The sequence below is a fragment of the Tursiops truncatus genome, chromosome 8 (genome assembly GCF_011762595.2).
Source record: "Tursiops truncatus isolate mTurTru1 chromosome 8, mTurTru1.mat.Y, whole genome shotgun sequence".
In the NCBI taxonomy this organism is placed as follows: Eukaryota; Metazoa; Chordata; class Mammalia; order Artiodactyla; family Delphinidae; genus Tursiops; species Tursiops truncatus.
In genome coordinates, this window is record NC_047041.1 from 66,360,245 (window position 1) to 66,648,602 (window position 288,358).

At 39.1% G+C, this 288,358-nt stretch overlaps 3 protein-coding genes, 1 long non-coding RNA gene and 1 pseudogene across 21 annotated transcripts; 3 read left to right on the forward strand and 2 right to left on the reverse strand.

Moving 5' to 3' along the window:
- Positions 1–12,101: 12,101 nt before the first annotated feature.
- On the reverse strand, positions 12,102–134,741 carry LOC109552255 (parathyroid hormone). 16 transcript variants are annotated; one of them, XM_073808639.1, is made up of 7 exons: positions 134,480–134,741; positions 131,880–132,001; positions 131,023–131,224; positions 130,062–130,192; positions 125,501–125,625; positions 12,756–12,846; positions 12,102–12,636 (listed from the first exon to the last, which is right to left on the reverse strand). In XM_073808639.1, the coding sequence occupies exons 6-7, from the start codon at positions 12,839–12,841 to the stop codon at positions 12,375–12,377; spliced, it is 348 nt and encodes a 115-aa protein (XP_073664740.1). In that variant the 5' UTR covers positions 12,842–12,846; positions 125,501–125,625; positions 130,062–130,192; positions 131,023–131,224; positions 131,880–132,001; positions 134,480–134,741; the 3' UTR covers positions 12,102–12,374. The 16 variants fall into 16 exon arrangements, 3 of the variants coding, with proteins under 3 accessions (XP_073664740.1, XP_073664741.1, XP_019804078.2); XR_012333464.1 differs by lacking the exons at positions 12,102–12,636; positions 12,756–12,846 and adding exons at positions 96,651–106,622; positions 132,097–132,286; XR_012333468.1 differs by lacking the exons at positions 12,102–12,636; positions 12,756–12,846 and adding an exon at positions 44,669–44,765.
- Positions 20,324–20,963, forward strand: LOC109552219 (large ribosomal subunit protein eL21-like). Its single transcript, XM_033861660.2, has one exon. The coding sequence runs from the start codon at positions 20,337–20,339 to the stop codon at positions 20,817–20,819; it is 483 nt and encodes a 160-aa protein (XP_033717551.1). The 5' UTR covers positions 20,324–20,336; the 3' UTR covers positions 20,820–20,963.
- Positions 134,742–134,927: 186 nt separating the features above from the next.
- On the forward strand, positions 134,928–208,719 carry FAR1 (fatty acyl-CoA reductase 1). Of its 3 annotated transcripts, XM_019948328.3 has the most exons (13): positions 134,929–135,108; positions 136,832–136,929; positions 168,164–168,359; positions 178,355–178,530; positions 185,647–185,826; positions 188,756–188,933; positions 189,985–190,029; positions 190,153–190,271; positions 191,185–191,252; positions 192,755–192,926; positions 200,016–200,145; positions 202,527–202,654; positions 204,969–208,719. In XM_019948328.3, exons 3-13 carry the CDS (start codon positions 168,171–168,173, stop codon positions 205,129–205,131), a joined length of 1,548 nt encoding a protein of 515 aa, XP_019803887.1. In that variant the 5' UTR covers positions 134,929–135,108; positions 136,832–136,929; positions 168,164–168,170; the 3' UTR covers positions 205,132–208,719. The 3 variants fall into 3 exon arrangements, with proteins under 3 accessions (XP_019803889.1, XP_019803887.1, XP_019803888.1); XM_019948330.3 differs by lacking the exon at positions 136,832–136,929 and having other exon boundaries at positions 134,928–135,108; XM_019948329.3 differs by lacking the exons at positions 134,929–135,108; positions 136,832–136,929 and adding an exon at positions 166,967–166,987.
- LOC101316893 (small ribosomal subunit protein eS24 pseudogene) lies at positions 146,245–152,499 on the reverse strand (annotated as a pseudogene).
- A 60,387-nt stretch (positions 208,720–269,106) lies between the features above and the next one.
- Positions 269,107–273,747, forward strand: LOC141279262 (uncharacterized). The gene is made up of 3 exons (XR_012333233.1): positions 269,107–270,340; positions 272,378–272,499; positions 273,590–273,747. It is a non-coding gene; the product is annotated as an uncharacterized lncRNA (long non-coding RNA).
- Positions 273,748–288,358: the final 14,611 nt, after the last annotated feature.

Below are 288,358 nucleotides of genomic sequence, written 5' to 3' on the forward strand. Positions count from 1 at the left end.
CTGAGTACAGGTCTCTTACCTCCTTGTTTAGACTTATTCTCAGATATTTTATTGTTTATTTTATTGTTTTTTGATGTGGTTGTGAATGGGATTGTTTTCCTAATTTCTCTTTTTGATAGTTCATTGTTAGTGTATAGAAATGCAACAGATTTCTGTATACTAATTTTGTAAACTGCAACTTACTCATTGATGCATTCTAGTAGTTGTTTAGGCAATGTCTTTAGGATTTTCCATGTACGGTATCATGTCACCTGCAAACAGTGATGTTTTACTTCTTCCTTTCCAATTTATATTCCTTTCATTTCCTTTTCTTGTCTGATTGCTGTGGCTAACTAATGAGTTCTTAAGAAAGACACAAAGCAGTAAACTATAAAAGATTGAGTACTTTGATTACACTGAAATTAAGAATTCTTATTCATCAAAAGATACTATTAAGAAACTGAAAAGGCAAACCACAAAATGTACAATATATTTGCAATACAGAAAACTGACAAAAATGTGGTATTCAAAAATTAACGTTTGGCCTTCCCTAGTGGCACAGTGGATAGGAATCTGCCTGCCAATGCAAGGGACACAGGTTCATTCCCTGGTCTGGGAAGATCCCACATGCCGCAGAGCACCTAAACCCACATGCCACACTACTGAGCCTGAGTCCTAGAGCCTGCGAGCCACAACTACTGAAGCCCGCATGCCACAACTACTGAAGCCTGTGTGCCTAGAGCCTGTGTTCTGCAATGAGAAGCCACTGCAATGAGAAGCCTGCGCGCTGCAACAAAGAGTAGCCCCCACTCACCACAACTAGAGAAAGCCTGCGCGCAGCAACAAAGACCCAATGCAGCCAAAAATAGATAAATAAATACAAATTTTTAAAAATAAATAATGTTCATAAATCAATATCAAAAGACAAACACCCAAAAAAGAAAATGGAAAGGAAAATTGAATAGGCACTTCACAGACAAAGAAACCCAAATGGCAAATAAATATATGAAAAGACACTAAACCACACAAGTAACCTGGGAAATCAAATTAAAAGATCAATGAGGGGCTTCCCTGGCGGCGCAGTGGTTGAGAGTCCGCCTGCCGATGCAGGGGACACGGGTTCATGCCCCGGTCCGGGAAGATCCCACATGCTGCAGACCGTGAGCCATGGCCGCTGAGCCTGCGCATCCGGAGCTTGTTCTCCACAACGGGAGAGGCCACAACAGTGAGAGGCCCGCGTACTGCAAAAAAAAAAAAAGAACAATGAGATGCCCATTATATTGGCAAAATTTTGAAAGTCTTGCAATACTTGGCATTGGCAAGAATGTAGAGCAAGAGGAACTTTCATACGTTGCTGGAGGCATGAGATATAAACTGTTACAACCACTGTGGAAAATTGGTTAGCAACTCCTAGAAAAGTGGAACATGCAATTCCATTTCTAGGTACATATCCTAAGGAAACTCTTACAGGTGTAAAAGACATCTAAAAGAATGCTCATTGTCAGTAATAGCTCAAAACTGAAAACAACCCAGATATCCATTAAGAATAAATGCATAAATAAACTGAAGTATACTTTACAATGAAATACTACACAATTAAAATAACTACAGGGCTTCCCTGGTGGCGCAGTGGTTGAGAGTCTGCCTGCCGATGCAGGGGACATGGGTTCGTGCCCCGGTCCGGGAAGATCCCACATGCCGCGGAGCGGCTGGGCCCGTGAGCCATGGCTGCTAAGCCTGTGCATCCGGAGCCTGTGCTCCGCAACGAGAGAGGCCACAACAGTGAAAGGCCCGCATAACACAAAAAAAATAAAAAATAAAAAAAAAAATAACTACAGCTACATGCATCAATAGAGATGAATCTCACAAGTGAAAAGAACAGAATGCAAAATACTAAATATGGTAAATAATATGGTAAATTTGGACATTTTGTCCAAAACCAGACAAAAAATTTTTAAGATATATATATACACACACACACACACAGAATGTTTTATATATATATATGAACTGTGATAGATATGTCACCAAAACCTGTGCTTTCCTAGTACAGAGTTGTCACTGGGAAGTATCTACGCAGCCAGAGACTACATTTTTCAGCTGCCCCACCCCACTCCACTTTAAAATATTAGGTATGGTTGCATGACTACAATATAATTAATGAAATAGGAAGAGATGATGTCACCTTTCCAGGCCTGACCAGTAAAAACTTCCCACATGGCATTCCTACCTTTTCCACATACAGTTATCTAGAGGAGACAACCTTAGGGCTACCATGGTAGAAGTTGAGTCTCTGGCTACCCTATTGAATTGTTCACCTGACCAGTAATATAACATTCCAGTAATATTATGTGAATAAGAAAGAAACTTCTATTTAATTTAGGTGGTTATATATTTGGGAACTATTTTTTACAGCAATTTGCTCACCCTAACTAATTCTGAAATGAGTACCTTTAAATGGGGTGCTGACTGGTAAAAATCTAAAAATATGGAGCAGGGGCTTAGCCATAGTGGATGGTGAGAAAATAGATGCCACAGGCTGGAAAGACAGAGCCTATGCTATGCAACAGCATATATTTGAAATATACATATTAGACTATCCAATCTAACCAAGGGATATTGACTTTCTATAAAGAAAAGCAAAAGAATAATGATAAATATAAAAATAAGGAAGTGAGGATGAAGGAGATATGAACAGAGAAGAACTTACAGGAATTTCTGAGGTACTAGCAATATTCTATTTCACAATCTGAATAATGAGTCATGGGTGTTTTTTCCTTAAAAAATCTACATATATGTACAAATTTTTTTAATAAATTTATTTATTTACTTATTTATTTTTGGCTGTGTTGGGTCTTCGTTGCTGTGTGTGGGCTTTCTCTAGTTGTGGCAAGCAGGGGCTACTCTTCGTTGTGGTGCATGGGCTTCTCATTGTGGTGGCTTCTCTTGTTGTGGAGCACGGGCTCTAGGCACAGCTCAGGCTTCAGTAGTTGTGGCGTGCAGGTCAGTAGCTGTGGCACACAGGCTTAGTTGCTCCGCGGCGTGTGGAATCCTCCCGGACCAGGGCTCAAACCCGTGTCTCCTGCATTGGCAGGCAGATTCCCAACCACTGCACCACCTGGGAAGTCCTGTACAAGAAATTTTGTATGTACAATAAATTTTACTATTTTAAAAAGTAAAAACACGTCAATATCAAGTAGATTTTATTCCAGGCATGCAGAAATATTTGATTTATTACATTAATCGACTAAAAGTGAAAAGTTACATATTTTTGGAGAAACAGCATTTTATAAAGTTCTTTTATAATTTCAAAAGAACCCTTAGAAAACTAGTTATAGAAGGGAATGTCATCAATATGTTAAAAACCATTCTCTTGTTGAGAAATTACATACACGTTACCATTAAGGTCCAGAATATGATAAAGAAACCCAGTAGCATCATTCAGTAGCATGGTACTGAGGTGCCAGATACTACTATAAGAAATGAAAAACAAAGTGTAATCACAGGGAGAAAAGAGATAAAAGTGTCATTATTTGAGATTATATGATCATCTACATAGAAAAGCAAATGTAAACAAGACATGTTATTAGAATTAATAAGACAGTTCAGCAAGTTTATTGGTTATAAGAGAAAATTAGGAAAATGAACAATGTTTCTCTATACCAAAAATAACCAATTAAAAATATAATAAACATTTATATAACTTTCACAGTAAACCATATAGAATTTAGCGATTAACAAAGGATACATAAGATTTTCTAGAGAAAATGTTTAAACTCTATTTAAAAGGTATTAAAGTAGGTCAGAATAAGTGAAAAGGCTTACTATGTTGATGAATAGGACGATATAATAAAGATGACAATTCTTCCTAAAATTAACATGATTTTAATACAATCCCAATCAAAATTGCAGCTGGATTTTTTTAGAAGAGAACCCAACAAATTCAGTGTAAATATTGAATGGTAGAATAAAGGTCTATAAAGAAGGATATGTGTGTGTGTGTGTGTGTGTGTGTGTGTGTGTGTGTGTGTGTGTGTGTGTACTTTATACTGCAAGAACAAATACATCAATATAACAGAATAAACACATAGAACTCAAAAATAAACCTAGTAACATCAGCAAGATGGTGGAATAGGAAGTCCTAGGCCTTGGTTCCTCACAGAAACACTGATTTAGCAATAATATACAGAGCAAAATACCTTCATGAGAAGTCTAGGATCCAGTTAAGAAGTTGCAGCACCCCAGAGAAGCACAAAACTAATAACAGCCGTATTGAAATGATGGCCATGGCAGAAAAACTCAGAAAAGAATCAACACATTTCACCTGCCTGAACTATTTCCAAGATCCCTGTTTGACATTCTGCAAACATAACTTCTGTTTCTCCTGCCTTAGGCATCAGGACAGTCTTTTCTCTTGTCTCCAGTGTCTTGACATCTCCTAGATCCAGAGGATCCAGACCAGCATGGCCCTGGGGAAACTGGTGAGACTGAGATCTAAGTGATGATGTCTGTGCTGAGATTCTATGTGAAAATGACTCTAGCTCTGGTGATAGCCAGTGACTTCCTCTTATTCTCTTAATGACCTGCAGAGCATTGAATATGGGTAGGTTCAGACAAGACAACCAGAGAATGCCAAAACATTTATCTCTGCTTCTTGTGTGCTGGGGTCATCCTGCTTCACCTCTGACTGACGTTATTAGGAGGTGGAAGTTGGAGAAACACTGGAATTGGCTGTGGTTGTTTGCAGGGATCCTGCATATCATGATTGCCCTTTCCTGGTATCTTCAGGTCTGGGGTTCTGGGTTGTGAGCCTCAGGAGGAGACATTAAGTCACTGCCAGTACAGAAACCAGGACTGTTCTCCACGTGAACTCAGACTTACAGAGGTGAGGATTTTTCTGGACTGGGATCTGAAAGCCATTTTATTTTTCCATGCCTCTGATGGTTTTCATTTATATATCTTCACAAATATTGAGTTGGCCAAAAAGTTCGTTCAGTTAGTGAATACACTGCTCAAAAAGTTCTTGGTGAGAATGAAAAATGTGTCTTACCTTGGAGTCTCCTGTGCCCACCCTTTTTCCTGGGGATCTCAAGAGAAGGTGAAAATGTACAACCCATGAAGATCTGTGCCAAGAATGCTACAGATGTTGCAGTTTGGCCACAGTCCTTTCAAAGAGATATGTTATGTCTTATCCCCAAAGAAGAGCATATAGGGTGAAACTGATGCATCATATATCCCCAAGCTTTCCTGATATTACCAGGAGTTTATATGATTGGGAAAACTATCTAAGAATTACAAAAACAAATAATTGATTTTAAAACCTAACTTAATTTACATACTGAGCTTTGCTCAGGATGATGTTGAACTAGACCCAGGAGGCTCACAGTTTAAGGTGTTGAGCTAAAATAAACCTAGTTATTTCCCCAGCAAAAAAAAGTTTATTTGTGTTAAGCAAAGAATTACAATTCAGGGTCTGCCACCATGGAGAGCAACATGTAAGTCCTCACATAGCAAGGGAAGGAGAACTCTTTCTCAAAAGGCAAAAGGATGTTGGGAGGGCTATAATAAACAAACAGTCCAGGGCTTTTCATTGGCTGAGTTGTTGCCAGGAAAGAAGAGGAGGTCTTTCTTCTTCCAGTTGGGTCCTACTTTGGTAGCAGGGCGTGAGAGCTCCCTCTTCTGGTTTCCTGACTACTTGAGGTTTCTGTTTATTAATTTTTTACATTTCCCTCTTTTAATCAAGATCTTTCTTTGAAAGTATCACTGATCGAGTCAGGTTTTCTCGTTTCAGCAGCTCCCTGTCCCTCAATGCCAGGAAGGACTTTTCCTGGGTATAATGTCTCACATCAGAGGGAAAGAACACAGAGTGGAAACCTATTGAAGTCATATTTGAGTAACAAGGAGGGTGAGAGAGAGAACTCCCAGGCACTTTGAATTTAAAGTTTATATATTATCAAGATATTAGGCATTGGAGATCACCTGAAGCATTACGTCATCATCAACGGTTTGGCAGACAAACTTCCAACAGGCCTGGTCCAGATATCTTTGGAAAGCTATCTCATCAGATATTGTCTGCTTCAATTCCAGGAAATCTTTACTTTCAGGTCACTAGATAATGTGTAGGTCCAGTCAGTGTTTGGTGTTTTCTTTAGGTGTGTCACATGTTCTCAGAGTTTATTCCCTGGAGTTTGGCAGCACAGGATTAGTTTGCAGTACCTGATAGGGGCCTTTCCAGCAAGGTTGAAGAGAGTCTTTCTGGAGGTGCATTTTCCAGCTTGCAGGGTAGGATGCTTAAGGTCTTCCTCTCCCAAGAATGCTCTGTGAAAAGATTGCTCTATCAAACATAGTTATTTGTAGTAGAAGCAATTAGACCTTTGCAATATTGGAGTATCTTTCATCTCTTGTGGGTCAAAAGAGGCAGGAGCCAAGTACACTGGGCATCCTCTGACTATCCCAAAGGGTGAGAGTTTATGAGTTCCAAAAGAGGTAGATCTGAGATTTAGAAGGACCACCAGCAAGGCTTTTGGCCAAGGTATTTGGAAGGCCTCTACAAATTTTGTCAGTTGACTCAATAATGCTGTGTACCTTCAACTAAACCAGAGGATTGAAGGTGATAAACACAGTGAAGTTGTTGTAAAACCAGCCAAACAGAGCAGACTGGTCAAAATACATGAACAGTAAAAATGGGTTCCTTGATCATTATGAAGTTTAAGAGGAGTTCCCCAGGTAAGGATAATCATATCCAAAAGGACTTTAGCCACAGAACAGGCAGTAGTCCGTCAGTCTGGTGTGAAAACATACATGCCATGACTAAAACATATGTATATCCATGAGATGGAGGAAGTTGTATGAAACCCATTGGGCAGAACTCAAACGGTCCATGAGGCAGTTTAAAATGTCTGAGAGCAGTACAAACAGGCTTCCTGGATTGTATTTATAACAAGTGCGACAAGTGAGGCAGGCACTATTTTGTGACTTTGTTAATGTTTCTCCACCGATATTGACTCATGAATGCTATCATTTTATGAATAGACCAATGGTTTAATGCATGTACAGTGGCTAGCAATGGGATTTTTAGGGTTTCTGGTAGGACTAGAATGTTATTTGGTTTGAATCAGAGCTTTCTCTTTTTTCAAACCAACAACTGTGAATTTTCAACCTGTTTTTTCTTTTCTGAGGCCAACTGTTGGGCTTCTCTAACCAGTTTTTCTAACTTGTCATTTGGGGAAATATCTCTTTGGACCATGACAGAGGTCTGATTGCTCTTGGTTCCTTTAAGGGCAGCATTCCTTGTGGAAATTCCAGCACGGAGATTTACTTCCAGGAGTCATGTTTAGAATGCCCTGGAATCTTGGGACTTCCCGTGTAGTCCAGTGGGTAAGACTCCGAGCTCCCAATGCAGGGGGCCTGGGTTTGATCCCTGGTCGGGGAACTAGATCCCACATGCATGCCGCAACTAAGAGTCCACATGCCGCTACTAAGAAGCCCGCATGCTGCAACTAAAAGATCCCGCGTGCCACAGCTAAGACCTACCGCAGCCAAAATAAATTAAAAAAAAAAAAATAGAATGCTGTGGAATCTTAATAACAGCTAAAGTGGAGGGTAAAAGCGTTACATCCAAGAATTCCTGAACAAAGGGGCCATTTAAAATTTTATATCTGCTGGAAGAAAGGAAGCCACATTGCTTGTAAAACAGTCCAAAATCATGAACTACTCTGAAAGCATATCTGCTATCAGTATAAATATTAGAAGTTTTGCCCTTGACTAAAGTACAAGCCTGTGTAATGGTATATAATTCAGGCTGTTGGGCCAAAGTAGTCATACGTATAGATGGTGCCTCATCAGTATCAAAAGGAGTTGCAATAGACTAAACAGCACAGTATTTACCATTGTCACCTTTTAAGTAAGAACCATCAGTGAACCATGAAAAGCCCGTGTTACCCAGAGGAATTGCCTGTAGATTATCACCAGGAGTCAGGAGGTGATCCATCAGCATTAGGCAGTCATGAGAGATGTCATTGGTGATGGTGGGAAGAAGAGTACCAGGATTAAAGTTATTACACTGTAAAAGAGTTACATGAGGAGTAGTTAACAAAAGGGCTTCATAGGAGTTGAGGGGGCTCACTGAGAAAGGTTGAGTGTAATGAGAATTGGGGAGGCCTTCTACTGCATGAGGTATAAAAATGGGTAATGGGGATCCCACAATAACTTTCTTGTGGCCTTAACCAAAAGGGCAGAGACAGTAATTGTTCTAAGGCAAGAAGGGTATCTCCATGCCACAGGGTCCAGTTATTGGCTATAATACCATATGGGTCAATGGTGGTCCCAGTGTTTTTGGGTGAGTACCCTCAGGGCATTCCCTTCCTTTTCATATACAAAAGGAAAAAGAGAATTTGATAACTGGGATGTCCAAACACAGGCAGGTTCATCAAACTCTCCTTTAAGGTCTTAAAAGCTATGTTGTTTGGTTCTTCCCATCAAATTGGATTGGAGTTGTTATTGCTTAGTAAAACATACAGAGTTTTGGCCATAAAAGAGAAATTTGGAATCCAATTTTGGCAACAAGCAGCTAGCAGTTGGCACTTAGTTTTGGGTTTTTGGAAACTTAGGACACCACGAAGTCTATCTGGATCTGGGTGTGGTCCTTGTTCTGATATCAGATGCCCTAAATATGAAACCTGGGTTTGGGCAAACTGATTTTTTTCCTTGACAATGTTATGTCTCTTTAAGGCTAAAAGCTTTGACATATGGATGCTGCCTTCCGGTGAAGAGGCTTGAGAAGGAGAGCACAGAGATTTCTTTCACAAGTTACAACAAAATAGAACTTCTAGGGAACTTTTTATCACCTGCATAAGCCTTGAGGATTTGTGAGAAATAAGTAAGGGCTGAGGCATTACTGCCCATGTGAACTGTTTTTCTTACCAAGTGAAGTAAAAAAGGTATTGGCTAGGGGACTTCCCTGGGGGCGCAGTGGTTAAGAATCTGCCTGCCAATGCAGGGGACACGGGTTTGATCCCTGGTCTGGGAAGAACCCATATGCCGCGATCAACTAAGCCCGTGCACCACAACTACTGAGCCTGCACTCTAGAGCCTACAAGCCACAACTACTGAAGCCCGCACGCTCTAGTGCCTGCATGCCGCAACTACTGAGCCTGTATGCTGCAACTACTGAAGCCCACACACCTAGAGCCTGTGCTCCACAACAAAAGATGCCACCGCGCTGAGAAGCCTGCGCATTGCAATGAAGAGTAGCCCCCTCTCTCCGCAACTAGAGAAAGCCTGTGCACAGCAACAAAGACCCAACGCGGCCAAAAATTAAAAAAAAAAAAAAAAAAAAACGTATTGGCTAGTTTCATCAACTGGAATACTAAAGAATGTACTGCATAAATCAATTACTGTAAAGAAATTGCTTTCAGTGGGAGTGGATATTAGTAATGGATATTAGGAACAACAGGGTGTTGAGGGATAACAATGTTGTTTATTGCTCAAAGGTCCTGGACAAGCATCTACCCTTGGCCCTTAGATTTTCTCACTAGCAAAATGGGAGTATTGCAGGGGCTAGTGCAAGGGATAATGATGCCTTGGCCCTTGTAATCTTCTGTTATGGGCTTTATGCTTTTTAGAGATTCTTTCCTATAGAATATTGATTAATTCTGAGCAGAGGTTTTGAGAGATCTATTTGAATATTGATGGGAGGTGTGCTGTGAATTTTGCCAATATCAGTTGGAGATTTTGCCCATAATAAAGATGGTAGCTGGATTGATAGGGACAAACTATCAGTGTTTCCAGAATCAGCTCTAGAATCATTAGAGATGGAGCAAATAAAAGATGTCAAGGGGTCATTTAATTCACCTGGTTTGTTATTTCAATGACTACTCTGAAGTTCTAGAATTATTTCTACCTTTGCAATTTTTTTTTTTTTTTGCCGCACTGTGTGGCTTGTGGGATTTTTGTTCCCTGACCAAGGCCCTTGGCAGTGAAAGCGTGGAGTCCTAACCACTGGACTGCCTGGGAATTCCCTTTATGATTTTTTTTTTCTCCCTTTGGAAGAAAGAAATTCCAGCATGATACTTCTCTAAGAAGTCTCAGCCTGATAGATGGATGGGGTTGAGGAACTAAGGAGAAAAAGGCATGTATCTCTCAAAGGGCCAAACAAAAGGAAATAAGTTCAGGGAGAGGCATCTCTTGCAGTTGATTAGAGATCCCCACTATTTGAACTGTTTTAGTACTTCGAGGCAGGGGCTATTTCATAGTAGTGGAGTCAAGCACCGAGAGTGTGGCTCTGGTGTCAGTTAGGACTGGAACAGATTCATACCCAATCTGGAGAGACGTTTCTCCAAGCAGATTAAGAGGGATGATTGGGAAGAGCCCCTGTAGTTTCTCAGAGCCCCATCATTGAGAATTGGGAGGACGTTGGAAAGGCTTGTTAGAGGGCTGAAGGTGCCTAAAGCACTTAAAGGTATAACAATCTCTTTTCCAGTGTCCTAGCTTTTTGCAATAATAGCAAAAAGGGTTTTGTTTTTGTTTAGGGGTTTTTATTTGCTGGAGTTGAAGAATTTTAGTGTGGTTTTTTTTTGGTTTTGTTTTTTGGGGTCTTTTTTGGACACTCCACACAGCTTGTGGGATCTTAGTTCCCCGACCAGGGATCGAACCTGGGCCATGGCAGTGGAAGCGTGGAGTCCTAACCACTGGACAGCCAGGGAATTCCCTAGTGGTCTTTCTTTTAGGTGAATCATCTAGAGTGCAAGAGAGTAAGTTTGTCAGATTAACTAAGTCTGGAGTGGACATATTTTCCCATTCCATCCTGATCCTTTTTACTAGAAGGGAAAGGTCCTGGTTCAGCCCATTAATAAACATAGAGTTAAAAGCTACCCAGGTGGAATAAACATCTGAAGGAAGACCAGAATTTTCTTTAAAAGTAATCTGAAGTCAATTGTAATCATCATGAACAGATTCATCTGATTTTTTTGTGCAAACCTAAATTTTGCTGCAATCAACAGGCTTTGGAAAAGGCCTAGGAGTTGCTTCATGAAGTTGCCTAGCAACTGTCCAAGCTTGATCGTATAATAAGTTAGCAAGCTGGTCTCCCAGTTGTGATTCTAGAGACTTTCAGGATTTTCCCAATTACCAGTTTTCATGCAGTGCTGGGCCGGGCCTTTACCAACAAGCATATGAACTAACTGATTTAAATCAGAGAAACAAGGTTGACAAGTTTGAAAGACTCTATTAAATTCCTCAGCAAATCTGTGAAGATCTTCGGTTACTTTGGGGAAATATTTGACTGTGGCTCGCAGTTTAGCTTTAGTCCAGGGAATATAAGAAATTCAGGGTTTAGTCTCTGGATCCTCAGAAGGCTTAATGTTAAGGGGACAGGTTCTGATAAGTTCAGAGGAAAAAGGAGTGGGGAGGGTTTCAAAGAAATATGAAAGTTCAATGAGAGAATTAGTAAGGGGGAGCTGAGGGTGTGGAGGAGGTGTGGGTATAGAAGTATAGAAGGGAAGGAGGAAGATGGCGCCGGACGTGAAGCCTGAGCACAAGGCGCCAAGGAAGAGGAGCACGAGGCTTCCGAAGCCGCTTCATCTTTCTTTAATTGCTTGTTTGCCTCGGTTAACCTTAAAATCCTATTTTGCAGAGAGGCTCTTTTAGGGTCCTGGTGATACTTGGAGGCCTCAAAATACCAATCAAAATAGGCATTTCATTCAGTTTTGGAAATCTTAGAGCTGTGGTAGTCCAATTTGGTTTTAAGAACGTTGAGTCTGGGGATTTCAAAAGTTCCCCATAATGCCCATGGATATTCTAAATTGTCTTTGGTTAAGTCAGTCCGTTTTGTTAGAAATGTGTGTGAGGAAGGACAAATGAACAAAGTTATATTCTATTAAACACAAAAATTCTATGCCTTGCAATTTGGGGTCCAGACTAGGAATATGACCAGGGGCATTTCATTTCCTTTCCTGAAATGAAGAGGACAATAGTAACTAGCTAGTGATGATTCGGGGACCTGGTACTTTGATAATATTTAAAGGATAATTTCAAAATATCAGAATGTTAGACATAGGGTTAAAAAAAAATTGTGTTGTTCTTCTTAGTCACATTCAATTTAAACATATTGGTGTTACTCATAACCAAAAGATATTTTTATAACAGGGAAGAAATACTTAACTTCATTTATTTAGAATCAATAGAAATAGAATTATTAAAAGAGCTCTTAGATGAATAAAAGTAAAATCAAAATAATCAATTAAAATTGCTGCTACCACAGTTAGCAATAGATTACACATAAAGTTTGGTAATATTAGAAATATTGGCACTTAATCTTAATAGAGCTTGAAAACATTAGCAGCATGTAATGTTGTTGCCCTATGCTGTCTAGAGCAGTGCTCTGATCATATCTGTTTTCACTGGGGTTTAGCTTTAATTAATACATCCACATCAGCTTTGTCTGCTTCTCCAAGACTTTTTTGATGGCTCTCAACCAGGACATTGTCTTCCTTTTTTCGGGGTCTCTGGGAACTACCATCTCTGTAAGCTATAGAAGTTCCGAGAGCAACAAAGTTGTGCACATCCTGCAACTTCTTACGCAGCCATTCCACTCTTTCCATGGAGCTCAGATGCTTGCCCAGGTTATGCATAAGCTGTATTTCACTCACAGATCTCTTCCTAGAGGGAACAGAATCAGAGAGGATCACTCCATTAGCTCCCCTCTTCCAAATCATAAAGCCAACCTTAAAAATCCAATTCCCATGCCCTCACCGTGCAGAACAGGCTATGGTACTTACTTAACAGACTTCCCTTCTGATCTTGCAAGAAAACAAACCGCGAACATGACAACCATTACTTTAACCATGTCTTTTGCAGACATCATCTTCACTAAAAGAAAAAGCGAAATGGAGGCATTTAAAATATTTTTAATATTCCAAACAATACAATTAAATTTATAGTAGTTTATATTTATAATCATACAACTTTGTACAGAGTGTGACAGTAACTAATTGGATTGTTTTTCATGAGAGACTTTTGGAATCAGCCTCTTTATTTTACAGTATATATAAGTATATATTATATATACAGATAATTAGTATATATTATGTATACACAAAATTTGACTTAGAAATTAGACAGATTAGCTTTACTTTCTTAGGTATCTTTTTGAGAGTTCTTGTGCAAGTTTTAATATATGAATTTAAGCTACATGAAGAATGAAAAACCTTACTGTTTAGAATTTCCTCCCACATTTTGTGTTATGACTAAATACACAAGAAGCTTGAAAATGGCTACTTCTTATTTATTATTTCGGCTGTGCCGGGTCTTAGTTGCAGCACGCAGGATCCTCCTTGCAGCATGTGGGATCTTTAGTTGCGGCATGCGTGCAGGATCTAGTTCCCGACCAGGGATCCAATGCAGGGCCCCCTGCATTGGGAGCATGGAGTCTTACCAACTGGACCACCAGGGAAGTCCCTACTTCTTTTAATTAGGTAAATTGTCAACAGTGTTTGTTGACTTAGCAAATCTCTTTTTCATAAGTAAACTTCCTTTCAATGCAATGATAAACATAAATGTCAAATGAATAGGCTCTGATTTAGAGGTTTTTACTAAATTAACACACACTTCTCCTACCGTTAAAAAGAATGTGTCAAAGCATTTAAACATCATCTAATTAATTACTTGTTATATGAATTTAGAGCTTTGACTCCATATAAAATGCCTGTCTGTATCTTATCTTTTCAGCTTATTTTATTAACAATTTTGTTTGAGTATAATTTTTAGTACATTCCTCTTTTGCTTTTAAGCTTTTCATCTCAAAATAGAAAAGTCTTACCGTAATCTGCATTTCAACAATTGCAAAGCCTTTTATCATAGACATGCCTTTTCTTAATACTTAAGGTTCTCCGTTTTAACATACACATAGGGTGGCTATGTACTCATATTTTAAAGGGAATCTGCATCATTTAGAAGTAGCATAAGGAGCATTATAATCTACTATATTTATTTTCACTGTGCAATATAAAGCTATTGAAGGAGGAACAAATGAATATTCTGCATTTTTGGTTTGTGTTAGAAACAATCATTATAGCCAGAGGACAGAAGCTTTGGTGTCCTATTCTAGCCTTGTCACATTCACCAAACGCCTCTGCCTTGCTTCCTTGTTCTTAATAGAGAGATGAGGTTCTTACAAGAATGTCATTTAAAAAGCTGAAAAATGGTTGTAAAACATCCTTAAAATTCATGTACAGTTTTCAGAATAGAAAATTAGAAAAGGCTTTATGTAAAGGGAATAAATATTCAGCAGTAAAACTGAGTTTCTCCAACTATAGTACACAGATTGAGCTCTCTATGAGGATATTCTGGAGGAAAAGTGGAATTTTAACTCAGAGAAATAAATTTACATTGATTATTTAAATCAGAATTATTCATTTCTCATTAGGCTGTTTTATTTCAAAATTTTAATAAGATACCATTAAAGCACATCATGCCAAATTTTAATTATTTTTCATGTAATTTCAGATGAGTTTATAAAAAGCAAGGCCTCTCAAAAGGATTTAATCACAAAAATAAATGATTTAACAATATTTTAGTAGCATAAATTTATTTTTTATTACAGCATTTTTAGATTAAATAATATTCAAACCCTCCCTTAACATTTTACCTTGAACAAGCAGCATGACATTGTAGAAAATGGTACACATTAAATAATTGCTTGATCATAAAAAAGAACTCATATGAAATTTAAAAGAGAAAATAAAGATTACTCACCACACAATGTCTTAGGACACGATCTTCTTTCAGGTGTATTAGCAGCTGACGCTTTCTCAAAGTTGAGTAAACCTGAGAAAGCTGATGAATTGAGTTGTAGACCCTTAAATGTGACTTTTATATATAGGTCTTCCACACACCAAGAGAAGCTTTTTTATTGTTACGGATGACGTCACTCCCAATTCTCTGAATTTTAACTATAGGATCAGAGCAGCACACACACTCCCATGGGGCGGTGCTCATTCCTCTTAAATTTTAGATAATTGGATATTAAAAGGAAAACAGTGTGGGGCTGGGAAAAGGATTTATGCAAAGATTTCTAACAAATAGTGAATTGTAATTCTGACTGGATTAGTGAATTTATATGACAAAAAAGACTGACTTCAGAGATTTATGGTAAAGTCATCACTTATTTGAAAGTAAAATCTGAAAATAAGTATATTTCTTATAACCATAATATTGGCACAACTATTATGAGGATTATAATGAATCATATTACATTATGCTTACTTTACAAGCCATATTCAACCAATCCATATCATTCCTGATCATCTTTCAAAAAGATAGGTATAGTGCTTTTCTTAAAGGAAGTGTTAAAAATGTTTTGAGAATATGCTCTTAGTACATAATTAATTTGAAAGGCTTCAAAGGTGAAATTATTTTAAAATTCACTTAACTTACATTTTATCTCTTTTTATTTTAATTTGCAATAAAAACATTTGAAAAGCAGTAACTGTATGCCAGGCTTTACCTATATCATCCCACTAAGTCTTCACAGCAATCCTTTAAAGTAAATACTATTATCTTCACATGAGGAAACAGGTTTGGAAAATGAAGAAGATGGAGTTCAACAAAGGTCTTTATGATTCCAGAGCTATTTTAATTCTTACTACCTCAGTTTCCCCTTAGAAATGTAGCCCTTCTTTGAACCCCAGTCTCCCTGACTCTAATTTGCCTAACCCTTTCCAGACTCTGCCAGGAGTTGGGTCTTTTTTCTCATGTTCCCCACCTGGTGATGGAGGGCCTGCTCCAAAACCTAATAGAGGCAAGATGCTACCACCTGTCTAATTTCAAATATGGCTACAGCCTTGTCCCCATCTATCGATCAAAACCCCTTGAATCCCCTTGGTATATCTAGGGTTCGTTTAGGCAGCTTGCCTCCCAACCAAAGCCCCAGAATTGGATCAGTTCTCTTAGCTCTGCTCCTACCCAGGCTTCATGTTATCCTCTTTCCTGCTAACTCTTGCCAAGCTTTGACTCTACATCAAGTGAGAGCCAGTCCAAATTTCAAATACCTGTACAGAGGCTAGAATGAAAGATATGTGTTAGTGCTGTTCTGAGGAATCCTCTACACTGAGCAAATCTCATTTGGAGTAGTGTTCCAGGCTCCGTTTCAGAAGTCTTAGAGACAAACTGCAACGTGCCTGGAGGATATGAACCAGGTTGGTGAAAATGTTGATACACATGACATATCAGAAGGAGTTGAATCAAACTGGAAAAGTCTGGAAAAGAAAAGACTTGGGATGATGATGTAGCTGTTTTTAATTCTTTATAGGGCTTCTACAAGGAAGAAGGAATATCTTCTGTGGTTTAAGAAGGAAGGACTGAGTCCAATGGCTAAAGATTACAAGGAGGCAGATTTGGGCTCAACTTGGATATCGTAATTGTCAAAATAAAGAATCAATTACCTTCCTAAGTAGTGAGTTCCCGATCACTGGAAGTGTTCAAGTAGAAGCTGGGTGAGCATCTATCAGAGATATCATAGAGATTCATACAGAGCAGAGAGTTGAACTAGATAACCAAGAGGTCCCTTTCGACTAAAAAAAAAATCTATTGTTTTGATCCTTTAAAAGACCTCTTCTGATGCAAAGTCTAAACCTGATGTTTGTGTACCATTTTTTCTTACGCTCTGTTAAGAAGTAGAAGAACTGGAAAAATAAATGGTTTTATAAATACATTTTTTGATTGTTATTATAAAGCCATGTTTAACATTTTAATTTGGAGATTTTTCCCACTTCTTTGGGTAAGTTCGGTATAACTGACAGCCTTCCAGGAGTAATGCACACTGTTTTCACTGTCTTCCTCTTATTACAATTATTTAAAAATAAACTGCCATATTGAAGATAACCACATTATTAAACTAGTTTTACAGAAAAATGAAGAAAACAGACAAAGCTTATTCATTCAAAAAATGCATTGAGTATATACTAGGTATCTGCTGGAGGCTGTGTTAATCACTAAATGATTGAGACATGATCCTTGCCCTGAAATTTGACATATAAATTGGAATATAATATAATAGGCGTTATAATAGTCATATTAACAGAGGCTTACAAAAAGCACAGAGGAAGAAGTGACTAATTTCCCTGTAGTTGTTGCAAGTTGTTTTCCTGAGAAGCTTAAGTATTCTCAAGGATGAATGAGTTTTCCATCAGAGAAGGTGAGAAAGGACAAGAAGGAACAGCATGTGCAAAGGCATAGAGGCAATGAAGACTGAATACACGCTAGTGGGAGGAGAGGGGAGGTGGGTAATGACCCTAAAAAAGTAAGTATGGTGCAAGTTATGGAAGTCTTCTGTGTGTATGCCTAGGAGTTTTATCTTGTAGTCCTCTCTAAACACATGTGTGCATTAGTAATATTTTGTGTCCTTTGGATTTTGTAAAGTACTACTTTGACCTTCCCACAAAGAAGAGACACAGCTGCCAAGATTTGGCACATAGTTTATCTGAACCATCAGCCTCTGGGACTGTAGACATTAGATAGAAGGAAACCATTTAGGAATAAGAGGGCTAAGGGCTATGTGGGCACAAGAGACTGATGTCAGAGTGACAGAAAAGAGCTGAGCATAGCTTTTTCCTTTGAAAAGCTCAGCCTTTCTCAGCGCTCTCAAGTTCTCTGAAGCTAGAATCAGACAACCTACTGTATCCCTCCTCACATTTGGTAAGGATAAAGGGCCATGTGTTATTTCCCCTTGCGTTATGGGAGGTTTAATTTGAGACTGATAATTTTTCCTTCTGTTTGCTCAATAGGAATTAGTATGGCTTTGGGAACTTAACATCAAAAAGAAACTTCCAGCGCTGGGAAATCCAGCTATAGTTCTCCTACTTCCATGTTTTGTCAACAGATTAATTGGTGACTGTCTTAACAGTTGACCTACTCTTTTGCTTTAAGCTCTCCTGTGGGTTATTGAGCTACTGAATTCTTAATATGTCAGACAGAATTTTCCTCCCTCCTACTCACCAGCCCCCAGACGTTTCTGTTGTTAGATACAATGAGTAAAAATGTTTTAAAGGACAGCATATAATAACTGTTGAATTTTCCACTTGTTTTTTATAATATTAATTTCTTTATTTTTCTTTCTCCATAATCTTTATTGATGGATATTTCAAGTGTGGTTCTCTGATAGGCAGCGTTTAATAAGCCATTGATCTCTTTATAATGTATAAGCTGTTATAAACCCTGGGATACATTATACCTGAGTAGCCCTTCAAAGATGAAATATGCAGCTACTTTCACAAATAAAATACTACTTGTTGCTTTTTGTCCATTCTATCAGTGAGCGTCCATCCCTGCCTGTATTCCTTCTCCATGTTTATGTGGAATGGAGGAGCGTTAAAATGACATGCAGTGTTTTCACAGTTAGAAAAAGGCACCTCTGCAGGTGGGGACTGAGGGTAAAAAGATTCTGGATGCCTGGGATGAGAGAGTCCTTCTAAGTACAGCAAGGAATGTCACAGTGTAAACCAGGGTGTCACCTGGGGAAGCCTTGGGATCTTTACTGATTGAAAAGATTTCTAGTAGTGCAGATGCCTCTGTAATGTTCTCATGATATAGGTAAACGCTGGAACAAGTCCTTGAGTGTTCCTCATTCAAAAGCCCCCTGAGATTTAATTGTACCCTCTGTTTCTTAAAGAAATGGAGGTGCGGGGGGAAAGTAGGCTTTGAGAGTTTTCATTTTTATTTTTGGAACCATAAGGAAGTTGGACAGCCATAGCAATTTAATGAAGAAGTAAAGTCTCACATTTTTAATGACCCTTTTCAGTGCGCTGACCAGACCACTGATGTCACTGCTAATTCTAAATATTCTTCTTTTATTGTCTCGTAAATATGCTTTTCAGACCAAGTGTTCTCATTTGGAGTATAGACAATATGTTTTCCTCAGTAAATGTGAATCTTCCCTTGGAATAGATTCTTAGTTCTGCTGCATTTTCCCTTTACCCTTGGTAGAATATTATATGCAATTTATGACATCAGAAAAAAAAAATACAATGTCTTTCACATCCCTTCCCAATAGTCAACTGGAGCCAATAGTCTGTGTACCTTGATTCTTTCTTTGTGTTTTAAAATAGTGTGGGGAAAATAAAGCAGGACAGGGGGTATTGGTTTCCCATTAGTGAAGTTTTAAGTCAAATGATCTGGGTGCTCAGAGTCTGAGTTAGGAATGCCAGCATGTCAATCCAAATTACCATTTCAATCCAGCATAGTAAAGATTTGTTGAGCACCTAAAATCAGCCAGTCTAGAACAGTAGCAATTTCCCTGCTCACAATCTTCTCCCTGAACTTTTTTTTCCTGTGATTTTTTTTTTTTAAGTTAGAGCATCTTAACTTTTCAGATCTCAAATTCTACATCTCAAAGTAGAATACTGCCTTCCCTCCTTTTAGTTATGAGCTTTCAGAGATGAGCTTTCATATGTGAAAGTGTTTTGACTGTAAATGGCATTCAAAAAATGCATGTGGGGCCTTCCCTGGTGGCGCAGTGGTTAAGAGTCCGCCTGCCGATGCAGGGGACACGGGTTTGTGCCCCGGTCCGGGAAGATCTCACATGCCGTGGAGCAGCTGGGCCTGTGAGCCATGGCCGCTGAGCCTGTGTGTCCGCAGCCTGTGCTCCGCGATGGGAGAGGCCACAACAGTGAGAGGCCCATGTACCGAATAAAAAAAAAATTTTTTTTAAATGTATGTTGAATCTAAATCTGAAAGGTAATTGTCCCTTGCCCATTCTGTCACATGCGTCCACCTCATTCCAGGAGTCCCCAGTCCTAAACATGGAGAGTGTTGAGCTCCTGGGCTCAATCTGCTCTCTTCCTCCTTCAGCCCAGCCCCCTGAAGTGCAAAGAATTCTGAGGCAGTAGGCAGTTATGGTGTTCATAAATTCCATTTTGAATTTGCTAATTTCACAAAGAATTGTAAAATTTAAACTAAAACTAAGCATATCTTTCTATTGTTCGTAATAAAATGTGCCGAGTGTGACTTGAGAGTGGGCTCCAATGCAAGTTAAACTGACAGGCAGCCCTAGAAGCTATGTTCTTCTTACATCCACCTAGCAGCACTATGCAGTGAAACACTCAGGACCCGAATATGGAAGATGAGGGTAAATGTTTGGCACTTATTAGTTGCACAACCCAAGTCATTTTAGCACAGAACCATAATTTCTACAGAAAAATAGATACGAACTACTCCACAGAGTTATTGTGAGGATCACATAGAATAATATATATGAATGCACTTTGTCAACTGCATACATGGTATTGATTAAAATCACAACTAACAATAATAATTATTTTCATGGCTTTTCGGCCAGAACCGCCATCTTCCAGTAACTCGCCAAAATGACCAACACAAAGGGAAAGAGGAGGGGCACCCGCTACATGTTCTCTAGGTCTTTTAAAAAACATGGAGTTGTTCCTTTGGCCACACACATGCAAATCTACAAGAAACGTGATATTGTAGATGTCAAGGGAATGGGCACTGTTCAAAAAGGAATGCCCCACAAATGTTACCATGGCAAAACTGGGAGAGTCTACAATGTTACTCAGCATGCTGTTGGCATCCTTGTAAACAAACAAGTTAAGGGCAAGATTCTTGCCAAGAGAATTAATGTACGTATCGAGCATATTAAGCACTCTAAGAGCCAAGATAGCTTCCTGAAACGGGTGAAGGAAAATGATCAGAAAAAGAAGGAAGCCAAAGAGAAAGGTACTTGGGTTCAACTGAAGTGCCAGCCTGCACCACCCAGAGAAGCACATTTCGTGAGAACCAATGGAAAGGAGCCTGAACTGTTGGAGCCCATTCCCTATGAATTCATGGCATGATGGGTATAAAGAAAATAAAAGACCTGGACTGTAAAATAATAATAATAATTATTATTATTATTTTCATGAATCCTGTTAAGGTCATATAATTCCAATTGGTAGCTTTCTGTGTCCCCATTTTAAGCTGATTGCGTGGCATTTCAAACATCACAGAGATGCTCTAAAGGCTTAACCTAGAATGCTATTGACTTCGTCTTTCAACAATGAAGAAAATCTTCAGCATGGCCTAACTCAACAAACTGTCCAAAAGAATGATCTAATGGGTGCAAAGAGAGGCATGAAAATGAGATTCTATATTTCCCTGCCAGGGACATTCTCCAGATGTCTAGGGCAGCAGTAAAGTATGGAAAGTCACTGTGAAACAATTCCAAACATACTCATGTGGCTGGTTATTTTACAAAATCAATTAGAGGGAAGGTGATAGTGGAAAGAGCACTAGATTTGGAGTCAGAAGACCTGAGTTCAGATCCTGAAATCACTAGGGTCACCAGTTTCAATAATAAAAACACAGAATACCAGTCAACAATAATATATTCTATATTTAAAGTTTTATTAAGAGGGTAAATCTCATGTTAAATGTTTTTGTTTTTTCCACAATTTAAAAAAAAGGAATTAGGGAATTCCCTGGTGGTCCAATGGTTAGGACTCAGTGCTTTCACTGCCAAGAGCATGGATTCAATCCCTGGTCAGGGAACCAAGATCCCTGTGTGGCTCGGCCAAAATAAAAAGAAGGAATTAAAAAAATCCCACAGGACAAGAAGTTAAATTTGAATTAGTTCTAATTACCTACGCAAATGCACACTGAGATTAAAAAAGATATGGTAGGATTCTCTGGTGGCGCAGTGGTTGAGAGTCCGCCTGCCGGTGCGCGGGGCACGCCTTTGTGCCCCGGTCTGGGAGGATCCCACATGCCGTGGAGCAGCTGGGCCCGTGAGCCGTGGCCGCTGAGCCTGCGCGTCCGGAGCCTGTGCTCCGAAGTGGGAGGGGCCACAGCAGTGGGAGGCCCGCGAACCGCAAAAAAAAAAAAAGATATTGCAAGGGAAGGGACATATGTGTAATAAAAATTATTTGAGTTTATCTGAAGTAAATATCTGAATTCTGTACCTCTTTCTTTATTTCCCTAATGACTTGGGTTTTTTTAATAGGTCCTATTTTGTAGAATTTGCTTATCAGGTTTCTTGCAGTTACAGTCTATGTTCCAATTACATTGTTACATAGCTTCTACAGTGGCCACATCCAAATTATTTCATTCTTTTCTGGACTGAACATACATTAATGTGAAAACATGCTCAAGATTATCATATGAGCGGGTATCCTGAACATGTACTGGAATAAAATCAACTCTAAGAACTGCTCTTCAAATTTGATTTGTTGAAGCACATAATATCATCTTTCATGGTATGAACTGCTTTTCCCTTTCTTCAGAATTACATTTCATCTCTTGATCAATGACTCTTTAAATTGCTATCCACTGACAAAAAAGAATATTGTCACCAATTCTGATTCCCCTCTTCTTCAACACTGTACATGATGATTTCACTTGTTTCCAAGCTGGATAAGTATTTAGGACTATCCATGTAAAAGAATCAAATTCTTCAAGGGATGAAATCCATTGGAAAAGATAGCTATGGCAAGTGTCATAATTACTGTCCACTTCAAGTTGGAATTTTTTTTCCCTTTCATAAGTAATGTTATCCCTTTTAAGAACAGGTACTTAAAGGGAAACACTTTTCATCAATTCTTTCTTATTGAACATATTTTAAAAGTTCCTATAAACAATGGAGCACTTTAATAACACTGCTGCTTTTCTTTTAATTTGCATAATCTGATTGCCAAAGACATATTGAAAACTGTGAACAAGAAATAAGGCTCCATTTAATGGAGTATTTAAAAAGTCAACAAGAATTTGGGGAACGTTTTCTTTAAAAAGTATTTTAATGCATCAAGTAAACTGAGCATTCTTTGTGTTTGTGAAAGAGAAGTCAGTGGGCTTTTAAATGTGAGAGAATTGGATAATATTGAATGCCAACAAAATTACAAAAATCATTTAATCATCCAGTTTGAACAGGATAAATATTGAACTATGTTTCTTTTTTTTTTTAACATGTTTATTGGAATATAATTGCTTTACAATGGCGTGTTAGTTTGAACTACGGTTTTTAACTAATAAAAATGTATCAGTATTGGCTCATTAATTATGAAAAGTGTACCATATTAATATAATATGCTAACTATAGGGGAAACTGTGTGTAGGGGTGGCTTTATGGGAACGTGCTGGGCTACCTGGTCAAATTTCCTGTAAATCTAAAACTCTTCAAAAAAATGAAGACCATTGGGCTTCCCTGATGGCGCAGTGGTTAAGAATCCTCCTGCCAATGCATGGGACACAGGTTTGAGACCTGGTCCGGGAAGATCCCACATGCCGCACAGCAATGAAGCCCGTGCGCCACAACTACTGATCCTGCACACCCTAGAGCCCATGCTGCGCAGCAAGAGAAGCCACCGCAATAAGAAGCCTGCGCACCGCAACGAAGAGTAGCACCCTGCTCGCTGCAACTAGATAAAGCCCACGCACAGCAACAAAGACCCAACGCAGCCAAAAATAACTAAATAAATTAATTTTTTTAAAATGAAGTCCATTATTTACTTATTTATTTATTTGTCTTTTATTATTTTTTTAGTTTGGCTGCGCTGGGTCTTCATTGTGGCGTGTGGGCTCTTCATTGCGGGCTTCTCTAGTTGTGGCATCCAGGCACTAGAGCGCACGGGCTCAGTATTTGTGGCATGTGGGCTTCTCTCTAGTTGCAGCGCACACGTCTAGTTGCCCTGTGGAATGTGGGATCTTAATTTCCCGACCAGGGATCAAACCCGTGATCCCTGCATGGGAAGGTGTATTCTTTATTTTTTTTTTAATTTTTGAATTTTATTTTATTTATATTTTTATAATATAAAAATATATACTAACATGTATACATGTCAGTCCCAATCACCCAATTCATCACACCACCACCCGCACCTCCCTGTCGCTTTCCCCTCATGGTGTTCATACGTTTGTTCTCTACATCTGTGTCTCATTTTCTGCCCTGCAAACCAGTTCATCTGTACCATTTTTGTAGATTCCACATAAATGCGTTAATATACGATATTTGTTTTTCTCTTTCTGACTTACTTCACTCTGTATGACAGTCTCTAGATCCATCCACGTCTCAACAGATGACGCAATTTCATTCTTTATATGGCTGAGTAATACTCCATTGTATATATGTACCACATCTTCTTTATCCATTCGTCTGTTGATGGGCATTTAGGTTGCTTCCATGACCTGACTATTGTAAATAGTGCTGCAGTGAACATTGGGGTGCATGTGTCTTTTTGAATTATGGTTTTCTCTGGGTATATGCCCAGTAGTGGGACTGCTGGATCATATGATAATTTTATTTATAGTTTTCTAAGGAACCTCCATACTCTTTCTCCATAGTGGCTGTATCAGTTTACATTCCCACCAACAGTGCAAGAGGATTCCCTCTATTCCACACCCTTTCCAGCATTTGTTGTTGTAGATTTTCTGACGCCCATTCTAACTGGTGTGAGGTGGTACCTCATTGTAGTTTTGATTTGCATTTCTCTAAAAATTAGTGATGTTGAGCAGCTTTTCATGTGCTTCTTGGCCATCTGTATGTCTTCTTTGGAGAAATGTCTATTTAGGTCTTCTGCCCAATTTTGGATTGGATTGTTAGTTTTTTAATATTGAGCTGCATGAGCTGTTTATATATTTTGGAGATTAATCCTTTGTCTGTTGATTCGTTTGCGAATATTTCTCCCATTCTGAGGGTTGTCTTTTCATCTTGTTTGTAGTTTCCTTTGCTGTGCAGAAGCTTTGAAGTTTCATTAGGTCCCATTTGTTTATTTTTGTTTTTATTTCCATTACTCTAGGAGGTGGATCAAAAAAGATCTTGCTGTGATTTATGTCAAAGAGTGTTCTTCCTATGTTTTCCTCTAAGAGTTTTATAGTGTCCGGTCTTACGTTTAGGTCTCTAATCCATTTTGAGTTTATTTTTGTGTATGGTGTTAGGGAGTGTTCTAATTTCATTCTTTTACATGTAGCTGTCTAGTTTTCCCAGCACCACTTATTGAAGAGACTGTCTTTTCTCCATTGTGTATCCTTGCCTCCTTTGTCATAGATTAGTTGACCGTAGGTGCGTGGGTTTATCTCTGGGCTTTCTGTACTGTTTCATTGATCTATATTTCTGTTTTTGTGCCAGTACTATATTGTCTTGATTACTGTAGCTTCATAGCATAGTCCAAAGTCAGGGAGCCTGATTCCTCCAGCTCCATTTTTCTTTCTCAAGATTGCTTTGGCTATTCGGGGTCTTTTGTGTTTCTGTAAAAATTATGAAATTTTTGTTCCACTTCTGTGAAAAATGCCATTGGTAGTTTGAAAGGGGTTGCATTGAATCTGTGGATCGCTTTGGGTAGTATAGTCATCTTCACAATGTTGATTCTTCCAATACAAGAACATGGTGTATCTCTCCATCTGTTGGTATCATCTTTAATTTCTCTCAACAGTGTCTTATAGTTTTCTGCATACAGATCTTTTGTCTCTCTAGGTAAGTTTTATTCCTAGATATTTTATTCTTTTTGTTGCAGTGGTAAATGGGAGTGTTTCCTTAATTTCTCTTTCAGATTTTTCATCATTAGTGTATAGGAATGCAAGAGATTTCTGTGCATTAACTTTATATCCTGCAACTTTACCAAATTCATAGATTAGCTCCATTAGTTTTCTGGTGGAATCTTTAGGATTCTCTATGTATAGTATCATGTCATCTGCAAACAGTGACAGTTTTACTTCTTCTTTTCCAATTTGTATTCCTTTTATTTCTTTTTCTTCTCTGATTGCCGTGGCTAGGACTTCCAAAGCTGTATTGAATAATAGTGGTGAGAATAGTCATCCTTGTCTTGTTCCTGATCTTAGAGGAAATGCTTTCAGTTTTTCACCCTTTAGAATGATGTTTGCTGTGGGTTTGTCATATATGGCCTTTATTATGTTGAGGTAGGTTCCCTCGATGCCCACTTTCTGGAGAGTTTTTATCATAAATGGGTGTTGAATTTTGTCAAAAGCGTTTTCTGCATCTATTGAGATGATAATATGTTTTTATTTTTCAATTTGTTAATATGGTGTATCACAATTGATTGATTTGCATATACTGAAGAATCCTTGCATCCCTGGGATAAATCCCACTTGATCATGGTGTATGATCCTTTTAATGTGTTGTTGGATTCTGTTTGCTAGTATTTTGTTGAGGATTTTTGCATCTACATTCATCAGTGATATTGGTCTGTAATTTTCTTTTTTTGTAGTATCTGTGTCTGGTTTTGGTATCAGGGTGATGGTGGCCTCATAGAAGGAGTTTGGGAGTGTTCCTCTGCAATTTTTTGGAAGAGTTTGAGAAGGATGGGTGTTAGCTCTTCTCTAAATGTTTGATAGAATTCACCTGTGAAGCCATCTGGTCCTGGACTTTTGTTTGTTGGAAGATTTTTAATCACAGTTTCAATTTCAGTGCTTGTGATTGGTCTGTTCATATTTTCTATTTCTTCCTGTTTCAGTCTTGAAAGGTTATACCTTTCTGTGAACTTGTCCATTTCTTCCAGGTTGTCCATTTTATTGGCATAGAGTTACTTGTAGTAGTCTTAGGATGTTTTCCAGTGGTGTTTGTTGTAACTTCTCCTTTTTCATTTCCAATTTTATTGATTTGAGACCTCCCTCTTTTTGTTGATGAGTCTGGCTAATGGTTTATTAATTTTGTTTATCTTCTCAAAGAACCAGCTTTTAGTTTTATTGATCTTTGCTATTGTTTTCTTTGTTTCTATTTCATTTATTTCTGCTCTGATTTTTATGATGACTTTCCTCCTACTAACTTTGGGTTTTGTTTTTTCTTCTTTCTCTAGTTCCTTCAGGTGTAAGGTTAGATTGTTTATTTGAGATGTTTCTTGAGGTAGGATTGTATTGCTATAAACTTCCCTCTTAAAACTGCTTTTGTTGCATCCCATAGGTTTTGGACCATCGTGTTTTCATTGTTTGTCACTAGGTATTTTTTGATTTCCTCTTTGATTTCTTCAGTGATCTCTTGGTTATTTAGTAACATATTGTTTAGCCTCCATGTGTTTGTGTTTTTTAAGTTTTTCTCCTTGTAATTGATTTCTAATCTCATAGCATTGTGGTCAGACAAGATGCTTGATATGATTTCAGTTTTCTTTAATTTATTGAGGCTTGATTTGTGACCCAAGATGTGATCTATCCTGGAGAATGTTCTGTGGGCACTTGAGAAGAAAGTATAATCTGCTGTTTTTGGATAGAATGTCCTATAAATATCAATTAAATCTATCTGGTCCATTGTGTCATTTAAAGCTTGAGTTTCCTTATTTATTTCCATTTTCGATGATCTGTCCATTGGTGTAAGTGAGGTGTTAAAGTCCCCCACTATTACTGTGTTACTGTTGATTTCCTCTTTTAGAGCTGTTAGAAGTTGCCCTATGTATTGTGGTGCTCCTAGGTTGAATGCATATATATTTATAATTGTTATATGTTCTTCTTGGATTGATCCCCTGATCATTATGTAGTGTCCTTCCTTGTCTCTTGTAACATTCTTTATTTTAAAGTCTATTTTATCTGATATGAGTATTGCTACTCCAGCTTTCTTTTGATTTCCATTGGCATGGAATAGCTTTTTCCATCCCCTCACTTTCAGTCTGTATGTGTCCCTAGGTCTGATGTGGGTCTCTTGTAGACAGCATATATATGGGTCTTGTTTTTGTATCCATTCAGCGAGCCTGTGTCTTTTGGTTGGAGCATTTAATCCATTCACGTTTAAGCTAATTATCGATATGTATGTTCCTATGACCATTTTCTTAATTGCTTTGGGTTTGTTTTTGTAGGTTCTTTTCTTCTCTTGTGTTTCCCGCTTAGAGAAGTTCCTTTAGCATTTGTTGTAGAGCTGGTTTGGTGGTGCTGAATTCTCTTAGCTTTTGCTTGTCTGTAAAGCTTTTGATTTCTCCATCAAATCTGAATGAGATCCTTGCTGGGTAGGGTAATCTTGGTTGCAGGTTCTTCCCTTTCATCACTTTAAGTATATGATGCCACTCCCTTCTGGCTTGTAGAGTTTCTGTTGAGAGATCAGCTGTTAACCTTATGGGAGTTCCCTTGTATGTTATTTGTCATTTTTCCCTTGCTGCTTTCAATAATTTTTCTTTGTCTTTAATTTTTGCCAATTTGATTACTATGTGTCTCAGCGTGTTTCTCTTTGGGTTTATCCTGTATGGGACTCTCTGCCCTTCCTGGACTTGGGTGGCTATTTCCTTTCCCATGTTAGGGAAGTTTTTGACTATAATCTCTTCAAATATTTTCTCTGGTCCTTTCTCTCTCTCTTCTCCTTCTGGGACCCCTATAATGCAAATGTTGTTGCGTTTAACATTGTCCCAGAGGTCTCTTAGGCTGTCTTCATTTCTATTCATTCTTTCTTCTTTATTCTGCTCTGCAGCAGTGAACTCCACCATTCTGTCTTCCAGGTCACTTATCCATTCTTCTGCCTCAGTTATTCTGCTATTGATTCCTTCTAATGTAGTTTTCATTTCAGTTATTGTATTGTCCATCTCTGTTTGTTTGTTCTTTAATTCATCTAGGTCTTTGTTAAACATTTCTTGCATCTTCTTGATCTTTGCCTCCATTCTTTTTCCGAGGTCCCGGATCATCTTCACTATCATTATTCTGATTTCTTTTTCTGGAAGGTTGCCTATCTCCACTTCATTTAATTGCTTTTCTGGGGTTTTATCTTGTTCCTTCAACTGGTACATAGCCCTCTGCCTTTTCATTTTGTCTATCTTTATGTGAACGTGGTTTTTTGTCCACAGGCTGCAGGATTGTAGTTCTTCTTGTTTCTCAGAAGGTGGATTCTTAACCACTGGACCACCAGCGAAGTCCCTGAATTCCATTAACTTTTTAAATGTTCATGGAGGTATCGCAGGCCAAGATAAATAAATGAGTGGTAATTTAAGCAAAAAAAAAAAGTTTAGGAATTAAATTGAGAATTAGAGTGGTGACAATACAGCAAAATTCAGTCAAATAAGATTATTTTGATCATCTATTATCACTTTCCACAGCACTTCATATTATACATTGTCTTATTTGGTTCTCACAGTATATTTGAGGTAAACATTATTCCTATCTTTTAAGTGAGAAGTTGAAGCTTGGACTTACGAAGTTACTGGTTCAAGTTTACTCAGCTAGTGAGGGAACAAGGTCTGAATTTAAATCTATGTCTCTTATATCCATGGCTTTTCCTGCAATGTCAGATTACAGAGAATACAGGTGAATAGAAGAGAAGAAGGGAATTCAATCCAGAACATATCTGCTAAGGTGTTGGAAGGGATGGTATTATAGAGAAGGTCAGGCATGAACCTTGACCTTGACGAATGTTTGTGCTGTGGGGGAGACAGACAAATATGATTTACAATAATACCAGGACCATTGGAGTGGGAAGGAGAGGCAGATGTAGGTGTTTAATGTGCACACAACCTCATTCCTGCTAGTGGTAAAAAGTTTCAAGGTCAGACTCCTACACTTAAATGCAGTCTCTGCAGATTTGAAGATTACTTCTTTTTACCTGAGGGAACACTGAAGGATAGGCATCTCGGTTTCTTTTCAGGTGTAAATAAGATGACACTCACAAGTGATAAAGCTGACAATCTTTTATCTAGTATAAAGATTTCTGCCTATAGTTTTTCAACCGTAAGTGCTTTCCTTGCCACTAAATAATTTAGCTGGCAGTTTGATTTTAAGCTTGGATTCAGCAAAATACTCATATCTTTCATTAGTCAGAGTGCAATAATATAATAATAGTTACACTTATAGAGCCCTTACTATATGCCGGGAACTATTCTAAGTACTTTATAAACATTATATGTTTAATCTTTACAACAGTCATAAAATGGGACTATTTTGACAACTATTTTACAACTGAGGAATCTGAAACATAAATAGGTTTAAAACTTGTCTGGGGTTATCAAACTATAGTGGCAGAGATATGATTTGTACACAGGAGTATGACTTATAATAATTATGGTATATTTGAAACCCAGCAGGACTCTGTGGGACCCTCCTGGGTACAAATACTTTCTGTGTCTCCCATTTCTTGTTTGTAGGAAATAGGCTTCATTCAGCCTCCCTGACCTTCCCTGACCAAAGGGAGATTCAAACAGTTGCTAATCCGGGAAGGGAGGGAATGCAGAAACAAAGGAGGAGCAGTCAAGAAATAATAGTGCGGTGATAAAGCAGGTCCTGGTTCCCCCTCAAGAGATATACATAACAATATCTTTGCCATCTTCTGCAGGAACTAAGGCCCCCACCCAGGTGGAGGATGGTAACTTCAAGCTGAGCACAAGATTCCTGGAACAGCACTCTGTTACCTCAGTACCAACCAATCAGAAGAAAGTCTGCATACAGTGGAAGATATCAGAGACTCTCATCCCCTCCCCTGCAATTAACTTCCCCTTTTTCCCTTTAAAAACTTTCATGGTCAAGCAGAATCTTTGGAGTTGGTTCTTGAACACGAGTCTTCCTTCTCCCCAGGTTGCTGGCCATCTGAATATAGCAACCTTTCCTTTCCAACCAACACTTGTCTGTCTCTCTTTTTTTTTTAAATGTTATTTCCAGTGTACTTTTTTTTTTTAATTTATTCATTTATTTTTGGCTGCATTGAGTCTTTGTTGCTGAGCATGGGCTTTCTCTAGTTGCAGCGAGCAGGGGCTACTCTTCGTTGCGGTGCTCAGGCTTCTCATTGCGGTGGCTTCTCTTGTTGCAGAGCATGAGCTTTAGGTGTGTGGGCTTCAGTAGTTGTGGCACGTGGACTCAGTAGTTGTGGCTCGCAGGCCCTAGAGCACAGGCTCAGTAGTTGTGGCGCATGGGTTTAGTTGCTCCCCGGCATGTGGGATCTTCCTGCACCAGGGCTTGAACCCTTGTCCCCTGCATTGGCAGGCAGATTCTTAACCACTGCACCACCAGGGAATTTCCACTAAGTGAGATTTCTTCCTGGAATGTACAGATGGCTTAACATGCAAAAATCAATTAATGTGCTGTATAACATTAACAGAATGAAGGTGGGAAAACTGCATGATCATCTCAATTGGTGCAGAAAAAGCATTTGACAAAATTCATCACCCTTTCATGATAAAAACATTCAACAAACTAGGAATATAAGGAAATTACCTCAACATAATAAAGGTTACATATGAAAATTCACAGCTTGCATCATACTCAAGATGAAAGACAGAAAGCCTTTTCTCTTAGAATAGGAACAAAATAAAGATGCTGGCTTTTGCCACTTTTATTCAACATAGTACTGGAAGTCCTAGCCAGAGCACTTTGGCAAGAAAAAGAGATAAAAGGCATCCAAATTGGAAAGGAAGAAGTAAAATTATCTCTGTTCACAGACAACATGTACATAGAAAATCCTAAAGATTCCAACACACACACACACACACACACACACACACACACACACACAACCTGTTAGAGCTAAGTTTCAGGATACAAAATCAACACCAGTTGCATTTATTTACACTAATAAAGAACATCCCCCCCCCATTAAGAAGACAATTCCATTTATAATAGCATAAAAAGAATAAGATACTTAAGAATAAACATAACCATGGAGGTGAGAGACTTATATACTTGTATAGTGATAACTACAAAACATTGCTGAAAGAAGTTAAAGACACCAAGAAACAGAAAGACAGATCAAGCTCATGGATTAGAAGACTTGATTTTTTTTTTTTTTTTTTTTGGCCATGCTGTGTGGCTTGCGGGATCTTAATTCCCCAAATCAGGGATCAAACCCGGGCCCTTGGCAGTGGAAGTACAGTCCTAACCACTGGACCACCAGGGAATTCCCAAGAAGACTTCATATTCCTAAGCTGTCGATACTATCCAAAGCAATCTACAGATTCAGTACAATCCCCATAAAAATCTCAGTCGTGTTTTTTTGTAGAGATAGAAAAATCCATCTAAAATTCATATGGAATCTCAAGGGACACTGGAGTAGGTAAAACAACCTTGAAAAAGAAGAACAAAGTTGAACACAACATTTCATAATTTAAAAACTTACTACAGATCTATGGTAATCAACATAGTGTGTTACTGGCATAATGACAGATATGAAGACCGACAGAATAGAATAGAATAGAGCCCAGAAACAAACCCTTGCATACATGGTCGAATGATTTTCGACAAGGTGCCAAGATAATTCAATAGGAAAAGGACAGTCTTTTCAACCTTACACCATATAAAAAAATTAACTCAAGGGACTTCCCTGGCAGTCCAGTGGTTAAGACCCTGCCCTTCCACTGCAGGGGATGTGGGTTCCATCCCTGGTGGGGGAACTAAATCGCACATGCTGCACAGAACGGCCAAGAAAAAGAAAAATTAACTCAAAATGGATGGAAGACTTAGATGTAAGACCTAAAAGTATAAATCTCTTAGAAGAGAACATAGGCCAAAAGCTGCACAACATTGGATTTGGCAATGATTTCTTGGATATGACACCAAAGGCACAGGCAACAAAATAAAAAACAGACAAAGTGGACTTCACAAAAATTGTAAAATTTTGTGCATCAAAGGACAACAGAGTGAAAAGTCAACCTGTGGAATGGGAGGAAATATTTGCAAATCATATATGTGATAAGAGATTGATATCTAGATTAGAAAAAGAACTCCAACAACTCAACAACAACAACAAAAGAACCTGATTTTAAAATGGGCAAAGGACTTGAATAAGGAGTATTTATTACTTCTCCAAAGAGGACATACATTTAGTCAATAAGCACATGAGAAAATGATCTACATCAATAGTCATTAGGGAAATTCAAACCAAAACTACAATGACACACCACTTCACACCAATCATTATAGCTATTTAAAACCAAAATCAAAACCAAAAGCAAAATAGAAAATAATAAGTGTTGGTGAGGATGTGGAGAAATTGGAACCCTTGTGCACTGTTAGTGAAATGTAAAATGGTGCAGCTACTGTGGAAAAAGCACGGTGGTTCCTCAAAAAATTAAACATAGACTTACCATATGATCCAGAAATTCTACTTCTAGGTATATACCCAAAAGAAATGAAAGCAGAGACCAGAACAGATATGCGTACACTCATATTCATGGCAGTGTTATTCATAACAGCCAAAAGGTGGAAACAACCCAAATGTCCATCAATAGATGAATGGATAAGCAAAATGTGGCATAGGCATAGTATGGACTATTATCCAACCTTAAAAAAGAATGAAATTCTGACACATGATACAACATGGATAAATCTTGAAGACATTATGCTAAGTGAAATAAGTCAGACACGAAAGGACACATGTTGTATGATTCCAGTTATATGAGGTACCTAGCATAGTCAAAATCATAGAAATGGAAAGTAGAATAGTGGTTGACAGAGGCTCAGAGGGTGGGGTGGGTGAGGAGTTGTTAGTAGATACAGAATTTTAGCCTGGGAGGATGAAGTTCTGGAGAAGGGTAGTGGTCATGGTTGTAGAACAATGTGAATGTACTTACCACCACTGAACTGCACACATAAAAATGGTTAAAATGGTAAGTTTTATGTTATGTATGTTTTTCCACAATAAAAAATAAAACCAAAAAATTAGTTCAAGTCACTCAGTTAAAGGGATTTCTAAATTTAATTTAAACTTTCTAAATTTACCCCTTCTCCTTTTTCCTCTCCAAGATGGTATCCAGGGGCACAGTTGGAGGGTTCTGGCCTACATGACCCTGTGAGACTGGTGAGTAAAAGGTCCTGTACCTAAGTTGGTCGACGCACGTGCACAACCTGCCATCTATTCAGATACAGTTGGTTCATCCCTGACCTTTGGCATGAAATTTCGGTCTTCTTACTCACTTAGTTTCCAGTGACTTCTCCTTGCTGGTTTAGTTTCTCTTGTCTCTAGGTATTACAGTTTCCACTCCCAGATTCTGTCACAATCTCGAACCAGGCCTTGGCCTATCCTGTCCACTGTTCATGACTTTGCTGCTATATCATCTTACTTTGCTATTGTGAGCCCATGCCAGAACCACTGGCCCTCAACTCAGAGTACCCACCACGGGGGAACCCAGGGAACATGAGAGAGCAAACTGAAAGCTCTCTCTACCTGAGAAGGCCACTCAACTCACTTAGCTATGCTGTACCTTCCCTTCTTTTATGGAGTCACACAGGATAGTGATTTCCTTCCAAAGTCTCAAACGGGGATCAGTGCAAGAACTCTTCTGCTCTTGGAATTTATTTTAAATTTTCCAATGCCACTCTGTCTCAGAGCAAATCCTGAAGAGAATCCATGACTATAACTTCTTACCTCTCCTCTCCTCTCCTCTCCTCTCTTGTCCTCTCCTCTTCTTAGTCTTCATTTGCTCTTCCAACAAGTCTCCCTTCCACCCCCATTTTGACCACAAGTGGTGGGATTTTATTTTAATTTACCTATGACATACTCTCCTACCACCGGGCAGCACATCTCCTGTGCTAATCATAGTAAGTGGAGGGATTATCTTGAAGGAAGAAACTTTATGGAAGGAACACTGTGATCTGATTCAGATCTAACTTTTGATACTTTAAATACAAGCTAAAGGAATTTAGAAAATTCTTTCACAAAACCTGGCTTTCTTGCTGTAATATCCTATTTTAAACATTAAATTTGCTGGATATTACTTATTTCTTTTTCTTTGTAGTCCTTCTGCAACAAATTCCAACCTCTCTCAAGCAGATGATGCTTAGGTTCTGTTAGACAAAACATCATACTTTCAAAAATGCAAAAAAAGAGGTACATAAATATGTTTTCAAATAATATTACCCCTCTTACATTTGTGTCGTTGCTTCAAAGTATCTCTACAAAATGCAAATCAAAACTACAATGAGATATCATCTCACACCAGTCAGAATGGCCATCATCAAAAAATCTAGAAACAATACATGCTGGAGAGGGTGTGGAGAAAAGGGAACACCCTTGCACTGCTGGTGGGAATGTGAATTGGTTCAGCCACTATGGAGAACAGTATGGAGGTTCCTTAAAAAACTACAAATAGAACTACCATATGACCCAGCAATCCCACTACTGGGCATACACCCTGAGAAAACCAAAATTCAAAAAGAGTCATGTACCAAAATGTTCATTACAGCTCTATTTACAATAGCCCAGAGATGGAAACAACCTAAGTGCCCATCATCGGATGAATGGATAAAGAAGATGTGGCACATATATACAATGGAATTTTACTCAGCCATAAAAAGAAACGAAATTGAGCTATTTGTAATGAGGTGGATAGACCTAGAGTCTGTCATACAGAGTGAAGTAAGTCAGAAAGAAAAAGACAAATACCATATGCTAACACATATATATGGAATTTAAGAAAAAAAAATGTCATGAAGAACCTAGGGGTAAGACAGGAATAAAGACACAGACCTACTGGAGAACGGACTTGAGGATATGGGGAGGGGGAACGGTGAGCTGTGACAGGGCGAGAGAGAGTCATGGACATATATACACTAACAAACATAAGGTAGATAGCTAGTGGGAAGCAGCCGCATGGCACAGGGATATCGGCTCGGTGCTTTGTGACCGCCTGGAGTGGTGGGATAGGGAGGGTGGGAGGGAGGGATACGCAAGAGGGAAGAGATATGGGAACATATGTATATGTATAACTGATTCACTTTGTTATAAAGCAGAAACTAACACACCATTGTAAAGCAATTATACCCCAATAAAGATGTTAAAAAAATTAAAAAATAAAATAAAATAATAAAAAAAAAATTAAAAAAAAACAAAGTATCTCTACAGCAACTCTACCACCCAGGTCATTGTAAATACCCTGCATCTGGATAATGGCACTAAACTAACCTCCAGAAAATCCATTCTCCACACAGTAGCCAGAACAGTCACTTAAAAACAGAAACAGATCACATCATACACCTACCTAAATCCAAACTCCTAACCATGGCCAAAGAGGCCGGACATGAAGTGACCTCTGTCTACCTCGTCTCTTTTCACTCTCCCCCTCCTTTTCTACTAAAAAAATATCCTACAGTAGAATTTCCTCAGAATCCCACTACTCAACAGATAATGTGAACAATTTCAAATCACTAATGAGAAGTCTGCTTCTCACCCCTATGCAATTTTACATGAGCCAAGTCTCTCTTCTGAGGCTCTGGTTTTTCCTTGGCCAGTTGACAAATACCTGCCCATCTCTAAGATCCAGACCAATTATAACCTCATCTGTGATGCCTGCATGAACACTGAGATATTCCTGAGGCACTTTGTACTCATCTCTACCAAAGCACTGAAAATGGCAGCCAAGGCTGGAACCCAAGTCCAGCTATTTCTATTACTCTCACTGTCTCTCACATTAACTTTTTTTTCTTTTTTTAAAGATTTTCCTGGTTTACATCACCAATGCAGGATTTTTTTAAAATTTATTTATTTGTTTTATTTTATTTATTTTTGGCTGCATTGGGTTTTCGTTGCTGTGTGGGCGCTTCCTCTAGTTGCGCTGAGAGGGGGCTACTCTTCCTTGCGGTGTGCAGGCCTCTCATTGCAGTGGCTTCTCTTATTGCGGAGCACGGGCTTTAGGCATGCAGGCTTCAGTAGTTGTGGCGCAAGGGCTTAGTTGCTCCGCGGCATGTGGGATCTTCCTGGACCAGGGCTCGAACCCATGTGCCCTGCATCAGCAGGCGGAGTCTTAACCACTGCACCACCAGGGAAGCCCTCTCACATTAACTTTTAAGCTGTGACACTTGCAGACTGACCAAAGAATATCAAAACGAGGGCTAATAAAGACTTGGAGATTGTCTTTTCAGGAAAACAAAAGCTGTGTGATAGTGGTTTTGAGTACTGTCATCATTTTTTTTCATATTTGAATTTTTTTGTTTGCCATGAACCCCCTCAATCAGTCTTAAATTATCTGAGATTAAAGAGAGAGATCAAGTGCTCATGTGCTTGGGAGCTATGGGGTATAAACAGCAGTGAGCAATTTTATGTGTCTCTGAGCCAGATACTATGTAGATTTCTCTTGGCTCCTCCATGGCAAATTCCATTCACCTTCCAGTTGCCCTCAGTCCCCACTAAGCTCCAAGCCATTAATTTCTAGGACCAATGGGAAGCCTTCCAAGTCTCTTCCACTTTAACCTCCTGTTTTACATATACATACACAGTCAATTTTGCACTGTTAACTGTAGGGCTCACATATTACACAGCACTGCAGAAGCCTCCCTTACTAGGTTTTAAGGTAAAATTGCAATTTCTTCAAAGATATCTTTTCCACAAAATCTCTCCTATACTGCTTCATAGTCTAAAAGTGGGTGAGAAAGTTCAAGAGTCATGGAATGGGTTTTCTCTCATTTCCTTTGTAAATTCTGTTTATGGAGCTCTGTTTCATATACACTTTGATGTCTGATATCTCTGTACTTAGCACCATGGTGCAAACTGAGGCCAGGGGAGCCGTTTCTAACACTATGTTATACTATATGTATTAGTAATCCAATACTGCATTACAAATTGTCCCCAAACTTGGTGGCTTAAAACGATAATAATTATTTGTGATTTCTACTCTTTCTGTGGTCAGGAATTCAGCAGTGGCTTGGCTGGTCAGTTTTGTGATAGGTCTTTCATGAGGTTGCAGTCAAGATATTGTCTGGGGCTAAAGTCATCTCTCTAAATTTGAAATACTGATTTTCTTTTTTTTTTTAGTTTAAGTTTTTTTTTTTTTTTTTTTTTTTTTTTGCGGTACGTGGGCCTCTCACTGCTGTGGCCTCTCCCGTTGCGGAGCACAGGCTCCAAACTCACAGTCTCAGCGGCCCGTCCTCACGGGCCCAGCCGCTCCGCGGCATGTGGGATCTTTCCGGACCGGGGCACGTACCCGTGTTCCCTGCATCGGCAGACGGACTCTCAACCACTGCGCCACCAGGGAAGCCCTAGTTTAAGTTTTAATCTTCCAATGACTCTAAAATGTTTTTATTAGTCCCGAGTGTTCACCCAAATTCTGATTGTATATCTCCACTTGTTAACTGGATCCTATGACTTGCACTCCAACTCCATGTGTCCAAACTGAAAATATCAATGTCATGCTTTAACTGGCTTCTTGAAAAAGTCATTAACAAATATTTATTGGGAGCCTACTATATTTCAGGCTTGGATTAGGTGTGGCATAAAACAAAGTGAGAATAAACAGTATCTAACCTTGGGGAACTCACAATTTAGGGAAGAGAACCAGAAGCCAATGAAAGGCTGATATACAAATGGACAATGGACAGGCCATATATAAAAGCAAGACCTTGGCCCACAGCCTGCAGCAACATACTCAGGAAACCAGCCCCTCATCAAAATAAACAACACAGGAAGCCAGTCTGCTGTAAATCAGACTTGCAGAAAGCCAGGCTGCTATCTCTGGTAACAGCCCAGGAAGCTAAACAATAATTTCTGTAACAATTGGCCCCTAATGGCAAAGACTTGATTGATAACGGTTCCTCTAATTTTGTCCCTGCTTTCAACTGAGGACCAACCAGAGGAAGCCAAATATGTACCCTTAACCAACCACATAGGATGCTCTACTTCTAATTAGTCCACCTACAGCTTCACCATGCCAACGGCCTCTAATCAGAGCATATCTGAAGCTTCCCCTTTTTCCACTATAAACGTTTATCCCTCCTCTGCCTGCCTTTGAGTCTATGACAAAATACAAGTGACAGTGGCTGACTCCCTTGCTGTAGCAAGCTTAGAATAAATAGACTTAGCTTTTTTCATTTGGTTGGTCTTTGATTTTTTTCCACACCAACATCCACATAACTGTATGGGATAAATGTCTTAATGGTAGCTATGGAAACACAAACTGCTGTCGGATCCCAGGATAGGGGTGGAGAGGTTGTAAAGAAAATTTTCTCAGAGGAGGTAGCCTTCTAGCTAGGTCTTGAAAGTAAGGAATTACATTATTACTTAAAAGTTTTACAGGTATATCTTGTCTCTACAACTAGATCAAAGAGAAGAGAACCTGAAAGAAACATAGTTTCAGATTTAAAAGGGCCATTAGAGATGATTTAAACACCTTCACGGTTATTAACTGCTGCAGACTGAAGGTTTGTGTCCTTGGAAAATTCATATGTTGAAACCTAATCCTCAATGTGGTGGTATTTGGAGGTGGGGTCTTTGGGAGGTGATTAAGTCATGAGGCGAGCCCTCATGAGTGAGATTATTGCCCTTATAAAAGAGACCCCAGAGAGCTCCCTCACCCTTTTCCTACATGTGAAGACGCAGAGAGAACAGCTGTCTGTGAGTCCAGAAGGCTGGTTCACTGGGAACTGAATCTGCTGGCACCTTGATCTTGGGCTTCCCAGCTTCCAGAACAGAAATAAGTTTTTGTTATAAAGGCATCCAGTCTATGGCAGTTTGTTATAGCCACCTTGACAGACTGAGACACTAACAAAGAGTCTGGGGCTCTGAGAGGGGAAATAACTTGCTGCAAAATCTTTTCGTGTTCCTTGTGGTACCTGTCATAGACTTAATGATTCTAAATCTCTCCAAACTGAGAATTTGAAGTGATTTCCTTTAATATTCAAATTATGAGGGCTTTGTGCTCCCATCTCACTTGACTGAAGAAGGTTTAGTCATACCCTGGGCTCTTTTCCCAAGTTGTTTTAACAGCAGAGAAGCTTACATGTCCCACAAATCCAACCTGGTGGGGTATGCTACCTAATTAAGCTGCTGGCCTCAGAATATTGGTTTTTCTATCCATAAGCATGGCCACTCATTTCCTGCCAATCACATGCTGCAATTTGGGGATTATCATCCATGGTCAAGCATATGCTACCACTACCCTTCTGGCATGGGCAGTGAGAGAAGGAAATAAATCCTTCCTTTAATTGATAATGGATAGCAAGTAGAACAGAGAAAATAATGTACACCTGTTGCTCAATGTGGTTGCTCAGAGTCTTCAGACCCATCCTGTCAAGGTCATGGAAGGATGTCTGGCTGTGTTAGACCTGCGCGGTCTCCTAGGAGTTTCGACTCGCCCAGGAAACAACAAGAGTCGGAAGTCGATGCAAAACGCAAGAGGTTTATTGAAGGCCGGTGCACCGGGGTTCCTTGGTCCTCACGCAGGAGGTCGAAGAAGGAACCCTTTTGGGCGCGAATATGTCAGTTTTATAGGTTCCCACTTCCCCGTATGTAAATTATAGATTTGGTTGTGTTCTCCTGCTGATTGGTCCCGGCTTAGGCTCGGACCAGAGAGGGAACTTGTCCCCAGCTGTCTGATTGGTCTTTGACAGACACCTATTTTGTTTATCTCCCTCCTTCTCCCCAGCTGCCTGATTGGTCTTTGACAGACACCTTTTTTACATTTTGTTATCTCCCTCCTTCTCGGAAGGGGGCCGGACATCCTGGAAATTCACCCATTGTCTAAGCAGCCCCTATTGTCTGGAGAGTTCTTAATCATTAGCTGGAACAATGTCCCTCGAGTCCCACATTCCCCCCTTTTTCTTGTGACTATTGATTCCAATCATGGAATCTCAACCTTCTGTTCGTAAACTTTGGTACTGTTGTCTTAACATTAGAACTTGTACAGTACTGATACGTTCTCTAATAAATGCTATCAAGCGATTTAGAACACATGGTCCAAAAGTTAAAATCAACAATAAAACAATAAGAGGTCCCAACAGCGATGCCGTCCACTTTTATGGCCGTTGGGGTGGTGAGGAGGACGGTGTATGGTCCTTTCCATCGAGGTTCCAACGTCTGGGTTCGATGCCGACGGACGTATACGGAGTCTCCGACTTGGAAAGGATGAGTTTCTCCCGGTGTTCCCGGTTGGTAGGCCTTGGCCAGTTGGGACCATATTTCTTTCTGGACCAATTGGAGTCCCAGTAGCCTAGCATATAAGTCAGTGTTATTTTGACAATCAGGTTTTATTTCTTTTCCTAAAGTGAGGAGGGGAGGCGGGGCACCATATAATATTTCAAAAGGAGTAAGATGGTATCGGGAAGGTGTATTTCTAACCCAGAATAGGGCCAAAGGAAGGAGCACCGTCCAATCGGTACCGCCAGTCTCCAAGGACAATTTAGTTAGGGTCTCTTTTAGAGTCCTATTCATTCTTTCTACCTGACCTAAACTTTGGGGTCTATAGGCACAATGTAATTTCCAATCAGTCCCCAAGTATCTGGCCACATCCTGACTTACCTGGGCGACGAAGGCTGGACCATTATCAGACCCTATTACCTTTGATGCTCCAAATCGAGGAAAAATTTCTTCTAAAATCTTCTTGGCTACTACAGCAGCTGTTTCTTTCTTTGTTGGGAAAGCCTCTATCCATCCTGAAAAAGTGTCTACAAAAACTAAAAGGTATTTATTACCGTACCTTCCAGGACGCACTTCGGTAAAGTCCACTTCCCAGTAAGTTCCTGGGCGGTCCCCCCTGAGTCTCTTTCCAGTTTCAAGTTTCCCTTTGTGAACGTTTACCTGTTGACATGGGACGCATTCCTGCACAATTTGTTCAGCTAATTTTGTTATTCCAGGGGTCTCGTATCCGGCTTTTTGTAACAAGGCTATCATCTTTTTAGTCCCCAAATGTGTCCATCTGTGCATCTGTTGTAACATGGATTCTGCTTGCTGAGGGGACAAAGTTCCTTTTGTTGTGGCCAGGATGATTTCTTCATCGCGGCCTGGTTTTTCAGGAACTTTATCTGACAGTCCTAAAATGACTTCTCCCGATGTTATTTCTCGGGCCACTTGGTCAGCCATATTATTTCCCCTAATCATTGGGGCATTTCCTTTTTGATGTCCAGGGCAGTGGATGATACTGACTTTAGTAGGAAGCATGAGTGCAGTCAACAAAGCCACGATTTCGTCTTTGTTTTTAATTTCTTTGCCACCTGAAGTTAGTAGCCCTCTGTTGGTAAATGGCACCGTGGATATGAGCGGTAGCAAACGCATATCTACTGTCTGTGTAGATGTTTACTTTTTTTATTCTCTGCCATCTCTAATGCCCTCGTCAGGGCAATTAATTCAGCTCGTTGGGCTGAGGTCCCTTGTGGTAGCGCCGCTGCCCATATGACTTGTTTTCCGTCTACCACGACTGCCCCAGTTCGACGCTTACCTTCCTCCAGGAAACTGCTCCCATCCGTGAACCAGGTGAAATCAGCATCAGGGAGGGGCAGGTCCATCAGATCTGGCCTACTGCCATGTGCTGCGGCTAGTACTTCCTGACAATCATGTATGATGGTGGAGCCTTCCAAGTCAGGATCAGGTAGCAAGGTGGCTGGATTGAGTCCTGTGGCTGGAGCAAACTTGATGCGATCTGAGTTTAGCAACAGGGTTTGGTAATGGGTCATCCTGGCATTAGTTAGCCACCTATCCGGTGGTTGACGGACTACATTTTCCAGGGCATGAGGAGCTGTTATCGTTAGATTTTGTCCTAAAGTTAGTTTGTCAGCATCTTTGACTAGAACGGCCACTGCAGCGATTATCTTTAAACAGGTGGGCCATCCTGATGCCACAGGGTCCAATTTTTTTGACAAATAAACAACTGGGCGATTCCAGGGACCCAATTTCTGAGTCAATACTCCTTTTGCAATGCCCTTATTTTCGGCCACATATAAATGAAAAGGTTTGGTTACATCTGGCAGTCCTAGGGCTGGAGCTGAAAGTAAAGCTCGTTTGATTTGGTCAAAAGCCCGTTGTTCCTTATCGCCCCAAACGAAAGGAGTGCTGTTTTTGGTTAGGGGGTACAATGGGGCTGCCAGCTCAGCAAACCCTGGAATCCATAGTCTACAGAATCCGGCCGTCCCCAAAAATTCTCTAACCTGCCTGGCGTTTTTGGGAGCCGGAATTTGGGCCACCGTATCCTTTCTGCTCTCCTGTGAGCCATCTTTGCCCCCCTTTTAATAGATACCCCAGGTAACTACCTGTTGTTGGCATATTTGTGCTTTCTTGGCTGAGGCTCTATATCCCAGGGTTCCAAGTTCCGTTAACAGTTTTTCAGTACCCTTGATACAATCTTCTTGGGTCTCAGCAGCTAATAAAATATCATCAACGTATTGGAGTAATGTTACCTGGGGATTTGATTCTCTATATAATGCCAGATCCTGATGGAGGGCTTCATCAAAGATGGTCGGGGAGTTCTTAAATCCCTGAGGTAGCCGTGTCCATGTCAGCTGACCAGACATTCCCGATGTTGGATCTTTCCATTCGAAGGCAAAGTAGGGTTGGCTCAGGGGAGAGAGTCTTAAACAGAAAAAAAGCATCTTTAAGGTCCAAAACAGTATACCACGTATGTTGAGGTGGAAGAGTGCTCAGGAGGTTGTAAGGGTTTGGAACTGTGGGGTGGAGGTCTGCCACCCGTTTGTTTACCTCTCGTAGATCCTGCACCGGCCGATAATCATTTGTTCCTGGTTTCTTTACCGGCAGGAGAGGGGTGTTCCATGCTGATTGACATCTTATTAAGATGCCCAAGTCTAGTAGCCTCTGTATATGGGGACGGATACCGTCTTTGGCTTCTCTACTCATGGGGTATTGACGAACCGTTATTGGGGTGGCAGTTGCCTTGAGTTCCACTAGCACCGGGGGCCGATTTTTGGCCATCCCCATTCCGGCAGTTTCTGCCCAGGCTTGAGGGAACCGAGTTACCCAATCAGTAACATTAACTCGTGAGGATGAAGGCTGCTCGTATAATTTATATTCATCTTCTAATTTCATAGTCAATATCTGAAGTAACCTTCCCTTATTATCAGTTATGGTGGGACCTTCTGGCTGAAAGTGGATTTGAGCCCCTACTTTGGAGAGTAAATCTCTTCCCAGCAAAGGATAGGGGCATTCCGGAATAATCAAAAATGAATGGGTTACTCGTCCAATCCCAAGATCTACTGTCCTTCGTGTGGTCCATGAATATTGTTTATTCCCAGTGGCTCCTTGTACCCATGACCTTTTAGCTGAGATAGGACCTTTTGAGTGGAGAAGGACGGAGTGCTGGGCTCCGGTATCTACCAAAAATTGAACAGGTTCCCCCTCCACTTTAAGAGTTACCCGGGGCTCGGGGAGAGGGTTCGAGCCCTGACTTTCCTAGTCTTCTTCTTCCAATGTTAAGATTTTGTTTTTGGTTGGCCTTCCTCCATTCTTTTTCTTAGGGCATTCTCTCGCCCAATGTCCTTTTTCTTTACAGTAGGCACATTGGTCCTTGTCTAATGGCCGCCTTCTGTCTGCCGTTCGCCCTTCCTGCCTATTTCTATCCCCTATATTTCTTCCTCCAACCACAGTGGCCAGTATCTTACTTAAATTCCTCTCCTGTCTCTTATCCCGTCTTATTTCACGGGCTTCCTGCTCTTTCTGCTTTCTTTCTTCCTTCTCTTCCTCTGTCTCTCTTTTGTTATATACTTTATCTGCCTCTTTCACTAACTCTTGAAGCGAAAATCCCTGCAAGCCATCTAGCCTCTGTAATTTCTTCCTAATATCAGGGGCCGCTTGATCTATGAAAGCCATTGCTATAGTAGCCCTATGTCCCTCTGAAGTTGGATCATAAGGGGTAAAGCGTCTAAAGGCTTCCATTAAACGTTCCAGGAACACAGTTGGCGATTCCTGGGGCCCCTGAGTTACTTCCCTTACCTTAGCCAAATTAGTGGGCCGTCTGGCCGCTCCATGGAGACCCGCCACCAGAGCCTGGCGATACATTTTCAGGCGCTCCCTACCTTCCGGGGCATTGAAATCCCAGTTTGGCCTGACGAGTGGGAAACCAGCATCAATCTCGTTAGGCAGCTGGGTAGGTTGCCCATTGGCGCCTAATACATTTTTTTCTGGCTTCTAAAAGAACCCGTTGCCTCTCCTCAGTCGTTAGGAGAGTCTGGAGCAGCTGCTGACAATCATCCCATGTGGGCTGGTGGGAGAAAACAAGAGATTCTATTAAAGCGGTAAGGGCCTGTGGATTTTCGGAAAAAGTTGGGTTATGCATTTTCCAATTATAAAGATCTGCAGAGGAAAAGGGCCAATATTGGAGAGGTCTATTCCCTTGGCCATCGGGGGGGCCATATTCTCTAAGAGGTAGGGCAGTGGAGTCCGGGGAGATTGCCCTCCGGCTCCTAGTGCCCACTGAGGGACCCCTTTCTTCTTCCATCATGGATGGTTCCCTTGGTGCCGAGGGCAGTGAAGCTGGGGGTCCTCTAGGTGGTAGGGGATTCGGGGCCGGAGGATAAGGGGGTGGGGAATCCAAAAGAAGCAAATCGGACTGCGGGTCAGGATAAATCGCCTTCGGTAGATCCGGGGCGTCGGGTAGCTTCTCCGTGTTGGGGTTTTTCTTTAAGGCTAATATCTCCCACGCTGCTGATGTATGCGCGGACGTACCTGTTGAGGAAACAAAGGGCCGGACCCACGGAGGTGGGGAGAGAATTAAATCTTCCCAGACCAAGACATATGGTACTTGGTCTGGATGTCCGTGGGCATCTATATTAAATATCTTAGACTTCAGCAGCTTAATCTTGTCTAATAAAAAGGATCCTTCGGGGGGCCATCCTATCTGAAATGTTGGCCATTCAGAGGCACACAAAGTCTGCCACTTTCCTTTTTTTACCTCTACCGAAAAATTATGGGCTCTGGCCCGAACTTCGGTCCAATGGCTTAGGGTAAGGGAAAGAGGAGTCGTCACAGTTTGTCCCATTGTCGTCCGTCAAAGAAGAAGAAGAAATAGACCACAAATCAGAAACACTTAAAACTCCACAAAACACATATACGTATGGGCCACCGCGAGCTCGCTTCGAAACCCGAAACTTCTTCAGATGGCAGTTACCACCAAGGGAACTGCCGAAACCGAGTGAAGGGGAGACAGAGTTTGCCTCTCCTTCCAGATGAGCCACCAGGGCGTCCCCTAGGGCTCATGGACGCTGGCTATTAGCACGTCTGCCTAGCCAGAGGTCCGATACAGATTCCATAATAAGCCGATTCTTACGGCTTTCCTCCGATAATGGCCCACAGAGAACAAGGGACAAACAGACAATCAAGCTCGAGCTTACCTGGTACCTCCAACTCCCGATGTTCTTGTGGTCCGGGGCGAGTGGAATCCCGGACGAGCCCCCAAATGTTAGACCTGCGCGGTCTCCTAGGAGTTTCGACTCGCCCAGGAAACAACAAGAGTCGGAAGTCGATGCAAAACGCAAGAGGTTTATTGAAGGCCGGTGCACCGGGGTTCCTTGGTCCTCACGCAGGAGGTCGAAGAAGGAACCCTTTTGGGCGCGAATATGTCAGTTTTATAGGTTCCCACTTCCCCGTATGTAAATTATAGATTTGGTTGTGTTCTCCTGCTGATTGGTCCCGGCTTAGGCTCGGACCAGAGAGGGAACTTGTCCCCAGCTGTCTGATTGGTCTTTGACAGACACCTATTTTGTTTATCTCCCTCCTTCTCCCCAGCTGCCTGATTGGTCTTTGACAGACACCTTTTTTACATTTTGTTATCTCCCTCCTTCTCGGAAGGGGGCCGGACATCCTGGAAATTCACCCATTGTCTAAGCAGCCCCTATTGTCTGGAGAGTTCTTAATCATTAGCTGGAACAATGTCCCTCGAGTCCCACAGCTGCTGGTCCATCACCTTCTGGTTGGTACCATCTTCTGTCTCACAAAAGAGAATTGCCTCAACATCTCGCCTGACATGAAGTTGAAGTTCCATCTATGATGAAGCAGGTTTCAGGTCTATCACTCTAGTCCTCATTTTCGGTTCCAGAACCAATGTCTTTCTAGGCTGACAGGACGAGTGGGAGTGGAAATATCCACTTCATCCATGAGAAACCCCTTCTACTATCCACAGGAGGGTTACAGTGCACAATGGCTCACAGAAATGAAATCTCAGATCAAAATATTTCAGCATCAGCACAATTGGGTTATTCCTTCAAATTACCTGTAGATAATAACCAACAGTCCAGTCTAGCTCAGTCTAGTTCCTTTCTTCCTATTCTTTTCTCCACCTCCAGAAAAAGTTTGGGATCTCATATTTTGGTACATTTTTCAGATTTCCAGATCTCTTGGAGTAAAAACACACTCTCATATTTCCATAAGAACAAACAATAAAGCTGTTTAAATTCAATCAAAGAAAGAATAATTTTTCCCAAGTAAGCACAAATTCTGCAGAGTAGTACTGCTAAAACACATCAAATTTATGTAATCAAACAGAAAACTGAGCTGCTTCATCTAAAACATCTACTTTTGTGTTGTTTTCATTTTCTTGAAAAACAGTGGAGGGACTTCTCTGGTGGTCCAGTGGTTAAGAATCTGCCTTCCAATGCAGGGGACGTGGATTTGATCCCTGGTTGGGGAACTAAGATCCCACATGCCATGGGGCAACTAAGCCCACATGCCACAACTAAAGGGCCTGCATACTGCAACTACTGAGCCTGCATGCTCTGGAGTCCACGTGCCACAACTAGAGAGAAGCCCATGCGTCGCAACTAGAGAAGCCAGCACACCGTAATGAAAGATCCCACGTGCTGCAATGAAGATCCCACATGCTGCAACTAAGACCCGACACAGCCAAATAAATTTTTTTTTTTTCTTTTTTTGCTGTACGCGGGCCTCTCACTGTTGTGGCCTCTCCCGTTGCGGAGCACAGGCTCCGGACGCGCAGGCTCAGTGGCCATGGCTCACGAGCCCAGCCGCTCCGCGGCATGTGGGATCTTCCCGGACCGGGGCACGAACCCATGTCCCCTGCATCGGCAGGCGGACTCTCAACCACTGCGCCACCAGGGAAGCCCAGCTGCTCCTGTCTTGAGTGCACTTATGTAAATGCTTCTCTCTCTGAGTTTATGTCCTTTTGGCCTTAGATTCAATGACACTGAATATGATCAAGAGCACATTTTAAAATCTGCAATTCCCCTAGCAGCTAACCAGAGAATGCACAAAGTGAAATTTGCATTCCTTGCCATTACAAGTCATTACATGGATCCTGCTAGGCAGCTGTCCTAAATTGTTAGCTTGCTGGCACTATGGTTTATTCATCTCTGTACCTTTTGCAACACTTAGCATTCTATTAACACAAAGTTGATCAATGAGTTATATGTTGAACTAAACTGAGAGAAATTAAATATCCTCAAAGTTGGCAGATCTACCGTTTGAAAATGGTTTCAGAATTTGGGAATAGGTAAAAAGTCATTAGAAGTCAGGTATAAGAATCATTCTACTTAAAGGCATGATGTGGCCATTAAGTAGTGAGTGATTATCTTGCACAGCCCATAAACTGACTAAAAAGACAACTCCTAGAGAGGCGCTACTTCCTCCTCAAACCCCTGAATTCACACAACAAGCTGCATATACTCTTTCACTGACCACTTACAATACTGAGGGTACTATCTGGGCACTGGATATATAAAGTTGGATAAAATATGGGCCCTCGAGAAGAGTAAGGTACCCCTCCCACATAATGCATTCATAGTAATCTATCCGTCCCCGACCAAAGCATATATTTTACGTCATTGCAGTTTCTTGTTAGTCTGTCATACACTAAACAAGGCTCATATGCTCTGTGAGAACAGAGATGTGTGTACTTTTTTGCTCACTTTTGCCCCCACCAGTGCCTGGAACCTGGTAGAGTGTTTGCTTGACATTGCCTACCCAGCCTTCTTCCGTCTTCTTTAATAAAAGAACCCTCTTTCCTGTGAAGCATCTACTGCATGCGGTTTACTTGACTCTGATCCCATCTGTATTGCAAAAGAATTGCACACATCAGAGTTCACTCTGAACTTTTCAGAGACTTAAGGAGAAGATCTTTCCTTGGAGGGTGGCCAAGCTGCAGATGAATCTTGGCAGCCACCATGCCTCCCACATGGTTGCTGTTGCTGCCTCACCCATGTCCTGTTCACAGGGGAGATTAGCACAAACCTTCGCATCTAACAATTCTTGACTGATTGGCAAGGGAGTGCAAAAGGCAAACCCCCCTTGACTCCAGGTGGGATAAACTCTATGGTGTGATTTATGCTTCAAATCTCCCCATGGGAAAAAGCTGAAACTAGTGGAGCTTTTTCTCCAGTGGAGCCCGCATTCTTAGTTAGCTTTCTTCCCCTGCTTTCTTTCCTCCCACATCTTTTCCTGAAAGCATCCCTTCAATAAATCACTTTCATGAGAATCCTACCTCCGGCTCTATTTCTAGGGAACCCAACCTAATCAAGCGGTACAAAAGAAAGATGAATACAAATAACATCATTTGCATGGCTGGATCTCACCATGTTTTTCATTGTACTTTTCCATTAGGTGAGCTGGTTTGTTTAAGCTATTTGGATTTGAGTTTCTATCATTTGCATCTAAAAAAGTCCTGACATTTAGCAGCATTCTAGAAATGTTTGTTGACTAAGTATGTTGAATTATAAATAGAGTAAAATGGAAATATAGGTGAGGATGGAAAAATGGTGAGCTAGTTTGTTTAAGCTACTTGGATTGGGTTTCTGTCATTTGCATCTTAAAAGGTCCTGATATTCAGGAGGCATTCTATAAATGTTTGCTGAATAAGTATATTGAACTATAAACAGCACGAACTGGAAATATAGATGAGGATGCAATGAATTCCATTGAGTATTTCGAGGAGAAATGGTAATTTACATTTATCTGAGCCTGTAAGTATAAATAGTAAATCAGCAGGAAGGTGAGTAGTGAAGACATTCTAGGCCTAAGGAAACTTTGTAAGAACAAAAGTTTGGTAATGTGAAAGTATATGGTATTTGAGAAAAATTAGTTGTTCTGCATGGTTAGAGCAAAGGAGTGAAAAAAGTGCCTATTCTGTTGAAGCAGCAAGTCTATGAGATTATATGGGAGGGAAGGCAGATCATCACTGGCATGTTTACCAACGTCGTGGGCTAATGCTGACAGGTGGGCTCTAAAAGAGCGTACAAGATGTACAGACAACACTCTGCTATGTTTGGGATGCAGTGGCAAAGAGACTGCAGCCAGTGTAACCAAGCTGTTGCTGTTAGTCATGGTCACATGCAATCAAGGTAAGATCTGCTGAGACCCACTGATTCTGAGGTGTGTTCTTTACCCACATGGGAGCGCAACATACACGTCAGTCTCCTGGGTGTCATTTTGTCCTGATCTGTTTCACCTGGATAATGCAAGAGCTGGCCTGTACAGGGTGAAATACATTTATTTTGATCCTAAGTCATCATCAAAGTTGTTGGATTTTTTTCAGAAAACAATGTTATAGGTATAGAGTATTTTTCATATTGATTGCTCATACCAATGCCTGCTCCCACAAGGTACAATATAAACCTCCATTTATACAGCCAGATGCTTTCACATGAATTTTTCTATTTAATCTTCACAATCATCTGACAAAAATCAAAGAAGTTTAAACTTTGCCAAAGTCACCAGACTTTAAACCATGTCTTTTCTTTTCAAGTTCATGCCTCTTCCTATTATCTGAGAGTAGCCTCAGGGTGATTCTTATGGGCCTTCAATAAATATTTGCTAAGAGGAGCTGCAGTAGCACTCTTAGTTCTTGGTTCTTTTTTCTCTGTTCTCATGATAATGGTCTCCTTCATCTGACACCTGCTCCAGCACCCCGGAAGTCAGACTTCCCTTTACAGTAAGCTCCCTTCCTCAGCTGCTTTTCTTGCTGGAAGACTCTGACCCTTATCCTACATGCCTTTTGAATGTCTCATAGGCATTTCAAATACAACATGTCTAAAATGGAATTCTGGATGATTTTTTAAAACCTATATATTCTCTAGTTCTCTTCTATTCTTCCCCATTTCAGCATATGATGCCACCATCCAGTGAGTTCGGAAAGCCAGAAACTTGAGGGTCAACCTGTTACTTTCGTTTCCAAAATACATCTAGAATATTTTTACTTTTCTCCATGTATCTCTACTAGTACTATCCTTGTCTAACACATCTTTCTTTCATTTTGACAGCTTCAATAGCCTCTTAGCTGGACTTCAAGATTCTAACCTTGTTTACTCTATATACCCAATCCATTCTATACATATTGCAGGAGTGAGCTTTTAAAAAGATAAATCAGATCACAACATTCTTTGGTTTAAAATCCTTTAATCGCTTCTAATTGTATTTTGGATAAATCAGTTTTTGAATAACCTACAACACCTTGTAATCATTGCCTACTTACCTCTCTAGTATCACTGTGCTCTTTGCTTAGTAGTTATCCCTGGTATTCTCAATTATGGCAGACTTTCCTTTTCGTTACAGCAATATGCAATTATTTGCTGTAATTATTTTGTTATTTGTGAAATTTCTTGTTATATGTCTCCTGTGCAAGAAAGTAAACTTCATGAAGGCAGTGACATTGTCTATTCTTGATTATATCACTAATCCTTGGCACACAGTAGTCCCTGAATAAATATTCTTTAAATGAACAAACAATTGAATGATCTCCCACCTAAATGAGAAGGCTGTAAGATCCAGTATTTATCCTGGTCCTCATGCCACTCAGGTGGCCACTTACCTAGCTCAGACCAGAGAGGAAGTATAGAAGATGTTTGAGAACTGCAAAAGGAATCAAACTATCAGCCTTTCTGCAGTGAAAATATTATGGGACTTGGAGTCACGAGAACTCCATTCTAATTCAAGAGAGTTACCTAAACTTTCTGAGCCTCAGTTCCCTCATGTGTGAGAACGGGGATCATGTTGCGTATCTTGCAGCCCCAGTATCTTGCATCCACAATGCCTGACACATAATAGATGGTAAAAATATGATTGTTTAATTAATAAAATCATAATATTACCTTACAGGATTTTTATGAGGATTATATTAGATACTTATGTAAGTTTTGGGTATATTATAAACGTTCTTTAAATATTTACCGCATAGAACACATAGTTGAAAGAAACAAAGTTGCTTTCTTATTCAAAGCAACTCTGAAGAAGAACAAAGTTGGAGGACTTACATTTCATGATTTCAAAACGTACTGAAAAGCTACAGTAATCAAGGCAGTGCAGTACTGGTATAAGACTAGACATAAAGATCAATGGAATAGAATTGAAAGTCCAGAAATAAACCATTACGTTTATTATCAGTTAATTAAAAAAATTTTTTTTATTGAGGTAGAATGTCATAACTTAAAATTTTCCATCTTAGTCATTTTTAAGTGTACAGTTCTGTGGTATTAAGTACATTCATAATGTTGTGCAACCATCACCACCATTCATCTTCATAACTTTTAATCTTATAAAACTGAAACCCTATACCAATTAAACAATAACCCCTCCTCCCAGCCCCTGGCAACCACAATTCTACTTTCTCTCTCTAGATTTTGACTACTCTAAATATCTACTTCATATAAGCAGAAACGTGCAGTATTTGTCTTTTTGTGACTGGCTCATTTCAATCACCATAATGTCCTCAAGGTTTATCCATGTTGTAGCATATGCCAGAATTTCCTTCCTTTTTAAGGTTAAATAATATTCCATTGTATGTTTATACTACACTGTACCATTCAATCATCCATCGATGGGCACTTAGGGTGCTTCCATGTTTGAACTATTGTGAATAATACTGCTATGAACATGGGTGTACAAATGTCTATTTGAGTCCCTGATTCCAATTCTTTTGGGCATATACCCAGAAGTGGAATACTAGATCATATGGTAATTGTATTTTTAATATTTTAAGGAACTCTGCCATAGTGGCTGTACCATTTTACTTTCCCACCAGCAATGTACAAGGGTACCAGTTTCTCCACATCCCCACTAACATGTGTGTTTTTTTTGTCTCTTCTTTTTTTTTGCTAGTACCCATCCTAATGGACGTGGGGAGGTATCTCATTATAGTTTTGATTTGCATTTCCCTAATGATTAGTGATGTTGAGCATCTTTTCATGTGGTTATTGGCCATTTATAGACAACTTTTTAATTTTCAAAAATTTTAATTTTGGGGTGTGTGGGGTCTTTGTTGTGGCACATGGGATCTTCGTTGCAGCACAGGTTTCTCTCTAGTTGTGGCGCACAGGCTCAGTAGTTGCAGCACATGGGCTTAGTTGCCCTGCAGCATGTGGGATCTTAGTTCCCTTAGCAGGGATTGAACCCACATCCCCTGCATTGGAAGGTGGATTCTTAACCACTGGACCACCAGGGAAGTCCTGACAACTTTTTAAATTTTTGTTTTTTGTTTTGGCCGTGTCATACAGCTGTGTGGGATCTTAGTTCCCCAACCAAGGATCGAACCCATGCCCCCTGCAGTGGAAGCATGGAGTCCTAACCACTGGACCACCAGGGAATTCCCCCTTATTGGCCATTTATATATCTTCTTTGGAGAAATGTCTGTTCAAGTCCTTTGCCCAATTTTTAATCAGTTTGTTTGTTTTTGTTGAGTTTTAAGAGTTTTCTATATATTCTGAATATTAATCCCTTATCATATATGATCTGCAAATATTTTCCTTTATCCTTTGGATTGCCCTTTTATTGATAGTGTCTTTTGATGCACAAAATTTAAAAATTTTAATGAAGTGTAATTTGTCTATTTTTTATTTTGTTGCCTGTGCCTTTGGTGTCACATCTAGGAAATCTTTGCCAAATCCAATATTGTGCAGCTTTTGTCCTATGTTTTCTTGTAAGAGTTTTATACTTTTAGGCCTTACATTTAAGTTTTTGATCCATTTTGAGTTAACTTTGGTATGTTATGTTAGATAAAAGTCCATTTATTCTTTTACATGTGGATATCCAGTTTTGCCGGCACCATTTGCTAAAAAGGCTGACCTTTTACCATTGAGTTGTCTTGACATCCTTGTCAAAAATCATTTGACCACATAAGAAAAGAATTTATTTCTGGGCTTTCTATTTTATTCCTTTGGTCTATATATATGTCTGTCTATATGCCAGTACCACATTGTTTATGTCACTTGATTTTTGACAAGGATGCCAAGATCATTCAATGGAGAAATAATAGTATTTTTAACAAATGATATTGGGACAACTGAGTATCCACATACAAAAGAACGAAGCTGGATTCCTACTCACACCACAAACAAAATCCAACTCAAATGGATCAAAGACCTAAATGTAACTAAAATCACAAAGTTCTTAGAAGACAACATGGGAGTAAATCTTTGTGACTTTTTATTAGGCAATGGGTTCTTAAATATGACACCAAAAGCACAAGCAACCAAAAGAAAAAAGATAAATTGAACTTCATCAAAACTAAAAACTTTTGTGCCAAAGGACACTGTCAAGAAAGTGAAAAGACAACCTAGAGAATAGGGGAAAATATTTACAAATTACATATTAAATAAAGGAGTTATATTCAGAGTATATAAAGAACTCTTACAACTCAACAACAGAAAGACAAACAATCCAATTTTTAAATGGGCAAAGGATTTTAATAGACACTTCTTCAAGGAAGATATACAAATGGTCAACAAGCACATGAAAATATGCTCAACATCATTAGTCATTAGGGAAATGCAAATCAAAACCACACCTGAGGGACTTCCCTGGTGGTCCAGTGGCTAAGATTCCATGCTCCTAATGCAGGAGGCCGGGGTTTGATCCCCGGTCAGGGAACTAGATCCCACATGCCACAAGTGAAGACCCAGTGCAGCCAAATAAAAAAAACAAAACAAAAAACAAACAAAAAAACCCCCACAATTGAGATACCACTGCATACCCATGGGATGGGTATTAAAAAAAAATACAAACATTACTAAGAATTAGCAGGGGAAAAAAAGACTTCAATAAATAATGCAGAAATTTATTTAAGGAAAGAAATATGTGGTGAAAAAAAGTTTTAGTGAGAACGTGGAGAAACTGGACTCTCATACCTTGTTGGTGGAAGTGTAAAATGGTGCTGCCACTTTGGAACACAATATGGTATTTCCTCAAAATGTTAAATATAGAGTTATATGACCCAGAAATTCCACTCCTAAGTATGTACCTAAGAGAACTGAAAATATGTGCACACAAATGTTCATAAAAATTGTTATTCATAAAAAGTAAAAAGTTGAAATGATCCAAATATCCATCAACTGATGGATGGATAAACAACATATGGTATATTTATAGAACAGAATATTAGTCAGCAATAAAAATTAATGAAGTACTAGTATATACTACAACATGGATGAACCTTGAAAACATTATGCTAATGAAAGAAGCTAGACACAACATACCAAATATTGTATGACTCCTTTTATATGAAATGTCCAGAATTGGTCAATTCATTGAGACAGAACTTAGATTAATGGTTGCCAGGTGCTGGGAAAGGGAGGAATGACTGCTAATAAGCATAGAGTTTCTTTTGGGGGTTATGAAAATGTTCTGAAATTACATAGTTATGATAGTGTTATCAAATGCAAGTTCTTTTTTTTTTTTTTTTTTTTGCAGTACGCGGGCCTCTCACTGTTGTGGCCTCTCCCGTTGCGGAGCGCAGGCTCAGCGGCCATGGCCCACGGGCCCAGCCGCTCCGCGGCATGTGGAATCTTCCCGGACTGGGGCACGAACCTGCATGTCCCCTGCATCGGCAGGCAGACTCTCAACCACTGTGCCACCAGGGAAGCCCAAATGCAAGTTCTTGTGCCTGACGCATAGTGAGGCCAAACAAACCAAAACTTTGGAGTTTGAAGCAGAGGAAGGTTTATTACAGGACCAAGCAGGGAGAATGGGTGGCTCATGCTCAAGAAACCCAAACTCCCCGATGGTTTTTGGGGACAAGTTTTTATAGGCAAAATTTGGGGTGAAGGCTACAGGGTGTGTGACTGTCTTCTGATTGGTTGAGGTAACAGGGCGGTGTTCCAGGAATCTTGTGCTCAGCCTGAAGTTATCATCCTCCCCCTGAATGGGGGCCTTAGTTCTTGAGTTAAAGACATTGTTATGTATATTCCTTCAGGAGGAACCAGGATCCTGCTTTAATAGCTGCACTATAGTTTCCTGATTGTTCCTCATTTGTTTCTGCATTACTTTACTTCCCTGATTAGCAACTGTTTGAATCTGCTCTTTGGAACTCAGGGAGTTCTAGGAGGCTGAAGCCTTTATCTTGCAAATAAGAAACTGGGTTGTGAAAGGCTTTTGTGCCCAGGAGGGCCCCACAGGGTCCTGCTCAGTTTCAATAGTTGCACAACTCTGTGGCTATACTAAGAACCACTGAATTGCATACTTTAAAAGGATAAATTTTATGGTATATGAAATATTCCTCAATCAAACCATTATAAAAAGAAAAGAACATTTACCCAAAGACCTCATTTTAAGTGTGATGAAATTGAGATCTAAAGAATTTGAGTGTTGACATATGTACCAGTGGTTTTCTCTTCAAATGAAACTATTATGAAACTATAAAGGCAAGCCACAGGCTGGGTTAAAATATTTGAAAAAATCTGATAATGACATTTATTCAGAATATACAAGGCACTCCGTAAGAAAAAGACAAACAACTCAATTTTAAAAATGGGTAAAAGATTTAAAGATACCTTCTTTGACCAAAAAAGACATATGAAGGACAAATAAATACAAGAAAGATGCTCAACATCATTATTGATTAGAGAAATGCTAATTAAAGTAACCATTAGAGACAGTTACATACCCACTAGAACTGTTAGGGAACTGTTGACTGAAACCACCCCCCTTGGCCAGGCACAATGATAACTGCTTGGCCAAGTTGTCTCACAACAGGAGGTCCTGATAAAGAATGCAGTGCTACCTAAAACTAATTGGGAGAATTTGGAAGGGGCCAAAAGGAGGAGGGAGGAGATGATGTGTCCTGCCAACCTCCCAGAAGCCCTCACACTAGAATCCATCTTGGCTGAGAGATGCGTGCACCAACAGGAAGGACCCTGAGTCACCAAACATGGGCCAAGCAAGATGATTGGCCATAGACAACCCAGAAACTAACCCCATAATTACCATAAAACCTGAGACTGTGAGCCACGTGGCAGAGCAGTTCTCCTGGGTTCCCTTACCCTGCTGCTCTTCCCCTGGGTGCCCCTTCCCAATAAAGCCTTTTGCTTTGTCAGCGTGTGTGTCTCCTTAGACAATTCATTTCCGAGTGTTAGACAAGAGCTCACTCTCAGGCCCTGGAAGGGGGCCCCCTCCTGCAAAAGAATGGCTAAAATGAAAAAGACTGACAGTACCAAGTGTTAAAAAGTATGTGGAACGACTAGATTGTCTACAATTGCCAGTGGGAATGAGAAATGGTAGAGTCACTTTAGAAAACAGTCTGTAGTTCCTTATAAACCTAAATGTACACTTACTATCTAACCCAGCAATACCACTTATTGGGTGTTTACCCAAGAGAAATGAAAAAATATGTTCACTCAAAGACTTGTATATGAGTCTTCACAGTAGACGTAGTAATAAAAATTTTTAAAAACCCAAAACACCTGGGAACAACCCAAAATGTTCATCAGTTGACAAATAGATGAAAACTTTGATACATTCATATACAATGGCATACAATTCAGCAATAAATAAACAAGTTACTGATATGCACAACACTGATGAATTTCAAAAACATTGTGCCAAATAAAAGAAACCAGACATGAAATTTTTGAAAAGGCAAAATTGTAATGATAAAAATCAGATCTGTGTTTTCCGTGGGCCAGGGATAAGGGAAGGAGATTGCCAAGGGTCAGGATTTTGTGGTGATGAAAATGAAATGTTCTATATCATGATAATGGTGGTAGTTACAAGACTATATACATTTTCAGAACTCTTCAAATTACACTTAAAAATGGTGCATTGCATATGCAAATAATATGTCATTAAAGCTGATTTTTAAAAACAGCATCACCCCAAAACCTCACTTAAGGACGAAAAAGTTGAAATCTAAAGGAGAGTGATCACACAAGTAGCGGAAGTTGGAAGTACATCCAGCATTAGAACCAGTCCTTGACTTCTTATTTAGGTCTATTTGCATTACAACTTGTAGCTTGTTTTAGAAGAAAAGCAACAAATGTATTTTCATTTATTTGGTTTTGCGAACACAGTAATTAAATATTTCTATTATCAGGTTTGTCTTCTATTTAGCTCAACTTGGGATCAAGCCTGTTGATAATAAATGATTCATTGTAGTCCTCAGTTGAATGACTTACAGTTCCTAAATCCCTTCAGTAATGGGGACTAATAAATCTCCCTGTCAGCTCTTTAAAAGACTTAGAAAAACTAAGAAAGTCTCAGACAGTGGTTTGGTATAAATAAAAGGTATTGTTTCCAGGCTTGCGACTTGTCTTGTGTTTCTCTATTGCCTTGTTCTGAAAGAAAGCAAATACTTAATACTTGAGAACTCAGAACTATTCAGGGTGGTGAAGGATGTTTTTACAGACTTCATTTGGAAAATCCAGGGGAGCCCCCTGGTGTAGTTTCTTGATATTGCACTTGGGCGATGCTGCCATCAAGCAGGAAGAGAGGAGAAACACCCCAGGGTAACACAAATAAAAGGGCTAGTTTGACATTTTTGTTCATTTAGATGTTCCTGATCCTTTGTGTTGTCACTGTGACTAGCCTGGCTCACACAGAATGCCTTTGAATTGGACGTAATTCAACAGACATTATTAAGAGTCTATTACCTAAGTGTTAGATTGATGCATAGAGAACGGATACTCGGAGACATCAAAAGTTAAATGTTACAAAAATGTATGGCTTAAAAAGTGCTCTTATGCAAATTATTGGGTTTGATTTACAAGGTAGGTATTATTATTCTAACTTTACAGATGAGGAAACTGAGGCTCAGAAAAGCAGAGATTTGTCCAGGAGTACTTTTTTAGAAAGCACTCTAAAATTGCATACTTTCTATTACGTACCACACCCTTGACCAGGTTCCAGGAATATAAAGGGAAATAAGTTCAAGAACCTCACTGTTGGCTGTAAATATGTAAAGTAATTATAACACAGAGGAAGAAGTCCTCCACTGTGATGGGGAGAGTTGGGAAGTATTTCCTAAGAGTAATGAGTTGAATCTCACAGAGTGTGAGTAAATTTGCTATGTAAAGTAGAGGGAGGAGAGGTTTCCAGGCAGAAAAAAATCACGTGCAAGGGAGCACAGAAGACCAAGGCAGTGAGAGAATGGTGAAAATTCCATTGACTAGTGAGAGCATCAGTTACATACGTAATGAGACGTCATGGGGTTGAGCCTGGGAAACTCAGTAGCAACCAGATTGTAAAGGGCCTCTATGCCATTCTAAAGAGCTTGGATTTTTAAAATATCTGTGTATTTCCACTGCTTACAAAATCAGCATAGTAATGTCTTAAGAAGGTAACTCTGGGGCCAGTGTGGCTGCTTCACTGGAGGAAGTGGATTAGTTGGAGGCTGTTGGAGTAGTCAGGCATGGGATGATGACAGTGCCAACCAAGGCTGACTCAATGAGGATGAGAAAAAACAGGCAGACTAAAGAGATTCTAGGAGTCAGACATGTCAGAACTGGGCAATCAGTTGGATTTGGAGGGTTAAGGGAAAGGGAGAATCAGAAGATGGAACTCCAAGTTTGAACTACCAGGTGGATGGTATTTAACTGCCATTAAATACATGTAGAGCACAGGATTTGGGGCCAGTAAACGATGAATCCAGAACTCAATCCCAGGCCTTCTGACTCCAAACCTAAAGCTCATTGTACTCTAACATACTGTGTTTTATAGGCTAGCAATGCCTATTGTGGTGGAAAAATATTAATGAAAGTAACTTAAAATTTTTACAAAAATAACTTCTACAATAGAGCTAAATTATTATTATCATAGCCTCTTCTGTTGTGCAATAATTTCTCAAGAATATATTCCTTTAAAGCCTACTATACTTATGTCACTTCCTCTCTGTCACTAATTCTCTGCTAGGTCTTAGTCTACTTTCAGAGGAGTTTATTAATACATTGGATATATACAATCTAGTCCAAGTTTTATTAACATAATGGTACAGAAGTCAACTTGCTCCAGTTCAGAGGTGCTCACTCTGCCTGATGATACTGTAAGTCCCCTGGCCACCTAGACCTGTCACCATCAGTCAATGATCCACCTCTCAGTGTCACTCATTCAGTCATTGCACCATGCTGGCCCCTATACCAGGCACTCTACATACAGTAGTTGATTCAATCCTCTTAATGTCTCTGTGAAGGAACAACTAAATCATCCTTACTTTGTATGTGAGGATCCTAAGACCCAGAGAAGCTGAGTAACTTATTCAGAGTCTGACAACTTGAAGTATATATGCTAACTACTCGCATACTGGCACTCCCAGCCGAAACATCACAAATCCCAGACCTGCATCTCCAACACTCTAACAGCCACCCCCACCTAGACATCCTTCACATGTCTCACAACTTAATGCTTAAAATCCAGTTATTTTCCCCACAATCTGCCATTCTTCTGTTTTCTATCCTGGTCAATGGCATCGGTACATCCCTGATCACTCAAGTCAAGAAACTAGAAGTCACCTTAGTCCCTTTACTTGATCTTTCCACCCACGTGCAATAACCCAACCTTTTTCACCTCACCTTCCTGCTCACCTACATTTCCTTTAAAACATGATTGACTATATAATCATACATGTTGTCTTAACTTGCAAAATAATGTCTAAAAACTGCCTGTCTGGCTGGGGCATCTCAATAAAACTGCAACTTGCTTTAAGTTGCAGAATGTTCTTGGAGATCTACCATTTGCAGTATCTGATTAGCGATCATTTTTGCCCCAGGCCTTTAGTAAAATGTTAGAAGAAGTTTCCAGATTCACAATAATATAAAAGCATAATTTCTGGAAACAATAAGTATTGCTGAGCAAACCAAATGTGAAAAGCAAAGAACATTTGGTCATGCATATGAATATGCAGCAGGAGCATTTAAATACTTTCAGCTTTTTATCAGTGATGAAAATGTGGCAAGATCCTGAAATATATCTCTTGGCCCAACCAGAACATTCTTCTTTTAGTAACTCACAAACAATTTAATATTAATATATTGAGCACATAATTTACATTCATCTTTGGGTTCTCACTAATTTACTCCTTCCCACTCCAAGAAAAATTCTTTATACAGTATAGTACATAGCAGGTAAAAACAAACTGCCTAGGTTTGTATCCTGACTCTGTTACTTCCAGCTGTGTGACTCAGGCAAGTTGCTTAACTTCTCTCTGCTTCAGTTTTTTCATTGGCAAAATGAGGACAGTAATTGTAGCTACCTCATAGAGGTTTTGTGAAGGATTAAATGTAAAGCTTTTGCACATAGTAAGTAATTGATAAGTGCTAGCTCTTTATTACTCTTCTGATTATAAAAAGTATATATGCTTACCATTCTAAAAAGTCAGTAATATATAATTTTTTTTTTTAAAGCAGACACTACCCAAACTAGTCCATGACCATTGTCAGCATTTTAGTGAAAATCCTTCCAGTTATATTTCCATGTATGTGTGTGATATGCAGAGTCATACACATTTACCTTATATACATTTACAACAGAGGGAAAAATGTGTATAAGGATCACTGGTGCCTCTAAGAGGGGCAAGTTCCAGATCCTTCTTTGATATTCGGAGTAATTGAAGCAGTGGTCTTAAACAATTTGGGGTGGCAGAGAACTGGTCCCTGAGACAAAAAATGCCCATGACCAACAAAAAGACAGAAGGTGGTAGACTGGCTTCTTCGCTGAAATTAAGTGTGAGGAAGATTTAGGGTTAATGGGGCAGCAGACATCAGCTTCTGCCCTGTTTCAGTTCATATGAGAGGAAGCTTGTGATCCTAGCAAGTGGTGTATATGGAAGCAATGGAAAAGCCTGTCCATCAGGAGCTATAAGTCGGGAAGTCAAGGCCTACTTTGGAAAGCAGTGACGCATTTGAATCCTCAAGCTTTCTTAGCAGTGGCAAGGGGCACTGATTCAGAAGATTCATGTAAGAGTCTTGTCATCTGAGGAATAACCTAACGTTGCACCTTCAAACAAGCTAAACCCAAAGCTAGAAAGAAGACAATAATGACCAAAGCAGAGATCAATGAAATAAAAAATTGAAAAATATTAGGGAAAAAAATCGCAAAACCAAAAGTTGGTTTTGTGAAAAGATCAACAAAATTGACATTGAAGAATGTCACTGAGGAATCTTGGGGCAGGAGACTCAAGAAGGTAAATTGTATTTTCTGCTAAGCTGAGAAGAATAGCCTTCAGGTTATTATCATTTGAACAGTAAAAGAATATGACTTTATTTTATACTCAAGCAAATAAGACATACTTGATACTTATCTTTGTGAGTCATTTTACATAAATGGGATCATAGTACATGTGCTATTTTCTAACTTGCTTTTTTCCCCTCACAATATGTTGTGGACATCTTTCTGTGAAATAAATGTATAGCTGTATCATAAGTTTTTAAATCAGCTGTACACTATTCCATTATATGTACAACCAGTATAAACCACCCCCAAAAATCAGGATAGAATTATTGTCACAGTCCATTTTTTTTCAATAAATCACTAGTGCCCCGATCTGCTAGGTCAATAGAAGATTCCAAATCTCCCTCTTAGAGCTTCCTATTCTCCTTGAACTATCTAAAATTCCAGGGCCTTGCATAGTCTAAAAGGAGGTCATTTGACTTCCACATCTAAGGAGGGAGACCCTAGTGTTGGTTCTGTCTTTGTCCCCCCAGCTCTTCCACTGGGGCTCTTGCATCAGGTCTGACCCAGGATCTGCCCTGTCCTAGTTCCCAAATTTTATAAGATTATAGCATTACGAAAGAATCTGAAGTCCATGTATCTGATGAAGTTTAGTATCATTTGTCTTCCCAGTCTAGGAGTTCTAGTATGGATTAGTGAGTACCTGTGTTGCTCTTATGTTCTCAGAGAGTAAAGGAACCCTGTGCCCCTTGAATGTTGATGTTCTTTTCTATGTGTACTTTAGCTCTTGCTACACTGCCTCACTCTTGCCAGTGCCCTCTTCGTAGGGACTTTGTCCCTGTCCCCTCGCCTGGTGGCTGTGGCCTAACCGATGGGCCCCTCAAAAGTCTCCCGGATACTTGAATTAAGGCTGAGCTCATCCATTATATTCGATAAAATGTCTTGTGGGTCTGGTATCTCCATCTCTTAGTCCAAGGAGTCCTGAGATGTGATGAGACATGTTCCTGGCAGAGAATACTAAACAAGAGAGTCTGGTCAGGGACCATAGCAGGTCTTCTGGGCCAAAACAGACATTGTCTGGAGATGCAGCATGGTATGTTGCTGTCATCTTGATGGTTATTTGCTACTTTCTCTCCATCCACCTCAAGTCCAAGAGTGGCAATCCCTTTCCCTTTACCAGTGTTCAGTGTAGGAGTGGGTCAATCCTGGCAATGAGATGTGAAGTTTACTGGGATAGGCTTCTAAAAAAGATTTCCTCATTCCTAAAATAGAGACTCAGAGAGAGATGGTCCCCTCTTCCTTTGCACATTGTCATGTTTAAATGGGGTGCCTGGAACCACTTTTGCCTCTTTGTGAGATGAAAGCCAATCCATGATGGAGGAAAGAACCAAGAGAATTGCAGAAAGGTACAGCTGGAACCCAGACGTGCTGACTCTGAAGGCTACCCTGTCTCTAGACTTAATAAACCCGATTAATATATCTCCTCACTGCTTAAGACCACTTGAGTGAAGTTTCCTATTACTTGCAGCCCAAAACTCTATTAGTCTTTCATGTGGATAAATTACTTAGTCTCTTAGACCTCAGTCTCTTCATCTAAAATAATCTCTACACTCCTGTATTTTGAAGTTTAAGCCAGCTTTGTCATGCACACTGTCATGAGGCTATCGTTACTAGATTAAAGATAATACTTCTTTTCCATGTTTTTAATCTTGTCTCACAGTGAGCTGCTCAGGTAGCTTGGACTCTACTTCATATTTTCTGAGGAATTTAACCCCACATAAGCTGGACTGAAGACCTTGATACTGAGTAAATCTCAGCCAGGTCCACAAAGCTGCACAGCAGTGTAGTATCATGATCAGGAAAGTGGGATCAGGAATTAGATTGCCTCATTTCAAATAACAGCTGCCCCCTAACCATGATCTTGGGTAAATGGCTTAATTTCTCTAAGGCCTAGTGCCCCAACTAGACATTGTAGATTACAGCACCTACTTCAGAAGGTTGTTTTAACATTCAAATGAGGCGATCTATGTTAAGATTTTAACCCATTGACATTGTTCACAGTTAAAAAAAATTAGCTATAATTATTTGGTCACAGTAGTATAATGGTTTGTTGATATGGCTTTGATCTTTGTTTACTTAGTACCTAATGTCTTCTGTACATACTTCTGTGAATTCTGCAAAATACACTGAACTTGAAATGTGGTTGAGAGCTTTATTTTCTTACCCTTTAGTTTTATCAAGTATCATTTTGGGTTTCTTTACCTTAAAGTTTCTAATTTTGTGTTTGGGACTTGTGAGTCCATTTTTGATGGAAGTCTCACATATGCCTGGCAAGAGAGATGGCTGCATTCAGAACAAACCTCAGGGTCAATGACCCACTGAGCATACTTTATGTACCACCCCTCTCCCCCTAGTCCTAAGGCCTAAAGGTGAGTGGTGACTAAGGGGCTGAAAACCCGTATTAGTACTGAAACAGATGAGGTGTCTCTGGAAGCCACCTCCCCTGAGCTGTTCCATTTTTGAAAGCTGGCATGAGTTGACAGAACCAAGGAGATGGGTCAGCACCATTCAAGATCCTTTTTTTTTCTCTCTCTCTCTTTTTCTTTCTTCCCCTGACTCTTGGTTTGCTATGTCAATTCAGATAATCCTGACTCAAGAGACAGCTTCTTTTAATGTTTGCCTGCCTCTGCCTTACAGAGAAGAGGCGCTCAAGAATCACATGGATCATTACAGAGCGAGGACCCTTAGGACTGTAAGACAATATCCCACCCAATCTCCTTATTTTATGTATGAGATGCTGGGCTCCCAATTGTCCAATGATCACGCAGCTACTTAGGGCATAGAGTAAGGACTCAAACCCAGGACCGGACACTCTACCCAGTGCTCTTTGTTTTTATTTAGTGAAACAGTTTGGCAAGAATTGCCACAGAAATGCATATTTAGGTAATACCTAGTAAATGTTATTGAGAAGTCAGGATAAATGCATTTATATGATCTCATGTCATCTTTACTACTACCCTGTGAGAGGATTGGAGAGCTCAGCAACTTGCCAGAGATCACAATGGATTCTAAGTGGGGAAGCTGGGATAGGAAACTATATCGTCTGACTCCAAATCCAGAGTTCCTAAAAGAGAAAATATTTGTGCTCAGTCAGCGTATCCTTCACCCCATACATATGCTTGCACAGTATATGCATAGTAAAAATGCAATGAACAACCCCCTCTCTCCCTTCGACCAAAGCATTCTCAGCCAAGGGCAACATTATTCATGAACCTCAGAGTGAAAAAAAATTTTTTTCCCCCAGAGAATTCGAGCCTCTTATCCCTGGCTTCTGCATATGTGATCCTTACACCAGAGGCGTTAGCATCTCCCTGGAGCCTACTAGAAATGCAGAATATCAGGCTCCACTCCAGACCTTCTGAATCAGAATCAGAGTTTAACAAAATCCTCAGGTGGGTCATGTGGCCCTTAAAGTTGAGAGACTCTGCTTTAATCTAACTGAAGCTGAAAGATTTCTGACTTCTGGTGATCAAATAGCATTGTTATTAAATTTCTCCTTAACGTGATGGAATTTCCAAATAAATATGTGCAAACCTCTCTCTCAAGAAGTTGAAAAAGTCGAATATTTCAGAGAAAAATAGGATTAACACTAGATGGTATATCTTGCTAAAGGTAAGGAGAGTTGAAATAATTTGAAAGTCTTTTTTAAAAACAGAGAAATTAGGTAGAGAAATTTCTCGTACACCCCAAGTCACTGAGACAAATGAAGATAATAAATATTTATTGGAAAAAATGAAAATATGAGGGGAAAGGAATATTTATCAAATAGCTTCACCAGGCATTTTACATAGTTTAATTTCTCATCACAACACTGGATCCTCACTGTATATACAAGGAAACTGAGGTTAAAAGAAATTAGATAAATTGTTCAAGGCCATGAAGAGTTAAGTCAGAATCCAGGTTTGTCTGATTCCAAAACTCCTTATGCCACTCCCTGTGTGTGACCCACATACAGTTGCTAGGTGCTGTGAGACTCCAAAAGAAGTTCCTATTTTCTCAATTCTAAGATGCAGTTTTTGCCCCACAGCTTAACATTTCTGAAGTAGGGATGCTTCTTAAAACTAACGTTAGGGCTTCCCTGGTGGCGCAGTGGTTGAGAGTCCGCCTGCTGATGCAGTGGACACAGGTTCGTGCCCCGGTCCAGGAAGATCCCACATGCCGCGGAGCCGCTGGGCCCGTGAGCCATGGCCGCTGAGCCTGCGCGTCGGAGCCTGTGCTCCGCAACGGGAGAGGCCACAACAGTGAGAGGCCCGCGTACTGCAAAAAAACAAAAAACAACAACAACAAAAAAACAAAAAAAAACCCACTAATGTTAAAAGACACTTGTCGGGACTTCCCTGGTGGTGCAGTGGTTAAGAATCCACCTGCCAATGCAGGGGACACGGGTTCAATCCCTGGTCCGGGAAGATCCCACATGCTGTGGAGCAACTAAGCCCGTGCACCACAACTACTGAGCCTGCATTCTAGAGACCATGAGCCACAACTACTGAGCCCATGTGCCACAACTACTGAGCCCGTGTGCTGCAACTACTGAAGACCATGCGCCTAGAGCCCATGCTCTGCAACAAGAGAAGCCACCGCAATGAGAAGCCCGCACAGCGCAACGAAGAGTAGCCCCAGCTCGCCACAACTAGAGAAAGCCCACACACAGCAACGAAGACCCAATGCAGCCAAAAAATAAATAAAAAGAAAAAGACACTTGTCAAGGTGCCAAGAAAGTTCAGTGTGTATTGTAAAGTTTTTTCAACAAATAGTGCCAGACAGCTGGATATTCAACCAAAAAAAATGAACCTTGACTCATTTCACACACAAAGATTAATTTGGGATGAATCATTGTCTTGAATGTTAAAAGCCAAAACTTTAAATGTGGAAGGATATATTTGAAAACTTGGGATAGGTAAATATTTCTAAAAGAAGTCACTAAAAGCACCAGATACCTCATACCCATTAGGATGACTACTGTGAAAAAAAAAAAAAAGGGGGTTGGAGGGAATATGGAGAAATTGGAACCCTCGAACACTTTTGGTGGCACTGTAAATGGTTCAGTCACTATGGAAAACAATATAGAGTTTCCTCTAAAAATTAAAAATAGAACTACCAGATGATCCAACAATCCCACTTCTGGGCATATATCCATAAGGATTGAAAGCAAGGTCTAAAAGAGATATTTGCATGCCCATGTTCATTGTAGCACTATTCACAGAAGAGGTAGAAGCAATCCAAATGTCCACTGATAGATGAATAGATAAATAAAACGTGGTATAGACATACAATGGGATATTATTCAACTTTAAAAAGAGAGTAAATTCCGTCACATGATATAAAATGGATGGACCTTGAGGACATAATGCTAAGTGAGATAAGCCAGTCACAAAAAGACAAATACTGTGTGATTCCACTTATATGAGGTATATAGAGTTGTCAAAATCATAGAGACAGAAAGCAGAATGGTTTGTCAATGAAAAAATGTTGCCTGCCATATCAGTAAACAAAGGATGTTGTAGCCATCAAGCCTTCACACTGCAGCTGCCCTGATGGTGAGCCCTGAGGGAACTCAGGATAGAAACAGGATGCTGCCATCAGTCACTGCAGGCACCCCCCAACGGTGCACCCCGAGGAGACTCAGAATGAGAAAGCACAGGATACTGGCCCCAGATAGCTGAAGTGCTTATCAAAGGAATAATCTCAATGAGCCCAGAGCTTTGCATCTTCTCATATATAGAAAAGCACTACTAAATTCATTAACTTGAGATGTCTGGTTCTCTTTAATCAACTGTAATCTTTTGAAGTTCCTACTACCTGGTGTTTGTTGTAAATACTCCTATACATCCTGGCTCCTCTCTTACATCTTTGGAGCAGTCTCTCTGAGCTGAGAGGCTGCATCCTGGGCTTAAGCCCTCAGTTTTGTCGCCAAATAAAAGAAAACTCTCCACTTTTAGGTGGTGCATTTTTTTCAATCTACGGGTTGTTACCAGGGCCTGGAGGAAGAGAGAAGAGGGAGTTGTTTAATGGGTATACAGTTTTAGATTTATATGATGAGAAACTTCTGGAGATCTGTTTTATAACAATGTGAACTACTTAGCACTATTGAACTGTATACTTTAAAATGGTTAAGATGGTAAATTTTATGTTATGTGTTTTTTACCACAATAAAATTTTTAAAAAATCTTCACAGAAAGAAAGCACTTAACATAAAAGAAAAAAATGATTTATTGGACCTTGTAAAAATTGAAACTAGCCATTCATTGAGACACTGAAAAGAAAATGAAAAGGCAAATCACATACTAGGAGAAAAAAAGTATATATATTTTAAAAGGAACCCTATTGTCTTTTTTTTTTTTTTTTAAATTTTTGGCTGCATTGGATCTTCATTGCTGCACACGGGCGTTCTTCAATTATGGCAAGCGGGGGCTACTCCTCATTGCAGTGCGCGGGCTTCTCATTGCGGTGGCTTCTCTTGTTGCGCAGCACGAGCTCTAGGCACGCAGGCTCAGTAGTTGTGGCTCGCGGGCTCTAGAGCACAGGCTCAATAGTTGTGGCACAGGGGCTTGGTTGCTCCGTGACATGTGGGATCTTCCCGGACCAGGGCTTGGACCCGTGTACCCTGCATTGGCAGGTGGATTCTGAACCACTGAGCCACCAGGGAAGTCCCAGGAACCCTATAGTCTTTAATTATTTTTAAAATATTTTTGCTGCATTTCTTTTATTTATTTTTAATTAATTTGTGGCTGCTTTGGTTCTTCGTTGCTGTGCGTGGCTTTCTGTAGTTGCGGTGAGCAGGGCTACTCTTTGTTGTGGTGTGCAGGCTTCTCCTTGCGGTGGCTTCTCTTGTTGTGGAGCACGGATTCTAGGCACGTGGGCTTCAGTAGTTGTGGCGCATGGGCTTAGTTGCTCCGGAGCATGTGGGATCTTCCCGGACTAGGGCTCGAACCCATGTCCCCTGCATTGGCAGGAGGATTCTTAACTACTGCGCCACCAGGGAAGCCCTAGGAGAAAATATTAATAGTACATATATCTGCAGTGGATGCTTTGATGCTCCCTCCAGATTTCCCTTCCACAACAGCCAGGAGTTTGGGCTGCTAGAATTGCGACTGTTAAGTCTGTCTGTAGACATTGCCCTTGACCAGAAGAGGAAAAAAAATGTAAGGGAGAAGAGAAGAAAAATGAGGGCATCCAGAGAGATGGGAGGAAAACTAGGATTGTGTGGAGACATGGAAATCAAGGGAAGAACGTACATCAGAAAAGAGGTAGTTTGTCAAATGTTCCTAAGTGATTACATAAGAGAAAAACTAGATAATACACATCAGATGTAGCAATATGGAGGTCACTGGAGAGAACAGGTAACAGCAATTTAACTAATAATGGGGACAGAAGCCAGATTGTAGTGTGTTCATGAGTAGGAGGTAAGGAAATAGACGCAGTAAGTGAAACAACTCTGAAAAAATTTTGAATGCAAAGGGGAGGAGTGAATTAGGTCAGCATTTGGAGCAGCTATGTGGGTCAGATGGCAAAATGTTTAAAAATTCAATTTAATTATTTTTGAATAAGTAATAAATTCACTTGGTTTAAATTACGCATTGAGTAGTCTTACTCTAGTTCCCCACAATCCACATCCCCTACTCTGACTTTTATATGTAACCACTATCTATTAGTTTTTTTGGAATCTTTCTATTATTTCTTTAGGCAGATATGAGCATATGCTAATGTAAATTAATAATCCTCCCCCTCTTTCTTCCACAAAAGCAGCTCAGCTTTGATTTTTTTCACTTAACAATAGATCCTGTATATCTTTCTTAGTATCTACAGAGGGACACAGGTTGTTTCCAACCATTTGCTACTATAAACGATGCTGCACTGGATAACCTTATACAGTTGAAAGTTTGTATGTATAGGTATATTTTTAGGTTAAAATTCCAGAAGTGGGATTTCTGGATTAAAGATTGGTGCACTTTTAATTTTGATGGATATTGTCATATTGCCTTCCATGGGGTTCATATCATTTTGTTCTCCCAGGCATTATGTGAAAGTGTCTGTTACAGAAAATGCTATCACATCTTTGACTTTTTTGTAATCTCATGAGTGGTTGTAAGGCCAACTGGCCCGAGGCAGAGGAACACAATCAGATTCACAGGTTGCATCGGACCGAAATTCTCCGGACCACCCAGTTCCGGAAACTGACCTGGGGACTTTGAACCCAGCCCAGCCTTCCCACCTTTCGAGGGGCGGGACTAACGGTCCCCCAGGATACCCGAAAAGACCACCAAATAAGGAATACCCTGCGCCCTCCCAGATTCACCACACCCCTTTCCCTTCTTCCCTTATAAAATCTTGCCCAACCCTCGCCCGGGTGCGACTTCTCTGGCCCCCTTTCTCTCAGACCAGTGAACCTCGCCCAGGAGCGCTCCCTAATAAAGCTCACTTGAAGCTTTCCTGTTTCGCGGTGCCGTTTGTTAAGATCCGACCTTACAGTGGTCATTGGTATTTTATTATACTTTTACTTGGCATTTATCTTACTATGAAAGAGGTTGAACGTGTTTTTGTATGTTTAATGCAATTTGCATTTTTTTATAGTGAACTCTGTCTCTCAAAGAGTCTTATTGTTTATGTCTTTATCCATTTTTTCATTTGACTTGTTGGTCTTTTTCTTATCAATTTCTAGGAGCTCTTTATATATTAGGGGAGAAGGAGCTATAAATCTTATAAGAGAAAGGTGGATAATAGACCAAGCTTACTAAGAAGAGATGGGGAGTGATATCAAAAGCAAAAATGCAAATATTAGCCTTAAGTGAGAGGAAGGATACATTTTGTTACATTACAACAAAAGGGACAGATGGGGTTGGGTCCACATTCCAGGTGGGTATGAGGATATTGTGGTAGGGCTGCAGGAGTACCAGTTTATCAGCTTCTACTTTCACAGTGAAATAAGAGGCAGGTTCACCTGCTGAGACGTGACAAAGGGGTAGGGGTGGGAAGAGAGATGCTGGAAGGCTGAGAATGGGTTGTCTGATTTAGTGATTTTACAGGCAAACTAATTTTAGGTGAAGACAAGGTCCAAGGTGTAATATTGGGAGTGTGTGGCTGAGGTGACAGCGGTGGAGGTCACTGAAAATAAAAAGATCAAGAGACCAAAAGCCAAGATGTTGCAAAGAATTAAATTGGGGGAGAGAGAGAGAGACAAGAGAATCAGACTGTGTACATCATAACAACAAAATAGGCTAACGGAAGCAGTGTTCAAAAAGGCAGGAAGATTTTTTTTTTTGCGGTACTCAGGCCTCTCACTGCTGTGGCCTCTCCCGTTACGGAGCACAGGCTCCAGACGCACAGGCTCCGGACGCGCAGGCTCTGCAGCCATGGCTCACGGGCCCAGCCGCTCCACGGCATGTGGGATCCTGCCAGACCGGGGCACGAACCCGTGTCCCCTGCATCGGCAGGCAGACTCTCAACCACTGCGCCACCTGGGAAGCCCTGGCAGGAAGATTTTGATAAGTGAAACCAGAGAGTAGAACTGGCCTCTCTGATGGCTCCTCTGTCCTTAGTCATTTTCTTGACCTCGTGGCCTGAGACTTTGAGGGAGGCATAGTCATTCTGGAGTAGTGCTGTGAGCTGAGCTTCATGACTCAGCTCTTAAAATCTAAGAGGTGGGGGACACTGTGGGGAAGAGAGAGGAGACGCCTTTCTTCCTCCTGTTTCAGTCTCAGAATTGACCTTACAAAACTTCAGATCCACTCAATTCTTTGGGGTCTTCTGAGGAACCCAGCCCAAGGAAGTCTCTGATGTATTTCAAACAGCTATGGAGTCTTTGCTATAACCACAGTAAACCAATATTTGTTTGTTTTTTTAACCAGTTGTTCAGCATAGCAAGTCACAAAATAGTACACGCTGTCTGAGCCCATCTTTTTTTCCTCAACAAAAATGTCTATCTGTGTACCAAAAACTTTAGATGCCACATATAACCAACAGTGGCTAAATCCGAGGAGCTATTATAACTGTTTATAAATTCATTTTCTCATCTAAAATTTTCTTTTTGGACAATAAACATAACTTATGAAATTTTAAAAATTAAATAAAATAGTTCATTACAACATCAACAGTGGGCCATGAAACCATTCAGCATGATGAGGTCGAGAAAATAAAAAGGGTCTTCTTGAAAGCTGTGCCTTTGAGAATTCCTTCTCTCATCAAGTTTCTCCCACAGCTGTGTCTCAGAGGATAAACTTGGAAGGATGCTGCCTCTCTACACTCTGTGTCTACTTCCCCCATAATGACCAATCACTGCAGGGTCACATCAATTGTCGGCACCCTCAGTTTGACTTTATCTGATTTTCTCTGATTCATTCCCATCTTGGAAGCTTCACATCTTCACTATTAGGCCAGGAGACCTGGGTATAGTTCTCCATGCCTACTGCCCCCACACCAGTGCTGTGCTGGCAGAGGAACACAGTTGTGTTCTTTTCCGGACTCAGTCACACTTACAACTACTAGCACCAACCTTGCCACCTCCTGATATGGCAATTCTCGCATTTATCCTCTGCCCTTTCCCAATCATCCCTGGCTCCTCTGCTATACTAAATTAATAAACCCTAATGACAAGTTTAATTCTCTTTCTTCTACCTGTTAGGAGTAGAGTACGGCCAAAAAGGAAGACAACATCACCCCTCAAAAAAGTCTTGCTCCTGAAGTTTACTCCAAAAAGGTTCAGCAACATCCCAGTTATCTCTCTGTTAAGAGGGACTGTCTAATGAGGTATGGTCCTGTGGTTCTGCTGGCGCTTGAGTGGAGTGGCTCCCCTAGCGTCATCCATATCCTGGATGTGCTGAACTTTTCCTTGCCCTTGACTTACTATGTGAGCTGAGGGCATGGCCCAGACTCATGATATCTTTCCTTAGGCATTCTAATAAATAGGAGCCATTTTATCTTGCCAAAACACTAAATATATGTGAGAGAATTTCTTAGATTGTTTCACCAGGCTTCTTTTAATTATTTTACCAAGCTTCTAAGAGTTTGGTAATATGCAAATATGCTCACATCATTTGGTCATTACCTCTTTATGACTTTTTTCTTCTGCTAAGAAAGACCAATTAGCCTCTGGATTAACCAGGAAACACACCAATGTCCCTTAAACCAAGACAAATGTGCAACCAGCTGAGTTATTGAGAATTAAATGGAGCAAGATTGGATGTAAACACTCAACAATATTATTTACTTAATTTTTTTAAACATCTTTATTGGAGTATAATTGCTTTACAATGGTGTGTGTGTTTCTGCTTTATAACAAAGTGAATCAGCTATACATATACATATATCCCCATATCTCCTCCCTAACTGAGTACCTGAAGCTGTCTCCTGCCCCTTCTTAGCAAGAGTATGTATGTATATAAAATAAAATTAAATATTGTATATAATTTTATATGTATACTTTTAAACAATTATTTTAGTTTCAGTTCCTCACAAAGGAGAGCTTGAAACAGGGGTTGGGTGTAGGAGGTAATATCAGGAAGCAGGAATGAGGGAATAAAGAAAATGAGAGAGATAAAGAGAAACTGCTGCTAAAAAAGATGTGTTATTGAGTTACTGAGTGGGCAACTGGGATTCAGTCCCTCTCTGAACCCTCTAAAGAAATACACAAAATGGGCCTCAGAATTGTCCTTCTTAAGGATGGGAAGCTATGGTTTTTTTTTTTTTTAAACTGATTCCCACCCTCTGTTGAGGCTTGCTCCCAGGAGTGTTTCTGGACTACCCTGTGGCGGGATGACAGATCTTCCTTGGCTTCAGGAAAAACACTGAGGCTGAACATCAAAGCATAGGGAGAGCTAGAGGTAAGAGAACTTCGAACATGGAAACTGTCTACCACAGCTGCTACTAAAACCCAAGCTGGCCTGAGGGGATGAAACTAGGGGCACAAAAAGCACATGCTACATAAACCTGTATCAGGAAAGTGAGTGGAAGGTGACTAATCTTTTAGAGAAGAATCTTTCTTCCCCCCCAACTCCCTACCCTAGGTTATTGGGTAAGAGGGTAGGCATTGCATGACCTGTTGCCTTTGAACATGTGTTTAAACCTCAGATGAATGCCTTGTGCTTAGTAGCAGGTCTCAGTCTTACTCTCAGTCTTATCTGATGACATTGACTCCAAAGCCTATCTGAGTTTGCCAGACATATCTCTCTCCTGGCTATACAGCAGCCTCCTTGAAGCTTATTCTAGGCTGTGGATTCTTTTGTTACCTCATCTAGTAACACATTCTTTTTTATTTTCCATATTCTAGAATTAAAAAAATTTTTTTTTTATTGGTGGGGCTAATGGTGGCCTCTGGGAAGGCTCATGCCAATGAGTACTTCCCAGAACTGCTGCTGCAAGTGCCCTGTTCCCCATGGTGAGCCACAGCCGCCCCCCCCCCGCCCCCCCCCCCCCCCACCGCTGCAGGAGACCCACCAACACCAGCAGGTTGACCCTGGTTCTATTCCATATAATCTTCAGTCTGGGGCACAAGGTGTCAGAGCAGCCTCTATCTGGAACATTGTCAGTAGTTGTGGCATAGGGAAAGGAGAACATGGTGAGGAAGGTGCTGACCCTTAAAGCCTCCATCCAGAACTGACACCTCTGTTCACTCATTGGTCAAGCTAAATAAAAAAGAAAAAATAGAGAAGCATGAAGAACTACAATCCTGCAGCCTATAGAATGAAAACCACATTCACAGAAAGACAGACAAAATGAAAAGGCAGAGGACTATGTACCAGGTGAAGGAACAAGATAAAACCCAAGATAAAACAAGATAAAAAAAAAAGTAAAAAACACAAACATAGAAGCTAAACAATACATTACTAAATAACCAAGAGATCACTGAAGAAATCAAAGAGGAAATCAAAAACTACCTAGTGACAAATTACAACAAAAACACAACAATCCAAAACCTATGGGGTGCAGCAGAAGCAGCTCTAAGAGGGAAGTTTATAGCAATAAAATCCTACCTCGAGAAACAAGAAAAATCTCAAATAAACAATCTAAACTTATGCCTAAAGGAACTAGAGAAAGAAGAAAAAACAAAACCCAAAGTTAGTAGGAGGAAAGAAATCATAAAGATGAGAGCAGAAATAAATGAAATAGAAATGAAGAAAATAATAGCAAAGATCAATAACACTAAAAGCTGGTTCTTTGAGAAGATAAACAAAATTGATAAACCATTAGCCAGACTCACAAGCAAAGGAGGGAGAGGACTCAAATTGATAAAATTAGAAAAGAAAAAGGAAAAGTTACAATGGACACCGCAGAAATACAAAGCATCCTAAGAGACTACTACAAGCAACTCTATGCCAATAAAATGGACAGCCTGGAAGAAATGGACAAGTTCATAGAAAGGTATAACCTTCCAAGACTGAACCAGAAAGAAATAGAAAATATGAACAGACCAACCACAAGTAATGAAATTGAAACCGTGATTAAAAATCTTCCAACAAACAAAAGTCCAGGACCAGATGGCTTCACAGGTGAATTCTATCAAACATTTAGAGAAGAGCTAACACCCATCCTTCTCAAACTCTTCCAAAAAATTGCAGAGAAAGAAACACCCCCAAACTCATTCTACGAGGCCACAATCACCCTGATACTAAAACCAGACAAAGATACTACAAAAAAAGAAAATTACAGACGAATATCACTGATGAATATGATGCAAAAATCCTCAACAAAATACTAGCAAACAGAATCCAACAACATATTAAAAGGATCATACACCATGATCAAGTGGGATTTATCCCAGGGATGCAAGGATTCTTCAATATATGCAAATCAATCAGTGTGATACACCATATTAACAAATTGAAGAATAAAAACCATATGATCATCTCAATAGTTGCACCAAAAGCTTTCAACAAAATTCAACACCCATTTATGATAAAAACTCTAAAGAAAGTGGGCATTGAGGGAACCTACCTCAACATAATAAAGGCCATATATGACAAACACACAGTAAACATCATTCTCAATGGTGAAAAACTGAAAGCATTTTCTCTAAGATTAGGAACAATACAAGGATGTCCACTCTTATTCAACATAGTTTTGGAAGTCCTAGCCACAGCAATCACAGAAGAAAAAGAAATAAAAGGAATAAAAATTGGAAAAGAAGTAAAACTGTCACTGTTTGCAGATGACATGATACTATACATAGATAAACCTAAAGATGCTACCAGAAAACTACTAGAGCTAATCAATGAATTTGGTAAAGTTGCAGGATACAAAATTAATGCACAGAAATCTCTTGCATTCCTATACACTAACAACGAAAGATCAGAAAGAGAAACTAAGGAAACAATCCCATTCACCATTGCAACAAAAAGAATAAAATACCTAGGAATAAACCTACCTAAGGAGGTAAAAGACCTGTACTCAGAAAACAAGAAGATACTGATGAAAGAAATCAAAGATGACACAAACAGATGGAGAGATATACCATGTTCTTGGATTGGAAGAATCAGTATTGTGAAAATGACTATACTACCCAAAGCAATCTACAGATTCAATGCAATCCCTGCCAAATTACCAATGCATTTTTTACAGAACTAGAACAAAAAATCTTAAAATTTGTATAGAGACATAAAAGACTCTGAATAGCCAAAGCAATCTTGAGGGAGAAAAACGGAGCTGGAGGAATCAGACTCTCTGACTTCAGACTATACTTCAAAGCTATAATAATCAGGCTTCCCTGGTGGCACAGTGGTTGAGAGTCCACCTGCTGAAGCAGGCGACACTGGTTCATGCCCTGGTCCGGGAAGATCCCACATGCCGTGGAGTGGCTGGGCCCGTGAGCCATGGCCGCTGAGCCTGTGCGTCCAGAGCCTGTGCTCCACAACGGGAGAGGCCACAACAGTGAGAGGCCCGCGTACCACACACACACACACACAAAAAGCTACAATAATCAAGACAATATGGTACTAGCACAAAAACAGAAATACAGATCAATGGAACAGGATAGAAAGCTCAGAGATAAACACGCACACCTATGGTCAACTAATCTATGACAAAGGAGGCAAGGATATACAATGGAGAAAAGACAATCTCTTCAATAAGTGGTGCTGGGAAAACTGGGCAGCCACATGTAAAAGAATTAAATTAGAACACTCTCTAACACCATACACACAAATAAACTCAAAATGGATTAAAGACCTAAATATAAAACTGGACACTATAAAACTCCTAGAGGAAAACATAGGAAGAACACTCTTTGACATAAATCCCAGCAAGATCTTTTTTGACCCACCTCCTAGAGAAATGGAAATAAAAACAAAAATAAACAAATGGGGCCTAATGAAACTTAAAAGCATTTGAATAGCAAAGGAAACCATAAACAAGATGAAAAAACAACCCTCAGAATGGGAGAAAATATTTGCAAATGAAGCAACTGACAAAGGATTAATCTCCAAAATATACAAGCCGCTCATACAGCTCAATATCAAAAAAACAAACAACCCAATCCAAAAACGGGCAGAAGACCTAAATAGACATTTCTTCAAAGAAGACACACAGACGGCCAAGAGGCACAGGAAAAGATTCTCAACATCACTAATTATTAGAGAAATGCAAACTACAATGAGGTATCACCTCACACCAGTTAGAATGAGCATCATCAGAAAATCTACAAAGAATAAATGCTGGAGAGGGTGTGGAGAAAAAGGAACACTTTTGCACTGTTGGTGGGAATGTAAATTGATACAGCCACTATGGAGAACAGTATGGAAGTTCCTTAAAAAACTAAAAATAGAATTACCATATGAGCCAGCAATCCCACTACTGGGCATATACCCAGAGAAAACCATAATTCAAAAAGAGACATGCACCCCAATGTTCACTGCAGCACTATTTACAATAGTCAGGTCATGGAAGCAACCTAAAGGCCCATCAACAGACGAATGGATAAAGAAGATGTGGTACATATATACAATGGAATATTACTCAGCCATAAAAAGGAACGAAATTGGGTCATTTGTAGAGATGTGGATGGACCTAGAGACTGTCATACAGAGTGAAATAAGTCAGAAAGAGAAAAACAAATATCGTATAGTAACGCATATATGTGGAATATAGAAAAACGGTACAGATGAACTGGTTTGCAAGGCAGAAATAGAGACACAGATGTAGAGAACAAACGTATGGAGACCAAGGCAGGAAAGTGGGGGGCGGGTGGTGGTGGGATGAACTGGGAGATTGGGATTGACACATATACACTAGTATGTATAAAATAGATAACTAGAAGAACCTGCTGTATAAAAAAAAAGAAAAAATACATTTCTCTGAAGAAATGAATTATTGGGAAATAATGTTGCATGAAAAAAATTTTTTTTAATCTTCTGATGGAGAAATGTCTACTCTGATCCTTTGCCCCTGTTTTAGTTGGGTTATTTGTCTCTCTGTGGTTGAGCTGAACATGTTTTTATATATTCTGGATTCTAGTCTCTCTCTCTCTCTACTTTTTTTTTTTTTTGGCCACACCATGTGGCATTCAGAATCTTAGTTCCCCGACTAGGGATCAAGCCCATGACTCATGCATTAGGAGCAAGGAGTCTTAACCACTGGACAGCCAGGGAAGTCCCTGGATTCTAATCTCTTATCCAAGATATGATTTACAAAAATCTTCTCCCGTTATGTAGACTGCCTTTTCACTTTATCAGTGGCGTACTTTGAAGCACAAAAATTTTAAATCTTGATGAAGTGTAATTAATTTATTTTTCCTTTGGCTGCTCCTGCTTTTGGTTTCATATTTAAGAAACAATTGCTAATCAAAGGTCATAATTTACACCTATGTTTTCTCCTAAGAGTTTTATACCTTTAATGTTTAGATTTTTATTCATTTTTAGTTAATTTTTGTATATTATGTGAGGTATAGGTCCAAATTCACTCTTTTGTATGTGCATATACAGTTGTCCCAGCAATATTTGTTGAAAAACTCTTCTTTTCCAATTGAATTGTTTTGGCACCTTTGTTGAAAATCAACTGATCATAAAATGTGAAGGTTTATTTCTGGATCTCAATTCTATTCCATTGATCTGTATTTCTATCCTTATGCCAGTACCACACTGTCTTGATTAGTGTAACTCTATAGTAAGTTTTGAAATTGGGAAGTTTGAGTCTTCCAAATTTGTCCTTCTTCTCCAAGACTCTTTTGGATTGTTTGGCTATTCTGAGTCCCTTTAATCACCATATAAATTTTAAGAAAAGCTTGTCAATTTCTACAAAGAAGTCAGCTGTGATTATAAATTGTTATTTAACTTTTCTTAATAATAAATTACTTGTAACATACCTCACAATGATTATAACACATTTCAACATGAATATTGACAACCATACCCATATTTATTATTTTTGTTCATTTGCATTATGAAATTCTATGAAGGTGCTATTCAGAGGGTGGCAGTTGAAAGTCATAGCAGAAATTTCTAACTTTGTGAAAGTCTGTATATATTTTTTACTTTATTCTCATGAAGCATAATAATATACATACAAGAGTAACACAACATAACATTGTTTTTGTCCTTTTCAAATGCACCATGTGATATTCTTGTTGTAGAAGATAAATGTTAGCAAGATGGCTGACAGATTCTCCTTTCATCTTCTTCTCCTTCTTTTTTCTTAATTTTAGAGTGCTGAATAATATTGTTCAATAAAAATATTCTCTAAAATAACTTCATTATATTTCTAAACTACTTTGGCATTAATCTGGAAGTCCAATTGAACTCTCACATTAGTGGAATTTCTTTTCCAAAAGAGAGTATCTGTGAATCAAATCAAATCAAACATAACACTTTTACAGAATAAAAAATATACTGAGTACCTACCGGGGGTTTAGCCCAACTCTTCATTGTGAAACTTCTTAAGTGATCTATACTAGTCACTTCTACCTGACCCAGATAAAGTGTTTCTTTATTTGTTGAAATGTGCCTTCCTTATCTCACCATTCATAGTCTTCTTGCCAAGGACTCTTGTGTTGCCACATTTAAGGATCAGTTTGCTTTTGTCTCATGTAATGTCTATACTGCATTAGACACAATGGCCTGCTCTCTACTTTGTGAACTATGTCCTTTGAACTCTGTCCAGGTATTATACTACCCTGGGTCTCCTACTTCTGAATACCTGGTCTCCACTTTCCTTAGTACTTTCTTCTCTCTTCCTACTACACCCAAGGGACATGCCCTAGGCTACCCTAGTGTTGCTTGCCAGTTTCACAACAATTCTTATTCTGATGTCTTCTCATCCAGGCTAATGCTCCCTCTTGCCTAGAGGGCATAGCTATTGGATATCACATAACCTTAAATAGAGCATGTCTGAAGGTGGACTCCCTTTACTCTCCAAATCAACTTCCTTTCAACATCATTTCATAGTGGTAACAAACATTTCCCAAGGTCATTAGATTTCAGTCCCCCATCCCTTAATTCCCTATATATAATTAGTTACCATAAAGTCCTGTGGGTATTTTTGGAAAGAATTCTCAAACCAATCTATTCATCTCCATTCCACTTTTACCACTTGTACAATTACTTATGAAACTTTTTGTTTATGAGGTCAAGGGCAACCTAGTTAAGAGTTTTAATCTGCAAGAGCTTTAATCTACAAGACATGCACCAGCCTAGAAGGCGAATAGGTCCTAAGAGCTGGGCCAGATACATTAAGCTGTTGATAAAAGTTGAAGGCCATTTTCAGATGGTATCAAGAAGAACCAATATAACCTTTACCTCAGGTTTGTATATCTACAACTTCCCACCATGTCTCCTGAATACTGTATGCTACTAACATATTTTGTTCACACCCACATCTATACTTTTGTTTATTTGGTTAGTCTGGTTGGTAGTACAAGCTTAGTATTATCCCATTTAAAGGTTGGTGGTTTATGTCATAAAGCTTTAGTACCATGGTCAATTCAAGAATATGGTGAAGCACATCTCTAGGTTGGTTTTCATGAAAACCAAAAGGTGGACAGACACAGAGAGGTTTAATCTTAAACTCAAGACATTGTTCACTAAGTCAACAGGATAGTGTCAGGAGCTAGAACTGAAGTAGAGCTTTCCAAACCAACAGAAAAATTCTGGGCAGGAGTTTTTCTAAGCTTCCTTAAGTTCTCTGCCACCTGTAAAGCAAAAGCAACTCAAACCTTCACAATTAGCCCTATCTGAACTCTCCTTGTCTTTGACAGCTAACAAGTCTCAGTATCTCCTGCAAAAGAAGAGCAAAACTCATATAGCCCTTTCCATTGGCTAATGTATTGATCATGTTTTTAATATTTTTATGATGTTTTGACATCTTGGGGGCCCTAGCTGGCTGAGAAGAGACTGCTTCTCCCAGGATTAGCTAAGTCCCAGAGATAATAAACAACTTGCCTGAAGACATACTTTTCATACACAGATCAACCAATCCCAAGTAAATACATAGTCCCTCCTTTATCTAACTCTTCTACACCAAGCAAATATTTCCCCTGCCCTAAATTTCTCAGGTTCAGTTACCAGGCAACTAGTGACTACCCCTATAGCCCAGAGCCCACTTGAATTATTCAAACTAGCCATTTGTAAGCAGTTTCCCTACCCTGTCTTGCCTTTCTTACAGAAAACAATAAAGTCTTTGGCCAGGCTTTCTCTCACTCCTTTTTGCTTCCTGATCAACCCTGGTGCTTCCCAATGTGGCCCTGCATCATGTGGTGTGGCCCCTCCTCTTGGAAACATAAGTAATTAAAATCTTCTTTCAATGGCATTAGCCTCTCCATGTCATCACTCAGTCACCTCCATAAATTAAAATCCCATGAGTATAACTGAAATAGCTAGAGTCATTCTAAACAATTTGTATAGACGACCTCATTTAATCTTCACAACTCTATGAGGTATATACTATTATCCCCATTCTAACAAAGAGAATACTGATGTACAGAGAGGGTAGGTAATTTGCCCAAGATTCTATGAATCACTGGCAGAGCTGGGATGCAAACCCAGGCAGAGCAGTGTCAGTCTGTGACTTCACAACTGCACTATATTGTCTTCTAAGGAAGTTGGGGTGTTCTATACGCTCAAGATACAAAACACTGGCATTTTCCTCATCACTATAGGCCTCCTGAAATGGTTGCCCTTCTTGTTTGAAAGCCTGTCTTAAATTATTTATCAGAATGAGGAACAGACAGTATCTGGAGCTTGAAAAGCATCTGGCTCTGATCCTAGTTGTTGGCTTACAGTGAATAGAGAAATGAACATCTAATTAAAATTGCACAGAATGCAGATGAGACAAGGGTGACAATCTACACTCTTTCTCTATAACCTCTAGATTGCTTTCACTAACTTATACAGCCTCAAGTATGATTCCTCAGTGGCTACTACATGATTGGTTGTTTTGGTTGTGTAGCATAAAACTTTTATTTTCTTTGCTTTTTAAAATATTTATTTATTTATTTGGTTGCACCAGGTCTTAGTTGTGGCAGGCGGGCTCCTTAGATGTGGCATGCGAACTCTTAGTTGTGGCATGCATGTGGGATCTAGTTCCCTGACCAGCGATTGAATCCAGGCCCCCTGCCTTGGGAGTGTGGAGTCTTATCCACTGTGCCATCAGGGAAGTCCCAAACTTTTATTAATGACACTAATAAAATTTACAGTCAACAATGGCCACACAATAATATTTTCTTTTCCATGGCTGCCTTGGGCCAATTCCCAGGGATAAGATTGAGTTAAAGAAAATTATGGTTGTTCTCATTACTTTCTATGTCTTTAACCTCTAGATTGCTTTCACTAACTTATATAGCCTCAAGTTTTGAACATGTTAGACATGGACTTGCCAACATTCAATTATATCATGTATATTTATGTTAAGTCATCCTACACTCTCTAAAACTATCATATTACTCTCCTCTCTGAATCTCCAACATCCCCTTCCCTTTCCTTATCCTCGACTGATAATCTCGTTTCTTTTAGAGACAAGCAGGCAAGACATCCAGACAAGACGCTGGAGGGTTGGTAGATTTGTGATGAGCAGGTGCTCATCACAAATCTACCAACCCTCCGTCATCTGAATCTGCTTACTCTGTTGACCCTGTATTATAAGGAATGGAATTGGCATGCTCTTATCTAAGGACAAAACCTCATTTGTTCATTGATGTCTCCCTCCACTCAGGGCTTTCCTTCTCCTCCCTCTTCTGACTACCCCATGACTCTAATGACGCTAGTTGTTCTCCCCCGATTTCTCAAGTTCTGTACGTGGATGTCTATCTGGAATCTTAAATGTAGCATATTCAGAACAGAAATCTTGATGTCCTCCACACCCCGAATCTGCTTCTCCTCCAGTCTTCCTTCTGGAGGAGAAGAAAGGAATTCCTTCCTTCTGGAGGAATAATGACACAATCATTCATTCGATTGGTCAGACCCCAGACTAGAAGTCATCCTTGATTCTTTTCTTCTCTTTCTCTCATGCCCTGCATTGAATCTACCTCTAAAACCAAAATATAACCAAGTGTAGTCATTTCTCACCTCCTCCATCAGTATCATCTTAGCCCTAGCCAGCCTCAACCCACATCTTATTGTTGTAATAATCTCCTAAGTGGTCTTTCTGCTTTTGCTCTTAGTCTCCTACACAGTGGCCAAAATATTTTCTCTTTTCTTTTTTTCTTCCATTTTATGAAGATATAATTGACATACAGTACTATATAAGTTTAAGGTATACAGCATAATGATTTGACTTACATACATCGTGAAGTGATTATCACAGTAAGTTCAGTGAACATCCATCAACTCATATAGATACAAAATTAAATAGAAAAAATTTTTTCCTTGTGATAAGACCTCTTAGGGTTGCTTTCTTAACAACTTTCATATACAACATACAGCAGTGTTAATTTTATTTATCATGTTGTATATTACATCCCTAGTACTTATTTATATTATAACTGGAAGTGTGTATCTTTTGATTGCCTTCATCCAATTCTCCCTCCCCCCCACACCCCACCTTTGGAAACCATAAATCTGACCTCTTTTTCTTTGAGTTTGTTTGTTCTTGAAGTATAATTGTCCTACAACACTATATTAGTTTCTGTTCACAACATAGTGATTTGATATTCTATATAGTTCTAAATGATGACCACGATAAGTCTAATTACCGTCTGTCAGCATAAAAAGATATTACATAATTATTCACTGCGATCCCCATATTGTATTCACACTCATAACTCATTTATAACCCTACTGGAAGCTTGTACCTCTTAATCTCCCTCACCTGTTTCTGTTTTATCCCATCCATCTCCCCTCTGGCAATCACCTGTTTGTTCTCTGTATCTATGACTGTTTCTGTTTTATTATGTTTGTTCATTTGTTTTGTTTTAAGGATTCTATATATAAGTAAAATCATACTGTATTTGTCTTTCTCTGATTTGTTTCACTTAGCATAATACCCTAAATTCATACATATTGTCACAAATGACAAGATTTCATTCTTTTTTTAAAAACTAATTAATTCATTTGTTTTTATTTTTGGCTGTGTTTGGTCTTCGTTGCTGCGTGCAGGCTTTCTGTAGCCGCAGCGAGTGGGGGCTACTCTTCGTTGCAGTGTGTGGGCTTCTCATTGTCGTGGCTTCTCTTGTTGTGGAGCATGGGCTCTAGGCACGCAGACTTCAGTAGTTGTGGCTCGCAGGCTCTAGAGCGCAGGCTCAGTATTTGCGGTGCACGGGCTTAGTTCCTCCGCGGCATGTGGGATTTTCCCAAACCTAGGATTGAACCCCTGTCCCCTGCATTGACAGGCAGATTCTTAACCACTGTGCCACCAGGGAAGTCCTTCATTCTTTTTTTATGGGTGAGTAATATTCTACTGAATATATATACCACATCTTTTTTATCCATTCATCTATCTTAAGCAACTTTGGTTGCTTCCATATCTTGGCTATCGTAAATAACGCTGCAGTGAACATAAGGGTGCATATATCTTTTCTAATTAATGTTTTCATTTTCTTCAGATAAATACCCAGGAGAGGAATTGCTGAATCATATGGTATTTCTATTTTCACTTTTTATTTTTTTTATTATTTTCACTTTTTAAAGGAAACCCCATACTGTTTTCCACAATTGCTGCACCAATTTACATTCGCACCAACAGCACGCAAGGGTTCTCTTTTTTCCACATCCTTGCCAACATTTGTCTTTTTGATAATAGTTATTCTGACAGGTATGAGGTGATATCTGTCCCTCAGACCAGAGCTACAGACTAACCAGGGCTAGTAGGATCTGTATTAAGAGAAAAGGGCTATCTCTTAATGAGAGGGTGATATCTCATTGCGGTTTTGATTTGTATTTCCCTAAAGATTAGTGATGTTGAGCACCTTTTCATATGCTTGTGAGCCATCTATATGTCTTCTTTGGAAAAATGCTAATCAGGTCCTCTGCCCATTTTTTAATCAGATGTTCATTTTTTTTTGATGTTGAGATGTGTGAGGTCTTTGTATATTTTGGATATTAACCTCTTATTGGATATATCATTTGCAAATATCTTCTCCCATTCAGTAGGCAACCTTTTCATTTTGGTGACAGTTTCCTTCACTGTGCAAACCTTTTTTAGTTTGATGTAGTCCCATTTGTTTATTTTTACTTTTGTTTTCCTTGCCTGAGGAGACTTATCCAAAAAAATGTTGCTAAGACTAATGTCAAAGAGCATACTGTCTAAGTTTACTTTTATGGTTTCAGACTTTACACTTAAGTCTTTATCTACTTTGAATTTATTTCTGTCCATGGTGTGAGAAAATAGTGCAGTTTGATTCTTTTGCATGTAGCTGTCCAATTTTCCCAACACCATTCATCAAAGAGGCTATCTTTTCCCCATTGTATATTCTTGCCTCCTTGTTGTAGATCAATTGTCCCTGTAAATGTGGGTTCATTTCTGGGCTCTCTATTCTGCTCCATTGATCTGTGTGTCTTTGGGGGACCAGTACCATACTGTCTTGATTACTGTAGCTTTGTAGTATAGTTTGAAATCAGGGAACAAGCTAACTCCAGTTTTGTTCTTCTTTCTCAAGATTGCTTTGGCTATTTGGGATCTTTTGTGCTTCCAAGTAAATTTTAGAATTATTTGTTCTAGTTCTGTACAAAAACAGCATTGGTACTTAAATAGTGGTTGCATTGACTCTGTAGATATCCTTGTGTAGTATGGTCATTTTAACAACATTAATTCTTCCAATCCATGAGCACAGTATATCTTTCCATTTCTTTGTGTTGTCTTCAATTTCTTTCATCAGTGTCTTGTAGTTTTCCAAGTATAGATATTTTACTTCCTTAGATTTATTCCTAGGTATTCTTTTTTTTTTTTTTCCTGCGGTTGTGCGGGCTCTCACTGTTGTGGCCTCTCGTTGCGGAGCACAGGCTCTGGATGCACAGGCTCAGCGGCCATGGCTCACGGGCCCAGCCGCTCCGTGGCATGTGGGATCTTCCTGGCCCAGGACATGAACCTGTGTCCCCTGCATCAGCAAGCAGACTCTCAACCACTGCACCACCAGGGAAGCCCCCTAGGTATTCTTTTTGATGTGATTGTAAATGAGATTGTGTTCTTAATTTCTCTTTCTGATAGTTCATTGTTAGCATACAGAAATGCAACAGATTTCTGTAAATTAATTTTGTATCCTGCAATGTTACTAAATTCATTGATAACTTCTAGTAGTTTTTTGGTGGCATCTTTAGGATTTTCTTTGTATGGTATAATGACATTTGCAAACAGTGAGTTTTACTTCTTCCTTTCCAATTTGGATTCCTTTTATTCCTTTTTCTTTTCTTTTCTTTTTTTTTTTTTTTTTGTCTGATTACTGTGGCTAGGCCTTCCAATACTATGTTGAATAAAAGTACTGGGAGTGGGCATCCTTGTATTGTTCCTAACCATAAAGGAAATTCTTTCAGCTCTTCACTGTTGAATATGATGTTAGCTGTGGGCTTGTCATATATGGTTTTTATCATATTGAGGTATGCTCCCTCTATACCTACTATGTTGAAAGTTTTTATCATGAATGGATGTTGAATTTTGTGAAATGCTTTTTCTGAATCTATTTAGATGATCATGTGATTTTTATCCTTCCTTCTGGTAATGTGGTATATCATATTGATTGATTTGCAAATATTGTTCCACCGTTGCATCCTGGGATAGTTCCTACTTGATCATGGTGTATGATCCTTTTAATGTACATGTATTGTTGAGATAAGTTTGCTAATATTTTGTTGAGGATTTCTGCATCTGTGTTCATCAGTGATGTTGACCTGTAATTTTCCTTTTTTGGTGATATCTTTGCATGGTTTTGGTATCAGGATGATACTGGTCTTATAGAATGAGTTTGGAAGCATTTCTTCTTCTGCAATTTTTTGGAATAGTTTTTTTGGAATAGAGAAGCATAGACGTTAACTCTTCTCTAAATGTTTGGTAGAATTCATCTCTGAAACTATTCAGTCCTGGACTTTGATTTTTGGGAGTTTTTAAAATTACTGATTCAATTTCATTACTGGTAATTGATTTGTTTATGTTTTCTATTTCTCCCTGGTTCAGTCTTGGGAGATTGTACATTTCTAGGAATTTGCCCGTTTCTTCCAGGATGTCCATTTTATTGGCATATAATTAATTATAGTAATCTCTTATGATCCTTTGTATTTCTATGTTGTCAGTTGTAACTTCCCCTTTTTCATTTCCAGTTTTACTGTTTAGGTCTTCTCTCTTTTTTTCTTGATGAGTCTGACTAAAGATTTATCAATTTTATTTATCTTTCCAAGAACCAGCTCTTAGTTTCATTGACCTTTTCTGTTTTTCTGGGGGGTTTTTGGTCTCTATTTCATTTATTTCTGTTCTGATCTTTTTATTTCTTCCTTTCTACTAACTTGCTAACTTTGGGTCTTGTTTGTTCTTTTTCTAGTTTTTTTAGGTGTAAGGTTAGGTTGCTTATTTGAGATTTTTCTTGTTTCCTGACATAGGCTTGTATCATTAAACTTCCCTCTTGGAACTGCTTTTGCTGCATCCATAGATTTTGGAATGTTGTGCTTCCATTTTCATTTGTCTTGAAGTATTTTCTGATTTCCTCTTTGATTTATTCATTGTCCCATTGGTCTTTTAGTAGCACGTTGTTAAACATATGTTTGAGTTTTCTCTATTTTTCTTCCTGTAATTTCTACCATCTTACCCTTGTGGCTGGAAAAAAAGATGCTTGATATAATTTCTATCCTCTTAAATTTACTTGTTTTGTGGCCTAGCATATGATCTATCCTGGAGAACATTCCATATGCACTTGGAAATAACATGTACCCTGCTCTTTTTGGATGAAATGTCCTAAAGATATCTATTACGTCCAACTGGTCTAATGTGTTGTTTAATACCACTGTTTCCTTATTGATTTTCTGTCTGGATAAACTGTCTGTTGATGTAAGTGGGGTGTTAAAGTCCCCTACTATTATTGTGTTATTGTCAATTTCTCCCTTTATGTCTGTTAATATTTGCTTTACATATTTAGGTGCTCCTGTATTAGGTGATTATGCGTTAGTGAGTGCACTATCCTCTTCTTGTATTGATTGCATTGTCATTATATAATGCCCTTCTTTGTTTTTCTTTATAGACTTTGTTTTAAAGTCGATTTTGTCTGATATGAGTATTACTGCCCCCACTTTCTTGTCATTTACATTTGCATGATATATCTTTTCCCATCCACTCACTTTCAGTCTGTGTGTCTTTAGTTCTGAAGTGAGTCTCTTGTAAACAGCATATACATGGTTCTTGCTTTTTTATTCAATCACCCACTCTATGTCATTTGATTGGAGAATTTGATCCATTGATATTTAAAGTAATTATTAATAGGTATGTACTTATTGCCATTTAATTACTTGTTTTCTGGTTGTTTTTGTAGTTCTTCTCTGTTCTTTTCTTTTTCTTTTAATTTCTTCCCTTGTAGTTTGATGATTTTCTTTAGTGGTATGCTTGTATTCCTTTCTCTTTAGTTTTTGTGTATCTATTTTAGGTTTTTTTATTTGTGGACACCATGGGGTTCATATATGCTGACCTATAACTGTATCTACTTGTTTCAAACTGGTAGTCACTTAAGTTCAAACACATTCTAAAAGATCTACATTTTTTACTCTCCTCCCACACATTTTCTGTTTTAGATGTCATATTTTACATCTTCATGTTATTCCTTTACTGATTATTATAGTTACAGTTGATCTTAAAATTTTTTGTCTTTTAATCTTCATATTAGCTTATTTAAGTGGTTGATCCCAGGCCTTACTATATATATACTTTTACTAGTGGAATTTTCCCTTTCCCATAGATGCTTACTTCTTGTTATAGCCTTTTTTTCCACTTAGAAAAGACCCTGTAACATTTCTTTTAAGGTAAGTTTAGTATTGATGAACTCTTTTAAATTTATTTATTTATTTATTTACTTGGCCACGCCATGCAGTGTGCAGGGTGCGGGATCTTAGTTCCCTGACCAGGGATCAAAGCCATGCCCCCTGCACTGGGAGCACAGACTCTTAACCACTGGACTGCCAGGGAAGTCCCTTGATGAACTCTTTTAGTTTTTGCTTGTCTTAGAAGATCTTTATCTCTCCTTCAATTCTAAATGATAATCTTGGTGGGTAGAGTATCCTAGGGTGCAGGGTTTTCCCTTTCAGCACTTTGAATGTACCATGCCATGCCCTTCCGGCCTGCAAAGTTTCTGCAGAAAAATCATCTGATAGACTTATGTGGGTTCCTTTGTACATGATTCTTTATTTTTCTCTTGCTGCTTTTAGAATTCTCACTTTATATTTAGCCATTTTAATCATGATATGTCTTGGTATGTGTCTGGGTTCATCTTGTTTGGGATCCTCTGTGCTTCCTGTACCTGAATATCTGTTTCCTTCTTCAGGCTTGGAAAGTTTTCAGCCATTATTTCATCAAATACATTTTCAACCATCTTTTCTCTCTCTTCTCCTTCTGGGAGAATGTTGGTATGTTTGATGTTGTTCTGGAGATCCATTAAAATGTCCTCATTTTTAAAATTTGTTTTTCTCTTTGACATTCTGCTTGGGTAATTTCCATTATTCTATCTTCCAGATCACTTATGTGTTCTTCTGTATCACCTATTCTGCTGTTAATTCCTTCTAGTGTGTTTTTCACTTCAGTTATTGTATTATTCAGTTCTGACTGGTTCTTTTTTTCAATTGAAGTATAGTTGATTTACAATGCTCTAGTATTTTCTGGGGTACAGCAAAGTGTTCTTTTTCATATTCTTTTCCATTATGGATTATTATAGGATATTAAATATAGCTCCTTGTGCTATACAGTAGGACTCTGTTGTTTATCTGTTTTATATATAGTAGTTTGTATCTGCTAATCCTAAACTCCTAATTTATCCCTCCCTTACCCTCTTTCCCCTTTGGTAACCATAAGTTTGTTTTCTATGTCTGTGAGTCTGTTTCTGCTTCATAAATAAGTTCATTTGTATCATATGTTTTTTTGTTGTTGTTTGTTTGTTTTTGCAGTACGTGGGCCTCTCACTGCTGTGGCCTCTCCCGCTGCGGAGCACAGGCTCCAGAAGCGCAGGCTCAGCGTCCATGGTCCATGGGCCCAGACGCTCCGCGGCACGTGGGATCCCCCCAGACCAGGGCACGAACCCGCGCCCCCCGCACCAGCAGGCGGACTCTCAACCACTGTGCCACCAGGGAAGCCCCATATTTTAAATTTATTTATTTTTAAAAATTTTATTTATTTTTGGCTGCATTGGGTCTTTGTTGCTGTACGCAGGCTTTTCTCGAGTTGCAGTGAGCGGTGGCATCTCTTGTTGCGGAGCACGGGCTCTAGGTGCACAGGCTCAGCAGTTGTGGCTCATGGGCTCTAGAGCGCAGGCTCAGTAGTTGTGGCGCACGGGCTTAGTTGCTCCGCAGCATGTGGGATCTTCCCGGACCAGGGCTTGAACCTGTGTCCCCTTCACTGGCAGCTGGATTCTTAACAACTGTGCCACCAAGGAAGTCCCTATTTCATATTTTAGATTCCACATATAAGTGATATTGTATGGTATTTGTCTTTCTCTTTCTGATTTACTTCATTTAGTATGATAGTCTCTAGGTCCATCCATGTTGCTGCAAATGGCATTATTTCATTCGTTTTTATGGCTGAGTAGTATTCTATTGTGTATATATGTATATACCACATCTTCTTTATCCTGTCATCTGTTATGGACATTTATGTTGCTTCCATGTCTTGGCTATTGTAAATAGTGCTGCTATGAACACTGGGGTGCATGTATCTTTTAGAATTCAAGTTTTCTCCAGATATATGTCCACGAGTGGGATTGCTGGATCATATGGCAACTCTACTTTTAGTTTTTCAAAGAACTTCCATACTTTTTTTCCATAGTGGTTGCACCAATTTACATTCCCACCAACAGTGTAGGAGGGTTCCCTTTTCTCCACACCTTCTCCAGCATTTGTTATTTGTAGACTTTTTAATGATGGCCTTTCTGACTGGTGTGAGGTGGTATGACTCATTCTTTTTTATATTTTCTAGGTCCTTGTTAAAATTCTCGCCGTGTTCATCTATTCTTTTCCTAATTCAGTTAGCGTTCTTATTACTAATGCTTGGAATTCTTTATCTGGTAAATTGTTTATTTGTTTCATTTGTTGTTTTTTCAGGAGTTTTTTCTTGCTCCTTCAGTTGAAATAAATTCCTCTGTCTTCTCATTTTGCTTAACTTTGTCTTTATGAAATTAGTTGAAACAGTTACCTGTTGTGGTCCTGAACGGTGTCCTTGGGTAAGCACGCCCCTATACAGCCTGTGTGTGCCCAGTGGCTTTGGTGGGAGAGCTGGATCTGATGTGAACACAAGTTACATCTTTCCCCAGGGTGTTCTGGAAGCTAACACCTTGGTAGGAGGTAGAGCTGGAGATGGTGTGGCTAGGGGCAGAGCCAGGTGAGAGCTGGGGTTTCTCCTTTACCCAGTGGCCATCACCACCCTATTCAGTGCAGGTCACAAGTTGCTGGAGTAGAAGCCTGAGTGTTGAGTCCAAGCCGGCTCTATTTCCTTTAAGAGTATCATTGCCCCAGAGGATTGGAGTGCTGGAGCATGAGGGGCTGGTGCGGGCACTTGGTGAGTCTGAGCAGAGGCTGTGCCCTGCTCAGATGCTACTTTGGGTCTGAGCTCTCCCCTCAGCTGATGCTGGCCTTGCCCTGTTGTGGAGCTTTAATGCAGAGCAGGTGAGGCCTGTGTGGATGCTCAGAGTGAGTCAGGGTGCAGGTTTTGGCAGTCTGGCCACAGTCAGAGATCCAGACTGCTTCTGATTTGCTGCCTGTGTAAGCACTAGTAATGGCTGCCCCCACCTTGCTTAGATGTCACTTTGGGTCTGAGCCACCTTTGTGCCTCACAGCCAAGTTCTCTCCTTGGCTTAGCAGCCTGCATCTCAGTGTGGAGCATCATGAAGCAAGTGGGGCTTGAGTAGTGACTTGGCTCAGGCTGGGGTGCACACCTGGGTGGTCCAGGAAACGAGCCAGCAATACATGCAGTTTCAATTCATCCCCTCCACGCTGTTTTGGGAGTGAGCAAGTGTGCAAATGCTCCTCATGAGTGGAGTCTAGGCTTCCTACAAGCCTCCTGTTAGTCTTGCTGGCCCTTCAACCAGCCTAGGGAACTCATCTTCCCAGTGCCGGACCTCAGGGCTGGGGCACCCAATATGTGGTTCAAACTTCCCAGGGAGCATCTCCCCTATGTAATCTCTCTTCTCTTCTGAGTCCCCTCCCGGGGGCACATGTCCCTGATTGCTTCTCTTCTCTTCCTACGCGATTCCATGTGGATCTTTCTTACAGCCTTGGTTGTACAGGAGTCTCTCTGACAGTCTTCAGTTAGTTTTCAGTGAGAAGTGTTCAACATGTAGATGTATTTTTGATGTGTTCATGGGTTGCGGGGGAGGTGAGTTCTGCATCCCCCTACTCTGTGATCTTTATCTCATTCCACTGCAGTTTTTTTTTCTTGTAGTTAATTTCTAGTCTCATAGTGTTGTGATTAGAAAAGATGCTTGATATGGTTTTCATTTTCTTAAATTTACTGAGGCTTGTTTTGTGGCTTAGCATGTGATCTATCCTGGAGAATGTTCCATGTGCCCTTAAAAAGAATATGTACTCTGCTGTTTTTGCATAGAAGTTCTTTATCTGTATCTATTAAATCCATTTGATTTAATGTGTTGTTTAAGGCCAGTGTTTCCTTATTAATTTTATGTCTGGAGAAACTGTCTATTGATGTAAGTGGGGTGCTAAAGTCTCCTACTATTATTGCGTTACTATCAATTTCTCCCTTTATGTCTGTTAGTATCTGCTTTATATATTTATGTGCTCCTATGTTCAGTGCATTTGTTATATCTTATTTTTGGATTGGTCCCTTGATCATTATATAATGTCCTTCTTTGTCTCTTTGTTTTACAGTCTATTTTGTCTGATATAAGTATTGCTGCCCTGGCTTTCTTTTAATTTCCATTTGCATGGAATACTTTTTTCCATTCCAACACTTTTGGTCTGTGTGTGTCTTTAAATCTGAAATGAGTCTCTTGTAGGCACCATATATATGGGTCTTGTTTTTATATCCTTTCAGTCACTATATGCCTTTTTATTGGATCATTTAGTCCATTTATATTTGAAGTAATTATTGATAGGTATGTACTTATTGCCATTCTGTTCATTGCTTTGGGGGTGGCCAAAGTATTTTATAACATAAATCAGATCATTTCACTGTCTTTATATCAAATTTCAAATCACGTTCCATCAAGCCCTTGCCTTGGCCTACAAGGTCTTACATAATCGGTTTTGATTGTGTCTCCTTGGTTCCTCCTGCTCTTTCCCTGCTCACTACACTCCAGCTACACTGGTCCTGCTGTTCTTCAAATACATGAAGCTAGTTTCCAACTCAGGGCATTTGTGCCTGCTGTTCTCTCCAATAGAAATGTTCCCAGATGAGTCACATGACCTGCTGCCTCACTTCAGCCCAGTCTTTATTTAATTATCACCAACTCAGAATGACCTTCCCTGTCTACCTTATCTAAATAACCTCTCACCCTTCTTGACTCTCTTACCCCTCATTCAATTCTGTCTTTTTGTTTATTCATTAATTTTCTGCTCCCTTCCCCAATACCTACCTGACACTAGAACATAAGTGCAATGGGAAAAAAAGATTTCACTTGTTCACTTCTGTATCTAGTGCCAGGAACATAGGTGCTCAAAACATATTTCTTTGTTAATGGATTAATAACTTAGTAAAAAAATAAAAACAAAGTTGTTCACATTTTAAAAATGTAAAAGGACATATTAATTGAAATGAAAGCTTTGGAGTTCAGGTTCTGTTAGTGACTAATGTCACCCCTCAGATTCATTTTTAAGGGTATGGCCAGATGAATTAGGATACTTCTTCTCTTCCCACACATGTCTAATTATATCCACAATTAAATAAAGAAACAAAGATATTGAAAGAGGTCTGATGGATCAGAGTGAGTCTGGCCAAAACCTAGATAAAGGACAGGAGAACACTGACCCTAAAAATATACTCTTCATGAAGAAAAAGGTTGTATGGATCAGTGGGTCAGCTTTTACATTGATGGCTGAGGCCATAGGAAAACACTATAGTTGCAGTAATGATTCTACCCTCCCACCTTGGTACTGTGGGTTGTTATGTGAAAAATTGTTTTGTATGTGTGAACTGAAAGAGCTGTACCACTAAAAAAATGTATCATGTGGAACTCAGGCTCTTTCTGTTGTGGGACAGTAAGGCAGAGATTTTTACCTGGTCCCAATAGTCATCTCTCTTCTACAGCAAGGTCAAAAAACCTTTTCTGTTAAGGACCAGACAGTAAATAATTTTGGCCTTGAGGGCCATATAATATAAATAAATGTTCATGACTATGTTCAAATAAATCATTATTTACAAAAAGAGGCAATGGAAAGATTTGGCCCCCAGCTATACTTTGTCAAACCTTGATTTAGAATTGTAAAATTTTTAACTGAGTGTATGACTGCCTAGCTAAAGGCTGTGCTTCCTAGCCTGCCTTGTAGCTATCTGTGGCCATGTGACTAAATTTAGCATCTATATAGATTACTGTGATTCTTAATCTCAGTACTATTGACATTTTAGGCCAGATAACTCTTAATTTATTTTTATTGGGATATAATTCATAACATAAAATTCACTGTTTTAAATTAAAGTATACAATTCAGTGGTTTTTAGTATATTCACAAGGTGTGTTCACCACTATCTATTCCAGAACACTTTCACCACTCCTAAAAGAAACTCTGTATCAGTTAGCAGTCACTTCCCATTCCTCCCTCTCCTCCATATTTTGACCACCACTTATCTACTAATTCTGTCTGTACAGATTTGCTTACTCTGAAATCATACAATATGTGGCCTTTTGTGACTGGCTTCTTTCACTTAGCATAACAGTTTCAAGGTTCACCTATGTTGTAGCAAGTATCAGTACTCCATTCCTTTTTCATGCCTGAATAACATTCCATTGTACACATATACCACATTTTGTTTATCCATGCATGGACACTTGAGCTGTTTCTACTTTTTAGCTATAATTTAAAATGCTTTTATGGGACTTCCCTGGTGGTCCAGTGGGTAAGACTCCGCACTTCCAATGCAGGGTGCCCAGGTTCAATCCCTGGTTGGGGAACTAGATCCTGCATGCCTGCCACAACTACGAGTTTGCATGCTGCAACTAAAGATCCCTCATGCTGCAACAAAGATCCTGCATGCTGCAACTAAAACCCAGCTCAGCCAAAACAAATAAATAAATTAATAAATATTAAAAAATGCTTTTATGAATCTCATGTACTAGTTAGATCACAGAATAACTCTATGTTTAACCTCTGTGGAACTTCCAAACTATTTTCCAAAGTGGCTGCGCCATTTTGTATTCCCACCAGCAATGTATGAGTGTTCCAATTTCTCCACATCTTCACCAAAACTTACTAATGTCTGCTTTTTTGATCATAGCCATCTCAGTAGATATGAAATGGCATCTCATTTTGGCTTTGATCTGCATTTCCTTAATGACTAATGACACTGAGCATCTTTTCATGTGCCTATTAACAATGTACATATCTTTAGAGAAGTGTCTACTCAAATTTTCGTACATTTAAAAAATTGAGTTGTCTTTTTATTGTTGAGCTGTAAGAGTTCCTATATATCTTAAAAAGAGATCCTTATCAGATATATAATTTGCAAATATTTTCTTCCTTTCTCTGGGTGGCCTTTTCACTTTCTCAATAGTGTATTTGGAAGCCACAAAAGTTTTTAATTTTAATGAATTCTGCTTTATGCATTTTTTTTGATGGTTGCACACATTTTTGGTGTCATATCTAAGAAACTGTTGCCTAATCCAAAGTTATGAAGATTTACCTGTTTTCTTTTAAGAGTTTTATACTTTTAGTGCTTAGATTTAGGTATTTGGATCCACTTTTTTTTTTTTAACAGCTTTTTTGGAGTATAATTGCTTAACAATGTTGGGTTCGTTTCTATTGTATAACAAAGTGAATCAGTTATATGTATATATAAATCCCCATAACCCCTCCTTCTAGTGCCTCTGTCCCATTCTCCCTTTCCCACCCCTCTAGATGGTCACAAAGCATCGAGCTGATCTCCCTGTGCTATGCGGCTGTTTCCCACTAGCTAAGCTATCTATTTTACATTTGGTATTGTATATATTTCAATACTACTCTTTCACTTTGTCCAAGTCTACCCTTCCCCCTCTCCATGTCCTCAAGTCCATTCTCTACCTCTGCGTCTTTATTCCTGTCCGGTCCCTAGGTTCATCAGAACCTTTTTTTTTTTTTTTTTGGATTCCAAATATATGTGTTAGCATACAGTATTTGCTTTTCTCTTTCTGACTTACTTCACTCTGTATGACAGATTCTAGGTCCATCCACCTCAGTACAAATAACTCAATTTTGTTTATTTTTATGGCCAAGTAATATTCCATTGTATATTTGTGCCACTTCTTCTTTATCCATTCATCTGTTGATGGACACTTAGGTTGCTTCCATGTCCTGGCTATTGTAAATAGAGCTGCAGTGAACATTGTGGTACATGACTCTTTTTGAATTATGGTTTTCTCAGGGTATATGCCCAGTAGTGGGATTGCTGGGTCGTATGGTAGCTCTATTTTTAGTTTTTTAAGGAACCTCCATACTGTTCTCCATAGTGGCTGTATCAATTTACATTCCCACCAACAGAGGGTTCCCTTTTCTCCACACCCTTTCCAGCATTTATTTTCTGTAGATTTTTTGATGATGGCCATTCTGACTGGTGTGAGGTGATACCTCACTGTAGTTTTGATTTGCACTTCTCTAATGATTAGTGGTGTTGAGCATCCTTTCATGTGTTTGTTGGCAAACTATATGACTTCTTTGGAGAAATGTTTATTTAGGTCGACCACCCATTTTTGGATTGGGTTGTTTGTTTTTTTGATATTGAGCCGCTTGAGCTGCTGGTATATTTTGGAGATTAATCCTTTGTCAGTTGCTTTGCTTGCAAATATTTTCTCCCATTCTGAGGGTTGTCTTTTCACCTTGTTTATGGTTTCCTTTGTTATGCAAGAGCTTTTAAGTTTCATTAGGTCTCATTTGTTTATTTTTGTTTTTATTTCCCTTTCTCTAGGAGGTGGGTCAAAAAGGATCTTGCTGGGATTTATGTTATAGAGTGTTCTATGTTTTCCTCTAAGAGTTTTATAGTGTCTGGTCTTACATTTAGGTCTCTAATCCATTTTGAGTTTATTTTTGTGTATGGTGTTAGGGAGTGTTCTAATTTCATTTTTTTTTTTTTTTTTTTTTGCGGTACACGGGCCTCTCACCATTGTGGCCTCTCCCATTGCAGAGCACAGTCTCCAGATGCACAGGCTCAGCGGCCATGGCCCATGGGCCCAGCCACTCTGCGGCATGTGGGATCTTCCCAGACCAGGGCATGAACCCGTGTCCCCTGCATCAGCAGGCGGACTCTCAACCACTGCGCCACCAGGGAAGCCCCTAATTTCATTCTTTTTCATGTAGCTGTCCAGTTTTCCCAGCACCACTGATTGAAGAGGCTGTCTTTTCTCCATTGTATATTCTTGCCTACTTTATCAAAGATAAGGTGACCATATGTGCGTGGGTTTTTCTCTGGGCTTTCTATCCCGTTTCATTGATCTATATTTCTGGTTTTGTGCCAGTACCATACTGTCTTGATTACTGTAGCTTTGTAGTATAGTCTGAAGTCAGGGAACCTGATTCCTCCAGCTCCATTTTTCTTTCTCACGATTGCTTTGGCTATTTGGGGCCTTTTGTGTTTCCATACACATTGTGAAATTTTTTGTTCTAGTTCTGTGAAAAATGCCATTGGTAGTTTGATAGGGATTGCATTGAATCTGTAGATTGCTTTGGGTAGTATATTCATTTTCACAATGTTGATTCTTCCAATCCAAGAACATGGTATATCTCTTCATCTGGTTGTATCATCTCTAATTTCTTTCATCAGTGTCTTATAGTTTTCTGCATACAGGTCTTTTGTCTCTGTAGGTCGATTTATTCTTTGGTGTTTTATTCTTTTTGCTTTTTGCCTATTTTTTAATTGAGTTGTTTGTCTTTTTGTTGATGAGTTGTAAGAGGTTTTGAAAAATATATTCTGAGTACTAGATCCTTATCAGATATTTGAGTTGCAAATATGTTCTCCCATTCTGTGGGTTCTCTTTTAACTTTCTTGATAGCGTCCTTCAGTGCACAGGATTTTTTTACTTTAATGAAGTCTAACTAATTTTTTCCTATTTCTTATATATTCTTTGCTTGTGTTTTTAATATCCTATCTAAGATTTCACTGCCAAATCCAAGAAATGGAAATTTGCGCCAATGTTTTCCTCTAAGAGTTTTATATTATCTCTTACATTAAATCTTGATCCATTTTGAGTTAATTTTTGTGTATGGTGTGAGGTAAGGGTCCAACTTCATTTTTATGCATACTGATATCCAGTTGTCCCAGTACCACTTGTTGAAAAGACTATTCTTGTCCCACTGAATAGTGTTGGCACCCTTGTTGAAAATCAGTTGACCATAAATGTGAGGGCTTCTTTCTGGACTCAAAATTCTATTTCATTGATCTATATGTCTATATTTATACCAATACTGCACTGTTTTGATTACTGTGGCTTTGTAGTTTTTTTTTTTTTTTTAGAAGATGTTGGGGGTAGGAGTTTATTAATTAATTTATTTTTGCTGTGTTGGGTCTTCATTTCTGTGTGAGGACTTTCTCTAGTTGTGGCAAGCGGGGCCACTCTTCATCGCGGTGCGCAGGTCTCTCACTACTGCTGCCTCTCTTGTTGCGGAGCACAGGCTCCAGACGCGCAGGCTCAGTAGTTGTGGCTCACAGGCCTAGTCACTCTGCAGCATGTGGGATCCTCCCGGACCGGGCTCGAACCCATGTCCCCTGCATTAGCAGGCAGATTCTCAACCACTGTGCCACCAGGGAAGCCCTGTAGTAAGTTTTGGAGGTTAGAATTGTGAGACCTCTAATTTTGTTCCTTTTTTTTTTTTTTTTTGGTACGCGGGCCTCTCACTGCCATGGCCTCTCCCGTTGTGCAGCACAGGCTCAGTGGCCATGGCTCACAGGCCTAGCCGCTCCGCAGCATGTTGGATCTTCCTGGACCGGGGCATGAACCCGTGTCCCCTACATCGGCAGGCAGACTCTCAACCACTGCGCCACCAGGAAAGCCCTAACTTTGTTCTTTTTAAGATTGTTTTGACTATTATGGGTCTCTTGCTATTTTATATGGATTTTAGGATCAACTTATCCATTTCTGGAAAACAGGCAATTGAAATTTTGATAGGGATTGCACTGAATCTGTAAATTTAGGGAATATTGCCATCTTAACAATATTGTCTTCCAATCAATGAACACAGAATGTCTTTTTATTTATTCAGGTTCTCTTTAATTTCTATCAGCAGTGTTTTACAGTTTCCAGTATATGAGTCTTGTACCTCCTCAGTTAAATTTATTAAGTATTTTATTATTTTTGATGATGTTGTAAATAGAACTGTGTTCTTAATTTCATTTTCAGGTCGTTCATTGAAGAGTATAGAAATACAACTGATTTTTGTAAGTGATCTTGTATCCTGTAATTATGCTGAATTCAGTTATTAGCTCTAATAGTTTTTGAATAGATTCTTTATGGTTTTCGATATTTAAAATTATGTCATCTGTGAATAGAAATAGCTTTACTTCTTCTTTTCCATTTTGTATGACTTTTATTTCTTTTTCTTGCCTAATTGCTCTGACTAGAACTTCCAGTGCTAGGTAGTGGAAAGAAGTGTGAAAGCAGATATCCTTGTCTTGTTCCTGATTTTAGGGAGAAAGCTTCAAACATGATGTTAGCTGTGAGTTTTTTCACTGATGCCCTTTATTAGGTTGCGGAGCATTCCGTCTCTTCTTGACTTAATACAGGTTTTTTGTTTTTTTCCATGAAAGGGTACTGGAATTTGTCAAATGCTTTTTCTCCATCTATCAAGTTGATTATGTGACTTTCCCCCCTTCGTTTTCATAATATGGTGTATTACACTGACTGATTTTCATGTTGACGCACCCTTACATTCCTGGAATAAATCCTACTTGGTCATGGTGTATAATCCTTTTAATATGCAGCTGGATTTCATTTGCTACTATTTTGTTGAGGAATTTTACGTCTTTTATTATTATTTTTTAATTAATTAATTAATTAATTTTTTGGCGTGTTGGGTCTTCGTTTCTGTGCGAGGGCTTTCTCCAGTTGTAGTGAGTGGGGGCCACTCTTCATCGCGGTGCATGGGCCTCTCACTGTCGCGGCCTCTCGTTACGGAGCATGGTTCCAGACGTGCAGGCTCAGTAGTTGTGGCTCACGGGCCCAGTTGCTCCACGGCATGTGGGATCCTCCCAGATCAGGGCTCTAACCCGTGTCCCATGCATCAGCAGGCAGACTCTCAACCACTGTGCCACCAGGGAAGCCCCTACATCTTTATTCATGAAGGATATTGGTCTGTATTTTCTATTATTGTGATTTCTTTGTCTGGCTTTGGTATCAAAGTAATACTGGCCTCACACAATGAGTTAGGTAGTGTTATCTCCTCTTCCATTTTTTTTTGAAGAGCTTGAGGACTGGTGTTAATTCTTCTTTAAATGTTTGATAAAATTCACTAGTGAAGCCATCTGATCCTGGGCTTTTATTAGTTGGAAGTTTTCAGGTAACTGAATCAATCCTTTTACTTGTTACAGGTTTATTCAAATTTTCTATTTATTCTTTAGTCAGTTTTAGTTTTTGTGTGTTTCAAGGAATGTGTCTATTTTATCCAGTTTATCCAATTTGTTGGTGTACATTTTTCAAAGCATTCTCTTATAAACTTTCTATTTATGCAAGATTGAAAGTAATGTCTCCATTTTCATTCTTGATTTTATTAATTTGAGTCCTCTCTCTGTTTTGCTGGGTCAGTCTAGCTAAAAGTTTAATTTTGTTGATCTCTTCAAAGGACCAAACTTACACTGATTCTATTGTTTTTCTATTCTCTATTTTGTTTATCTCTGCTCTAATCTTTATTGTTTCCTTACTTCTAGTTACTTTGTGGTTAGTTTGCTCTTCTTTTTCTAGTTCCTTAAGGTGGAATGCTGGGTTGTGGATTTGAGATCTTCTTCTTTTTTAAAAATGCAGATGTTTACATCTATAAATTTCCCCCTGAGCACTGCTTTCGCTGCATCTCATACGTTTTGGTATGTTGTGTTTCTGTTTTCATTCATCTCAAAGTATTTTCTAATTTCCTTTTGTATTTATTCTTTGACCCATTGCTTGTTTAAGACTGTGTAGTTTAATTTCCACATATTTGTGAATCTCCAGATTTTCTTCTTTTATTGATTTCTAACTTCATTCCATTGTTGTCAGAGAAGATACTTTATAACATTTAATATTTTAAACTTTATTGAGATTTGTGTCATGACCCAACATGTTCTGTGCTGAAGAATGTTCCACGTACAGTTGGAAATAATGTGAATCCTGCTGTTTTTGGCTGAAGTATTCTACACATGTCTGTTAGGTCTAGTTGATTTATAGTCATTCAAGTTTTATATTTCCTTGTTTATCTTCTGTCTAGTTGTTCTATTGATTATTGAAAGTGAGGTGTTGAAGTCTCCAATTACTGTTGTTGAAATGTCTATTTCTCCCTTCAACTCTGTCAGTTTTTGCTTAATATATTTTAGGTCTCTGTTGTTAGTTGCATATATGTTTGCAATTGTTGTATCTTCTTGATGAATTGACTCTTTTATTATTATGTAATGCCCCTCTTTATCTGTGTAACAATTTTTGTCTTAAAGTCTATTTTGTCTGATATTAGAATAGCCACTCCAATTCTCTTTTGCTTACTGTTTGCTCTCTTTTGTTTACTGAAATATATTTTTCCATTCTTTAATTCTCAGTCTATTTGTGTCCTGGATCTAAAGTGAGTCTCTTGTAGACAGCATATAGTTTGATCAAATTTTTATCCATTCTGCCAATCTCTGCTTTAAATGTGAGAGTTTAACCCATTTATATTTAATGTAATAACTGATAGAAAAGGATTTACTTTTGTGATTTTTCTATTTGTTTTACATATGTCTCATATCTTTTTTGTTCTGTAGTTACCCTATTACTGCCTTCTTTTGTGTTAAGTGGATAGTAATTAATTAAATAATATTTTTCTAGTATACCATTTTTTTCTTTTCAATTCCTTTACTATATATTTTCTAGTTATTTTCTTAATGGTTTCCCATGGGATTACAATTAACATCTTAATTTACAACAAGATAATTTCAGTTAATACCAACTTAGTTTCAATAATATATAAAAACGTTGTTCCTATATAGCTCCTCCATTCCCTATGCTGTTATTGCCTCAAATTACATTTTTACACAATATGTGCCCAACACAGATTTATAATTATTGTTTTATGTAGATTTTTAAAAATTGAGTAGACTAAAAAGAGAAGTTATAACCAAAAATACATTAAGACTAACTTTTGGGCTTCCCTGGTGGCGCAGTGGTTGAGAATCTGCCTGCCAATGCAGGGGACACGGGCTTGAGCCCTGGTCTGGGAAGATCCCACATGCCATGGAGCAACTAGGCCCATGTGCCACAACTACTGAGCTGAGCCTGTGCGTTTGGAGCTTGTGCTCTGCAACAAGAGAGGCTGCGACAGAGAGACGCCCGTGCACTGCGATGAAGAGTGGCCCCCACTCGCCGCAACTAGAGGAAACCCATGCACAGAAACGAAGACCCAACAAGCCAAAAATAAATAAATAAAATTTTTTTAAAAAAGACTTTTATATTTAGCTATGTGGTTACCTTTATTAGTGGACATTTCTTCATGTGGATTTGAATTTACATCTAGTGTTCTTTTATTTCAGATTAAAGGGCTCCTTTTTTCATTTCTTGTAGGGGAATGTTTACCAGAAACAATTTCTCAGTTTTTATTTATCTGCGAAAGTCTTGGTTTCTTCCTTTTTTGTTAGGCTTTTCTTGTGTGTGGTTAAAAAACAACAACAACACATGACATAAATTTACCATCTTAACAATTTTTAAGTATATGTTACAGTATTGTTAACTATATGCACATAGTTGTACAACAGTTCTCTAGAACTTTTTCATCTTGCATAACTGAAACTCTATATTCATTGAACAACAACTCCCATTTCCTCCTCACCCCAGTCCCTGGAAACTACTATTATTTCATTTCTATGAGTTTGATTACTTTAGATATTTCATATAAATGGAATCATGAGTGTTTGTCTTTTTGTGATTGGATTATTTTACTTAGCATACTGTCTTCAAAGTTCATACTTGCTGTAGTATATGACAGGATTTCCTTTTTTAAGACTGAATAATATTCTATTATATGTATGTTCAATATTTTCTTTATCCTTTAATCCACTGATGGGAATTTAGGTTGCTTCTACATATTGGGTATTGTGAAAAATGATGCAATAAGTATACCTCTTTCATTTCTGCAAGATCATTTTGCTGGATATATAATTCTTGGTTGACAGGGTTTTTTTTTTTCTTTTAGCATTTTGAATATGTTGTCTCATACCCTCTGGCCTCTGTGGTTTCTGATGAGAAGTCAGCTGTTAATCTTATTGATGATCACTTGTACTTGACAAGTCATTGCTCCCTTGCTGATTTCATGATTCTCTTTGTCTTTGATTTTTGACAGTTTGATTATAATGTATCTTGGTGTGTATCTCCTTGATTTTATCCTACTTGAAGTTCACTGAGCTTGTTGAATATGACCATTCACATCTTTTATCAAATCTAGGAGGTTTTCAGCCATTATTTCTTCAAACATTCTTTCTGTCCCTTTCTCTTCTCTCCTTCTGGGACTCCAATTACGTGTACGTTGGTATGCTTGGTGGTGTCTCACAAATTTCTGAGATTCTTCATTTTTTTTCATTCATTTTTCTTTGTTCTCCTCAGATCAGATAATTTCAATTGACCTATCTTTAATTTCACTGACTCTTTCTTTTGCATATTTAAATCTGCTGTTGAACCCTCAAGTGAATTTTTAATTTCAGTTATACATTTTTCAGTTCCAGAATTTCTATTTGGTTCATTTTTAAATAATCTCTATTTATTTATTGATATTCTCTATTTGATGAGACTTTGTTCTCCTGGTTTCCTTTACTTCTTTGTACAAGTACCTTTTGAATATTATAATGCAGCATCTACAGAAATTATATTCTTTCCTCCCCAAGGTTTGCTGTTCCTGCTTGTTGTAGTTGTTGTTTGTTTCTTTATTGAGTTTTCTGAATTAATTTTGTAAACACTTTTTTTTTGGTCATGTGGGCCACTGAAGTCTCTGTTCAATTATCTCAATGATCAGCTAATGATTTGACAGATTTCCTTTAATGTCTGGAAAACAACAACAGAAAACCTCCCAGTTTGTTACGGGTCTCCATGTGCATGTTGTGGCACACATTCAACACTTATCCAGATGTTAGCAACTGTGCCTTAGACTTCACTTCCTGCTTGAGCAGAGACTTAAGGCCAGCTAGAGGTGAGAGCCCAGGGTCTTCTCTGGTCTTTTCTGAACACACACCAGCCCTGGGCATGCAATGCCCTTCCAGAGTCTTGGGAACTTTTCAGAAGCCTTATTCCCCAAAGCATCTCATTTCCCAGGATTTCCCCTCCCAAGCTTTTCTATTGCTTGTTCCAACTGTTATTTTTTGCCCCATGTAGCAGCAGATAATACATTTGCCTTTAAATGTTTCTGACAAATACCTCCAGGTAACTGCCTTAGCATCGGGAGAGATCCAAGTTAGGTGAAATAAAGTCAAGTCCTTTGATCTGGTCTTTCAGGGAACCACCAGACAAGTTAAAAAAAAAAAAAAACTACCATAATTCTTTGAGAATAAGGTCTGTTCTTCTCTCTCTGGCACTTGGAACTTAACCTATAATGCAAGATGTCTTGAAAGCTGCTGCTGAATGAACCAGGGAGTGAGGGATGGAGGATAAGGAGTGAAAAATCAAAATTCCACAAAGCTGTCTTACCAAGATTCACCTGGTTTTTTTTTTTTTTCTTGATTAAGCATTTGCCTGGTTGCAAACTTTTTATTACTTTCTAGAGGTTCTGATAAAGTTGGTTTTGACAGTTTTCTTTTTCCAGTTTATTTACTGCTTTTATGGATGGGACGAACTTTGGATTTCCCTCTCTACTTTAAAATTTTCACTGATGTGGGAGTTCCCTGGTGGTCTAGTGGTTAGGATTTGGTGCTTTCACTGTTGTGGCCCAGGTTCAATCCCTGGTCAGAGGAGTGAGATCCCACAAGCCGTGCAGGTGGCCAAAATTTTTAAAATTAAAAATAATAAAAAAATTAAAAATTTCACTGATGTCACTCTGATTTAGGTTTCTGAAACTCATTTAAGGACTTTCTACATCTAGGATAATAAATCTATTCCCTTAAATTTTCTTTTATTATTTGAAAGATATGTTTTTTAAAAAACACATGGATCTGAGAGACTTCCCTGGTGGTCCGGTGGCTAAGACTCTGCACTCCCAATGCAGGGGGCCTGGGTTCGAGCCCTGGTCAGGGAACTAGATCCCACATACCACAACTAAGAGTTTTCATACTGCAACTAAAGATCCCGCATGCCTCAACTAAAGCCCGCATGCCGCAACAAAGATCCCACACGTGGCAATGAAGATCCTTAGCACCAAACTAAGACCTGGCACAACCAAATAAATAAATTATTTTTGAAAATAAAAATAAAAAACACATGGGCCTGAAATTCATCAGAATTTATTTTTGTGAACAATGTGAGAAAGAGATTGTGGTAGGCTGAATATTGGTCCTCCAAGAACCACTGAGTATTATCATATATAGCAAAAGGAACTTTGCAGATGAGATTAAGGATTTTTAAATGGGGAAATTATCCTGTATTATCAGAGTGGGTCTGAAGTAATCACAAGGGTCCTTAAAAGGAGGAGGCAGGCAATCAGAGTAAGTAGTACTAGGAGATCTGAAGGGGAAGCAAAAAGTTGGAGTGCTGCAAGGAATAAGCCATGAGGCAAGAAATGGGACATGAGGAAAGGAATGCAGGCAGCATCTAGAGGCTAAAAAAAGGCAAAGATACATTCTTTCCTGAAGCCTCCAGAATGAATACAGCCCTGCTGATATCTTGATTTTAGTCTTCTGACCTCCAGAACTGTAAGAGAATAAATTTGTGTTGTTTTAAGCCACTAAGTTTGTGGTAATTTTTAACGCAGAAATAGGAAACTAATACAGATTTCTTACTTTAAATTTTAGCCAAAGGAATGAGATATGACCTCACACCTGTCAGAATGGCTATCATCAAAAAGTCTACAAATAACAAATGTGGGGAAACGTGTACCCTAGTACATTGTTGGTGGGAAGGTAAGTTGGTGTGCACTATGGAAAACAGTGTGGAAGTTCCTCAAAACACAAAAATAGAGTTACCATATGATCCAGCAATTCCACTCCTGGGTATATACCCATAAAATAACAAAAACACTAATTTGAAAAGATCCATGCACCTTGATGTTCACAGCAGCATTATTTACAATAGCCAAGATATGGAAGCAACTTAAGTGTCCATCAACAGATGAATGGATAAAGATAAATGGATGTGATATATATACAATACAGTATTAATTAGCCCTATAAAAAGAATGAAATTTTGCCATTTGCAACAAATGAATGGACCTGGAGGGTATTATTGCTTAGTGAAATAAGTCAGATGGAGAAAGACAAATACTGTATGTTACCACATACGTGGTATCTAAAAAATAAAAGAAACAAATGAACATAACAAAACAGAAACAGACTCACAGATATAGAAAACAAACTGTGGTTACCAGTGGGGAGGAGCAAGATAGGGGTAGGGGATTAAGAGGTACAAACTACTATGCATAAAATAAGTATACTGCAAAGATATATTGTACAGCACAAGAATATAAGCAATATTTTATAACTTTAAATTTATAAAATCGATTTAATCTATAAAAATAGAGTCACTATGTGATACACCTGAAACTAATATGATACTTTAAATCAATTATGCTTCAATAAAAATATTTAGCCAAAGGACTATCCAAATATACCCAATGCCAAGTACTAAAAATGTATCCTCTCACTGATTGGAAATGCAGGGGTTGGGGTGGGATGGAAGGGTTGTGCAAGAGTAACATGATCTGAATTATGTATTAAAAGGATCATTATGGCTGCTGTCTTAACAATAGACTATGTGGGAAGGTGGGGATAGAAACACAGGAAGATAAGTGAGGAGGCTATTAATCCACATGAGAGCTATGGTGACTTGAAACAGGGTAGCATAAGTGGTGGTGATAAATGGCTAGATTCAAGTTATATTTTAAAGGTAGAAGAAGTAGGATTTCCAGAGTGACTGGATGTGAGGTGTTAGAGGAATCCAGGATCATTTTTTTGTCTGAGCAACGGATAGAATGGGGTTGCCACTTATTAAAATAAGAAAAACTATATGAAGAGCAGGTTTGGGGGAAGAAAGACAGTGTTGGACATGTAAACTTCTACACTCTCCAAGTGGAGACACCAAGAAGTGGTTGTAAAAGTTATTGACTTGGGAGTGGGGTCAAGGTCAGGACTAGAGATAAGAATTTGGGGGAGTCATCAGCATATAGACGCCACTTAAAGTAATGATACTGGATGAGATAATCTAGGGAGGGAAGGTGGATAAAGAAGAGAGCTGGGCATTAAGCCTTGGTAGACTCCAATAAATGCTGAGGAGGAGACATCAACAATGGAGGCTCTGAACAAATGGTCTATGAGGTAGAAGGAAAATAAAAGAGATATGATGCCCTTAAAGCCAAGTGAAGAAATATTTCAAGAAAGAGGAAATGATCAACTGTGTCAACCACTGCTGGTGGTTAACAAGATGAAACTGAAAAATAATCATTGGACCTGGAAACATGAAGATTGATTACTTTGCCAAAGTTATAAAGCCTGAATGGAGTGAATATAAGAGAGAATATGAGGATAGGAAGTAAAATAGAGATAATAGACAACTCTTTTGAGGAGCTTTGCAGTAAGGTGGAATTGAGAAATAAAGAAGCTTTTGCAAGGGGAAGTGTGGTCAAGAAGCATTTTTTGAAAGATGGGACGTACTAAATTATATGGCTCTGAGCATCCTCTAGCTAGTGATCTGACGCAGTATCATATTCCTCTGCAACTTCCCCAATACACTCTGCCCTTTGGAAGTCTTTGTCATAAACAAAATGTTCCATTCTCTCAACCTGTTCTCTGACACTTTGCCTATTTATATGGATCAGCCCCATGTACACCAAGTTAGTCTGGGAGTAGAGGAGATCAAATCCCAATCACAGATGTTCCCTGCTCCTTCTCTTTTATGGGGAATTTATCACTAGATACATACCTTTTGTTTTCAAAGATGCATTTCCTAGGGATTCTCAACTTAGAATCACTTGTGGCCTGTGTTAATGATGTAAATACCTTGCTTCTACCCCAGACCATTTATGGCCCATGCTGACCAAGTAACCTTGTTTTTCATTATGTGACTATCTCACCCCATACCACATGGCCACAGCTGATTGAGGCCAGGTAGGCACCTGACTGAAGAGCCACCAATACATAGGCACCTGGCTGAAGAACCACCAATACATAGGCTGGCCCACATCCTGTACAGTGGAATGACATGAAATTCTTTGCCTTACCTGAGGAAGGAGTTTGCTTACTAAAGACTGGACCTTACAAAAAGTGTAGATGGAAGAACATTTTCATTTTATATGCTGCAAGCACCTTCTGCCATGCAGGATGGAAAAACAGATTACTTTTAGGAGCAGACCCTCCCCGCACTCTGGAAAGTATTATTTTTGCATGACTTTTTAGTTACATGAATATGAGTCAAGTATCTATCAACTTTCCTTGGGGAATTCTGTAAAAATATACAAATATAGATGGTTTATGTTGAAAAATCGAGGGTCCTATTTAAAGGGGTAAATTGTTTTTGTTTTTTTTTAGCAGAACCACATCCCTGAAAATGATATTAAAAACATTTTTTCTTAATCTGGAAATAGAATAGCCTACACCTAAAAATCACTGTTTTGAAGGAAGGGATGTGATTTTGTCCAAGTAACTAGAAGTAGGAAATTAGAACTGAAGACAAGCCACAAATATCCAAAACGAGCTTGACTGCTTGGTTGTAAGCCTACATGTGATATTATAAAAGATTGAGTTGTTCACATTTTGGAAAATGGACGGCTCATTATTTTCAGAGGAATCTTTTGATGAGAACCTAAGGTAAGGGAGGACAGCTCTGAGAATGGGGAGGTGAAGAGAATGTGTGCTTCCACCTTCAATCACCCTGGGACAAGGTGAATTCTGGAGCATAATATGAGGACTCTGTGGGGAAGATAAAAGCCATGGCCCCCTCCCAGAACCTTGGGGATTTGAGGAATGTACTTTAGGGAGGGGAAATTGACTCAAGGGCACTCTAGCAAGCATTAGGCTGGCCCTCCAAACACTGTGCTGAGGCAGTCCAGGGCCAGCACTAGGGTGAGGCCAGCAAGACCGCCAGGGGGCAGCATGTCAGGAGGCATTCCCTCTTAGGGTTGTACAAGTGCGTGGCTGGCATCACAGAGTGCATGCCTTCTGAAATTCTGTTCTCTGGGGGCCTTGCTTGCTTCACCCTAGTCCTGGCCCTGTGTGGCACTCTGATTATTGGGGAATGAGCTGTGGCAGAGTCTCACTCACAGAAGTTTAATTGCTGAATCCTGAAAGTTTCAGTAAATTAAGGATGAAAGCAGAGGCTCAGAAGCCTGAGGGGAGCAGAACATGCCAAATGCGAATCGAAATACACAGCTTTGACACATTGATTATTTGAGTGGAAGGCATTTGAGAAACAGCAGATGCAGGAAGGGCTCTCCGAACTTCTCCTTTCTACCTAAAAGCAGATCATAAAATTTCCCATAAGAAAAGTGTCCTCCACGTATCAGGAAGAGAACATTCTTATCACCAGAGATCGGGAGTCAATGCCAAAATTGATCTGTACAAACCAACCTACTAAAACAACCCTTATCTTTCATTACTTTCCCCTAATATTTCCTAGTCACTTCCTCACAATTTACCACTCCTAGAAGGTTAAACTCTTTTCCTTTGTCTTGTCATTTCTCCACAAATTTATTGTCTTTTTGATTAAAAAAAGAAAAAAAAGGTATATAAGCTCTTGGTCCTAATTGCTTCTTCGGGTCTTCAGTTTTCCTATAAAGGCTCCAAGTGCACATAACAATATTCAATAAAATTTGTATATATTTCTCCTGTTAATCTCTCTTATGTCAGTTTAATTCTCAGGCCTGGCCACAGAACCTAAGAGGATAGAGGAATGGTTTTCCCTCCCCTGCAGGGGTCATGAATGTGTTAAAGAGACTAATTGAACGTTTGAGTATACAGGAACTGTGAGCTGGAGAGAAGATAAAGGGTGAGGATGAATTCGTAGTAGGGAAAGAAACAGATGCAGAGAATAGCAGACAAAGAATAGCTGATCATGGTGCACTAGAGAGACAGTACTTCAGTTTTTACTGCTGAGGACCCAAGAGTTGTTTTGGATTCTGCATGACCACCCAGTCCCACGGGACCCAGCTCTACCATGGTTCCAGCCATTCATGAGTGAAGCTCTCTGTGGCAAGCTGCAGAAAATGGCTCTGACTAACTTAAGCAGAAGGGAATTTATTCAAAAGGCATTGGGGGGGACTTCCCTGGTGGTCCAGTGGTTAAGACCCTGCTCTCCTAATGCAGGGGCCTGAGTTCGATCACTGGTCGTGGAACTAGATCCCGCATGCATGCCGCAACTAAAAGATCCTGTGTGCTGCAACTAAGACCCAGCACAGCCAAATAAATAGATACATAAATTTTTTTAAAAAAAACAGAGGCATTAGGGGTATAATCAGATTGACAGGAGGTGGGAGAGTCAGACTTGAGGACTGGTGGGAAGCAAGACAGCCCTAGAGACAATAGCTGTCTCGGTGGCAGGAATGGTCTGGTCAAGATGTTGCTATACAGACAGAGTGAAATTTGATAATTGATAGCTTCAGTCTCTTTGTCCCTGTGCTAGAGATTCAAATTCCAGGGAGGGAATATAAAATGCCCTAGCTTGAGTCATGGGCCTGCCCTCCTAGCTTGGGTTACAAGCCAAATCTCAAACAATAGCTCCAAATTAATCAAAGTGGAAGAGGCAATGGGGGAAAAGGAAACTGGGGGGCTAAGAACAGGAAAAGATGAATATAGGGAAGCCAAACCAAGAACTGTCCACTGCCCAGAAACATGGCTTTCTGTCCTTTTCTGCGTTGCCATAGGCCTTCCCACATGATTCTGATTCCTGTCTTTTGATTCCTGTGAGTACCATTACCCCAGCTATCCCATAACTGTTACTTGAATGATGATTCTCAGTCCCTTGCAACAGAGACAGCTGAGGCAGATTGTGAGGCAAAGGACGCTCTTCTGCTTTTTTTTGGTCTGTCTCCTACAGAAATTATCAAAAACCTCTCAAAAAAAGATCCCAACTTGCTTCTTCAGAGACTGTTTGGCTCTGCTGGATCCTCTTGACTTGTCAGCTTTTTCTTGGGACATTTTCCATGTGGGAAGGGAAAGGGGTCATAACATGATAGTATTTCCTTTCTCAGTTAATGTTTAGCATGGTTCGGCTCAGAGATCAGCCCAAATGGGCAATACATGGGCCCTTACACTCCCTCATTCTTTTTTTTTAATTGGGCTATAATTCACATGCCATAAAATTCACACTTTTAAGTAATGTGACTCAGTGGTTGCTGTATATTCACAAACTTGTGCAACTATCACTACTATATAATACCAGAACATTTTCATCAGTTACTCCCCATTTTCACCTTCCCTCAACCGCTGACAACTACTAGTCTATTTTCTTTTCTTTTAATAAATGTATTTATTTATTTATTTATTTATGGCAGCGTTGGGTCTTCGTTGCTGTGCGTGGTCTTTCTCTAGTTGCCAAGAGCAGAGGCTATTCTTTGTTGCAGTGCACAGGATTCTCATTGCGGTGGCTTCTCTTTGTTGCAGAGCACAGGCTCTAGGTGCGTGGGCTTCAGTAGTTGCGGCACGCAGGCTCAGTAGTTGTGTCTCATGGGCTCTAGAGCGCAGGCTCAGTAGCTGTGGTGCACGGGCTTAGTTGCTCCACGGCATGTGGGATCTTCCCAGACAAGGGATCAAACCCATGTCCCCTGCATTGGCAGGCGAATACGCTTAACCACTGCGCCCCCCAGGGAAGTCCCTACTAGTCTATTTTCTGTCTCTATGAATTTGCCTATTCTGGACATTTCATATAAATAGAATCATATAATATGTGGCATTGTGTGTCTGGTTTCTTTCATTTAGCATGTTTCAAGGCTCATCCATGTTGTAACATGTATTAGTACTTTATTTCTTTTTATGGCTAAACAACATGCCATTGTATGGATACATCACAATTTATTAATCCACTCATAATGATAGATATTTGGGTTGTTTCTACTTTATAGCTATTGTAAATAATGCAGTTATGAACATCATGTACAATTTTTTGTGTCCATGTGTGTTTTCAATTCTATTGGGTATACACCTAGGAGTGTAATTACTGGGTCACGTGTTAATTCTATGTATAACATTTCGAGTAGCTGACAAACACCATCTGCAAGCTATAAGGTTCTATTCCAGATCCTCAGCAACACTTGGCCCTCATTTTTATTTTAACCTTTCTAGGGGGTGAGAAATGGTATCTCATCGTGGTTTCCATTTGCATTTCCCTAATGGCTGATGATGCTGAACATCTTTTCATGTGCTTATTGGCTATTTATGTACCTTCCCTGGAGAAATGTCTATTCAAATCCTTTGCCCATATTTTAGTTGGATTGTCTTTTTACTGTTTAGTTGAAAGTGCCCTTTATGTATTCTGGATACTAGTTTCTTATCTGATATATAATTTGCAAATATTTCCTCCCATTCTGTGGTTAGTTATTTCACTTTCTTCACATTGAAGCACAAACATTTTTAATTTTGATAAAGTCCAATATAATTTTTATTTGGTGGCATTTTTTTTAACATCTTTTTTGGAGTATAATTGCTTTACAAAGGTGTGCCACCTTCTGCTGTATAACAAAGTGAATCAGCTATACATAAACATATATCCCCCTATCTCCTCCCTCTTGCGTCTCCCTCCCACCCTCCCTATCCCATCCCTCTAGGTGGACACAAAGCACTGAGTTGATCTCCCTGTGCTATGTGGCTGCTTCCCACTAGACATCTATTTTACATTTGGTAGTGTATATATGTCCATGCCACTATCTCACTTCGTCCCAGCTTACCCTTCCCCCTCCCTGTGTCCTCAAGTCCATTCTCTTCCTCTGCGTCTTTATTCCTGTCCTGCCCCTAGGTTCTTCAGAACCATTTTTTTTTTAGATTCCATATATGTGTGTTAGCATACGGTATCTGTATTCCTCTTTCTGACTTACTTCACTGACAGTGTCTAGGTCCATCCACCTCACTGCAAATAACTCAATTTCGTTTCTTTTTATGGCTGAGTAATATTCTATTGTATATATGTGCCACATCTTTTTTTTTTTAACATCTTTATTGAAGTATAATTGCTTTACAACGGTGTGTTACTTTCTGCTTTATAACAAAGTGAATCAGTTATACATATATATATGTTCCCATATCTCTTCCCTCTTGCATCTCCCTCCCTCCCACCCTCCCTGTCCCACCCCTCTAGGTGGTCACAAAGCACCGAGCTCATCTCCCTGTGCTATGTGGCCGCCCCCCATTAGCTATCTATTTTACGTTTGGTAGTGTATATATGTCCATGCCACTCTCTCACTCTGTCACAGCTTACCCTTCCCCCTCCCCATATCCTCAAGTCCATTCTCTAGTAGGTCTCTGTCTTTATTCCCATCTTACCCCTAGGTTCTTCATGACCTTTTTTTTTTTTTCTTAGATTCCATATATATGTGTTAGTATACGGTATTTATTTTTCTCTTTCTGACTTACTTCACTCTGTATGACAGACTCTAGGTCCATCCACCTCACTACAAATAACTCAATTTCGTTTCTCTTTATGGCTGAGTAATATTCCATTGTATATATGTGCCACATCTTCTTTATCCATTCATCTGTCGATGGACACTTAAGTTACTTCCATGTCCTGGCTATTGTAAATAGAGCTGCAATGAACATTGTGGTACAAGACTCTTTTTCAATTATGGTTTTCTCAGGGTGTATGCCCAGTAGTGGGATTGCTGGATCATATGGTAGTTCTATTTTTAGTTTTTTAAGGAACCTCCATACTGTTCTCCATAGTGGTTGTATCAATTTGCATTCCCATATTTGGTGGCATAGTTAAGAAATCATTGGTTAATCCAAGGTTACAAAACCTTATACTCATGCTTTCTTCTAAGAGTTTTACAGTTTAAAGTTTTACATTTAGTTATTTGATTCATTTTGAGTTAATTTTTTTATATGGTGTGAGGTAGGGGGTACAAACACATGTGGATTTGTTGCTGTCCCTGTGTCATTTTGCACGTGGATATCTTGCTGTCCCCGTGTCATTTGTGGAAAAGATTATTCTTTTCCCCAATGAGTTGTTTTGGTATCCTTGTTGAAATCAAATGACTGTAAATATAAGGGTTTATTTCTGGACTGTCAACTTGATTCCATTAATCTATATTGCTATCTTTATGCCAGTACCACAATGCCTTGATGATTGTAGTTTTGTAATAAGTTTTGAAATCAAGAATTGTGTGTCCTCCAACTTTGATCTTTTTCAAGATTACTTTCACTATTTCAAATCCCTTGCTATTCCATGTGAATTTTAGGATCAAAAGAAAAGCTGTTGGTATTTTGATAGTGATTGCACTGGATCTGTAGATCAACTTGGGGTATATTGCCATCTTAACAATATTAATTTTTCCAATCTGTGACCATGTCTTCACATTTATTTAGGTCTTCTTTAATTTTTTTCAAAATTTTTAACAATTAAAAAAATTATTTCTAAATATTTTATTTGTTTGATGCTATTGAAAATGGAATTGTTTTCTCAATCTTATTTTCTTACTGTTGTTTGCTGGTGTACCTAGGTACAATTGACATTTGTATATTGAGCTTCTATTTTGCAACTTCAGTGAGTAAATTTATTTCTTAGTTTTAATGTTCTTAATGGAGTCTTGGGATTTCCTATGTACAAGATTATGTCATCTACAAGTAGAAGTAGTTTTACTTCTTCCTTTCCAGTCTGAATGGGGCTTTTCTTTTTTGCTATTCTTTTCTTTTTTTTTCTTTTTGCCTAATTGCACTGACCAGACTCTCCAGCACAATGTTGAATAGAAGCGGCAAGAGCAAACATCCTTCCTTGTCTTGTTCCCGATCTTAGGGGGAAGCCTTAAAACTTTCACCATTAAGTATGATGTTAGCTGTGGTTTTTTCACAGATGCCCTTTATCAGATTAAGGAAGTTGCCTTCTATTCTTAGTTTGTTGAATGTTTTCATCAGAAATATTGAGATTATATGATTTTTAAACTTTATTCTATTAATGTTGCTTGATTTTTGTATGTTAAACCAACATTGCATTCTTGGGATAAGTCCCAATTGGTCATGGTATATAATCCTTTTTTATACGTTTTTATACGTTGCTAGACGTGGTCTGCAAATGAATAAATATGCAGCTATTATTTTGCTGAGGATTTTTGTGACTATATTCACAGGGATGTTGGTCTGTAGTTTGGTTTTTTCATTTTCCTTGTGACGCCTTTGTCTGGTTTTGGCATTAGGGTAACACTGGCCTCATAGAATTAGTCAGGAAGTTTTCCCTCCTCCTCCATTTTTTTGAAGTTTGGAAAGGACTTTAGTAATGCAATTAAAGCCAAGAAAATGAAAGACTGTTTTGTGCTGCATAATTCCACCCTTAGAATACAAAATATTACATATCAAGATAGACTATTACGAACAAGATACTAAATATTTAAAAGACAAAAATCAAGACAACAAGTTTTGTCCCAGATTAAGTTTACCCCCTCCTAAAATTCCTAAAGATAATTTACTTAATCTATATCACAAATTTATTTTTAAACCAATGACTTCTGTGTTGGTGAAAAGGCAAATAAAGCACACTCTTTGAAAAGCATTCAAGAAGCACAGCAACATATTAGTAAGAAAGTAAAAAGAAATAAAAATACTATCCTCCAGAAATAATCATCAGAAATATTCGGTGAACACCATTTCAGACCATGCTCTATATCACAGTTATTTAACTCCATATTTAAATGTATTCATTGTTTACCACCAATCCTCTTACTTTACCTTCTGTATACTTAAATCTCATGGATATATGGATTTTTTTTTTTTAAGTAGTTTTGTGCTAGGACTCCTGGGCAATGTGATTCCTGAGTTCCTTTCTGCTTAGGGATGTTAATATGCTTCCTTACATGTGTAGTATTCTTGTCTCACATTTTAGCTTATTAGAGATTGTTCTATTATTTTCTGGCATAAATACTGTTGTGGAAGAGTCAAAGGATAATCCCATTGCCCCCTCTTATAGATGACCTTCTTTTTCTGGGTTGATGCTTAAAGAACATTCTTTAATCCTTGAAATTCAACTTAATTTGATATGTTTCATCTCAGGTAGATCATTCTGGAATGATCAAAATCAGCCCTTTAATTTACAGTTTCAGTTTCTTTTAATACTTTTTTTTGCTGCATTTTTTTGGTCACCTCTATTTAGACCTCTTTTTAAAAATTTTTTATTGGAGTATCATTTATTTACAATGTTGTGTTACTTTCTGCTATACAGCAAAGTGAATCAGTTATACGTATACATATATCCACTCTGCATTTTTTAAGCTCACTCTTCTAGGGATAATAATTAGTCTTATGTTGGATAATGTTTGTCCTCTGCAATGTCTAACTTCTAATTGCTTTCACCTTTGTTTTCTTCTCTTATAAGTGATCAACCAGGCTTTCTTTTGTGTTAGAAATCTCTTTTCAGTTGTGCCCATTCTATTTCTTCCTATTTCATATTAATTTGTTAGAGAAAGTTAGTGTTATTTTGGTCCTTGAATTGGTTTTGCAACTCTGCAATTTCCCTTTCCATCTCCTTTTAACTGGTCTCATTTTATCTGGTATTTGAGCTCTTGCTTTATTGAACGGAAATTCTTATTAAATTTTCCTTAGGTGTACTTATGAACATTTTTATTCTGCAAAGTATTTAAATAGTTCCAGATGTTTCTTCCTTAACATCCCACACTCATCTAAACTTTCACCATTTGGGTATTTTGCAGGGGCAGAGAATGTTTAATGCATATCCTTATTTCTGTCATGTTTTAATCCTATCAGTTAGGATGCTTTTGCCTGCAAATAACAGAAGCTCTAACTAACAGTGTTTTAAACAATAAATACTTTCTGTTATCTGACATGTCTAGTATCTAGAGGTAGTCAGCTCCAAGGTCATTTCTGCAGTTTAACTATGTCCTTGAGGATATAATCTCTTCCCATTTTTCTGTTCTGCCATACCTCAAAATCACAGGATGGCTGCCACAGCTCCAAGATTCAAGTTTATACACACCAGCATCCCAGGCAACAAGGAAGGGGATGCGCTAAAAGGGCCTTATCATTTTTTGTCTCTCTTTTTTTCAGAAAAGAAACTTTTCCTAAGAACCTCTCTCCCTTCCACCCCAACCCCTAAATGGACTTCTCCTTTCTTTTTTCCAGAACTTGATCATATGCTCTTCCATAAATAAGTCACTGAAAAAGGAGAACTGGATTGTCATGATTGGTCTAAGACAGTGATTCTCAACTGAGGGTGATTTTGACCTCCAGGGGACATTTGGCAATATCTGTGAACAGTTTTGGTTGTTACAACTTCAAACCAAAATCAAACCAAAACCAATATTGGCAAGGATATAGGGGGAGAATAGTAGTGGAGTAATTGCACTACCTAACCATACACCATTGTCTAGTGGAAGGAAACCCATTTTCAGTTAGAATACTAATGAATAATTTATTTTTCTCACCAAAAGGGTTGTTAAGTTGTCCTTCCTTTGCCATACAAAGGACAAAATAGAACTCAGAGAGAATGTAGAGGTCCTAGATATATAGAGAGAAATGCTTCAAGATCATGCAGTCAGAAAAAGAGAAAAGTAATTGGGGTTTAACAAGTGAAAAATACTTCTGCAGAGTATAAGAAGAATAAACCTATGAAAATGAACTAATCAAAACAGTCCTCAATGTGAACTTTGTAAATAACTTTATGAACAAAAGTAAAGGTTAAGTAAAACAGAGAATAAATTAGAAAAAAGGACATCTATGGTAGATAGAATAATAAGTCCTCAAAGATACCCATGTCCTAACCCCTGGAATCTGTAAATGTTACATGCAAAAGGGGTTAAGATATGAATAAATTGTCATGAAATAATAAAAAAATTGTCATGAAATAATCAAAAAATCAAATATTTTTTGATTATCCTCTGAGGCCCAGTGTAATCACAAAAGTTCTTACAAAAGGGAGGCAGGAGGGTCAGAGTCAGAATAAGAAATGTGACAACAGAAGCAGAGCTGAAGTTGGCCATAGCCAAGGAATGCAGATGGCCTCCCCAAACTAGAACAGGAAAGGAAATGGATTCTCCGTCGGAGCCTCCAGAAGGAATGTAGCCCTGCTGACACCCATTTGAGACTTGATCTCCAGAACTATAAGATAATAAATTTAAGTTGTTTTAGGCCACTAAGTTTGGAATAATTTGTTACAGCAGCATTAGAGCATCCAAGTACAGGCTGATGTACAATAAGAACAGCATGAGACAAAGCAAAGATCATCTACAAGACTTGGACAATGCAAAGACAACAGGAATCAAAACTGGATCAAAACAGAGGCAATACCTAGCTAAAAACTAATTAAGAGTTTTCATCATTTTTCACAGTAAGAAAACTGGACATTTCTATGGGAATTCACTGTGTATTTGTTACAGTTTGATGTATGTATTATTTAAGGTTCTCCAGAGAAACAGATCCAATAGGAGATTTTATATGTGAGGTGGTGTGTGTGTGTATGTGTGTGTGTTTTAAGGAATTGTCTCATACAATTCCTTAAATTGTATGGGAGGGCTGGCAAGTTTGAAATCTGTAGGGCTGGCTAGCAGCCTGGCAATTCAGGTTGATGTTGCAGTATTGAGAACTCTGTAGGGCTGCAGGCTACGAACTCAGGTAAGGCTTCTATGTTGCAGTTGTGAGAATTCCTTTTTCAGGAAACCTCAGTCTTTGCTCTTAAGGCCTTGAACTGATTGAATGAGGCCCCATCATATTATTCAAATTGCACTGATTTAAATGTTAATCACATGTTAAAAAAAACAACCCTTACAGATCATCTAGTCTGTTGTTTGACCAAACAACTGCGCATATAATCTAATCAAGTTGACAGATAAAATTAACCATCACAATGTACACATGTACATTTAACTCTATAGTAGAATACACTCATTAATTAACAACAAATCCCTTGTATTCATCAATTTGCCTTACTAGTATTTAGATAAAGATTCTTAATCTGGAATCCATGGACCTCTAGAGGGTCTCCCATCTTCAGGTGGGGGAAGGAGGTCCATGAAACATTCTAATTACATACAGCATTTTGAGTTGATGTGTGTTCATTTTTCTGGGTGATGAGTCCATAGTTTTCACCATATTCTCAGAAAACTCTAGAAGGGTATGAGACTGGCCAAGAAAGGTCAAGAAGCCACTATAGACAGACATCTAAACTGAGTGGACCATTTTTGACATTTGAAGGCTGGGTTCTCATGTCTGAAAAAGCAGCACCCTTACCAACTGCCCTGGGAGTTACTCATTACACAAATACTAAGTCCTCACCAACTGCAAATAATAGATTAAATATAAATCTTTGCTTTCCAACAAAGTTTTCTATATCTTACTCTGATATGATATTGCAAAGTGGGGGGATGGAACGGTCTCATAGTTCAGTCCCAAATTAGTCTTTCAGAAGCAATTTTTGGGTCATTATAATTTTATGGGTGAGCTATTTAGTTAATTCCTGGCAGTGGAGTGAGCAGCAGTGAGGAGCCTTCTAAAATTTTAGAAATGAGAAAGAATGCTGCTCTTTGAATCCTAAACCTATCAACTCAACACATATAAGAAGCCAGCAAAATGTCTCCTAGGCCCTGAGAACGGCTACATAGTTAAAGTGAATAAATCAATTAATAGGAAAAACTAGTATTTTAAAGCAGTTCAGACTACAAATAGGCTGCACAGGGGAATTTATAGGGTGATGGAAATACTCTATATGATACTGTAGTTTTAGACAGATGACTTGTATCTTTGTCACAACCCACAGAATTATGCATCACAAATAGTGAATTTCTGCATGCAAATTTCAAAAATACCAACCAGGATGCCCAGGGATCCCAGGATGGAATGCAGACAATGACTAATGAACATAATTGTATTACAAATGTATAATATAACTTGACTGAAGGAAGTGAGGAAAACAGGAGCTAACAAGTAACTTTGGAAAACCATGTTTTGACTGGATACTTTAAGGCTAAAGACAAAACTAGTGACGTGAGTTAGCATTTCTGAAACTGCTTTATATATATACTAGGGTAGAAGAATTAAATAAGTTGTAGATAATAGGAGGCAGATTTCCAACTGTCAGATAATAGTTAAAAAATTAATTACAGAGGAAGAGGCTAGAGTTAATCCTATTGTGCTGTATTAGAGTTGGGGATGTATGAACTCATGTTTATTTTAAGATATATGTAGACAGATACAGAAACATATATATGTGTGTTTACATGGGTTAGTATCTACATGTACACACATACATACACACACACACATTTACTAGCTTTGTTCACTGAGTGGGCTGAGAAACAGTGGCAACTCAGTAGCAATGAGCACACCCAGGACCCAAACCTTGGTTTCTAAGTATAATTCTCCAATAAAAGGATACTGGAGGCAACCTGAAATAGCTCTCAAAGCTAGAAAAATTTGGCCAAAGCTGGAACTATTTGAGCAACAAAATAATGACAGTACTCTATTATGACCCAAAGAATAAAATATCCATGAACCTATACTGATATAAACAATTGAATAAATAAGTAGATAGGTAAGTGCTGAAGAAAGAACAAATTTTTCTTACAGAAGAATTCAAAACAATATTTGTAGATACTTCCTCCTCCAGGAAGTAGAGATAATTCCCCTCTCCTTGAGTGTGGGCTGGATTTAGTGACTTGCTTCCAAAGAAAGTATGGGAAAGAAAAATAGTAACTTTCAATGGAGAAAACTGGCAGGTACTACCTTAACCAACTGAATAAGGTTAACATCATCAGTAATAAATCATTTTGATATCATAATACCTCCTGATACGTGATGTGCGGAGAAGGCACTTCACCTTTGTGGTAATTTCCCCCAAAACTCGTAACTCTCATATAATCAGGAGAAAAACCCAAATTGAAGGACATTCTCAAAGTATCTGACCAGCTCTCATCAAAACTGTCAAAGTCATAAAGAACAAAGAGACTGAGAAACTGTCAAAGATTGGAGGGGATTAAGGAACCGTGATGACTAAATGCAGTATGGGATACCAGGTAGGCTCCTCAAATAGGAAAAGGACATTAGCGGAAAAACTGGTAAAATAAAAATAAAGTGCAAGGTTAATGGTATTATAACTATGTTAATTTCTTAGTTTTGACAACTGTACCGTGTTTGTGTTAAGATGTTAACAGTAGGGGAAGCTGGGTGAAGGATACAAGGGAACACTTGATACTACCTTTGCAACTTTTTAGTAAATCTAAAATTATTCCAAAAGTATAAGGTGGTTCTGAAAAGCAAATTCTGACAGAGTGCCTAGTACAAGAAAAACGTTCTTCTGTGGGTCAAGAATACTTCCCCAGGCCTGAGCTGGTTGAAATATGCCTCAGGTCTAACTATATGCTTTGACTGGAATTCCCTGCTTATTCAACAACTTTCGGAATGTTGATTCAGCCTACAAGGGACTGTGGTCCTGGGAAAGGAATGCAGTGAAGAGGGCACAGGAGCATAATGTCACTAGAAAGACATATCCCCTTATTATAAATCAATCATCCAGCATTCAAGCTAATTGCACCAACTCAGAAGATTCTGTTATGAATCTCTCACTGAGAACTTGTTCATTCTAGGGTCCAAAGTCTATTTTCTGGACTAGCAAGCCTCAAATTCAGACCTTACAGTCTGGTGGGTTCCCTCTCCAATTCCTCCCCACCCCCACTCCCAGCACCCCTTTATCCACGTTGTTGTTCCAGCCCATTAGGCCTGCCAATAGTCAGCTCTCCCAGTGATACCTCCAGGAACACCATACCAGCTATATACAAGGTATTTCTGATATCTTGGCATCCCTTTTACTTTCTTGAATAACATGAATACCAGTTTAAAAAGTGAGATTCCCTCAGCTCCCTTGATATTTTTACTAAGTAAGTGTTGTGGCTGTATCCTAGAAAAATTAGGGCACAACACCAATAAACAATGACTCTAGAATACAGCCTCTACCAGGTTTTTACTGTGCTGAAAGAAAAGAACTTGATTCTCTCCCTCCTGTATAACTAATTTTTCTTTAATCTCTGTGTACATTACTTGTGCTTTTCCTTATCATTCTATGTTTGAAGGCTTATGTAACCTGAATTGCCACTTTCCTTTACAGAGATGAAGAGAGAAGTACTCATGTCATTTGTATTTCAAGTATGAAGTCATTCCTCTTTCTCGCTTTTTTATCCATTCTAAAACTTTGCCTTGAACATCAAGTTCTTCTGGCCCACATGACTCTAACCTGGTTGTCAATAATTTTTAGTAACTATTGTAACTGAGAGCTTTTCTTTCCACTCAAAGTTCACCAAACCCTATACTAAAAACAGAAATGTGTTAGTGAATCAAGCAGAGGCATGCAGAGCATCTTCTGTGTAACCCACAATGAAAAGTAAAGTTGCTGAATATTTGTTTCCTTTTCATTATTCAAACTTGATTACATATAATTTTGTGTGTGTGTGTTTCCTACAGTAAATACACACTTAACTTTGAGAAATGGATGGGGTGATTTTTGACTGAGAGAATTTTTGTCTTATTACTACAGACAAGCCTGGACCTTGAAATGCCTGACTTCTGTATATTTCTCTCACAGGATTGGGTAAAGAGTGGGAAATTTCCTTCCCTTTACCTTGTGGATGAGCAGTTAACCCCCCTCATTCTTCTCTCTGGGAGCTGATCCTTGCCAGAGTCCCAGGGCCTTGACTCAGTTTCCTCTTCATTCTGGTCCCCCGTTCCATACTGTGCTCACAGTAGGTGAGGTGAAGGCGAAAGCAGGCAAGGAAGGGGGGAAAAGGTCCAACCTGCTGTTGCCACGGTATTAGTCAACACCATGTCCTTCTGCATCACCTCCTTCCTAACTTTTACACTACCCTCATGGTCAAGAAAGGCTGACTGGACTGGGAACTTCCCAAGTTGGGATTTTATGAGAAGGAGAAGGAATGAGAAAGGGTAAACTCCATCCCAATACAGCTTCAGACCCTAATTCTCCCACTCCCTGAAATAATGCCTCACCCTTTTCCATAGAACTTTCTTTAGGTTCTTTGTACACTAATTTCTTGCCTCATGTTTCAGCCTTTGGTCAGCCCCTATTCTCCCTGCTCCTCAACCATCCCACACCCTTACTCCATTGTTACGCTGTTCTTGCACCAGTGCCAGTAATGCGGAAGGCCCACTCTCATTGTCAGAGGGAAGAGAACAGCACCTCCAGGGAATGGTACTGAAGAAAGATTTGCTTCTAGCACCTCAAGATGGAATTCTGTCACTTACCTTGATAAACCTAAAGAATAAGCATATACCACTATCTCGATTCATTTATTTTATCAATGAATGATGAATTAACTGCCTAGTCTCTCCACCTTTTCAACGTACTCACATATTTCCAAGTGAAGATACTTAGTAGGCAACGTTCAGGGGACAGGATAAGCCTGGATGTTTAAATTTGGGAGTTGTCAGCATCCATATGATATCTGACATACAGACTGAATAAACGCGCAAGCTTCAATCCTTATAATAAATTTTAGTAAAGCTCAATTTCTTTTTCATTTCTGTATATATACATATTTTAAAAACACATCTATAGAAGTTCTCACATTTTCTTCCCACACATGCCTGGGGTGGTAGAGCCTTGCTTTGCAGAACAGTGCTCAGGGATACAGAAATCCAATGGCCAAGTTCTACAAAATGTACATTTTCAGTTTTACTGCAAACTGCCAAATTGCTTTTCTAAATGCAATGTACTAATCTGCAAGCAGTTTATGAAGGAGCTCCTGTTTCTTCACATCCTTTCTTAAACTTTATATCATCAGACTTCATACCTGCCAGTCTGTGGATTGATCTCTCCCCTCAGGGATCAGATTCCTGCTCTATCTCATTAGAGGAGGAACTGCCACTCTCACCTTAGCACAAGAACTTTGCCCATTTAATGTCCCTGAAAATAAGATTATTCCACAGAAATAAAAGTTTCGTTAGTGGGCCAGTAATTAAATGTGGATTTAATACTTTCTTTTCTGATCCCTATAATCACATAACGTTAAGACATTGTACCAGGAACCCATTAAGCACTACTACCTACTACTTGGCATGTAAGTAAGCCTTCAATAAATATTTTGTGAATGAACAGAAGGAGATGTCACTACATAGCCATGTACAAATACAACTGGGCATCTCTCTTGATCCCTCTCTTTTTGTTGCTTCCCTGACATGAATTACCAGGTCCTGTCAGTTCTACTTCTGAGATATCTTTTGTGGCCCTGTCTTATGAATTCCCACTACCATTGCCCAAGTTATGGACATCTAAATCTCCTCTCTTCCTTTCTCATTCTTCCATCCCCAAATTGAAAATGTGTGGGTTATTCTCTCATGTTTATGTGACATTCTACATGCTCATCTTCTGCCTAGAAAATACTCACCTGACAATATTCTTACTTACCCTTCAGAATTCAAGTCAAATATTACCTCCTCTGTGAAAACTTTCTTGACTCCTGGGCAGTTTCTCCTCTGTGCTCCCACAGATGTTCTAGTGACTCTTCTCATTGGACTTACATTCTGTTGGTTCATCTTTTCTGCTGTCTTGACCAATGCTGTCCAATAGAAATATAATGCAAGCCACATGTAACTTTTCTAGCAGCCACATTAAAAAATGTAAACAGAAACAGATTAAAAGAATTTAAATATTTTAATTTAACCTGATACATCCCAAATATCATTTCAACATGTAACATTTATTAATGAGGTATTTTATTTTTTGGTACTAAGTCTTCAAAATTGTGCGTGTTTTTTATACTTATAACATTTTCCACTCCAGACCAGCCACGTTGCAGGTGCTCAATAGCCACATGTGGTTAATGGCTCCTGTACTGAAAGACTAGTATGACGTTCAAAAGGAATCATACCTTGTTAATTTTTGTATTCCCAGGTGTTCGACTTGTCAGAAATGCCTAACAAATGCTTGCTAAATGAATTAATGAATAAATGAACAATGATAAAAATTACCTAGTGCTGATTGCATGTGAAAGGCACTGTGGTAAGCAATATACATAACTTCATTCCTTTCCCTACAGGCAAATGTTTAGTTGGTATTCAATGGCTACTTAACAGTCATTAAGTAATTAGTCTTGGGAAAGCCACTTGTTTGTTAAGAACTCAAGTTTTCCTACTTGTGAAAGACAGAGGGGATGGGCAAAGTGAGACTTAGACCAGTTCTGAAATAGTGTGGATATAAATGAATGCAGAGCATTTAGAGTTGAGTCATGAAAACAATGAATGATCAGATAAATTTTAAGAGACAATGTTGCACAGTGGAAGGGCACAGGCTTTGGAATTAGGCACACCTGGTTAGAATTCCCAGCTCCACTACTCAGTTATGTGCTCTTAGGCAATGAAATTAAATTTCCCAGTCTTCCACTTCTTCCCTGTAAAATGGAGACAATAGCTACCTGTTGCGGGGTTCGGAAATAATACCTATAAAGTCTTTGGCATGTTAGTATACCTTTAAAAAACAGAAGACATTATTATTGGTTCTGAGAAGTCTTTCATTCTATTTTTTCCCCCTTAGGATTTTAACAGTCGTAAAGGTAAGAGTTTAGATAAGGTTTACCATGTGCCGGAAACTGTGATAAAAAGCTTAAAAATATTAACTCATTCAGCTTGATAGCACCCCTATGAGGTAAGTGCTATTACTGTCAGTACCCCCAGGGAACTGAGGCACAGAGGGTAAGTAACTTGCCCAGGGTCACACACATAGTAAGTCGTAGTGCTTCGATTCTACACCCAGGTGTTCAGAGTCAGGACTGTTAATCACTGCTCTATTCTTCTCAAGCCAAGCACTGACTAATTTATTAGAAAAAACCTACAATTGGCTGCTCTAATAAATATCATAACAGAGTGGTTAAATGGCTCTTTTATGGAGAACCTAATCTGCGCACTGTTCTCTGATCTGGAGAATAAGTGATTAGGAACTGAGTTAAATATAAGTTTTATTTCCTTAAGAGTCATACACGTGTGTCACATACATGTGTGACAGATTTTTTTTACACATAGATGTGGTTTGCTGTCTGAGGTTCTCCCAGTTCAGGCCCTTTGTTTCAACTGTTTCTGGGAAGAGGGCTTTCCCTAGAAGCTCAAGGGTGAGCTGATACTGATCTCAGAGACTTTAGGCACAGTTCTCAAAAAGCACCACCCAGAGAGCAGGACATAGGGGAGACAGAGTCTGTGGTTTACACCTTGAACATGCTGTGATGTTCTAATACAGATAATGAACTAGTGATTCCCACTTCTGGGCATCTGAAGCAGCTCGGTTCTGACTAATGTGCAAAGAGAGTAAATCCCTAAAAAAGAAAGAAAAAGAAAAAAAGAATAATTTCCAGGTCTCAGGGTCCTACTGAGTTACTACTGCCCCCAAAGTGAGCTCCAAACAATGACAATGCCACCCACAAAAGAAGGGCAAATGACCACCAAATCAGTTGCGGGAAGAAACTGGCCAGCAAGATGGTTACTTCTTTCCACAGTGACACTTGGAAAAAAGACAGCAGATGGTATTTAAAGAAATGTTACAAATACTGTTCCTCTTCCTCCCAATACCTGTGAGTCAGGTAACACCAGAACATTGTTAGCAATAAACAGGGTCTGGAGGAGACACTTGAGAATGTAGGGAAGGTAAAATTTTACCTCTACCTCCTTAGGGGTTTTCAGCTGGGCCTGAGAATTAAACTGACATAAGACAGGAGAAATGTATACAAATTTATATGTTTTACGTGACACGGGGGCTCTGACAAGAAAATGAAGACGCAAAGAAATGGCAAAACCTACAGGCTTTTACATTAGGTTGAACAGAGAGAGGAAATTGTGGGAAAGTAACTAAATTATATGGGGAGGTTAAAGGAAGATAAGAATTAACAGTTCTGTTTATACAGGATTCTTTCAGCTTTGATTCCCCATTGAAGAATGTTTCTTTCTTCTGGTATAGGAAGGGTATCTTTCACCTGGGAGATTTTATCTCCTGTTTTCAGGAAGAAATGGGGAGATTAGAAGGCTGTTTTGGCATCTGCTATTCTTTCAAGTGCCTTTAGTTCAAAATAATCCTTATGTCACAGTAGCATATTTTGGGGTGGTATATTCTGCCACTTTTTATTCCTCCCCTGTGAAACTTCACCCCAAAGATTCATAGTGCAGAATCTGAGCTTGCAGATTATTCTGTTTCTCCTCGAATTAGTCTTGAGAATAGGTCAGTTTATTTGAACAGTTGTGTCTTAGTTAAAGAGGCAGTGGTGCAGGTGAGAGCAGTAGCTCATCTAAGTTAGATCTCCATATGATGTGAACAATCAGGCATTTAGTGAGAGTTTTGTTTGTTTGTTTGTTTTGTTTTTTTGTGGTACGCAGGCCTCTCACTGTTGTGGCCTCTCCCGTTGCAGAGCACAGGCTACGGACACGCAGTCTCAGCGGCCATGGCTCACGGGCCTAGCCACTCCGCAGCATGTGGGATCTTCCCAGACCGGGGCACGAACCAGTGTCCCCTGCATCGGCAGGCGGACTCTCAACCACTGCGCCACCAGGGAAGCCCTCTCCAACTTTTTTAATGTACTGCTGTGTTTGACATGCATCAAGCAATTTATTTTTACTATACGTCCTGATTTTAAATTGAGTTTAAAATTTTACAATCTTAAACATCTAGTAGAGATAACATAAATTCATTTGACTAGTAAACCCAAATAGAATAAGTGCTATGTTTTCATTATATTTACTGTTGACAACTCTGAAGACATGACTTAAACAAGCTTTTATCCCAGATCCTGTGAACCTGAGAAACATTTGGGTTAGTTTCTATATTTCTGAGAGTTTTAGGAATACTTTATATAAGCATTTATTTTTTTAAACCAATTAAATAGAACTCTTTTACAGAGTAATTTTGGCAGTATCATCCAGAGGTAGAAAAATATTACATGTATACATAGACATATAGAGACATATACAAAAAGAGATCTTACAGTTTTCATTTTAAACCTTAGCCCTGAGTTAGGTATAAATATAGAAACACAAAATTTACTAACTTATACAAGAGTTATTTTCATCTTATTAATTTTTTCCTTTCAATTTGACCTTCCCATAGGTAACAGTAGGATAATTGTATAGGGTGGGAGCTCTCTAAAAAATCCTTTTAGATATAGAAGTCCAAATATTCAAGAGTATACCTATTTTAATTATGACTCAAAACCAATAAGCCTTTTATGGCTTAGCCACAGACATGAGAGGCATCCCCAAAGACAGTACAAAAGACGCAGCCCTCCCAAAATCCAGAAAGTTCACTCCCAGAGTTAGCCTAAGAATGCAAAGAGCTTTACTGTCACAGGCAGTAAGAATAGTGTTTGTGAAACTGGTGTCTCTTGTTTCCTACAGGAACTTGAAATGTCTCCAGCTATAGACCAGCTCATTTGTGGCATCGGGTGGGTGACATTAGGATAAGGGCTTCCTAGCACTATGAAGACAACAAAGGTCAGACAACCAAGGCTTCTTATGGACTGGAATCTCTCAAGACAAACTGGAATCTCTCTTAAGACACACTTCTCTGAGAGGTGGCAAGGATGGACAAAGAGAATGCTGCTTGTCATTTTGTGTCTTGATTTCCACCCTGTCTGGCTCGTTACCTGACTCAAGCCAATACTTGTACTGTCCAGTCCAGCTGGTGGAGACCAGAGAGAATATTTTCCCTGGTCACAAAGCCAAGCTCTGAAGATGTGAAACAAGATGAATGGTGCAGCTCATTTTATGATTTTCCTCCTTATGACAAGCACCACTAAAGACAGAGACAAAGAAACAAAGACTAGGAGGCTGTGGATTATAACGAATGGGTACTCAGAACCAAATACAAAGGTCACAACTCAAAGAACTAAGTTTTACATACTTTTTCTCCTGCCAAGCTACATTTAGAAAGGGAAAAAGATAAGGAGAGACTTTCATTATTCTTGCTTTGGTTGGGCCATGCAGGCAGAGATCTAAGGGACTGATGTGTAAGAATTCTTACCTTCTGCTGGCTTTTTGTCAGCTGTCCCAGGATCTCTCAGTGTCCCAACCATTGAAATCCCAACCTCATAACCAGAAACTGTAGGGGAGGCAAATTTTTACCTCTATCTTCTTAAGGTTTTTTGGCTGGGCCTGAGAATTAAATTGGCATAAAACAGATTAACAGTAGAACTGTATACACATTTATGTTAAATGAAGACTCAAAGAAATGGCAAAATCTACAGGCTTTTATACTAGGTTGAACAAATAAAGGCAATTGTGAAAAAGTAAATTATATGGGGAGGCTAAAGGAAGATACGAATTATTTTAACAAAGTCTATGTATACAGGATACTCGGCTTTGATTTGCCACTGAAGAATGTTTCTTTTCTTCTGGTATAAGAGCATCCTTCACATGGGAGCTTTTATCTCCTGTTTTCAGGAAGAAAAGGGGAGCTTAGAAGGCTCTTCTTGCATCTGCTGTTTCTTAGGTGACTTTAGCTCAAAGTAATCCTTATGCTAAAGTGGCATATTTTGGGGTGGCATATTCTGCCACTCTTCAAGAACCAGAAAGTTAGTGGTCAGGACACAAGGAATATTTTAGAAGAGCCAAGAACACAGCAGCTCCATTTTTGTTCCACGTAGATTAAAGCTGTTGAATAACTGAGGGTCAGATGATTCGCCTCCAGGTGAAAACCAAACTTATTTCACAGATCTCTAAAACACTCAGAACAGATACTGGGCATTAAGTTTCACCCTTCTTTTACAGATGAGGAAATGAAACCACAGAAACCTGTGTGTACTCGTTCAGACTGACAACTGATGTATTAGCAGAAATGTTAGAAACTTGGTAGAATTTTTTTGTTTGCTTTTTAATAACAAGCTTTAACAATATGTTTAAAGCAGACCAATTCTGGATGTCATAATTGAATACAGAACAAGGTAGAGATCACCAAATGAATTGCAGAGAGTAACTGTACTCACCAGAAATTTGGCTCTCTTGAGAAAAGCTGCCTGAAACTCTTTCTATGCTGTGCTCAGTCTATGCTATGAAAGTGAGCATCTCTGATGCATTCTAGATAGCAGTAATGGGCTCTTCACTGCAACTACAAAGTTGTGTTCCCTTTAGTTTTGTCAAAAGAAGTAGTTACTTTTAAATAGTTCACACTCTCCTTTGTCATGAAATCTGTAAAGATAAAGCATGGTGAAAAGAATTATTAACACCATGAGTTCCATGAGAGACGTACATAAGATTCTGTGCTACTCATCGTGAGGAACACAAAGATGTATGGAGGAGAAGGCAAAATGACCAGATCTTGTTTTGGAGGAGGCAAATGTGGCATAGTAAAAAGATTATGGAATTTGCCATCAAATAGACCTAGATTTCAATCCCACTTCTGCCACCTAACAGATGTGTGACTTTGGGCAAATTACTTGTCTCATTGAGCCTCAATTTTCTCTTCTACAAAATTCAGATGAATAGATGAACATTTGCATAGGGTTGTTGTAAAGATGGAGTGAAGAACCTCAACAAAACTATGTTTAATGAGACATTGACAGAACAATATATCATATGAGTTAGAAAATGACACATGCCATGAGAAAAGTATTTCCTCAGAGCAGGAAGAGGTACTGTTTGCATAAAAAAGTTAATGCTTGACCTTACTTGACTTCTGTTTTTAAAGAAGTTATGGAAGTCTGAGGGAATGCACAAATAGCTATAACTAGTTTATGAGTAACATATGTGTTTTTGGTGTCTATTCCTATTTATTTTCTCAGTAATGTATGGTATCCTTAGGCTGTAAACTATAGTAATACATTTTTGGCTTGGTATAATTTACCTTCATTTACAGAACTGTGTTTCTGTAGCAAGAATCAAAAGTATATACAGGTGTTCCATACGTGAATAAAATTACAATGTAGTAGATTCCAATATATGGCAGCCCAATTTTCGAGGCTCTTGCTGAAAAGAGATGGGAAAAGCATTGAATGAATTATTACTTTTTTTTGGTATTACTATATTTTAAGTGTTAGACTCTGGGCAAAATCCTTCATTACCTTTTGTGAAGACTATTAGTCACTTTTTATAGATATATGACTTGGAATTCACGTACAAATGGTGGTGCACTGCAAGGGACATGAGCCACACAACATGCCCATGAGACTGTACCATCTTGGATAGTAAACCGTTGTTTTAATTTTAAGTCCTCTTCCAGAATGCATGCTGCCCATCTGTGGGGGGTCTCTGCTGGAGGGACATGTTACATACACATCGACTTGAATCAAATGAATGCCTTTAAGCTTGCAACCCTAAAGTTATTTTTGAAAGTCATAATGTATTCATTAAGCAATTACTTAATTTCTTCACATGTTTTTCTCAGAACTAAGTATTAATTTATATATTTATATATAGCTATTATATTGTTATATTTACATATAACTATTTTTAAAAAATGAAGGTATTTGCACAAAAATTTAAAAATTTGTAATGAAAGTACTCTCCAGAAATAGTGCCTAATTGCTTATGGTATGGTGATAAACCTTAGCAGTGGTTAACTTAGCTCTGTATCTTCTAAGAAGATGCCCCTAAATTCCCTAGGCTGGGTTAGATCCTTTTTATATATATTCTCTCATCCTTCATTATAATGGAATTATCTGTTTATGTCTGCCTCCCTATTACACCCTATACTCTGTGGGAAATACTGTCTTACCTAACTTTATGTGCCTAGTTCAGGGACAAGTACTTTAAACAAAGGTATTTATCAGAAATGAACAACTTAATGACTGAGTTAATAAACACGAATCCTGTAATCTTTAACTTGTTTTGCTGCTGATGCCCTTCCACAGGCTAGCATTTGGCCCATAGTTCTTGTGGCTATTTTGGGAAGAATATTATTGACCTATAGCTAAGAAGTGTTTCATCTGACCTTGGATATTTCAGAATTTTGTTAATGGCCTGGGTTTTAGACACACATACATCTTGCCTAGCCTAGGGAAATGACTCATCCCTGAGGGTAGGCAGCTGTATTAGTTTTGTGTTCAGTGCCCTCTGCCAGGAATGACTGTATCGACAGCCTCAGTATCCGTGGGTTCCACATCTGTGAATTCAAATAACTGTGGATTGAAAATATTCAGAAAAAAAATTCTAGAAAAGTTCCAAAAAGCAAAAGTTTGAATTTGCTATTTGTCAGCAACTGTTTACCCAGCATTTACATTGTATTTACAACTACTTACATAGCATTTACATTGTATTAGGTATTATAAGTTAACTAGAGATGATTTAAAGAATGTGGGAGGATGTGCACAGTGGTTATGTTAGCAGTGGTTAACTTAATTCTGCATCTTCTAAGAAGATGCCCCTAAATTCCCTAGGCTGGGTAAGATCCTGTTTATATGTATTCCTTCATCCTGCATTATAGTGGAATTATCTGTTTATGTCTGTGTCCTTATTATATCCTATGCTCTGTGGAAAATACTATCTTACCTAACTTTATATGTCAAGTTCAGAAACAAAGATTCTTCACCATCTCACATAAGGAACATGAACATCTGTGGTTCTGGTATTTGTGGGGGGGGCGGGGGGAGAGTGTGTCCTGGAACCAATTCCCCACGGATACAGAGGGTGACTGTACTTGGTGCTGGACTGTGAGCTCCTCCAAGGCAGAAGCCATGGTGTTCAAATGAAAGTAAAGTACGCAGCTCCGTAAACTTCTGTAGTTTCCAACTGGGTGCAGCACCATGGGTGCTTTAGTTCTGGTAACAGTGTCAGGCACTGAAACAGGCTCTAAATCCTCAGAGAAAAATCATTCTGAACCATCTTAGCTCATCCTTAAAGCACCAACCTGTGAGTGTTATTCACCGTGCCAGGAGCTTTCACTCACTTTAAATTCTCACAGTCCTTTTTTTCTTCCTCTGGTTTCTAGTTTTTGAACGATAGCTAAATCCTAGTGGGATTGTTTATACCATGGGTGTCCCATGGAGCCTACGGTTATGGTAATATTAGAGTTTTTCTCACAATCCTTTTATCATTTAAAAAATTGAGATATTATACATAAAGTGCGTTGAGTGAACTAATCTTAAGTGTACGACTCGGTGAAGTTTTATCTAGGCAGACACCACCTCGGTAACTACCACCCAGATCAAGAGGCAGAACGCTCCGAGCTTCCGTGAGGTTCCCTTGTGCCCTTTCCATTTCCCCTCCTCCCCCCCGCGAGATAACCATTATTCTAATTTCTCTCATCACGGATAAATTTTGTATGCAATTACTCTGGAAGCAGTGTTAAGTGGAAATATTTGACCCACAGTCCCGCGGGGCTGGACGAGACGCACGCTCGGCTCCCTCTCTATAGGGCACCCCGCGGAGGCTCCAGGGGACCACAGAGCCACGATTCCGCTCTCACCGACCCAAACCAGCCCCGCCAAGAGGCGCGTCGGGACTCACGAAGACAGCACGGGAGCACGCCACAATGGCTGCCAGCGGTCACCCGCGGCCGCCTCGCCGCATCTTCCCCACCTTTCCAGTGGGCGCCGCTCCCAAGCGACGGGCAGCCCGGGTGTGGCCCTGGACGCGACCCGCCAGAACGCGAGCTGCCGGCGGGGGCGCTCGTGAGCTCGGGGTGTGGGGCGCGCGACCATTGGATGAACTTTCCCCGCGAGCTGGCCGGGAGCAGAGCCCACCTCCCGGCTCTCTCTCCGCCCTCCCATTGGCCGTTCGTGTCCCACCCGCGCCCGCTCCCGTCTCCTCCCGCCCGGATGGAAACGGGGTTGAGGGGGTGGGAGGCCGAAGCCAGGCGGAGGGTGAGCGGTCCTCCTAGTAAGGGGGCACTAGAGAGCCAATCAGGACAAGACGTGGAAAAGAGGCGCCGCGTTAGCCAGTCACATTCCGAGGTCCGTGTCGGGGCCGGCTGACGCGAGCGCGGGCCGCAGCCAATGGGCGTGCCACCGCCCGTTTGCTCTTCAGCGGCCGGTCGGGGGCGGTGGAAGAGCGAGTGAAGGGAGCGCGACGCCGACGGCGACAGAGCCCTCTCTGGACTGCCAGGAGGAAAGCGAGGCCCGAGCCTCTGCGTCTAGGTGAGAGGCGGGGACGCCGGGCGGGAGAGGCGGGCTGCGGGTCCCTCCTCGCCTGGCCGGGGCCACGGCTCTGGGAGCCGGGGAGGCAGGCCTGGCCGAGGCGGGGGCTACACCAGCTGCCCCGCCCCCGCCCACGGCTGCGTAGAGCGGGGGGTGCCCGCTTCTGCCCGGATGGTCTCTGCGAGGCTTGGCGGGGCCACCTCCCTCTGGAGAGCCGGGACTGAGAGCGGTGCCATAGGGGGGGGCTTGGTTTGCAGACGCGGAGCCTGGGGGCGCCGCCTGGGGCGGTGAGACCGCGTAGAGGTGGCGAAGGTGGGGCGGAGTAGTTAACGGAGGAGCAGGTTTGTGCGCCTGAGGGTGGCAGTGAAAGGAGGCCTGTGATGGCAGGATTCTGGGTCTGGGGACGAAGAAAGTGATGGGAATAGGGTGATGCTCAGAAAAGGGTGCCCGGGGAGAAGGTGCGGAACCGGGGCGTGTGGTTGGCCTCTTGGAAGTAGGCATTGATTGAGACTGGGGGGAAATCAGCTGGGAGTGAAGGGAGGACAGGCTTGGGACACGTGAATCTGGAGTAAGAGGCACTTACTAAAGCCGGAAGGTGACTGAGAGGCAGAGGTTTTAGGTGAGGTGTGGTTGGAGGCTGTTAGACTAGAAAGCGTTAGGTGGCCAGTTAGGAGAAAGTATACGAGGAGCAAACGAGGTAGGTTTATGTATGGTAACTGAAGGGTGTGGATCTTTTATGAGTAAGTCAGCAAGAATAACTGTCGGTTTTGTCAGGTAGGAGTCAGTCAGCCAGGTCCATAGGTTCATTCACTACTCATCGATGGCCAAACTCTCAGACTTGTTAACTCTCACCGCTGAGGTTGATTGTCCTCCCTCCCCAACCCTCCTCCTTCCTCCCCAACCCTTCTCCCACCCGTGTGACAGTTCATCTCATTGTTTTGCCTCAGCAGCACACGAACTCATCTTCTCACAAGCCATGGCACAAATATTGTTTGCTTTTGATTGGATGGCAGTGAGGAATCGCTTAATTCTTATATCAAAAAAAAGTAGAATGTGTTAGTTTAAAGACAACATCACAGGATACTTTGCGAAAACGGCAATACAGGGGAGTTTCTCAAAAGTTATGTTTCATAAAAATGATGTAAGATCTCTTACAGTAACACAAGTAAGAGTGAACATAAGTACAATTGTCTTACTCTATAAGAATCAAGCATTTTGATGTAGAATTTGATTATGCATCATGCTTGTTGGGAAATTTTTCAGCCTTGGGAAGAGTTTTGTAGCTAAATAGGTTCAAAGTTCTTTTCACTTACAGGAAAGAAAAACGTGGTATCACTGCTACTACCTTTCTGTTTAAAGCTTTGGAAGTTTTATTTGCGGGGTATGGACAGAGGTTGGGGGCAGGGAAAAGATAGTAGAAAAGAAAATGGTCCATTACTACATTTCCATTGGATTTAAACAGGAGGAGGTGATACAACTGAGGTATTATTTCTGCCTGAGGATAGGACAAAAGGATTGTGAAGAGTTAAGTGCTTCTTTACCAACATGAAGTAGTATAGTGTTAAGGACAAAACCCAAAGAGGGCATTTGTCATATAGGATGTTTCCTAATTAACCAAATCAACAAAGCATTATAGGTAATGGACCATTCTTTAGGATGTAGAAATAGTTTTGTGGAAGTAATTTCTTGGTAATGCTATTCACTGATCACATTTTACTCTTAGTATAACAGAGTACCTAAGTGCTGAGGGGCTGAGGCGACTCGGAGCAGAGAAGTAATCTGAGTGGTGTGGAGTTAATCAGGGAAAGTTTCCTGGAAGAGGTGAGTGTTGAGCCATCTTTTGAACTAGGAGTTGGGACATGGGTTATTGCAAGATAAGAGGATGGCATTCCAGTAGTATGGACATGTTATAAGCAACTGTGGACAAGAGTGACAAATTAAAAATGGTTTTTAAGGAGGATTGAAGATTCGAATGAAGATCTTTTTAAAAATAATTTTATTTATTTATTTATTTTTGGCTGAGTTGGGTCTTCGTTGTTGCGCGCAGGCTTTCTCTAGTTGTGGTGCGCTGGGGCTACTCTTCTTTGTGATGCATGGGCTTCTCATTGCGGTGGCTTCTCTTGTTGTGGAGCACCGGCTATAGGTGTGCAGGCTTCAGTAGTTGTGGCACGCGGGCTCTAGAGCGCAGGCTCAGTAGTTGCTTGAGGCACACGGGCTTAGTTGCTCCGCAGCATGTGGGATCTTCCTGGACCAGGTTTTGAACATGTGTCCCCTGCATTGGCAGGTGGATTCTTAACCACTGCGCCACCAGGGAAGCCCATGAATGAAGATATAAAGGTGTAGAAATCAACTAAGTCTGTTGTTATAGCTTAGTTGATAAATGATGGTTTTGTATGGTGGCTAGGAGAGAAAAATTAGAATAGTTGATGATGGATTGGAGATAAGTGGTGAAGAGTACAAAAATGTTTTTTGATAGTTATGATAAGAGGAATATGGTGAAAATAAATTAGGTTATTGAGAAGTAGATTTGGTGTTCAACCGTATATAATAATAAATTTTTTTTTTTTTTTTGCGGTAGGCAAGCCTCTCACTGTTGTGGCCTCTGCCACCGTGGCATGTGGGATCTTCCCGGACCGGGGCATGAACCCGTGTCCCCTGTATCGGCAGGCAGACTCTCAATCACTGTGCCACCAGGGAAGCCCAATAATAAATATTTTTGATTCCTGTACTAGATTATGTTGATAATAATAGCAAAATTTATTGGGTGCAACTTTGTGCCAGAAACTGTTTTGAGCTTTCCAAGCATCATCTTCCTTTGATTATCCCTACTTTATAAATGAGAGAACTGAGGTTCAGAAAGATTTAATTTAACCAAGGTAACACAACTAGTAGGTGGCAGGTCAGGGTTGGCAAAGTCAGTAAGTAAACGTAAATTGAGCATCTGCTTCATGCCAGGCATTGTGTTATTAAGTGCTAGGGATTCAAGGTTGACAAGCAAATTCAAAGTCAGGACTGAGCCATGTTTTAGAGATTGTCAGGAGTTAACAGAAGAGAGCCAGTGAAGAAATAGAAAAAGATTAGTTGGAGAGACTTTTGTAGACACTGAGGAATATACTGTTTAGGGAAACTTAGGATAGAGTTTTAAGAAAGAGGAAGTGATCATCAGCAAAATATGTAGATACTCAGAAGAGGAAAGATTGAGAAGAAACCATTGAGTTAAGTAAGGAAAAACAGTGTGAATTTGGTCTTAAGAAAGCCATAATGAGGATACTAACATATGGATTGGTAGTTAATTGTGTTTAGTGGCAAGTGCTCTATACAAATTTAAAGTTTGGTATGATCATAATTATGGTCAAATTCATAGGAAAGATGTTGGTATGTCCTTTTGTAATATTTTAGTTATTGGCTGGTAAGATCATGGGTAGTTTAAAAATGCTGGTACTTTTTGTATTTTTCCAAGTTTAAAAAAAAGCATTGTTATTTTTATCATTAGTGGGGAAAAATCATTCAACTAAAATGAACTAATAGTGAGAGAATATGTGGGTGGTCTAGTCTGTACTATGTTTGGGGTAGGAGAGAAGATGGTCTTATTTCAGTGTCTACTGCATATGAGCCACTTTGCTAGGCACAGTCCCATCTTGGCAATGACTTGTTATTGTTGGAAACAACCTGAAACTACATTTGCTTAATCTGGGGGATCAGGTTACTAAAGCACCCTGAATCATGGAGATATGGTCTTGACTTTTCTGAACATTGTTTAATAAATGAATTTAAGGTTAAAAAAAACCAAACCAGTCGTACATTGAGTCATTTTAAATGTGTCTTTTTGACCTTATACCCTTCTCTCCTCCCACACGTAGGCTTATAGTTCCTCTCTTCAGTGGGTTTGTATTGGGCTTAGAGTCTCAGTTCAGTAAAGGCAGCATGAAAGTGCTGAGTTTACATATAACAAGTTTAACTTAAACACTTAAAATTTGTCATTGTTTTCTGTTCCCAGTTTGAAGAAGAAAAGAGAAATTTCAAGAAAATAAGCTTTTCTTATCAAATAATTATTCCAAAGGAAATTAGTAGTATTTGCCCTAGTAGTTAGTACAGATTTATTCCAATCTTATAAGTCAAGAATGGGACGTAGTTTTTAGTTTTAATTTCATTTGGTCCATAGGAATTGTGGAAGGAAACTTAATATTTCATCTAGGCACTGTACTATGTTCCTTAAATAAATTATTACATTTAATTCTCAGGCAGTTCTCTAAGGTGGTTATCTTGTTTTATGAAGAGAATGAGATTTGGAGAAATTAGTAACTTCCCAAAGGCCAGAGAGCTAAGTGGCAGAGCTGGAGATTCCAGTTTGCTTTCTCTGACTCCAGAGCTCATGCATATGAGATGTATGGCAAAAAGGACTTGTTTATTAATACAGACAACTGAAAAAAATGCCACATAGCCTTAGGTATTTAGTAACTATTCGTTACTTTAGAAGATGGGACTCTTGCTCTGTGTGTTTGTGCCTGTGACATGGGGTCTTAAATGATAGTGATTTTTGTGTCTTATAGGGTGCGTTATATTTTATTGCTTTAGAGGTGTGTGTTTTCACATTTTAATATTTTTTGAAATGAAGATTTTACGGTGTCTGTATTTTTTAAAAAATGTTTACAAAATGGATACTATGTCTTAAAGTCAAATGTGTCTCAGAATTAAGGAAGTGTGGTATGTGCATATAGTATTCATGTATAACTGTCTTAGCAGTTTGTTTGCATTTTCTACCCAGCCTCCTCCCTTTACTTAGTGTATTGCTTTTTTTTTTTAGTGTGGTAGAATACAGAATTGAAGTGTATATTAATAATAAAATAGTCATTCTCTTTAGGTAGTGAATATTATGGGGTAGGAGGAAGTTTTTTATGTAGAAAATTCACATTGCACTGTGAATGAGCAGATCTGAATTTTACTTTTGGTTTTGTTAGCAACTTGATGTGTAACTTGAGGCAAGTCACTTCCCCTCTCTGAGCTTTAGTTTCCTCATCTGTAGAATAGAGTGGGAAGGGGAACTTTTAGACCTGTCTAGCTTAAAGAAACTGTATGCCTTCTTTCTAATTAAAAATGTGAATGCCTTAGAGCCCTTTCTTAAAATACTGTATTTGTTGCTTTTTACTATTTTTTCTTTCCCTTTATCTCCCTTTCTTCCCTCCCTGCCCTTTTTCCCATGGATCCTTGAGGGTATTGTCAGATTCTTAATTTATTAGAGAGTATGAATTACTTTTTATATCCTCCATTTATCAAGACAGGGTATCTGAGAAAAGTAGGTAACCAGTAAGTAGTGAATGAATGAATATGTTTTATCTGGGTTAATAAAAGAATTGTTTAAATAAAATACCATCAAAGAGTTGTTGAAGTTTCATTGAAGGATAGTACTGCTGCCTTTCACATAAAGAATGAAATGTGTTTAGCAAAGTAACTGCTCTCTACTGGGCAGATGTACAAAGAGGAAAGCTCCTGCACCTGTCTTTAAGAAGCTCTCTGTTCTAATAGGCGAGGCCAATGTCTTTAAACTTTGTATTATGGAAAATTGCAAACATAAAAATATAATAATATGCATATCACCAGCTTTAACATTTTTCAACTTGTGGTCAATCTTGTTTTTTCTGTATCTCCACCCACTCCCCTCCTCCTTCTTAATTTTGAAACAAGTCCCTAGACATTTTTACCTGTTATTACCATACAGCATGATAAATGCAACAATAGACATGCTAATCTAAGTGAAGTGGAAATTTCTTCATATAAATATATTTGAGACTTGTATATTATACTGTTCTGAGCAAGAGAAATTAGATATAATAATCTACTGTAGGACAGGGATAAGTAGTTGGAGAGACTGAATATACATGTATAAAACAGAATGTAGCAACGTAAGATCATATGCCAGTATTAGAGATTCTAAATGGGAAATGACATTGGTGGAGTGTGTGTGTGCATGTGTTTAAGTTTTAACTGTTTGACAGTTTTAAGATTGCTTTGAGATATCTAGTCTAGATCATTCTTGTTCTTTATGGAATTTTTGCCAAAAGTGTTGGCATGGCAGCCACATGAGTAATCCTTCTTGAATGTAAGGAATTCTTACCACTATATCTTATTATTTTGGAGTATTGACTTAAAAACTTTGAACTATTAACTGAGAATTAAAATCTTAAAATATATCCCATGATGCAGAGTCTTAGTCAAAGGTCATAAACTTCTTTGAGCATCTCAGAGCTTTGTGCTATCTCTTCTCCTCAGAAAAAATATACATATACACTTAGTTTTTCTAATAATTTCAGGAGGCTAATAATAAGACTTTCAAAACCCATTCAGATATCTTTGAAGGTTTACAGATTCTGGTTTAATAATCCATTCTTTAATGTATAGGCAGATAGCATACTGCTAAAATTCAACTTTATTTATTTCTTTGTGCTTTTCACCTTCTACATATAAGTGTTTTTGGTTTTTTTAACTTTAAACAATTTTTATTACACAAACGTTGTCACATAATTGGATATTGCTCTACTCTGTACACAATTATTCTTACTCTCCACAGAAAGGCTGCTTCTTAGCTTCTCATCTGTTGATGGCAATCACTAAAATCCTGATTTTAATAGAATAGTAGTAAAAATGCCTCAGTGATTTAAGTTGAAAGCAGTACATTGGTACATGGCTCTTATACTCATTTACCAGGAATGTGCAAATGTCTTTATTCAAAAATACAAAATAAATTATCTGTAGGTATGGACAATGACAGCAGTAAACCATTCTGTGTTGTCAACTGAAACCAGTAACTGATGGTTATAGTGATTTTCTTAAACATCAGCCAGCCTTTTCTTCAGTCATCTCCTTCAACTGACCTCTCTTAAAGTTATTGGTGAGGAACGCTGCCTTGAGCTTCCTTTCACATCTCATTAATGATGGTAAAGCACTATTCTAGGAATTAGGACATGCCACCTCCCATCCCACCTCCCATCCCACCCATTCCGCCCATTCCAGGATCCTTCTCTTCTTTAGGAATTTCTGTGACTACGACTTCTACTGTAGTTAACAGAGAGGCCACTCCAGCAGCATCCAGTAAGGCACTTCTTACAACCTTAGTTGGATCAGTGATTCCTTTTTCCACCATATTCACAAAATCTCCAAGCATAGCGTCATAACCAACTTCTGAAGAACTTTGCAAAATTTTCTCAACTATCAGTGATCCTTCGACACCTGCATTCTTAGCAGTGGTCATTGAAGGAATTTTGAGTCAAACAAGTGTTTTTCATTATTGAGTGAAATTATAAAATTCATTATGCAATGCCTAATTTTTTAAAAGACCAATTCTTAATTGCATTCTTGGGGGAAAACAAGCTGTAGCCAGTTTGAATATGTAGGAATGATTTTACCAAAGATTTTGGAATAAGTGTATGGAACTTTATATAATGGCTTCTATCCATCCTGAATTAAGATGAAGTAGAATATGATTTAAGAATGAATAAATACATAAATACCACTTTTTCAGAGGTAAAGGAAAATCTTCTTTGACCTCTCTTGCCCTTAAATAGTTAAGATCTGTGGAGGAAAGGATCTGTTAAAGTATTTTGAGGTTCACATTTGTGTTAAAACAACTCCTAGATATGATACACAGAGGCTTAGAAACATGTATTGGTCTGACAGAGGATTGATTCTCTGTAGAGCCCTGAGATCATAAGTGTTTATTGTCCATCTAGTTTGAAGGATGGGCCTAAATATATTTCTTAGAAGTATGGTTTTTTTTTTAACATCTTTATTGGAGTATAATTGCTTTACAATGGTGTGTTAGTTTCTGCTGTATAACAAAATGAATCAGCTATATGTATGCATATATCCCCATATCCCCTCCCTCTTGCGTCTGCCTCCCACCCTCCCTATCCCACCCCTGTAGGTGGTCACAAAGCACTGAGCTGATCTCCCCTTGCGATGCGCCTGCTTCCCACTAGCTATCGATTTTACATTTGGTAGTGTATATGTGTCAGTGCTACTCTTTCACTTTGTCCCAGCTTACCCTTCCCCCTCCTCGTGTCCTCAAGTCCATTCTCTACATCTGCATCTTTATTCCTGTCCTGCCCCTGGGTTCATCAGAACCTTTTTTTTTTTTTTTAGATTCCATATATATGTGTTAGCATACGGTATTTGTTTTTCTCTTTTTGACTTACTTCATTCTGTATGACAGACTCTAGGTCCATCTACCTCACTACAAATAACTCAATTTCGTTTCTTTTTATGGCTGAGTAATATTCCATTGTATATATGTGCCACATCTTCTTTATCCATTTGTCAGTGGACACTTAGGTTGCTTCCATGTCCTGGCTATTGTAAATAGTGCTGCAGTGAACATTGTGGTACATGACTCTTTGAATTATGGTTTTATCAGGGTATATGCCCAGTAGTAGGATTGCTGGGTCGTATGGTAGTTCTATTTTTAGTTTTTTAAGGAACCTCCATACTGTTCTTCATAGTGGGTGTATCAATTTACATTCCCACCAACAGTGCAAGAGGGTTCCCTTTTCTCCACACTCTCTTCAGCATTTATTGTTTGAGGATTTTTTTTTTGATGATGGCCATTCTGACCAGTGTGAAGTGAGAAGTATGGGGTTTTAAAAATTTGTGGATTGTACCTAAAATATAATCGTAATAATGGTTATTAGCATAAGCAGAATCCTTAGGAGATAGGAACAGATCAGTTAGCTGCTAAATGAGACATTTGACTGCAGAGCAGAGCATAGGTTGTTTGAAGATCAGTGAATATTAGGTGTATGGCTTTAAAGTGATAACCTTGTGACCCATTGGAGTTAATAATTTTCTGAGTATCTAATGTATTACTAGGAAATAAACTTATTCTAATATACAGTAATACATAGACTTTGAGAGCTAGAAGAGGATTTATCCATCAGTGATTTAGCCTCCCCTTCAGTGAATTTTATGACTGATCAGAGCAATTAATTGACTTGCCCAAGGTCACGTGGTTAGTGGCAGTCACAACAGTGTAGTCTGTTGCTCTTATTTATCTTGGCTGTCTTTTTGTTCTGGATCTCAGTTTCTGGAGAAGGAAATATCTTGACAGAGTTTTTAGCATTGTGACTTTGATTCTCAATTGATAAATTGACTAAGAATTCGCTGGGCTTCTTAGATGCGTTAAGTCAGTTTCAGAGCTGGAAAGAGATTCTAAGAATCCACAAAGTCATCAAACACTTCCCTCCTGTTTTCTGTACCTTTCTATGCTTGACAGCATTTTGTTTGTTGCAAGCTTTACATAAGAACCTGGCAAGGTTTTAAAGCTAGACCAGGAAGATTTTTGAGAAGAGGCTTTGTTATGGGATTCAGTTGTTTAAAGAGATTCCTGGAAGCTTCCTCCTCAAAACTAGAGACTGGAGGGATCATTGACATTCAAGTTCAGAGAAGTTTCTATTACTTCCACGAAGGGCTCTGATTCCAAGTCCTAATGCCACATTTGGTTGGTGTGGACCTGGTGACCAGGGAGAAGACCTGCGCCTATAGCTGGGGTAAAGACCTTTAGAACGGTGACCCTCCAGCTTTTTTAATCCCGGCCCTTTAGCTGGGTCATTCTTTAGCTCAGTAATTCCCATTTTCTAGTGGAGTAATAACAACTAAATTGTCAAGGTATAAGCATTTTGGGGGAGAGAGGGACTTTCTTCAGCAGTTAGGGAAATGGATGGTTCCTATTTGAATCACAAAAAATATACTTATCTTAAAGTCTAGACTAGTTAGAAAACTGTAGGTCTCAAATTCTAGTGATGGAATTATATAACACATTCTCCTGGTTTAATAAAACAACTAAAATGATAATAATTAAGCTCAACTTAATTAGAAGTAAGAATAATGATAATTGAAAACCATGACCAGTTTCACTGACAATGATTGATTGCTCCTCTTGAAAATTACAGAATTCCAGTTTTGAGTGTGCATATTTGGAGCATTGTGAGTTGCAGCAAGCAGAGTTATTAATTGTATACAAACTGAAGTTTTCGGTACATTCTAATAACATACTCATATTTGCAACTCTTAATAACTGGCTTTATAGTTTATTCATAAGTAGCCTTGTGGATCAATGGAAGGTCATGCTTTCTAAATCATTTGTAGACCATGGGAGGTTTGGTCCATGTTTGTATAGTCATTACCTTAGAAGGCTGATGTGGCAATAATGAGCTTTTCAGGAGCATTGTTTCCCTAGCGGTGTTGGGAAATTGGTGAAAGCCCAGCCTTAAAAAGAGGTCAGATGAACCGGTTTGCAGGGCAGAAATTGAGACATAGATGTAGAGAACAAACGTATGGACACCAAGGGGGGAAAGCGGCGGGGGGGTGGTGGGGTGTGTGTGATGAATTGGGCGATTGGGATTGACATGTATACACTAATATGTATAACATGGATAACTAATAAGAACCTGCTGTATAAAAAAAAATTAAATTAAAAAAAGAGGTCTAGGAGTTTCTTTACCTCAGTACATTTTGTAGGTCTTTGATATGCTAATGCACTTTGTAGCTCTCCTGGTTGGGGATAAAATGTACAGCATCGCAGCCCCATTTACCACAATTTGGAAAATGCTGCCTTGGTGGACTAGAGCCTGTTTTTAGGTTCAGCCTTGGGAACAGATTCAGAAGGCTTCATAAGAAAGTGACACAAGAGAAATGGAGAGGAAATAACAGCATACAGCAGGAACTTCAAAGCACTTTTCCGTAGTTAAGAGTTGCAGGTTATTTGCTATAATAATCAGACTGAGTATAAACAGCTTTCAAACAAAGTCTACTTCTGTAACCAGTGAAATACCTGATTCTAACAACTTGTTCTTAAAGTTACTAATCTTCATGAATAGGCTTTGGTAGTTTTAAATCAGACCACACAAGATACATGATTAGTAATCTGCCTGAGTCAATTTTTTGGGTAAACTTGTATGTGTACGTCTACATGTAATGTTCGCGGTATACATGGAACATTTTCATGTTAAAATCAATTTTGCTGAGTAATTTGAAATGTGTATATATTTTCACGTAAAAGTTCTTAGTTTATTAATCGTCTCATGAAAAATCTGCACAGTCACCACAGATACAATCACTGCAGAGTCTTTACTCCTTCTGTTGTCCAATCTACAGCTCACTTTTTCCCAGCACCAACATTGCCTTTGCAGTCCTCTTGACTTTCTTCATTCTGTTCTTCGTTCCTTTTGCTGTTTCCTTGAGGTGTTTTTCTTAATGCAGGCCATGTCTTGCATGTCTATGTTAGGGTTCATTTTTCTTTCTGTAGTCCAACGAATCGTAAATCCTGCCAAAGCCAGTTGTCTTGCCACTGCCAAAATGGATTCTGAATCCACATCCAAAGATGACATCTGGTGTGGTCTTGTACATTTTGGCTAGTTTTTCCTGAATATCTCTCTAAGCTACTTTTGCCTTCCCAGGGTGAAGGATGTCGACCAATTGTTTCTGCTAAAGTAGTTGGTTGGTCATGAACTTCCTGGTCTGGAGAGCTACTGTGTCATTTATGATGGTTGCTGATCTTCAAGCAGCCAGAGAAGAAAAGAGTGAAATATTTTTATATTAATTCTTAGGTATATTATGGAATCAGATGCACAACTTTAATGAGTTTTTAAGCAAAATGGGATATTTCGATTTCTGTGTTGTATTGGAGAAGTTTAAGAAGCCTTATCTTTGCTAATACACTTAAAATACTAGTATGCCTTTGTATATTGTATTTCACTTTTTTGAGTCTGAAAGTGTTAGGATAAAAATTACAATATTTAACATGAAAACATTTTTATTAAGGTAAGGCATCTGTAGCACAATAGTTGATCTAAAGAAAATCATGTATGACTTTTGGAGGTTACTTTTTTAAGATTGTTTTCTCCCAGAATGGAATTGGATACATGTTTTTGCAAGCTGTGGAACTGTTTATTACCAAACTGTGTTAACAAGAGCACAGCCCTTCTTCTGTAGGCTTTACAGTAGAGAAGTTACCCTACTGGTATACAAGCCTCGAGGACAGAAACAAAGAAAAATGGGTATTGCTAAAAAATTTAAGTTTTCTTGTCAGCAAATAATTTTAATGCTGTAGAATTGACATTTCCTCTCTGATGAAGTAGAACTTGACTTTTAAGGATGTTTTTGTGTTTGATTTTTACATCACTCAAAGGAATTCTGAGTCTGATTTTTCTTAACGTTTAATATTTTCCAGGATAATGAGGTTTTAGAGGCATTTTAACTTGCCAAAGTGCCATGCTTACGGAGTAACATCAGTATACAAAATAGTTGTGTAGTGCCCTAAGAACTAACGAACCTACTGAGATTCCTTACCAAGATGTGTCGTAGAAATTGGGGAAGATTGGATATAGAGAGTTAAATATTGGCATATCAATGTCTGTGTAGGCAAACAGAGTGGCCATTATATTCACTTCAATGGGTGCTTACAACAGGGTTGGACACTAGCATCTTTTATTGAAAACCAAGATGCTAGAGTTATTCTTTTGTTTGTTGAAAAATGCTTTGTAAGCCTTAATTTTTGAAAAGAAAAAGGAACCCACTATTCTTATCAACTTGTACATTTTGAGTTTGCATTTTTTAATCCTTCTTTTGTTGTTTACAGTTCACTTGCAGAGGTTTTCTTTTATGTTGTCTTAATCAAAACACTAAATATTCTAGAGTTATTAAAATATAGTAAAAAGACGCTATACCAGTGGTTCCCGATATGCCTCCAGATGAGAGTCTATCAAAAATTTTAAAAGAAAATATATGCTTACCTATAATATGAGGCCTCTTAATAGTCTAACTAAAATGAGTTGGCTTGTTTTTGGCTGCAAGTATGTCAACTCCAAGTGGAAATCTACTGGTTATAAGTTCACAATTAAGTGAATATGGGAAAGTGAAATTTTTATTCAGTGAATGAGATTATTTGGTGGGCAAAATCAGTTGACCCTGAAGCAGCAGTGGAAGTTATGGGTGCCAGTCTTCCTAGAAGTCAAAAAAATCTGTGTGTAATTTTACAGTTGGCTCTCTGTATCTGTGGTTCTGCCTCCTCAGGTTCAACCAACTGCAGGTTGTATAATGCTGTAATATGCATTTGTTGAAAAAAATCTGTGCATAAGTACACCCATGTAGTTTAAACCTGTGTTGTTCAAGGATCATCTGTACTTAGAAGTATGAGGCCCATGGGGCCATTTTTTTTTAAGCCATTTTGGGTAACTTGAACATGGATTAAATGGGTTACCGAACCAGGTTTGTTTGCCTGATGTGCAGCAAGCCAAACGCTGAGACACCGAGGTTTGCAGCAGAGAAAGGGTTTATTCAGGAGACAGCCAAGTGAGGAGACAGGAGACAGGAGAGCAGATCTCAGATCTGCCTCCCTGAAGGCAAGGGGTTTGAAATATTTATGGGATAAAGAAGCAGGGTGATATTAGGCATGGGGAAAGGTGATTGGAGGTAGGGAAAAGGTGAGGTAATTGGTGTTCTTTGCAGGCATATCTGAGTTACATGCTTCTTCTTGAGATGCATGTTCAAAAATGGAGGCACTTAGCATGATCTGAGGGTGGAGTTTTGAGTCCTCTGATGTCAAAAGGTCATTTATTGGACACCTTTGCAGGCCCAGTTTTAGGGTCAGTGGTCCCAACCAAAAATCTTAGCTGGCTTGAACTGGATAAGAGCTGACTCCAAGTTTCTGGAAAACAGCATAAGCCCCCAATACTGTAGGGACCCATACGACAGAGGTGTTATCTATAGGTGGTGGTTAAGGAGCCAAAAGAAATAATTAAGATGAGCTTGATCAGTGAAAGCATATTACAATCAGGGGGGTTTTTAATAAGCTGTTCCCTTAGCTGCTGTTCTGTAAGACAAGCTCAAGAATTTCTTTTAGTCATCAGTTTCTGTTAACCTATGGGACAGTTTCAAATGGTTGACCATCTCAGGAGTAATGAGCAGTTACTTTACCATATTCTTTGTGGCAGATTGTATTTTCTAAAAGTAGTTGTAACAATGTGTCCCTTCTCACATGTTCTTGTGACCTTGACCATTCTCTCATCCTGAGGTGGAGTTATGTTCCCTTCCCTTGAATTTGGGTGTTCTTGTGAATCACTTGTGAGCAATAAGGTGAGGTCAGAAAAGGTGAGCTTCCATCCAGCTCACCAAAATACTGGTCTTGAAGTCTTCAATAGCTTTTCATCAGTATAGCCTGAGATTTCCATGCTATAAGGAAACCCAGACTGCCTCATGTGGACAGACCATGTGAAGAGGCTCTAAGATAGGAGCTAGAACTGTTCAGCTAAAACTGCTTATTTGAGCCATTCCCAAATTCCTAACTCTCAGAAACTATGAGAGAGAATAAAAATGATTATTGTTGCTTTAAGATGTTGTTTTAGAGTGATTTTGTTACATAGCAATAGATAATCAGAACACTACTTTCCCTGAATCTGCTACTATATACTGAGATTTGTCAGTGTACAGATGTACAGTTAGTGATATACCGCAATGATTTGTTCTGGGATCTGAACATTAACTTTATTTTGGTCTTTACCTTTGATATATAAAGCTTTTTTTCTATCATTCTTTCCTGTACCCATTTGGAAAAGCCATTCCATCCTTAACTATTTAGTAGAATGTATTTTGGTAATTGAAACTGTCATGTTTGTTGGAAAGTGTCCATGATATGTTTATTATGTCATGAGAGCATATGATCATCTTTAGAAGGCCTTTTGCTCTGTACCTTAATTTTAGTTACTATGGTATTTGGCCTTCTCTTAGTTTCCTAGGGCTGCTGTAACAAAGTACTACAAACTGGGTGGCTTAAAACAACAGATATTTATTGTCTCACAGTTCTGGAGGTTAGAAGCCCAAAATCCATGCTCTGTCCGAAACCTGTGAGGGAATTCTTCCTTGCCTCTTCCTAGTTTTTTCTTAGCAATTTTGATATTCCTTGGCTTGTAGCTGTGTAATTCCAGTCTCTGCTTTTGTTGTCAGGTGGAGTTCTCCCTGTGTATATCTATGTCTTTACATGCCTCTCCTCTTATAAGGACACCAGTGATGTTGGATTAGAGACCCATTCTGCTCCAGTGTTATATCATTTACCTTAACTAATTACACCTTCAACAACCCCATTTCCAAATAAGGTCACATTCTGAAGTCCTAGGGATTAGGATTTCAACATATCTTTTTAGGGGGAACACAGTTCAATCCATAACAGGCTTCAAGGGAGATTGATATAATTATGTGTTAACCATTTAAACATTTTTACTCCAGATTAGATGTGAATGGGGTTTTTAGTCAGTGACCATGAAGCTCTATTCTCTGCAGTTTAGGTCCCCTTTCTCTCTAGGATACATACATACTACACATAAAATTTGATAGTAGTTTTTTACTGTTTACGCTCATTGACCCTTTTGAGAATCTGATAAGAACAGTGGATTTTTCCTCTAGAAAAAATGTACAGATATATGCACGGGAGTGCACACTTGTACACACACACATAAACACACTCAAAACAATATTTTGCATGAAACTTTAACACGTTCTTGGATTTCCCCGCCACCCCCCAAGCCTGTTCATGAACTTCTGGATTAGAGAGTTATTAATTCCCATCAGTTACAGATACCTAATTTCTATTTCCCTTTTAGTGGAAAAGCAAACGAAAAGGAAAAATAATGAGGAAGCAGAAGTAATGTATATGGAATCCCCTCATGGTCATTGTAGCTCAGTGCAGCTTTTTGGGGAATTTTCATAATTCTGTGATATTTGCCATGTGCGTAGTCTCTTTTCTGCTTCCATTTCCGTTCCCTTAGCCATGTATTATAACCTTTGGCTACATAAAATTATAAGTAACGTTATACTTTTATGTAGAAAAGAATAATCTATGTAGTTTTAGACCTGTACACAGTATATAAACAAAGCTTTGTATCCTGCAACAGTGTTGGGTTAACTCTTGACCTCTTTAAATTCTGTGTTATTTTTTGATTATTATATCAAGATTTTTTTGAACATGGTAGCGGTCTAGGGTTTCTGAGTCTGCGACAGGATTATATTCTGTGCTCTTCTTCACTTGTACCCTTTTCTCCAAAATAATATCGCCCAAGCTTCACCCCTGAACATCTCATCTTAATGGGCTCTCTTTTTAAAAATACGTATTTTTAGGTACACCTTGAAAAAGGCTAAAGATCATGTCTTTGTGTTGTGTTTAGTCTCTGACATATCTGTGTTTCTGAAGCCTGTCATTCATTTATTGTTTTTGTTTTGAAAATATTATATCAATTATTTACTGTCCATTTTAGAGTGATATGCATAGTAACTCTAGTAATAGTGAAATCATAGGCAATGGATATTTAGACTGTGCTGGTTTCCCATTGATGCTTTTCTTAGTAGTTCATTTTTCTGAATGTGGAATATTCAGAATCTTTATTTAGAACAGGGGTTGGCAAACTGTGACCTGCAAACTGTTTTCCTGTCTTTGTGAATAAAGTTTTATTGAGACAGAGCCATGCCCATTTGTTTACTTACTGTTCATGGCTGATTTTGTGCCCCAAATGGCAGAATGGAGTAGTTGCTACTAAGATTGTATGGCCCACAAGCTGAAAATATTTACTACTTGACCCTTTACAGAAACCTTTGCCAACTCTTGGTTTCGAATATTTTGGAATTAATTCCCCCTCTTTTAAGGATATTTGAAATTCTTTTATTTATTTTACTTCTTCAGCCATGGAATCTAAGGGATATTAAAAGACCATTTAGCTCAGCATTCTATCTACTGCTGCTTGAATTTCCTCCAGTACTCCTGCCAAGTGGTCCTCCAGCTTAGAGGTGTAGTAGGATTATGAGACAAAACAGCATTGGATGTGTCTGTGTTAAACACAGAATTGCCCCTGATTGGGAGTCAATCAGTGACTCTCAATAAAAAGATAGATGAAATAGCTTATTCTTTGTCTCTTTGCTCTCCCCACTGTCTCCATTGGTAGGTTATTTACTTTGGGTTTGTTTACGTGCTAGAGGCACAGAGGAGTCACTTTGTAAGAGGAAGACAACTAAGTAGATCCTACTTTAAGGTGTAGCTGTAGGTGGAAATTTATAGGAAGCTGGAATGAACGTTTAGACATTGTCTAGAGATTTTCATGTTCAGTGCTTAGTTTCCCTAAATTTATAGCAGCTAAAACAAGGAACTAAGAGTTCTTACAATTACCTTTTGTCAGTTTTTACTGTATGTTCAATAAATACTGGTGCAGAAAGAAACATATAGGTAGAGCCAGTCTCACTGCAGAACTTCACCTCAGAACTGTGTTTGGTAATTCTGTGTACTTGACTCCTTGGTGAACATGGTGAGCGTAGGGGTCCTCTCAGGAGATGGGAGAGAGTGGTATCTGATCCAAAGATCAACATTATCCAGACGGGGGAAGAATTTCTCACATTCCATTTAGGAAATCCAGCCTGCTAAAGTCTTGTTAAACAACAGTTTCATAGTTAAAACATCATCTGGTTTTTAATCTAGTAGGTTTGCCATCTAATAAAGAAATGAAATAAAAACTCAAGTAATAAAGATTAGCAGAAGAAAGATATTACACTTTTTTTCTTAACACAATGCTCATCTTTTATTTTTCACTTTAGAAAAGATTTTTCGTACTTTTTTTCTCATAGATGAAAGTGAGTTTGTAAATTGTTAGAGGACAAAAGATAGTATAGACTGGCTAATTGATGGGAAAATATACGCTTTCAAATTTTTTTTGGTACCTTCTGATTTTTCTATTTACAGGCTCTACCTGTATGTTTCTTTCTGCACCAGTAGTTTAAAATATATAACACATGCACTTTGTACATAATTTTAAATTGTGCAAAAGGATATATAGTGTGTATAGTGAAAAGCAAATGCCCGTCATTTCTGTTCCCTAGTTATCCAGTTCTCCCTCCCAGAGGCAACCATTATTACCAGTTTTCTGGCTTTTTTGCCAGAAAAATCTGTGTGTTTATAAACATATGCATTCATTTTTTCATTCCTTTTCCATAAAAGGTGGTATATCATACAGAATATTACATCTTGGCTTTTAAAGTTAATCATGAATGCTGTGTTTCATATCAGTATAAGTTGAACCACCTCTTTCCTTCTTTAGTCCTCAGAGGTTTGGTTTAAACCTACTTCTCCTAAAATCATTAATTTCCTTCCCAGAATTAAAAAAATGGGTATATGTGCATGTGACTGTAACAGTATACAGTCCAGAGATAAAGTAGCTATTATTTTTACTTTGGTAATAAAAATTTTTTCCTAGTCTAAAAATTACACTCATAACTAAATGATTATTTCCATAAAAAAAGATAATTAAAGTTTTTTAGACTGAAATATTACAGATCAGACTGACTGCTGAGGGACCACAGAGAAATCACTGCCAAAGAAGTATGGGGAAGATGAATAAGGAAATGTAATTATGTGCCCAGCCTTAATCCTTACACAGATGCTATGAAGTGAAGGGGTGGGGATGTATATGCTGTCTATATGTTTTAGAAATGAGGAAACTACAGAAACAAACAGATAAGTAAGCTCACCCCCAAGATAAATGAATGAGCCTGGATTCCAGCCCAGCCCTGCTAGGTCCCCACTACATCATGGTATTGGGTTATCTGAAAGGCTTGTTTCCACAAAGGGGGCCTACCTTGTTTATCAGGAAGCAGTTTATAACAGGGCCGGATTCAATAGAGTACTGAAAATGGCTTCACTAGAGACTTAATTTCTTAATAGCTTATGTAAGGGAGGAAGACTTTTCTTCTATCCTTTTATGTTCTAGGACTGATGCCTGCAAATTAAACTGACAAAAGACATTAATAGAAAAGGCATATGTATATTTTTAAAATGTGCGTAAAGGCTTCACAGAAAAGTGAAAACCCAAAGAAAGATGGTTAGACTTGAGAGCTTATATACCATATTAACAAAGGGTTATAAATTATGGAGAAGTGACTAGACAAAGGAAAAGGAGTTTGGGCTTCTAGGGGCAATAAATTGTGGGAAGGTAAATATGTGGGAAAACTAATAGAAGGTATTGGTTGCTAACATTCCATCTTCTTCATGGCCATAAAACTCACCCAGAGAGTCCTCATTATGGCAGCCCTCATTTCTTGGAAGTTTCTGCTTTTAATCAGATGAGGGAAGCTCTGAGAAGAATTCTTTCTGCATCTGTTGAATCTCAGTTCCTTCAGCTCAAAGTAACCCATGTGCTATTAGTGATAAGCTTTGGGGTGTAAATTCTGATCCCATACTCCCTTACACAGAACTCACTGTTTTTCAAAGGTAGGTAAGTGTGATACATAGTATATATATTGGTACAGATATTTGCATATATTGGTATAGATATTTATAGAAACATGTTTGAATTTTGTTATTAATCTTAAGCAAGACCTTAAGAAGCTCTCAGAGCTTCTTGTCTTTACCTTATCTTATTACCTTTACTGCCTTGAGTTTTTTGTTTCTAGTCTTCCAATAAATTTACCTTATCTTATTACCTTTACTGCCTTGAGTTTTTTGTTTCTAGTCTTCCAATAAATAGTTCTGTTTAGAAAAGGTCTTTCAGTGGGTCGGGTAGAGTAGAGTTGGAAATAAATCCACTAACCTTCGATAAGTGTGTATTTCTTAACCTGAGAATGATGTCTTTTTATTCAAACTGATAGTGGCAATAATTAAGTCCGCTTTGGTGTTCTTGTGAGTCGAGTTCTAAGTTTGGCAACAGACCTTTTCCTTTCTCATTCTCTTTGTTGGGTGCCTCTGGAAATGGCCTTCAGGGAAATACTGGTAAAGTCTAATTGCTCTTGAGCTTTAATTGTTTAAGAGTCTACCTGAACCAGTTAATAGTCTCATTTCTAAACTGTGTTGCTTAATTGGCCCATCAGCTTTTACTGTGAAATGATGTGGAGTTTTAAGGATTTTTCAGCCAGAATTTGCCTTATTTCATATGCTAAAATTTTCTGTGGAGCAGGTTCTTGACTGTTATATGCCAAGAAGACCCTGTAGTAAAGATACTGTCCATTTCCTCTTATAGTGAATCATACAACTTTAGAAATGGAAAGGAAGACCATCTGTTCCAGCCTCTTCACTTTCCTGCAACTTCTCTTTCAGTGTTATGCACTCACTCCTTACCCATGAGTTGATGCCTTTACCTCACTGTAGGACAAGTGGAAACTTCTTATACTCTCTATAAATGTGGAATTTAGTTAGAAGATACTGGTTTAAATTTGCCTCTGTCTATATATAGGTGCTGAGTGACCTTAGGCAAGAAAAATTATTAAGAAGACTTGTAGGAAATTGTATTGGAAAGCATGAGAGATGTAGTTTTTTGTGCTTAATCGCTCCTTTTCCTGTCTTCCTTTTATTATTTATTTTTCTCATCACTAATGACTTCTGTAAAGCTTTGCTTCAAGCCCATGGACCCACCTCGTTCCTCTCACCATATCCTAATCTCCATGTACTTTGTTCACATTTGTCTTTCTGCTTAGCAAGTTTCTGAAACAACTACTTGACAGTATATTAAAAGTTTTAATTAATTTGAGTTGTTTTTAGCGGTAATATAGGCAAAGGAATTCCCATTTCTTGGCACTAAAGAGCTGCTTTTTTTGGCAGATTTTTGTCGTTTTCATGTTACTGTAATACCCCAGTCTCTCACTTTGATTGCTTTGTCTATTTAAAGAACTCTTTTTTAAAAATTTAAGTTTATATTTTTAGGTTTTTACACATATCCACTCTTTTTTGGATTTTCCTCCCATCTAGGTCACCACAGAACACCGAGTAGAGCTCCCTGTACCACCCAGCAGACTCTCACCAGTCATCCACTTTATACACAGTATAAAGAACTCTTTTTTAAAAAGTTGAAAATGAGAGAAGGAACTTGTCTCTAATTATTTATCTTAACTAGGTTTCTGAAAGTAATGAGACAACATGATTGGCTTTCCATTAATTTTAGGACATATATTAAGAGACTACAATTATGTTACAAGGGTGCAGTTTATATTGATTGGGTGAGTGCTATCTTAGAATTATCTGTGGTTTCTCCATTTACATCCATTCCAGGCTCTTTTTGCCCATGAGCCTGCATGTTCTCCTTTTATAGATAAGGAAACAGGTTAAGAGTAGTAGGTTTATCTTAGGATCTCATGGCTTCAAAGTGGCAGAGCCTGGACCTCAGCCACTAGCAAGTGAAGGTATCTTAGTTTAAGTAGCTTTATAATATGTTCTCTTAATGTAAGTTTATGTGCATAATATAAAACCCACTAGGAAAACCCACTTTAGCAAGAAAGCCTCTAAAGTAATTGTGATATTTGGTACCCACCATTTTGCTGGTCTTCTGAAAGATTTCTGCCTCTTTAACTATTGAACCATAGGATAAGGCACTTTTTGAAGAAAATACCCAGCTGCCACTGCTAGGTGGTGTATCCTGAGGCATCTCAAGAACAGTGAAAATAAATATGAATCATGTTTCACAGCTTCTCTGCCCTGGCACATGGAATAATATTGCTGCTTTTCTCATTACTGCAGTGCTGCAGCTACTTTTTAACAGCTGATAGGAGCTTTAGATATTTTCCTGTGTAAGTAGAATCATACAGTAGGAACCTAAACAGCATGCTCTGGAAGGATTGGCAGCATTTCTTTCCTGGCTTCTGCTTTTCCTGTAGCTTTTGGCCATACTAGCAGGACTATGTGGAAGATGTGATAAGTCTAGACTTTCCTTAAAAGGAGTGCTCATATGCACTTACTTTGCCAGTAAGTTAATAGGGTAAAGTATATTGGTGGGTGGGGGAATCAAGAATACCTGGAGACAGAGTTTAAAAATACTTGGTGCTTGTAAAGTTTTTGGTTGTGTTGTGATAAAGTTGGGGAGCTGTGGGAATCTGTTCTTTCTTCCATGAAGAGAACCTTAAGGATAAAATCACATGCAATTAGCTTTAAGCTAGTTACCTGAAACTGGTAAGAAGTAGTTTCATTCTACAACTCTCTTAGCAAATAATCTTTATACTGTTAAGGAGAGAGTATTAAATTCGGTAAAAATTTTCTGTTGTTTGGTTTTAACAGATTTTTATAGGGAGGGTGTCCTGGTAGGTGAGGAAGGGTTGAGCCAATCCTTTTAGGGTTGAGCCAATCACATACTCAGGCTATAAATCCTCAATTATTAAAGGGCAAACTGCTTAGTATCTTTTTCTGTCTTAAATGCATGTGTACACCTGTGGAAAACTTTCTGGTTCCTGGTATCTGGTAGGTGCTTAATAAATATTTCTTGAATAGATTTTTACATATGAAGCTCAGAGAATTAAATAACTTGTTCTAGGTCATGTGTCTAGGACACTGTGTTTAATATATATATTTAGTATGTAATTGTCATTAATACTTACCAGATTTGTTAGGTGTATTGATGCAGAATTATTCTTCATTTCTCCCCTATGACAACATTTTAATGCTCTATAGTTTTAATTAGGTTTGGGGGTCAACGAAGTCTTGAAATAGTCTTATTAGACCTGAAGCAGATTATAAGTAGAGTAACCATACTGTGAAAACTGGAACACTTTTGAGAAGAGGGGGCTCTAATCAAAGTTAAGCTGGAATAATGTGTAAAACCAGGCTTATTCCAGGAAAACCAGGACATATATGGTCACCCTATATTTACTTTTATTTTTTACAGTAAACTTTTTTTTTTTTTTTTTTTTTTGCGCTACGCGGGCCTCTCACTGTTGTGGCCTCTCGCGTTGCGGAGCACAGGCTCCGGACGCGCAGGCTCAGCGGCCATGGCTCACGGGCCCAGCCGCTCCGCGGCATGTGGGGTCTTCCCAGACCCGGGCACGATCCCATGTCCCCTGCAGCGGCAGGTGGACTCTCAACCACTGCGCCACCAGGGAAGCCCTACAGTAAACTTTTTATTGACGTGTAGCATACCTTCAGAAAGTCCATAAATCCTGTGTACAACTTGACGAGTTTTAAAAATGAGCCACCCAGATCAAGAAATAGAACATAACCAGTATCCCAGAAGCCTCCCTCACACCCTTTTTGGTCACTACCTCTTCCTCCCCTGGAATATAACCATTGTTCTGACTTTTAACCGTAGATGATTTTTGCCTGTTTTTGAACTTTATATGCATGATATCATACAGTATACACCTTTTGTGTCTGGCCTCTTTGGCTCAGTGTTCTCTTTGTGAGCCCCATCCATGTGGTGTGTTGGATAATTTCTTCATTCTCATTGTTTTTTAATATTCCATTGTATGAATATACTATAATTTATGTAATATACTATTGACCAGACATTGGGTTTTTAAAATTTTGGGTCAGTAGGAATAGTGCTGCTACAAACATGTAAACATTGTTTATGAGTCTTTTGGTGAACAAATGTACTCATTTCTGTTGGGTATATAATCAGGGATGGAGCTGCTACATCATATGATATGTGATTGTTTAGCTTTATTAGGTTGTACAACTTTTACTAAGTGTTATAACTATCTGTACTTCCTCCAGCAGTAGATGAGAGTTCCATTTTTCTCTCTCTGAAACTTTACCAATACTATGTATTGTCTGTCTTTTTCATTTTAGCCATTCTGGGGACAGTGTACCAGGATCACATTGAGGTTTGATAACTAATGAAGTTCAGCCCTTTTTAAAACTATATTTTATTTTTATTTATTTATTTTTGGTTGTATTGGGTCTTTGTTGCTGTGCGCAGGCTTTCTCCAGTTGTGGGGAGCGGGGGCTACTCTTCATTGCATGCGCGGACTTCTTACTGCAGTGGCTTCTCTTGTTGTGGAGCATAGGCTCTCGGTGCGTGGGCTCAGTAGTTGTGGCACACAGGCATAGTTGCTCCGTGGCATGTGGGATCTTCCCGGACCAGGGATCGAACCCATGTCCCCTGCATTGGCAGGTGGATTCTTAACCACTATGCCACCAGGGAAGTCCTCAGCCCTTTTTTATGTGCTAATTGGCCATTTGGATACTCTCCCTTATGCTTCCTTTTCTGTTCAAGGCTTTCCCATTTTCTATTGTTTTTTTCACTTCTCCTTATTCATTTGTAGTTCTTCATATATTCTGGGTAGTAATCAGTTGTCATTTATACATACTACTGCAAATATCTTTTACCTGTTTTGCCTTTTCTCTCTGTTAATAGTGTTGTGGGATGAACTCAGTTTTAGTGTCTTCCAGTTTATCAATATTTTTCCTTTTTGGTTAGCACTTCTTGTGTCCTATTTAATAAATATTTGCCTACCCCATGATCATGGAGATGTTCTGTGTCATCTTCTAGAATCATAACTATTTTACCTTTCACATTTGGGTGTATAGTCTGTCTGGAATTCATTTTTGTGTGTGGTGTGGTATAGAAGTCAAGATTCATTTTTTGCTATATGGACATCCATTGATTGTACTCTTCTCTTCTTGTCCCAATACCACATTTCTGTAGCTTTATAATACATCTTGTTACATGGTAATATAAGTTCTCCAGCTTTGTTGTTCTTAATGCTTGTCTTGGCTACTCTTGGCCCTTTGTATTTCTGTAACATTTTAGAGTCTTAGTTTCCATACATAAATAAAAACAGCTTAAATTTTGATTGGGATTGTATTGAATCTAAGGAATGTAGTACATCTCTCCATTTATTTAAGTATTGTTCGATTTCTCTCAATGTTTTGTAGTTTTCCATTAGTATCTTTTACATTTATTTCTAATTTTTGGTGTTCTCAAAAAAAAAATAATTCAGGGGCTTCCCTGGTGGTGCAGTGGTTAGGAATCCGCCTGCCAATGCAGGGGACACAGGTTCGAGCCCTGGCCCGGGAAGATGCCACATGCCATGGAGCAGTTAAGCCTGTGCGCCACAACTACTGAGCCTGTGCTCTAGAACCGTGAGCCACAGCTACTGAAACCCATGTGCCTAGAGCCTGTGCTCTGCAACAAGAGAAGCCACCGTAATGAGAAGCCCGTGTACCACAACAAAGACCCAACTCAGCCCCCGCAAAAAATTCGTTGAGGTGAAATTCACATAATATAAAATTAATCATTTTAAAGGGAAAAATTCAATGACATTTGCTACATTCACAATGTTATGCAGCTGCCACCTCTGTCTAGTTCCAGAATCCCTTCACTCCAAAGTAAAGCTCCTGAAGCAGTTTTCCTCCACTGCCCATTCTCTCCACTCTTCAGCTCCTGCCAACCACCAGTCTGCATTGTCTCTATGGATTTATCTATTCTGGATATTTCATAAAAATGAAATCCTATAGTATGTGATCTTCTATATCTGATTTTTTAAACTTAGTATGTTTTTGAGGTTCATCGCCCATTGTAGTACGTGTCAGTACTTCATTCCTTATTATGACTGAATAATATTCCACTATATATACATGATTTGTTGATCCATTCATTTGTTGATGGACTTTTGGGCTGTTTGTACTATTTGGCTGTTGTAAACACTGCTGCTATAAGCAAGTGTGTATGTGTACTTTTTGAGTACCTATCTGCAGATCTTTGGGGTGTATACCTAGGAGCAGAATTGCAGGGTCATATGATAATTTTTTGTTTAACTTTTTGAGGAACTGCTAAACTTTCCCACAGCAGCTGAATCATTTTTCATTCCCATCAGCAATGTGCATGAGTTCCAGTTTCTCTGCATCCTCATCAGTCGATACTTGATATTTTCCATAATTTTTTGGTGTTTTGGATGGTATTATAAGTGGTATAGTTTTTTTTTTAACTTTATTTCTTGTGTGTTGGTGGTGTATAGAAATACATTTGTTTTTTTTTCTGTATAAACCTTGTATCTAGTTCTCAAATTCACTTGGTAATTCTAATAATTTACTTACGTATTGTCTGAATTTTCTGCGTACATTTGCATTTCTGATTTCCAATGCTTTCTTTTTTTAAATTTTATTTATTTTTTTATACAGCAGGTTCTTATTAGTTATCCATTTTATACATATTAGTGTATATATGTCAATCCCAATCTCCCAATTCATCACCCACCCCCCACCCCATCCCCACCACTTTCCCCCCTTAGTGTCCATATGTTTGTTCTCTACATCTGTGTCTCAATTTCTGCCCTGCAAACTGGTTCATCTGTACCATTTTTATAGGTTCCACATATATGTGTTAATATACGATATTTGTTTTTCTTTTCCTGACTTACTTCACTCTGCATGACAGTCTCTAGATTCATCCATGTCTCTAAGATGACCCAATTTCTTTCCTTTTTATGGCTGAGTAATATTCCACTGTATGTATGTACCACATCTTCTTTATCCATTTGTTTGTCAGTGGGCATTTAGGTTGCTTCCATGACCTGGCTATTGTAAATAGTGCTGCAATGAACATTGATGTGCATGTGTCTTTTTGAATTATGGTTTTCTCTGAGTATATGCCCAGTAGTGGTATTGCTGGGTCATATGGTAATTCTATTTTTAGTTTTTTAAGGAACGTCCATACAGTTCTCCATAGTGGCGGTATCAATTTACATTCCCACCAACAGTGCAAGAGGGTTCCCTTTTCTCCACACCCTCTCCAGCATTTGTTGTTTGTAGATTTTCTGATGATGCCCCTTCTAACTGGTGTGAGGTGATACCTCATTGTACTTTTGATTTGCATTTCTCTAATAATTAGTGACGTAGAGCCGCTTTTCATGTTCTTCTTGGCCATCTGTATGTCTTTGAAGAAATGTCTATTTAGGTCTTCTGCCCATTTTTGGATTGGGTTGTTTGTTTTTTTAATATTGAGCTGCGCGAGCTGTTTATATATTTTGGAGATTAACCCTTTGTCCATTGATTCATTTGCAAATATTTTCTCCCATTCTGAGGGTTGTCTTTTCATCTTGTTTGTAGTTTCCCTTGCTTTGCAAAAGCTTTTAGGTTTCATTAGGTCCCGTTTGTTTATTTTTGCTTTTATTTCCATTACTCTAAGAGGTGGATCAAAAAACATCTTGCTGTGATTTATGTCAAAGAGTGTTCGTCCTATGTTTTCCTCAAAGAGTTTTACAGTGTCTGGCCTTACATTTAGGTCTCTAATCCATTTTGAGATTATTTTTGTGTATGGTGTTAGGGAGTGTTCTAATTTCATTCTTTTACATGTAGCTGTCCAGTTTTCCCAGCATCACTTATTGAAGAGACTGTCTTTTCTCCATTGTATATCCTTGCCTCCTTTGTCATAGATTGTTGACCATAGGTGTGTGGGTTTATCTCTGGGCTTTCTGTCCTGTTCTATTGATCTATATTTCTCTTTTTGTGCCAGTACCATCATATTGATTACTGTAGCTTTGTAGTATAGTCTGAAGTCAGGGAGTCTGATTCCTCCAGCTCCGTTTTTCTCCCTCAAGATTGCTTTGGCTATTCGGGGTCTTTTGTGTCTCCATACAAATTTTAAGATTTGTTGTTCCAGTTATGTAAAAAATGCCATTGGTAATTTGATAGGGATTGCATTGAATCTGTAGATTGCTTTGGGTAGTAAAGTCATTTTCACAATATTGATTCTTCCAATCCAAGAACATGTTAAACATCTCTCCATCTGTTTGTATCATTAATTTCGTTCATCAGTGTCATATTGTTTTCTGCATACAGGTCTTCTGTCTCCCTGGGTAGGTTTATTCCTAGATATTTTATTATTTTTGTTGCAGTGGTAAATGGGAGTGTTTCCTTAATTTCTATTTCAGATTTTTCATCATTAGCATATAGGAATGCAAGAGATTTCTGTGCATTAATTTTGTGTCCTACAACTTGACCAGATTCACTGATTAGCTCTAGTAGTTTTTTGGTGGCATCTTTAGGATTCTGTATGTATAGTATCATGTTATCTGCAAACAGTGACAGTTTTACTTCTTCTTTTCCAATTTGTATTCCTTTTATTTCTTTTTCTTCTCTGATTGCCGTGGCTAGGACTTCCAAGACTGTTGAATAATAGTGATGAGAGTGGACATCCTTGTCTTGTTCCTGATCTTAGAGGAAATACTTTCAGTTTTGCACCATTGAGAATGATGTTTGCTGTGGGTTTGTCGTATATGGCCTGTTTATGTTGAGGTAGGTTCCCTCTGTGCCTACTTTCTGGAGAGTTTTTAATCATAAATATGTGTTGAATTTTGTCAAAAGCTTTTTCTGCATCTATTGAGATGATCATATGGTTTTTATTCTTCAATTTGTTAATACGGTGTATCACATTGATTGATTTGCGTATATTGAAGAATCCTTGCATCTCTGGGATAAATCCCACTTGATCATGGTGTATGATCCTTTTAATGTGTTGTTGCATTCTGTTTGCTAGTATTTTGTTGAGGATTTTTGCATCTGTATTCATCAGTGATATTGGTGTGTAATTTTCTTTTTTTGTAGTATCTTTGTCTGGTTTTGGTATCAGGGTGATGGTGGCCTCATAGAATGAGTTTGGGCATGTTTCTTCCTCTGCAATTTTTTGGAAGAGTTTGAGAAGGATGGGTGGTAGCTCTTCTCTAAATGTTTGGTGGAATTCACCTGTGAAGCCATCTGGTCCTGGACTTTTGTTTGTTGGAAGATTTTTAATCACAGTTTCAATTTCAGTGCTTGTGATTGGTCTGTTCATATTTTCTATTTCTTCCTGGTTCAGTCTTGGAAGGTTATACCTTTCTAAGGATTTGTCCATTTCTTCCAGGTTGTCCATTTTATTGGCATAGAGTTGTTGGTAGTAGTGTCTTAGGATGCTTTGTACTTCTGCGGTGTCTGTTGTAACTTCTCCTTTTTCATTTCTAATTTTATTGATTTGAGTGCTCTCCTTCTTTTTCTTGATGAGTCTGGCTAATGGTTTATCAATTTTGTTTATCTTCTCAAAGAACCAGCTTTTAGTTTTGTTGATCTTTGCTATTGTCTTCTTTGTTTCTATTTCATTTATTTCTTCTCTGATCTTTATAATTTCTTTCCTTCTGCTAACTTTGGGTTTTGTTTGTTCTTCTTTCTCTAGTTCCTTTAGGCATAAGGTTAGATTGTTTATTTGAGATTTTTCTTGTTTCTTGAGGTAGGCTTGTATTGCTATAAACGTCCCTCTTAGAAGTGCTTCTGCTGCATCCCATAGGTTTTGGATCATTGTGTTTTCATTGTCTTTTGTCTCTAGGTATTTTTTGATTTCCTCTTTGATTTCTTTAGTGATCTCTTGGTTATTTTGTAACATATTGTTTTGTCAAAATATGAACAATCCATGTGTTTGTGTGTTTTACGTTTTTTTCCCTGTAATTGCTTTCTAATCCCATAGCGTTGTGGTCAGAAAAAATGCTTGATATGATTTGAATTTTCTTAAATTTACTGAGTCTTGATTTGTGACCCAAGACATGATCTATCCTGGAGAACGTTCCGTGCGCACTTGAGAAGAAAGTGTAATCTACTATTTTTGGATGGAATGTCCTATAGATATCAATTAATTCTGTCTGGTCTATTGTGTCATTTAAAGCTTGTGTTCCCTTATTAATTTTCTGTTTGGATGATCTGTCCATTGATGTAAGTGAGGTGTTAAAGTCCCCCAGTATTACTGTGTTATTGTTGATTTATTGTTTTGTTTTGTTTTGGCGGTATGTGGGCCTCTCACTGTTTGTGGCCTCTCCCGTTGCGGAGCACAGGCTCCAGACGCGCAGGCTCAGAGACCATGGCTCACGGGCCCAGCCACTCCACGGCATGTGGGATCTTCCCGGACTGGGGCACAAACCCGTGTCCCCTGCATCGCCAGGCAGACTCTCAACCACTGCACCACCAGGAAAGCCCCGATTTATTCTTTTATAGCTGTTAGCAGTTGCCTTATGTATTGAGGTGCTCCTATGTTGGGTGCATATATATTTATAATTGTTATGTTTTTGGATTGATCCCTTGATCCTTATGTAGTGTCCTTCCTTGTGTCTTGTAACATTCTTTATTTTAAAGTCTATTTTGTCTGATATAGTTTTGCCACTCCAGCTTTCTTTTGATTTCTATTTGCATGGAATATCTTTTTCCATCCCCTCACTTTCAGTCTGTATGTGTTCCTAGGTTTGAAGTTGGTCTCTTGTAGACAGCATATATATGGGTCTTGTTTTTGTATCCATTCAGCAAGCCTGTGTCTTTTGGTTGGAGCATTTAATCCATTCACGTTTAAGGTAATTATCAATATGTACGTTCCTATTACCATTTTCTTAATTGTTTTGGGTTTGTTTTTGTTGGTACTTTTCTTCTCTTGTGTTTCCCACTTAGAGAAGTTCCTTTAGCATTTGTTGTAGAGCTGGTTTGGTGGTGCTGAATTCTCTTAGCTTTTGCTTGTCTGTAAAGCTTTTGGTTTCTCCTTCGAATCTGAATGAAATCCTTGCCGTGTAGAGTAATCTTGGTTGTAGGTTCTTCCCTTTCGTCACTTTAAATATGCCATGCCATTCCCTTCTGGTTTGTAGAGTTTCTGCTGAGAGATCAGCTGTTAACCTTATGGGAGTTGCCTTGTATGTTATTTGTCGTTTTTCCCTTGCTGCTTTCAATAATTTTTTTTTGTCTTTAATTTTTGCCAGTTTGATTACTGTGTGTCTCAGTGTGTTTCTCCTTGGGTTTATCCTGTATGGGACTATCTGTGCTTCCTGGACGTTGGTGGCTATTTCCCTTCCCATGTTAGGGAAGTTTTTGCCTATAATCTTTTCAAATATTTTCTCAGGTCATTTCTCTCTCTCTTCTCCTTCTGGGACTCCTATAATGCGAACGTTGTTGTGTTTAATGTCCCAGAGGTCTCTCAGGCTGTCTTCATTTCTTTTCATTCTTTTTTCTTTATTCTGTTCCGCAGCAGTGAATTCCACCATTCTGCCTTCCAGGTCGCTCATCTGTTCTTCTGCCTCAGTTATTCTGCTATTGATTCCTTCTAGTGTATTTTCCATTTCAGTTATTGTGTTGTTCATCTCTGTTTGTTCTTTAATTCTTCTAGGTCTTTGTTAAACATTTCTTGCATCTTCTTGATCTTTGCCTCCATTCTTTTTGCGAGGTCCTGGATCATCTCCACTATCATTATTCTGATTTCTTTTTCTGGAAGGTTGCCTATCTCCACTTCATTTAGTTGCTTTTCTGGGGTTTTATCTTGTTCCTTCATCTGGTGCATAGCACTCTGCCTTTCCATCTTGTCTATCTTTCTGTGAATATGGTTTTTGTTCCACAGGCTGCATGATTGTAGTTCTTCTTGCTTCTGCTGTCTGCCGTCTGGTGGATGAGGCTATCTAAGAGGCTTGTGCAAGTTTCCTGATAGGAGGGACTGGTGGTGGGTAGAGCTGGCTGTTGCTGTGGTGGGCAGAGCTCCCGTCTCCAATGGTTTCTTATTCTCTGTTCCTTTTTCATAGTAGTTTACTCGATGGATGCAATATTCTTGTGAATGACTTGGAGGGTATTTATTAGAATTTAAATTTCCTGTAAATTTTTCATTACCTTAGTTTTCGTGGTTGATTCTGTTGCTTTTCATTTTGGTCCTTCTTAATTTTGTGGATATTTCTTAAATATCTGATGATCCTTAGTTATCCATATTTATGAAGGACTAGTATGATTGGTTTTGGTAGCTGATACTGCCTTCCTCTCAGTTTTCTGAAGCCTGATTTTCCAAGAGATCTTTTCTCCAAGTGGAATTACTGAGAGCTCTGTATGAGTTTGTTTTAAGGGTCAGCAGCAGCCAGATAATCTAAGGACCTAAAATTTATTTCTGGGGCACAAGTGCTCTGAAGACTTTTCTTCTTTTGGTTGTTTTTGTTTCCTTTCTCCCAGTGCCCCACCTCCATTTGTGGATGTACAGAGCAACCTCAAACTTAGCCCTACTTCTCTTTTGTCCTTTAGCAGCCATGCTGGATGTTCTCAGCAGATCTGGATACTAAGCCTGGGAGCCAAAGTTTATACAGGAAGTAAGACTGTCAGGAGTGGCTTTGCTGTTCTGTGAGCAACCTTTAGGTACCTTAATTTCCCTAAGCTTTTATTCAGCTTCTTGATCCTGAACTTGGTGTTTTCTATTTAGGGGGTTGGGACAGCTCTTGCCTCCTTATGGTGCTTTCCTATGTTTGTTTTGCTTAGGTTGTTATTTCTTATGCTATGGCTTCTCTATCAGTTTAGTCTCATCTGTTTCTTGTGGAAATTCTTTTTTCTTGCCTTCCTTCCTACCTTCCTTCCTTCTTTTCTTTTTGCTTGTTAATGGGTTTTCAGATTGTTATGAATTTAATTTTTTATAATTGTGAAAAATTTAGATATAAAATACAGGTATCTACTCCTTAGCTTAAACAAAACATAAATACAATTGAAGCTTCTTATTCTCTTTTCTGATTGTATTATACTCTCTCTAATGCATTTATTAATATTATCATGTATATGCATTTCTAAACAGTAAGTAGCATCATTTTGAATGTGTTTGAGCCTTGAATAGTGACATACTGCATGAGTCCTTCTGCATCTTGTTTTTTCCACTCATCATGGTTCTTTTGTGTGTTCATTCTGTTAGTATACTCTCTTTTCTGCTGTTTCAGTGGAATTTGGGTAGGGAGGATAAGTCAGTCTATATATTCCTTACTATATTTCTTACTAAAAGGGAGGTTTACGTACCTTTTGAATATATTGTCACTACAGACATATAAAAGAAAGGACTTGGTGTTACCTCTTGTTTCAACTGGTGATGATAGGTGAATATGACACCTCACCATGTTATACAAGCTAGGCAATTGAGTCTTGCTGCTGACCTCTATTTGGTGTTATAAATACTTTTGGAGACAGAGAAACACCACTTATTCATGTTTGGGGTTTAACTGAGGTTTAAGTGAAGATTTGGATTCTTATTGCTGAAGGAATTTTTAGAGGTCACTTGGTACAAACTGTACTAAAGAAACCCAGGCCCAGAGAAGGTGAGTGACTTGTCTGAGGTGGTCCAGGTAAAAACAGGGATTAGAAGCCAGTGTTGCAGTTCACTGTACTTTCCACCTTACTACAATGAGCCAAACGTTAATGTCCCCTTTTGTGTTAACGTTGAACTTTGATTTTTGCCTGTCCTTGAAAATACTTATTTGAATACCAAGAGATTTTCAGTATGTAACAGTGAACATAAATCTTTGAAGTGATGCTTATTTGTCATATTTTCCATAGGATCAGAATGGTTTCAATCCCAGAATACTATGAAGGCAAGAATGTCCTCCTCACTGGAGCTACTGGTTTCCTAGGGAAGGTACTTCTGGAAAAGTTGCTGAGGTCTTGTCCTAAGGTGAATTCAGTGTATGTTTTGGTGAGGCAGAAAGCTGGACAGACACCCCAGGAACGAGTAGAGGAAGTCATTAGTGGCAAGGTAAGTATGGAAAATGATCATTTGGAAGAGAGAAAAAAGTGTGTGTTTGTGCATGTAATTATTGTAATCATCAACAGCTTAGTATATTTCTTAAGTATCCTGAAAAAAATTGGTAAAAAAAACCCCTATAAGAATGGCAGTAAACTGAATATGACTTGTGATCAGGAGGAGAAAAAAGCTTTCTTTTTTTTTTTTTTTGAAAAAAGCTTTCTTCTATGATGAACAAAATTATATAACAAGTTCTAAATTACCTTTATGGTAAAGGTTTAATGTGTTTTTAGAATATTTGAGGCAGGTTATTTGTAATTACTAGATGTTTAAATAGTTTCAGAATGATAATAATGAGTTAGTTTCTAACTCCTACTATGCTGTGAGAGTGCTTTGATAACAGTTAAAAATTTGTAAGCACTAATTGCTCCTCACAAAAGTATTAGGAAGTAGCAAAGTCACATATTCCCATTTGACAAATAAGAACATGGTGACAGAGGGGTTATATAGAATACAAGAGTATGTCATACATTTGAACCTTTAGTAAAATATGGCTAAGAAAAAATGGAAATGAGCTGGAGTAAAATTATTTCACAGTTATAGGCTTTAGAATTTATCTGACATTCATTGTTAGTAAGTTTGGTATAGTAGCTATGTAATTTTTTAGTTATTAGGTGGGTATCTGGTACCTTTTAACCTTCTAGGGCAGCTGTGACTTATGTATAAAAAAACAAAAAAGACCAAAACTAGAAACCTCTGAGTTACTCTGAGCAGTGAAAGAATTGCTGAAAAGTATCAAAAGATATGTTGATTAATTATAGATTAACAATTCTCTACAGTTAATAAATAATTTATTAGACATGATTTGTATTCCAGCCTGTTTTGATCTTTCAGTAGAAATCCATAGTTAATAGTGGCTGACATTTATTGAGTGCTTAAGTTGTGCCAGGCACTGTGTGCAAAGCACCTTATATGTATTTAATTATCACGGGAACTCTTCAAGGTAAGTACTGGTCTTATTCCCATTCTACAAGGTCATATAGTTAGTGTTAGAGCCAGTGTCTGTGAACGATTGAAACCAGAGCTCATGCTCTGGCAGGGACAGATGTTGATATATCGCATTTTACAAATATGGACAATGAGTCTCAGAGGTGGTTATTTTATCTGAAGTTGTGTAGCTAATAGATGTCGGATATAACGGAGATGACTTGATAACAAATCCCTTTCTACTTTATAGCATTACTTCCCCAATAGATAAGAAAGTAAGGCAAAGATGATGGAACGCTTTGTGATAAAATGGAAAAAGTAATCTTGAGAGTTGGATACCTTACTAGTTGTATGTTGTAGCTGGTACACACTGAGTAAAAATAGCTTAATTTCCCTAAGCCAATGGCAAAAAGCTTGGTGCCCAAGTTTACAAAAATTAAAAGAGAAGACGACAAAAGCAAAAGAGAAGTGCATGAAGGGCAGCGAATAACAGAGGTTAACATCAGAAGGAATAAGAGTCAGTTTATGGGTTAGGGCAGTAGTGGGAAGCTTATCTCCTAGGAGTGATAAAGTATAATAACAGAAAAATAATTAAGAGAAAAAGAGAAGGTACACAATAAGACCTGTACAGAAGTGTGGGAGGGTTTAAATATAACTTTTAATTTTCTTAACATTACAGAGTTATAATAAAATACAATCACTAATATTCACTACAGTGACTTAGGATAAATTAAGAAAAGGTTAAACTATATTTAGAATGTTTGCTTTACTAAGATGTTACGTTGAGAATGATTTCCATTCAAATATAATTTTGGTTCAGAAAGATAAACTTCTCTTTTGTGAAGCATCCACGTTTTTCTTGTTTGTATTCCCCCTCCTCCCCATTAAGAGGTAATCCTAGACTTACAGGGTTGTAACAGTGATGTAAATTAATATTTGTTTTTACTTTAAAAAATAAATTGTTTGAAACTATTAATAGGGCATTAAAGAATAAAAATAATATTTACTTTTGTCCCACTGTTTATTGAGTTTGTCCCCACATGAAAACTTTAAATAATCTTTATTTCAACTAGAAAATCTTCTTTTCTCTGAATTACTTTTTAAAACAAATCTACTTCTTTGAGGGCTACTCAGTGACAGTATAGCTCACAAGGGTAGTTATACTCTAGTAACGTTCTTCCTATTGCCCCAAACTCTCGTGCACTTGTGTTCTTCCCATTTGCCCTCCCTTCCACAAAGATGTGAGTCCTGCTACATACTAGAAGCTGTTCGGGTTACTAGAGATACGGCAATGAAGAAAACAAAATCCCAGCATTTGGAATTTACATTCTAGTTAGGGAGACAAGTTAACAACTATATAACATGTTGAATAGTGCCACGTGCTGTTCAAAAGTAAAGCAGAAAAGGGGGATTGAAAGTGATGGAGGTGCTGCTTTAGATACGATGGTCAGAAAAAGTTCTCTCTGAGGTGACATTTGGTCAGAGACCTGAATGATGAAGTGAGGAAGAATCCATTGGTACGTGGAGGAAGAGTGTTAAAGGTAGAGAGAACAGCACGGGCAAAGGCTCTGAGAACTACTTGGCCGGTTGGAAGAGTGTCAGAGCAAGCTGTGGTGTTTGCTTTACTGGACTCTGTATAAGGCATGTAAAGTAAATACTAAGTGCCGGAGTATTCCTACTAACACTCTCCTCTACCCAAGTGAGGTTTTTGCCTTTTAAAATACAATCGAAATTGTTAATTATTCTTTTAAATTTTTGCTTGTTTGACTTGAGGAAGAGGGCTTCAAACAAATATTTATACTTACACATGAGAAAAATGTAGCAAGTGTTAACTTTAAACTCTTAGATTAAGGAATTATCACATGAACTTTCTATGTACTTATTTTTAAAAGTAAGATGTGGGTTAAATGTGAAAACAGAGAACAGAGTAGTGATTACCAGAGAGGAAGGGGTTGGGGGTAGGGTGAAATGAGTAAAGGGGGTCAACTGTATGGTGACAGATGGAAACTAAACTTTTGTTGGTGAGCACGCAGTAGTGTATATAGGAGTCAAAATATAATGTCCTAATCGTGGAACTTATATGATGTTATAAACCAGTGTTAGTTATCTCAATTAAAAAAAAAGACAAGGGACTTCCCTGGCGATCCATTGGTTAAGACTCTTTGCTTCCACTGGAGAGGGCATGGGTTCGATCCCTAGTCGGGGAACTAAGATCCCGGGTGCCAAGGGGAATGGCCACACACACATACACACACACACACACACAAAGACAAGTTTTAGTCATTTTCATTATTGTTTCTAAATTCTTTAGAGACAATAAAAAAAAGATGTGAGTTAATATTTCAGTATTTACTACCGTAAAATCTAGCTACATAATAACTATGCTTGAAGAATTTGCCATCTTAAAGTGTGGTAGGTACAAAGGTCATTTTCAGTTTTTCCTGAGAACTGGGAAGATCAACTAAACTGTATTCAATATCATTTTAAAATTAAAAGTATTTGGTAGCCTAGTGTAAGGACTTTTTTAAAAATGTGATATAATTTATAGCTTTTTTCCAAGTGACTTTTAATTAAAACTCTTGAGCAAATTATTTGATAATGTATATTGACTGCAGTGTATTGCAGACTGATATTATTACCTTATGGCTGTATTTTTTCATATCATACAAATAGGTTGAAAGATTCTGTTTATTTAAGGCAGTGATTCTCAAACTTTTGATCTCTGGACCCCTTTACACTCTTAAAAATTATTGAGGACTTCAAAGAGATTTTGTTTTTGTGAGGTTTTATTTCAAATATCTTACTGATGTTTTATCGTAGTAGAGATTAAAATTGAGAATTTTTTTTTTCAGTCCGTAACACCTCTTTGTAAAGTTCTGAGACTTTAACAATACCTTACACAGACTATGTGTTAAATACATGTTGAATGATTGATTCAAATAAGATACTGCTATTTAAAACATTTTGCACAGAGCCTGGGCCATAGTAAAAACTCAAAACATGATAGAAGCAGTAATAGCAATGATAGTGATTTAGTACTTATGATAATTGTAGTGCAATATTAATATTGATTTATTTTATAAATAAAATCATTCATCGAGATCATTCATCGAGTGCTGAGAGTTATTTAACAAGAACAATTTTCCAAACAGTCGGGTATTCACACTGTAGGTATGATCTATGCTTCCCGAGTTCAGCTCTTCACCCATCTTTTTCTGTGTATAGATTTATCAAAGTAAGCTTTATGCTGTATTCCTCTTCTAGTTTCCTCTTTTCTTTTTTTTTTAACATCTTTATTGGAGTATAATTGCTTTACAATGGTGTGTTAGTTAATGCTTTATAACAAAGTGAATCAGCTATACATATACATATATCCCTGTATCTCCTCCCTCTTGCGTCTCCCTACCACCCTCCCTATCCCACCCCTCTAGGTGGTCACAAAGCACCGAGCTGATCTCCCTGTGCTATGGGCTGCTTCCCACTAGTTATCTATTTTACCTTTGTTAGTATATGTAAGTCCATGCCACTCTCTCACTTCGTCCCAGCTTACCCTTCCCCCTCCCTGTGTCCTCAAGTCCATTCTCTACGTCTGCGTCTTTATTCCTGTCCTGCCCTTAGGTTCTTCAGAACCTTTTTTTTTTTTTTTTAGATTCCATATATATGTGTTAGCATACGGTATTTATTTTTCTCTTTCTGACTTACTTCACTCTATATGACAGTCTCTGTGTCCTTCCACCTCACTACAAATAACTCAATTTTGTTTCTTTTTATGGCTGAGTAATACTCCATTGTATATATGTGCCAATTCTTTATCCATTCATCTGTCGATGGACACTTAGGTTGCTTCCATGTCCTGGCTATTGTAAATAGAACTGCAGTGAACATTGTGGTACATGACCCTTTTTGAACTATGGTTTTCTCAGGGTATATGCCCAGTAGTGGGATTGCTAGGTCATATGGTAGTTCTATTTTTAGTTTTTTAAGGAACCTCCATACTGTTCTTCATAGTGGCTGTATCCATTTACATTCCCACCAAGAGTGCAAGAAGGTTCCCTTTTCTCCACACCCTCCAGCATTTATTGTTTGTAGATTTTTTGATGATGGCCATTCTGACTGGTGTGAGGTGATACCTCATTGTAGTTTTGATTTGCATTTCTCTAATGATTAGTGATGTTCAGCATCCTTTCATGTGTTTGTTGGCAATCTGTGTATCTTCTTTGGAGAAATGTCTATTTAGGTCTTCTGCCCATTTTTGGATTGGGTTGTTTGTTTTTTTGATATTGAGTTGCATGAGCTGCTTGTAAATTTTGGAAATTAATCCTTTGTCAGTTGCTTCATTTGCAAATATTTTCTCCCATTCTGAGGGTTGTCTTTTTGTCTTGTTTATGGTTTCCTTTGCTGTGCAAAAGCTTTTTTCATTAGGTCCCATTTAAAATTGAGAAATTTTTAAAGTAAAAGAATATACATACAAGCACACATTCCATGAGCCATCGAGAGTGATGATGTCATTACACATGTAGCTTTGGAAAATTCCTCTCTATACTTGTGAGAGAATGAAAGTGAAAAATGCAAATAATGTTTTACTTTTATTATGAAAATAGTTTTGACTTCGTGAACTCCCTAAGTGGGAGTCTCAGGGACTCCTAGGATCTTCTACACTTTGCGAACTGGTGCTGATTAAGAGTGTACAGTGTTGCTTAGACCATGTGGGGACAGCCTACTGGCACATTCTAATGGATATACTGAATAGGGGCAAATGTTCATGCTTTAAGGAGAGAGTTGACTTTTGCAGACATCCAAAATTAATTTGAACCCAAGCTTGGCAGTAAAGATTCAGAGAATAAAATTGGAGTCAGAAACCAAAGTGATTAGAAAGCTGTGAGCTCAGTTTTGCAAGGGCTCTGACTCTATAGGCATATCCCTCCAAAGAAATGTCAATGATAGCATTATTATTTTTTTTTTTGGAAGAGAATGATGCTCATTTGTCTATCTAAATTCTTATAGTCCTGTTGGAAAAAACAAAAAAATTAGCAAATCCTTACATAGCAACTAACCAGACTTTTTACTTTGAATGAACTTCGTATACCTTTGTGATAGTTCTTTGGATTAGAACTAATTGTCATGTCACAGTAGCTTTTCTTTGACATCATGCAGCAGATACTTAACATGTTGCTTTTATTTTTATTTAACTGTAGGATGTAAAATCCTTTCTCCAAAATTTAGAAGTTATCCCTAAACTTCTTAACTACTCAGATAGTGTATGTTAGTCTCTCTTCTTTTTCCTCTTTCTGATTTTTTGCCAGATCCTTTTGGAATTCTTTGCTTCCCTGAAAACCTGTGAGAAGGGAGTCATCAAGGGGGCTATCAGACCACAAGGCCTATTTTAAGTAATAATGCCTGCATGTGTGTTTTGCTGCCATCTCTGCCCTTTGTTTACTCATCTTGGCATTTTATCATGAACCACTTGTAATTGGTATATTGTAATTCCCTTCCCAACACCCTCCTTCCCCCTAGTGAAAGGTTATTTTTTCTTATTCATTTTTTATTTTTCAGAAAACATTTATTGTGTGTACTCAGTGCTGGGCACTTGACTTGATGTAAGGGGTTGAATTCAGGAATAAATGAGTCCCTGCCTTAATGGAGCCTACAGTCTAGAGAGTTTTTAAGAGGGAGGAGGGAAGGAAGAGAGAGTGTAGAGGTGTTAAGAGAGATTAGATAGGAGCAATTATTGAAGCTGATGTCTTGGTTGGAATTGAGGACCTAAGTAAAATGTGAAAGAGTTGGGCATCTTCTCTGGGGTCTCCAGGGTAATGCTTCTAAAATTTTTCCTCACCAGTAAGTCTCATTTGTAAAGAAAATGATTATCTTCTACTGAAAGCCTGAAATTTCATTGAACTTTTATAGTTTAGTCTAAACATATGGCCATTATTTTCAATATAAAAATGCCTTGTCCCCAAGTATTTGTCTAAATAAATATTTAACTAAAATACTCTATAAAATTTTGTCATTTTATCTTATGCTTTTAATTCCGCCCGGCACATCCCACCACTTACTCCTAGGGCCATTCATTCCCACTTATGTATAGCATTTCTGGTGAATCAATAAAATGAGTTCTTTTTATATCAAGTAGCAGTGAATATGTACACTTAAAGTTGTTAAGAAACTTTTAGGTAGAGCCTTCTATGATTTTGAAACAGGAATGAAAGAGCATAGGCATAGAGCATATACTATAGTGGGACACGGTCTTATAGCAGAATTTCTCAACTTCAGCACTATTCATATTTTGGGCCAGATAATTCTTTGTTATGGGGAGCTGTCCTATGCATTGTAGGGTGGTCAGCATTCCTGGCCTCTACCCACTGAATGCCAGCAGCTCCCTCTCCTCACCATCCCAGTTTTGACAAAGAAAAATGTCTTCAGACATCACCAAATGTTCCCTGGGGGCTAAAATTGCCCCAACTTGAGAACCACTGATTTACAGGAATGTCTCTGGGAAGGTAAACCTCATTGCTGGCAAGGAGTGCAAATAGTGGACCACAAAATAAATTCTGGAAAGGGAATAAAATACATTAAAGAGGGCATTAGTGGACTTAGTAAAGTAGGAACTAATTGGGATACCAGTGGGTTAAAAACTTTGGAAAAGATGGTATTGAATAAAGAGATGGTAGCTAAAGAAGGGAAGAGCATCACATTTGAGATGTAACTTGTGAAGCAGCGTGATCATGTATTGGTGGTAGTGGTGGAGATATCTGATATGAAGGGGAATTAAAGGTCATTGGCAGTCTGGGAGAATGAAAAAGTCTGAATACAGTGTGTTAAAAGTACTTTTCTGGTCATTCCTCAGGCTCCTTTTTCTCTGCTAGCCCCTTAAATATTCTTCAGAATTCTGTCCTAGGCCTTGATCTCTTTTTACTAGGTCCATTTAGGTAATTACTCAGCACCTTCTGTTTTGTGTGAGGTGAAAGGTTGTATTTTAAATTAGATTTGGAAAAAGCTTCATATAGTCTGGACCTTGGGTGCTCATCACTGCTGCTACTGGGTGGTTAATAAAATCTATGTCAGTAGTCTGACTCTTTCTTCCCTGAACTCAGGACCCACAGAGCCAGTTATCTCTACTAGACCAGTCTTCTGGGGTGTTCTCATTGGCACTTTACACTCAGCATTCACAAAACTGAACTCATATCTCCATAGCTGTACTTCTTTCTCTTCCAGTGTTTTCCACCTGATGAATTTATTCATTTAACAAATGTTTATCATGTCACTATCTTGCCAGGCACTCTGTTATCTAGGGCCTTTGTTCTGAGCAAAATAGACCTAGTCCCTGTCCACATGGAGTTTATATTCCTTATCCCTCTTCCAGTCATTGGCCAAGTCTTACTGAGTTTTTTAAATTTCCCAAACATTAATGCTCTGTTACTTCTAGGTGGTTATACATGCTACTTTCTCTACCTGAAACACTATTCTTCTACTTTATAACCTTAGGTCCTTCCCAACTAGCAGGGCTAGATGTTGCTCCTGTACAGTCTCATAACACTTATATTATCCCTATTTTATTACTTATAACATTATATTTTAACTGTTTACTTGTCTAATTTTTCCTATTAGACTCTAAATAGCCTGAGGCAAAGGTCATAATTCTTGTTTTCTCAGTGTCTAGAAGGTACTTAGTTCATCTGAAATGCTTAGTAAATATTTTATTAATTAATATAAAAAAACAATAATATTGAAGTCACTAGCTAGCAGTGGTGGAGGGGAAGACTGTTACTTACTAAAAGTCACCTGGGAAGGTGAAAGCGAGTACCATATATGTTTTATAGACTTTTTCCCCAGATTTCAGAATCTTTGCTTAAACTACAAATATGGACTTTAAATGGAGTGGAGAGTCAGGGTGTAATAGAACAGTGATCTGGAGGTGACATCATTGTTCCTCTATAAAATCTGGGATAAAAAATTAAATTTGACTCAAAATTGAATGTACCTTTATACTGTAACCATTTTGGGATCTGATTCTCTAGTTAAAAATTTATTCCTTTGAGTATACTTAAGGAATATTGAATTTTCTATTTTCAAGTTAGAATCCTATATGTATTTCTCAAGTTTATCCAGCTTCATATTCACATTTGCTTACCAAATTTTTTTTCCTTTAACATACTTACTTTGTTTTCCCCTTTAAAATTTTCCTAAGATTTTAGGTAGAGTATGATTAATGGTATTTTAATCTACTAAAAGAGACTAAAAGCAAAATAAAATGAAGTGATAAATTAAGGTTTGGATTTTAGAAATCTGAATGGTCATTTTATTTTTATTTATTTTTTTAAAAATGTTATTTATTTATTTTTATCTGAGTTGGGTCTTCATTGCTGCATGCAGGCTTTCTCTAGTTGTGGGGAGCAGGGGCTCCTCTTCATTGCGGCGCACGGGCTTCTCATTGCGGTGGCTTCTCTTGTTGCAGAGCACGGGCTCTAGGTGTGCAGGCTTCAGTAGTTGTGGCACACAGGCTCAGTAGTTGTGGCTCGTGGGCTCTAGAGTGCAGGCTCAGTGGTTGTGATGCACAGGCTTAGTTGCTCCGCGGTATGTGGGATCTTCCCGGACCAGGGATTGAACCCATGTGCCCTGCATTGGCAGGCGGATTCTTAACCGCTACGCCACCAGGAAGTCTCTGGATGATCATTGTAAACATTGTTCTGATGTCTGTGCTGCTTATGTCTATTCTGAGAGATAATATAATCTAATCAACAAAGGCATGGACAGTTAAAATTTAACTCTGCAAGCTACCAGCCCTATGTCCTTTGGCAAGTTACTTAACCTCTCTGTGTCTCAGATTCCTCATCTATAAAATGGGGATAACAATGTGGACCCCATAGAGTGTTTTTCATGCAGAATGATAGCAATTTAAGCAACCTTAGGATTCACGTAGTTGAAATTTAAAAAATAGTGATCCTTGGGGGAGGAAAAGGTGGTGATGATGGGTTTTAGAAAGTTGAAAAATACTGCCCTAAAATGTTTTTCCCCTTTGATAGCTTTTTGACAGATTGAGAGATGAAAATCCAGATTTTAGGGAGAAAATTATAGCAGTCAACAGTGAACTCACCCAACCTAAACTGGCTCTTAGTGAAGAAGATAAAGAGATCATCATAGAGTCTACCAATATTATATTCCACTGTGCAGCTACAGTAAGGTTTAATGAAAACTTGAGGTAAGTAAAGGTATTTATATGATATTTGAACCGCAGCACAGTTAAAAGATCTAATTTGAATTCTACTTTTTAGTCAAGTCATTTGAAAGTGTTTTGAAAATGTTTGCTCTCTGTTAATTGTAGCATTCTGTGTCCTACAGAGTATTAAAAGAATTTTCTTTCTCTTCTTAACAGTTTAAAAACATCGGATAGCTAGTATATGTTTATTAGAAGTTGCCATAAATTTATATATGGGGCAGGGAGGAGGCAAGAAATGGGAAGTGTGGAGTAGAAGAAAGAGAAGTTTCCCTTGGGTAGGAGTATTAGTCTTAACAACTAATAATGTTTATTTCCTCTGCCCTCCATTCTTTCAGAAGTATATACCCCAGCAGCTTTGTCTACTTCACACATATTCATCTGAAAATTTTAAAAAGTTAGGCTCAGGTTTTGCAGAGTAAGATGAAATGGCTTATACACTGAAGTCATACCCTGTTTTTGTTTTAAAACTTTGGTATCAGTGTTAAGGGCAGGGTACATTGGATATAGGTTTACTTTAAAAACGGTTTGGACTTCCTTCAAGATGCCCTATTTCAAGAAAAAAATAACATTTTAAATGGTCACTATGTTTTTAAAAATCTAACAAATACACATTTCAAATAATGGTGCTTAATTCAGAGCATTTTTTGATGTTATATACAGTTTTATAATGTTAATCTAATTGTATGGTCTCATATCAATTAAAATGGTGCACACTTCTTTAGGTTTCATAATTGCTTGACGGCCTTCTTAAAATGTTTTTAAGTTCAATTCTGATTGTAAAGAGTTTTGAGATTATCCCCCATATTGTCTATGTGTAGAAGTATAAACCTTAATCGACAGTGTATAACATGACAGTTCAGTGCCAAAGCATTACAGTGAGTTTTGCCTATATTGCAGGTAAGGACACTATAATAGTCCCTTAGATTCCTCTAACAATGCTTTATAGTTTCAGGGTGTTTTCTCGCTCATTATTTCATTCCATGCTTAATGTTACCCAATGTAATATAATGGTCAAATCTATTTTATACTTGAGGAAGCTGAGGCAGCACTGTATAATGGAGAGGGCATGAGCTTTGGAATTACACACCTTAGTTCTAATCTTGACTTTATCCTTTATTATCTGGTGGTAATAATTTATTTACATTTTAGTTCTTTTTATGCAGCAATTATGTGTTCAGGATTCAAAAGTGACAAAAGAATCTTATTAGAACTATAGTATAATCTCATTTTCATAAAATATGTATGTACATAAATGTGTATTTATATACATATCTTTTAATATTGGCCAGTTATTATATTTGGATAGTGCGATTACAGGTAGGTTTTTAATATGAAATAGTCCGTCTAACTGGTATTTTTCCCTGTAGTTCTAGCTTTCATTTTTTTCATAACCAAAAGAAAGAGTTCACATAGCCTTATGAAACTGTTTTCAAGGAAAAAGGTATATAGATACTTGATAATTATGGTATAGTCCTCAAAGGGAAAATCAGATGCTTTTGAAGGGGAAATTGTTTTACAAACAGGCAACATTCATTAGGGTGAAACTCATCCAAGTAACGAGGAGAACCAAAGTGTAATACTTTTGGGGAATGTTCTCTCCTCTTTCTCTTCCCCTCAGGGTAAACAAGGTTACCATTAACAAAAGGGAAATCTTTTTATTATTATTCTTTCTTCTTCCACTAGAGATGCCATAGTGGAAGGAGGTAGACAGGTGAACAAGAAAATTTATTGTTCTTCTCTTCCTTGTCAGGGCATGCATATTTACTGACCTAATCCTAGTCATTAATTGAGATTATTGTTTTCTGTGGAGCAATTTTAATGGATATTGATGTCTAAGTGGTGATACTACAACATTCTAAAATACTGTAGGTTGACATATAATAACTACTTACAAAACAATTATTCTTTATAGCCACTTTTTAAGTTAGCTCACAAATAAAAAATTGTTCAGAGCCTTTACTGCCAGGACAAGAAAATCCAGATTTTACTCCCAACATTATACTCTGTATTTTGGGAGAAATCAAAATAAATTGTACACAGATCCTATTTGCAAAGTCCATATTGTCTATTAGAGGAAATGGAATATACTTAAATAACCATAAAATAGGATAGAAAATGTGGAGTTACTGAAGAGCATACATTAAAGTGCTGTGAGAGTTGAGAGGTGGCAGAGCTCATTTATTTTCAGATACGGTGGTCTATAAATCTTGAAGTGGGAAAAAATGGATATCAAGATTAGGAATTATAAAGAAATACTGACAAAAGTTGAGGAGAGAGTGATATTGAGGATAATAAAGGGAGTTACTTAAATAGTTGACCACAGGTATGGTATCTCTTAGTAAGGAAAGTGAAGGTAGAACAGGGCCATTGGACTTGAGAGTAAAGAAGTATCAGAAGACTAAAGACCATGATGAGGACAGAAAACAGGCTTAAGGGCAGAAATGGGAGGACGGATAGTGTGGTCTGGGGAAAATTCATAGTATGAGATTTTAGAGCTAGAGCAATTTTGGGTGAGAGGGCCCAGGGTATGAATATGAGAGTAGGTGTTCAGAAAGGAGTGGAAGTAAAGATAGATGATTTAGAAAAGATCAAGAAACTGTTGAGCCTAAGGGCATGGATTCTCAAACTTTAGAATGTATTATGAATCTTAAGGATTACTGGAAAATGTGTTAAAAATGCATAGTCTTGGGCTTCCCTGGTGGCGCAGTGGTTGAGAGTCTGCCTGCCGATGCAGGGGACACGGGTTCGTGCCCCTGTCCGGGAAGATCCCACATGCCGCGGAGTGGCTGGGCCCGTGAGCCATGGCCGCTGAGCCTGCGCCTCCGGAGCCTGCGCATCCGGAGCCTGTGCTCTGCAACGGGAGATGCCACAACAGTGAGAGGCTGGCGTACTGCCAAAAAAAAAAAAAAAAGCATAGTCTTGGACTGTATTTGCCAAATTCAGACCCTCTAGTTTTGAGATAATACCCAGGAATCCTCATTTTTAATAAGAGCCTAGGGTGTGATTTAAATTACAAACGACTGGATCCCCTACCCTGATTGATTAATTGTCCCCTTAATAGACATCTGTTTCTATACCTTCATTAAGTTAAAAAAAAATCAGCAGCAGTATAGTGATGAGATCTCATGTAGGTAGTATTTTCTCAGAGGTGGGGAAGGGAGTGATGAGGAAGAGATCAGAATGGCCTGGGGAGCTTATATAAGATGTGATTTAAGGGCTTCCCTGGTGGCGTAGTGGTTGAGAGTCCACCTGCCGATGCAGGGGACACGGGTTCGTGTTCCGGTCCGGGAAGATCCTACATGCCGCGGAGCAGCTAGGCCCATGAGCCAAGGCCGCTGAGCCTGCGCGTCCAGAGCCTGTGCTCTGCAACGGGAGAGGCCACAACAGTGAGAGGCCCGCGTACTGCAAAAAAAAAAAAAAAAAAGATGTGATTTAAGACACATTAAAAAGTGTCTGAAGATGAGGGCCAGCAATCTGCATTTTTAATAAGCTCACAGGTGTCTGTCAAGCAAAGCATGATCTCTGGTTTAAGGTCTTAAAAGTGTTATCAGCATAGATTTTGAACAACCCAATATGTCAATAGAAGACAGGTGAATAAGAAAATTTATTGGCAGTTCAAGTTGAGCTTTTTCCTTTATTAAAGTGGTTTCTATGTCTACATTAGTGATGGACCATAATTACAAAGATTTATTCATTTTTGCTCTCCCCCCAAAAAGCCAGTGTTATATAAGATGCGTTTATGAATACCCATAACCAAAACATAGTGAGAACTTTATGTTTGTTTGGTACTGCTAAATGCTTTCAGATCTAACATGTCAGGGTCTCAGCCTAAAGTTCAAGGTGTACAAATTGGATGGTAGTAAAACAGAATGAGGATACTAGCCTGGCAGAGATACTAAGTTATTTACATGGGCACAAAATGCCTTCAGGTTTGCGCTGTCAGGTGCGGATGGATGGGAAGAGGTGAGTAGGCAAAGCTCAGGAGTGCTTCCTCTCTCAAGTTATTCCTTATTTTCAGTGACCCAGAAATTCTGTCACCATCCTCAGGAACCTGTAACAAAATATCCTTTGTGTTCTGTTCCCAAAACATCACTCTCCCTACCACTATTGTTTTGCAAATGCAAAAGAAAATAGCACATTGCCTTATAGTCTAGTGGACAGTATCCTCTCTGTGAAACGTCTTTTTTGCTGGATATCTATTTAAACAGATTTTCCTCCCTCAGCTGAGATAAGGAAGGAAAAAGATACATTCATGTTTTTAAGATCCCAGCCCAATTATTCCATTAAAAATTTTTTTTTTCCTTTTAGTATGTCTTCATAGGTTCTCAGATAATATTAAATTAAAAGAAAAAATAAGTCCCAAGAGTTTTTCCTCTCATGAATTACTTCTTATTCCTAGTGACCCAGAACTTGTTGTTCTGTCCTCAGAAACCTGTAACAGGATATTCTCTGTATACCTTTTCGAAAACAGTACCCTCCCCATTCCCACTGTTTTGCAAATGTGATACGCATCAAAGAACTACTTTACAGTCAAGTAGACCAGATTCTATCTGTGACATATCCTGGCCTTTTAAAAGAACAGTTGGATTTTTTTCTTCTTAAATACTGAAAATGTAAGAATTTCGGAAAGTACTCAAAACTATTTTTATTTTTTTAAAAAATTTTCTTGTGGTTTCTCTTTGAAAATACGTTGTTTTCCATAAAACGTAAACATAGAATTTGTAATTTTACTTATTGAAACAATTTCCATATTTCTAACTTTTTCATAGTTATAATTTTCATGATATGATATTTCATCATGTTACTATACTGTAATTTATGTCATGTTCACTTAGTATAGCAAATATAGGGAATCTTTCTGAGGGTGTGGAGAAAAGGGAACCCTCCTACGCTGTTGGTGGGAATGTAAATTGGTGCAGCCAATTTCTATGGAGAACAGTATGCAGGTTCCTCAAAAACTAAAAATAGAGTTGCCATATGGTCCAGCAATCCCACTCCTGGGCACATATATCTGGACAAAACTATAATTCAAAAAGATATATGCAACCCTGTGTTCATAGCAGCACTATTTACAATAGCCAAGACATGGAAACAACCTAAATGTCCATCAGCAGATGAATGGATAGAGAAGATGTAGTGGGGTGTGTGTGTGTGTGTGTGTGTGTGTGTGTGCGCGCGCGCGTGCACACACAGAGAAATATTACTCAACCATGAAAAAGAATGAAATAACGCCATTTGCAACTACATGGATGGACCTAGAGATTATCATATTACATGAAGTAAGTCAGAAAGAGAAAGACAAATACCATATGATATCACTTATATGCAGAATCTAAAATATGACACAAATGAACTTATCTACAAAACAAACTGACTCACAGACAGAGAGAACAGACTTGTGGTTGCCAAGGGGTAGGGGTGGGGGAGGGTTGGATTGGGAGTTGGGCACTAGAGGATGCAAATTATTATAGATAGAATGGATAAACAACAAGGTCCTAATGTATATACACTGGGAACTGTATTTAATATCCTGTAATAAACCATAATGGAAAAGAATATGAAGAAGAATATATATGTATAACTGAATCACTTTGCTGTACACCAGAAGCTAACACAACGTTGTAAATCAAGTATACTTCAATTAAAACACAAAAGCAAAAACACAACCAAAAAACCCAAAAAACAAATTTAGGGAATCTTAATTTCTTTCTGTTTGAAAAATTACAGTTAGAACAAGTTTTTCCTCTTAGTTAATTTCAGTGGGTTAACTAGATTAATAACTCTGTCATCTCTGTAATTCCTGGTACTTTGTCCTAGTCTCTTTCAGATCAGTTGTATCAGTTTATAGTGTCACCAACAGTGTATTACTTTGCCAGTTTTTTCACAGTATTACTGGTTTGGGGTATTTCAACTTTTTTTCCCTCAAGTAAGTTATAAACAAAAGTATAATAGAAAGGAAAAACTATCCACCCCTTAAATAATATTTATTGAATGCCTATTTTGGGACTATGTTAAGAATAATGCTGAATACTTGCAAGCTGTTTTGTTTAATTTAACTTTATACAAATCTTAGTAGTTAGTCTCCATTATGTATTCTCCTTTACAGATGAAGAAATTGAGGCCTGAGTGCTTGAATGACTTTACAGGGTCACCTAATCCTAGCTGATAGGCAGGCTAAACCAGGGTTTGAACCCAGGTCTTATTCCAGAGTCTTGTTTTTAATCCTGTTTCACTTCATAATCTATATATTTAAAAAATATTATTCACACAGATTTTCCATGTTTTTATAGTTGTCAGTTATTTAATGGCTGTATTCTTTCGTTGTGATAAGATACCTACTTTATTATACCATTTCATAGTGAATATTTGAGCTCTCTAGGCTTTTGCTATTACTAGATGATGCTTCATCGATTATTTTTCTGCATATATACTTTTGCATTTGTGAAATTATTTACCTCAAATAAATTTCAAGAAGGGAATATATAGATCATCTTGGGGTCTTACATTTGCCTCTTGTAACAAATGTATTATAACACCGCTTTGAATTTTGTAAGGTAGTCTTAAAAAGGTGTTTGGGTTAATTGCTACAAAGAGAGAAGTAAACATACTTTTACTTGATTATATATTAATATAATTTAATGTTTTTGAGTTTTCTTTGACTGTTTTACCCTTATTGATTTACTTAATGATTCTTACTTCTCCTGGTGGTATAGCCATTCAGAAAACAGTATGCTTTCAAAAATCAAGAGGCAAAAGAAGTCTAAAATGACTTCAAAAATGTATGCATAAAAGCCAAAGACTGAAATTATCTGTGTCTATTTCTGGGTAATTTAAAATTTTTAATTTGTGCTTTTATTTTTACAATCCTAATATGAAGTTTATTTTATAATCAGAAAAATTTTAAACACAACTGGTAGAATGGTTGTACTTCATGTTGAAATAACACACGAAATCTGAGCTAAGGGATCAGTTGTAAAGAAACAAAAACCTCTTTGTCCCTTTCTGTCTCCGATGCTCTAAAATGGAAATAAGATTTTTTTAACAGGTGAAAAAATGACACAGCTTCCCCATTTTTTATTGTCACTTTTTCTTTTACAGAGATGCTGTTCAGTTAAATGTGATTGCTACACGACAGCTTATTCTGCTTGCACAACAGATGAAGAATCTGGAAGTGTTCATGCATGTATCAACGGCATATGCCTACTGCAATCGAAAGCATATTGATGAAGTAGTCTATCCACCCCCTGTGGATCCCAAGAAGCTGATTGATTCTTTAGAGTACGTTTGTTTGAAATTTATATACATTTGCTTTGACCCCAAACTTTGGATCCGAGTTTTGGATCTATTTACATGTATCTCTTGGTCTGTTTCAGTTTCTATCTCTTTCTCTCTAAATCTCCACCCATGCTTATGTATACATTTACCTCTTCCTTATTCAGCAAATTATTATGTATCTACTATGTTCTTTTTATTGTATAGATTTGTACCTAAATGACTCTCCATAAAGTCAATGTGTAAAGTCAGTGTAGAGCTTTCACTTTTGACCAGGTGTGATGGTTGGAGGAAAGCCTCTGAACAACTCATCCATGGTATTAGAGTCTCCGTTTTTCCAAGGAATCAATCTTAGCTGCTAAGAAGTACCTGATATCCATGGAGACTAATGACTGCCTATTCAGTCGCAAGGTCTAATTTATTAAAAGATTATCCTTTTATCTTGCCCAATGGAGTACAGTTGACCCTTGAACAACACGGGCTTGAACTATGTGGGTTCACTTATACACAGATTTTTTTCAATAAATAAGTACTCTAGTACTACACAATCTGCAGTTGGTTGAATCTTTTGATGCAGAACCATGATACAGAGGGCTGACTGTAGAGTTATATGTAGATTTTTGACTGCGTAGTCAACGCAGTCAACGCCCCAACCCCATGTTTTTCAAGTGTCAACTGTATATCTGCAGAGAGGCCTTGAATCATTAGGGAATCGGAGGAGTCATGGTCCTTTAATTGATACTCCTAGTGTTGTTGTTTGTCATCTTTCTGAGGACTAGGATCCTGTCATCAATTATTACTTGAGAAATGTTTGCATTTGATGGATACAAATAGGCATGGCCAAGATTTCATTTGCTTCAGCCTTTACTTTCTCATCGAGTGAAACAAACAAACAGGATCAGAGCAAGAATAAATAAAGGGTCTTTTATAGATGATAATTATAGAAAATTCCAGTATCCGTATCTCCACATACTTGTTAATCCTCATATAATATTCCTGTGAGCTTTTTCCTCCTTTATTCTGTTTGCTTTTCGGTCTCTTTTCTTCCAAGGAATCCTATTCACGTTCAGCTCTTCAGTTACCATCCCCTGTTTTCTCAGTTGAATTCTTTTCTTCCCAAGGGTGCTACAGAATGTTGGTAGCTCCTTCTCCAAGTTTTCTTCTAAAATAAACACATAAGTCCATTTCTTTAAAGCTTTCCTGGAAATATGAGGAAGTGGACAGGTTTGTAAGGAAACTAATAAGTATGGGAGCTTACTGAGACATTCTTATGGCAGTTCCCTGGTTTCTGTTTTCTAATTCATTTCTTAGATGGTCCCAAATGTCTACCTCATTTTCCTCAGGTCAGTAGGCAGAAGTGTTTAATATCTCTGGGAACAGCTGGGTGTGGAAGTTAATAAATCTTTTTACTTTTTCTCTTATTAGCAGTTTGTATAGCCAGACATCGAAGTTGCTGAGAAAGAGCCTATAACCTTCTAATTCTATTATTTCCTTTCTTTGCTTACAAAGAAATCTGACCAACTGGCCAACAGATAATTTTAGGATAACTCATAGATTGGCTCTGTAAACTCACTCCAGTGATGAGGCTTACTGACTCTAAAAGTCTTTCCTCGATTTAGCTAGTTTGTCTTTTTTTTGCGGTACGCGGGCCTCTCACCGTTGTGGCCTCTCCCATTGTGGAGCACAGGCTCCGGATGCGCAGGCTCAGCAGCCATGGCTTACAGGCCCAGCCGCTTCGCGGCATGTGGGATCTTCCCGGACTGGGGCACGAACCCGTGTCCCCTGCATCGGCAGGCGGCCTCTCAACTGCTGCGCCACCAGGGAAGCCCTTGTTTTTTTTTAATATAGCAGCTCTCTCTTCCATTTTTCAAAGTTTATCTCCACTATGGAATTTTTCCTAAGTTGAGTAGCAACCTCCCTTCAATTTTGTTAGTGTTCTTTTCCTTCTACATGCAAAAAGTACTTCCACATACAGAAGAAGGTTTATCTTGATAGTCTCCATTTTATGCACCCTTATCAGTTAGTATGGGTATCATTTGTGCACTGATAGAGTACTTAGTATGCATTGTATTATAGACAGGAAGAAAAACTATCTGAAAACAAGTACATAATGTTTTGGAATTAGAAATTTAGACTGGAAAAGACTATAGAGATCACCTAGTGTATCACCCTCCTCTTACAGATTATCATAGTAGAACTTTTCTTCAGAGACACTGAGAGAATTGGAGGAATTTTGTGACTTCACAGTAGGTTGCTAATTGAACTTGTACAGCACGGTTCAATTTATTTTTATCATTTACCCCAGTATTTGTTAGTGTTGCTAGTGAGAGTATAACAAGTTTTAGTGCTTCACCTTCAATATTTAGATTACTAGACCTTTTATGTTGATTGTAAATGTATGTTCATTTAAAATGTATATAATTTACATGTTATGCTGTTATGGTGATTATACACAAATCTGTAATTCCTAATCTGAAACCCTTGGGGCCAGATGTATTTTGGAATTTATTTAGACTTTAGAAAGGAAATATAATCTATGTATTGTGTAATATGAAATAACTTCAACTGGATTCGGGGTAGCACCCCTCATCAAACACATATGAAGTATATGAATACGTACAACTAAATGATGTTTTTTTTTAAAAAAAAAAAAGAACATAAATCAGTTCTGATTCACTTTTGCTACCGACCATATGAGTTATTAAAGAACTCTTGGTTTTCAGACCTTTGTGGGTATAGAAACTGGATATAAGAGATAATGGAGTTCTGGTTGATATTTAATGAAAGTAAAGCTAATTTCCATTTTTTTTAGTAAAAGTTGTTGTCAGATCACTTGAGTCAGAGCAACAGATATGTTTGAAATATGCAAAGTGTTTTTTCATTTTATAGTAAAACATCCGAAAATATTTTTGCATGCAATTTCTTTGTTTACCAGGTGGATGGATGATGGCCTAGTAAATGACATCACACCAAAATTGATAGGAGACAGACCTAATACATACATATACACAAAAGCATTGGCAGAATATGTTGTACAACAAGAAGGAGCAAAGCTAAATGTGGCGATTGTGAGGCCATCAATTGTTGGTGCCAGTTGGAAAGAACCTTTTCCAGTAAGTTGTTAGAAATCTTTGTAAATAATTGGAATTGGGAATTTTAAGGCATAATTCTGTACAAAAAGAGTTGGCAATTTTTTATGAGCGGGTTTTGTTTACTGAACATGGCTTACTATGGCAAAGTTGTTTCCGTTTGTAGAAAGAGACACTCTTATTGGTACTTTTATTTCTAATGTAATACTGTATGTATACATATGCAGATCAATTTTTAAAATGTTAATTGAAAATTAAATCGAAGGCTATGGTGTTGTCTGGAGTCAAAGGAGACCATGAGTTTTCTTCATGATTGATGAGGGATTGGACTCTGACACGTCAACGTTTGTTGGAGTTTAAAATTATTTGCAGATTAGTTTCCCTTGCAGAGGTGAAGGAAATAGAGATGAGAATATTCAGATCTTATTTTATTTCATTTGCTTTTTAGTACCAAAAAGAGGCAGGCCTTCCAAGAGGTTGACTCCTCCCTGTATAGATTACAAGCTAAGGAAGATAAGAGATTTCTGTGATCTGCTGTAGAAAAGCAAGGCATTATGGTATTTGTGAATCCCTGAAATAAGAGAAAACATAAGAGATAAATTGATTTAGGAAAAACTTAGGTCTCTGTAATGGTAGTAAATGATAGTATCTCTTCTGTTGCTTTGGCATTATTCTGTTTTCTTCTGTTTTATTCAGTAATTTTGAGGAGGATTTACCATTTCCCTCAATCTCAGGCTACTGCCTTAGTACATAGCACAAAATCAAACTTAAACAGTCATCATTTAGCTAAAATATTTGACAGATATAAACTCCTTTTTTAAAAATTCTCTTTGCAGAGAGTTAATGGAAGAGTAGGTACGCCTTTGAAAACTATTTTACTTAGTCATTTGCAATCTCAGAGGAAGACTGCTTCTATTTAAGATGGGGAGAAATATTCTGGCCTGAATCTAGTCTGTTTTTTAGTTTTTAGAAGAAAACTACCAAGTATGTATGTGGAGTTATAGATTTCAAATGATAAATCTCTAGTTTCATAATATTTCTAAGCTCCCTCCCTTTTTTTAATTTTTGGTATTAGGGATGGATTGATAACTTTAATGGACCAAGTGGTCTCTTTATTGCGGTAAGTAAGCCTTTTGTTTTATTGAATATTCTGTACTTTTTTTCTGTTTTCTGTGTATCTGTATATTGTGTATATGTGCTTTGGCTTATATATCTTAAGGTGTTGTTTTTAATTTCAACAAAGGCAGGGAAAGGAATTCTTCGAACAATGCGTGCCTCCAACAATGCCCTTGCAGATCTTGTTCCTGTAGATGTAGTTGTCAACATGAGTCTTGCGGCAGCCTGGTATTCCGGAGTTAATAGGTATATGAGATGACAGTGTCACTTGTTAAATATATAGTAACTGAGATGGGAATACTAATGTTAAATAATCCCTCATAACTGATATTTATCAGTTTTATTAACCCATACCAATATTATATAGGCATTATCACTTTAAACTGCAAGAGTTGGTTTAAATAGGCGATGAAGTGGTTCCATCAGCAATTATTAAGAATTAACATAAATTCTTGTGTACTGCCCACAGGATGGACAAGGTCATTAGAAATTAAAAAAACATGTTTTTTTAAAAATCCAAACTAGAACTTGGTATAAACTTGGCGTATATAAAGAGCTAAAATTCGCAGAGAATGGCTTACATATATCAAATATGCACACTACAGCACTTTAATCAACTCATGGGCCTCCTTTTAAAAGGGAGTAGTAGCATTTACAGGTAACACCTAAGCCTAAACACCTAAGCTTCTTAATAACTTTTTTCTAAATAATAAACTGCCCTTATTTTTGAAGTCAGTATTTTATATCTTAAAAAGGAGGGATATGATTATATGAATATATTGTTTCTGGTGAAAGGGAACTCAATTCATAATTGTTTCAGCTAGAGCCTCTGAAAATGGGAAGGAGATAGGAAGAGCTGAGGTTGTTTGTTGTTCTTTTTCCTCGCATGAAAAACAGACACTCCTGCTAATACAAAGAAGAAAATATGAAGTCTATATTATTTTTTATAAATAATTTTTTTGGTAGAATAGGGAAAAAGGGTAGTGTAAATAGTCGTTCAGACACAAAAATTAATCCTTTAAAGGTAATATTTTAAATATTCACTGTAGAAGAGGTACCCATCATCCTCATTTCTTCCTACTTAAGTATCATGTAAGATTTAGATTGGTTAAGTTTAGCCTCTTTTTATGTTTCATTGCTTTGATCTTTGTCTTTGCAGACCAAGAAACATCATGGTGTATAATTGTACAACAGGCAGCACTAATCCTTTCCACTGGGGTGAAGTTGGTATGATTTTACCTGTGTTTTTGAATGTTAGAATAAATTTTAACGAACTTAAAATGTTCACTGAGTTTTTACGTTAGAATAACCCATGAGGCATTAAAGCCACCAGTTACCAATTTATTCTTATTTTAATTGCCATGTTAGAATATCTACTAGTACTGCCTTTTGGTCCTTAATAATGTTTCATAAATTTTAAAATATCCTGCTGTATATTCCTTCCTCATCCCACCCTTGTCTGACCCTTACTATTTCTCTGCTGCCATCTGCAGCAACGCCTATAGATACTCGTGGTATGGAAATAATGCTTTTTTCCTCCCTCGTGGGTACTCTCAATCCTGATGTTCCCTGTTCACAGGCAGTATCACTTCCAACTACAAGAGTTGGTATATTGTAGGAGATAGCTAGTTGTCCTAAGAGTAATAACTGAAGGAATTAGCAAGTAGAATACATGTTGCCAGAATATTTTCTATTACATTTATTAATCTGTTTAAATTCACAGATTCACAGCAGGTAGTGTATATGCTATGTTACTTGTTTTAGAATAGGAATAGTATAACTTAAAGGCCTACTTAAATTGAATCATTTTTAAGTTGTTGGTTTATGTTTTCAAATTTAAAGTAAAATGTATTTACAGTGTTGATTTAGTACTAGGTCTTATTTTACCTCTAATTGAACAATTTTTGTTACCCTTGAGGAGCGATTTGATTTTAAAGTAAATCTTTGTCTTTCATCCTCGGGTTTTTTATGGCATTTTTATTTCAATTGAAAGATTGACTGTTAGAGCATATAAGAAAAAGAAAATCTAGGGTGCTTTTAATTTTATGATACTTTGTATTCTTTTAAGAATTTTAAAACACTTTAATGAGTTAGGTTTTTTGTAGTCTTTCATTGTGTTATGAAGTTTAGCAAAAATCAAGTTGAGCTTTATTTTAGTGAATATTCCAGTATACATTTCCATTGAAGTATTAACATACATGATAATAGATTTGATTATTTTGATATTGCATAACCTAAATAAATTACAACAGAAGTTAATTTGGGGTTGTTTTAAGCTTGTTGATATATGTTAATTTGAGCAACTTAATTATTCACAAGCAAAGGATGATGGTTTCCCTTTTCTTTTTTAAGTAAGTACAGTAATAAGAATCTGGAAAGAGGAACAGAAAGAAAGAAGCTATCATGAGAGGTGAAATATAGAAACTGACATTGTAAACTGATGTAGGTAAAACATTAAAAGGATTTTTAAGAGTGAATTTTAGCAAAAATTCATTCATCTAATTAAAATTCATAAATAGTGGCAGTTCTAAAATCATTTGAGTTCCGCAGTCTAATACCCATATTCTCTTAGCTACTATAGAAAATAGAAAAGTTTGTTTTTTAAATGAGCAAACTCTTACATCTTTGTTAAAATATTTTGCTTTGTAAAAACATGTGTTTTTGTTTTTTTTTTCAAAACTTCATTACATGGTTATTATCAAAGCTGTTACACAACTTTTCTTCCTCAGAATACCATGTAATTTCCACTTTCAAGAGGAATCCTCTCGAACAGGCCTTCAGACGGCCCAATGTAAATCTAACCTCCAATCACCTTTTATATCATTACTGGATTGCTGTAAGCCATAAGGCCCCAGCATTCCTGTATGATATCTACCTCAGGATGACTGGAAGAAGCCCAAGGTAATGGTGACTAGCTCTGTCTTATCTGTTCCTCTGACTGTTAAGCAACCCATGCTTACGCTAAAATGCATATTAACTCTGTATTTGTTTATGCTTATGATAAGGCTTAATGGCCTTTTGTGAATGAGAAGACTCTTGAATTTTAAGAATTTGTCAGAAAAGCGAAGGTAGTATTATAATTCACTCTGTTTTAAAGTTTGGATGATAAATTATTGTCATGTGCTGAATTCTAGGTCTAACTTCAGGTATTTTTTCTGAATAACAAATAACATTCAAAATGCTTTGACGCTTATTTTTCCTACAGGATATTATCTAAATCATTCCTTCAAGATGAATCCTTTAAACCAAGTATTCAGGCGCCCCAATATTAAGTTGTATTCCAACAACTTATTGCTTCATTATTGGAAGGGTGTCAGACATACAGTACCTGCATTATTGCTCGATCTTGCACTCAGGTTGACAGGTCAGAAACCGTGGTAAGAAGAATAGCAGTAAATACACTATGTATTGGTAAGGTGGTGGAAGCTTGCTGGAGAGACAAAAAGTCGCTAGCATGAGCTTTACCTTTAGAATTACTAACCTGATTAATCACAATCACAGTCAGGATGCTAGGACATTTCTTAGAAATTAAGCATATTTGGGGAGACTAACTGTGGATCTCATCTGATTGGACCATTGATCCTCCAAAATCCCATAATATAGGAAATGTCCAGCGTCAAGGCTGTCATTGTTATTATAAGCTGAAATTGAGCCCTTCTCTCCCCGTTAAAAACTTGGAGGTGAGTTTTATAGGGGATTAAGGGTTGAATGTTTTGCTTTAAGTGGATTGTGCAGTTTTATATGAAAAAACCTAGGATGCTTCTAGAAAATTAACTGCTTGAGCTATCTCAGCTTCCTATTCAGCTTATAATATGATAATTACCGTTTTTGACTAATTTTTAAGGTTGAGAATTTAAAACAAAAGTTAACAAATGGAAAACTTTCTATTATAGTTGTTATGGCCTTTCTTTCTTTTCTTTTTTATTGAAACCCCACAAACTTAAATAAAGTATCCTACTGTCTTTACCACAATTATAGTGAAATATACTATAAAATATTTATTTTTTTAACTACATTGGCATTATAGTGGAGCCTTTGATTAGAGAGTTCAGGATTTGAGTATTTATGTATAAAGAAGATGCTGATTCCAGAACTTTCATCAACTGCTCAAAAAAATAAAAGTGAGGTATCTTCCAGTTATAGTGTATCAAGATCTGAGTTACATGTAGGGAATTTTCTGTGGATTCAGTTGTCCATTATGTTTCTAACCCTGTATGTTAAATATTGAAATACAAGAGAGGTGTTGAATTGAATAACTTTAGAATAGGTAAAGAAATACTCAGTGGAAAGAAGATCCAAAATACATTAAAACCATCTTCAAGTTTTCCTAGAATGATCTGCAAAGTACAGTATTTGTCATTGGGAACATTCTTTTGTGGCTAAAAAGCAGATGTAAATTTATGAATGATGGCAGTGATGCTGTCTTGATATTAATAAAGTTGTTGCAAATTAGAGCAGAACAATCAAAACTAGGTCAAAAAAGTAAAATAAGTTAAATATATCACAGTGCTTTACACAGAAAATGGGGCTTAGTAAACTTAAAAAATGAAGAGCCAAAGTTTATTAAATAATTTATAGTAGATGTTGCTACATAACAAGTCATCTCAAACTTAGTGGCTTAAAACAGCAGTAGTCATTTTATTTCTTTCAGGATCTGGAATTCAGGAAGGAATCCACTGGGCAACTTTGTCTTAGAGGTCTTTCATGTGATTATGGTCAGATGGAGCTGAAAGGGGGGCGTGCAGTGGAACAGCTGGTATCACTGTCTCTTCATGTTGTGTCAGGATCTCTTCATAGAGTCTCTTTGCAAGGACCAGTGGTAGCCTTAGGGGAATTGGACTACTTACATGGCAACTGAAGGCTTCAAGGAAAAGTGCTTCAGCAGGCAAGGTGGAAGTTATGTGCATTTTCTGACCTACCTAAGGAAATCATGCAGCACTACTTCCACCTCATTCTTTTAGTCACAGGCGAGTCACAGATCCTCCAAGATTGAAGAAGAAGGGATATAGAGAATAGTCAAGATCATCTTGTAAATGAACGGGTGAGATGAAAGGTATTGTTGCAGCCATTTTTGGAAAGTGCAGTCTGCTATAGTCAGGCCTCTGGTGCAAACAATTCATATTCCTCCTACATGGAAAATACTCTTGCCTTTTCCCCCCAAAACCTCTCTGACATCAGCTTGAAGCCAGTGTGGTCAGCGAAATCTGGTAAATTGTGGATGAAGCTCTTTAGGAGTGTTTTTTCAGGTATAGTTCCTCAAGTGTTAATCTGAAAACCTGTGAACTAAAGTGACAGGTTACCTGCTGCCCGTCCACCCAACATATAATAGTGAGACAAGCATAGGAAATACTTTAGACAGTCTTGTTCGAAAGAGAGAAAAAGAGAGGCATGCAGCAATCAGTGGTCCATAACAGTTCTGCATTCCAGCAGGGTCCCGTTTGATGATTTCTTAGTTAGGGCTCATTCCCACTCCCTGGTTGTTTTCTGAGGCTTTTGGCTCTCCCCTCTGAGTCATCCTTCTTTTCCCATAAAAAAAATGGCCTGTGTTTGCAACTGAACAGCCTTCGTACCCTACTTCCTGCCTGTAAAAAGTTGGGAATCTTCAGGGCAGGGATTGGCAAACTTTCTGTAAAGGGCCATATAGTAAATATTTTAGCCTTTGTGAGCCATGGATTCTGTTGTAACTACTTAACTCTGCTGTTAAATGTAGCTTCCACCTTGTAACTACTCAATTCTGCAGCCTTAGGCAATATGTAAATGAATAAGCATGACTGTGTTCCAATCAGACTTTATTTACAAAAACAGGTGGATTTGGCCCCTAAGCTCTGGTTTGCTGGCCCTTGATCCAGAGGCCTCTTTTCATTTGGTACTGTCTCTGTCCTTTTAAGTGTAAACTCATAGGATTCCTTTTAAAACTGTGTGGGTTTCCCTTGTATCTATTTTAAAACAATCCACTCCATTAGACCAAAGCCCACATATCTTTTTGAGACATAACCTTCTCTATCTTGGGTTCCTTATGAGGTTACTGTGGGATAACACCCTTGAATCTTAGATCCTTAGACTCTTACATCCTGCCTCTTAAACAATAGAGCTTATGTAAGACATGTCTTTAACATCTAGAGTGAAACTTTTGTTTGTCTGAAAGGTTCTATGAAGTATACTACCTTAAATCTTTCTGCGGTCCTAACAAAGAATCTTATATTTACATTCTGGATTTGATCTATCCCCAGAAGTTGTTTCTTAAAGAATTCCTGGCTGGAAATTTACATTCCTTCCAAGTTGCACCCAAACAGATAGTTCATTTTTTAAGATCATCTTTGAGGAAATCTTAGCTAGGTCATCGAGTTTATTAGATACATTTTCCATGTGACCACAGGTGACAATTTTGTTCTTTTAACTTCCAACATTATTGTCCTCACTTACCTTGAAACTCTCACCAACAGTTTCCTTAGAGCCCTTTTATTTTTTCCACTAACACTCTTGGTCCTTCCAGGTTTTAGCAGTGGTTTCCAGGGCCTTCCAGTTTCTGTCTGCCCCCTAATCCTAAAGTCAGTACTGCATGTTTAGATTCTTATTATAGCAGTCCCTCACTCCCAGTACTGATATCTGTTCCCATTATTTGTGCTGCATAACAAATCTTTCAGTTCCCATTATTTGTGCTGCATAGCAAATCTTTCAAATTTATTATCTTTCTTTTTTTAAAAAATTGAGATCTAATTGACATCAAACTTAGTATCTTAAAACAGTAATCATTTCATTTATTGCTCATGATTTCTGTGGGTCAGAAATTCTAGAAGCCTTTGATGGGGTGGTTTTTTCTCAGGATCTTTCAAGTGGTTGCAGTCATAGGGGCTGGAGCAGGTACACTGTAGGAATGGTAAAGGAGAGAAAGGGTACAGAGCAGCTGGGTGGCCAGGCATCTTTCTCTCTTCATATAGTCTCAGAGCCTTTCAATGTGGTCTCTACACGTGGACTAATTTGGGCCTCCTCACAGCCTGGCAGCCTCAGGGGGAGTTGGACAGCATACATGACCTCTGAAGGCTTCAAGGGTGAGTATTCCAGTGAGCAAGGCAGAAAGCTACATCACTTTTTCTTACCTCCCCACGGAAGTCACACAGTGTCACTTCCTCCTCATTCTTTTTGTATAAGTTACCTTCACCTCTTAATAGGGCGATAATTAAGGTGATATTATAGGTGAACATGTAAGATGGGAGATAATATTTGCAGCCACCTTTGGAAATTAAAATTTGCTACCAATAGGAAACATCAAATAAAGAATCTTCTTACATGAGGTTTGTCCTGTACAAGGCTTCCTAAGTATCAAAGCAGGAATGCTTTGGGAGCCTATACTGTAAAAGCAACAAGAGACATAAAGGTTTTTTATTAGGCAATATTATAAATGTTAAATATAAATATAGCAAATTTATATTAATTTATATGTAATATAAATTACATATTTACAAATATAAATATGTAGTTTATATTAATTTGTTCAGATATTTACTGAGCAAGGTACTGGCCTCTATACCTTATATTGGGGCCTTAATATAATGCCTAGTTCTGCATTAAACTAATGTCAGTCATGTCATTCGTGATGTCCAGTTTACTCATTTACATTATTCTGAGTACCAGCTAGATAAAAATCTGACTTACTCTATATCTTGACATAATTTAAAAAGTATACACATCATATGGATTCCTGGTTAATAGTCACTGGAGACTAAGATGCATGATATTATCACATGTAGAAGTAGTATAAATTATTTACTCTAGCTCTTGAAATGTAGTAGATATTTCATCACTCTTAAAATGGTATTTAAAAAAAATGTTTCCATTGTCTTGTTTTTTTTTTGATTATTTAGCTTAACTTTCTCCAGCTTAACTTCTCTGAATATGATATTTTTTTATCTTTGTGATTCTCAGTGGAGGACAATTTTGCCTCCCTCAAGGGACATTGGACAATTTTTGGAGATGTTTTCAGTTATCACAACTGGGGGATGGGTGCTACTAGCATCTAGTGAGTAGAGACCAGGGATGCTGCCGAGCATCTTACAGTGCACAGGACAGCCCCCTACCACAAATAATTATCTGCCCTAAAATGTCTATAGTGCTGAGGTTGAGGAACCCTGGACTAGGTGACCATTAAGATCTTGCCTGCCTCTAAAAGGTTGTGATTATTTTTTACAGGTTGCTGTAATAAAGAATAAATACTCAGAACATACATGGCAGTGTAGTCCCAGGCATCTGCTCTTACAGCATGTTTAACCAAAGATTGATGGTGCAAAGCTTTAAGTTTCTTTTTATCCCCCATAGTATTCAATCCAGAGTTTTATTGCTTGATAAGTATTCTGTGAACTTCACACATATATGACCTTTCAGATTTCCTTCTCCCCCTCCAATTTTTTATTGTCATTATGGCTGAATCAGTGATTGGTTTTAGGGTAATTCTGTCACTTGAATGAATCTGAAAATAAGACTAGGTGAGAATTGTCAGTGAAAAAGGAGTTAGGAAGAAAAACTTTTTAGTAAGATGTATGTTGGAAAATCACATTAACTAAATATGTGTATATGTGTGATTCAAGTGTACTATACTGGCTGTGATAGTGGGTGTTAATTACAAATCTGTTAAATCTTTTTGTTGTTTTTTAGAAAAAAATTGCCTAATCGCTTTTCTAAAAGCAGCATGAATTGTTTTTTTTTCCCTTCAAGTACTTTCTATTTGAACTATTCCTGTCCACATTTAGCCTTTGATGCTCAATAATTCTTTTTGTGTTTAATGGAGGTTTTATTTTGGAATTGCTTCCTTGCATGAAGTACAGTTTTTCTTTACATAGTCCATGTTGCCTCATTTTCTTTCAGTATTCTGGATTTAGGGTTTCTTTCTAAATGTATATGTCATCAGAATTTCTTAGCTAATGTTACTGTTTTGATTTCCCCCCCCATTTCTAATGTTCTAATTTTCTCCTATTTCCCCTGTTTCTGAAGCCCATAATTTTGGGACTTCTAAACTGCATATAATGCTATTACTTATTGTGGGACTATAAATAGAATTCTTTTAAAGTATTACTTCACACGTAATTTTTCTGTTTACCAGAGGTTAGGAATTTTTGGTGTGTGTTTTGTTTCAAAAAGTTCTTTCTTCCGTTCCTCTACTTATCATAGGTAATTATTATTGTATAGATGTTGCTTTTCTGGTTAGTGTTACGATATCAATGACTTATGGTGAGCCATGATATATAAAATGACAAATTTAAAGATTAAAGCCCTTCACACTTCTAAAAAGAAACAAAAAAAGTATCGAACTCCCTTGTTTCCATAAGGATGGATATTGGGGACTTGGGAAGGTGAGTGAATATCTTGAATATCTTGAATATTTTTTTCAGAAAGCTGTCAACATGAGTCATTGATTTCATGGCACGTCCAGACAATCACGGAACCCGTTAGTGTTCAAGAGAAAGTTATTTAAAATATATAGAGAGAGTTGACTAAATGGCAAATGAATATTTCTGTATACTTTGCTTCCATGAAGAGTTGAGATTATAATGGAACAGTATGTTATGGATTCACAGATAATCTTAGTAAAATGCAGCTGAACTAAAATGTGGCTTAAGGAACAAAAAGGAAAGGAATACTAATTGAATCCATTTATTTGCTTAGTATTGTATGTAGAAAATTTGAGCTTGAAGTATTGCATTTCCTTTGAAAATTAATTTCATATATCAGCAGAACTCTCTTTAGGCATTTACTGCTGCTTAAATTCAATTACTGCTGCTTAAACTTACTGCTGCTGTATTAAATTCATTTTGGATTTATAGAATGTTCTTCTAAGATGCAGAAATATTCTTATTTCCTGGTGGTTTGGTACACTTATTGAATTACGTGTTACAATTTTATTGTTAATGTCTCAAAATAGAAACTGTTTCCCTGGGTGGTGATGAGATTTTTCCCTATCTATGCAAATTATGAATCTCAATTTTTCTTATAATACAGGATGATGAAGACAATAACTCGTCTTCACAAAGCTATGGTGTTTCTTGAATATTTCACAAGTAATTCTTGGGTTTGGAATACTGACAATGTCAATATGTTAATGAATCAACTAAACCCGGAAGATAAAAAGGCAAGTAATTTCTGTTTTATATTAGAAAACAAGTAGCATACTAATTAGAGTATGCTAATTAGCAACCTGAGAAATAATTGAGTATTTCCCCCAACCATTATACAATAAGAAATTTGATCTATTTATATTCTCCCATTAAAGCTTCAGTCATAATTGGTGGTGATAAAGTTGCTTTATCCTAGAATTTATAATGTAAGTATGAGAGTAGCAGAGGTATTTTCAAAGCATGATTGACATGTTGATTCTCTTTTTCTCTTTAATGCCAGATTCAAAGAGAATTTTGAATTCTTTATGCATTTTCCCCCCAAACACTCTGTTTTCTTGAAGTTTTAAGGAAAACCTCTCAGAAATTGCTTTTGTATACTCTTTTACTTTTTGCCATTCCACATTTTGCTCTCTGTTAGTTTGAGACTAAACTCTGTATTTTCTTTTTAAGGTTACCTTAGATATTTGAACATGCATACTTAACAAAGTCTAAATTGAGCAATTTCTATAGCCTCTTCCTTAATAATATTTAGGACCATAAAATGTTTTAGCTCTGATTACCATCCTCATTAACTTATATGGTTATATGTTACTTTAGTTCTCTACTTAAACCTCATAATTAGAAATGATTATTTTGTTCAGTTTTACTGAGATTTAACTATATATTTACTAGAGTCTTTGCTATAAGATCTTCTCTTTAGGGTTATTTTTTTTTCTGCTTGAAATATATCCAGAATATGAGAATATGTTTGAGTAGCAGGTATGTTGGTAGTGAATTCTCAGTTTGTGATTATGTTACATGATTTCAGCACATTAAAGACAACTTTCTTTTTATATTTGTCTTATTTTCTTAGTGTTGAAAAGCCAGTCTAATTTGCGGCTGCTTTACAGTATCCTTTCTTAATTTAGCAAGGTCTAATATAATATTGATACTTCTACCTTTTCTTGGATAATGCAAAGGGTAACACCTATCTGCTATGTTGTTATGTTTTTTAATTCTGTATTTATGTTATGTGCCTCACAATCATTCCTATTGTAGTCTAGTCAATTAGTATTCATATAGGTTTACTGGCATAATTGTCCTTTTACTGCTCTTATTTCTTCCTCCATCGTCCATCCTCCTCTAATGATTCCAGACTTCAATCTGGAATCATTTTCATTCTGCCTGAAGAGTACCCATTAGTATACTTCTTCTAGTGTGTGTCTTCTATTGATGTCAGTTTGTATCCGTTTTTATTCTTCTGGGACTATTTTTATTTTTCAAAGATATTTATACTGGTATAGAATTCTATGTTAGCAGCTTTCTTTGAGCACTTGGAAGACATCTTCTCATAGTCTTTTGGCTTCTACTGCTTCTTTTCAGAAGTCAGTTGGTCAGACTAATGTTTCTTTGGAGGTAATCCACAGTGCCTTCTCTGGTTTTTAAAAAAATTTTTTCTTTGACTTTCAGCAGTTTTACTCTAATATGTGTAGATATATGTGTGTATATGTGGTATATGTGTGTTTTGAATCTTTGGCTTGGTCTCTCACCATTTTTGGAAAATTTCCAGCCATTGTCTTTTCAGATACTCCTTCTGTTCTATTCTTTTTCACTCTTCCTATGGGAATACAGTTGCACATATGTGTGACCTTCTCATAATATCTCATGTCTTAAGTCAAGTCTCCATTTCAGTGCACTGGTACTTTAGTGATTTATTTATGGTAGCTTTTATTTTTGGTCTAGAACTTGCTATTTTCAGAAATAATGGTAAATTAAATTGTGAATAATTTATTACACCAAAAAAATTACCTGATTGTGTGTGGAGGAGCACTGAGCAGTGTATAGCCCTCTTATTTTGTCATGAAATAGCATTTTTGTAAGGCTTTCTTTTTCAGATTTATCTACCCTTTTCATCAAATGGCCTACTTAAAGTTATCTAAATTCCTAAGCCAGCTTTCATAACATATTCTGTCTCTTGATGTCAATACTGTTTCTCTAGGAAAATTAATCTGTGTGGTATGCAGGATGTTCAAAAAGAAGAGATAGAGTAGACAGAAGGAAACTGGAAACAGGTGTATTGTTACATGTATAAAAGGAATACTTAGGTCTATTTGGACAATGGGATTTTGTCGGTTTATTTATTTATTTTTAATGGTGCAGGCTTCTTTCTTCTTCATGTACTCCTCTTTAAAAGCTGACATGAGTTTTTAGATTATCTTCTCAAATGTTTCTTTGTTTAATGGACGATATGAAATAAGAACTTTTTTGTGAATAGCAGTAACATTTAAACAATTAATACAGTAAATGTTTTGTAATCATGTCATGTGGAATTAGCCTTTAGAAAAAGTGTGAATTTTTGACTGGTTGTGAAAAAAATTATCCAAGAAAGTAACCAATAATTTTTTTGTTTATGTAGACTTTTAATATTGATGTACGACAGTTACATTGGGCAGAATATATAGAGAACTACTGTATGGGAACTAAGAAATATGTATTGAATGAAGAAATGTCTGGCCTCCCTGCAGCTAGAAAACATCTGAACAAGTACGTTTTTATATGGGTTTGATTTCATCTTGTCTTCCTTATGAAATATTACAATTTTTTCTAAGCTGATAAATTGAGATACTGCTAATAACATATTGTATCAATATTTAAGAAAAGTGGTTGCCTTTGAGCTGTAACTATGGTAGTATTAATTTAGCCTATGATTGTGGAACCTTACTATTTTCATCAGCTTATACTGTCCATTAGTAATAAAGTCAGGTGGAATTTAGTTTTAAATATCACTTTAATCTTCCCTTAATGCTAGTGAAGGAAGAAGTAAAGATATTAGGAGAAAATAAAAATATATTTTAAACTGGAGGTAATGTAAAGTTTCTTTTACCCTATTTAAATACATCTTTAGAAGAGGAAAAGAGGTATAATAATACATTATTCACTATAGAATTTTTTTCCTTGTTTATAAAATAGTTGTAATTATTCTCTTAGTCTCTTATAAAAGTAATACATACTAATTGTTAAAAAAAAAAACCTCAGAAAATAGAAAAGGAAAAATTACTATTAATCCATTATTCAGAGATGCAGTTAGTTTTAATAGTAATCTCTTTTATTCATAGTAATTTGTGTGTGTGTGTGTGGTACGTGGGCCTCTCACTGTTGTGGCCTCTCCCATTGCGGAGCACAGGCTCCGGATGCGCAGGCTCAGCGGCCATGGCTCACGGGCCCAGCCGCTCCACGGCATGTGGGATCTTCCCAGACCGGGGCACGAACCCATGTCCCCTGCATCGGCAGGCGGACTTCTCAACCACTGCGCCACCAGGGAAGCCCCCATAGTAATTTTTTAATACAAGTTTTATAACAGTTTTCAAAAGTTTCACATTATTATTCTTGTGTTTTCAACTCTTTGAGAATTTGTAGGGCAGCTAGTTGTATAGATGAGGAAATGGAGACTTAAGAAAATTGTGTTTGACAAGGTCGTATTGTATTAAGTGGCAGGGCAAACTAGAATACTGATCTTTGACTCCTAATTCAAAGCTCTTTTGTCTACACCCATTGTTTGTGTGTTGTTTGGTTAACCCTTGAACAACATAGGTTTGAACTGCATGGGTCCATTTATTGATACATGTAGATTTTTTTCTACAAATACATACTATATTACTACACAATGTGAAGTTGGTTGAATTCACTGATGCAGAAACACGGGTAAGAAGGGCTGACTGTGAAGTTATACTTGGATTGTTGGAGGGTCGATGCCCTAACCCCCACGTTGTTCAAGGATCAACTGTAGTCCTATATCTTTCACTGCCTGTTGAAGTTAATGGAATTTATGTAACAGTATTGCATATCTAAAGGATTTATATTCCTTTCTAACACCATTAAAAAACATCAAAAATGTTTTGAAACATGAGCAAGATAATGCGCATGTTGCTCTTTGAGAATAGGAGGGTCTTCCTATTTAGAGCAAGTGCCATGTTTCTTTCATGAATGAGGACTTGTCCAGTTGGCTTTTGATCCTGTGACTGAAGGAGTAAATTCACTTGTCTGACAACTTGTAAGCAGCTAAAGATGTCCAAAAAATGTTTATTTTGTCTGTAGGATGACGTATATGATGAATCTACCTTTTTAGATTAGATAGGAAGCTCCGAAGTGCAAGAGATATGTCTATTGTACCTACTAATGTACTTGCTGACTAGCACAGTATAGGGCATACAGAAGGATGCTAAATAATACTTGTTAAATAAATAAATTTGCATCCCAAATGTAGTTATAAAAAAACTTTGCATTATTCATTATTAATAGAGGTAATGCATTGTTTGATGGACTCTTGTCCAGAATGTGCACAGTCAGGTTTGTTTGATGTTTGCTAACTTTCTAATTTAAGGACTTCTAGTTAGTTTTTTTTTTTTTAATAGATTTGTTTATTTACTTTTGGCTGCGTTAGTTCTTAGTTGCTGCGAGCGGGCTTTCTCTAGTTGTGGAGAGCGGGGGCTACTCTTAATTGCGGTACACAGGCTTCTCATTGCGGTGGCTTCTCTTGCTGCGGAGTACTGGCTCTAGGTGCACGGGCTTCAGTAGTTGTGGCACACAGGCTCAGTAGTTGTGGCACATGGGCTTAGTTGCTCTGTGGCATGTGGGATCTTCCCAGACCAGGGCTCGAACCCATGTCCCCTGCATCGGCAGGTGGATTCTTAACCACTGTACCACCAGGGAAGTTGCTTCTAGTTAGTTTTTAAATAAGTTGCAGCTTAATATGGATTTGAATTTTGATTAGATTAAAACTGAGCATGAATTATCTGCTGTCCAACAATATTCTATTCTAGAAAATAGTATCCAGTACATTTCTTGATTTGCTTTTCAGGTTGAGGAACATACGTTACGGTTTCAATACTATCCTCGTGATCCTGATTTGGCGCATTTTTATCGCAAGATCACAAATGGCAAGAAACATCTGGTACTTTGTGGTTAGTCTGTGCTACAAGTTTCTGTCTTACTTCCGAGCATCCAGCACTATGAGATACTGAAGACAAGAATTTAGCATTAGAACATCTATGCATATGGTGGTCTAAATGCACAAAATGTAAAATGTACTTAAGTCATTTCACCTTTTGTCAAGACATTAAACCATCTTAACTCAGAGTGTGGAGTAAATTATGGAACGTTTTATGTAACATATGCTCATAAAAACCTAGTGAATACACTGTGGTATGCCAACTCAAATCTATAATAGCCACCAAAACCATGACTTAACATTTTGATCCCTGGGGAAAAGGGGTTGGGTGAGGATAGGAGTGGGGAAATAGGAACACTGACCAGTATAACTGTGCAATTCTGGAACATATTAATTAAAATATGCCTTAACATACAGTGATTTTCTAATTATAATATTTAGTGCAGTGGAAAGCATTTATTTGGACAGGAATACTAGCTAAGTGGTAGATATTTGATTCTTCAGTGTTTGATTTTTTTCATCAGTTCAAGTGGGTTTTAGTTTTGTTAAAATTACAACCAAACTATTTTCACCTCATCCTGTAAGTTATTGAGTAGTCTCAGACATGAGAGACACGTTCTCATTTTTCTTTCTCTGATTAGAGGTCTGATGCATATCATTTTTCTATAAGCAGTCAGTTGCTTTCATAATCAGAAGGCTATATATTATTATAGAGGCCCTACTGGATCTAAATGAGTTTGAGAATCATGTCAACATATGCTATGTGTTTTTAGAAGGAAAATGAAAATTCAGTAAGACAGTTAGTATCAAAAAGAACAGGAATACATTTTTCTTGACCACATTATGACCAAATGAAAATCCGTTCTGTGACATTTTGTTCATATTTTGAAGCTGGATGATTACTTGAGACTTTGACAAGCAGGTGTGGGTGCAGGGAGGAATTCACCATACTTATGCTCTCTGCCCTTTATAAATTTTATTAATAGGACTTTAAAAGGCTTATACTGTCTTTCCAATGAAAACTAAAAGTACATTACTATGGAAGAATGTATTTGCAGGTAGTCATAGCATTAAGAAAATGTTCTCGTGTGTAAACACATACTAATTTTTGACCTTGAGAGCTGAATTTCTTCCAGAAAAACAAAATAATACATAAAATAATGTGTATAAAATTAAAGAACTTTATTTACATACCACATAAAGTAGCAAACTGTTGAATGAGTTTAAAGATATCATTTATTTTTTTCTGCATGTGGTTTTAGCTTTTAGAAAGGAATTCATTATAGAAACAAGTAATAGCAAGAAAATCGATGTATATTTTAATGATACATTATAATTCCCTTTAAATCTTAATAGGTAACTCTCCTTACTGTTATAACACATTTGCTTTAACATATCAGCATAACATGTTCTAATTTAGCTGATCAAGTTGTACTATATTTAAATCATTAACAATGTATCTTGAATATGTTTAATGAAGTCAGTTCACAATACAAAAAGTTACATAGAACTTTACATCTTAATTTTCTTCATCAATTTAAATGCAATGTATAAGAAATTTATTTTGTTATTGTGAAAAAACTAAATGTAAAGGAAACCACCTTCCTCCATGCAGGTGTATAATCTTGAAAAGGAAAATGCTTCCATGTTGAAGCCAGATTTTCTGTAGTAAACCTTTTAAAACATTATTTTAAAAGAAATATGTATATAAATATAAATACATATGTATTCTTTGCAATGATACTAAAGTCTCTGGTTTAGGACCATACCTTGTGTAAGGTGTGAGAGACCATGGCAGTGTCTAAAAATGGAATAAATGATGATGCCTTTGATTTGAAGTGGCCCACAAAGTTAACTATAGATGCTCTATACATTGAGTACTGCATCTCTCCAAATACATTTCCATAATGTGTTGAAAACATGCTAACATTTGTATGATTTTTACACATCTGCTGAATATACTTAGAATCAGATGAATTGTCTTTGTGTCTTGCAAAAGAATCAGGTACAACTTTGGCAGGTGTGTGAAGCACATGGAATGTGATGTCTCTGAACTCTGTCAGTTCTAGTAATTGTTCTTGTAATCTAACTTAAAGAAATGATAACTGGGAGGGTGCTGAGGCCACTGCATTAATTTTGTGTGTTTAGAATTCTTCTGTCAAAAGAAAGCTAATGAATAAATTAATATGTCATTCTGGAACTTAAAGTTCTAAAATTAGTATAAAAAGTATATAGGTTGTTAATCCTCACCAACTTGACTTTAAGCTTAACTCAAACAAAGATTTTGGAAATCATTTGTATTTATGTCATTTGCTAGATATGGTTTTTAGTTCTTTTCTGATTGTGTTTTACACACAAACTCAAATTTTAACAGGATAGCCTGTTAAATAAATCTAATATTTCATTTAACTCATTTGATAAAGCTGATTTTTAAACATTGGGTTTTTTCCCGCTATTCACCCTTGATTCTTATAATTCTAACATATGCATTTGTCAGTCGTGAAGTCATTATAACTGTATTTAAACTTGACTTGGCAACATTAATATGTTCAAAAACTCAACACAGAGAAGCATGGCAATACATTCTTTGACTTAAGGATGGTATAAAATAAATATTTTCTGAATCTGTGTAATAAAGCTTGGAAGCAGGGAGGAAAAATCTTCTCTCCCTTTTTTGTGCTTGTCTGTAGGAACTGTTTCAGGGTTTTTTGCTTTTTGTTTTAAATGTAAATCGATAGTCTTTTATAAGAAATAAATAGAAGCATTATTGGGTGCCTTTGTTTGTAAACCAAAAAGTAATAAATGAATCCCTATATTTCCATTATAGTATTTATTGTATTTTTACAATAATTGTCCTGAAAATTACTCATGGGGTAATGTGGTTAGGATTACGGGAAACAGTTCTCATTTATACTTCTTACCTTTTTAAAGGTGTACTCATTACTTTTTATATCCTAATTTTATTGAATTCTAAATCTCTTACACAGCATTTTAGGGGAAGCATATAGGCAGGATGAATACTTTTTGTTAAAGTATCATTTTTATTTATTAGCTGGAATGAGGTGGTTTTTCTAAAAACAGTGCCAGGGTGTCATTAGGCTCCAGCTCCTCTCCTCCACATTGAATGATATTATATTAATTTATAAATACATTTGTTGTAATTTGTCTATTGAGTAAGTATAAGGAATCATTCATTAGTAATAGAGGGTAACTAAAAAAGGAGAGAGCTGATATCAGGCTGGGGTACAGGTGAATATAAATGTCCTTCCTAGCCAAGCTCTTCTAGGCTGACTCCAAGCTGTGACTTGAAAATATTAGCACTGACTTGCTCTATTTTGAGAAAAACTCCCTAATCTTTTGCATGAGAAGCTAGAGAAAGGAAGGTATACTGCATAACTTGATATAGAAATGTGTTAATTAAATTTACAGTCTCTGTGATAAAAGAAATATGAAATATTTTCTTATTGAATTAGTATTTTTATCTTGAGACATTTTCAAGTCATAGAATGAATGAATGCCTTTTTTTTTTATGATGGTACTCTCTTAGCATACATCTCTGCTACCCTTAAGATTCCTAAACAAATCATCTTTGTCATTTGAGCATATTTGTTAAATTATTCCTTTGATTTTTCTTTATTAAAGAAAATTTGAGTAACATTAAGTTTGACGTGCTCCTTTGCGAGTTGATGGCTGTAAGAATACATTTATAAAGAAAAATGTAAAGTGATAAATATGAGTTAAATATCTTTATGGTGGGCAAATAAGGCTATAATTGTCGTTTTCTTTCTTTTCTTTCTCCCTCTCTTTCCCTCCCTCCCTCCCTCCCTTCCTTTGTCACAGATCACATACAATACCTATACTTATATACAAGATGAAGAGAGGCAGGGACTTCCCTGGCAGTCCAGTGGTTAAGACTCCGCACTTCCAATGCAGGGATGCAGGGGGTGTGGGTTCAATCCCTGGTCAGGGAACTAAGATCCCACATGCTGTGTGGTGCAGCCAAGAAATTATAAAAAAAGATGAAGAGAGGCCGTGGAGATTTTTCCGAATTCATTAAAATATATAAGCGCACCTCATTATTCTCTTCAAAATATTTACTTTGAGATTCTCTCCTAGACATTTGACTTTGTTTTTTTATGGGGTTGAATTAGGTGTCCTCCAAAGATGCTTTGGAGGCAGAATTCCTTTATTTTCTGCTGTTATACAGAAAACCTAATTCTCTTTCTCTCTTTCTCTCTCACATATATCTGTGGAAAGCTTATCTTCAGTTTTTGAGAGCAAAGTGTAACTAGAAAGTGTTAGGTTGAAACACGTAAAAATGCTAATACTTGATGGTCTTTGAACTACAAAGATAATCTCGTATGACTCTACCCTAGTATTAGAGCTGCTTTTTTTGTTTTATTTTTTAACAAACACACCTGAACCTAAACATACAGATGAATGGATTTTATTTAAAATAGTCATCCCAGGAGAATATATATTTATTTCATCAGTACTTAATTTTTTGACATATAATACCTACTTCTCTGCTTTATGTTACATCTTTCACAGGTTTGTCATTTTCCCGAACTGGGTTGTTGATTTCTGGTTGTTGAGAGGAAAACCAGCTCGCACCTTTTACACTGTAGAAATAACATTAGTGAACACTTGTTGAGCACTCACTATGTGCCAGACACTACTCTAAGCATTTTACATGTATTAACCTATTTGTGACTTACAGCAACCCTTTGAGAAGGGCACCTCTGTTACCCATGTTTTATAGGTGTGGTAACTAAGGTGTGTAACATTAGTAATTTATCCATGTTACACTGCTAGTGGCAGAGCCAAGGTTTGAACTCAAGTAAGTCTAGCTCAAAAGCCTGCTACACTTGTCCATGACACTATACTGTCTTTCACTATAGGAGCACGTGCTTCTGGACCATTTAGAGAGGTTCTCTTATATGCTCTTGGGTTAGGCACTGTGTTTTATATATTGCAATTATCTGTTTATCTGTCTGTATCACTCAACACATTCTAAACTTGTCAGTGGTTCAGATCGGAGTATGACCCACTACCTTTAGGGTTGTATGACTTAACATAGGTAAGTAAACATAGTTTTAATATAACATATAAAGAACAAAATACTAAAAGCACAAAGGAGTGATTTACTGCTTAGTGTTTCAGGGAGGAGCTCATACAGACATACAACAGTTGAATTGTGGTTTTAAGTCTCATTGGAAGAATGGTGGGAAAGGGAAGCATTCCAGGTATAGAGAAGGGCATGTGTAAAGGGAAGTGTGGGGAGCCATGAGGAAATATCTTGGTGCCAAAGGGGAGGATGACTAAGGGAAGATGAGGCTGGGGAGGCAATTGGGGGCCAACCAAGGGCCTTTATATGCTCAGAATTCACTATGGAATGTGGAATGGCTGTGGTCAAAAACACTCAGAAGGTCCTCCTAGCCAAAGCACACCAATTCCTATTAAATATGAATAGATTTTGGACTTCAGTGAACTGACCTATAACACTTATTTCCTGAATGAAATCAACTTAAGAGAAAAAATTCTACTTAAATAGTGACACTAAGTATTTTTGAGAATACAGGCCACACCAGTGTTTAAACAGCTGGTCTCTCTGTTTTTCAGTTTTCTGTGATTCTCAAAAGTATGATCCCAGACCAGCAGCATCAGCATCTGCATCACCTGGGAGCTCAATAGAAATGCAACTTTCAGATCCCATCCAGACTTACTGAATCAGAAACTGGGTGGGGCCCAGCAGCCTGTTCTGAGGTGGCCTCCAAGTGATCGTTACGCACACTAAAGTTGGAGAACTGCTGGTCTGAGTAGTCAGTCTTCGTGAGATACCAGCAAGGTCCAAGTAGAGTACATTCCTAGGACCTGGGACAAGGTCTGGAAAGTCCCACTTGAAACTAAAAATCAATATATAAAACATGACACAAAACACATAGTAATACATAGGAAATGGTCTGGCCTCACAGGAATAATGCCAAAATGTTCAAGAAGTTAGCCTTATGTGATAATTATGGGTGGTCTAGCTTTTTGACCCTTATACTTTCATATTTTCTACGTTTTCTGCAATGAGCCTGAGTTTTTTGTAAACTAAAGCAAAAGTTTTTATTTTACAGTAACAAATGAGGGTGTGTTTCCGGAATCTGGAAAAATAAGAAAAGACTTAAAAAAAAAAAAAAAAGTCCATTCATTCTGGGTTTTTAACTCCAGATCTTGAGATGGCATTTTTGTCTCATGGTTAGAGAACAACAACTTACTATGCTATGATAGCCTTTGAAATTGTCCAGGTCTTTGTTAGGTTTTTGGTAAACTTGGTAAGTATATTCATTTCTGTGCTTACTAGTTTCTTACTCAGTCTTTATCTGGTACTAAGCATGAGTGTATGTCCTTTCTGTGCAGCCAAGTTACCACAGTCCTCCAACTAGCTTACTTTCCCATTGTAATTCCCATTATAATGCTCATTTTATATATCAATTAATTGTGAGTTTATGGAGAGTCAGCTGTCACAGAGAGTGCTCAGCTCTTCATAGGTTGAGAAGGTGTTTCTGTCCTTAAAACTGGGTTCTAGAGCCTGTGCCATGGGAACCTCGCATAATTACCAAAGCATGCAGGCAGTTGAAAGTATTGCTAATTTTAGAATGTTTTACTTGAGAAAATCTGAAATGATTAGGGGGTTTGCCTTAAGCTATATGAAAACAGGATCTAACCCCATTAGATTGAAAATACCTGTTTACTTTGTTTACTTCATGCACTTGTGAGCTCTCCCATAGGGCAGGGCCTATTTCTTTAAGGAACCTGGCACATAGAAGTTACTCAATAAATGTCTCAGCTTAATTGATAATATGAAGTTTGTCCTTCCTTCTATCAGCCCCAGAATTGTTAAGCTTCCTTTTCCTATATAATACAAAATTACAATCAAGAATTTGCCAAGGGCTTCCCGGGTGGCACAGTGGTTGAGAATCTGCCTGCTAATGCAGGGGACACAGGTTCGAGCCCTGGTCTGGGAGGATCCCATGTGCCGCGGAGCAGCTGGGCCCGTGAGCCACAACCACTGAGCCTGCGCGTTTGGAGCCTGTGCTCCGCAACAAGAGAGGCTGCGATAGTGAGAGGCCCGCGCACCACGATGAAGAGTGGCCCCAGCTTGCCACAACTAGAGAAAGCCCTCGCACTCGCACAGAAACGAAGACCCAACACAGCAAAAATAAATAAATTAATAAACTCCTACCCCCAACATCAAAAAAAAAAAAAGAATTTGCCAAAAGGAATATAAAAGTTGACACCAATAATTTCATTTTTTTCCTCACCTAGAGATGCTAACAAAAGACAATGCAAATGCTCCAAGTTACAAACTCCACAATTGACAAAGTTTAGTCTTTTATTCCATAAGCATTGATTGGCTCTTTGCTATCCACTAATGTAAAGTCATGCTATATACAATCTTCTGAATTCTTAGTAGATCATAAAGTACTAGTACTGCTGTCTGTACTACTTCTAGAGTTTTTCTTTATGAAGACACTTATCCAAAGAAATCTAGTTGTCTAGAATGAAGGGCAACTTGATTCCTGGTGTGTGGTGATTCCTAGTGGTGTGTGCTTTAGATCAGAAAATCTCTGGATAAGCTTTATGAATCTGCTTAGCTCAGTGGTGCGAAAGCAACTGGGAGGGTCGACTGTGCATGTAACATCTGGCAGCACAGTAGAATGGCCTGATGGCACATTTTTGACCTGGCTATATCATCTGCCTTCTTCCCCAGTATACCAGAATGATCTTGCAGGCCTAGGCCAATTTTTGAATTTTTTCCCTTTGACACGAGGTAATGTTCAGTACACTACATGAAATGCCCGCCCTGCTCTGACATCACTTCAACCCTCAATTTCCTCATTGTATAATTCCAGTATTGTTCAAACTTATACCATGTTATGAGCACCCTCCTACTTCTCGAATTGTCAGATGCACTTTACCTGTAAGCATATTGAATCCATAGACATCAATACTCTGCTTAACAGACCATAAAATTGTAGGTCATCGCAGAGCATAAGGACAAATTCTTCAAGAAATGTCAGTACTGGGATTCTGGAGTATCCCGAGATCCTCCTTGGCACTAGGCACACGTATTAGCGTAATCTCAAAAAGGCACACAGAACCATCCCCTAGGTTGGGCATCCTAGGAGGAATCCCTTTTGTCTGAAAAGAAAGCTTTTTTTTCTTAACACAGAAAAAATGCAAGGGGAAAACGTTGACTTTGAGGCGTTTTAAAACTCCAGCTCTGGGACTTCTTCACAAAGCCCAGGTAATGTACTAAAACCTAGCCTCATCTGTTTGAGAGTCACTACTGCTTGTTTGCCCACTCTGGTCCCATTGCTACTCTGCCTTTTGTCACATAGTTCTTGACAGTTCTCTCTCTGCTCTTGTCTTCCGCATTTCCCATTTGAAAACTCCCTTTCCAGCTGCAGTGAGTCTTCCAGAATTACTGACATTCTTCTTGCAGGGAGTTGGACTAATATTCCTTCTAGGAGGCTTAATTCCTATAAGGTCCGCACACATGAAGGATTTGCTGTTTTAAAAAATAACTAAGCGGAATTCCCTGGCGCCCCAGTGGTTAAGACTCAGTGCTTTCACTACCGTGGCCTGGATTCGATCCCTGGTCAGGGAAGTAGGATCCCACAAGCCGCGTGGCACAGCCATGTTAATAATAATAATAAAAATAACTAAGCAGTTAAAGATTAGTGTCGAAAGGGATTCTCACAGATATTCTAATTGTTCTTGAGAATGAATACTCCATGTCTACTTTTCTAACATACTGTTCCATGGTAACTGGAGCACAAGTACATAGTCAGTTCTAAAATTAAAAAAAAAATACAACAAAACTTCCGTAAGGGCAGAGAAGCAGAATTGTATAGTAGAAAAAGCATTAGTTTTGCTGTAAGACTAGGCATGAATCAACTGCCGCTTATGAGCTGTGTGACTATGAATGAGTCATTTAACCTCTCAGACTCAGTTTCCACTTTTGTAAAATACCTGCCCAGGAACGTGGTTGTAAGGATTAAATGATATAATGAATATAAAGTGTGTGTTACATAGTGTTCAGTAACTATTTCTTCAAAATCACCAAAAATGCCTAAGGAATAAAGCTATGGAATAATTATGGAATTAGTTATACTAATGCAACGCAATTTATATTCTCCAATTTTATACTATGATTTCCCCATTTCTGATATCACTTTTTTTTAAAGATTTTTTTAATGTGGGCCATTTTTTTAAAGTCTTCTTTTAAAATCTAAATTTATTTATTTTTGGCTGCGTTGGGTCTTTGTTGCTGTGCACGGGCTTTCTCTAGTTGCGGTGAGCGGGGGCTACTCTTCGTTGTGGTACACGGGCTTCTCATTGCAGTAGCTTCTCGTTGCGGAGCACAGGCTCTAGGCGTGCGGGTTCAGTAGTTGTGGCACGTGGGCTCAGAACTTGTGGCTCATGGGCTCTAGAGCGCAGGCTCAGTAGTTGTGGCACATGGGCTTAGTTGCCCCGCGGCATGTGGGATCGTCCCTGACCAGGGATCGAATCTGTGTCCCCTGCATTGGCAGGCGGATTCTAAACCACAGTGCCACCAGGGAAGTCCTCATTTTTTATTTGACACAATATTGCACACACAATATGAATTTGACACAATATTGCCCTCGCTTTTATGTTTTTGGTTTCTTGGCCCCGAGGCATGTGGGATCCTAGTCCCCTGACCAGGGATCAAACCCACACCCCCCTGCATTGGATGACAAAGTCTCAACCACTGGACCGCCAGGAAAGTCCCAGTTACCACTTTTTTTAATCATTAAGGAATACAAATTTTGAACATTTTGAATAAAAGTATAAGAAATCAGTTCTCTATACACCTTGCAGTGTTAATATTATTATCACTTTAATTGAGCACCCTTCTCCACTGTGGCTTTTCTGCAATCAACAGGACTTGCCCACTGGATAAAATAAGGATCCTTCAAAATTTCCTCATATGGGAACAGAAGTCCCACTTAGTCATTTCACCCGCGGGCACGTTGAGACAACTGGCCCTCTTTATCTGCCCTAATGATCTGTAGTCAACCCAATAGTTTGTCTTCTTGCTGAGATAGATTATAGCACATGACCTGGGCCTCATTTGTGTTCCAAGAATTCTTTGGGGAGTTTCCCTCCTCTTGCTTTTATTTAAAAGAGATAAAACAAACTTGAACTGCAAACTGTCAATTTTTTCTAATTGTTTATATAACTTGGCTGCTGGAGCATTTCGCATTCCATTAGCTCTGTAGTCCTCAATCCTGATCAGTGGCCTGTAATTAGGAAAAGACTTGAACTATCCAGAAGCCAATTCTTGAAATCATCCCACCCTCACACATACACATTTAAAATATTCGTTTTTGAACAAGGTTTCTTCCTCAGAATCAAAAATCTTCAGGAAATTTTCACTTACAACTAGAAATTGCAGGGTATGTGTATTTGTGTACTGTTAAATCACAGATTCTTAGCTCTAGATTTGATTCTTTGCTTTGCCAGGCATTCTGTACAGCTTTCTCAGTCTTCCTCATTTTCAAAGGAGAATGTACAGTGTTTCCACATCAGTTGTCAGGTTCCCCTCTTCCCCCTCCCACCCCTACCCTGGGTTTCAATTATTTTTTTTCCAAGATAAGTCTAGTTACTTTTTACTTTTTTCCTTGGTTAGAGCTTGCTGGTTATTTCATTTGAGTTTCTAATTCTGATTCACAGTCCTCACTTTAGAGGCACCCCGCCTCACCCTTTTCCCTCAAGAGGAAAGTTCCTCTGCTGAATGTTCTTTGCCCCTGCAGACCCACTCTATTCTCCACGCTGCTCTTTGCCACGTCAAGCTGACCTCTGTGGATGACACATTTGGGTTCCCTTGCCTTCTGGCTTCCAGTTGGATTCAGCCTGTGAGAGGCACTGGCAGGAGTAGAGGACAAGAGGAGAGAAAGGATAGGGCTGTTTGCTCCTCAGTCATTCCCTCTGAGCTCTGATTTGGCAGTGGTTGCATTCCTCTACCAAATGCCATTGCTGCTGCAGGGTGGCCTCCCTCCTACAGCTCCGCATTTCTCAGAGTTCCAATCATCGTCTCCTCCCCTTGCCTGCAGCTCCCCACTGTTGATAGTCCCTGTGCTTCACCGTTCCTCGTCGTTGCTTTAACCCTGCTCATACTTTTGTAGTCCCTTCCTTGACCTCTATTACTTTTCTCAGTGTGCCATCTGTTTCCTGTCCGGTTTGGATACAGCTCCTCATCTACATCTTAGCAATGCTGGTACCTTCCACTAACACAGTTCAGGACCCCAAATGTGGTGGAATAAAGCCTACTGGTTGGTCCTGAAAAAATGTTCACTGCCTTTCTCACTTTTTCAAGTTGGCTACTACTTCCTTTGTCAGTACCTGATATGGGCACACCATCATTACATGGGAATCATCCTTGCTCTTCCATATGTACTATATCACTGTGGAACCGATTGCTAATTCGCAGATTTGGTCAGCCCACCAATATCTAGAAGGCAAATTCTTTGCCTGAAAACAAAAAACAAAAAAAACCCCACTCTTTCTACCTAGTCTGTCTTCCCCATCTATACATCCCATTCCCAAAAAGGCGTGCGCACATGCGCGCGCGCACACACGCACACACACACACACACACACACACACACACTCTTTTGTTGTTTGTCAGTGGAGTCACGGTTGTAGTACTTCAATAAAGAGCCTTTCATCCGTTCCTTCAGATGAACTCAGCTCTGGAAGAGACTGTTCAAGGTTGTCAAAACATGGAAATTATCTCTTATATTTTTCTCCCTGTCCCCCAAACTCTCCTCCTCCGTCCCATCAGATGGACCCCATCATCCACCCAGGTAAACTAGAAATGGGAATCATTCTTTGCTCTTCCCTCTCTTTATACTAATTTTTGCATTAGTCACCAGATCTTTGCCATTCTATTCCCTTAACATTGGGGATATGTTAACTTCCTTCCATCTTCATTGCTACCGCTGTGGTCCAGAGACCAACATTTCTCTTACCTGGATCGTGATGACATTTTCCTAACTGATTTCCATGCCTCTAGTCTGGTTCCTCTCCAAAGCATGCTCTCTTCAACAACTGAATGATCTTTCTAAATCACAATTCTGATATGTTGGTTTCCATACTTAAAACCCCTAAGTGACTTCCCATTTGTACACTGTACCCAGGATAAAGTTTGTACTTCATAACACAGATTTCTAAAGCTCATTATGATCTGAACATTCTCATCTCCTACATTTTTTCCTGTTCCTCATGCCTCAACCACTTGCTCTTCTACCAAAGTTCTAATCTCTGTCTTGTCTTGATCACGACGTGCCTCTACCTGCAAAATTTTGTCAGCTCTCACCCATCTTTCACATTTCAATTTAGGCATCAAGTCTGTATCAAGAATGCTTTCAATGGCAAATATCCAAAAACAGATTGCTACTAAGTTTTCTTATATAAGAAATCTGGAGATAGGCAGTTGATAGCATTGATTCATTATTACTGTCATCATAATCATTACTGTTATTATTTATAATAATAAGATTAGTCTTCTAACCATCATTCTTAAGTGATCCCAGACTTCTGATAAAACTCCATTCCACATCTCATTCTTCTGGTCCAAACCAGTTATTGTAAACGGACATTATCTTAGGTATTATTGCCAGTCAGTTGATAACTAATATCTGTATTGAGAAAAAATTTGAGACCCAAGAGAGGCTCAGCAGAATAGAATGCGAGGCATGATCATTTATTGATGTCTGCCATGGGTGCAAAAAACAGAAACATGGGATGTGTGCAATATATCTGCCATCTTTTGTCAAACTTAAGCATCTCTATGTGGCCTGGTTAGAAGTTGCACAGTTAGCTTGTCAGGATGGAAAAGGACAATTCTAGAATAGGAAAAACATGATTATTTTTTCCTCCTTTAATTTGCATAGAGTGAATTATTCCACTTTAAATTATAAAACTCACTTTTCTAGGATTAAACCCAGTTTAGTTTTGGTATAGTGTCTTTTGTATACACTACTGAGTTTGGCTTGCTAATATCTCTACTTATCACAATCTACGTGGAATTAATGTTACACCACTTAGCATATAAGAACCTTACAACAGTATATTTCCAATTACCCCCTTCCCATTCTTCATGATACTGTTACCAAACATTTTTCTTTTTCTTTTTTTTTTTTTTTTGCTTTTCCAAATGTTATACTGTAATAAATTGTTAATACTTTTGCTTTAAACAGTCAGCTGTTTTTCTTGTAATGAAAACAAGACTTTGTATTTTCTAAAGTACTTTTAAGAAAAAGTATTTAACATTTCTGGAGTTCTTCATGTAGATTCATATTTCCATCTGGTGCCATTTCCCTTTGGCCTGAAAGCATTATCATATCTTGTTGTGTAGGTCTGCTGGTGATGAATTCTTGTGCCTTTGTCTGGAAATGTCTATATTTCATCTTCATTTTATAGGATATTGTCTCTGGAAAAAGAATTCTAGGTTGACAGTTTTTTTCTTTAGCACTTTACATATATCATTCTGTTGTCTTTTTTTTTTAACATCTTTATTGGAGTGTAATTGCTTTACAGTGGTGTGTTAGTTTCTGCTTTATAACACAGTGAATCAGCTGTACATATATCCCCATATCTCCTCCCTCTTGTGTCTCCTTCCCACCCTTCCTATCCCACCCCTCTAGGTGGTCACAAAGCACCGAGCTGATCTCCCTGTGCTATGCGGCTGCTTCCCACTAGCTATCTATTTTACATTTGGTAGTATATATAAGTCCATGCCACTCACTCACTTCGTCCCAGCTTACCCTTCCCCCTCCCTGTGTCCTCAAGTCCATTCTCTAGTAGGTCTGCGTCTTGATTCCCGTCCTCTCCCTAGATTCTTCATAACCATTCTTTTTTTTTTTTAGATTCCATATATATGTGTTAGCTTACGGTATTTGTTTTTCACTTTCTGACTTACTTCACTCTGTATGACAGACTCTAGGTCCATCGACCTCACTACAAATAACTCAATTTCGTTTCTTTTTATGGCTGAGCAATATTCCATTGTATATATGTGCCACTTCTTCTTTATCCGTTCATCTGTTGATGGACACTTAGGTTGCTTCCATGTCCTAGCTATTGTAAATAGAACTGCAATGAACATTGTGGTACATGACTCTTTTTGAATTGTGGTTTTCTCAGGGTATATGCCCAGTAGTGGGATTGCTGGGTCGTAGGGTAGTTCTATTTTTAGTTTTTTAAGGAACTCCATACTGTTCTCCATAGTGTCTGTACCAATTCACATTCCCACCAAGAGTGCAAGAAGGTTCCCTCTTCTCCACACCTTCTCCAGCATTTATTGTTTGTAGATTGTTTGATGATGGCCATTCTGACTGCTGTGAGGTGATACCTCATTGCAGTTTGATTTGCATTTCTCTAAGGATTAGTGATGTTGAGCATTCTTTCATGTGTTTGTTGGCAGTCTGTATATCTTCTTTGGAGAAATGTCTGTTTAGGTCTTCTGCCCATTTTTGGATTGGGTTGTTTATTTTATTGATATTGAGCTGCTTGAGCTGCTTGTAAATTTTGGAGATTAATCCTTTGTCCGTTGCTTCATTTGCAAATATTTTCTCCCATTCTGAGGGTTGTCTTTTCGTCTTCTGTATGGTTTCCTTTGCTGTGCAAAAGCTTTTAAGTTTCATTAGGTTCCATTTGTTTATTTTTGTTTTTATTTCCCTTTCTCTAGGAGATGGATCAAAAAGGATCTTGCTGTGATTTATGTCATAGAGGTGTTCTGCCTATGTTTTCCTCTAAGAGTTTTATAGTGTCTGGCCTTAGATTTAGGTCTCTAATCCATTTTGAGTTTATTTTCGTGTATGGTGTTAGGGAGTGTTCTAATTTCATTCTTTTACATGTAGCCATCCAGTTTTCCCAGCACCACTGATTGAAGAGGCTGTCTTTTCTCCATTGTATATTCTTGCCTCCTTTATCAAAAATAATGTGACCATAGGTACGTGGGTTTATCTCTGGGCTTTCTATCCTGTTCCCTTGATCTATATTTCTGTTTTTATGCCAGTACCAGACTGTCTTGATTACTGTAGCTTTGTAGTATAGTCTGAAGTCAGGGAGCCTGATTTCTCCAGCTCCGTTTTTCTTTCTCAGGATTGCTTTGGCTATTCGGGGTCTTTTGTGTTTCCATACAAATTGTGAAATTTTTTGTTCTAGTTCTGTGAAAAATGCCAGTGGTAGTTTGACAGGGATTGCATTGAATCTGTAGATTGCTTTGGGTAGTATAGTCATTTTCACAATGTTGATTCTTCCAATCCAAGAACATGGTATATCTCTCCATCTGTTTCTATCATCTTTAATTTGTTTCATCAGTGTCTTAAAGTCTTCTGCATACAGGTCTTTTGTCTCCTTAGGTATGTTTATTCCTAGGTATTTTATTCTTTTTGTTGCAGTGGTAAATGGGAGTGTTTCCTTAATTTCTCTTTCAGATTTTTCATCATTAGTGTATGGGAATGCAAGAGATTTCTGTGCATTAATTTTATATCCTGCCACTTTACCAGATTCATTGATTAGCTCTAGTAGTTTTCTGGTAGCATCTTTAGGATTCTCTATGTATAGTATCATGTCATCTGCCAACAGTGACAGCTTTACTTCTTCTTTTCCAATTTGGATTCCTTTTCTTTCTTTTTCTTCTCTGATTGCTGTGGCTAAAACTTCCAAAAGTATGTTGAATAATAGTGGTAAGAATAGGCAACCTTGTCTTGTTCCTGATCTTAGTGGAAATGGTTTCAGTTTTTCACCATTGAGGACGATGTTTTCTGTGGGTTTGTCATATATGGCCTTTATTATGTTGAGAAAAGTTCCCTCTATGCCTACTTTCTGGAGGGTTTTTATCATAAATGGGTGTTGAATTTTGTTGAAAGCTTTTTCTGCATCTATTGAGATGATCATATTGTTTTTATTCTTCAATTTGTTAATATGGTGTATTACATTGATTGATTTGCGTATGTTGAAGAATCCTTGCATTCCTGTGATAAACCCCCCTTATCATGGTGTATGATCCTTTTAATGTGCTGTTGGATTCTGTTTGCTAGTATTTTGTTGAGGTTTTTTGCATCTGTGTTCATCAGTGATATTGGCCTGTAGTTTTCTTTCTTTGTGACATCTTGTCTGGTTTTGGAATCAGGGTGATGGTGGCCTTGTAGAATGAGTTTGGGAGTGTTACTCCCTCTGCTATATTTTGGAAGAGTTTGAGAAGGATAGGTGTTAGCTCTTCTCTAAATGTTTGATGGCTTTGCCTGTGAAGCCATCTGGTCCTGGGCTTTTGTTTGTTGGAAGATTTTTAATCACAGTTTCAATTTCAGTGCTTGTGATTGGTCTGTTCATATTTTCTATTTCTTCCTGGTTCAGTCTTGGAAGGTTATACCTTTCTAAGGATTTGTCCATTTCTTCCAGGCTGTCCATTTTATTGGCATAGAGTTGCTTGTAGTAATCTCTCATGATCCTTTGTATTTCTGCAGTGTCAGTTGTTACTTCTCCTTTTTCATCTCTAATTCTCTTGATTTGAGTCTTCTCCCTTTTTTTCTTGATGATTCTGGCTAATGGTTTATCAATTTTGTTTATCTTCTCAAAGAACCAGCTTTTAGTTTTATTGATCTGTGCTATGTTTCCTTCATTTCTTTTTCATTTATATCTGATCAGATCTTTATGATTTCTTTCCTTCTGCTAACTTTGAGGGTATTTTTGTCCTTCTTTCTCTAATTGCTTTCAGTATAAGGTTAGGTTGTTTATTTGAGATGTTTCTGGTTTCTTAAGGTAGGATTGTATTGCTATAAACTTCCCTCGTAGAATTGCTTTTGCTGCATCCCATAGGTTTTGGGTCATCGTGTTTTCATTGTCATTTGTTTCTAGGTATTTTTTAATTTCCTCTTTGATTTCTTCAGTGATCTCTTGGTTATTAAGTAGTGTATTGTTTAGCCTCCATGTGTTTGTATTTTTTACAGATTTTTTCCTGTAATCGATATCTAGCCTCATAGTGTTGTGGTCGGAAAAGATACTTGATATGATTTCAGTTTTCTTAAATTTACCGAGGCTTGATTTGTGACCCAAGATATGATCTATCCTGGAGAATGTTCCATGAGCACTTGAGAAGAAAGTATATTCTGTTCTTTTTGAATGGAATGTCCTATAAATATCAATTAAGTCCATCTTGTTTAATGTATCATTTAAAGCTTGTGTTTCCTTATTTATTTTCATTCTGGATGATCTGTCCATTGGTGAAAATGAGGTGTTAAAGTCCCCTACTATGATTGTGTTACTGTTGATTTCCCCTTTTATGGCTGTTAACATTTGCCTTAGGTATTGAGGTGCTCCTTTCTTGGGTGCATAAATATATAAAATTGTTATACCTTCTTCTTGGATTGATCCCTTGATCATTATGTAGTGTCCTTCTTTGTCTCTTGTAATAGTCTTTATTTTAAAGTCTATTTTGTCTGATATGAGTATTGCTACTCCAGCTTTCTTTTGATTTCCATTTGCATGGAATATTGTTTTCCATTCCCTCACTTTCAGTCTGTATGTGTCCCTAGGTCTGAAGTGGGTGTCTTGTAGACAGCATATATATGGGTCTTGTTTTTGTATCCATTCAGCCAGTCTGTGTCTTTTGGTGGGAGCATTTAATCCATTTACATTTAAGGTAGTTATCAATATGTATGTTCCTATTACCATTTTTTTAATTGTTTTGGGTTTGTTATTGTAGGTCTTTTCCTTCTCTTGTGTTTCCTGCCTAGAGAAGTTCCTTTAGCAGTTGTTGTAAAGCTGGTTTGGTGGTGCTGAATTCTCTTAGCTTTTGCTTGTCTGTAAACGTTTTAATTTCTCCCTCAAATCTGAGTGAGATCCTTGCCAGGTAGAGTAATCTTGATTTAGGTTTTTCTCTTTCATTACTCTAAATATGTCCTTCTGGCTTGCATAGTTTCTGCTGAAAGATCAGCTGTTAACCTTATGGGGATTCCCTTGTATGTTATTTGTTGTTTTTCCCTTGCTGCTTTTAATATTTTTTCTTTGTATTTAATTTTTGATCGTTTGATTAATATGTGTCTTGGCGTGTTTCTCCTTGGATTTATCCTGTATGGGACTCTCTGTGCTTCCTGGACTTGATTATTTCCTTTTCCATATTAGGGAAATTTTCAACTATAATCTCTTCAAATATTTTCTCAGTCCCTTTCTTTTTCTCCTCTTCTTCTGGGAGCCCTATAAATCGAATGTTGTTGCATTTAATGTTGCCGCAGTAGTCTCTGAGACTGTCCTCAATTCTTTTCATTCTTTTTTCTTTATTCTGCTTTGCAATAGTTATATCCACTATTTTATCTTCCAGGTCACTTATCCGTTCTTCTGCCTCAGTTATTCTGCTATTGAGTCCCTTCTAGAGAATTTTAAATTTCATTTATTGTGTCGTTCATCATTGTTTGTTTGCTCTTTAGTTCTTGTAGGTCCTTGTTAAACGTTTCTTGTATTTTCTCCATTCTATTTCCAAGATTTTGCATCATCTTTACTATCATTACTCTGAATTCTTTTTCAGGTAGACTGCCTATTTCCTCTTCATTTGTTTGGTCTGGTGGGTTTTTACCTTGCTCCTTCATCTACTGTGTGTTTCTCTGTCTTCTCATTTTGCATAACTTACTGTGTTTGGGGTATCCTTTTCACAGGCTGCAGGTTCATAGTTCCTATTGTTTTGGGTGTCTGCCCCCAATGGCTAAGGTTGGTTCAGTGGGTTGGGTAAGCTTTGCGGTGGAGGGGACTAGTTCCTGTGTTCTGGTGGATGAGGCTGCATCGTGTCTTTCTGGTGGGCAGGTCTCTGTCCAGTGGTGTGTTTTGGGGTGTCTGTGACCTTAGTATGATTTTAGGCCGGTTTTCTGCTAGTGGGTGGGGTAGTGTTCCTGTCTTGCTAGTTGTTTGGCATAGGGTGTCCAGCACTGTAGCTTACTGATCGTTGAGTGGAGCTGGGTCTTGGAGTTGAGATGGAGATCTCTGGGATATTTTCACCATTTGATATTACGTGGAGCTTGTAGGTCTCTGGTGGACCATAGTCCTGAACTTGGCTCTCCCACCTCAGAGGCACAGGCCTGACAGCTGGCCGGAGCACCAAGACCCTGTCATCCACATGGCTCAGAATAAAAGAGAGAAAAAAAGAACGAACAAAAGAAAAAAATAATAAAGTTGTTAAAATAAAAAATAATTATTAAAAATTAAGAAGTAATAGAAAGAAAGAAAGAAGAGAGCAACCAAACCAAAAAAGAAATCCACCAGTGATAACATGTAGTAAAAACTATACTAAAAACGACAACAAAAAGCAAAAACAAAAAACGGACAGACAGAACCCTAGGACAAATGGTTAATGCAAAGCTGTACAGACAGAATCACACACAGAAGCATACACATACACACTCACAAGAAGAGAAAAAGGAAAAAAAAAAAAATATATATATATATATATATATATATATATCGTTGCTCCCAAAGTCCACCACCTAAGTTTGGGATGATTCGTTGTCTATTCATGTATTCCACAGATGCAGGGTACATCAAGTTCATTGTGTAGGTTTAATCCGCTGCTCCTGATACTGCTGGGAGAGATTTCCCTTTCTCTTCTTTGTTTGCACAGCTCCTGGGGTTCAGCTTTGGATTTGGCCCTGCCTCTGCATGTAGGTCACCTGAGGGCATCTGTTCTTTGCTCAAACAGGATGGGGTTAAAGTAGCAGCTGATTACGGGGCTCTGTTTCACTCAGGCCAGGGGGAGGGAGGGGTACGGAATGAGGGGTGAGCCTGTGGTGGCAGAGGCCAGCATGACATTGCAACAGCCTGAGGCGCGCCATGTGTTCTCCTGGGGAAGTTGTCCCTGGATCACAGGACCCTGGCAGTGGTGGCCTGCACAGGCTCCCAGGAGGGGAGGTGTAGATAGTGAGCCGTGCTTGCACACAGGCTTCTTGGTGGCTGCAGCAGCAGCCTTAGCGTTTCATGCCTGTCTCTGGGGTCCGTGCTGATAGCTGAGACTCACACCCGTCTCTGGAGATCGTTTAGGTGGTGCTCTGAATCCCCTCTCCTCGCACACCCCAAAACAATGGTCTCTTGCCTCTTAGGCAGGTCCAGACGTTTTCCCGGACTCCCTCCCTAGCTGTGGTGCACTAGCCCCCTTCAGGCTGTGTTAACGCAGCCAACCCCAGTCCTCTCCCTGGGATCTGACCTCCGAAGCCAGAGCCTCAGCTCCCAGCCCCTGCCCGTCCCCGTGGGTGAGCAGACAAGCCTCTTGGGTTGGTGAGTGCTGGTCGGCACCGATCCTCTGTGCGGCAGTCTCTCCACTTTGCCTTCTGCAGCCCTGTTGCTGCACTCTCCTCTGTGGCTCCGAAGCTTCCCCCTCACCACCACCCCCGCCCCCATCTCCACCAGTGAAGGGGCTTTCTAGTGTGTGGAAATTTTTCCTGCTTCACAGCTCCCTCCCACTGGTGCAGGTCCCGTCCCTATTCTTTTCTCTCTGTTTTTTCTTTTACCCTACCCAGGTACATGGGGAGTTTCTTGCCTTTTGGGAAGTCTGAGGTCTTCTGCCAGCATTCAGTAGGTGTTCTGTAGGAGTTGTTCCACATATAGATGTATTTTTCATGTATTTGTGGGGAGGAAGGTGATCTCCGCGTTTTACTCTTCTGCCATCTTGAATGTCTCCATTCTGTTGTCTTTTGATCTCCGTTGCTTCTCATGAGCAGTCAGTGATTATTCTTATCATTGACCCTCATATGTAATGTGCCTTTTTTCCTCTGGGTGCTTTATTTTTATTTTCTTTTAGCAATTTGACTATGATGGATTTTTAGTTTAGTTTTTTTTTTTTTTTAATGTTTATGCTGCTTGTGTTTTATTGAGCTTCTGGGATTTGTGGGTTGACAGTTTTTATCAAATTTAGAAAATTTTGGCCATTATTTCTTCAAAATCTTTTCTGTGCTGATCTTTCTTTCCCTCTGAGGCTCCATATATACGTATATTAGACTGCTTGACATTATCCCATAAGTCACTGAGGCTGTGTTTTTCAATCCTTTTTCTTTCTGTGTTTCAGTTTGGATAGTTTCTATTCACCTGTTTTCAAATATACTGATTTTTGTTTTGTAGTGTCCAACTTGCTGTTAAGCCCATCCAGTAAATTTTTGTTTTGTTCTGTTTTTTCTTCTTGGCCATGCTGCACAGCATGTGGTATCTTAGTTCCCCCACCACGACCATGGATCAAACCTGCGCCCCCTGCAGTGGAAGCGCAGAGTCTTAACCACTGGACTGCCAGGGAAATCCCAAAATTTCATTTTAAATATTATGATTTTTAGTTTTAGAATTTCCATTCTGTTCTTTTTTTTTTTTTTTAATAGTTTCCATTTCTCTGCTGAGATGCCTTACCTCCATCTTTTTTTTTTTTAATCTTGAATATATTTATAATAGCTGCTTTAAAGTCTTTGGCTGTTAATTCCAGTGTCCTCTCAGAGTCTGTTTCTTTGGACCATTTTGTTTTTGTTGTTCCTACTCCTGGTTATGGGTCGCATTTTCTTGCTCCTTTCCAGGTCTAATGATTGTTATTGCTTGCTGAGCCATGTGGATATTACATTATTGAGAGTCTGGATTTGTTTTCTTCCCTCAAAGAGTGTTGTTTTTTTGTTCTTTTAGGTAGTTAATGTATTGGCACGTCAGTTTGATCCAACTGGGACTTGGTTTTAGGCTTCATTAGGGTGGGACTAGCATAGCCCTTATTCTAAGGCTAGAGCAAACCTACTTCTAAGATATGGCCCTTCTGAGCTCTCCACTGAATGCCTGGGATGTCACTTTATTCTGGCTAGTTGGAACACCAATATCTTAGCACTGTGCAGCCTTCAGAATCCTCATTTCGCTTATACAGACCCCAATGGCTAATTCCTTTCTGACAGACCTGTGGTATCTTGCTCTGTGCATCTACAGGTTAGCATTTGGTGAAAGACCCAAGGGGGTTCATACGCAGATTGCAGGAGCTCCTTCCCTGTGCAGCTCCCTCCTCTCTGACATCCTGACTCTCAATTTCCAGGCACCTCAGCAGCTCCAGACTCTGCTCTCTGTTTCCTCCACCTAGGAAGACCACGCTCAATCCTGGGCTCCTCAAGGCTCTGGAAGTCCCTCCTGAGTGAGAAGCGGGTGATCTTGCTACTGTTTCTGGCCATCTCATTAGGGAGGTGCCTGATATCCAGGAAGAAATCTGCAGCTCCCTTTCTCCCCCTAGATCCACCTGGGGCACCCAGCTCCCTGTCCCTGACATACTCCTTGCTAAGTTTGTCTGTACACACAGGGCTTCCAAACCAGAAAACTCTACCAGATGTCAGTGTGGTGAAAAGGGAGGACTGGCGAGCCTTCAGCTTCTCCATCATCTCCACTGACACCCCAGAGCCACCACTTGGTATTCTTCGGTAGGGATGATTTTTCTCAAATGTATGAAAGGCTTGAATACAAGAAGTTTAGAAAATATTGATATTTGTATTTATCTTTAAATTTAAAAAAATGTGGCAGTTTGGGTTTTGGGGAACAGACTCTGGGTTGGGGTTCTGGGATCAAGCTGTTTGTTGGGGATTAACACCTGTGAAATTGGTAGAGGTGGAAATCAAACTGTGTTGGATGCTGATAGAGCCTGCCCTCCAGCAGGAAGCCCAGGAGTCAGCATTGCCTGTTAGATGTCTTGCATCAAGCCAAAATAGCTAAGCCTAGATACGCCACCTCCCTTGGTCACCAGATAGGGGCTGCCCCGGTGAGGGCATGATTTTGGACATGGCAACTCTTCAGCTGAGGCAGACCCTGTAGGAGCTGACCTCAAAGGCTGTCTGCTGACCATGCTCCCTGCAGCTGAGCAGCAAGTCCTCCCTCAAAGGGGACTGTGGTGGTAAACCTCCATGTCTACCACACAAAAAAAGTGGAAAATGCAACTTTAAGACAAATCCTCTTGCCAGTCTTCCCAACCTGATTGCTACTCCTAAGCTCCTTCTAAATAGAAATTCTGGAGCCAACTGGACTCATCCTTTGAAATACCAGGAAGTAGTGAGAACTGGACTGTCATGGAGCCTCACTGGGGTTAAGTCATGGCAGGGACTCCAGCAGGCATTGATCCATTTATCCAACCATCTGTCCGTCTTTCCACGGGTCCACCCACAAATGTTCCCTGTGCCAGATTCTTAGACATGTGTTGGGAAGGTAATTGTGGCTATGACACCTTCTCTGTCCTCAAGGAACCCAGAGTCAATGGGGCTGACATCACAGAGAGCACAGCAGCCCTCAGTGTGACCTGGGCCGATGATTGGACCCACAGCAGGAGGGCCTCAGCTAGTCAGTTGTCCCACTGCTTCTGGACCCAGAAGCCAGTATCAAGACAAATGGGAGGCACTGAGAAGTCAGCCCACATGGGAGAGTAGCAGCCATGAGGCCATGACAGGGCTGGGCTGGCAACACCTGCCATAAAAGGGTCAGGCCTCGGGCTGGGGTGCCTGGGGTGGCACAGGAGAAATAGGCCCTGGGCTCTGTGGCAATCCTGCTGGGCCGGAGCCCTGAAGTGTCTGGGCACAGGGTGCAGCAGAGCTTGGAGGAACTGAAGAAAGTGTAGTGAATCCAGAAATGAGGGGGGAGGAAACAGGCTGGGTGGACGTAGGAGTGGAGTGGGGTGAGGGGCACCAGCAGTGACTGTGACAGGTGGGAGGGGCACAGATTCAGACAGTGGAGACAGAAGGTCAGCTTCCTTCTGGGGTTGAGGGTCCTGTTTCTAAATGTTCTTTCTCAGACGAGCTTACTTGGTGGTCCCTTACTCCCTCCTTCGTGCTCCTGCTGCCTTCTCCCTGACCAAGAGCTGACCTAGGAGGAGGCTGATCTTCCAAGAGAGAAAGTCACGGTGAATGAGAAACAGGAGCCCAGCCCTGAAATGGGCACCAGCCTCACCTGGCTGATGATGACCCTCTGCTGAGGATTTCAGCCAACAGAGGGCAGGCGGAGGAAGATGCCCTGGGTGTACCTAGGGCTGCAGCCATCGTTTCTCAGGCCTCTACTGTTTGGGGAGCTTGAAGCAAGCTCAAAACTCTCCTACAGTATGCTTCATCCTGGAAATATTTCCTCTGCCTGCTGCAGAGACACAGCTCCCATATCCAAAACATACCTGCTTACGTCACCTTCTCACCCAGGCAGGTCCAGTCAGGCTGTGAGGAAAAATGGCCTTCGGAAGGTCTGGAGCCCTGCAGCCAATATTCCAATAGGCGTTGCCTGACCGGGGCCTAAGGAAGCGGACCTGAAGACCTGAGGGAGGCCTTTTAGAAACTTCAGCAGTAATATTATTTCTGGGCAATTTAGGCCTTCCCTCAAAGCCCTGGCACATGCTGCATCTATGGCAAGAAAAAAGACAGCTGAAGGTTTTCTCAAGATACTTGCCTTTTGGAGAAAAGCCAAAGAAAAAAGAAAGGATTAGCACGAATGCTCAAGCTGTTGTTTTCTGCTGGGGCAAATTCTCTTGCACCTGGGCTGCAGGGGAAAATCCAAAGCACGACTCTTCTGAGCATCCCGGGTGGGCTGCTTTGCCCACTTCCTGTTGTGGTCATTTAGGGCTCTTCTTCACTCTCTGCAAGTTCCCACATCAGTCCAGACTCCGTTCCCCCAAATCACAGACCTTCAGGTGTGAACCCTTCTACTTACAGACTCACCGCTCAGCACTGCCGCCCTTCCCTGGGTCTCAGAAGCTGCATCCCTCCACCTGGTCAAGGCCAGGCCCACCCCTCTCCTCAGGTGCCCTTCCTGCCTTGACTGTTCCAGGACACTTAACCTCTCTATGATTCTTTCTAACCTCTCGCTCCCCCTGCTTCCTTTCCTCTTCCCTAGCCACCTGCGCAGATGTACCCCATCAAGAGGCAGAGACTCTCCACTGGCTCCTTTTCACACTAATGCCTTCTTGTTTCTCTCCTGTCACTCCCAATCTTGAAAGAGCAGTTCTTTCTTGCTTTTCTATCTTGGCTCCCTCGCTGCCACCCACATTTCAGCACGTTGTGCTCAGGCTAGTCACATCCAACAGATCCTTGTCCGCAAGCCCTTATCTCCTTTGACCTTGCTGTACCAGTTGGCAGAGTTGGCCACTCCATTCTCCTTGATCTCTCCCCTCCCTTGGCTTTCCCTAACACAGCTGTATCCTGGGTGTCCCCAATCTCCTTTATTGACATTGCTTTCCTTTTTTTCCCCTTCTCTTTACACAAGCTCTGTCCTCAGTACTCTTCTCTCCTTCAAGTGCTCCCTGGCAGTGACCCATCCACAAGCATGAGTTCCCCTCTAGTGATTCCAAGTCTGTATCCTCAGCTCAGATACCTCTCCTGAGCTTCCGATCCACATTTCCAGAGTCCACCTGTCACCCCTTGAGGATGTACATAGACATTTTCAAAAAGGAACTGGTCATCTTCCCACCTTCCATTTCTCCCTTCTCCTGTGTTATCTTAGTCATGTCTCCTGTGTTATCTGTCCTAGTCACTCAGTACATGTGGTTGCCCAAGCCAAGCACCTGGGAGTCATCCTTGCTCCTCTACTTGCGCACTTGCCTCAGTCCCCCTCCCCCTCTTCCTCTATCTCCTCCATTACCACTGCTCTACTCTGGTCCTTATCTCCTCTTACTCCAGTCACTCCAATAGTCCCCTAGAAGAGTCAGCGCCTCCTGTCTGACACTCCTGAAACTCATTCTGTGTAATCAGAACAGTCTCGCAAAGCACACAGCTGATCATCTCACTCCTCTGCTAGACACCTTCAATGGCTCTCTTACAGTACAATCTCCTCATTGTAGTCTATAAAACCATCTCTGACCTGGCTCCTGTCGACTCCTCCAGCTTCCCTTCTCCCTCCATGCCTTGCATTTTACACTCCAGCAACAAGCTGATGGCTCTGTAACTTTGTTCATGCTGTTCTTTCTGTCTGGAATCTGTTCTCCTTATATTTCCCCTTTCACTTTCCCTACTCCTTATTTAATGCTCAACTCTGATGTTCCTTCTCCAAGACACACATCTGATTTACATGCCCCTTCTCTGAGCTTGCAACTGTGATAGCTTGTGTCACCATCGCTCTGTAGTTATTTATGCAAAAGAGTGTTCTAAGTGAGCCTAGAATGGGAGTCAGAATTGGTGGACTGGACAGCCCTTGGATTCTATTGGCAAGAGCTGTTATGCATGAGGGTAGTTTAGGGGGAAGTACTGAGTGTGAGATTGGACAACTGGATGACTGAGAGAAAGATGGGAGATAGGAGAGGCATTTATTCTCTGCCAAGCCCTTTGAAATGTGAGTCCTGGTGAGGGTGAGTCATCAACCTTGTGCAGCTCTGGGCTCTGGCAGCATTAGTTGGCCCCCAGGTGACGAAGTACAATGCAAATGTAAGGAGAGGCTGTTCTCTTCTCAGCATGGACCACTATCAGTCTGGCACCCTGAGGCCTAGAGGTTTGGGGATCATCCTTGGCCCCCAGCCCTACCTTGTATGGTTACACAGGTTGTGACTTCCACGTGGGCTCCCGGACAAAGGGTTGGGAGTGGAGCTCAAGTCCACCCAAAGTAAGCAAGACCTTCCTCTGCTTTGCATAGAAGATTTTATGGTCTTGTGGCGGCTCTGTTGGAGTAGCCATGGCTTTCCTGGAAAGGGCACTGTCATTTCTGGGTGTGGAAAGGCTCCCTTGTGCACCTGTGAGGACACAGGACATTGACAAGAGAGAACCAGGGCAAGCTATAGGGTAGGGGTTAAGTGTTGGTTAAACTGATGAGTTGATTCATGATTATAGGTCAAACACTCTTTGGAAACTTCAAGAAATATTTGAGGGACTCTGTAGGGAATTAAAGTCTCTGAGTGAGTTATTTGAATGCATGAGCGCCCATCTGTATTCATAAGCTGCTGAGGACTGGGGACATTGAGTTTATATTTTCAGTCTCCCCATACTGGACCCCCAAAATCTAAGGATTGGACTATTCTTATTCCTTTTTCACTCCCTGAGGCTAAGCACAGTGCTTGGACATAACAGATGATAAATGGATGGATGGTTGGATGGATGGATGGATGAAAAGACTATTCTATTGATTCCTTGCCCCAAATCCAAGGGATTTAAGGAGGCCATAGCAGCCCTGCCCAGGCCAGTCCCAATAGCAATTTTCTCTTGTTTCTTCAGGCAGGATAATAGCCCTCTGACAGTGAGAGACTTGACCCTCACCCAGGAGGATGCAAAGAAAAACAGCCAGTGGTGGATCTGGCTTGTGCATTGGCTCTGGGGACTGTGAGCTGTGGGCCTTTATGGGGCCCTGGGGAGAGAGGAGTGCTTCCATGAGGTGCTGCCTCCACAGGCTCTGGCTCCTCTTCCCCACGTAAAGGTGGCTAGATCAGTACATCCCTGTGCAGCCACGGCGCCAGCCGAAAGCGAGGAATTGGCTGAGGCAACTTCGGGCAGCCCTGGAAGAGAACACCCTGCCCAAGCTCTACTCCCCTTCCTGCTTCCACTCCGCAGCTCTCCTGGCCCTATTCTGAGCTGAGCGAGGGCCCGGAGAGTAGTGGGCATGGAGCCGTTGCACCATCGTGCACGGAACCCACTGTAGTCCTCTGCAGACCTGTCCTGCCAGGCGGCTGAAAGAGTATGCCTTTCTTCACTGCCTGGGAGTTACCTGGCTTTGGGCCCTTTCCTCCCTTTCAAGAAACCACCATTTGCTTGTGACTGAGAGGAACAGGCCGGTGTAGGGGAAAGGGCAAAGGCCTTTAGAGTCAGAAAGATCTGGGTTCAAGGCCTGGTTCTCCACTTGGGCACCTTAGGCAACTCATTTACTTCTCCTAGCCTCAGTTTTCTAACCTGAATGCAAAATGAGTCACTGCGACGATGAACCGTGATCATTTCATGTAACGTACTGGGACAACGCCTGACTCAGAGTAGCTTGCTTAATAAATGCTAGCTCTTATCATCATTACAGGCAAGCTGGCAGAACAAGTTCTTTGGCCTCCTCCTGGGATGAAAGCCCCTGTACAGGCTAAGAGCAAATATTCTGACAATCCAGTGGTGCCACTTTATCCAACCGAAGTATACACGAGCAACGTGGAACAAGGGTTTACTTTCACTGAGCTGGTGCACCAGGTCTTGGAAGTGAATTCAATTTGGCAAATGTTTGGTTTTTTTTTTGCGGTACGCGGGCCTCTCACTGTTGTGGCCTCTCCGTTGCGGAGCACAGGCTCTGGACACGCAGGCTCAGCGGCATGGCTAACGGGCCCAGCCGCTCAGCGGCATGTGGGATCTTCCCGGACCGGGGCACGAACCCGTGTCCCCTGCATCGGCAGGCAGACTCTCAACCCCTGCACCACCAGGGAAGCCCTGGCAAATGGTTTTTAATTGCCTGTTTGTATCCACGCTTAGTCTGGAGTTTCAAAGGGAGGACGGCATCATTCTGGGGCCAGGGACAGGACGACTAGGAATCTGAGCAAGAGCCTTGGGGGGGGGGGGGAGCCGAGGGAGCATACCTGGGCACCGTGTGAGCACATCCCTCACAGCACCTCCCCACAGAGGCCTGCAGGGATGCCTGCTGGCTTTTAGAAATGGTGGGAGCCGTTCCCTGCAGATGAGAAGGAATTCGGTGGCTCTGTGTCACCTGCAGGAGGGCCCAAAGCCCATCATGTAGCCACGAGGCCGTTTACGATTTGGCCCTAATTTATCTTTTCACTTACATCTCACACTCAAGCTATCCTTCCCCACCCAGACGCTCAGTTTCTCAATGGGGCTGCTACTGCCATTTCAGGCGGGACATGTCTTCATAATACAGGACTGTCCTGCATGGTTCAGGACATTGGACTTCACTGGCCTCCACTCACTAAATGTCCGTTGCACCCACCCCATTACCATTCATTTCCAAATGCCCTCCCCCTTTTCCAAATGCACCAGGTGCTCTTTGCACTTGTCTGAGCCTCTGCCTGGAATGTCCCTCCCACCCCCACTTCTCCACCTAGGGAAGCGTCACATCTCTGGAAGCTCCTCCTAATTCCCCACAGGCCAAGTCACAGCTACAGTCAGTCCTTCCCTCTGACCCTGCTGGGATCTCCACTATTGGACGGGTTGTTTGGAGGTCGATTTCCTTCGTTAACCTGCAGCCCCTGAAGGCTGGACCACAACTTAGAAGCTTTTTTTGTAGTCCTCACAGTGCCTACCATCAAGCTCGAGATGCAAAATATGCTTCACCCTGGGTGCCTCGGAGTAGCGCCGCGTATTCCCAGGCAGGGCGGGGCGCGCTCCAGGAGACCCGGAGGGACTGCAGCTGGCTTCCACTGCCACCTGGCGGCGACCCAGCGCTCGCTTTGATGCAATGGAAAGAGGGCTGGGCCCGCGGCCAGCCCGCCCCAGACTGGGCTCCTGAGGCCCAGTTTCAGAGGCGCTCCGGGCATAAGCCAGGATATTACAGCAACCATCACGAGTATTATCACAGTGGCAACCACTGTTTATGCAGCTGTTTACAGTTTAAAGAGCTTGTATTTCATACACACTATTTCACGCAACGCGCATTGCAACCTTGGGAAGTCGCCAGAGCTTAAATTATTATTCTTGTTTTTCAGATGAGCAAAGGGAGATGAATAATATCATTAACAACACCAGCTACTACTATAAAAATAACATCTCTTCTTCCACCTCCATTCTCTCCTCTGCCCTAATTACTGAGTGCTTAATATGTGCCAGGCAGTAGTCTAAGGGATTTGCAAACATCACATAACAGCCTCTTGAATGGGACTTTTCCTATCTCAGAGTTTGGACCAGGCCCTAAAGCCATGTGCCCATGCATTTTAAAGTAGCGCTATCCAATAGAAATATAACGTGAGCTGTATATGTAATTAAAATTTTCCAGTAGCCGCATTTTAAAAAAAGACAAAGTGGTGAAATCAATTTTAATGAGATAGTAAATTCATGCAATACATCAAAAATATTATTTTGACATCCAATTAATATAAAAATATTAATGAGATATTTTACAATCTTTTATTCATACTAAGTCTTGGAAAACTGGTGTCTTGGGGACATAGCTCATCCCACTTTGGACCAACCATACTTCAAGTGCTCAATAGTCATACAAGGTTAGTAGCTGCCATGTTGGGTGGTGTGGTTCTGAAGAAAGGAATTTCACCATCCAGAAAGACCTTGCTCACTGGAAGTCTGCAAGCCAGCTCATGAGTCTTAGCCCACCACTATCAATGTCTAGACCATTTGTAAGAGGAGCTAGGGGATTGGAGGAAGAGAACTGGGGAGTGAGAATTTCTTTGAAAAGAGTTGTTGGAGTGCTGTGTGATTTCATTCCCCTACTAATGGAGGAGAGGAGGGCTGTTCCCTTTCTCCAATTTGAACTAAATAAGGGAAGCTTCTATGCAGTACAGAAGCTGATGCCTGACTAGTGCTGGGAGAAGCCAAGGAATGAGCCTGGCTGGCGTTGACCCTGATGTCAGAGGAGGGAGAGAGGGCTGCAGAGTGAATAAGGTGAGCCGTGCTTATGGCAGGGCAAGGGGCATGTTCTCCATGGGACACTGGTCACCTTGAAGGAGCCAGCCCAGAGGACCACATGCCAGGACAGAAAGGCTGCATGGAATGCACCAAAGGAGCAGGGATGGAGGGGCCAGGTGCGAGCAGCCAGCCAGAGTTTGTGTCACTCACAGCTGAGGATGGTGCAGTGAGAGCGCCCCACTGAAGGGAGTTTTTGAGAAACCCACAAAAGGCCTCCATGGGAGAAGGGGCCAGGATGTTGATACCTCCCACCCAGAGTGTCCCAAACCTGTGTTAAGATGTTATCTGTGGAGGACCTTGCCCTTTTCCTCAGATCTCCTGCTCTTCCCGTATGTGACCTGAAAGAAGGCCCAACATGGCAGCTTGAACAAGTGGAAGGCAGTGGAGCAAGGAAGAGGGAAGAAACTGACCATTACCTTCTTCTCCTTCTGTGGCTTCTCCAGCAGTGGCAGACATTATATGGGGAGGTAGGGCAAGCAGGAACTGAAATTCCTAGAGAGGGACACAGGACTACGTAGCCTCAGCTGGGTCCTGCCCTGTCTTTTGACAAGGCTTTTGTACTTTGGTGATGATCATTCATGCCATGAACACTTAGGGAGCACTCCACAGTAGTAGTTGCTGTTATCACATACTAGCCTTTATTATTTGGGTTAAAATGTATTTTAATAAATAACTATTGATAACACTGAGGTTAAGTTGGAAGCTTTGTAATACAGGTAGATTAATCAGAAATCTCTGATGTAAGCAAAAGAAATCCAGCTCAAACTAGCAAAAGTGGAAATGGTAATGGAGTAGATCATATAAGTGAGAAATTTAGTGGTGACTTACCTCAGGAACAGTTTAATCCAGAAACTCAGACAAACTCAGTCTTCTTTTAATCTTAGAATTTTTTTTTTCTGCTTCTCTTTGTGTGATGACCACAAACTTTCTTACTGTAAATGACGTCTCCTGCCAAGCTACGCAAGATGGCTGTCCATTGCTCCACATTTGCAGCTTCCTAGCACTGTAACCTGAAGGTAAGATAGCATCTTTCTTGCTAGTGTCAGCAGGCATGCTCTTAAGACTCTGGTTTGACTGACTCAGGTGTCCACCCTTTGGAGTTGGGGATTAGGCATAGACAAGATGTGGTAATTGACCACATCCAAAACACGAGGACTGGGGGCAAGTTTCCTTGGGAATGAGGGTGCTATTGCCAGAAGTGAGCTGGGGACGCACGCTGAGAAGATACAGCTACAGTTACCCCTATCCACTCCGGGGTACAAGTGCACAGAGCTGTGGGCACACAGAAGAGGGTGTGACCAATATTGCTTCTTTAAGAAATTCCCAACAACCTTTGTCAAATACCTCATTCAAATCCAGATACGTTATGTGTATTTAATTTTCCTAATATTCCTCAGCTGGATATCTTCTATTTGCCCCTCCAGATCTGCCCTCCACCCTTCTCTAGCCTGTTCTGTGCCCAGGAGGCTGACTTCTCTGGACTGCATCAATGGCTCCTTTGCCCTCTGGTTGGATTTCCAGTTGGGGTTGGCCAATGGAGGCAAGAAATTGAAGGGAAAGAGAAGGACGTGCTGGGATATTTATTCTCCAGGTCCCTTAATTCAAGATTACTTGAGCTGGCCAAGTGGTGTGGCCCTGTAGACAGTCACTCTGCTTCCAGGTTTGCCCTCTCACTGTCACTCCTTCAGGCTTGGGTGGTAACATCCCCACTGTTCTAGCCCGGGGTACTGTACTATTATTCCCTGTGGTTTTCCTACATCCTGCTCATCTTTGTGTATAGTCCCTTTATAAGACTCTCTTTTAAACCATCCTAATATGTGTACGCTGTTACCTGCCAAGACCCAGACTGATATAAAATCTGTCTGCAAAGCAAGTGAAAATTAGTTGGTTGTGATTGTCTTTAAACCACATTGACTCCTTATGGTCTCTGCTTTTTTCCTAAGTGCTCACAGACCATTCTCTTCACAGTACTTATTCCTTCCAGACTCTTGTAGAGAGTCAACACCAAGCTTGGCAGCCTGTAGTTTCGGAACACTCTTTTAAAAAGAATCACTGCATTTGCTAGTCTCAGTTATTTAATGTCCTTCCTTATGCTCTGAAGTGCTCTAGAAGCTTGACCATTTCGTCCCTTTAGTGTTTCAGCCAGAATAACCCAGGTTATGCTGTGATAATAAACAACTTCCAACACATGATGGCTTCAAACAGAAACAGGTTTATTTCTCGTTCCCAGTACGTACTCATCACAGGTTGGCAGAGGGCTCTGCTCATGGCAGACACTCAGAGACCCACAATGATGGAGCTGCCGTAACTCAAGTGGTGCCGGTCATTGTGCCAGAGGGAAAGAGAATCTGAGAGTCTTGCAAGGACAATTAAATGTTTGTCCTGAAAGTGACACCAAACTAGTCACAAGGCCTCATCCCTGCACAAGGGGGCCAGAAAGGTAGTCCTACTGAGTGTCTCTTTTAGGGGAATGTTGTTATTTTAGGTATATATCTCGTTCTTCCAACTGGGGTATAAGCTCTCTTGGGACAGAGTTATTTTTCTACTGCTTTTTGTTAGTATATGTCTGGACCCAGATCATGCTCAGTAATTACTCACTGGAGGGACAGCTTATCCAACCATGATTTTAAGAGTGAATGACATTTGAAAAAGAAAAAAAGAGTGAATGACATTTGAAGGCAGGAAGGTGTGCTGGGTGTTATGATGTTTAGGCAGAAGTTGCCAAGGTTTTGGGGTGTGTGTGTGTGTGTGTGTGTGTGTGTGTGTGTTTTAATGTTAATGGTAAATACTAGTTCTTCCAATAGTAAAATCTCATACAGAAGGTAAAAAGCATAATACAGAAGGAAAAATGCATCTTCTAGATGTGCCAGTTCTACTACTAGGTTTGTTTTAAGGTAAATATACAATTTGGTTTGGAACCAACACAATGCCTGGCACATGTTAGGCTAAATATTTGTTGAATGAATGAATGAGTATCATCTCTGCTTATTCACTTAGCCTCATATATCAGCTTTTTCTCGTTGCCAGGCAACAGAGACCATATGTTCACTTTATACATAGTATAACATAGAAGAGCTGGACTACAATGCCAATAAGGTGAAATGAATGATGAGGGCTCTTATTGAAACACAAAGACAGTAGAATCTGGGCTAGAGGGGCTTTTATTGTAAAGGGGGAAAGGGGTGGGTGGAGGACCACAGAGGCCATACCTACTATTTGCTGGCCACTGCTAACCTCACCTATGTAACTTTAAACCCCCCTGGCTTCACCTGCCTAAGAGTGTAAAATACACTGAATTAACATAGAATCCCACGTCTTGAGTGCTGTGAGTCCCACCTGCTCACAAAGGAGTTCCAGGTAGTTCCAAAACCCCCCACCCCAGGTATTTCTACGTACCTGTGCTCAGGCTGAGTCCATTCATGCTCTTCTGCTCCTCGATGCAGGTTGGTGCCTGCAAACCATGCTGCCCCTGCTAGGGGTGCCGGTGGTTTAATACACAGTTCTGTCACGCACAGCTGTCTGTCCTCTGGCCAATTCTTTCTAACATAAATGAAGAAGCATTTTGAAGGGATGTAAGTATCTCCTTTGACCGTATAGTTTAGGATTAGCTTGTAGATAAGCCAGGACTGCATAGAGTACACAGCTTTAATCCCAACAGAACAAGACAGGTGTGGGCAGTGACATGTGGCACTGGGTGATGAAAGAGCCCTGGAAAGAGTTGACTTAGAGACGATGAAAGAAGAGGAGAGAGGAGTGGAATACAGTTGTAATTGCTCAGAGACCACAGGAAAAAGACGGTAGATTGGAGACGATGTTTATATGATGAAAACAATCCACTAGGGTTATTTAAGTGTTAGAAACATCACAGTCCAAATCAAAGAGATTTGGCTTAGTCCTTTATCTGCCAGAATTAACGAGAAAAGCAAAGTCTGTCATTGCACGTGCCTCTGTGTGTGTGCACACGTGCATGCCTATGTGCACACCTTTCCTAGCCAGCAATTATGCAAGAGCCCTGGGGGCTTATGGAGTATTCCCAAAAGAAGGCTTTTGCAGGTGGGTGCAGCTGTTGCTACTTCTTGGTCATCTCTCGTTGGATCCATTCAGAAGCAGCGGATTCCGTGTATGTTATAACAAGCCCAAACACAGAGATCTTTGCCAAGATTCCTACCTAAGCCCTGGTTCCTTGTGCCCAGTGTTCTTAACCATCTCTATTTGGAGCCTCTAGTAGTTTTTTTTGCTATGCAGCATCCATCCTTGACTTCTTGCAGTTATAGTACCCAATTCTCACAGTTTCAGGGAAGAAATATGTGACTGGCCAATTAGAGTACTATGTCTCATGGCTTCAGTAATTGGCTCAGTAATTGACATATATTCTGTTGAGAAGCCAGTGAGAGTTTGTCTGTTTGTTTGAGACAGCTGCTGGGGGAACATTACATGGATCTTGACAATGAAGTCAACAGAGAGAGGGAAATGCAATGTTGAGAGATGAATAGAAACAGTTCTTGTGATATATTTTAGATCCCTGGAATAACCCACTGTGGGTAACCCATAGTTACCCATGCACTTTTTAGTAACAAACAAATAAATTACCCAACTTCATCTTTTTTCTCCTCTTTAAGCCTGTTTGGCTGTGTCTTCTGTTATTTGCAATAGAAGGAATCCTAATATTACTGAGTCCTGCTCATCCTGGGGATATTAAGTGAGATGAAGGTCATGGTCATTTATGAACCCAGCTTCTCCCCTCTAGCCTGAGTCCTAAAGAGTATAATTCTCTTCTTGTTTGCAAGTTTTCTCTCTCTTCAACCCTTGGGATACTTTCTTCTCTGGAACAATCCAGCTCTAGGTTCTAGGTGACTAGGTCCTTGAAAATAAAAGCCTGTTAATTCTCCCACAAGGCAAAGGTCACTTAGATCTTTTGGACACAAATGCTTGTCTGTTCTTCCAGGAATAGGGGAGGGAAAATTTACCTTTTCATTTGTCTTCAGCTGGGGGAATAAGCTAGAATAAATATCTCAGTAAATTGCCTGCTAATTAACTTTAGAAGGTGGAATGGTAAGGCAGCAAGTCCTAGTAATAGAGCACCTGACCTATGACTCAGTTTCAGGCATGTTTGAAACACTATGAGGACAGGACAGCAGAGGAAGACAGAGGGCACCTGACCCAGCCCTTCCTGACTAGAGAACTCTTGCCAACTGCCACTGGAGAGACTGGGTGGCCAGAGGTAAACTCACTTGGCAGATTGCAAATTCAAATGCCACCAGGGGCCAGGTGGATAACAAAATAAGTGAACTGGGGGAGGACGGAGGAGGAGTGGGGTCTTCTGTGAACAGGAGAGGTTGCCTCAATAAAGAGGCAGCCCCTATTCAAAGGAGCCTATGTCTCCATGTGGGAAAACGGGCACCATGTGGCTCCAGTTTAAGAGAAGCCCTAAATTTTGCAAGTTCTGAATGTTGGCAGCCAATTCCAAAAAAAAAAAATAGCACTATTGAGCCAAACAAAATATTCAAGCAGGCCGGATCCATCTTTTTCTGTTCCTTTGTTTAAATCCAAGATAAATAGTTGGTCTAAGATATCATGTTCATCAGAAACCAGATTCCCCAAACCTCACAAGCTACTAGATGGGTGCCTGGCTTAGACCACTGTGGGTGATGGGTATCTGCGTTGATCTGTTCCTCCTTTCCATGCACTGGACCCGTCTCTCATTTGAGGACTGCTCCCTCTCCAAGTACAGGTGGTTTGGCTGGGGCCGACTCAATCCCTGAATCCAAGGGTCAGCCCATAACCTGATCCTCTGATCATCCCTGGTGGACTAGGGCAAGGTTGGGGAGTAGTGCATCAAGCCACACCAATGAGACCGTTTCTTTGTTTGTTGTTGTTGTTACTATTATTATTTTTGCAAAAATTATTGGGAAAGAGAAGCTCTCTTTCCTCTGGCATTGCTAGCTGTGAATATTATACATCTGGAAGATCCAGGTGCCATCAGTGGCAGAGGGCCTGGAAAAGAAGGACACTGTCACCAAGGAAAGTGGAAAATGGGGAGAGTGCAGGTGAGAGAGACAGGGACCAAATTTGAGCCCCTGACTACAGCTGAGCCTGACGCCATATCTACAGCTGAACTTTTGATTAGGTTAGCAAAATGTAATCCTTTTCTTAAGATAGTTTGAGTTTAGGTTCCCTCACTGGTAACCAAAATAAACTTGTCAAATATATACTGTATTGTTAACTACCTGTTAGCACCTCAGACATAATTGAAGCCTGGGAGCCCAGAGCTTTGATGGTGCCTCCCTAGCAGGAGGTGAGACACTTGTGAATCCAACATTGAGTTTGTAGGGAGAGAGGCCAGAGGAAGAAGGAGGGCTGACAGATCCATCCTTTCAGCAGGGGTTATTGTCAGATGTGTTCCAGGGAAGCATCCCACGTTCAGTCTGTTTGCTATAACACTTGTGTGTTTGTGAGTGATTGTAACATAAATTAGCTCAAATGTAGTTGATAAATGGTGGAATGGTGTCAGTGAAATGTGGGAGTTGTGCTGGTTCATAGGAGATGCTCCTAGCCTGTCAGAAGATGAAGGCAAAGTTTAGGACCAAGGCTGACGACAGCAAGCTGAGGAGGGAGGCGGTCTGGTGCATGGTCCTCCCTGCCTCATGTCCCCCTGTCGCCTTAGCTGAGCCATCACCTTGGTCTAGGAGTGCTTCTTGCTCAGTGCGCCCCCATCCTGCGCGTCGTTCCCTTACTTCCAAGACTCAGAAGACTACGCTTCTCCCACACTGCCTCCTATCAAATTACCTTCTCTTTCTTTTTTTTCTTTTTCAGGCAAAGTCCTTTGTTTTCTGCAAAATGTTTTATTTATTAAGTGCTGACCATTCTTTTTAAACTCTGCTGATATTTTAAAAATTAAGATTTTTATTGCTTTTGTTAGTGTTCTAGTTGCAAAGTTGGGTAAGTTTTAAACTATCTGCCTCAATCCTCTTTCCCCCATAAGTCTTATTATTTTTAGTTTGCAATTTGCAGAAAGTGTCTTTTTGTCCTCTCCCACAGGAACACATATATCTCGTTATTGAAGAAACACTTGCACTTTTTAAAAGAGCAAAATGGTAGATAGCTCTAGATGTGCTGAGCCTGGACCACATTGCTTCAGTTCTCATTGATTTTCCTTGCTTTTATACAGTAGCATCAAAGTTCAACCTGTCTTATCACTTTTTTTTTTGGTCTAGTATCGAAATATAAAGAGACTTGAATCTGATTCCTGGTTCCTGATAGGCTGAACCCAGGAATTTTTCTGGATCCCTGAATCCAATTTTCAAACCTGGGTGACCTAACTTGTGCTCTGCCTCTCAGCATCCAGGAGGAGCCTTTAAACAAAACTATATACACCAACAACACAGCATAAGCAGATGCCACACACTGTGAAGGACACAGGATGCAGGCAGCTGGAAAATTGTGCTACAAAAATAAACACCCGGTTTCTGCAAATTGGGCGGCTCTCATTAGCCCGGGGAAGCTCATTCTCATGGTTAAGTAGTTAAGCTGCTGATTAAAGGCACAAGACTATTTAGGCACCTGCTTATTCTTTCATTTTCTTTTCATTACTTTGGCCAGGAGATGGTGCTCTGGAATGTAATCTGCCAGAGGACCCCTCAGATTCGGAGCTACAAGAACAAATTCAGCACCTGCAAATACTCTTTCTTAAACTGAGTAAATGACTTGGATTTTCCAACGGGGAGAGGAATGCAATTTTAAAACCAGTTAGAGACCGAGTGGCTAAGAACATAACACTACCTGTCATTTTTCTTTTGGATTCCCAAATCCAATTAACGATGATTCGTGGTAGGGGCAGGTACAGCGCAAGACTGTGATGTTAAACTGGCAAGTAAAACTATTTGGAAGTAAAAAATATAAAGCACTTCAGGAGAAACTAGTTTTAGAGCCTACCACATTAGAATAATGACAGTGTACCATTATTAACAATAATGGTACACTGGCCTGAGGTGACCTGGATTTAAATCTTGTACACAAATGATGCATATAATGGCTTACACCTTCCAGGTATGCCTTTGCATGTTACCAGAGGCCTTCAAAGCCATCATGCCCAGGACTGAGTAAACCTGAGGATGGATCGTCAAATATTGCTTTTTAGGCAGCTTCCACCTCTATTCGAAGAGCTAGTTCTAGAACATAGCAACTTGGGGTCTGAATCTTACATTGAGAGGTAAGAGAGTGATATCCTAGAATAGAATCATACCACTATTGATGGCTGCCATGTGCCAGTTGCCCTGCAGGAGGTGCTCTGAATGTTCTTTTTCTCTCATTCCTTACTACAACATCAAGAGGTGGTTGCTCTTGGGCTTCCCTGGTGGTGCAGTGGTTAAGAATCCACCTGCCAATGCAGGGGACATGGGTTCGATCCCTGGTCCGGGAAAATCCCACATGCCGCAGAGCAACTAAGCCCGTTTGCCACAACTACTGAGCCTGTGCTCTAGAGCCCACAAGCCACAACTACTGAGCCCGTGTGCCACAACTACTGAAGCCCGAGCGCTTAGAGCCCGTGCTCTGCAAAGGGAAGCCACCGCAATTAGAAGCCTGCACACTGCAACGGAGAGAAGCCCATGCACAGCAATGAAGACCCAACACAGCCAAAAATAAATAAATAAATAAAATAAATTTATATATATATATAAAGAGGTGGTTACTCTTATTATCCTCGTTTTACAGATGAGGAAACAGAGACTTGAAGAGGCTAAATAACTTGCCCAAGGTTAAACTGGTAGGAAATATTACAGCTAGTAAATAATTCAGCTGGTTCCAGAATCCACACTAATTATTATGCCGTTAACCTCCCCGCAGAATTGCTACTGTGTGTTTCCCACTTAAAACCTTCCGAGGTCTTTCACAGCCCACAGGATAGAAACCAGATCCCTTAGCCTGACACTTAAGGTCTTTTATGAATTATGAATCAGAAAAACGGCAGTGATATTATCTAAGGCCATGTGTAAGGCAGTGACCACCAAGTCCTATCACTGCAACTGTTTTGAAGCACACACCCACAACACATGAATATTTATTCATGAGTTATTTATGGGTTTTCGTGTCAAATCAGGCATTAAATACTATTAAAATTTATTTCTAATTTAAAAGAAATTCTAAAGAATGTCTAATATATCCTTCCTTCACCCCCAGTGGAAGATCTTGTTCATCCCTTGCCTTGCACACTCTGTGCACACTTGGGAAACCACCAGCCTAAGGTGAGGCCAGCTGGGTCTGGATCTCTGCTCTGAGACAGAGATTCTCCCTTGTCAATGTTCAGGAGAGCTCAGGCCCTGAGAGGCAATGGGCTGGCATGCTTGTGCTAAAAAATCTTTTCCCTGGGTTGGGGAGAGGGTGAGTATCATAATTATCTATATCTTGGTAAGCCTGGAAACAGAACTAAGGGACATATAGGGACTGAATGATGCTTGCACTTCGTGGTCCAGGATGTGCAAAGTCCATTGGCCAAGGCATCATCGCCCATAAAGTGTGCTTGGATGATGTATCAGTTTTCTAGGGCTGCCATAACAAAGTACCACACACTGGGTGCCTAAGACAACAGAAATTTATTCTCTCACAGTTCTGGAGGCTAGAAGTCTGAGATCACAGTGTTGGCAGCGTTGGTTCCTTCTGAGGGTATGAGAAAGAATCCTGTTCCATGCTTCTTCTTTGATGTTCCTTGGCTTGTAGACACAGTACCCCAATATCTGCCTTCATCTTCACAGGGCGTTCTTTTTATGAGGATGCCAGTCATGTTGGATTAGGGAGTCTGCCCTTCTCCAGTATGACCTCACCTTAACTAATTACATCTACAATGACCCTATTTCCAAGGATGATTGCACTCTTGGGGGTGAGGATTTCAACATATCTTTTTTTCTTTTTTTAACATCTTTACTGGCGTATAATTGCTTTACAATGGTGTGCTAGTTTCTGCTGTATAACAAAGTGAATCAGCTATATGTATACATATATCCCCATATCGCCTCCCTCTTGCATCTTCCTCCCACCTTCCCTATCCCACCCCTGTAGGTGGTCACAAAGCACTGAGCTGATCTCCCCTTGCGATGCAGCTACTTCCCACTAGCTAGCTATTTTACATTTGGTAGTTTATATATGTCAGGGCTGCTCTCTCACTTTGTCCCAGCTTACCCTTCCCACTCCCCATGTCCTCAAGTCCATTCTCTATATCTGCATATTTATTCCTGTCCTGCCCCTAGGATGTTCAGAACCTGTTTGTTTTGGGTTTTTTTTAGATTCCATGTATATGTGTTAGCATACGGTATTTGTTTTTCTCTTTCTGACTTATTTCACTCTGTATGACAGACTCTAGGTCCATCCACCTCACTACAAATAACTCAATTCCGTTTCTTTCTATGGCTGAGGAATATTTCATTGTATATATGTGCCACATCTTCTATATCCATTAATCTGTCGATGGACATTTAGGTTGCTTCCATGTCCTGGCTATTGTAAATAGAGCTGAAATGAACATTGTGGTACATGACTCTTTTTGAATTATGGTTTTCTCAGGGTATATGCCCAGTAGTGGGATTGCTGGGTCATATGGTAGATCTATTTTTAGTTTTTTAAGGAACCTCCATACTGTTCTCCATAGTGGTGGTATCAATTTACATTCCCACCAACAGTGCAAGAGGGTTCCCTTTTCTCCACACCCTGTCCAGCATTTATTGTTAGTAGATTTTTTGATGATGGCCATTCTGACTGGCATGAGGTGATACCTCATTGTTTTGATTTGCATTTTTTAATGATTAGTGATGTTTAGTGTCCTTTCATGTGTTCGTTGGCAATCTGTATATCTTCTTTGGAGAAATGTCTATTTAGGTCTTCTGCCCATTTTTGGATTGGGTTGTTTGTTTTTTGTTATTGAGCTGCATGAGCTGCTTGCATATTTTGGAGATTAAACCTTTGTCAGTTGCTTCGTCTGCAAATATTTTCTCCCATTCTGAGGGCTGTCTTTTCATCTTGTTTAAGGTTTCCTTTGCTGTGCAAAAGCTTTGAAGTTTCATTAGGTCCCATTTGTTTATTTTTGTTTTTATTTCCATTTCTCTAGGAGGTGGGTCAAAAAGGATCTTGCTGTGATTTATGTCATACAGTATTCTGCCTATGTTTTCCTCTAACAGTTTTATAGTGTCTGCCTTACATTTAGGTCTTTAATCCATTTTGAGTTTATTTTTGTGTATGGTGTCAGGAAGTGTTCTAATTTCATTCTTTTTCATGTAGCTGTTCAGTTTTCCCAGCACCACTGATTGAAGAGGCTGTCTTTTCTCCATTGTATATTCTTGACTCCTTTATAAAGATAAGGTGAGCATATGTGTGTGGGTTTATCTCTGGGCTTTCTATCCTATTCCATTGATCTATATTTCTGTTTTTGTGCCAGTACCATACTGTCTTGATTACTGTAGCTTTGTAGTATAGTCTGAAGTCAGGGAGGCTGATTCCTCCAGCTCTGTTTTTCTTTCTCAAGATTGCTTTGGCTATTTGGGGCCTTTCGTGTTTCCATACAAATTGTGAAATTTTTTGTTCTAGTTCTGTGAAAAATGCCATTGGTAGTTTGATAGGGATTGCATTGAATCTGTAGATTGCTTTGGGTAGTATAGTCATTTTCACAATGTTGATTCTTCCAGTCCAAGAACATGGTATATCTCTCCATCCATTTGTGTCATCTTTGATTTCTTTCATCAGTGTCTTGTAGTTTTCTGCATTCAGGTCTTTTGTCTCCTTAGGCAGGTTTATTCCTAGGTATTTTATTCTTTTTTTTTGCAATGGTAAATGGGAGTGTTTCCTTAATTTCTCTTTCAGATTTTTCATCATTAGTGTATAGGAATGCAAGAGATTTCTGTGCATTAATTTTATATCCTACTACTTTACCAAATTCATTGATTAGCTCTAATAGTTTTCTGGTAGCATCTTTAGGATTCTCTGTATATCATATCATGTCATCTGCAAACAGTGACAGCATTACTTCTTCTTTTCTGATTTGGATTCCTTTTATTTCTTTTTCTCCTCTGATTGCTGTGGCCGAAACTTCCAAAACTCTGTTGAATAATAGAGGTGAGGGTGGGCATCCTTCTCTTGTTCCTGATTTTAGAGGAAATGGTTTCAGTTTTTTACCATTGAGAATGATGTTTGCTGTGGGTTTGTCGTATATGGCCTTTATTATGTTTAAGTAAGTTCCCTCTATGCCTACTTTCTGGAGAGGTTATATCATAAATGGGTGTTGAATTTTGTCAAAAGCTTTTTCTGCATCTATTGAGATTATCATATGGTTTTTATCTTTCAGTTTGTTAATATGGTGTAGTGCATTGATTGATTTGCATATATTGAAGAACCCTTGCATTCCTGGGATAAACCTCACTTGGTCATGGTATGATATGGTATGATCCTTTTAATGTGCTGTTGGATTCTGTTTGCTAGTATTTTGTTGAGGATTTTTACATCTATGTTCATCAGTGATATTGGTCTGTAGTTTTCTTTTTTTGGGACATCTTTGTCTGGTTTTGGTATGGTGGCCTTGTAGAATGAGTTTGGGAGTGTTCCTCCATCTGCTATATTTTGGAAGAGTTTGAGAAGGATAGGTGTTAGGTCTTTTCTAAATGTTTGATGGCTTTGCCTGTGAAGCCATCTGGTCCTGGGCTTTTGTTTGTTGGAAGATTTTTAATCACAGTTTCAATATCAGTGCTTGTGATTGGTCTGTTTATATTTTCTATTTCTTCCTGGTTCAGTCTTGGAAGGCTGAGCTTTTCTAAGAATTTGTCCATTTCTTCCCGGTTGTCCATTTTATTGGCATATAGTTGCTTGCAGTAATTCCTCAAGATTCTTTGTATTTCTGCAGTGTCAGTTGTTACTTCTCCCTTTTCATTTCTAATTCTGTTGATTTGAGTCTTCTCCCTTTTTTTCTTGATGAGTCTGGCTAGTGGTTTGTCAATTTTGTTTATCTTCTCAAAGAACCAGCTTTTAGTTTTATTGATCTTTGCTATCGTTTCCTTCATTTCTTTTTCATTTATTTCTGATCAGATCTTTATGATTTCTTTCCTTCTGCTGACTTTGGGGTTGTTTTGTTCTTCTTTCTCTAATTGCTTTAGGTGAAAGTTTAGGTTGTTTATTTGAGATTTTTCTTGTTTCTTGACGTAGGATTATATTGTTATAAACTTCCCTCTTAGAACTGCTTTTACTGCATCCCATAAGTTTTGGGTCGTCATGTTTTCATTGTCATTTGTTTCTAGGTATTTTTTGATTTTTTTCTTTGATTTCTTTAGTGATCTCTTGGTTATTTAGTGGTGTATTGTTTAGCCTCCATGTGTTTGTATTTTTTACAGTTTTTTCTCCTGTAACTGATATCTAGCCTCATACCATTGTGGTCGAAAAGATACTTGATATGACTTCAATTTTCTCAAATTTACCAAGGCTTGATTTGTGTCCCAAGATATGATCTACCCTGGAGAATGTTCCATGAGCACTTGAGAAGAAAGTGTATTCTGTTGTTTTTGAATGGAATGTCCTATAAATATCAATTAAGTCCATCTTGTTTAATGTGTCATTTAAAGCTTGTGTTTCCTTATTTATTTTCATTTTGGATGGTATGTCCACTGGTGGAAGCGGGGTGTTAAAGTCCCTTACTATTATTGTGTTACTGTTGATTTCCCCTTTTATGTCTCTTAGCATTTGCCTTATGTATTGAGGTGCTTCTATGTTGGGTGCATAAATATTTACAAATGTTATATCTTCTTCTTGGATCAATCCCTTGATCATTATGTAGTGTCCTTCTTTGTGTCTTGTAATAGTCTTTATTTTAAAGTCTGTTTTATCTGATATGAGAATTGCTACTCCAGCTTTCTTTTGATTTCCATTTGCATGGAATATCTTTTTTCATCTCCTCACTTTCAGTCTGTATGTGTCCCTAGGTCTGAAGTGGGTCTCATGTAGACTGCATATATACAGATCTTGTTTTTGTATCCATTCAGCCAGCCTGTGTCTTTTGGTTGGAGCATTTAATCCATTCACATTTAAGGTAATTATCAATATGTATGTTCCTATTACCATTTTCTTAATTGTTTTGGGCTTGTTTTTTAGGTCTTTTCTTCTCTTGTGTCTCCCACTTAGAGAAGTTCCTTTAGCATTTGTTGTAGAGCTAGTTTGGTGGTGCTGAATTCTCTTAGCCTTTGCTTGTCTGTAAAGCTTTTGATTTCTCTGTCAAATCTGAATGAGATCCTTGCTGGGTAGAGTAATGTTGGTTGTAGGTTTTTCCCTTTCATCACTTTAAATATGTCCTGCCACTCTCTCTGGCTTGCTGTTTCTGCTGAGAAATCAGCTGTTCACCTTATGGGGGTTCCCTTGTATGTTATGTGTCATTTTTCCCTTGTTGCTTTTAATAATTTTTCTTTGTCCTTAATTTTTGTCAATTTGATTACTGTATGTCTCGGCATGTTTCTCCTTGGGTTTATCCTGCCTGGGACTCTCTGTTCTTCCTGGAGTTGGCTGACTCTTTCCTTTCCCATGTTAGGGAAGTTTTCAACTATAATCTCTTCAAATATTTTCTCAGACCCTCTCTTTTTCTCTACTTCTTCTGGGAGCCCTATAATTCGAATGTTGGTGTGTTTAATGTTGTGCCTGAGGTCTCTGAGACTGTCCTCCATTCTTTTCATTCTTTTTTCTTTATTCTGCTCTGCAGTAGTTATTTTCACTATTTTATCTTCCAGATCACTTATCCGTTCTTCTGCCTCAGTTATTCTGCTATTGATTCCTTCTGGAGAATTTTAAATTTCATTTATTGTGTCATTCATCATTGTTTGTTTGCTCTTTAGTTCTTATAAGTCCTTGTTAAACGTTTCTTGTATTTTCTCTATTCTATTTCCAAGATTTTGCATCGTTTTTACTATCATTACTCTGAATTCTTTTTCAGGTAGACTGCCCAATTCCTGTTCATATGTTTGGTCTGGTGGGTTTTTACCTTACTCCTTCATCTGCTGCATATTTCTCTGTCGTCACATTTTGCTTAACTTAACTGTGTTTGGGATCCTCTTTTCATGGGCTACAGGTTCATAGTTCCTGTTGTTTTAGGTGTCTGCCCCCAGTGGGTAAGGTTGATTCAGGGGCTTGTGTAGGCTTCCTGATGGAGGGGACTGGTGCCTGTGTACTGGTGGGTGGTGCTGGATCTTGTCTTTCTGGTGAGCAGGATCGTGTCTGATGGTGTGTTTTGGGGTGTCTGTGAACTTAGTATGATTTTCGGCAGCCTCTCTGCTAATGGGTGGGGTTGTGTTCCTGTCTTGTTAGTTGTTTCGCATGGGGTGTCCAACCCTGCAGCTTGTGGGCTGTTCAGTGGAGCTGGGTCTTAGCTTTGAGATGGAGATCTCTGGGAGAGCTCCCACCAATTGATATTATGTGGGGCTGGGAGATCTCTGGTGGTCCAATGTCCTGAACTCAGCTCTTCCACCTCAGAGGCTCAGGCTTGACACCAGGCCAGAGCATCAAGACCTTATCAGCCACATGACTCAGAAGAACAAGGAGAAAAGAAGGAAGAAAAAAAAAAGTAATAAAATAAAATAATTAAAATTAAAAAATAATTATTAAGATAAAAACATTTTTTAAAAGTAATAAAAAAAGAAGAGTGCAACCAAACCAGTAAACAAATCCACCAATGATATCAAGCGCTAAAAACTATAGTAAATTAAACATAAAAATCAGAAACAAGTCAGTCACAGACAGCAAACACCAAGTCTACAGTTGCTCCCGAAGTCCACCGCCTCAATTTTGGGATGATTCGTTGTCTATTCAGGTATTCCACAGATGCAGGGTACATCAAGTTGACTGTGGGGATTTAATCCACTGCTCCTGAGGCTGCTGGGAGAGATTTCCCTTTCTCTCCTTTGTTCGCACAGCTCCTGGGGTTCAGCTTTGGTTTTGGCCCCACCTCTACATGTAGGTCGCCTGAGAGCGTCTGTTCCCCGCCCAAACAGGACAGGGTTAAAGTAGCAGCTGATTAGGGGGCTCTGGTTCACTCAGGCCTGGGAAAGGGAGGGGTACGGAATGCGGGGCGAGCCTGCAGCGGCAGAGGCCGGCATGACATTGCAACAGTCTGGGGTGCACCGTATGTTCTCTCAGGGAAGCTGTCCCTGGATCACAGCAGTGGTGGGCTGCACAGGCTCCCGGGAGGGGCAGTGTGGATAGTGACCTGTGCTTGCACATAGGCTTCTTGGTGCCTGCAACAGCAGCCTTAGCATTTCATGCCCGTCTCTGGGGTCTGCGCTGATAGCCACAGATCGCGCCCGTCTCTGGAGCTCATTTAGGCAGTACTCTGAATCCCCTCTCCTTGCGCACCCTGAAACAATGGTCTCTTGCCTCTTAGGCAGGTCCAGACTTTTTCCAGGACTCCCTCCCAGCTAGCTGTGGCGCACTAGCCCCCTTCAGGCTGTGTTAACGCAGCCAACCCCAGTCCTCTCCCTGGGATCTGACCTCTGAAGCCCAAGCCTCAGCTCCCAGCCCCCACCGGCCCTGGCAGGTGAGCAGACAAGCCTCTCGGGCTGGTGAGTGCTGGTCAGCACTGATCCTCTGTGCAGGAATCTTTCCGCTTTGCCCTCTGCACTCATGTTGCTGCACTCTCCTCCGCGGCTCCGAAGCTTCCCCACCACCATCCCCAGTCTCCGCCAGTGAAGAGGCTTCCTAGTATGTGGAAAGTTTTCCTCCTTCACAGCTCCCTCCCAGAGGTGCAGGTCCCGTCCCTATCCTTTTGTCTCTGTTTATTCTTTTTTCTTTTGCCCTACCCAGGTACGTGGGAAGTTCCTTGCCTTTTGGGAAGTCTGAGGTCTTCTGCCAGCGTTCAGTAGGTGCTCTGTAGGAGTTGTTCCACGTGTAGGTGTATTTTTGATGTATTTGTGGGGAGAAAGGTGATCTCCACATCTTACTCTTCTGCCATCTTGAAGCACCCCCCTCAATTCACTTCTGTATCGCCGCTCACCCAGCATGGCACCCGGCACCCCAGCACGTTTTGCTGAATGCAGGCATTCCCAGCTGATTGCTGCATTCTGTTTGTTACCAGTGTATCTTTTTTAAAAAACTGCTTGATTGAGATATAATTCACATACCATACGACTCACCCATTTAAAGTATGTAATTCAATGGTTTTCAGTGTATTCGGAGAGCTGTGCAGTCATCACTACAATTAATTTTAGAACATTTTTATTGCCCACAAAGGAAACACTGTGCTGATTCTGTCACTCTCCATTTCCTCCAACAGTCTCTAACTTTAGCAATCACTATTCTACTTTCTGTCTTTATGGATTTGCCTCTTCTGGATATGGGTATAAATGGGATAATACAATATGTGTGATCAAATTTCATCCATATTGTAGCACATATCAGTACTTCACTTATTTTTATTGCCAAACAATATTCTATTTTATGGATAAACATGTTTTATCCAATATTTGATGGACATTTGCATTGTTTCCACCTTTTGGCTACTTAAATGGTAACATATGCATATGAATGTTTAGATGCTCTGCACGAGTTTTTGTGTATCCAAAAACTGGGTCAGGTGGTAACTCTGTGTTTAACCTTGAAGAAACTGTCAAACAGTTTTTCTAAAGCAGCTGCATCGTTTTACGTAGCAGTATACGAGGGCTCCGATGTCTCTACATCCTCGCCATCTCTTGTTATCTTTTTTATTGTAGCCATCCTAGTGGGTGTGAAGGTGTATCTCACTGCAGTTTTGATTACATTTCCTTGATGGCTAATGATGGTAAGCATCATTTCATGTGTTTATTCAGTCAGTTATACATCTTCTTTGGAGAAATGTCTATTTGGTTCCTTTGCACACTTTTTGATAGGGTCATTTGTCTTCTTATTGTTTGATATATCATTTTATCATTATGTTATTTGAACTCTTAATACAAAGAGTTATCAACATATTCTAGATATAAGTCACAGATGTATAATTTGCAAAAAAAATTTTCCCATTCTATGGATTGTCTTTTCACTATCTTGATGATGTCTTTTGAAGCACAAAAGTTTATTTTTGATGAAGTCCAGTTGATAGTTTTTTTTTCTTTTGTTACTTGTGCATTTGGTGTCACATGTGTATCTTGAACAACATACATGCTACATACATACTACAATAGCTCTTACCTGACAGTATTGAGATATTATTGCCTTGACTCTTCCCAATGGGACTCTGAGCTCCCTGGCAAGGAGCAGGGGGAATGGGGAACAGTCATGCCTTAGTAAATAGGTATCCTTAATAGACCTAAGTGGTTGTTCTCATTCTAGCAAAGTGGTTAAGGACATGGGCTCTCCAATCAGATGCCTGGATTCGAATCCCCTCTCTGCCACTATCACTGTGACCTTGAGCAAATTACATAGACTCACCAGGCTTCAGGGACTTCAACTGTAAAATAGGGAAAATAGCAACCAATTAGCATTATCCTGAGGATTAACTGGGTAATGCATGTAAGGTGGTTGGCACAAGGCCTTGGACTTACTAACTATGTTAGCTGGACCATTATTATCTCCGTACCTGGCAGAGAAAACATCCAATAAATGCTTGTTGAATCAATGACTGATAAAAAGGGTCATTTAGGAGAGCAACCCAGTCTCTATGTAGAGTCACAATCCTGGTGCCCAGGCGGGCAAACAGAAACTTCTACTCTCTTGGAGAGGGATATCTAAACCAGTCCATACCTACCGGGGGTGTGGTCCCAGCTGGCACACTCTCCAGATAAGACTTTTCTTGACCTGGGCATTTCTCCCACCTTGAAATGTCTGTTTACACAGCTCACCCTTTGAGGGTCCTGGGGACAGTGTCTTCTGCTGCTCTTGCTTAATTGTCTCCTAAACATACAAAGAAAGTAGATAATTGTTCCAGGAGGAAATACTGCTGGGCTTTGATTCCTAAGCTAGCATTACAGAGATGTCAGCATTTCTTACGAAGTCCCCAAGCACAAGCTTTGCACAAGCACTCTAACCCTCAAGTCATTATTTTGTGACATTTGTTAAGAAATATGCTTTCTCTTTTACAGTCAGAAGCTTCTTATCCTAAGTGTGTTTCTTTCCTTGGTCTTGGTGAGACTGAGGCTGAGTTCACTGGCCACTGAGCTTAAGTCAATTTTTAATTAATTGCTGCTACCAAGTGGAGGCAGATTCTGGTCGTGGGGATGCTACCCATGGGAAAGGACAAAACATGCAACAATCTAAGATGAGTTAAAGGATCATCACAGCAAAAAGCAAATATAAATGAACTTCAGCTTTTCTTATCCCTTGGGAAGTTCAAAAGTTATTATCCATCGTTCCCAAAATGAGAAAAATAGGATGGCTGTTTTTTTTGGAGCTGCCATTATTGGGTTCATCACAAGCCTGATCTTTTCATTGAAGCAGGTCCCTTAATGCCTGTGCTGGGAAGTGAGTTCAGCTTTATCCTAGTTGATGACTGATGTTTGCTCAAAGGTGTTTTCTTTCTTGGATTTTACCTGAATTGTGTGTGTGTGTGTGTGTGTGTGTGTGTGTGTGTGTGTGTGTGTAGGACTGGGGTTGGGAAGGATGAGAATACAGATCAGTAGAGGTCAGAGGAGGCTTCAGGCCCCTCATCTGTGGAAAGGATGGCAGCCCTCTAGGTATGTAGAAGGACAATCGCTGCTACCACCTTTTCACTCCCTAACACCAATCCTATGAGCACAGAATATCTCCATTCTCCCCTCAAAGGTCTTCCTAAAACAGGTTGACTCTACTATTCCTCAACCCTCAAGTCTGCTTCAGTATCAGAGACAGAAAACATGATATCATAGAACAAGGAACTACGAGTCAGAAGATGTGGATTTGAATTCAGTTCTGCTGCTGATCTTGGGGAAGTTGCTTAATCAAACCTGAGTCTAACTGACTTCAACACCAGAGCCCAAAAGAGGCTCAACCTCTCTCATGAAGAACTTTGAATGATATGCTGAGATGTTGAATGCTACTGGGCGGGCATATCAACATCCATTGTAATATGGGTATGATCCAGGGCTCCCGGGCCACGAGCAGAGGGGAGCTGAGACTGGCATGATGACAATAGTTACAAGTCACCTGCAGTAGCCATGAGAGCCCTCCCACCAGTTGTACGCACATAGTCCCTGCACTGCTGTTGCAGGTGCCTTGCTGCTCAGCATGCCATGGGGACGGGGCGGGGGGGTGGGGGTGGTGGGGGGTGGTGGGGGGGAGGTGGGGGAGGGTATGTAGGATATTTCAGTTTTTATTTTTTTTATGTTACAGCTCCTTTGCTTTAGGATTCAGCATGAGCCCTTTGGGATGAAGGGCAAGCTACAGACAGACCCCATGCTGGGCTCAGGCCTCTGTTCACCTCTCCCACTGGCTCGCTGTCTCTAAACCAAACTTGTGCTCTTTTCCAGAAGTCTCCTGGCCTCCTCATGCAAACAGGTTCTCAGTAGACAGTTCCCTCTAAGGCTAGTCATATGCAGCTCTGGGGGTAACTACAGCTTGGCTTCAAACCAGGCCCCTCCAGCCATGTTTGCTTTCTTATGTCCAGGTATGCCCTTTGAGAAATGGGTTCATGTCTCACATTGAATGCATTTTCCATCAGCTTTATTGTGAAGACCAATTAGATGTTTTATTGTATAAATCATCTGAAGGCCATGCATTCTTGACAGGGGCAATATCACCCCAAGGGAGTGAAAATGGGTGCTTGGTTATGTGCTTTATGTATAAAGCACATACATATAAATAGTATACATACATACAACATATTGGTGGTATTACAATTTCATTGCGGATATTAGGGAAAAAGTGTCTAAAAGGCTACTTAGGGGCAATAATGAAAAAAAGTTGAGAAACACTCTTAAGACCCTAAGATAAAAGGAATATTTATATAAGTTACAAATATACTTTCTGTGTGATTATCTTTCTGTCCATGCTTATTAATAGATAATTTCCATCTAACAAAAATATTAGTAGGGCTTCCCTGGTGGTGCAGTGGTTGAGAATCTGCCTGCTAATGCAGGAGACACGGGTTCGAGCCCTGGTCTAGGAGGATCCCACATGCCGCGGAGCAACTAGGCCCGTGAGCCACAGCTACTGAGCCTGCGCGTCTGGAGCCTGTGCTCCACAACAAGAGAGGCCGCGATAGTGAGAGGCCCGCGCACCGCGATGAAGAGTGGCCCCCGCTTGCCACAACTAGAGAAAGCCCTCTCACAGGAACGAAGACACAACACAGCAAAAATAAAATTAATTAATTAATTAAAAAATATATATATTAGTAAAACAAAATGAATGTTGAAGACTCCTGTTTCAGAATGTGTCTACAGATGTTAAACATTTCAAGAAATCTCTTACTTAGGCTGTATTTGGAGTACTTCATACATTTGGAATTCTGTGCTTTCTTAAATGATAACATAGAAATTCCCCAAATGGTTTTATTGGCGTTGGTTACCATCCTTGAATTTGAATGGAAAGCCCTTTACACATCTGTGATCAATTAGCTTTTGATTATTGGCTAATGGTACACATTTAAATATATCCAGGAGACATATTATGGTTCAATACAATAATTAAATTAGTGCTGTGATTGAAAATATTTTAATCTTTTATCAATCTAGGGCACTCATGGAAGGAATATTTATTATTTTATTTTAGTGCACAATTTACAAAGAGCTTTCAAATAACTTCATTTGCTAATCGTACAACTCATTTCACCCTCACGAGTCCTATAAAGTTAAGATTATTATCAACTTACCATTTTCGTTTTAGAGATAAGGAAGCTGAGGCTGTCAGCTTAAATGATTTGTTTAAGAGACTTAGCTGCGAAGAGTCTGTATGACCTCAGGCTGCCACAGCAGTGCATCAGAGACTGGGTGGTATAGGTGAGTAAAAAGTCTTTTTCCTACAACCCTCTTAGGTTCTGTGCCTGGGGACTGCTTGAACTGGGCTGACAAAAGACAGATTTACAAGAGAAAAGCAGAAGTTTGTTACATTTACATATGGGAGCAGTCAGAGATCAGTAACCCAAAGGGTGGGTTAGAATTTAGGCTTACATACCATTTTAGCAAAGGAACAATGCATTTTTAGAGAGATCACAAGACAAAGGAAAAGAACCTTGAGTCTCTAGGAACAAGAAATTGTGCGAAGGCAAATACAGAGGGAACTAATGGTACACAAAGGCTAGTTAGTGAAGTTTGCTTATGTAGATTCCTCTGGTGCCATCTCTAGGCTGGTGAGGGATTAAAGTTGTCTCCGATGATTAACTTTTGTCCTTCCTGGTAGAATAGGGAGGAAATTTATCTCCTATTTTTAGGCAAATAGGGGAAACAGAGAGCTCTTTTCTTGTATCTGCTTATTCTCGACTGCCTTCAGCTAAAAATAATCCTTATGCCAAAGTAGTATATTTTGGGGTAGCATATTCTACCACTCTACCATGGCTTAAGCAACAGAAATTTATTTCCTCACAGTTCTGGAGGCTGGAAGTCCAAGAGTAAGGTGCCAGCAGTGTTGGTGTCTGGTGAGCCCTCTCTTCCTCACTTGCAGATGGCCATCTTCTTTCTGAGCCCTCACAGGGCTCACGTGGGGAGAGGAAAAGATCTCTGGTGTCTCCTCCTCTTCTTATAAGGTCACCAATCTTACCGGATTAGGGTCCCACTGTTATGACTTCATTTAACCTTAATTACCTCCCTATGGGTCCTAGCTCCAAACAGAGTCACATTGGGGGTTAGGGCTTGAACATATGAATTTGGCAAGAGGGGAGACACAATTCAGTCTGTAACAGAGTGGCAATGGGATCTGAATTCCTCCTCTGACTCCCAAGCCTGTTCTTCTTTGTCCCATCACGTGACCCCTCCACATGCTGGCATCCATCCTCTGAGCCAGAGCCAGACCACTGGCAGCAAGCCTAGAGCAGACAGGCAGCTGTCTGATTCTGGGGTGACTGCTAGAGTTGGGAGGAAGGTGTGCATCATCTGTATCCGGGGAAAGAAGGGCAGGGGGAAAGGCAAGGTTGCCCTTGACGTGGCCACTGCCTTAATTCAAGTGCTTATTATCTTTTGCCTTGACTCTTAGAAGAGTCCCCTGCTTACTTCCCCTGCCTCTAGACTTGTCCCACTCTATTCCATCCCCCAAACAGACAACAGAGTCCTTTTTCTAAAATGCAACTTTAATCACCTCTTTACTGTGCTTAAAACTATTCAGTGTTTCTCAATATCTAGATAAAGTCAAATTCCTTAGCTTTGCATTTAAGACCCATCATGACCTTGACCAGGACCACATCTCTGACATCATTTCCTGTCCTTCTCTGTCATATTAAACATTCCAGCTACACAAAACTCCCTTTTATTCTCTCCAATACAGTTCAAGTTGAAAATGTTTACTCTTATTTATAAACTTAGCTCAGATGGCATCTCTTCTAGAAATCTTCCCCCCAGATCCCTCCTAAAACACTTAACCATTCTTTTCTTTCTGAAGCCATCATAATTCGATTATAAAAAACAGTTACCCTCTATTGGAATTGTCTCTGTTTTTATTTCCCCTAATGGAATGTGGGCCTCCTGTAGAACAGGGGCTCAGAAAATACTTGCTGGACAAATGAGTGTTTTGTCATGAGATGGCAGGTCCCTCACTCAGGTGTGTTTCTTCATCTCCATCCCTCAGCAAGCAACAAATCCAGCCTATTCCTATGGGAACTTCCAACTCTGGTTATTCTCCATCTCTAAAGGCTGATAGATAATCTCGATCAACAAATTGACCCTCATAGATTTTCTGCAGTTATAGCAAATATCACCAGGAAAACTGGATTTCTCCCCATACTTGGTAACCATCGCTTCATCCCCTCTTCTATTTGGAGTAATACTTCTGTGCCTTATGTGGCAGCCCAACTCCATATAGCTTTTAGAACTCTGGGAGGTCTCTAAGGCTCACAGGAAATCAGTCCTCCATGCCTTCCTACAACAAGCAAAGGCCCCCCCAGAAGGTCCAGATTTGACCTGGAAGGTCAAACACAAGCCCTGGAAAAATCCCTTTGGTCAGAGGCCAGACTTGGTGCTTAACTCATCACCTTCAACCAATTGTCTCTTTAACTAATTGGTCGGTCAATTGTTACAGCTTTTTCCATCTGACCAGCTGTTTAACTCCAAGGTCTTTCACTTCCTTCCCAACTTGAGATATACTCAATCATTCACAGAAGCCTTTTCTGTCTGGCTCAGATCCCACTCTTTGTTCCCTCTCCTTCCTTCTTCTCCTTGAGCCAAACCACCTTCAGTGCTGACCCAAGGAGAGAAAGACCTCAGTGTAACATTAAAATTCTGCTGCTTTACGACAGAAGGGAGGGATTGCAGTCTGTAACAAAATTGTTTTTAGTCAAACACACAGACCGTTCCTGAAGATTATTAAGATGGTTCTTTACTTTAGGATCAATAGGTCTATTCCAGCCTATACAGAATCCACACTGTGGATTCAGCGGTTCATATATGGCTTCTCCATCCTAACTTGCCTCAACCACCCTTTGTTGGCTTTATGCCTGGCACAAGACTCCCAGAGCACTCCCTTTGCTCATCCCTGTGGTAACAAAGAGTAACGTTCCTGAAACTTCTTTCTTGAACTCCTCGACACTTTATATCCTCATTTTATTCCAATTACCATCACACCGCAAGAATCTTTCATGTGTTTTTACATGTTCTTCACAATTGTTATAACTTAATTGTTCCTCCAGCGAATATAAATACATTTAAAATTATTTTCCTTTTATTTACTAATCATATGATGTTATTTTTTACTCATATATAACACTTCAATGAATATCTTCACAAAATAGATTTTTAAAAATTCTTTTGACTTACTTCCTTAGGATTAATTTTTAGTGATGGAATGACTGGGTCACTGGAGATGCATATCACTATGACTCTTTCTAGCTATCATTATCTGGCCTTATATACACGGCACCAACTCTGTGCAGGTGCCTGTTAGAGAGCAAGATCACCCACGCTGAGGGCTATGGCTTTCCATTTGTCTTTACTGATTAAATACATACAAAATACTATTTTCACTTCCATCCCAATTGCCATATAAGTCATTGCCAGTACTTTCAAAGTACAACTTCTTATTAAGGCATGGTCACCTCAGACTTTTTTTTTTTTTTTTTTTTTTGCGGTACGCAGGCCTCTCACTGTTGTGGCCTCTCCCGTTGCGGAGCACAGGCTCCGGACGCGCAGGCTCAGTGGCCATGGCTCACGGGCCCAGCCGCTCCACGGCATGTGGGATCTTCCCAGACTGGGGCACGAACCCGTGTCCGCTGCATCGGCAGGCGGACTCTCAACCACTGCGCCACCAGGGAAGCCCACACCTCAGACTTTTTAAGCACCACTAACTTAAATCAAATTTTTCAAGCCCCATTAACTAAACTGCCATTTTCAAGTTCCTTTAAATCCCGTCTCCACTTTGGTTCAAGACCTGTTTCACTACTGGAAAGGTGACATCCTGCACCTGTTTCATGGGGCTCTTCCCTGTCTCCCTCCTCTCTTTCCCGTCCTTATCTACACTGGTGTCTACACAGGTGGCATCTCTCTAGATAGTGCATCGGCTCTGCCATGGGAGTTAGTCTAACTCTGCATTTCTTTCCCTAGAAACATGTTTTGACTCCTTATTCCAAATGCTCAGGATTATTCCAACAATGCTGTCAGAGCCCAAAATAGCTTGGAAAATTTTCTTTGGAAATTGTTTTCAAAAGCCATAGGCATGCCCTTTTGAATCTCCTTATTGGTGGCAAAACTTGGTATTTAGACGATAGATTTTACTTTTTGGAAGGAAACTAGTATCTTTTACGTATTTTTCGTATCAGACAGAATCCTGTCAGAAGCTAGAAACCATGCCATTATTTCAGTGAAGAGAATTTAATATAAAGAGAACTTTTTCCCAGATAGAAGAGAACTACACAGGCAAAAAGGGTAAACTGAGGTATCATGAAGGTCGTAGCTGCAGGAGGCAGCTGCCTCCCCTAAGGATGAGGGAACGAAGGGAAGATGTTGGGATTACAAACTTAGAAGTTTGCAGAAGGGGCCTGCAGAGCTGGGACTCGGCCCCTGAGGGACAGGGTGTACTCCGATGGAACTTGGAGCCCGGAGAAGAGGCCCCTCAGAGCTGGGATTCTGACTCCTGAGGAGGAGGTGCCGGTGGCTAATGCTGTCTTTCTGAGTGGTCACATTGAGGTTGGTTCTAAGAGTGTGGAAGGGCAGCAAACTAGAACCACCTGTGCTGCTGGAACCAGCAGCTGCTGGAGGGTGAAGAGTGTTGCTGGGGCAACGCTGATAGGAGCCAGAAGCAAACAAAGGAGAAAGTCGCCATTTCCTCCTCCAATCCTCAAGTTCCCTATGGCATCCCTGATAGGCAGAGCCTAACAAGGAGAGAGCTGGCAAAGGAAAAGTGTCATTTGCAGAGTCTCAGCCCCAGTATCAGAAAGTAGAGTGAGGAGGAGGGGAAAACTGGAGCCCAGAAACAATGGCTTAATAACGAGCAACCCCCCAGGTACCAGGCACTTGGTAAGTATTTTGAAATAGGAGATCTTTAGTGCTCATGTCACCCCTGTGATTGAGGAATTCTTGCCCTGTTTCATGGATGAGGAAGTGAAGGCCCAGAGAGAGTAAATGATATTAGTGGCCCTGAAATCAGAACACACATCTCCTCACTTCGTGTTCACTGCTTCGTGTTCCACTACATCTGCCTAAGTGAGGCTTCTTTCTGGATGACAAGGGAAGGAGTTTTCTTATTTCTGAGGGGGCTGTCATGAGGGGAGATAAGAAGGAAGAAAGGAAAGAGCCAGGGAGTTGGCATAAGGCTCTGCCATATATAATATGATTCTTCCATGTGACCCGCTCTCCAAATGTTTAGAAAATTCTACCCAGCTCATGAAACATCTGGAGTAAGTGGATTTCTTGTGGAAATTGTTAAAAGGTCTGAACGTTGCACCAAGAGAGACTTGGAGACGAATAAGGACAGCATCTGAAGATGCAGCACAAGAGTTAGAGAAGGTAAATTCTTTGGTGGCAGAAATCTTGCAAAGTTTTAGGATTTGTCTAGGCTGTGTAATTGGTTTATATTTTAAGACTTGGGAGGATCTGACATTTTTCTTTACTTTAAAAAATTTTTTATTTTATATTTGAGTATAGTTGATTTACAGTGTTGTGTTAGTTTCAGGTGTACAGCAAACTTATTCAGTTATACATATATATATATATTCTTTTTCAGATTTCTTTTCATATAGGTTATTACAGAATATTGAGTAGAGTTCCCTGTGCTATACAGTAGGAATTTGTTGACTATTTTATATATAGTAGTGTGTATATATCTAACTGATATTTAAATTATACCCATTTATTTATTAATTTATTTTTATTTTGGCTGCGTAGGATCTTAGCTGTGGAATGCGAGATCTTTAGCTGCTTCATGCTTTCTTTTTTGCTTTTTTTTTTTTTTACATCTTTATTGGAGTATAATTGCTTTATAATGGTGTGTTCGTTTCTGCTTTATAACAAAGTGAATCCATTATACATATACATATGTTCCCATATCTCTTCCCTCTTGCGTCTCCCTCCCACCCACCGTCCCTATCCCACCCCTCCAGGTGGTCACAAAGCACCGAGCTGATCACCCTGTGCTATGTGGCTGCTTCCCACTAGCTATCTACCTTAGGTTTGGTAATGTATATATGTCCATGCCTCTCTCCCACTTTGTCAGAGCTTACCCTTCCCCCTCCCTATATCCTCAAGTCCATTCTCTAGTAGGTCTGTGTCTTTATTCCTGTCTTACCCCTAGGTTCTTCATGACATTTTTTTTTCTTAGATTCCATATATATGTGTTAGCATACGGTATTTGTCTTTCTCTTTCTGACTTACTTCACTCTGTATGACAGACTCTAGGTCTCTCCACCTCATTACAAATAGCTCAGTTTCTTTTCTTTTTATGGCTGAGTAATATTCCATTGTATATATGTGCCACATCTTCTTTATCCATTCATCCGATGATGGACACTTAGGTTGTTTCCATCTCTGGGCTATTGTAAATAGAGCTGCAATGAACATTTTGTCACATGACTCTTTTTGAATTATGGTTTTTTCAGAGTATATGCCCAGCAGTGGGATTGCTGGGTCATATGGTAGTTCTATTTGTAGAAGGAACCTCCATACTGTTCTCCACAGTGGCTGTATCAATTTACATTCCCACCAACAGTGCAAGAAGGTTCTCTTTTCTCCACACCCTCTCCAGCATTTCTTGTTTGTAGATTTTTTGATGATGGCCATTCTGACTGGTATGAGATGATATTTCATTGTAGTTTTGATTTGCATTTCTCTAATGATTAATGATGTTGAGCATTCTTTCATGTGTTTGTTGGCAGTCTGTATATCTTCTTTGGAGAAATGTCTATTTAGGTCTTCTGCCCATTTTTGGATTGGGTTGTTTGTTTTTTGTTATTGAGCTGAATGAGCTGCTTGTAAATTTTGGAGATTAATCCTTTGTCAATTGCTTCATTTGCAAATATTTTCTCCTATTCTGAGGGTTGTCTTTTGGCCTTGTTTATGGTTTCCTTTGCTGTGCAAAAGCTTTGAAGTTTCATTAGGTCCCATTTGTTAATTTTTGTTTCCATTTCTCTAGGAGGTGGGACAAAAAGGATCTTGCTGTGATTTATGTCATAGAGTGTTCTGCCTATGTTTTCCTCTAAGAGTTTGATACTTTCTGGCCTTACATTTAGGTCTTGAATCCATTTTGAGCTTATTTTTGTGTATGGTGTTAGGGAGTGATCTAATCTCATACTTTTACATGTAGCTGTCCAGTTTTCCCAGCACCACTTACTGAAGAGGCTGTCTGTTCTCCACTGTACATTTCTGCCTCCTTTATCAAAGATAAGGTGACCATATGTGCGTGCGTTTATCTCTGGGCTTTCTATCCTTTTCCATTGATCTATCTTTCTGTTTTTGTGCCAGTACCACACTGTCTTGATTACTGTAGCTTTGTAGTATAGTCTGAAGTCAGGGAGGCTGATTCCTCCAGCTCCGTTTTTCATTCTCAAGACTGCTTTGGCTATTCGGGGTCTTTTGTGTCTCCATACAAATTGTGAAATTTTTTGTTCTACTTCTGTGAAAAATACCAGTGGTAGTTTGATAGGGATTGCATTGAATCTATAGATTGCTTTGGGTAGTAGAGTCATTTTCACAATGTTGATTCTTCCAGTCCAAGAACATGGTATATCTCTCCATCTGTTTGTGTCATCTTTGATTTCTTTCATCAGTGTCTTATAATTTTCTGCATACAGGTCTTTTGTCTCCTTAGGTAGGTTTATTCCTAGACATTTTATTCTTTTTGTTGCAATGGTAAATGGGAGTGTTTTCTTGATTTCACTTTCAGATTTTTCATCATTAGTGTATAGGAATGCCAGAGATTTCTGTGCATTAATTTTGTATCCTGCTACTTTACCAAATTCATTGATTAGCTCTAGTAGTTTTCTGGTAGCATCTTTAGGATTCTCTATGTATAGTATCATGTCATCTGCAAACAGTGACAGCTTTACTTCTTTTCCAATTTGGATTCCTTTTATTTCCTTTTCTTCTCTAATTGCTGTGGCTAAAACTTCCAAAAGTATGTTGAATAAGAGTGGTGAGAGTGGGCAACCTTGTCTTGTTCCTGATCTTAGTGGAAATGCTTTCAGTTTTTCACCATTGAGGACGATGTTGGCTGTGGGTTTGTCATATATGGCCTTTATTATGTTGAGGAAAGTTCCCTCTATGCCTACTTTCTGCAGGGTTTTTATCATAAATGGGTGTTGAATTTTGTCAAAAGCTTTCTCTGTATCTATTGAGATGATCATATGGTTTTTCTCCTTCAATTTGTTAATATGGTTTATCACATTGATTTGCATATATTAAAGAATCCTTGCATTCCTGGAATAAACCCCACTTGATCATGGTGTATGATCCTTTTAATGTGCTGTTGGATTCTGTTTGCTAGTATTTTGTTGAGGATTTTTGCACCTATGTTCATCGGTGATATTGGCCTGTAGTTTTCTTTCTTTGTGACATCCTTGTCTGGTTTTGGTATCAAGGTGATGGTGGCCTCGTAGAATGAGTTTGGGAGTGTTCCTCCCTCTGCTATATTTTAGAAGAGTTTGAGAAGGATAGGTGTTAGCTCTTCTCTAAATGTTTGATAGAATTCGCCTGTGAAGCCATCTGGTCCTGGGCTTTTGTTTGTTGGAAGATTTTTAATCACAGTTTCAATTTCAGTGCTTGTGATTGGTCTGTTCATATTTTCTATTTCTTCCTGATTCAGTCTTGGCAGGTTGTACATTTCTAAGAATTTGTCCATTTCTTCCAGGTTGTCCATTTTATTGGCATAGAGTTGCTTGTAGTAATCTCTCATGATCTTTTGTATTTCTGCATTGTCAGTTGTTACTTCTCCTTTTTCATTTCTAATTCTATTGATTTGAGTCTTTTCCCTTTTTTTCTTGATGAGTCTGGCTAATGGTTTATCAATTTTTTTTATCTTCTCAAAGAACCAGCTTTTAGTTTTATTGATCTTTGCTATCATTTCCTTCATTTCTTTTTCATTTATTTCTGATCTGATTTTTATGATTTCTTTCCTTCTGCTAACCTTGGGGTTTTTTTGTTCATCTTTCATTGCTTTAGGTGCAAGATTAGGTTGTTTATTTGAGATTTTTCTTGTTTCTTGAGGTAGGATTGTATTGCTATAAACTTCCCTTTTAGAACTGCTTTTGCTGCATCTCATAGATTTTGGGTCGTTGTGTCTCCATTGTCATTTGTTTCTAGGTATTTTTTTATTTCCTCTTTGATTTCTTCAGTGATCACTTCGTTATTAAGTAGTGTATTGTTTAGCTTCCATGTGTTTGTATTTTTTACAGATCTTTTCCTGTAATTGATATCTAGTCTCATGGCGTTGTGGTCAGAAAAGATACTTGATACAATTTCAATTTTCTTAAATTTACCAACGCTTGATTTGTGACCCAAGATATGATCTATCCTGGAGAATGTTCCATGAGCACTTGAGAAAAATGTGTATTCTGTTGTTTTTGGATGGAATGTCCTATAAATATCAATTAAGTCCATCTTGTTTAATGTATCATTTAAAGCTTGTGTTTCCTTATTTATTTTCATTTTGGATGATCTGTCAATTGGTGAAAGTGGGGTGTTAAAGTCCCCTACTATGAATGTGTTACTGTCGATTTCCCCTTTTATGGCTGTTAGTATTTGCCTTATGTATTGAGGTGCTTCTATGTTGGGTGCATAAATATTTACAATTGTTACATCTTCTTCTTGGATCAATCCCTTGATCATTATGTAGTGTCCTTCTTTGTCTCTTCTAATAGTCTTTATTTTAAAGTCTATTTTGTCTGATATGAGAATTGCTACTCCAGCTTTCTTTTGATTTCCATTTGCATGGAATATCTTTTTTCATCTCCTCACATTCAGTCTGTATGTGTCCCTAGGTCTGAAGTGGGTGTCTTGTAGACAGCATATATATGGGTCTTGTTTTTGTATCCATTCAGCTAATCTGTGTCTTTTGGTGGGAGCATTTAATCCATTTACATTTAAGGTAATTATCAATATGTATGTTCCTATTCCCATTTTCTTAATTGTTTTGGGTTCGTTATTGTAGGTCTTTTCCTTCTCTTGTGTTTCTTGCCTAGAGAAGTTCCTTTAGCAGTTGTTGTAAAGCTGGTTTGGTGGTGCTGAACTCTCTCAGCTTTTGCTTGTCTGTAAAGGTTTTAATTTCTCCATCAAATCTGAATGAGATCCTTGCTGGGTACAGTAATCTTGGTTGCAGGATTTTTCTCCTTCATCACTTTAAATATGTCCTGCCCGTCCGTTCTGGCTTGCAGAGTTTCTGCTGAAAGATCAGCTGTTAACCTTATGGGGATTCCTTTGTGTGTTATTTGTTGTTTTTCCCTTGCTGCTTTTTTTGTTGTTGTTTCTTGTGGTACGCGGGCCTCTCACTGTTGTGGCCTCTCCCGTTGCGGAGCACAGGCTCTGGACGCGCAGGCTCAACGGCCATGGCTCATGGGCCCAGCCGCTCTGCGGCATGTGGGATCTTCCCGGACCAGGACACGAACCCGTGTCCCCTGCATCGGCAGGCGGGCTCCCAACCACTGCGCCACCAGGGAAGCCCTCCCTTGCTGCTTTTAATATGTTTTCTTTGTATTTAATTTTTGACAGTTTGATTAATATGTGTCTTGGTGTATTTCTCCTTGCATTTATCCTGTATGGGACTCTCTGTGCTTCCTGGACTTGATTAACTATTTCCTTTCCCATATTAGGGAAGTTTTCAACTATAATCTCTTCAAATTTTTTCAGTCCCTTTCTTTTTCTCTTCTTCTTCTGGAACCCCTATAATTCGAATGTTGGTGCGTTTAATGTTGTCCCAGAGGTCTCTGAGACTGTCCTCAGTTCTTTTCATTCTTTTTTCTTTATTCTGCTCTGCAGTAGTTATTTCCACTATTTTATCTTCCAGGTCACTTATCCGTTCTTTTGCCTCAGTTATTCTGCTATTGATCCCATCTAGAGTATTTTTAATTTCATTTATTGTGTTGTTCATCATTGTTTGTTTCATCTTTAGTTCTTCTAGGTCCTTGTTAAATGTTTCTTGCATTTTGTCTATTCTATTTCCAAGATTTTGGATCATCTTTACTATCATTATTCTGAATTCTTTTTCAGGTAGGCTGCTTATTTCCTCTTCATTTGTTAGGTCTGGTGGGTTTTTATCTTGCTCCTTCATCTGCTGTGTGTTTTTCTGTCTTCTCATTTTGCTTATCTTACTGTGTTTGAGGTCTCCTTTTTGCAGGCTGCAGGTTCGTCGTTCCCGTTGTTTTTGGTGTCTGTCCCCAGTGGCTAATGTTGGTTCAGTGGGTTGTGTAGGCTTCCTGGTGGAGGGGACTAGTGCCTGTGTTCTGGTGGATGAGGCTGGATCTTGTCTTTCTGGTGGGAAGGTCCACGTTTGGTGGTGTGTTTTGGGGTGTCTGTGCACTTATTATGATTTTAGGCAGCCTTTCTGCTAATGGGTGGGGTTGTGTTCCTGTCTTGTTAGTTGTTTGGCATAGGATGTCCAGCACTGTAGCTTGCTGGTCGTTGAGTGAAGCTGGGTGCTGGTGTTGAGATAGAGAGCTCTGGGAGATTTTTGCCATTTGATATTATATGGAGCTGGGACGTCTCTTGTGGACCAGTGTCCTGAAGTTGGCTCTCCCACTTCAGAGGCACAGCACTGACTCCTGGCTGGAGCACCAAGAGCCTTTCATCCACACGGTTCAGAATAAAAGGGAGAAAAAGTAGAAAGAAAGAACTAGTAGAAGTAGAAAGAAAGAAAGAAAGGAGGGAGGGAGGGAGGGAGGAAGGAAGGAAGGAGGGAAGGAAGGAAAAAAAGAAGATAAAGTAAAATAAAATAAAGTAAGATAAAATATAATAAAGTTATTAAAATAAAAAAATTATTAAGAAAAAAATTTTAAAAACAAAAAACAATGAAAAAACGGACGGATAGAACCCTAGGACAAATGGTGGAAGCAAAGCTATACGGACAAAATCTCACTAGAAGCATACACATACACACAAAAAGAGGAAAAGGGGAAAAAAAATCTTGCTCTCAAAGTCCACCTCCTCAATTTGAGATGATTCATTGTCTAAAGGAGGGAAGGAAGGAAAGAAAGAAAGAAAGAAGATCAAGTAAAATAAAATAATGTTATTAAAATAAAAAATAATTATTAAGAAAAACAATTAAAAAAAACAGACGGATAGAACTCTAGGATAAATGATGGAAGCAAAGCTATACAGACAAAATCTCACACAGAAGCATACACATACACACTCACAAAAAGAGGGAAAGGGGAAAAAATCATAAATCTTGCTCTCAAAGTCCACTTCCTCAATTTGGGATGATTCATTGTCTATTCATGTATTCCACAGATGCAGAGTACATCAAATTGATTGTGGAGCTTTAATCCGCTGCTTCTGAGGCTGCTGGGAGAGATTTCCCTTTCTCTTCTTTGTTCTCACGGCTCCCAGGGGCTCAGCTTTGGATTTGGCCCCGCCTCTGCGTGTAGGTCGCTGGAAGGCGTCTGTTCTTCACTCAAACAGGGCGGGGTTAAAGGAGCCGCTGATTCGGGGGCCCTGGCTCACCCAGGCCGGGGGGAGGGAGGGGCGCGGAGTGCGGGGCGAGCCTGCGGCGGCAGAGGCCGGCATGACGTTGCAGCAGCCTGAGGTGGGCCGTGCGTTCTCCTGGGTAAGTTGTCCCTGGATCCGGGGACCCTGGCAGTGGCGGGCTGCACAGGCTCCCCGGAAGCGGGGTGTGGATAGTGACCGGTGCTCGCACACAGGCTTCTTGGTGGCGGCAGAAGCAGCCTTAGCGCCTCATGCCCGTCTCTGGGGTCCGTGCTTTTAGCCGCGGCTCGCGCCCGTCTCTGGAGCTCCTTTAAGCAGCGCTGTTAATCCCCTCTCCTCGCGCACCAGGAAACAAAGAGGGAAGAAAAAGTCTTTTGCCTCTTCGGCAGGTCCAGACTTTTACCCGGACTCCCTCCAGGCCAGCCGTGGCGCACTAATCCCCTGCAGGCTGTGTTCACGCCACCAACCCCAGTCCTCCCCCGGTGCTCCGACCGAACCCGGAGCCTCGGCTCCCAGCCACGCCCACCCCGGCGGATTAGCAGACAAGCCTCTCGGGCTGGTGAGTGCTGGCTGGCACCAATCCTCTGGGCGGGAATCTCTCGCCGCTTTGCCCTCCGCACCCCTGTTGCTGTGCTGACCTCCGCGGCTCCGAAGCTTTCCCCCTCCGCCACCTGCAGTCTCCGCCCCCGAAGGAGCTTCCTAGTGTGTGGGAACCTTCCCTCTTTCACGGCTCCCTCCCACTGGTGCGGGTCCTGTCCCTATCCTTTTGTCTCTGTTTATTCTTTTTTCTTTTGCCCTACCCAGGTACGTGGGGGGTTTCTTGCCTTTGGGGCGGTCTGAGGTCTTCTGCCAGCGTTCAGTAGGTGTTCTGTAGGAGTTGTTCCACGGGTATATGTATTTTTGGTGTATCTGTGGGGACGAAGGTGATCTCTGCGTCTTACTCTTCCACCATCTTTCCGGAAGCTCTCCACTGACTTTCTTAGTTGGGGCATGCGAACTCTTAGTTGTAGCATGCCATGAGGTATCTAGTTCCCCAACAAGGGATTGAACCCAGGCCCCCTGCATTGGGAGTGAGGAATCTTACCTACTGGACCACCAAGAAGTCCTGAAATTATACCCATTTTACAGGTAGAGAATTTGAGACTGAGAAAGGGGTTAGGTAACATGACCAAGATCACATAGCTATTAAGTTGTAAACCTTGGATTTGAATTCATTCAAATATATTTCTTCTCCAAAATGGAATGCACAGGAGAAGCCACAATAGTACTACTACGTACCATTTATTCAACATAGATTGCATGCCTGGAAATACACTAATTGCTTACTTTGTCTACCTACCAATTTCATAAGTAGACACTAGTATTCCTATTTTACAGATGAAAAACTGAGGCCAATATAGGCTAAATAATATGTTCTCTTCAGAGCCAGTAGTTAAGTAGAGCTTGAATTTCCACCTAAGTCCATTGGACTCCCAAATCTCGTGCTTCTAACCAGTGCTTCTTAAACTCTAATGTGCCTGAAAATCACCCAGGGAATCCTGTTAAAGCAGATTCCTATGCAGTAGATCTGGGGTGAGGCTTGTGATGCTGCATTTCTAGTAAGCTTCCCGGTGATGCTGGTCCGTGAACCTCACTTTGGGTAGCAAGGCTCCTATGACGATGTCATACTGCTTCCCTGTCCTGCCAAGCCCACTTCATCATCTCCAAGCTGGCTCACCCCTGAGACCCCAGGAGGCCTCTTGGTCAAGCTCTGTTGTGATATGACACTCAGAGCTCATCCTTTTTCTCTTTCCTTCCTCTGAAAATGTTCATAATAAGGTAACTAAACAAATCCACCACCTGGCAGGTCATTAAAGGAAAACATGATTTTGCCCCCATGTGACTTCATTCGATTAATGATGCTGTCATTAAAGCCTATGACCATGCCAAGAAAATTAGTTTCAGGTGTTGGGTTGTTTTGGTTCTAGACTCATTCCTATATTTTTTAAGTGGAATATTTAAAATATTGTCACCTTTATTCCCCATCAGGGGCTTACAGCTCAGGCTGCCTAAGAAGTCTGACATATTGGAGGTCAGTGGGATGTTTACAGGAAGCAACAACAGCCATTTTTATCTCTTTCTATTAACATGAGGCTGCCCATTGAGAATGTTTCCAGAGCCATAGCATTTCTTGGGAGAAAGAGAAGCAAATGTAGCTTATGAAAAGTGCTGACAACTTCATAAAAGAACCCAAAGGGTGCTAACTAGGGATCTCCCGCTCATATTGTCTGCCCACAGAATGGAAAGCCTTAAGGAAGATTAATTTCCCCTCTCTAACATAGAACATTTATTTTGTAAACTCTGTACATTGTAAACAATGTTTCTTTTAAAACTGACATGTTTTCCCCCTGCAGTACCACCCCCTTTTATTTCCAAACTTATCTCAAACTAAACCTCAGGAACCCAGCTCTCACTGTAAGTTGTTGCAGCAGAAATGCAAAGAGAATCAAAATAAATCTTGTGGGTTTTTTTGGCCCGAGTTTTAGAGCTGTGTTTGACCTTCAACAATAAGTGTGGAAAAATGCTTACGGAGTAAGCTTGCTTCTCTTTCACACAGGGGTGTCTGGGCTGGAGCACTGAGGAAGCCATTCAGGAAGGAGACAAAGTTCATTGCTGGTGGGGGTGTCTGAGACGGTCCTTGTTCTGCACCCTGATCCATGGGTGGACATCCTAGGACAGGTGAGGAAACAATAGAAACTGAGATAGTTGTCCGAGCATTCAGTGTGTTCCCTCCTATGAGAAGGTTCTAGGAACTTATATGTCTTTTCAAATATCACTTTCTATTCACCATATTTTGTGTGTCAATAGTTTGGTCATTTTTATTGTTGAATAACATGATATCATGTGAATATGCCATAATTTGTTTATCCATTCACTTGTTGATGGACCTTTGGGCTGTTTCCAATTTTCGCTATTATGAATAAAGCTGATATGAATATTCATATAAATATTCATATAAATAAACTTTAATTCATATAAATAAAAATTCATATAAATAAATATTCATATAAATTAAATTTTAGAACAGTTTCAGATGTGTAGAAAAAGTGCACAGGTAATACAGAGATGTTCTATATATCACACAACCAGTTTCTCTTACTATTAACATCTTACATTAGGATCATGTATTTGTCACAGTTAACGAACCAATAGTGACACAATGTCAACTAAAGCCCATCCTTTATTCAGATTTCCTTCATTTTTGCCTGATATTCTTTTACTGTTCCAGCATCCCATCCAGAATACCATATACATTAAGTCGTCATGACTCCTTAAGCTTCTCTTTTCTGTGACCACTTCTCGGACTTGCCTTGTTTTCTCGTGACATTTGACAGTTTTGAGGAGTGCTGGTCAGATATTTTGTGGACTGTGCCTCAGTTGGGATGTGTTTCTCATATGACTAGAGTAGAGTTATCGGTTTTGAAGAGGAATACCATAGAGGTAAAGTGCTACTCTCATCACGTCATATCAAACGTACATACTACCAACGTGTTGTATTTTTTTCGATATTTTTTCTGCATCTTTTGAAATCATCATTTTGAAGTTTCTCCCATATATTCTATTAATGTTGTGGGTAATATTAATTGCTTTTCAAATGTTGAATCAACTTTGAATTCCTGCGATAAACTTCACTTAGTCATAATGTATTGTCCTTTTATATATTCCATGGCATAATTTGCTAAAATTTAGTTGAAGATTTTGTGTCTATGTTTATGAGTTATATTGTGATTTTATTTTCTGACAATATATTTGTTGGTTTTGTTATCAGAGCAATGCTGTCCTCATAAAGTGAGTTGAGAAGTGTTCTATTTTCTGGAAGAATTTGTGTAAGATTGTTATATCTTCCTTGAATGTTTGACAGGATTCACTGCTGAAGCCACTGGGCTTGGGATTTTCTTTATTAGAAGGTTTTTAATGGTAAATTCCATTTCCTTAATAGATATATGGCTATTAATATTTTTATTTCTTGAGTCTGTTTTAGTATGTTGTTTGCAAGTAATTTGTCCATTTCATCTAAACTCTCAAGTTTATTGGCATAAATGTGTTCATATTTCCTTATTATATTTTGAATGTCTATAGGATATCTCCTGATATCCCTACTTTCATATTTTATATTGGCAATTTGAATTTTTTTTCTCTTTACCTTCTTTCTTACCAGAGGTTTATCAATTTTAATAATATTTCAAAGAAGCAACTTTTGGCCTTTTAATTTCTCCTAATGTTTGTCTGTTTTCTGTTTCATTTATTTCTGCTTTCATCTTTATTATTTCTTTCCCTCCTCTTCCTTTGGTTTTACTTTGTTTTTTCCCTAGCTTCTTAGGTGAAAATTCTGAACTTTTTTTTAAGGCTTTTTTTCTTTTCTACTTTAGTTTTTAAAGTTATAAATTTCACTCTAAGCACTGCTTTTGCTGCATCTCACACATTTTAATACATTGTGGTTTCATCATCTTTTATTTGAAACGTTTCCCAATTTCTCTTGTGATTTCTTCTGTGACCAATGGATTATTTAGAAGTGTGTTATTTAATTTCCAAATATTTGGGGGAATTTTCTAGATATTTTACTGTTATTGATTTCTATTCAGTTGTCTGTTGTAGCTAGAGACTCTACTCTGTAAGATTCTACTCTTTTGAAATTTATTGCAAATTATTTTTTAGTCTTGCCATGTGGTTTTGCCATTTCTTTTGCAAAAGAGATAAAGTGTATGTTCCTGCCTTTGACTTTCAAGTTCTTATGTGACTTGCTTTGGCCAATAGAATGGGGTGGAAGTGGTGGCATGCTAGTTTCAAGCCTAGGCACAAGAGGGCCTGCATACTTCCAATTGCTTTCTGGAAGTTTTCTCATCCCTGCGAAAAGAACATGCCAGGGCTACCCTGCTGGCTCAGGGGAAGGGTGTGAAACACAGGAGCAGAGCCTAGTCTTAATCAGCAGATGTCTAGCCAACCTCCAGATCTGTGATCGAAAATGAATAATTGTTGGTTTAAGCCACTGATAGTTTTGAATGATTTGTTACACAAGAGCTAACTGATACAGCCACTCTCCATGACAGGTGACTGAGTGGATGCTTAAGACCTAGCCAGCCGGTCTGTATCCATTCCAGTAGGCGCTCCTGCTCTTTTGGACTGAAGCACTACCTGGCCTTTGTCTTCGTCCTTCCATTACTTTTCTTCCCTTGGAACAGTGACAATGGACATCCGTTAGGGTGTCAGCCCGATGAATGTGTCCATGGGGTTGTCCTGACATGACTCCTATGCAAAAAGCTCAGGCGTCCTGGATGCTGCATCTGGCCAGAGAGTGCACATGTGTTGGACGAGGGGCATAACCGGGCGGTGGGGCAGAAGCTGATGAATCTCAGTGTTTTTTTGCAAGGATTACCCAGGGCAGTGTTGAGTAGAGTGTGCAGTTAAAAGCTGCTACTAGCATGCAGCACCTTTATATTGGACCCTAACATTCACCCATGAATTTGGATTCCATTAACTTCAGGATGTCATTTCCTTCCTGTGCTAAAGGTTGATAACCTCCAGTCTGCCAAGGATGAGACTTCTGGTCCTGGCTTTGCATCCAGTTATTCTCCCTATATCTTTCCTGGCATTTCCAGTTTAGTAGGGAGGAAGGGGGACTGCAACACTTTCTAGTTTTCTATCTAGTTTGAACCTGGAAGTTCCAACTTTTCCCATGTTGATGTTGATGTGTGTGTGTGTGTGTGTGTGTGTGTGTGTGTGTGTGTGAATGCAATGTGTAAATGTTTGTATGTCTATGTACATACAAGTATACATACACATTCTCTCTCTGTGTCTCTTGATAGAGATAGCTATATACACATACATTCATATATATGTATGTATAAACACACACAGGTATATAAGCTCATATATGCCAAATATATACATCCACTTATATTTATTTGTGTTATATTTATTAGTCTGCTATTGTTTTTCTCCTCTGCCAGATCTAGAAGAGGTGGACTGGTTCACTCTTACACAACTTTGCAGGGCCTGAGGTAAGAGTAAAAATGAAGGCTCACTTACCATAGGAATAAGTATTTAAAAGTGACAAATCAAGGTAATAAATGGTTAAACAAAATATGTCCTCTCCTCCTACCTTGACAGTTATATTTTCATGATAACCTGGAAGGCCAGGCTTAAATTTAGAGTGCTTTTATCTCTCAGAGTTCTGTGTCAAAAGTAGTGGTATGGGTAAAGCTGGTCCTTGGCCCATGGCCTGCTCCCCTTCTTTCCACCCCTGACTGGTGCACACACTAGCTCATGCATTCATTTATACCTCCTGCAAAGAGCCGCCCTTGGCCACACTTTGGGCTTAGGCATGGACATTCCAACAGCCCAGTCCACCCTTGGAAGAATGGTTGGGGGAAGAGGCCTGTACAGGCCAGGTAGGTGGTTTCAGGGACATTTGGGCAGGGAATGCCAGGGTCCTAGATATCCAGACTGTGGTCTAGAATGGGTCGGGGCAAGACTCCAAGTAGGTATCTCTTTGGCCCTAGGAACATCATCTTCCCCTTCAACCTGTGAGGAAGAGCATAGCCAGCAGAAGAATATATATTGCTAACAATACTATAATGCTATCAGTGCTTGATTGAAATATAAATCTTCCTTGATCAGGTGCATTATTCTTTGAATATGCTAGCTGCAAATATTTTCTGTAGAATTTTTGTATAGACACTTATAAGTAAGACTGGTTTATTTTCTTTTGGACGCTGTTTAATTTGGTTTTGGTATTAAGCTTATGCTAGGTTTATAAAATGATTTGGGAAACTTTCCACTTATATATTATGGAACAATTTGTGTAGAATTATATATTCCTTGATGGTTAGGTTAGTTAGATCTTGCCCATAAAACAACCAGGGTCTAATGTTCTTTCTTATTTTTACTTTTTAAAGTGGTGGATTTATTTATTTATTTTAAATTTAAAATTCTTGGCTGCATTGGGTCTTCGTTGCTGCACGTGGGCTTTCTCTAGTTGTGGCGAGCGGGGGCTCCTCTTGATTGCGGTGCACGGGCTTCTCATTGCGGTGGCTCCTCTTGTTGTGGAACACAGGCTCTAGGCGCACTTGCTTCAGTAGTTGCAGCATGCAGGCTCAGTAGTTGTGGCTTGCGGGCTCTAGAGCGCAGGCTCAGTAGTTGTGGCTCATGGGCTTAGTTGCTCTGCAGCACGTGGGATCTTCCCGGACCAGGAATTGAACCCGTGTCCCCTGCATTGGCAGGTGGATTCTTAACCACTGCACCACCAGGGAAGTCCCATAGTGTTTTATTTATGAAAAACCTTGCTAGTGTATTGTGTGGTTGTTAATGTGTTCAGATAATCTACTTTTTCTTGAATTAATTTTGGTAATTTATATTGTGCTGGAAAATCATCCATTTCATCTAGATTTTAAACATTTGACAACATTTTACAGGATATTTTATAATTATTTTACTGTTTTTCCACAACTACGGTTTTATCTTCTTTCTCGTTCCTGATATGTGTGTTTGTCCTGCATTTTTTCTTAGTCAAACTTGATAGCGTTTGGGGCTTATCTACCATTTTTTGCTGGCATTTTGTTTGTGATTCACTATTTTTAGCATTTTATCTCTATTAATTCCATCATATTTCTTTGAGTTTGTTTTGTTCTAATCTTTTAACTTGAATACTTAGCTCATTTATGTTCAAATTTTCAAATGTGAATACCAAGGAAAGAGCAGATGTAGGACATAAATAGGAAATGAAGCCAAGAGTCAGGAGGACTGGATGTGAGGTGGAGGAGAGAGGTTGGGAACCACATGCAGAGGGACTTGGAGTGTTATTACAAGCAGCATAGAATGTATGAGGTTTGGTTGTCAAGGTGACGTGTTAGAAAACATTGCCATCAGGACACCCTGCCTCTGCAGGCTCTGCATCCAATTCCTGTTTCCTTCTTGGCCGTGAGCACATCATGAAGAGCTTGCCAAATACCCAACAGAAATCCAGACCCACAATGTCTACTACACTTTTGATCCAAGACTTTTAGTTTCATAGCCCAATAAAATACAAAAAAATCAACAGGGACAAACATAAGGTTGCTGATTTTTATTTTGTCAAGTACAGATATTAAACATATACACATACAACCATTTATTAGCACAGCAATTATACCAGGTTTTAACAGACAAAATTAATAAGGTCAAAAATCACAGAATAACTGTTTTATTCAATTTGCAATGTGGCTTGCAGAATTTCAGCCCTAGCATCACAAAGCAGAGTATAGAAGGGTGGGTTTGAAACTGAGTAACAATAGCTTAATAACCAGCTCACTTGCTAGGCACGGGGGAAACTTGGGGAGCCCTACTCGCTGTAGATTTAGGTCTCCAAATTTTGTACTCTAGGAGTAAGCATGAAACGGAGTTTGAAAACCTATCACAGGGAGTGTAACTCAGCTTTGCTAACCCAATTCTTGAAAATTAAGGTGAACCCACAGTGCCAAGCACCTGGCAGCAGCAAATGTCAGTTCTCTCAGAAAGAAGGCATGGTCGTGTATATCACAAATTATTTTCACAAGCAATTTTGTAAAGGCAGTATCCTGGACTGGACAAAACTAGCCAGGAACACAAGGAGACAAAACAATAAGAATGAAACCCATCAGAGGCAGAACCAATAGTGCTTCATTTACTAGAATGATCAGCTATAGACTTTAAAATAATGGTGATTACTTATTCAAGAGAATAAAATACAATGTCTAGAATTGGAGCAGAAAATTGAAAGCTATATTAAAAATGGAACCAAATGAACAGCCTAGATATCAAAGTTAAAATTAAGGAGTCAATGATTGGGTTTGAGAACTAATGAGAGAATTAACATATTAAAAGACAGATTGGAAGAAAGCATCCAGACTGAAACACAGAGAGGCAGAAGGAGGAAAAACAAAGAATAAAAGCTAAGAGACAAAGCATATAAGAATATCACATATAGTTTCTAATATTTGTATTACTGACATGGCAGGAGGCAGAAAGGAGGGAGAGAGATAGAGAGAGAGAGAGAGAGAGAGAGAGGGAAAGAGAGGATGAGAAGGAAACAATATTTGAAGAGATAGTGACTGAGAACTTTCAAAACTGATAAGAGATAAATTCCCTACAGATGTCTTGCAGGATCTATGAAAAGGATTCCAAGCATATCATAGTAAAGATGCTGAAAACAAAAGACAAGGAAATAATCTTAAAATCAACAATAGAACAAGGATATATTACCTTCAAAGACACATAAATTAGTGACTAAGAACTAATAGAAAAGAAAAATTGAACAATTAAAAAAACACAAGAGAAAAAAAGAAATAAAAAAAGAAAATATGTGCGACAAAGAAAAAACAAATAGTAAAATGGTAAATTAAACCCCACAATATAGGTAATTATAATAAAAACAAATTGACTAAATATTCTGATTAAAAATCAAAGATTACTAGACTTGATTAAAAACTCAGTCTATGTTTTAGATAAGTTGTACATAAAACATAAGGCTATGGAAAAAATGGGAAGGATTGAAAAATGATATATCATGCAGATACTTATCAAAAGAAAGCTGGTATATATTCTAAATATGAGCCCCTTACTCATTATGTGTGTTTTATATAATAGATACAAAAGATACAAAAGATTTTATAATAGATATAAAAGTATAGATTATATATTTATATTATATTATATATTTAGATATATTATAGATTATATATTTACATATATATTGTAGATTATATATTTATATTATATATATCTCATCATCAATAAGAAAAAGACAAACAATCCAATAGAAAAATGAGCAAGAGGGTTGAAGAGGCATATCACAAGAGCATATCCCAAATGACCAAAAAAGATGTGAAAATATGCATAATCTCAGTAGTAATCAGGAAAATGCAAAATAGAGCCACAGTTGGATGCCACTATCTGTCCACCATAATGGCAAAAATTAAAAAGATGGGTAATATCAAGTTTTGCCAAAGATGTGGAACGATGGTATTTTTTTTTTTTTTGGACAATAACACCACTAACCTCAAATATTTATTTCTGAAACTTGTTTTAGATTTTAATCACCTTCCATTTTCCCCAACCATCTTCTCATTAGGTAGTATTTTGGTTAATATGAAAATAATAAATTTCATATGTATAGTACATTTCAGTTTCTAAATTATTTTCACATACATTACCTCATTTGATCTTCACAAAATATGAACAGAATATGATTTTACGGATGAGAAAACAATTGCCCAGAAAGATTACATGTCACACAGTAAATAAATGCTTAAACTAATACTGTAATAAGGATTGAAAATTTCCGATTTCTAGCTCTAGACCAGTTCCTTTGTACTACAACCAGCTGCTGCTTCCAAACAGACAAGAGAGGACTGGATAATCTGTCTTTGAATAACAGTTTAGGAAAGGTTACTCCTATCTTCATCAGTATATACAGTCAATAAATTTTGAATTGTAACAATTTATGAAAGATGTGAAATAATAATTAGAGAAATATGTTGGATAAGTATTAACAGCATTTTTCATCTATAGAAAATTAGTGATTTATAATCTTTCTCTGTCTTTCTTCTCTCTGGGTAAAGAAGGTGAAATTTTTATTAAGAGGAACAATGGAATTTTTATACACTGTGTGTGGAGTAGAAATAGATATAGCCATTTTGAAAAGCTGTTTGGTATTATCTATTAAATCCAAAGATATGCATACCTTACGAACCAGCAATTTCACTCCTAGGTGTATCCCTATATTCATTTCTTAGGGCTGGCACAACAGAGTTCCACAAACAACGTGACTTAAAACAACAGAAATTTATTCTCTCACAGTTTGGGGAGCCAGATGTCGGAAATCAAGCTGTTTGCAGGGTCATGCTCCCTCTGGAACTTCTAGGGGAGGATCCTTCCTTGCCTTTTCCAGGGTCTGGTAGCCCTAGGCATTCCTTGATTTATGGCAGCAGGACTCCCATTTCTGTCTCCATATTCACATGGCCATATTCTCTCTGTGTGTCTGTCTATGTCCAGCTTTCTCTCTTCTTATAACAACACTTCTTATATTGGATCCAGGGCCCACCCTAATCCATTAAGACTTCATTTTAACTAACTATATCTGCAAAGACCTTATACTCCAAATAAGGTCACATTCACAGGTACCAGGGCTTAGACCTTCAACATATCTTCTTGGGGGACAAATTCAACCCACAACAATACAATACCCAACAGAGGTACATGTACATATGTACCTTGAGGCTTGCATAAGAATATACATAACAGCATTATTTGTCATAATCCCAAACTGGAAACATCTCTTGTTTTAGCAATAAATTATGGTGGTGGAGTCATACAATAAAACACATAATATACAATAATTAAAATAAATAAATTATAGCTATACACAACAGCATGTATCTCACAAACATAATAAGTTGAAGAAGCTAGACACAGAAGAACTCATACTGTATAAATCCATTCACTAAAAGTTAAAAAAAAAACAGGCACAGCTATACTTAACTATTTGGGGATATATGTATAGATGGTTAAACTAAAAAGAAATTCAAGAAAATGTTTACCACAAAAGTCAGGATAGCCGTGGAGCGGCTGGGCCCGTGAGCCATGGCCGCTGAGCCTGCGTGTCCAGAGGCTGTGCTCCACAACGGGAGAGGCCACAACAGTGAGAGGCCTGCGTACCGCAAAAAAATAATAATAATAAAAATAAATAAATAAATTTATTTATTTACTCATTTATGGCTGAGCTGGGTCTTTGTTGCTGTGTGTGGGCTTTCTCTAGTTGCAGCGAGCAGGGGCTACTCTTCATTGTGGTGCGCAGGCTTCTCATTGTGGTGGCTTCTCTTGTTGCAGAGCACGGGCTCTAGGCATGTGGGCTTGCAGGCTCTAGAACACAGGCTCAATAGTTGTGGCGCACAGGCTTAGTTGATCTGCGGCATGTGGGATCTTCCCGGACCAGGGCTCGAACCCGTGTCCCCTGCATTGGCAGGCGGATTCTTAACCATTGCACCACCAGGGAAGCCCTCAAAACATCTATTGTACTATACTCACCAGTATGTGAGTGATAATGTGAGCTGATAAAATATCTATGTGATGAGATGAAGTGAGGGGAATGATGTAGGCATTGTGACGTAGAGTTAGGTTACCACTGACCTTCTGATGGTAAGTCAGAAGGAGGATCACCTGCTTCTGGTGATCCTGGATCATTGAGTCATGGTGATGTCCATTTTTATAGTTAAATGCCAGGAGCACACGATGTCAATGGTTGGGGATCCTGGGTAGGATGGAGTGGGATGTCATCACGCTACTCAGAATAGTGTGCAATTTAAAACTTATGAATTATTTCCGGAATTTTCAAAATTTAATATTTTCAGACCATGGTTGACTGTAGGTAACTGAAACCATGGAAAGCAAAACTGAGGATAAGGAAGGACTACTATATACCCTTATTTTGTTTACTTTTCTGTACATGTGTTTTATTTCTCACACATATGCACATACAAGCCCTTTTTTTTTTTTTTTTTTTTTGGTACGCGGGCCTCTCACTGCTGTGGCCTCTCCCGTTGCGGAGCACAGGCTCTGGACGTGCAGGCTCAGCGGCCATGGCTCATGGGCCCAGGCCGCTCTGCGGCATGTGGGATCTTCCCAGACCGGGGCACGAACCCGTGTCCCCTGCATAGGCAGGCAGAGTCTCAACCACTGCGCCACCAGGGAAGCCCCCCAAGCCTTTTTTTTAAAAAAGAAAGAGAAAAAAAAAGAGTGATTCCAGAAGGTTAGTGGATTTAAGGCCATCTGGGTTACATTTACAGCCAAATGAGCCAAACCAAAGCGAGGGTAATTAAGTTTGGTTGAAACAACATATTGTTCTCAATTCTATTTACCAACCTGAACAGGTGTGGCCCTGCCTGTACTATCTTCTGAATACAGTTTTAAAAATTAATTTATTCAATAATTTGTTTCTGAGAACCCACAATGTGCTGGACACTGTGACGTGCGTTTCCTCTGAGTTGAGTTTTTGTGGAATTCAGAGGAAATATAGGCAATTTTGATTTGAATAGCTACTAATCTCAAATTTCTGCACAGTGAGAATCTTTTCCCTCCCACCACTCCCACCTTTGCCCACACTCTAGTTGGAATGATGAAAACTTGCAAAATACATATTAAAAGATGCACATATTCAAAAAATATCATGGCCAGCTGAGATCAGGGTGAGAAAGGCTGTTGAAAATCTGTGGCAGCCTGAGCTGGGGGGTTGATGTGCATGTTCTCTGAATATTCAAGTTAAGATAAAGATTCTAAGTCTTATTGCTTGAAAGCTATCCAAAAACCCAAAGTGCTAGTCCCACTGGTCTCTCCTTTCTTTAGGAATATAGATGTCATCAAATCTCAAAAATGAAAGCTATTAACAGAGCACGTGAGACTAAAAAGAAACTTAAGAAGACATTTATTGTTTCTTAAACTTTTATTATCGTCCATGCCTGACTTGAAATTCATTGCATATGATGTTGCTGTCCTATTTAATTGTATATTTGGGACTAATGTAGCTGTAGCATATGCCAAAAGTAAATTTCCAGGAGTCTGGTTTGCTCAGTTTTAAGTAAATCCATGTTCAGGTAGTGATGTGCCAAGATGCCTATTCACTTGTCATCATAGCCTTTCTCTTTTCTGAGAAGCCATGAGCTTCAGAGGGTGGAGACCATGCTTCCTTCCCTTACCAATGTGTACTCAGTACCTACACAGTGTTAGACACGGAGTAAACACTAAATACTTGTTGATCTGCCGATTGAGAAAAAAAATGAGCCAATTCTTGATAAAACACATTTCCCTAGAATAAGCAAGGATATTCTCAGAATGGTTCCATTTAAGTTGTATTTAACCCTCCAACCCACAAAAATACCCAGACTTTCGGGCTTTCATTCATTTCATCAACTAGTTTTCATTGAATGCTTCTGTAGACCTTAGGGATATATAGTACTTTTGATGATGAAAGCTAAGGGAAAATAAAGCAAAGTGGTAGGAAGTACTGGGGGATGATTTTAAAGAGAGTCATCCAGGAAGGTCTCCCTGAGGTGATGTCTCAGTAAAGATCTGAAGAAAGTGAGGGAGTAAGAGGTAAAGTGAGGGGAGGATAGGAGATGAGGGAGTGCGCTGTGGTTCTACCTGACAGAATGGCCTTTTAGGCAGAGAGAACAGATGTGCAATGGCCCTGAGGCAGAGAATCCTGGGAGAATTCAAGGAAAAGCAAGGAGCCCATTGTAGCCAGAGCAAAGTGAAAAGGGGAGAACAAAAGGAGGTAAGGTCAGAGAGGTAACTGGTCCAGACTGTGGAGGGTCTTAGAAGCCACTGGTTTTTACTAACAGTGAGATAAGAATCTATTGGATGATTCTGAGCAAAGGATTGACATTATCTGACTTGCTTTTTAACAGAATCACTTTGATGGCTTTATTGGAAATAGACAGAAGGATCAAAAGCAGAAGCAGATGGAACCAGAGCTAGCCTATGGGAAATCCTAATCATCAGATATATACAATTGTAACAGAGGATTCAGTTTTCACAGAGGCCAAGTCAAAATAGTAGTTTTCTCCTTTCAGGAATATATTTGATGAGAGAGAAGATATAACTATAATTACACAATAGATATTTTCTTCTTTTTGATAAAAATATGTATTTGGTAATGCATGAATATGCTACTGTAACTGCAATTTGGAAAGATGTTTTGGAATGTTTAAATGAAATGAGTGAGAAAGTATAGACTGCTCTTAGGAATGTTTTTGGAGGCTATCATTTATCATCTTTAAATGTATTTTTTAAAGAACTGGGAAAAGATTTAAATAAAAATCAATGGAATATGAAGCAAAAACAATAAAGGTGAACAATAAAATCGATAGAAATTATTTGAATACTGAGAAATGAATTGTGACAAAATTTTCCAGATTATATTTAAAGTAGTAATTCATTAAGACAAAGAGATAAATTTAATCCAATATATTTGATAATCCACATAATAAAGAGAAGTGATTAACTAAATCCACTGTTAATTTGGCAAAAATCATTGACATTAATGAAGATAATATAAAATTCAAAATATACCAACAAACTAAGATATCAACAAAAACTGACTAAAGAGTGTTGTCAACTCAAAAGTATTTATTTTCAATCATGCAACAGAAAAGCTTGGAATGTTCTGAAATCTTATAGCTCATATAGAGGTTTTCCCAAATTTGAAAACAAACCTAAAAACTTATATGACATTACCATGAACAAGTTGTGAAACTGAAAGAAAATTTTCTAAAATATCAATATTAAAACTCTATTTTTCGCCAACAATGCAGGAGGAAAGACCTGATTTTGTCTTTTTATTTTTCATGTAGAAAATGAAGTGTTGATCAGAGAACATGTACCCCAAAATGGTAGGATAAAGTATTATAAAGGTGCGTCAGGCTGTTAATTCATCAAAACCTTTTATTATGTTTCTGGATTTTGTGATGTTCATTGGTTTTGTTGCCTTTTAAAAATTTGGATCTAGTTGTGATTTTTTTTCTTCATTCTTGTGAAATCAATTAAACAAGGGAGGTCATTAGACTGAGGTGGCTCTAACAAAGTGGTGACCTATGTAGCAAACCAAACCTTAAATGCCTCAAGGTTACAAAATTGAAACCTAAAAACAACCAGTCACAAAGAGCCAACTAGGCTTTATGCTACAGTGAATCAAATAACATCCTTTTTCTTTCTTCAGATCCCTCAAATATGGATTCACTCTGAACAACAGGTCCATTTGTTCATGTTAAGACTGAGAAAACAAATGGGTGTCCATAAAGATATACTGAGACAGATATTTGAATTTGGAGTTCAGGGTAGGGGTTCAAGTTGGAGAAATAAATCTGTGAGTTATGGTGTGTTGTCCATATTCCATTTTTTCCCCTTCACCACCAAGCAATTAACTCAGTTTTCCATGGACACTGACCAGGTGTCCCACAAATTTAACTCAATTCTAACACTGTTTACCTGGAGAGTGTCAGATTCCACAGGTAAAGGCTCAGTCCCACAGACTGCATATATATATATATATTTCAGTTAGAGCCAGAAGGTGAAGGCAGCCTATAGAGAAGGCATGAGGGTTTGGGGGACATTGCTTATTATGACCATGATTTCCAGATAGTTGATGGTTTTAGAAGTTGGAGAGTGTTATGAGTTGAGGTCAGAACATACAGAACGTTGGGGGGATTAGATCTTGGGGATGAGGAACAAACTAGGGGACCCAAGCATCTTGCAATGACTGATGAAAATGGAGATAAAGAACATACAGGTAGATGGTTGGGTTGAAGTTGTGAGTATTGAGGGGGAAGAGAGGGATAGGGTTCTTGTCAAGGAAAATTCTGAGCTCTGGTACTTTTTCAAGGCTCCTAGAGGTGTAGAAGGCCACACTCATAGAGTGACAGATTAAAGGATCATTTGTCCATTGAGCACAAGGGGCTCTGATTTGACCCCAAAGACGAAGGTATGGAGAACGCAAGAGGGCAGTCTTACAAATGTGAAGGTTTCCAATGTTAGCTTAAAGACAGCCCTATGAAGACTGCCAGAGTTGCCTCAAAAGTCCTACCAAGCTTTTAACATGAGCCTGATACACAGGTGTTTAAATGTTTGTTGAACGAATGAGTGAATAACATTTGCATTAGAATGACTTCTTGGGTAGGTCCCTGCCAGTCTTCCACACAATTAAACAATAACAAAACAAAAAGGAGCGTCTACCCTAAGAGCAAATTTCAGCAATGGAATAAGAAAATTCTTACAAATCCTAAAATTGCAGTTTTCTCAGTCTGATAATTTAGAAATCCAGACTGTGTAGAACGTAGGACAAGTGATTACAGAAAAGGAAGGAAAGAAGGAGGTAAAGAAACAACTTTTTCAGTGGTGGTGGGAGAGAGTGAAGAAAGGGTATGATGATTTTTCAACATCAATTTGATGTAAGAAACAGCTCTGGGGGAAGGGGGTTGTGTGTAACATGTATTTCCTCTAAGTCACACCGACCCTGGGGCAAAGTTGGGGAATGGGACACCTAAATGCTTAAAATGAAAGAAAATTAGTTATCTCACTTTTCTTCATTAGTCACCCTAGGGGATCACCAGCATTGCCTAGATCTCTCCTTGCAGTGGCATCCAGGAGCAAGTCCTTGGGATGTGGGTCTCTGCCCTGGGAGAACCACTGAGTGTCTCTGGTTTCTGGTTCTAGGCTTTTCAGGTCACAGCCTTGCAGCAGCTTCTAGAAGCATTCATATTCTGCTTCCCAGTTAAAGTATAGACCCATCAAGGCCACACTCCTAAAGTAACAGATTAAAGGGACCTTACAGCATTTTTAGTCTATTTCCCTATCTGATGCAGAGGCCCTTTAGAAAATGGCATTCTACCTCAAAGTGACATAACATTTACCACCCCAGAGGCAGGGCATTCCATTTTGGTCCTTTTCAATGAATAGAATGTTCAGGCTCATTTAACTGAAATCCCCATAGGTTTTTCACAACATTTCTGCCAAGACTTTGTAATTAGTTGAATTAGATCAGTGGTTGCTGGTTATAGGCCATAGGATGTCTCTCTGGTAACCAGAATTCAAAGTCTCTCTTATGGAAACAGCTGATTCAACCCTGGTGCAGTCTTACTAATCAATTTCTTTTTTTATATGCATTATGTATAAATGTTCTTCTATTATATTATTAGTTAATTCACTCTTTCTTATATCCAATCCAAAAGGCATTACATAAATTACAGAATGCCTACTATGTGTGAGGCACAGGGGTTTTAGTCACAATGGTAAGTGAGTCAGATAAGGTCCCATTCTCCAGGACTTTATTGTCTAGAGGGAGATAGAGCCAGAGAAACAGACTACAATTCCAAAGCAAATCTTAAGAAAAATGGAGCTGAAAGGATCAGGCTCCTTGACTTCAAATTATACTACAAAGCTACAGTAATCAAGACAGTATGGTACTGGCACAAAAATACAAATATAGATCAGTGGTACAGGATAGAAAGCCCAGAGATAAACCCAAGCCCCTATGGTCAGCTAATCTATGACAAAGGAGGCAAGAATATAAATGGAGAAAAGACAGCCTCTTCAATAAGTGGTGCTGGGAAAACTGGACAGGTACATGTAAAAGAATGAAATTAGAACATTCCCTGACACCATACACAAAAATAAACTCAGGGCTTCCCTGGCGGTGCAGTGGTTGAGAGTCTGCCTGCTGATGCAGGGGATGCGGGTTCATGCCCCGGTCCGGGAGGATCCCACATACCACGGAGTGGCTGGGCCCGTGGGCCATGGCCGCTGAGCCTGTGCGTCCAGAGCCTGTGCTCCGCAACGGGGGAGGCCACAACAGTGAGAAGCCCGCGTACCGAAAACAAACAAACAAAAGCTCAAAATGGATTAAAGACCTAAATGTAAGACCAGATACTATAAAACTCTTAGAGGAAAATGTAGATAGAACACTCTTTGACATAAACCACAGCAAGATCTTTTTTGACCCACTTCCTAGAGTAATGAAAATAAAAATAAACAAATG

Excerpts from the sequence above, each read along its gene's own strand:
- LOC109552255 (XM_019948519.3), bottom strand. The coding sequence starts at position 12,937 with ATGATTATAAATATAAACTACTATAAATTTAATTGTATTGTTTGGAAT. Across the intron at positions 12,637-12,755 it reads TCAGAAGGGAAGTCTGTTAA|GAAGAGATCTGTGAGTGAAA; the intron begins GTAAGTACCATA and ends TGTTCCCTCTAG.
- LOC109552219 (XM_033861660.2), top strand. The coding sequence starts at position 20,337 with ATGACCAACACAAAGGGAAAGAGGAGGGGCACCCGCTACATGTTCTCT.
- FAR1 (XM_019948330.3), top strand. The coding sequence starts at position 168,171 with ATGGTTTCAATCCCAGAATACTATGAAGGCAAGAATGTCCTCCTCACT. Across the intron at positions 178,531-185,646 it reads AGGTTTAATGAAAACTTGAG|AGATGCTGTTCAGTTAAATG; the intron begins GTAAGTAAAGGT and ends TTTCTTTTACAG. Across the intron at positions 188,934-189,984 it reads GTTGGAAAGAACCTTTTCCA|GGATGGATTGATAACTTTAA; the intron begins GTAAGTTGTTAG and ends TTTTGGTATTAG.